This window comes from Pristiophorus japonicus, chromosome 5, assembly GCF_044704955.1.
Source record: "Pristiophorus japonicus isolate sPriJap1 chromosome 5, sPriJap1.hap1, whole genome shotgun sequence".
NCBI lineage: Eukaryota > Metazoa > Chordata > Chondrichthyes > Pristiophoridae > Pristiophorus > Pristiophorus japonicus.
Window position 1 is genome coordinate 250,465,894 of NC_091981.1, and position 288,358 is coordinate 250,754,251.

The 288,358-nt window shown below is 43.9% G+C and overlaps 1 protein-coding gene across 3 annotated transcripts; it reads right to left on the minus strand.

The window, feature by feature from the left end:
• Positions 1–5,295: 5,295 nt before the first annotated feature.
• On the minus strand, positions 5,296–185,448 carry nrp1a (neuropilin 1a). 3 transcript variants are annotated; one of them, XM_070881542.1, is made up of 18 exons: positions 185,204–185,448; positions 184,537–184,952; positions 181,443–181,617; positions 138,682–138,863; positions 114,574–114,801; positions 83,350–83,505; positions 73,154–73,320; positions 63,242–63,397; positions 52,333–52,477; positions 46,877–47,208; positions 43,100–43,244; positions 33,923–34,015; positions 32,002–32,061; positions 14,865–15,035; positions 12,168–12,439; positions 11,053–11,149; positions 9,887–9,940; positions 5,296–8,265 (listed from the first exon to the last, which is right to left on the minus strand). In XM_070881542.1, the coding sequence occupies exons 2-18, from the start codon at positions 184,607–184,609 to the stop codon at positions 7,982–7,984; spliced, it is 2,790 nt and encodes a 929-aa protein (XP_070737643.1). In that variant the 5' UTR covers positions 184,610–184,952; positions 185,204–185,448; the 3' UTR covers positions 5,296–7,981. The 3 variants fall into 3 exon arrangements, with proteins under 3 accessions (XP_070737643.1, XP_070737644.1, XP_070737642.1); XM_070881543.1 differs by having other exon boundaries at positions 33,944–34,015; positions 184,537–184,955; XM_070881541.1 differs by having other exon boundaries at positions 184,537–184,955.
• Positions 185,449–288,358: the final 102,910 nt, after the last annotated feature.

The following is a 288,358-nucleotide window of genomic DNA, read 5'->3' on the forward strand; positions in this document are numbered from 1 at the left end:
AGTAAAAATGCCAATTTCTGAGTTGATCATAGGAATTGCTCGACGAAAAAAGACTCAGGTCCATGTAGTTCGCCTTCTACCATCCTGGTAGTCAGTTGATACAATAATGGAGCTGTTGACTAATCATCGCAATCAATCTCTATTAATTAGTCTAACTGACCCGGAAACGACATGAGGAAAACCCCATTGGTGGAGAGCTTTGGGAACCATAGGTCCAAAGTCACCTTTTTCTTCCTAAGCCTACCACACTTACATCATGTTATGTCTCAATTTATTCATATACTGTATCCCAAAATGTCATTTTCTGAAAGAAATGTATCTAATTTGCATTTGAATGAATCAATACTCCTGTTTCCACCATCTACCTCGGGAGCCTGTTCCATAGATTGATCACGTGCTCACTGCAATATTGCTTCCACAGATCAATTTTGAATTAACCCCAACTCCCCCCACCTGCCGCCAACCCTTCAAGCGAAGGATGTGTCCTCTAGTTCTGCCGTTGTGCATAAGTGCATCAGGTTGCATTAGTCAACATTATCTAGGCCACTTTAGAATCCTAAAAACAGCAATCATATTACCTCTCAACCTTGTCTTTTCCAATTTCCCTGCAGGTGTGCTGCAGATGCCAACTTGCTGACTTATAGAATATGAGGCAGCTCTCCTTAGTCATTGGTAGGTAGCTGGTCAAGATTTCAACATATATGAGCTGATTTTAAACTTTCAGCGCTGGTAGAAAATGGCGGCAACTGGTCAGCCGCTTATTAGACGCTGCCGCCAATGGAAAGGGCAGTCAGGTGTGGAGTGTGACATCCACTGTGCGTCTCTGAGCCATACAGGAGGGCGGGTATTACTATAGCATGAGCTTGGTGACAGATTTGAGGGCCTGGTCTTCGAACACTCTTCTCCTCAGGTGGCCGAAGGCGGCACTGGCGCACTGGAGGCGGTGTTGAATCTCGTCATCAATGTCTGCCCTTGTTGATAAGAGGCTCCCAAGGTATGGGAAATGGTCTACGATGTCCAGGGCCGCGCCATGGATCTTGATGACTGGGGGGCAGTGCTGTGTGGCGGGGACAGGTTGGTGGAGGACATTTGTCTTACGAATGTTTAGTGTAAGGCCTATGCTTTCATACGCCTCAGTAAATATGTTGACTATGACTTGGAGTTGAGCCCCTGTATGTGAGCAGATGCAGGTGTCGTCCATGTACTGTAGCTCGACGACAGAACTGTAGCTCGACGAAATCCTTCACGGCAAACGAGCCAAAGGTGGGCAGAGGAAATGTTTCAAGGACATCCTCAAAGCCTCCTTGATAAAGTGCAACATCCCCACCGACACCTGGGAGTCCCTGGCCAAAGACCGCCCTAAGTGAAGGAAGTGCATCCGGAAGGGCCCTGATCACCTCGAGTCTCATCGATGAGAACATGCAGAAACCAAGCGCAGGCAGCGGAAAGAGCGTGAGGCAAACCAGTCCCACCCACCCTTTCCCTCAACGACTGTCTGTCCCACCTGTGACAGGGACTGTGGTTCTCGTATTGGACTGTTCAGTCACCTAAGGACTAATTTTTAGAGTGGAAGCAAGTCTTCCTCAATTCCGAGGGACTGCCTATGATGATGATGATGAAGATGTAACCATCCACTACCGCCTGTTTTCCGCCACCGTTTTCAGCCCCATGGTCTGAGGCCTGCTGATCTCGGTGGTACCCTACTTTTATCTTGCACCTGCCTAATCCACGAAATGCAGTATTTGAGACACTTTTAAAACAAACTTACCTCAAGAAGTAAAAGGAAATTGTACCCATCAACATTCTTCTGAAATCAATATCATAAATTAAAATATCAAAAATATGTGAAAAAAATCTGTTGCACTAAAAATGCCCCATAAATATTGACAAAAATACAAAGCTTTTGCTATTTGACGACCTCCTCCACCCATAGAGTTACAGATGCTCCCGTTCCAACTGGGTGTTGAAGGAAAGGAAAAGCAAAACTGGCATAAATCATATCTTGATGTTATCTATTGAATGAAACCTGAGGCCTTAATGAGGTTTGCTCGTAGATGAAAATATGAATTTACATTTATGCACGCTTTATCACATCTTTAGAATTGCTAAACTGCTTCATAACCATTTAATTACTTTTTTGAAATGAGTCTCTATTGTTATATTGGCAAATGCTGAAGCCAATTTATACTCTCCAACTGTAAATTAAATTAAATACCAGATAATCCATTTGGCTGGTGCTGTTTTAGGGAGGGATACTGGCTCGAACGCCAGAAAAACTTCTTCCTCTTCTTGGAATACTGCCATGGGATTTTTTACGTCCACCTGAACCACCAGATGGGACCTAGGTTTATCAGCCCATACAAAAGATGACACCTCTGACAATACAGGACTCCCTCACTAGTATACTCAGCTGTCAACCTAGATTATGTGCCATGAGGCTTGAACCCACAACCTTCTGATTCAGATATGAGAAAGCTACTGAGCCAAGCTGATACATATGACTTGGATGTAATCCCTTAGCCCCATTGGTGATTCATTACCACATTATATCACCCTGTGTGCAACAGGGGCCCAGCAGGTTTTGGGTATCCGCACCAGATAACATGGTAGATCAGCACCTGAAGTGTACCAGCATTGCTGGCACACAGAAGCACCTTATTGGTCCTCTTGAGGCATAAGGGAGACAGTCAAGCATTGGAGGCAGCGCAGAGAAGAGCTACGAGGCTGATTCCTAGCACCAGAGTTTGCAGAAAGGCTGGAGAAATTTGGGCCTTTCAGCTTTGAAGGAAGGTAACTAGGAGGTGATCTTATCGTGGTCAGTAAGATAGAAAGTTAAATGGAAAGGGGCTAATCTGGAATATTACTTCAATTTAAGTTGTGAGACTCGGCAAAGGGGACACAGGTTCAAATTAGTAAAGGTCAAACTTAGGACTGATGTCTGGAAGTTTATCACACAAAAAGTGATCCACGTGTGAAGTGAGCTTCAGGGTAGAGCTGAGGAAAAACCTGGATTTAAAAAAAATGCTTCAATGTTAGTACTGTAGGCCACTCACTTCCACCTCTGCAATATTGCCCACCTCCATTCGTATCTCTGCCCCATCATACATGCCTTCATCTTCTCCAGCCTCAACTACTGCAATGTTCTCCTTGCCAGCCTCCCATCTCCACCTTCTATAAACTCTTAACTTATACAAAAGTCTGTTCTCCTGTCCCTGCCTCCTGGCCTACATTAAGTTCTGCTTGCTCATCACTCCATCCTTGTTGACCTACATTGACCCCCATATGCCTTAAATTTGTAATTCTCATCCTCATCTTTGAATCCCTTCATTGCCTCTCTGCAATCTATCTCTGCAGTCTCTTCCAGCCTGATATCTGTCCTGAATACACGGACCCTCTAACTCTGGCTGTGCATTTCCTCTCCCTGGATCCCACGAAGGCGGTAAAGCCTTCAGCCACCTAGTCCTCATCTCTGGAATCCCTGCAAAAACCTACCTGCCTTTCTGTCCTCTTGAATTCTCCAAAACTCATCCTTTTGATCAAGCCTTTGGTTACCCCCTCCTAATCTCCCCCTTCCTGGATCAGTATCTACTTCTCTGTGAAGCTCCTTGGGACATTCTTTATGTTAAAGGTGCTTAGATTAGTGTAAGTTGGTATTAGATCTTTCTGGGTGTGTACACTGAGATGGGCTAAATGCCCTTCCTCACTTTTATTTAGCTTGTGATCATGGAATTCTTTCTACATGCAGGGCATAGTGGGTATATTGGGACCTTCATGCAGCCACCATTGCAACGGTTTTCTCATGCACCATTCTCTGCATTACCCTTTTGTCTGTTATTCAGATTAACAAGCAATTATGTGACTGAGAACAATATTTTTTTTAAGCGCAGTGATTATCTGTTTTTTTTCCTGACAGTTCTGCTATCAAATTTCTCTTGCACAAATTTAAATGCAGCAAACTCACCACTTTGCTTGGTGACAGCGACCATTTCGAAGAAAAGGCATAAAACATTGCAGTATAGAAACATAGAAAAATAGGTGCAGGAGCAGGCCATTCAGCCCTTCTAGCCTGCACCGCCATTCAATGAGTTCATGGCTGAACATGAAACTTCAGTACCCCCTTCCTGCTTTCTCGCCATACCCCTTGATCCCCCGAGTAGTAAGGACTTCATCTAACTCCCTTTTGAATATATTTAGTGAATTGGCCTCAACTACTTTCTGTGGTAGAGAATTCCACAGGTTCACCACTCTCTGGGTGAAGAAGTTTCTCCTCATGTCGGTCCTAAATGGCTTACCCCTTATCCTTAGACTGTGACCCCTGGTTCTGGACTTCCCCAACATTGGGAACATTCTTCCTGCATCTAACCTGTCTAAACCCGTCAGAATTTTAAACGTTTCTATGAGGTCCCCTCTCATTCTTCTGAACTCCAGTGAATACAAGTCCAGTTGATCCAGTCTTTCTTGATAGGTCAGTCCCACCATCCCGGGAATCAGTCTGGTGAATCTTCGCTGCACTCCCTCAATAGCAAGAATGTCCTTTCTCAAGTTAGGAGACCAAAACTGTACACAATACTCCAGGTGTGGCCTCACCAAGGCCCTGTACAACTGTAGCAACACCTCCCTGCCCCTGTACTCAAATCCTCTCGCTATGAAGGCCAACATGCCATTTGCTTTCTTAACCGCCTGCTGTACCTGCATGCCAACCTTCAATGACTGATGTACCATGACACCCAGGTCTCGTTGCACCTCCCCTTTTCCTAATCTGTCACCATTCAGATAATAGTCTGTCTCTCTGTTTTTACCACCAAAGTGGATAACCTCACATTTATTCACATTATACTTCATCTGCCATGCATTTGCCCACTCACCTAACCTATCCAAGTCACTCTGCAGCCTCATAGCATCCTCCTCGCAGCTCACACTGCCACCAAACTTAGTGTCATCAACAAATTTGGAGATACTACATTTAATCCCCTCGTCTAAATCATTAATGTACAATGTAAACAGCTGGGGCCCCAGCACAGAACCTTGCGGTACCCCACTAGTCACTGCCTGCCATTCTGAAAAGTTATACTATTAGTGTGTGGTGCAGGGAAGGACCAGACTTGGTGATATAATTAACATTACGCTCTTCTGTTTGTCAATCTGGCAAATCAACAATTTATCAACTGGCAAAAATAATATCTTTAATATCCAGGAAATGCACTTAATTGAATTTACTAATTCAATTGTGTGAAATTTTCAGAAATGCCGTAGAAATAAATAAAAGGCAGGAACGCCATTGTGAAAACCCTTTTGTTTAATACACAGCATAGAAATATATACATATAGCAGATCTTCCTTTGATAAAATACAAACAAATATGAAAATTACAAAGAAAGAATGCTCAACTTTTCTTTAAAGGTGGTTTTAACTGTTTTACATCCAAACATTCTCAGGAGTCTCCACTATTTTCATTCAGACTTCCCAGACATTTTTACCCAAAATTGAGTAGGAAAGGGTTATGCTGTGGGAATATCTTTTTCAATATTTCTTTTTTACACTATGGATTATCACTTCTAAAATCATTGTCGGAACGTCAAGTACTAAGATATAGAAGAGCTATGGTTTTACATTTTCAATCAGTGTTAACTTATTGCAAGTATTTATCTTGCTATGGGACATTGAATTAATTGCATTCTGGCTCAGAATTCTACAGCCAATCATATTGAAGGTGCTACTACAAATAAAACATAACTGGATGTCCGATTTCTGCAAAATCAATGGAAATCCATAGAGCCATTTCCTTTCCACTTAGATACTTAATATTTTCTAGTAACTCAATGTTCCTTACTAACTTTCTACTGAGGACAGTCATCTCAAGCAGGGTTTTGCTCAAGGGCCACCTTTACACCACACAGTCATGTGATAGAAGCCTGTTCCAGCAATTCTCCACATGCTGAGCTCCCAGTTTCAGTTGTACCACTCCAGGCAATTGTAAGATGGAGGAGGCCAAGCACTTTCCCACAGAGACCCTTTTGATTACATTATGGAGGATGGGATAAGCCCTGCCTCCTAATCGCAGTTCTTTGCTTTCGCTCACTGCACTGTGAGAGGGGGTGAGAGGGAGCCGTATTGAATCCCAGCTCTCTCAACATTCAACAGTCAGGTAAGCCATCAATGATGGGTCAGACATATGGGGCAGCAAATCTACCATGTTCCACATAGATGGAGAGAAGGTGGAACATTAATGGTCCCTTAACTGTATTACGAATCCTACAGAATGCTATTTGAATACTGCTTTCAGTCACAAATAATAAATTATTCCTTTCTCCACATCATTTTTTAAAATTTATGCCATACATCTCATTCTGAATCATGCCTTCCACCCAATAGAATAAGCTAACAGTATACAATGGTTTATAATGTTAACGACTTTCCACACCAATGCACCAGGAATTTCATTATAGATTACTTGGATCTAAATTCCTGTTACAGGAATGCTGTTTGCAGTCACACAATACAAATTGACCATTATTCATTTAAATCTGCAGTGCTCCATAATTACTAGTTTCACCAAAAAAAAATACTGTCAATGCATTTTCAGATTCCTTTACTAATTATTGAGTATTACAATATTTAACAGATTTAAGTACTGATTTGTGGGAGCATAACAACCTCACTGTTTATGGAGGATTGGTACAGCAACATCTCCCATTGCTCATTTATTTTGGTTGAGTGACTCGGTGCTACTGTTACAAATCATGAACTCTGACCCTGCTGAATAAACAGGAAATGCTGAATAAAGAGGAATTGCTCATAGCAGCTGGGTGACGAGCACAGCCTTAATACAGGGAATTATGGGACACTGCAGCTCACGAGTAGACTGTACTCCGAGGTCCCACCATAAGAAACCACAAATAAGAGTACTGTAGGAAAAGATTAAATTTAATTGAATCTTTGGAAGGCAGTAGTCATAGATTTGAGTACAAGATACAACACAACAGTGTGAATTGTCTAGGCTTTCTGTGTGTCAAGAATACAAACATTTTGAGTTAAGGCTTTTTTTCTCTTCATTTTTAAAGCAACAAATTACACAAGCAATAATGCCAATAAAAAAGTTTAGGAATAAAATCTAGAAGAGAAACTCTCACAGCGATACAAAACGTGAAACAATACCATACAAGAAACAGGTCAACCGCATAATTAATAGATATCTTTAATAATATTTCAATAACAAAAACTTTTTTTTCCGTTTTTTTAGTTTAAACTGATATTGCATAAACAAAAATAATGTAAAATCAAATCTGTCTCTAACACTGTTCTTACAGCACACTTGTCTAACGGAGAAGAAAATAAAATTAACTTTGTAGCGCGTATTTCAGTGCAAGCAATTGTTAATCCAGGCCACTGGCCTGAAGCCAATCACAATGTTATCAGCGTACAGACAGTTCCCGTATGTAGCATGTCATATTATTTACCCTTGTTATAAAGGTCATGACCCCCTCAGTGTCCAATCAGGCTTTATGCTAATTGTTTTCAAAATGGGAAGGGGGTGGGGAAAAAAATCAAAATACTGTATACTTAAAGTATAAAATCTGGACTAATATACAAAAACATAGGTATTTAAAGCCCTTTGGAAACATATTTTATGAAGCTAAGTCATTATACAAATAGAATGATACAAATTTATAACTCTTTACAGAAAATGATAAATACTTGTAAAATGATCTCACTTGGTCTCAACACCAGCATTTGTTTATTTAAAACTTTAATTTAAAAATTAAAAAGCAGACTGTACATAATTAATTTTTTTTTTTACATAGCATCCCGTTTGATTGCTTTAACAGTTGCTCCTGAGAAAAGCTTGGCTCAGTCACAGACCAGCATTATCCACAGCTCTTCTTGTCTTTCCTAAGACAAACAATTACCAAAAAAACCCAAAGAATTCCACAGTTTCAGGCATTCTTCCGCAGTCATTTTAAACCCCTTGAGTGCTTCTTTCTCATGCCTCAGAGTACGAGTTCTGTGAGCTCAGCTTGTCCTTTTTCAGTTTCACGCCATCCACAAGTTCAAAATTGTAGCTCTCGAGAGCAGACAGATTCCTGTCAGCCAGTGCACTGTGCCAACAGGCACAGTACAGGACGACCCCGCAGATAGCCCCCAGAATGACTCCCAGTGCACTCATAGCTATGATGGTAATTAGGATAGGGTCAAGGGTCTTCAATACATTTCCAGGACCTCCAGAATTCTCATAGGATTTGTCAGTGGGATCTTCAGGGTCCTCAGCTGAAATAAAAAGTACATTAATAACCTTTTAAATGCCTAGTCTTTTGGGTTATTTATTTGTTTCTACATTAGCAATACACATATATATATAATTTGACACAGTGAAGGGCTGTGATACTGTATTACATGGTTCATTTTTTAGAGAACAATAAAGTATAACATTTCACCAGAAACACATTTCACTTATTTTGGGGGTACTTTTTTTTTGTATTGATGAAGGTAAAGGATGACGGTGCTGGAAAATAGAATGCTATTCCAGTTTAGTCACTCACTGTCTGCATTAACCACTTCTGGGTCAGAGTAAAGTCCGTTTCCCCCCCCCCCCCCGCCGTTCCAGAAATGTGTTTTAAACCCCAGTCACAGAAGAGACACCCATTACTGCACCATTGAAGCTGTTTTTATTTGCCACACCGGCCTCACTTTTTGAGCGAGATACAAATTAAAACCACATTAGGTTATTTTTGAACATGGGCCCACATCCATTCAGTTGAGGCTGCCAAAGCTAAGTTCCTGTGTGATCCCTGCAGCCAGCACAGGCAGACTTTCAACCCCAGCAGTCGTGTTAAATTTTCAACCGATCACTGCAGGCTGGATTTGAAACTGGTGAGGATGCATGTAGTGACATTGTAAACAAATGACATTTCCTCCGCTCAGTATTTCCAGTGGAATTGTAAACATAGGAGAAGGCCATTCAACCTATTGAGTCTATTCCACCATTTCATTAGCCACAGCAGCTCTTTATCTTTTCCAACATGCTCAGCTATGTTCAAAGGAGAAAGCATTTACAAGTACACACCAGAGGAAATCTGCTCATGCTTGTTTACAATGCTCACTACACGTAGCAATCAGAGGAAATCCTCCCCCCAGATCCCAGAGGTGGTAGAATGGTGTCTTACTTCATTGCAGCAGCCAGTTACTCCAAGAAGTACAACTTGGAGCTTTTAACCACTTTAAAAACACATCATTTAACTTCAATCATTTTTCACATTTTTTTGTTGAGAACTCATTAAAATTCCATCATCCAAAGTGTATAAAGCTAGCTGCCTTGGAGCAAAGGCGGTAAATGGAGTTGAGGTACAGATCAGCTATGGTCTAATAGATTGGCGGAGCAGGCTTGAGAGGCTGAATGGCCTACTCCTGTCCCTATGTTCCTATGTAGGAATGACTGGGCATGTCCTTCTCTTTCTTCCTGTCATGGATTGCTCTAATTACTGCTTCCCCAGCGGCCTACCCAAGACTGGGAATGCCATGTGTGGGGAAAATGCTGGATCATTAAGTGGGGACAGGGCTTGCACACATTTAACATGAATCCTAATGACCTGGATTTTCCTTCTACTTTTTCGCCACAATTGATTCTTCATGGCCTGATGCAGCTTTTCCCAATGACTACCTTGCCCACAGGTCTCAGATGCATTGTTGGTGTTTTTTCAGGATTAATTTCCTGTAACTAATGTTAAGCTTGACAACCTGAAGAAAATGTAACTGGCCATGTGTTGAGGAACATTTAAAACCATTTTCTAAGCACCGGCACAGATCTTCATCGTGCACTGCCTGTGGCTTTGGGTAATAAACATGTTAATGTTCTCTTTCATTTGCTACAACAACTGATAAAGGGACTTACCTGTGGAAAAGATTGATGGGAAACCATTCGGACCTGGAAATGCATTCCTGGGAGCTATAGAAAGTTAAAACACTTGATTAAGCACAAAAATTATTTTCTGAAAGCTTCACATCCTGAATTTCCTCTCTGCAGAACCACCATATAAATATCTCTAATTATATTTCAGTATATAATATGACATTTTAGTGCCCCATTAGCACGAGTTTCTGATTCAGCAGCTAATTTAGTGCCGGTAAAAGATTCACATGCTAATTTTGTATGCGGTCAATGTACAATCTACCTAATCATGGACTCTACTCCATCAATTTAATCTCCTGCATAAATACTCCCTGTACGCAAAGATTATCAGTCAAAAGCTCTGGAATATTCATCCAGCCTCACATCTAAACTATTCAAACCTGGCTACTGTCCTCCAGACTTATGTTCTCCCACTTCATGGCTGAGGACTTAGTCTCGGACTATATTCATCCCTACAACCTTTCAATCCTGATCTCAGCCAGGTATTTTGAAGAGGTTAATCAACATCTTCAACTGGTTTTGTTGGGAGTCTGTTCTACATGGATTGAGTACAAAGCAGTATTTCTGTTTTTCTGGACCCTGTAATGTAGTTTTGTTTCAGCATTAAGTTATGATTTTGACGGTGTTTCAGACAGCAAGAGTCACGCTCACACAGTGATGCGAATGAAGAGCGATGGGAGCTACACATAACATTCGCGCCACAGTACTTTAGAGTAACCAGGGAAGGAAATGGGTACTGAGGTTGAATGATCAGCCATGATCTTATTGAATGGTGGTGCAGACTCGAAGGGTCGAATGGCCTGCTCCTGCACCTAATTTCTATGTTTCTATGAAACACCCAAAGTAAAACTCTTCCTGCTGCCTGGAGATGGCACCGAAGATTATTGTCGTTGATCAATAAGAGAGTCTGCAAGGCTACATTTAACTAAGGGTAGAATATTCTGAGACCCTGCCCTTGCCCATCTCTCTCAGGTAGTGGGGGGTTTATTGGAAAATCGTGGGCACGCTGAATGAATGGAATCTATGATTTCCCAATAAACTGACTACTGAGTGCAAGACTCCAGCAATGGTACAGGGTCTGGCAGGGTTTCGCCTTAATGTTCTGCACGGAATATAAACCAGCTTAACACACTTTGCAGAAAACTTACCCATGCACTCATTTGCATTCCGGTTGTTCACCATCTCCACATCGTGCACGGCCACTTCTCCCCGGCTTCCTTTTCCGACCATTACTTCCAGGCCCACCTTTGAAAATAGAAGCTTTTAACCACCTGAGCAAATGATATGTAGTGGTCACTTTGGCACAAACTGATGATCTTTCCCAATTCTAAATGTTCAACTTCAAACTCTACTTGTACGTGATAACGGAAAACTCCAGTAAGAATATTTTGTGGTCTTTAAAATTATGAAAGGTTTTGATGGTGTAGAAATATAGAGTTTCCACTTGCGGGGAAGAGCAGAACTAGAGGCCATCAATATAAGATAGTCACCAAAAAATCAAACAGGGAATTCAGAAGAAACTTCTTTATCCAGAGAGTGGTGAGAATGTGGAACTCGCTACCAGAGGGAGTGGTTGAAGCAAATAGTATAGATGCATTTAAGGGGAGGCTAGATAAGGGAGAAGGGAATAGAGGGTTATGCTGAGAGTTAGATGAGGAAAGACGGGAGGAGGTTCGAGTGGAGCATTAACGCCGGCATGGACTGGTTGGGCCGAATGGCCTGTTTCTCTGCCATATATCTCATGTAATGCTAATATCACCCTGATTCCTAACAGTAATTTAATATTCCAGTCTACATTATTCAGCCCTGACTGGGCTTGTTCCAACGTTCTGACGACTGGGACCATCTTGTTGGTATCAGCTCTGTCTGTCCTTTTTCCTGTAACTTTCAGCTCCATTCTTATTCAGACATTTTTCCACTTTTGTTTTAAAAGTTAGCAACATAATATCGACTTTGTTTGGAGTTTATTCCATATATCCATTATTCTGTGCACAAAACTATTTCTTTTAATCCTTGTTAATTTTCGACTTCATTTTAAATTAAATAACCTTCTGATATCTATGTTTCAGCTTTTGATCTGGGTCATGTCCCCTCTCAAGTTTGTTTATTCCATTTGAGAACATGTTTAATATCTGATTGTCTCCCCATAACTTAAGAGTTTTGGCCTCTGGGGAGATGCATGTCTGCACTGAGTGATGCTTTGGTTGTGTGATTAGAACATGTTAAGTTACTGTGTTACATTTGAACAAACTCTTGGTGTTACCTGATAGATGCCTGATGATCGAGGGAGGAACATTCGACCTTCTTGCCAATGGTTGCCCTGTGGTCCACTCAGGGTCCAAAGGACATCTGTCCTGAAACCATCTGATGGCTTCCTCTGAATCACATTTAAACTGCTGCCATGAGTTCCACGGATTTGGTACCAGAACACCAGACAACGTTCATAATGAGCAGGTAACAACGAAGGGCTCCATAGTCGTGCAAATTGTCCTTCTTCTTGTCCAATTATTTCAGTATAAATAAAATGGTCTTTTCCTGCAAGGACCAAGAAAGTATTAATTCCTTCAAAAAATCTCTCAGTTTCAAAGCATAATAAAGCCTAGAATAAGAAATGGCCATTGGCCCAACAATCTCCCTGCTTCCACATATATGTACCAGCTACCCTATCAATAATTGTATAGCCACCAATTAAGGTTTTGAGAAAAAGTTTTACATGCTCCTTGATTCTCAAAACTCCAGAACACTTATCTATCTCTACTTGTTCTCTATTTAACGTAGGTCTGTTGCCTGTCAGAGATATTCCATCTTTCTCTGTACTCACTTCCCTCCATTGACTTCTGCTTCCCTAATACATTGACTTTGAAATCCTCATTCTCATTTACAAATCTCTCTAAGGACTCAACACTCCTTACCTCTGCAACCACCTTCAGCCCTATTCTTGCTTTTCTAACTGGGACCTGCTATGCCTTTCTCCTCCCTCTGCTCCACTTCAGGAGCTGTTTCTTCAGACGTCTTGGCTCTGGAATCTGAAACTCTCTCACCAACTCCTCTGCCTTGCTACCTCTCGCTCCACTTTTAAAACCTTCTGAAAACGTAAGCACGCTTTTGACCGCCTCAATTCTCCTCCTATTACAGCTGTATTGCTCATTACTTCATACCACCCGTGATACTCTGCAAGTTGTTGGTGCACTAATGAACTGCAGACATTCCTCACACACTTTTTAGTCCAGCAGGCTACCCTACCCTTACTGTTCAAATGATCACATACAATTCTTACGGGTTTTAAGTAACACATGATATTATAGATTCATGTATCTGGCCTCACAATTTACAGCACTGCCTCCTGTGATACGTTGCAGTTCTAAAACACAGGAGTGAAACTCGAGCAGCCACTGTAAAATCTGAGATCAGAACATCGACTCCGACAGAAAAGCCAGATTAAAAATTGCAGATTTAAACAACTGTCGCCTCTCCTCTGTACCCTCCCCATGCAATGCCACAGGAGATTAACAAGCTGTTTTGAAGTTTATTTTTCTCACCAATATTATCCCTTCTCCCCCTCGCTGAAGGGTACTCCTTGCTGAGTTATGGTCCCGTGGCTGTCAATTGCCTTCCAGAAACTTTTTCCCAAGTGGCCATTCTTCATATGTGAGCCTAGACAGTGAGTGCTGATGGACTAATTAATCTTGTGAGTGACGGGAGGTGGAGGTTGGGGCGGGGGGACAGGGAGGGGCATCTCAGCCAAGCCTGACCTGCCCTCACTCTATCTCATACACACACCTGTACTTTGAGCAGGCATTGCTGGCTCGGGATCAGCGATTTCCCTCATGGACCAAGGGCACTGAGGGCTGACTGTTTTCCCTTTCGCAGGTGAGATCAGTTAACTCCGCATAGAGCAGGGATCAAACCTGGCACATTCCTCATCTGTGTGAACCTGCTGGTCACCTAACCAGCTGAACCACTGGTGCAGCCCAAAGTAATTATCTTTTCAGTTAAATACTGAATTAAAAAAAAGAAAATTCAACTAGTTAGTTGGAAAGCTGCAGTTGTCTCAATTCAGGTCTTGCAAATGTGAATGTTTTCATTGTAAAATGGAGCATATTCTGACTGACGTAAAGCTCATTCCTGATTAGAACCATAGAAACATAGAAAATAGGTGCAGGAGCAGGCCATTCGGCCCTTCGAGCCTGCACCACCATTCAATATGATCTTGACCGTTCAATATTGGTCAAGAGTAATACAAATATCTGATAGGTTCCCGGAACAGAAGCTTAAACTCAATCAGATGTTCTTGTTAAGCAACAACAACAACTTGCATCTTTAATGTAGCAAAACGTCCCAAGGCGCTTCACAGGCGCGTTATCAAACAAAATTTGACGCCGAGCCACATAAGGAGATATTAGGACAGATGAGGTACGGAGCATCTTAAAGGAGGAGGGAGAAGAGAGGCACAGACATTTAGGGAGGGAATTCCAGAGCATTGGGGCCAAGGCAGCTGAAAGCACGGCTGCCAAAGACGGAGCAATTAAAATTGGGGATGCGCAAGAGGCCAGATTTGGAAGAGCGCAGAGATTGCGGTGTGTTGTAGGGCTGGAGGAGACTACAGAGATAGGGAGGGGCGAGGCCATGGAGGGATTTGTAAACAAGAATTAGAATTTTAAAATTGAGGCATTGCCGGAATGTAGGTCAGCGAGCACAGGGATGGTGGGTGTACGTGGTGCGATTTAGTACATGGGCAGCAGAGTTTTGGGTGAGCACAAGTTTATGGAGGGTGGAAGATGGGGAGACCAGCCAGGAGAGGATTGGAATAGTCAAGTCTAGAGGTAACAAAGGCTGGGATAAGGGTTTCAGCAGCAGATGAGCTGAGGCAGCTCTTAACATTCTCCCGGGAGTTTTCGGACAGTGAAAAAATAGTGTTGAATGGAACGTGGTGTAACGAATGTCACTTCACACTGCTTACCCATTGTGTAATTTCCACTTGGCTCTGTATTCGGGGATTCTCCTTTCCCCGAGTGCACTTTCCACAAAAAGTCTGCGGATTTATCAAGGTGCCAGTCACAGAAACACTTCAGGGCAGAACTCCCAAACTTACAGTTGAAACCGGGCACCTCGTCAAAGGGATAGAAGCCACCTGCAATACAAGAATTGAAGAAAGTAGGGAGTTATTGCAGCTCAAAACATCAACATGCACGGAACAAAATCTGGGTTACGCCGTCAAGAGAACTCGGGCTATGTGAATACTGCATCTATAGTGACTGCTACATGGCCTCACGAGGAGCCAGCAGTCATTGAACTGATTTTGTAAATGCAGCTCAATCAAGGAACGTGAGAGATTTCGGACCAACTCACAGACAGGATGCTGTGTGTCTTTAATGACAAATGTAACCATAGCAACCACAAATAGATCTGCGGCACAAATTCAACGTTATAGATTTTCATTGCTACAATGTTACTTTCTCCTGAAGGTTTCAACTCACTTTTTCTTTGTATTGATGCACCATATTTCATTGACGTGAGCAAGATAACTTGACTATTTCCCTCCGTAACTACAATTAAAGAGGCGGGACAGGCTAATCGTAATAATGAGTACACGTAGGCCTCGTTGCAAAGTGCTATATAATCTATATAAAACTCTAGCTTGGCCCAAGCTGGAGTATTGTGTCCAATTCTGGGCACCACACTTTAGGAAGGATGTGAAGGCTTTGGAGAGAGTACAGAAGAGATTTACTAGAATGGCTCCCGGGATGAGGGTTTGCAGTCACGTGGATAGACTGGAGAAACTGGGGCTGTTCGCCTTAAAGCGAAGAAGGCTAAGGGGAGGTTTGATAGAGGTGTTTAAAATAATGAAGGATAGATAGAGTAAATAAGGAGAAATTGTTTCCACTTGCTGCTGGGTCGATAACCAGAGGGCACAGATTTAAGGTGATTAACAAAATAACCAGAAGCGCCATGAAGAAAAACTTTTATGCAATGAAGATGAGGATTTGGAATGCACTGCTGGAGCTGGTGGATATAGATTCAATGGGCTGCTTTTCTTGGCCTCTGTTTTTTTTTGGAGCAAACTAAAACCTGCAAGTTTCGCCAAAGTTTCTGCATCATCATAAACTACTTACGACGGATTTTTTTTAGTTCCTGATTTTGTGACGTCACTGGGGGTGCCGGCCACACCATTTCTGGCCATTTAAGCAAGTTTGGCCAACTAGGATCGTTTCAGAAACGGCGTAGTGCACTGTTCTGAAAAACCTTACCTGCACTTAAGTAAATCGGCGCAGAGGAGACGCCATTGTTTTAGCGGAGCTGAGTTAGGTTTTGGAGAGAAGGAAGAAGACACGACACCGGGGATGGGGGGGCCATTCAGCCCGGGATAGCAGCGGTACTGGAGGGGGGGGGGGGGGGGCCTCTCGGCCCAGGATAGCAGCAGTACCAGGGCTCTACAATTGCTTATGTCTTACTGCAACTTGTATGTTTCACTTTGCAGCCTCAGCCCGTCAGTGTGTCCCTCGTTACCCTGGCAACCTCGGTTTTTCGCTGCAGACCTTAAGCTCCACCCACAAAATTTAAGGACAATCTGCACCGCTCCAAAATTAAAGTTTTTTTTGCCGCATCGGCTACTAAAAAATCGGATGTACCTCTGCAACTGTGCCAGAAATAGGCCATGTGGTAAATTGGCCCCAATAGTAGCCTTCAAAAGGGAATTGGATAAATAGCTGAACGAGAAAAAATTGCAGGGTTATGGGGAAAGAACGGGGGAGTGGGACAAGAACGGGGGAGTGGGACTAACAGGAATAGAGTTGGCACAGACTCGATGGGCTGAATAGCCTCCTTCTGTGCTGTACTATTCTATGATTCTACATTGTACAATCAAAAAAATTCTTAATCATAATAATTGTAAAAAGCCGAAGTGAGACCAGGGAACCACTACTTTTCTTCAACTGGTTCCCTCTTAAATGTAGTGATTGACTTAGTTTCAACTCCCACTGATGTTAATTCATTCCAGATTCTAATAACCGCTTGTGTGAAACAAAAACATCTAACCTCCCCTTAATGCTTTTAGTGCGAATCCTAATTTATGTCCCCACATTACTGATTTACTGATCAGTGGGATAAAATCTTTCACTTTTTATGTTCAAACCCTGTCAAAACTTTGATTAGATCTCCTTGACCTTCTCTCCTTTGGTGATTACAGTTTCTCGCAGTCTCTCAAGGCTGTCGATAGTACAGTGAAAGGATAGCTTGATAGTTTCCTGTAGGATAGACTCATAAATCTAGACCAATTTGCTGAGGGACCACCAGGAAAAGAGTCCCTATAAAGATCGGGATGAGAATTCCTTTGGTCACTATGTGTAGCAACATAGTTGATGAAGAGTTCACTGTTCAGTGTTACTTGTGAAATTGTAACCACATTCTGTTAAATGTAGAATGAACATTACTGAGGGTGAGAATTCTTCTGGTCAGGATATAAATGAGAATCTGAAGATTTGCTCTGTCGACTATTTCTAGTGAAATTGTAGATACATAGGGGTCGGAATTGACCCTTTTTGCGATGCCCGTTACACTAACGAGGCACGAAACACTTTTCACTGGGGGCGAAATTGCGTGAGAGCTAGCGGAGGTGCTGGCTGCCCCACGCGGGTACCACCCCAGGTCGGCGTGTGCATCGCGTTACCCATAGTGCCGCGCGCCCACCCCTTTCTGCGCTGCAGCGGATATTGCCCCACGCCCCATGAGGCTGGCATGAACGGGTGTCAGTGCCAGCCTCGCGGGTCGCGACGCTGGCCGACATCTGCTCGTGGGGCGGAAGTTAAAGGGGAGGTCGTGAGCCATAGCGGTTTTACCGACTGATCGGTCGGCCCGAATTCTTGCCCCCTTGCGTGGTCCGGGCCGTCATCGTGCAGACTGGCACTCCATTTTGGGTGCTGGGCTGCGGCCTTGGCATCACGCTGCCCTTGTAGCCTAGTGGAGGCCATCAGAGGCCCAGCAAAGTGAGCAGCGGCCCTCTCCATTAAGCGAAGGTCAGCGTAGCTCTGCCGATCGCCCTATTAGCACCGTTGGACCCGCCCCAAGAGGAAGTGGAGCGTGCAAGATTGCGCCCCAAAGACCAATTCCACGGCCGGAATGGGACTTCCGCGCCAGGCACAGGAAGTTCCGCCCCGAGCAGGTTACTGTCGCCCAATGGGGCGCAGGGCAATTTCATCCTCATAGAGATCCAAACAATTCTTACTCCAATGCTCTTTATCCCCTGGTGTTAGAACTGATGAGTGAAAAAGTACATACATAAAAGTGTATGCACACAGGTTTGCTGAGTCAATAATGAACATGAAGGTGCGCCACAGTCTTACTTGAGCATGGAGGAGGCAGGTGTGCTAACACCTGGGCACCAGGCACGGTGGAGTTCATTATTGCCGTAGTTTTAATAAATATAAGATGTTGAATTCATTTTGAATCACTGTCTGTGCTTCTATTGACTTCACAGCAGTCTCTCTGAGAAAAATGCGGGCCTGAGATACCACAGTGATTGCACCACGGTACAATTAAGAAACTGGATGGGGAAAAGGCAGTGGATTGAGCAGATAGCTCTTTCAGAGAGCTGGTGCAGGCATGAAGAGCTGAATGGTCTCCTTCTGTGCTGCGAATCCTACGATCTGGTCATTCTACTGGGCTATTTCATCAGTTGGACCGGCAGTCGGTTGAACGTGTCGGCTGAATTCCTGGGAGGTGCACAGGGGGACCATTTTACGGGTCAGGCCGCATTTCAATAGAATCGGTGAGTGGCCCACCCCAAACAGGCGCCCCGATGCAGCTCGCTGGATCCGTGCAAGCGCAATATCGGGCGACCCCCAGCAGCGAGGGGGGAGGGGGTCGCAATTGCGGAGTGATGGGGTCGGGGGGTGGGGGTGGGGGGGGGGAGAGGTGACGTTTGGAACCCAGGATGGCAGCAGCCCATCACGCCCACAGAAAATTAAATTATGCACCTACCTATGAGGGCCTGCACTTCTTGGCCAACTGGTGGGCAGAGCATCCACAGCGAATGCTCCTCCCAACAGGCCATAAATGGACATAATAGGACCTCATTTTAAATATCTTCACGAGGTTCCGCCTGGGTTAGGGGGGTGCCTTAGCCGCCTATTAAACCAGCGGCGTGGTGGGTGGTGATGGGGCAAAAAACCAGTGGTAAGTCTACCGCTTTGATATTAAGTCCTATAACTGCTCCTCCCACCCCCACCAGTTTCTGCTGAGTGGAGGCAGTTAACCGCGCCCGCCCTTTGCATCTCTACCAGTCAAACTGTCTCCTTCTTTACCTCAGGATAACTCATTTATTTTACTCAATGTAACATTATTCCTTTCCCAGAAAGCAGTTGGTCAAATTAAACCGAACTTTCTGGAAATTTATGTAATGTAAGAGATATATTTAACTTAAAAAGCAATAAATTATTTCCATCAGAGAGCTACCAACTGTAAAGCAATTTAATGTCCATTTACCTCCAACGTCAAACTAATAAAAATGAAGGATTTCTGTTATCATCTGTATTTCGATAGATTTTTTTCTTAAACAAGTAATAGATTATATTTAATGCACCATTAATACAAGATGAAGGTTGGCTTGGATCAAAATCAATTCCAAAGCCAGATGTTTTTAAGTATTTTATATTTAATTTCCAGTTAATATATACATTAGTGGCAGGCCTCTCACTAACGTTAGAAACCATTCCAAATGTAAACAAAGTCTCTCTGGGTTGGTTCCAAGATAAGATAACTGCCAATGGAAGATTGGAACGGAGTCAACCTCCTGCTGTAGTCACCTGGAGAGCTAGACCCTTCACTGGGGCTCGGGTTTCTTCCTGCCTGGCTGCAGGTTACCCTGTAAAGAAGTGTCCTGGTGACCTTGCTGGATAAGCGGTGGGAAATTTATTGGTGCTCTTGTGCTTTAGCTGGTTAAACCTAAGCAGTGCACAACTGGATGTCCCTAAACCTTAGTGAGTTCCCAACTGTTCCTAAACTCTCTGGACTTAGGGTAAGTAGGGAAGCGTCCCCACAACTTGCTTTTCAAACTTTTTGCTGTGCGGGGGGGATCCCCTGAAAACATTGACACGCTCCCGAAAACCCCCTGGCTTAACTGCCAAAAGACAATGGGACTGAAATTCCAATGTCCCCGGTCCATGCGAAGTTTCTACGGACCCGGGAAGGCATCGGAAAAGATGGTTCTCAGCGCGCAATGCGCCTGCACTGGAAACCGGCTTTTCCAATCTGTCAAGTTTCTGGCTTGACAGATCCTCCACATCTCGGGAGCGAGGGCACTTGCAGGGCAAGATTTCCGATATTTACGCATATCTTGCCCAGCAAATGTCCTCAAAAATCTTGCGCCTGAAAAAGCAAGCGTATAGCCTACTTTTACAGGCGCAAATGTTTAAAAATACATAAAAACATTTTAAAATAAAGTTATAAAAACACATTTTATTGTTAAAACCCTCCCCACAATGGTAAGTTTATTTTAAGGCATAATTAAAAAAACTTAAAAAAATGTCAGGAAAATATTTTTTTAATAAGAACTTTAATTTAAATGAATCTTAAATATGTTGTGTATTTTTTTTAGTTTTTAATTAGTGTTTTGTGTGTTTGGGGGTTTTCTCATTCATAATGATGGGAACTCCAACTTACGGAGTTCCCGTTATTATGAATGAGAAAATACTATACCTTGATTGGCTGCCCAGAGCCACGTGACTCCAGCTCCAGGATACAGACGTCCCAACATGCATGCGTTCCGATGCGTAGGAGTGAAGGCCTCAGGATCGGAAGTTCGAGCAGGCGCAGCAGGAACAAGTAGGTGCGCATCTTTTTTAACTTTTTCAGTCAATTGCCTGCGGGAAGACCTTGATCGGAATTTCAAGCCCAAACAGTTAGATACCCAAAGGATAACAATGCTGTCATGGCAAAAGTTGTTTTTATTAGTATACCGTGGTGGTAAGTCAACAAACAGAAATCCGATGACAGAGAGACAGGAATCTGATGACCTCATGACCCCCGAGATCCCTATGTAGACCCCTCGGGTCCCGAGACTGTAGTTTGAAAACTTATGGCCAATCGGGTGAGAAGATTGTGTACTTCATATCAAGCAAACAGAAACTCTGTATGCATTTCTTACTGGCTTGATTTGTAGACTCTTAAGCAAGCTTGTGGGTTTCTACATGTCAGACACTTTCCTAACCAGGAAAATATGCAAGACTCCAGCATATTTACACTGCATGAAACTTCCCGTACTGCTCAATTCATTAACTCTACAGAGTTGGGTGTTCATGATTCTATTTTCCATTTCAACTTGTAACCAAAATATAGGATGGAAATGATTATTTTTAATGTTTGAGAAATGCCGATCTTGTTTGTACAACATTCATATGTCTGCTATTTAGCAGAGTCAGTGAGCCATTTAAGATATGTGACTGCCTGCCTGAAATAGAGGACAGAGGAATGTCATACAAACCTGTTAAATGTGCGCTCACTGGTATCACAGATGATAATTTCTAGATTTATATACCGTGGCACAAGGAATATTTTCAACACTCTCAATTATAACTGTCATCAATATCTTGAAGAAAATTACCATGGAAAATGGGCAATTTATATTCAAAAATACCTACTAATTGAAGGCATGAGCCTTTTTTTTGGCTGATGCGCTGAGAATTGTATGTATTTTGTTTAAATGTCCAAATAAGCAGGATCTCTCAACCATGTCCTTGGGGAAAGCGCAACTCTCTCTCCGTACACTTGGGGGCAGTGGAGAGTTGGAATACAGGTCACAGTCTTAGCTCCACTATATCTTGCTGAAAGAATATGAATTAACTTGAGGCTGCACTTGCACATTTCAATAAGCAGTTGTTCTTGCAGTGAAACAAGGAGCTAGACATATGGGACAGACTACTTTGCATTAATGGTGAGTCTTGCTTACTGAAATCTGAAAGTGCCTGGAGTGGTGCTTTAATCTCACCAACCAAACAGTTACTGCTTCTGGCACAACCGCACCTAATAGCAAAGATTAAAAAAAAGCTTTCAGAATATTTCACAGCATTGAAAGCTGGTCCCTTAAACACTGTGATACATTGACTGAAAGTGTGGTTCACGCAGTCACTGCCCTTCCATCATCAACAGATAGCATCTATACTTGTTGGTTCAAGTAGCTTTCTGAGCCTCGCAAAACCTCTTGACCATGGCCTGATCCAATAGTTGAAGCAAAATCCTCAGTTTATGTTGCGGCACTTTGAAAATACCCCAAAAAGGTCACTTATGGCCAACATGGGGGTGATCGGCTGAATGTATTTTTGGCAAATGGCTTTCTTTCTGCAGCAATTAGCATTTAAGATATTATTGGTCGAGTCTCTGATTTTGCAGTCTGTTTCAGAACAGTTTAAAGGAGGCCAGTCATCATTTTATCGGGTTTATAGACAGAGGTGCACAATGGCGGGAATGTACCTACGCTCGAAAATATATTTGCTTTAAAATTCAAAGATCCCCAATCCACAACAGTGCACTCTGCAGCAGACTCCACATAGGCTGCGGCATGAACTCTCTTGGCACCCAGTGTGATAGCTGGAATCACATTTTTCAGTGGGCTCCTCCAGGAACAAAGCCGATATTCCCTTAAGACACACTAATGGGCCTTTAATGATCTGGCCTCAATTATTAAGGGGGTGGGTTCACTGGCTTTCAAGTACATTCTTTTACTTGTTTACTGGAGTTTATGAAGCTTTACATTCCAAAGGGGTTAACGCTGGGGTTTGAGATGGACAATCAGTTTCTTCCCGTTAACACTTCAGGGTTAAGAACATAAGAACATAAGAAGTAGGAGCAGGAGTAGGCCATTCGGCCCTTCGAACCTGCTCTGCCCTTCAATAAGATCATGGCTGATCTTCTACCTCAACTCCACTTTCCTGCCCTATTCCCATATACCATGATTCTCTTAATATCCAAAAATCTATCGATCTCTGCCATGAATATACTCAATGACTGAGCATCCACAGCCCTCTGGGGTCGAGAATTCCAAAGATTCATAACCATCTGAGTGAATAAATTTCTCCTCTTAACCAAAACTGCATGCAGTACTCCAGATGTGACCTCACCAATACCCTGTACAGTTGTAGCAGGACTTCTCTGCTTTTATACTCTATCCCCCTTGCAATAAAGGCTAACATTCCATTTGCCTTTCTGATTACTTGCTGTACCTGCATACTAACCTTTTGTGTTTCATGCACAAGGACCCCCAGGTCCTCTGTACTACAGCATTTTGTAATTTTTCTCCATTTAAATAATCATTTGCTTTTTTACTTTTTCTGCCAAAGTGGATAACCTTACACTTTCCCACATTATACGCCATCTGCCACATTTTTGCCCACTCCCGTAGCCTGTCTATATCCCTTTGCAGATTTTTTGTGTCTTCTTCACAACTTGCTTTCCCACCAATCTTTGTATCATCAGCAAACTTGGCTATGTTACACTCGGTCCCTTCATCCACATCATTAATATAGATTGTAAATAATTATTACATTATTAAAAACACATTAACCTATTTAAAGGCCTTTATTACTAATACGGAATATCAACTCATTAGTGCTATGATCTGCACATATCCTTTATTAAGCTTTTTAAAGAACTTTCATCCGCAGCATTCCCAGAATATCAGAAGCATAACCATCAGCCCAGCCTGTACCCTGGCCTTATCCTGCTCCTTATTAGTCTCCAAACTTGCAAAACTGTATTTATTATACTTTCCAAATAACAAGAGGACATGCTATTTTACGCTTGATTGAATCTGCTTATGGAACTTTGAAGTACATGTTATAACATAAAGCTTAATGCCTCTCATGTCATATAAACATTTGTATCTCTTCAGACACAATACAGCGCAGCAGCTTTTTAGCACTGTTTGTGGGGCCCATAACATCTACATTTTAAAGAAGCAACTCTCTGCTAAGAGAGGGGTGAAGAACATGTGCTGTGCATTACATCAGACACTAAAGTGTATTTGTTTATTGTGCCTCTTCTGCTATTCTTAGAAATATCAATCTTATCGATTGCTCTCTTTTGCCTACCTCACCCTTCTTCATAGAAACCTTCAGCATAGAAGGAGGCTATTCGGCCCGTCGTGCCTATGCTGACTCTTTGAAAGAGCAGTCGTGATTTGTCCCACACCCTCGTGTTTTGTCCGTAACCCTGTAAATTCCTCATCCTCAGGTATCTATCCAACTTCCTTTTAAAATTATTTATGGGATCAGCTTCCATCACCTTTTCAGGTAGAACGTTCCAGATCTCGACAACTCTTTGAGTGAAATAAATTCTCCTCATCTCCCCTCTAGATCTTTAGCCAATGATTTTAAATCTCTGACCTCTGGTTATTGACCCACTCGCCAGAGGGAATAGTTTTCTCTATCAGTTCCGTTAAAACCTGTCATCATCTTGAAAAGCTCTATTAGGTCACCTCTTAACCTTCTCTGTCCTAACTTTTCCAACCTCTCCTCATAAATGAAGTCCCTCATCCTTCGTGACATCCTGGTAAACCTCCTCTGTAGCCTTTCTAAGGCCTTTACATCTTTCCTGAAGTGTGGTGCCTAGAATTGTCCACAATATTCCAGCTGAGGCCTAACCAATGATTTAAAAGTTCCAGCATGATCTCTTTGCTTTTATATTCTATGACAGTCCTGGTGACTGAAGCTTCATGACCTACTTCAATTAATTCTAAAGCTCCTAACTCAAGGAAGAAAATCAGCCTCCAACCCATTGATCACCGCGATACAGTTCTGGTGTCTGCTAATTTTGCTTAGTGTTAGAATTATGTGCTGTCACACTGGAGCCAGTGATCCTGGTCACACCCATAAGATTGACTGACTGGTCTAAAGATAAGCAAATACATCATCTTACACATATTGCTCAACCTCTCAGGTGTCCTGCATTGTGCAAGATACCATAAAGTAAATGATTTAAAAAGCAACTGTGACATTTAGCCATTGGTGCTGGCAAAATCAAGTCACAGAGTGGGATGATTATTTCACAATTAGGAAGCTCTTATTCTGCAGATTTCTGATTCGTTTTCTACATTGGGCCCTCGCTTTACTGCTGCTTGCATTTCGGATTCCTCCATCATTCAATTAGCTGGGTTGCTTCTGCTTCCATTCTCTCCCGATTGTCTGGACGAGAGCTAGTATCTTGCTATCAGAAGCAGCTTTCACCCATAGGGTCAGGAGTAGGCTATTCGGCCCATCGAGCCTGCTCGGCCTTTTTGCTAATCACGGCAGCTAGGAAAATTCCCCGTCTTTTCCCCAAATCCCTTGAAAGCCTACACTCTCCATCAAGAGTGGAAGAGCCACAGATTTGATTTAAAAAAAAACAGTCCAGCCCAAATGATCAGAATGAGCTAAGTGGCCTTGTCAAAATATTCTTGGTCATCAAAATTGAAATTTTAACATCTAAAAAAAAAATCATGCAAACTGCAAAAAAATCCTAACTCTAATCAGAGCGTCTCGGCACCAATAAAATTAGCGAGTCAGATGGACTCTCAGTATAATGGGGCAGCAGTCCCGTGCAAGTTTTACAGCCATTCTTTGTAGATGCCTGATGTCATTCCCATCAGAAAACACCGTGATGTCAAACAGAATGGCTACATTTGTGCACGACATAGTGAGAATTAAACATGGGTTTTCTGGACCTTTTCCCCCCAAAATGATGATGAGATTTACAGCTTGGATAAAAGTCTCACAACATTGTTTTGTTTTAGACGACAATTTCAAAGGAAGTACATTTAACTGTTAAATCAGTAAAACCAGGTCCAGTTTTTTTTTTATTTGGAAGATATGGGAAACCAGTGCAAAATGTAAAACTCAGCTAAATACCTTTACAAGAAGGGGAAATGGCCTTTCTCATTTCTATACTGAACAAGGACAGATTAGAAAACAGGGTGTTCTTTCAGTTGGTATCATCAGTATCAATGAATGACTCGGGTTGCATTTAGCATTCACTAAGTTACAATGCTGATCAAGAAATGGACAACACGGATTTACAGCAGTGATAAAATTTGTGATAAGTGCTACTTTTAAGCCAGATAGTGTCAGCCGCTCATTGTGAAGTGCATTCTTTTGAGCGTTCTACTATTACTGTGTCAATGTTTACTTTGCAACCCAAGGTCACCTGTGGTACCCTTACCAGACTTTTGCAAAAAAAAAATGCTCCGACAATGAACGGAGTCGGATCGAATTACTGGCTGCATTCCGGCGTGCGGGCTAGAAACGTGAGCAGCACGCACCATGAAAGGTTCTGATAGAGGAGCTCGTGTAAATCATTCGAAACACACTTAAAATGTCACAGGAAGGAAAGACAGGCAGACACACAGCCAGCACTGTACAGTAGAAGGTAGCACGATCTGTAGTGTAAAATGCCTCGGTCCTTTGGTTTGCGTTCATGTGCTACATTTAACGTGTGAGCTATGCGTGCACCAAGTCCCATTCAGACATCCTCCCAGTGCTCGCTGACCTACATTGGTTACCAGTTAAGCAATGTCTCGATTTCAAAATTCTCATCCTTCTTTACAAATCCCTCCGTGGCCTCGCCCCTCCCCATCTCTGTAATCTCCTTCGGCCTCACAAACCCCCCGAGATGTCTGCGCTCCTCTAATTCTGCCCTCCTGAACATCCCTGATTATAATCACTCAACCATCGGTGACCGTGCCTTCAGCTGCCTAGGCCTCAAGCTCTGGAACTCCCTACCTAAACCTCTCCGCCTCTCTACCTTTCTTTCCTCCTTTAAGACGCTCCCTAAAGCCTACCTCTTTGACCAAGTTTTTGGCCATTTGCTGTAATTTCTTATGTGGCTCGGTGTCAAATTTTTGGTTTATAACACTCCTGTGCAGCGCCTTCGGACGTTTTACTACGTTAAAGGTGTTATATAAATATACATTGTTGTCGTTGTTTCAAAAAACACAAGCTTCTTCACTGTGAACAGAAATTAGTTCTTGATATTCTGTATCTATTTTTAAGAATGATTGTATAGTTTAGTGAATGGGGATTACCTGGGGATCCAGGCTGGGATCGGGGCCTAGGCCCCTCCTGAGGTGAGGGGTGTAAATTTTTTTAAATCCCAACCGGTTCCCTGACACGAGAGGCCACTGGGAGCAGTATGTTCCCCTGTCTAGAAATAGTGGGGGGGGGTTCTGGCACCCTCTCCCTTGCACGACTAAGCTTCAGCTGGGGGAGGGGATGTATGAGTGCATTCACAAATCTGCCACTCGTGGCCCCCTCCCTTTGGCCTTGAAAACCCGTTCCCATCAGTCCCGGAGGCTGTGGGCAGGTGCATGCTGGCACTCATGCCAGGATGTTCTAGGCCATAAAATTGTAATGTCAGTTAATGGAGTTCTGTCTAATTGAACATCCGGCATGTGCGAGCTGAACTCACTCCAACTGATTGCGCATGTTGGCAGCACTTAAACATCTTCTTTGCATTTCTTCATTGCTGCTGCATTCAAACAGCGATATTCTATGATTCTATGCTCCTCGAAAGAGCCGGCACAGACTTGATAGGCCGAATGGCCTTCTTCTGTGCTGTACTACTCTATAATTCTATGATTAACAAGCGTACTGTGGAGATGCCATTACTACTGAAGGTGACTGGGTAAGAGGACTGAGTCATGGCCCATTGTTCTTTGAGCTATCTCTGTTGTTTGGGACTTGAGTCTCAGATGATGTTCAGGAATAATAAGGAATACTGCAATGATTTATAGACAAGGTTTAGAAAATGCTGTTGTGATTTAACAGCTGAAAGTGATCGTCTGAGATAATGGTTTTCTATCACTGAACAGCAGCTGCTGAAGATATTTCTGGTGATGATGAGTAACAAGAGATTTTAGTTCAGTCTGCTCTTCAATCAGCCCAATCTGTCTGAAAGACTCCACAGGTGATTATACTACTGCTGACCCAACTTACCAATCTGATATGAAAGATAAGGAAGCGTATGAATCTCCTCCTGTGCCTTTCAATAAGTTGTAAAGAGAAGAACGTTCCGTCCACTTTATTTGAGAGAGGAGATACCGTCCCAATAATGTTAAATAATAGGAACAATGTACCACTGCCCCGGAGCTCCTGTCTGCCACAAGGAAGTGGAAAATGGAGAGGCTCTCTGTTAAGTGAAGTCTCTGCCTTTATTGTGCTGCCCTGAAATATCCTGCAGCTTTCCCTGCCAATGTAACAGATGTAATAGGCCCACTGTCAGCATTATAACCAGATGGGAGGAGGCATTCTCGGCCTCCTGCCTCATTCTACCTCCAGGTACACTCATTTAGCTCCCCATCGGAGGGTGCCTGGAAAACCTTGATGCAGTGACCTGTCCCCCCAGACCCTTGCGGACTAGTGGCTCTGTAGCAGTACCAGGGGCAGGCTGAAGAACAAGCAGCCAAGCAATTCATTTTTGTACCAGTCCCCTGTCAAAATGATCTAAGGGTCCCGGAGGCCTTCTGACGACTGCTCCCCAGAGTAATGCCCAGCCAGTGGCCAACTCTTTCTCAGTCCCTACACACCTATGTTTTGCACATGAGGTTACTCTCTTATCACCTCTTCCACTTCTTCAAGAAGTACAAACCTGTATCATCTGCTGGGCCCTTTCTCATGAAACATTTCGTGTTACATCAGACCGGCACTCCTCCTACGGAGCATTTGATTTTGTTTTCCATTTTAGTGTGAAAAAAAACTGCAGAAAAAACAAAATAGCTACTTCTGTTTTCTGCCCACCCCAGACCCTTGGAAACAAACATTCAAGCTGTTTGAGCGGAAGAATGCAGTAAGGAGGAAACAGTCAGCAAATTCAGCTTCGCTGACTGAGATAACAACATAAATGGTAGACATGGCAAGCTTATTGATAGATCAGCAATAAATGTAGTCACTTCTTTCTTTTTTAGTCGAAGCTAAAAGCTAATTGCATTCTGAGTTTCCATTTAATATATACCTGGCAGGAAGTAAGTATAAACTCACTAAAGTTTCAGAGAATTTTTTTAATCGATTGGGTCAATGGAAAGTGAAATCAGTCAGGATATAAAATGGATAGTCGACCTGATCCTGTCAGTTTCCCTGCGGGCAGGTTAGCTTAAAATTACCCCCATAGCATTGCTTTAAATAGAGGGTAGATATATGTTCTCAGGTAAGATACTGATTATATTAAATGTGATTCAGATTCCCTTCCCAACCCTGCCTAAAACACAATACCCATAAGTGGGCTGAGAGAGGGTGAGGAGAAGAAGGAGAAATGCTAAAAGGAGAAAGTATAATATGTGTTCACGTTGGCAGCGGTACTCAGACAATGCGGCCTTGGGGTAACTTACGGCCTATCTCCCCATCACCTGTGGGCCTTAGAAGACCGACTACTGGACTAATGCCTCTGGTAACACAGCAGAGCGACAAATCTGATGTTAGAGCATTAAGCATTTGTACAATAACATCAGTGGCAGTAACTTCTACCCTATCGTCTCTGAGCCTCTCTTTACAGCCTGACAGCACAGAGAGAAAGCATGGAAGTAAAAGGTGCTGAAGAAACCGAAGGCGAGTAATCCCAACATAGGGAAAGGTGAGATTGTCAATGGCCGCTTTTATACTGGACCAAATTTTTGACTTGAAATGATTTGAATGAGAGTTTACTTCATATTACCACGCACATACATTAACTTCATGCCATTCATGAATGGGGAGCCAGAGAGCGTGACGCCGTTTTTGCGAAGTTAATGGCAGAGCACCGCATCTTGGACAGCAACTTCTCTATTTCCGCATTTAATTGCGCCACTTGCCTGAAGTTGCTGTGGTGAGGGTGATTAGAACATAAGAAAATAAGAAATAAGAGCAGGAGTAGACCATTTGGCCCCTCGAGCTGCTCCGCCATTCAATAAGATCATGGCTCATTTGATCATGGACTCAGCTCCACTTCCCGGCCCACACCCCATACCCTTTACTCCCTTATCGCTCAAAATACCTGTCATTAAATATATTCAATGACCCAGCCTCCACAGCTCCCTGGAGCAGAGAATTCCACAGATTTACAACCCTCTGAGAGAAAAAATTTCTCCTCATCTCAGTTTTAAATGGGCGGCCCCTTATTCTGAGACTAAGTCCCTAGTTTTAGTTTCCCCCTTCAGTGGAAATATCCTCTCTGCATCCACCTTGTCAAGCCCTCTCATTATCTTATATGTTTCGATAAGATCCCCTCTCATTCTTCTGAACGCCAATGAGTATGTGCCCAACCTACTCAACCTATCTTCATAAGTCAACCCTCTCATCTCTGGAATCAACATTAGTGAACCTTCTCTGAACGGCCTCCAATGCAAGTATATCCTTCCTTAAATACGGAGACCAAAACTGTGCGCAGTACTCTAGATGTTACTCTAGTCTGGCTATTTGACATGAATGATTGGGACGATAATTTTGTGCCACATCAGGACTGACAGATCCTGCCGCACGGGAATCACTAGACGGCGGCTATCCCACAGTCATATTGACAGATTCACTAAGATTAGCAGCTGGGAAGACTTGCATGGTTTTTTTTAAAAGTTGGATCTTCCCTGGCACAGGCCGTAGCAAATGCAGCGAGATTACTTTAGGCTTATCGCTGGCTGCGTGAGGTCTAGGTGCTGAGGAGCAGTGGCGGGAGCTCGGCACAAAGCCAGCATGGCGGCAGCTAATGAAGCGATGACCTCAGTCCCGTTTAAAGGCAATGAATTAAAATCACAGAAATAAATACTGTTGGAAAATTAATTCACTCCACACAAAAGGTTACGTGATCACCGCAGTGCCTTTAAGAGCTTCGTATTGTGTACAAAAATAGATAGCAAATAGGTTAAGCTCACAGTGGCTTTGTTGTCAGCCCCAGCTTTTGTGAAATGCAATTTTTTGTTTTTATTTCTCTCTATTTTATCAGTCACCCTCCCTACTCAACCAACACTCAGCATCATCAGCCAGACGCACAGGCACACAGGTCACAGGCTTCTACACCGCACTTCAATTCATAGATAAATTAAATTTACCATAGGTAATAGCCTTATTTTGATACACGGCAAATTAACACTACACTCTATGTTGGTCGACGATTTTGGATATGTTTATAAATGTTTATACATGTAGGTATCAGATAAATCAGCTAGACCAGTGCAAATTGAAATCATTCATAGGATTACATTTAATGCATTACCCATTTATACTGAAATAAGTCACATTTGGTTGAGCCAATATGATTTAAAGTCCACATAGCTCATGGATGTAAATGTGGCACTTGGCAGCTTTCAGGGAGTCTGACATTCTACAGTTTGACAAACAAGAGATGTGCTTCCATGGAGTAAGAACAGAGAAAATTTAGTTTTACATAATTTCCCTCCTAGAAATCTGGTTAAAGACGAGTGAAAGTCACATCATATTTTATTAACAACTTTGAGTCTCCAACAGGAGTTGAATCCGTAACCATAGTAACATGAATCTTGTTATTCCACCACCAGGGCACTTCTGGTCTTATGCTCCTTCCTACAACTATAAATAGATCTATGAAACGGAATCACCAACCTAGTCCTGCAAGGATTGCTTTCCTGAATCAAGTAAAGTTCATTGTTGGGGCAGCGCAAGACAATTTTGCTCAGCCTTTGACCCATACTCTATCTACCCTGCAAGTGTTTGATGCTGACACTGACTACCCATAACTGAAAGATCGACTTAGACCAGGGGGTCCATTTTCCTGGAGCCTCTCCCGCTCCGCTGCTGAAATCCTGCTGAAGTTCAGCGGAAACCCTGACCATGCATGTAAACCTAGTTTCCGCCAATTTCTGCTGAAGTTACGACTGCTGAGTGGGAGAAGCTCCAAGAAATTTCAGTCGTTGAGATCTGGGGATTTTATCTCTAAGCAGTTACGTTACGATTTCACAGTATCGAATAAATCTTCCTTCAGTCGCGGAGGACATTTTTGGGGACGCTTTTTTTTCTGCTGCGCCCTTCTCATTTTGTGATCATGCCCTTCAAAACATCAACCTCCCAATATGTACATCTAAGAGGCTGCAAGACCCCCCTATTATTCGTACATTAACTTGGACCAAAAATACTCCATACCTGGGAACCCTGGCAATTCAGGTAACGTTGGTTCCTCTGTTCCTAGAGCAGTGTTGCCACCTGCGAGAGAGGAATAAGGTCACAAATCAGTTGTTGAGCACACAAATGGGGTATGGGCCATGGTTTGGTGTCACACCATCCAGGGCTTCACTTCCGATTTCTGGCATCTGATTCTCTAAAGGTATCTGATTCTAATTAGTATGCCACAGCGCAGAAAGGAGAGCAAGGTTGTCTTGTTAGTTGAAGTTAAGGATCACTACGGAAATGAATTCTGAGTTCTCGCAGTCTCAGATCTATTATTAGTGAATGATTCGATATCTGCATCTAATTCTGATGGACTGTATATAGACTGACTGAGGAGAGGGAATATAAATGTACGCAGCAGGAGAGGGGAGTAATTGACTGGGGGAGCTTTTGGGTGGGTCTTCTGGGGATTAAAACTGCAATTTCTAGAACTCTTAGACGTTAGTTATCACATTGAATTAGGAGAGAAGACCAACATCAAAAAAGAGAAAATCTTTTAAACCTTTCCCGATTATTTGCTTTCCTGTTTATTTTAGTGCAAAGTAGGAGGGAACAACATCTCCAATGTTCTGTAGACCTATGTATAGAACAATGACATAATTCTTAGGGTCCATGTCACAAAAATGTCACTGCGTTATTTGCACATGATATAAAGTAACAGCTTCTCTGAGACTGTGATCTCCTTGAAACAGCAATGATTCAGCTGAAGATTTTTGAAATGTCCCCTTTGTTTCTTTAATTAGAAAGAATTGGTGACAGATTTTTAAAGTGCTGGCCCTTCTCAAGCAAAACTGCAGCTGGTTAAAATATATTCCCCGTAAAAGAAATATTTATTGAACATAGAATTGCGCTGCAGTCAGCTGGAGATTATTTCTCCATAAAGCTGCAGCAATAGCACCATTAGCAGCTTCAATAACTTGCTCCGGCTGCCATGCAGTACTGCTGTTAGCTGCCAGATCACCAACAAACCCGCCAGCAACCTGATAGCTTCAAAATTACTACACAAAAAAAAAATTCAATCCACCCCATTTTCTGTCATTCTGCATTTCACAGATGAGGACAGGGAAACTGCAAAAAAAGCAAGCAGATGTCAGCACGAAAGGTGCCCACAGCGTAGGGTGCAGACACGGAGGCATAACTGGAGGAGAACAAAACAAAATCAGCCAAGGTTCTCACTCCTGATTGTTATCCAAAAACCCTCACCCGTTCATACAAATCTGTCTGTACCCAACAGAAAAACCAACACACAGAACTTGTGATGGCCATTCTGTATCTTAGTGGGGCAGAAAAACAGGGTGCAGCCCGAGACAACTGTAACACAGGCGGATCAGATGGAGGTCTCACGGAGTTGACTCTAGTGCTTGCTGGAAGCACAAACCTAAAAATGAGTCGAGAATTAACTATCTTGTCAGGGTTAATTAAGCTCCATGGTCCCAAACTGAGTGAACAATGTAGACATCAGACAACATCGTTACTGATTAGTGCACGTTTGTAGGGGATTGTTCCACAAAATTGGGGTTTTGTAATTGAAGTAGCTGAAGCTTTGCGTTTGACACGAGTACGACAGTGGAAGCCCAGACCAGAGATCTGAAAGAAAAAATGTGCCTTCACTAAATGTTATTAATCCAAAGCCTATGTTGATTGTAAGCATGCACCAAATGCTTCACTATTCTTCCAAAGTGGTGCTGCAGTTCCTAATAAGGAAGAATGAACACGAAAAGATTAGTCCCAATTAGTTGAAGGAAGGCGTTGATGGTGGCAGATTTGTAAGGGTAAGCTGTTTATTAGTTGGATGAGAGACATGTGTTTTATTGATTTTTGGCTCATTAACAGCAGAGCACACAGGAAGCGAGCGAGGAAGGTTACAGTTATGGTGTTAGGAGGATGATTTATGCACCTGTAAAGTCGAAGCCATCACCTGTTCCACTGTGGCAGTTTCCAAACTCCTCATCACACTCGTCTGAATCCAAGGTCGGAGGGGATGTAGGGACTGTAATTGAAAGATGAATGTATTCACACACACATTATGCGTAGACCATCATCATTATAAACCATAGACAACATTGGCCATTTTAAACATTGTTTTTTTTCTCCCCTCTTCTTATCTAAAGGACAGGATTACAGTTTCACCTTGTCTAAGTTGCTATTATTCATGTGAGTGCTGTCAGGTTATTGACTAGGAGCTATGGGGCATCACTGCCAAGCCCACTCCTGTCCTCACCCTCTGTTTGCAAATGCCCACTTCAAGCAAAGGTTGCTGAACAACTAAACAGGAGTAAGAACTGTGGTTTACTTCCTAGTGGTAGCACACTCGCGTCTGAGTCAGAGGGTGCGTGTTCTAGATTTCCCAGCCAGAGGAAACATCTTCTTAACATTAACCCTGTCAAGCCGCTTAAGAATTTTATATGTTCCAATTAGATCACCTCTCATTCTTCTAAACGCTAGGGAATATAGGCCTAGTCTACTCAATCTCTCCTCATAGGGCAATCCCTTCATCCCAGGAACCAGTCGAGTGAACCTTCGTTGCACTCCCTCTAAGGCAAGTGTATCTTTTCTTAGCTGAGGAGACCAGAACTGTACACAATACTCCAGGTGTGGCCTCACCAACGCCCTGTATAATTGCAGTAAGACTTCTTTATTCTTATACTCAAATCCCTTTGTAACAAAAGCTAACAGACCATTTGAAGTCTTGCACTGCTACCTGGCTGAGATCAGCTACCTCACCATGAACCAGGGATCAAATCTGCGACCTTCCTGATCTCCATGGTTCAGCTACTCATTAGATAAACTCACTCAGCCGTCAGTGGAGCCTGTACATGAGTTCAATGAGGGTTGTCATTCAGGTCAAACTCAAGCCTTCAGTAAATACCCTTGTATGTACACTTGTCTTCAATTCTGAAAGCCATTTGGACTGAGGTGCTAGTTACTTCCCTGAATATAAATGTAGTCTGGTCTCATTGGTTAGGAATCAGAAAGCAACACTGAAGAACATTTCACACTTGAGAAGTTGCATTATTTAGAGATGTATCGGTATAATAAACTGTGCAGCCGAGCAGACAGTTTTGATTGTTGAGAGTTAAATTGTACCTGCCTGCTGAAATATCAGAAATATGTCAACATGAATTACCATTTTTAGTGGAATGAACCATATGGTAAAGAGTTAGAGCAAATGCAGTGATATCATACTGTTATTTTACTGATTAATGTTTTCATAATTGCTGGTGTTAATGCGCTCATTAAATAGGCCAATGAACTGTGCCTGGATGACAGTCACACTACTTTCCCCAGCGGAACATGTTGCAACTAAAACTCTCTGACACTGTCTCACTCGAGCAAGTCTCCAAAGAAAAGGATCCTCAAGTGGGTTGGATTACACAATTATTCCAGCGATGCACAGCTCAGTGTAGTGAGCAAAAGTACTAAGGACGCAGCTCACGTAGCACTGTGTTCTGATACCAGATGGGATTTGGAATATGGAATCTATTGGTTAAAAAGCTGTGAATTTAACTACAATACTGCATCTACAGTAATTTTGTAGAGCTATAAATCAAAGTGGCTGCACCGGTCTATCAAAACATTCATTGGAAAAGATGCAGAAAACTCAGATGCTGTGCACCTGACCTACATTATTGTTTTATAATAGAATCATACTGCATTTTAGTGAATCATGGAGTATTGACAGCTGGAATAACAGTACCTGAAATCAGCTTTTATTTTTGCCTCAATTACTACCAGCGATAGATTTGGAAAATATGTGGACGTTTGTGGGTTGCAAATCTCAGTCTTGCACTGACTTAACACTTACAGTTCAGTCAGCTCTGTTGGGGATTTTGTTTATATATGTTTTATAATTTTCTATTTTTACTAAAAAATCAATATGCAAGAAAACACACATGAGTTAGTTATATCCAGTGACCACCCAATATACCAAGTATTGCATATGGAGCATCACGTGTAGTTCTAGCCACTCCATTTAGGTAGGATATTAGAGATGTGAAGGTGCAGCGAAGACTCACTAGAATAATACCGGGAATGAGAGTTTAAAAAGAAAAAGAAAGGAAGAACATATAGAGCCTTTCATGGCCTCAGGACGCCCCACAGCGCTTTACAACCAAATATGCACTTTTGAAGTGCAGTTACAGTTATAATGTAGGATGTGCAGCAGCCAATTTGTGCACAGCAAGCTCCCACAACATAAATGACTGGATCATCTGGTTTAGGTCTTAGTTGAGGGCTAAAGATTGGCCAGGTCACCAGTTTCTCTGTCTCCATCGCATCTGCTCTGACGAAGCCACCTTCCACACTAGTGCCTCTGATATGTCTTCCTTTTTCCTCAATTGAGGATTATCTCCGCAGTGGTTAACATGGCCCTTGACCGTGTCTATTCTATTTCCCACACCTCTGCTCTCATCCCTTCCCCTCCCTCTCAGAACCATGACATGATTCCCCTTGTCCTCAACTTTCACCCCACCAGCCTCCACGTTCAACGGATCATCCTCCGCCATTTCCACTACCTCCAGCGTGATCCCACCACCAATCACATCTTCCCCTTCCCTCCCCTCTCAGCATTCCGAAGGGACCGCTCCCTCTGCAACATCCTGGTCCATTCCGCAGTCACCCCCACCCCTTCCCACGGCACCTTCCTGTGCAAGCTCAGGAGATGCAACACCTGCCCTTTTACCTCCTCCCTTCCCAATATCCAGGGCCCCAAATACTCCTTCCAGGTGAAACAGCGATTTACTTGTACTTCTTTCAATTTAGTAAACTATATTCACTGCTCACAATGTGGTCTCCTATACATTCGGCAGACCAAATGCAGATTGGGTGACTGACTCCGTTCAGTCCGTAAGCGTGGCCCCAAGCTTGCAGTCGCCTGTCACTTTAATTCCCCTCTCCACTCCCACTCTGATATCTCCATCCTCGGTCTCCTACACTGTTCCAATAAAGTTCAACGCAAGCTTGAGGAACAGCATCTCATCTTTCATTTAGGCACTTTACAGCCTTCTGGACTCAACATCGAGTTCAACAATTTCACACCATATGGTCTGCCCATATTTTGCTCCCTTCCTCCTTTTTTATAAACCCCCACCCCGATCTCATGTATTTTCTCTCTCTGTTTCCCATGGCAGCTGGTAATTAATCTGCCATTCACACCTCATCTAGACTCACCTTTTTCTAACTTCTGCCATTACCATCTCAGGTTGGCCCATCATCCCTTTTGTCTCTCAAATCTCTTCTGTCTTCCACCCTATCATAGACCTTCCCTTTTGTTCTTTCCTCCCTTCCCCCTTTCAGTGCTCCTTAAGAATCTGTTCAATTTGAACATTTGCCAGTCCTGACGAAGGGTCATCGACCTGAAACGTTAACTCTGTTTCTCTCTCCACAGAAGCTGCCTGACCCGCTGAGATTTCCAGCATTTTCTGTTTATATTATCACCGGAAGAACTCCCCTGCTGTTGTTCGAAAAGTGCAGTGGAATCCTTTACAACTACAAATGACAGATAGGGCCTCGGTTTAAAATGTAATTTGAAAGACAGCACCTCCAACTCCCTCAGGAGTGTCAGCCTAACATTATGCACTCATGCCTCTGGAGTGGGATTTGAACCTGCTACCTTCAAGGCGAGAGTGCTACCACTAAGCCAAGGCTCACGCCATCAAAAGAGTTATAAAGATAAATTCCAGTTATGAGGAGAACGTATAAGGAGACTTTTAGAATTAGGAAAGGTTTTGAGAGTAAATAGTAAAATATTGTTTCTGCCAGTTAGCCTAATATAAGTTAGGGAAATTACTAGGGTCGATAATTAAGGGTATGGTGACTGAACACCTTGAACATTTTCAACTAATCAGAGCGAGCCAGCATGGATTTGTGAAAGGCAGGTCAAAGTACAACATAATTCTAAAAGGACAAAAAATGTTAAAAAAACAAGCCTGAAGGTTCTGAGTCTCAATGCGAGGAGCATTCGTAATAAGGTGGATGATAGCTGTTAACGGATATGATGTCATTGGGATTACGGAGACATGGCCACAGTGTAACCAAGGCTGGGAAGTCAACATCCAGGAGTATTCAATATTCAGGAAGGATAGACTGGAAGGAAAAGGAGGTGGGGTAGCGTTACTGGTTAAAGAGGAGATTAACTCAATCGTAAGGAAGGACATCAGCTTGGATGATGTGGAATCTATATGGGTAGAGCTGCGAAACACCAAAGGGCAGAAAACGTTAGTGGGAGTTGTGTAGGGAGGTTAGGGATGGCATCAAACAGGAAATTAGGGACGCGTGCAATAAGGGTACATCAGTTATCATGGGTGATTTTAATCTACATATAGATTGGGCTAACCAAACTGGTAGCAGTACTGTGGAGGAGGATTTCCTGGAGTGTATAAGGGATGGTTTTCTAGACCAATATGTCGAGGAACCAACTAGAGAGCAGGCCATCCTAGATTGGGTCTTGTGTAATGAGAGAGGATTAATTACAAATCTGGTCGTGTGAGGCCCCTTGGGGAAGAGTGACCATAATGTGGTAGAATTGTTCATTAAGATGGAGAATGACACAGTTAATTCGGCAACTAGGGTCCTGAATTGAAAGAAAGGTAACTTCAATAGTATGAGACGTGAATTGGCTAGGATAGACTGGCGAATGATACGTAAAGGGCTGACGGTGGATGGGCAATGGCAGACATTTAAAGATCACATGGATGAACTACAACAATTGTACATCCCTGTCTGGTGTAAAAATAAAAAGGGGAAGGTGGCTCAACCGTGGCTAACAAGGGAAATTACAGATAGTGTTAAATCCAAGGAAGAGGCATATAAATGGGCCAGAAAAAGCAGCAAACTGAGGACTGGGAGAAATTTAGAATCCAGCAGAGGAGGACTTAAGGGTTTTAATTAGGAGGGAAAAATAGAATAGGAGAGTAAGCTTGCAGGGAACATAAAAACTGACTGCAAACGCTTCTATAGATTAGTGAAGACTAATGTAGGACCCTTGCAGTCAGAATCAGGTGAATTCATAATGGGGAACAAAGAAATGGCAGATGAATTGAACAAATACTTTGGTTCTGTCTTCACTAAGGAAGACACAAATAACCTTCCGGAAATACTAGGGGACTGAGGGTCTAGCAAGAAGGAGGAACTGAAGGAAATCTTATTATTAAGGAAATTGTGTTAGGGAAATTGATGGGATCGAAGGCCGATAAATCCCCAGGGCCTGATAGTCTGCATCCCAGAGTACTTAAGAAGTGGCCCTAGAAATAGTGGATGCATTGATGGTCATTTTCCAACATTCTATAGACTCTGGATCAGTTCCTCTGGATTGGAGGGTAGCTAATGTAACCCCACTTTTTAAAAAAGGAGGGAGAGAGAAAACGGATAACTATAGACCGGTTAGCCTGACATCGGTAGTGAAGAAAATGCTGGAATCAATTATTAAAGATGTAATAGCAGTGCATGTGGAAAGCAGTGACCGGATCGGTCCAAGTCAGCATGGATTTATGAAAGAGAAATCATGCTTGACAAATCTTCTAGAATTTTTTGAGGATGTAACTAGTAGAATGGACAAGGGCGAACCAGTGGATGTGGTGCATTTGGACTTTCAAAAGGCTTTTGACAAGGTCCCACACAAGAGATTAGTGTGCAAAATTAAAGCACATGATATTGGGGGTAATGTATTGACATGGATAGAGAACTGGTTGGCAGACAGGAAGCAAAGAGTCGGGATAAACGGGTCCTTTTCAGAATGGCAGGCAGTGACTAGTGGGGTACCGCATGGTTCTGTGCTGGGACCCCAGCTATTTACAATATACATTAATGATTTAGACAAAGGAATTGAATGTAATATTTCCAAGTTTGCAGATGACACTAAGCTGGGTGGCAGTGTGAGCTGTGAGGAGGATGCTAAGAGGCTGCAGGGTGACTTGAACAGGTTAGGTGAGTGGGCAAATGCATGGCAGATGCAGTATAATGTAGATAAATGTGAGGTTATCCACTTTGTTGGAAAAAACAGGAAGGAAGAATATTATCTGAATGCTGACAGATTAGGAAAAAGGGAGGTGCGATGAGACCTGAGTGTCATGGTACATCAGTCATTGAAAGTTGGCATGCAGGTACAGCAGGCAGTGAAGGAGGCAAATGGCATGTTGGCCTTCATAGCGAGAGGATTTGAGTATAGGAGCAGGAAGGTCTTACTGCAGTTGTACAGGGCCTTGGTGAGGCCACACCTTGAATATTGTGTACAGTTTTGGTCTGCTAATCTGAGGAAGGACATTCTTGCTATTGAGGGAGTGCAGCGAAGGTTCACCAGACTGATTTCTGGGATGGCAGGACTGACATATGAAGAAAGACTGGATCAACTAGGCTTATATTCACTGGAATTTAGAGGAATGAGAGGGGATCTCATAGAAACATATAAAATTCTGACGGGATTGGTCAGATTAGATGCAGGAAGAATGTTCCCGATTTTGCGGAAATCCAGAACCAGGGGTCACAGTCTATGGATAAGGGGTAAGCCATTTAGGACCGAGATGAGGAGAATTGTGAACCTGTGGAATTCTCTTCCACAGAAAGTTGTTGAGGCCAATTTGTGAGATATATTCAAAAGGGAGTTAGATGTGACCCTTACGGCTAAAGGGATCAAGGGGTTTGGAGAGAAAGCAGGAATGGGGTACTGAAGTTGTATTATCAGCCATGATCATATTGAATGGTGGTGCAGGCTCGAATGGCCTACTCCTGCATTTATTTTCTATGTTTCTATGTTTCTATGCCTGACAAACCTGATTGAATTTTTTGAAGAGGTCACTAAAGTATTGGACAGAGGAATGTCAAGGATGTTATTTATATGGATGTCCAGAAGGTCGTTGATAAAGTCCCTCCTAAGAGACTGTGAGCTAAAGTTGAAGCTCATGGAAGTGAAGGCAAATTATTGACCTGGTTAAGAAATTGGCTGAGCGGCAGGAGACAGGTAGGGATAATAGGCAGGCACTCTAATTGGCAGGATGTAACTAGTGGTGTCCCACAGGCATCTGTGTTGTGGCCTCAACAATTCACTGTATTTATTAATGACTTAGATGATGGGATAGAAAGCCACATATCCAAGTTTGCTGATGACACAAAGATAGACGGCATTGTAAGCAGCATAGCTGGAAGCATAAAATTATAAAAAGAGATATTTATAGATTAAGTGAATGGATTTCAATATAGGCAAATGTGAGGTCATCCACTATGGACCTAAAAAGTATAGACCAGAGTACTTTCTAAATGGTGAAAAGCTAGAAACAGTGGGGGTCCAAAGATACTTGGGGGTCCATGTACATAGATCATTAAAATGTTATGGACAGGTACAGAAAATAATATAAAAAGGCTAATGGAATGCTGGCCTTTATATCTAGAGGACTAGAATACAAGGGGGTAGAAGTTATGCTACAGCTACACAATGCCCTGGTTAGACCACACCTGGAGTACTGTGAGCAGTTCTGGGCACCACACCTTGGGAAGGATATAGTGGCCTTGGAGGGAGTACAGCGTAGATTTATCAGAATGATACCTGGACTCCAAGGGTTAAATTATGAGGAAAGATTACACAAACTAGGGTTTTATTCATGGAATTTAAACAGTTAAGGGGTATTTTGATCAACGTTTTCAAGATATTAAGGGGTAGATAGGGTAGATAGAGATAAACTATCTGGTTGCGGAGTCTCGGAATAGGGGGCATAGTCTAAACATTAGAGCCAGGCCTTTCAGGAATAAAGTTAGGAACCGCTTTTACACACAAAGAGTGGTAGAAGTTTGGAACTCTCTTCTGGAAACGGCAATTCATGCGAGGTCAATTGTTAATTTAAAATCTGAGATTGATAGATTTTTGTAAACCAAAGGTATTAAAAGATATGGGGCAAAGGCAGGTATATGGAGTTAGGTCACAGGTCAGCCATGATTGCATTGAATGGCAGAACAAGCTCGAGGGGCTAAATAGCCTACTCCTGTTCCTATGTTCCGATGCTGATTGGCGAAGTGTAACAAGAGGGCATAAAATCAAAGTCAGCACCAGAAGAATGAAGGAGGAGGTCTCCGTATCTCGGCATCTAATATTGGAGCTCGGTGACTAGAATTATAGCATTCATTTTTGTTACTCAAAAATAGGGAAGAGAAACAAAGGACATAAGATAAACACTGATATGTTTTGGGTGTTTCTCTTGTTATCTTTAGAAGCGTAAGTTCAATTAGCCAGGTTTGTGAGTCACAAAGACCTTTCTGTGGTTAAACCCATTGGCATTGCACAGTCTAATGGGGTGAGATCACACTGTCATATTAGCAGATTAACACCTTTGTTAAAATAGTGTCCACTGGAATTTCATACAAATGCATTTGCAGTTTGCATGTTAGCATCGCATGAGTGCAATTTTATCCCATAAGTGAGGTGACTCACACCATCATCATTTTGTATCTTCTCACTCTTCCCTTGGGCAACAGTGCGAAGTAGTGGAGGGATTCATAGGCTGACCAACAGTCTGACACCGCAACGTTAACGCTCCTTCCATGGCTGTAACCATCTTTAAACCAGCCAATAGGGTGGATAGAGGCAACACACAAAGGAGCTGGTGTTGATGATTTGTTTTACTATCAATATGCAATCATATTTTTAGTCAATGTTTGATAAATTGCATCTTTTGGTGCAAACTGGATCTTGTTCTATATTGCTTTCACTGTTGTAAATTATTGTCACATTAAAAAAGACAAAAATAAGTTATGTGTAAGCCAGATACAGCGTTTCAAATATCCTCTTATCTATTTATAAGGTTCATAGGGGTGCTTATGCAGTATTGTAACCATTAAAATAAATCTACTGAAATATATCTCCCCTGGGCACGCTCTCTTAGTGCTACCAAAGGAATGATGAAGGTCGATTGCAAATCTTCAGCCCTTAGTGACACACAAAAGAAGTATATGAAGATTTAACAGCGAGAGGAACTTTATATTTCAAGCGTTTCATCTTGGTTAATCCTCCACCCCACACCCAAGGGCTGGCTGTTCCTGTTGATGGATACACTCTGCAGTGAAGCCTGCAGAATGTTAAAAGTCACGGTACCTTCAATATCACAGCCCAACAGCTCCATACGTAGTCCTAACCCAGCCGGTGATGCTCGCTCAGGGTAGATTCGAATATATCTTGTTAACAGTGGTTCAAATTTCCGAATTTCTGGCGTATCATAGTTGGTATTTCCTTCAAATGTCTAGACAACATGGAAAAAATACTCAGACATTAGTTGAATCCATTAACAGAAACGCACACCACAGACAAAATACACTCATTTATCAAACCAAAATACAATGGGCTTCGCCTATAATCTGCATTATATTTTCATAACTTAGCAGCACTTGTAATTACAATATTGCTGCCAAACATTCAAAAACTGACAGTTCGAATATAACTCTCGAATTATGTACAATAGATGTAGGCACCTGGAATATGTAGTAATTTAGTAGAGTTTATGCAATTCGATATAAGATTTTTCCACTAAGAATAGCTTCAAGAACTGAATACTGACACGGGGTAGAAAAGCCATACATTAAATGGGAATTTCTTCTTGTCTTATTTTTTTAATTCATTCATGGGATCTAGGCATCGCAGGCAAGGTCAGCATTTATTGCCCATTCCTAATTGCCCTTGAGAAGGTGGTGGTGAGCCACTTTCTTGAACCGCTACAGTCCATGTGGCGAAGGTACTCCGCAGTGCTGTTAGGGAGGAAGTTCTAGGATTTTGATCCTGCGATGATGAAGGAATGGCGATATATTTCCAAGATAGGATGGTGTGTAACTTGGAGGGGAACTTGCAGGTGATGGTGTTCCCATGCGCCTGCTGCCCTTGTCCTTCTAGGTGGTAGAGGTCGCGGGTTTGGGAGATGCTGCCGAAGAAGTCTTGGCGAGTTGCTGCACTTGTAAATAGTACACACTGCAGCCATGGTGAGCCAATGGTGGAGAGAGTGAATGGTGAAGGTGGTGGATGTTTGCCAATCAAGTGGGCTACATTTTCCTGGATGGTGTCAAGCTTCTTGAGTGTTTTGGAGCTGCACTCATCCAGGCAAGTGGCGAGTATTCCGTCACACTCCTGACTTGTGCCTTGTAGATGGTGGAAAGGCTTTGGGGAGTCAGGAGGTGAGACACTCGCCACAGAATACCCAGCTTCAGACCTGCTCTTGTTGCTACAGTATTTATGTGGCTGGTCCAGTTAAGTTTCTGGTCAATGGTAACCCCCCCATGATGTTGATGGTGGGGGAGTTTTCAACGGTAATGCCGTTGAGTGTCAAGGGACGGTGGTTAGACTCTCGCTTGTTGGAGATATTCATCGCCTGGCACTTGTGTGGCGCGAATGTTACTCGCCACTTATCAGCCCAAGTCTGAATGTCGTCCAGGTCTTGCTGCTTGCGGGCAAGGACTGCTTCATTATCTGAGGAGTTGCGAACGGCACTGAACACTATGCAGTCATCACTGAACATCCCCGCTTTTGACCTTATGGTGGAGGGAAGGTCATTGATAAAGCAGCTGAAGAAGTTTGGGCCTAGGACACTGCCTTGAGGCAATGTTCTGGGGCTGTGATGATTGACCTCCAACCACGACAACCATCTTCCTTTGTGCTAGGTATCACTCCAGTTAGTGGAGAATTTTCTCCCCGATTCCCATTGGCTTCAGTTTTACTGGAACTGTAAATCAACAAGTGAGGTGCTAAAGATTCCTTTTAAAAATTCAAATCTAAAAATGCGTCCCACCAATTTAGCAGTGGAACCAACGGCTCAACTGGTATGCTTTGCGCCCGTTTTACACCCAAAAAATGGATGCAATGCGCCCCAATTTCTATCCCTATTTATGGAAACTACCTGCGATTTAAAAACCTGCCACAAAAATTCAAACATGAGGTACTTCCATATCACTGAGATGTTCATAGGGAATCACACCAGGAACTTGCATTATGGTATAAATTTTGTTTAAACTGACATTATTGTATAAGAACATAAGAATTAGGAACAGGAGTAGGCCGTACTTATATGCCTGCCCTACAATTGTTTTCTTTTGCACTGCTTTCTTTTTCGTGTTATTTTCTCAGGCTTTCCCTAGCCATTAACACTACCATGGTAAAGAATATTGATCATGTTATTCCCATTGGCCATTACTGGGGTCAAGTGCAAGAGTCAAGCCGTGTAACACTAAAAACTTGCCACACATGAATATAAAAGCAGAAAACCAGACCATTACCTGTTGAATAACTCCAGCATCCACTTCACTCTGATGACATTCAAATTAAATGGCATCACATTGCCTAAAATAGGTTCGGCAAATAGGTAGGTACTGCAGGGAATTTAATGGCCAGAGTGATCTCCTGGACTAGTTTCGATCGCCTAGATGGGTCAGAGAGGAATTTCCCAGATTTTCTTTCCCAAATTGGCCTGGGTTTTTTAATCTGTTTTTTTTCCTCTCCCAGGAGATCACATGGTTTCGGGTGGGGTGGAGTTATAAGTTGTGATACACAAGGTATCGCATTGGGTGGGACAAGCTTGATGGACCAAATGGTCTTTACCTGTCCGTCATTGTTCGTATGTTCGTTGGTTAATCTTTTTCCACTTGTTTATGAACAGACGGTGAGTAGCGCAAATTGTATTGAAATTGCAACATTGTGCACCATGGCTTAGAAATTCCGGCCTCCTGGGTCCGTACGGAGTGTGTACGGACCTGGGAAGGCATCGCAAAAGCCAGATTTCAGCGCACAATGCGCATGAGCTGAAAACCAGCTTTTCCGATCTGTCAAGCTGGAAAAAGATTTACCACATCTCGGGAGCAAAGACATTTGCAAGGGCAAGATTTCGGGATTTACCCATATCTTACCCAGCGGATGTCCTGAAAACTCTTGCGCCTGACAAAAGCAAGCGCATAGCCTACTTTTATAGGCATAAGAGTTTTAAAATACACAAAACCATAATTTAAAAAACGTTTTTTAAAAATTGGAAAAGTATTTTTTTTAATAATACATAAATAACTTTAATTTAAATTAATAAAAATATGTGGTGTATTTCTTTCTATTTTTTATTAGAGTTTTGTGTTTGGGGGGAGTTTCTCATTCATAATAATGGGAACTCCCTTAAGAGTTCCCACTTTATGAATGAGAATATACTTTACCTGGATTGGCTGCCCAGAGCCATGTGACTGCAGCTCAAGCCCTGCGCACGTCCTGATGTGCACGCATTGCGACACGCAGCCAATGGAGGCCTCAGGACCAGGCACTCACGTGGGCGCAGCAGGAACAGGTAGGTGTGCATCTTTTTAAACTTTTTTACCCGATCATCCGCGGGAAGCAGCCGACCTGGGATTTCTGGGCACATATGTTTGATGCCACCACGATGAAAATGATTTGGAGTTATCCTATTTCTCAAAGATTCTCCTGATACTCCTTCATGAAGAGAATCTTTGCATTTTAGTTGATTTGGAGTCTTCCTGTTTTGCCAAACAAAGATTCTCCAGCAAAGCAAATTCATTTTAAGTTTAATCCACAAAGACAAAATGCTGACTCTGTGTGGTGGCAGTGTTTGGCTGCAGGGAAAATTGAGACTAATATATTCTGACTGGGGAAGGAAAAAAACACGCCATTCATTTTATTTTTTATGCTGAAATGTTCATCGTTTTATATGCTTAGGAACGTGGCAAACATAACACAAGACTCTTGGCAGAGTGCTGCATATGTGCTTAGTTTTTATGTACTGTAGCACTTGAGACGTTAATTTTAGTGACAGCATGATGGCAAACGCTGAACTTGTTGTCGTGCTTTCATTTCAAAAAGAAATATCCCTGTCGAAAGCTGTGATCACAGTCTACTTGCCTTCGGTTTCGAGCTGCCAGGATTTGTTACCAACTTCCAGTCTGATCCATTCGTGCTGTACCCAAGCTTGAACTTCCGCATGAATACTTTATTTTCCCTCTGCTTTGCACCCTGAAGGATTAGGCTCCGCACCTCTTTCTCCACTCCCAGGTCGATCTGTATCCATTCATTGTTATAAGGTCGATGGACCGGTTGCAATGCCCAGCCTGCTCGACTGGTGAGAAGCCGAGCATGTTCGGGACCCCAGTAACGGTCCATGGAGGAGGAGGCTGTGATCTGGTTATCAGAGATGAGGCCGGATACCATTCCTAGCATTCCAGAGCAGGGGTAATCTGCAGGACAAAAGTTAATGGTCATTAGAGAGGAATGAGGTCATATTTTATTATAATGGTATAAGTGTTAGCTGTGGCTCAGTGGGTAGCACACTCGCCTCTGAGTCAGAAGGTTGTGGGTTCAAAGTCCCAGTCCAGGAACTTGTGCGCAAAAAAAAATCTAGGCCGATACTCCAGTGCAGTGCTGAGGGAGTGCTGCACTGTTGGAGATGCCGTCTTTCGGATAGGATGTTAAAACAAGGCCCCGACTGCTCTCTCAAGTAGACGTAAAAGATCCCATGGCACTATTTCAAAGAAGAGCAGGGGAGTTATCCCCGGTGTCCTGGCCAATATTTATGCCTCAATCAACATAACAAAAAAACAGATTATCTGGTCATTAGAAACATAGAAAATAGGTGCAGGAGTAGGCCATTCGGCCCTTCAAGCCTGCACCACCATTCAATAAGATCATGGCTGATTATTCCCTCAGTACCCCATTATCACATTGCTGCTTGTGGGAGTTTGCTGTGCGCAAATTGGCTGCCGTGTTTCCCACATTACAACAGTGACTACACTCCAAAAGTACTTCAGTGGCTGTAAAGCTTTCAGTCATCCGGTGGTCGTGAAAGGTGCTATATAAATCCAAGTCTTTCTTTCTTTACAACAAACGGAGAAACAATCTATTGGTAGTAGTGTAGTGACAGTGCAGTATAAAAAATTGTAACAAAAAAATGAACAGTCTATAATTAAAGCATGGTGCAGCCCTATTGATAAACACATGGAAGATATGTCTAGCTGTACAATTCTGTGGCACGGTATTACTGACTAACCAGTCACTTGAAGGCAAAATATTAAAGATGAAACTTTGTCTTCAAATGCGATAATGCAGTTGTGGGTAAGAATTAGTCATGGCAAGTACATCCTGTCATTTTGATCTTCTTCAAGGCATCTCATCCTTAGTTCTGGTTTGCTGCATGGGCTGAAATCTCTGACTCCACTGAGACGGCTGAGAGGTGAGCACCTCGGCTGCTGCTGTTACCATACCCCGTGCTATCTGCTGCTTCTTTTCTTCTCAGACATTAACAGGTTCACGGCACATTTTGTTAGTTCTGACTGCTGATTGAGGTGCTCTTCATTAAATTTTGAGTGTGGCCATTTTCCGTGACAACACTTCATTATGAGAAGAGTTCCACTATATCTGGAGCTGTTTAAATGATTAATCACATTGGAGCTTTGCAATATAAATAGTACTTCATTGTGAATCAATTATATCTAAGCTTTTATGTGTATCTATATATAATTATATGTACAATTATATATATTATGTATGTATAATTATATCACAAATTCACATAATCCCTGCCCTCTATGAACTGTTATGCTGTTTGATTGAGGTGTGTCTCAAACAGACTGTACTGAGGACAAGACCATTGATAATATCTCAGAAGCAACAATGTAAAAATGGCCTTTACGTTTCACTGTTGCATGCATCAGTATTGGCTCTCGGTGGCCCTGCCTGAGATGCTTGTCTAAAATGTATTCCTCACAATCTTTATACCAGTGGAGGGGATTATCTGACAAGGGGGAAGTAATATCATTAATATTGGACTAAGCAAAAGCTTAAGATTCTGATTGGCTAGCCAGCAGTCATAAATCCTTGAATTGAGGAACATCTTATAAAATAGTACACAAAGTAAATAAAAACCTTATTGAAGGCAAAAAAAATGGAAGGCATCTGGTAGAAAGGCTTTGCAGAAGAGATTACTTAGAACGCGCCAAAATAATGATTGACTTGTACATTAAAGATAACTGTAACATATTTTTTTGTCTCAATATCCTTTTAGTTGTCCAAAGGGGACATTTCTGACATCAGCCAGCCATTTTTCTCCTGGTGTGTATCTATTTTCAGGAGACCAGATCGGTATCCTTGTTTTCCTCAGGTAGCCTAGCACCAACTAAAAGTCAAACATGGCTGCTGAATAAAAGGCGTCACAAATATTCTGCAGGTAATTAACTGCATACACACATTGTCTGATGTACACCTCCAATCTAGATTTGTGCAAGAGATCCAATGCCAACTGTCAGATCCACAATGCGATGACTAATTCGAAAGAAAGGATGGAAGGAAAGGATGGAAGGAAAGGATGGAAGGAAAGAAAGGAGAAAGAAAAGAAAGAAAAAAAAAGAAAAGAAAAGAAAAGAAAAGAAAAGAAAGAAAGAAAGAAAGTCTTGCATTGATAGAGCTCCTTTCATGACAATCGGACGTGTCAATGTGATTTACAACCAATGAAGATCAAAACGTGTCTGTTTTCCCCATCAGTCATCCTTCGAGAACCTGATTGAGATTTTCAATTTGTGCCTGATTATGAGCAGTTTTATTCTGTGGACCCACACCCACAAGGAATTGGTTTGAGACGCCTAGACTCCAAGAATGCCGACTGTCCACATTTCACACAGACAACCAGCGTAGTCTGCAAGTTTGCTTCTGTTGACGAAAGTCAGTGGGGGTGAATTTTCGTAGGGCATCTCTTGCTTGTGTGCCGCATGGCTGATGAGCAAGAGAACCCCTGTGGAAGTTTACCCCCAGTGATTTTACTCAGGAGAGTCACCCCAGAATGCCAAAGCATGTGCAGAACTCCACATGCCAGTGTGATGTAGTGATCGCAGGTTTATATTGAGATTTACAGGACTAGAAATTAGCCAGGCTAACGCATGTTTTAACATGATTATTTTGCGTTAATAGTGCTTTTTTGTCATTAAAAGAAACCTAACAAAACTCCCCAAAGGTTAAGAATGGTGGTTTTGAAATATCGCCAAAAAGCAGATCGCCATAGGTAAAAAATAGGACCGCCTAAATTTGGCCGTTTGGTACTCGGGTGAAAAAACAACACATGAGAAAAGCAGGCCTTGCAGTCTCAGAAACATCGGTAAGTAGGAAGACCTACAAAAAAGGTAAGTTGAAGTTTTTAAAAAAAAATATTTTTCAGCGATTGATTACTTAAGGGTATTGTTAATGGTTTCTGATTTTTATTTTTTTATTTTTGGAAATTTTTTTCTGTGTTTTCTCCCCAGTATTTTTGGCGATATTGGCCTCGCGGTAAAGTTAGCAAGGACGGCGGTTTCCAACATGACAGGAGTATTTTTTGGCCAAATTTACCTTGTTAAAAAATGGCAAAATTTTAATTCTAAATAACATTTAAAAAACAAATATCGACAGGCAGCGAATTTCTAGCCCACAGATTGTTATTTTTGAGTTGTCAACTTTTTTTAATGTTGTGTCAGCTTTTTTGAAACAGTCAAATTTAGCAAATTTGCTATGTTGGCATGTATAGGACACATTGCACATTTACAGCTGGGAGACAGAGGAGATTTTTATCCCATCAGACTAGGCTGGATTCAAACCTGAAACCTAAGAAAGAAGTTGCATTATTATAGCATTTTTAACAACCTCAGAATTTCCCAAAGCGCTAGACAGCCAATTAAGTATTTTTGAGGTGTAGTCACTGTTGTAATGTAGGGAAACGTGGCAACTAAGTAATGCACAGCAAGGTCCCACAAACACCAATGAGGGCTGAATGTTAACCAGGTCACTGGGAGAACGCTTATGTCCACCTGAGAGGGCATCTATTTAAGGCATTATCCAAAACATGGCCGCCTAGATTATGTGTTCACGTCTCTGGAGTGGTGTTTAGAACAAATAATCTTCTGATCCAGAGGCAAGAGTGCTACCATTGAGACAAGGCTGACCCTCGAGATGAAAGTGCAGTGGGATTACCAGCTGAATCATCCAGTTCAACGGAAGTTTTCATTTTACTAATCATACACACAAAGCTGGGCAGCACAATACAGCAGTTCTGTTTCAGTTACAAAGTTATCTGACAGATTTGATCTCACAATTTATTTTAGGAAGTAATATCAATTGCCCCACGCCCTGATCGGGGGCAGTAACCTTCCAGGGCCGGGACTTTTGTCGCCCAGCCCAGAAGCCCTAACCCCGAAGCGGAATTGGGCCTTTGCGCCCCTCAAAGGAAGTGGAACATGGCCCTTTGGTGGCCGCCACTGGGCCACCAGGGATGCATGAGACCGGGCCAGTGCCCCTCAAAGGAAGCGGAGTGCCAGGCTGCACGATGGCAGTCTGGTCCACGCTAGGGCGGCCATGGTCGGGCTGACCCAAGAGTCGACACGACCAACAAAGATGGCGGCCTGGGACGCTGCAGACCTCCCCTTATACAGCGCTCTGGGAACCATTTGTGCCAGTCTTGCGGTCCGTGGGGCAATTTCCCCCGCAGGGCGTTAAGGGGTTGGCACGGTAAGGGGTTGCCGTGCACGGCAAGGGGTTGCCGTGCACGGCAATAATGTCATTGGCAGTTGTGCGGCGGCTCAGGGCGTTAACCGCGGGGCTTGGCGCTGCTGGGACAACACCTCCCAAATCTCCGGCAATTTCCCAGTAGACGGTAGTGTTCCCCTCCCCCAGTCGAAAACTGCCTTGTGCCCGGAACTGCTAACTGGGCTATAAAAATGGGCAATTTTGCCCCCTAATAGTTCCCTCAATGGACTCACTCGATGAGATTGCTGTGCACATTTACAAAAGTGCCACGACTTCCACATATGCTAAGAATATAGTAAAATAGCACTTTCTTAAAATATTCTGCAACACAATTGAGGACTTAGATTCGTTCCACTCGGCTCCAGATAACCCTACAGGCCAATGCTCTCACAAGTAGCTGGTCTTAGCTGGGCAAGCAATGGGAAGCTTACCAGTGCTCTCTCTATGTGGCAAGCTGCACTATTTTAGCTTGTTAAACTCCAGTAACCTGTGCAGACTCGGAGGACCCTAAGCCTTGGTTCTACCAACCTGTACCTAAACTCTCTGGATGAGGTAAGTGGGATACGTCCGAATGGGGAGAGAATATCAACTCGTCATTGAGCAAACAGAAATTCTACACTTGTAGATTTCTCAGTGGCTTGCCTCAGTGGCACTTAAACATGGTGAACCTTTTATATTTTCCTTTAACAGATAGTCAACTGACCAAAAAAGAAGTTGCAGAAAAGATAATTGCAGAAAACAGTTAACTCGTTGTAAGTAGAGCCTATGGTTCATCAGTTTATCAAAACAGTTAGCTTTCTCACAGGATGATTCTTTACCTGTGATCTTGCATCCATATAGTTCGAACCGAAGTGCCACTCCATTCTCCCATGTCTGTGGTCTTATGCGAACGTACCGTGTCAGGATTGTCTGAGGAAACTGCCTTATAACTATATCACTGGGATTGCTGTTACCTTGAAATATCTGCAAATATTAAAGACCACAATCAGCTTAAGACAAAAATCACAAGAGTGCACATAAGGCAGGTTATTGTTCAAATTTGCTTTGCTCTGCTCCACAATGACTCATGTCAAGGTACAGTTGCAAGCACTGTGAACACTGGCAACATTCTGAGGGAAGGCGTCTGACTGCAGAGGAACATTTCAGCCAAGCCTGTTCTCACCCAATATCCACATTTTCCAGTAGAAATCACTCGATGGTAATCAGGAGCAGGAATCTTAGCTGACATTGCCCCTCTCTAAAGCAAAACATGAAGGCCAAATTGTAGTGCCCATATCATGGTCTTGGCTTCCATCAGATAACTCACCACAGAGAAGGGATGGAATTTGGGCCGATCTTGGTCTTTACGGCTTAGCACCACACAATGCAATGCATTTACCTGCACATGGTATTTTTAATTCAAGGCAAGTTATTTAATTGGTCATGGTTCTAAAGAAAATCACATTAACAATTATTGTCTTATTCGAGAATTGATAAAATGAGCATTAATAAAGTTAGGAAATGAGGGGGAGAAAGTGGCTCATTGAGTAAAAGGAAAGTTCCAGACTTTATGGGGCCAAAATTGCCCCTTTCCGAAAGGCCCATTAGCTGGCCTGGCCGAAACCCTCCCTGGTAGCCCAGTGGGTGCCACGGAGTTCGCAGCGGCCCTCCCTTTAAGAGATGGGCAGGGACGTTGTGACGCATCAGCGTGACGCGGCACGTCCACGCCATGCTGACGCTAGGCGCTGAGTGACATCGCCGCGCTTCCGCCACGCTCTCACCCCGCTACCGCCACGCGGAGGCCATTTAGCACTACAACAACGGCGTGCTCCGATTTGGGAAACAAAGTGTCGAATTTACAAACTTCCTCCCGCCCATCTCGGCCGGCGCTAAATTTTCACTTAATTCAAATGATGAGCTCCAAACCCAGCACGGAGCAATTTCGGCCCCCATATCTCATCTATGTTGAGTTACGTGATCTTAGCTGGGGCAGCAGTGGGTACGCCACAGCTACCCTCGTCTCCAAGCTACAAAGGGGAAATTCGCCTGGAAATTCCATTCCTTCCTGACTGCTGTCCTGTGATCCGTGCTGGTAAGTATGTGTACCTGGATGTTGGATCTGAACAGGATTAGGCTTGGCTGTGACGTCTCAATAGCCGAGCAACACAGTGGGGTAGATTTTCAACTTGCCAGCCCAGGCGTAAAACTGCTGCTTGTGGATAGGCCGCCTGCTTTGGAAACCACCTGATTTACATTTCCATGGAAACCAATGAAAATCGAGCAGTTTCTAAAGCGGACGGCCTGTCAAACATTATCAAATGAGGTTTGCCAATATGTTGCTAGGGTAAGATGAAGTAAGTAGAGTGAGAGGAGTATAAACACCAGCATAGAGCCAAATGCCTGTTTCTGTACTGTCAATTCTATGTAATTCTATGTAATGTTATAAAGCATGAATCATTGTATGTAAGAGGAGGAAAGAACATAAGAACATATGAAATAGGAGCAGGAGTAGGCCATTTGGCCCCTCGAGCCTGCTCTGCCATTTAATAAGATCATGGCTGATCTGATCATGGACTCAGCTCCACTTCCCTGCCCGCTCCCCGTAACCCTTTACTCCCTTATCTGTCAAAAATCTGTCTATCTCCACCTTAAATATATTCAATGGCCCAGCATTCACAGCTCTCTGGGGCAGAGAATTCCATAGATTTACAACACTCAGAGAAGAAATTCCTCCTCATCTCAGTTTTAAATGGGTGGTCCCTTATTCTGAGACTATGCCCCCTAGTTTTAGTTTCCCCAATGAGTGGAAATATCCTCTCTGCATCCACCTTGTCGAGTCCCCTCATTATCTTATATTTTTCGATAAGATCACCTCCCATTCTTCTGAACTCCAATGAGTATAGGCCCAAACTACTCAACTATCCTCATAAGTCAACCCCCTCATCTCCGGAATCAACCTAGTGAACCTTCTCTGAACAGCCTCCAATGCAAGTAAATCTTTCCTTAAATATGGAGACCAAAACTGTACGCAGTACTCTAGGTGTGGCCTCACCAATACCCTGTACAGTTGTAGCAGGACGTCTCTGATTTAAACTCTATTCCCCCTCGCAATAAAGGCCAACATTCCATTTGCCTTCTTGATTACTTGCTGTATCTGCACACTAACTTTTTGTGTTTCATGCACAAGGACCCCCAGGTCCCTCTGTGCTGCATCACTTTGCAATTTTTCTCCATTTAAATTATAATTTGCTTTTCTATTTTTTCTGCCAAAGTGGATAACCTCACATTTTCCCACATTATACTCCATCTGCCAGATTTTTGCCCACTCACTTAGCCTGTCTATATTCCTTTGCAGATGTTTTGTGTCCTGCTCACAATTTGCTTTCCCACCCATCTTTGTATCATCAGCAAACTTGGCTACATTACACTCTGTCTCTTCATCCAAGTCATTAATATAGATTGTAAATAGTTGAGAACCCAGCACCGATCCCTGCGGCACCCCACTAGTTACTGTTTGCCAAACGGAAAATAACCCCTTTATCCCGACTCTCTGTTTCCTGTTAGTTAGCCAATCCTCTATCCATGCTAATATATTACTATTACCCCCAACCCCGTGAACTTTTATCTTGTGCAGTAACCTTTTATATGGCACCTTATCGAATGCCTTCTGGAAATCAAAATACACCACATGCACTGGTTTCCCCCTTATCCACCCTGCTCGTTACATCCTCAAAGAACTCCAGCAAATTTGTCAAACATGATTTCCCTTGCATAAAACCATGCTGACTCTGCTTGATTGAATTATGCTTTTCCAAATGTCCTGCTACTGCTTTCTTAATAATAGACTCCAGCATTTTCCCAACAACAGATGTTAGGCTAACTGGTTTATAGTTTCCTGCTTTCTGTCTGCCTACTTTTTTAAATAGGGGTGTTACATTTGCGATTTTCCAATCTGCTGGGACTGCCTCAGAATCCAGGGAATTTTGGTAGAAGGCAACCAATGCATCCAGTATGTCTGCAGCCACGTTTTTTAAGACCCTAGGATGCAAGCCATCAGGTCCAGCAGACTTGTCCACCTTTAGTCTCATTATTTTACCAAGTATTACTTCTTTAGTGATAGTGATTGTATTAAGTTCCTCCCTTCCTATAGCCGTTTGATTATCCCCTATTGGAAGAAAATGAGAGAAGACCGAGGGGCAGGAAAGATTTTGAGATTTAGTTTTAACTCGGTGCCAGTACTAATTTTTGCTGTGTCTATTCTGTGAGGTTCTGTGGTTATTGCAGACATTCCCAGTATTGCTCTGAGGATATAAAGCCTCAAACCAGGCCAAAGAAGAATGCCCTTCAATGCTTTTTGATAATCTCAATCTTTCATTCCAAATGTATCTCAGCTCAGACTGCAATTTTGCATTGTCTGAGATCTATTGAAGTCTACCCTGAGGCTAAAAGATTTTTTTTTGTTTGAGATATTTAACAGTCAGGAGTAAGAAATAGATCTTTATCAGATACCACTACGACTTAATTTGAAATTTAGTCTCCAGAGGGGAGAACGGTGTTTAGCACTAAAATAGTTTCTTTGTACAATCAGCACTGAGGATTCTCAACATTTTTCATGTCTTTAGTATGTTGTTGAAGTGTGATTACTCCAGGATATATTGTCCACTATCTTGAAGCTTTATCAGTTGTGGTGGAACTTAAATCCCAAGCTGGATAAAGATCTCTATTTATATTTAATTGTATTCCTGCGGAGCCGTGCAAGAAATTCCAACAACTCAACAGTTTACTTTGACTTGTACGTACAGCTGTAAGTGATACTGGAGTAGTGAGGTGCAGCACTAATTCAATAAAATGGCAGCAGTCACAACAGCAGGGTGCAAGTCATTTTTTTATTATAAATTAGATCAGTTAATTCTTTGTTTTTTCTTGAGAAAGAAACACATATGGATGAAGTAAAATTAACTATAATTTTGAAATAGATATAAATAGGTAATTTGAAATGAATAGATCATCATTTTCTTGAGCCATGATTGGTAGAAGGATGTGGGGCTGGTGCTTGTCTCAGAGTATGAATAAGGCTTATGTAAAGATCTTTACAATCGTTTTTTTTAACCAATTTTCAATTATAAATTTCTCTGATTTGGTATATCAGCAAAAAAAACAATTCTTGACCATTTCTCACCTTCAGAAACCACTCAGATCCCAGTGGATCCTGAGATAAGCGCGCATCATACACATTGTCTGATAACATATGCACATCACGTGCACAATGTTGTCACCAGCATCATTTTGGATCTGATTTTCAATGCAAACTTTTTTATGGGAAACAATTTGAGTTATTTGGTAATTATACTCTTATAGGGCCCAAATTTGGCCAGGAGTTGCTCCATTTTTTTTTTAGAGCAACTTGATTTTTCTGGAATATCTTAAAAATCCTCATTCTGCACATTTAATTTGTGCCAGTCTAAGTGAGTTAGTTAGGATTTTTTTTTGGTTTATTTTTTTTTTCAAAAGGGCATGTTACCAGCCACCTACGCCTGTTTTGGCCATTTAAGCCAGTTTGGATAGCTAATAGTTGCTCCAAACTAACTTAGGCCAGTGTATGTGGTCACTTGTGGCCGCACAGAAAACCCTTGCGGAGAGTTAAGAGATCAGCGCAGGTAGCCTCCAAAGGACGGTGTTATGATAGGAATGCTAGTTTTTGTTTAAATCCCAAGCAGCGAGACTGGACAGGGTGTAGATGCTGAGTATGGGGTTTTTACAAGAATAAAAATGATCTTGTAATGAAGGCTGAAGTATAGGGGCCACTTAAGCAAGGGGAGGGTTTCCTTTGTAAATAATAGATCAAGAGCACCAACGCTCTCGCCTAATGGATTCGTGTGCGGCATCACACCACATTGGATTTTGATTTCTGCAGCACCAAGGAATTGCCTTGACTAGGTTTAGAAATTTAAAATGTTAGACTTAACAAAAAAAGCATGTCGAGAATTGGCTGGCTAACAGAAAGCAGAGATTCGGGATAAATGGGTCCTTTTCGGGTTGGAAATCGATGGTTAGTGGTGTGCCACAGGGATCAGTGCTAGGACCAAAACTGTTTACAATATACATAGATGACCTGGAAGAGGGGACAGAGTGTAGTGTAACAAAATTTGCAGATGACACAAGGATTAGTGGGAAAGCAGGTTGTGTAGAGGACACAGAGAGGCTGCAAAGAGATTTAGATAGGTTAAGCGAATGGGCTAAGGTTTGGCAAATGGAATACAATGTTGGAAAATGTGAGGTCATCCACCTTGGGAAAAAAACAATAAAAGGGAATATTATTTGAATGGGGAGAAATTACAACATGCTGCGGTGCAGAGGGACCTGGGGGTCCTTGTGCATGAATCCCAAAAAGTTAGTTTGCAGGTGCAGCAGGTAATCAGGAAGGCGAATGGACCCCCAGGTCCCTCTGCACCGCAGCATGTTGTAATTTTGAGAGGGATGGAGTACAAAAGCAGGGAGGCCCTGCTGCAACTGGCCATGGACTCAGCTCCACTTACCCGCCCGCTCCCCATAACCCTTCATTCCCTTATTGAAGAAATGTCAAAAGAATTTACTAAGTGAGTAAACTAAGGGAGTACATTGTTCTGTTGCCAACCTTAAACCCATGGGATTGAGACTGTATCCAACTGCTGTGACTTTGCTCCTCAATGAATATGGAATAAAATCTTTCACTGTATTGGACCTTATTACACAGAAGTATATGGAGTCTCAATTATTGGGGTAGGGTAGTATAGTGGTTAATTTACTGGACTAGTATTAGCCCAGAGGCCTAGAATTTGAGTTCAAATCCCAACATGGAAGTTTGAGAATTTGAATTCAGTTTAAAAAGAAATCAGGAAATAAAAATCTGGTATCAGTAAAAGTGACCATGAAAGTGTTATGATTGTCGTTAATAACCCAACTAGTTCACTAATGTCCTTTAGAGACTGAAACCTGCCATCCTTATCCGATCTGGCCTACATATGACTGCAGGTCCACACCAACATTGTTGACTTTTAAGTACCAAGCTACTCACCAGCACCTTCTCAGGGCAACTAGTGATTTTAATTGAATGAAAATTGGACGGGTTCCAGAATGTTTACGAGATCCACCAGATTACTGAAGTCACAAAATTACCACAGAATGAGCAGAGAGAGAAGTTCATTCAGACTACTTTTGAAAAAGATGATTAGTTATAATCATGTCAGTTGGCTCATAGTGCCAGCTTCGCTGAGTTGATCACACTCCCACTTCAGAAGGTTGTGAGTTTAAGGCCAATCCTAGGACTTGAGCCCGTAATCCAGGCTGACATTTTAGTACAGCGCTAAGGGAGTGATGTGTTGGCAAAGGGCAAAGGACTTCGGATGAGATGTTCAACCAAGGCTCTATCTGCTTCTTCAGATGGATGAGAAAGATCCCATGGCACTCTGCAAAGAGGAGCTGGGAGTTCTCCTGGTGTCCTGGTCATATCCCTTCCTCAACCAACACCAAAATGAGAGAAACATTTCCATATTCCATAACAGGCAGCATGAACTTCACATAAAGAGAATGACAAGTGTACTTTATAGCAGACTGCTACACTCAGGGATTGTTTGAAACAATTACCATTTAATATTGACGTGTTTGAAAGTAATTCAAATTGATTAAAGCAGTCTCATTGAGTCTTCTCACACAATAAAGTGATTTTGAGTATCACATGAAAGCTTTTAACACCCAAGAGTATGTAACAAGACTTCTTAAACTGTTTTAAGATACATTTTGGTAATAATTTAATCATTACTGGGTAGAAGATTTCATTTGAGACTACCTTTCATTTAATTCAATTTAAGTTAAGGGTTTAAAGGTGGCATGAGTTTATTCAACCAAAAGGATTAGCGTATGAGCTATTTAACTATTCAGATTACAGCCTCAGATTATTTTAAATGCGTTAGTGCCTTCGTTAAAACAGCAAACAGAGGGAGATCATGTGAATGCATTAATTACCCGCTGACTAATATTGGCAACAGTCATTACCAAATAGATATTGTAGAAATATGATCAGTTTTAAATCAGAATGCTGTTCTTCAGCAAACATTCATTGTTTATGTCTTCATGTTCTCATACTTAGAAATCTGCTAGATTCTTGGTTTGTAGAGTGAATAGCTCCTGTGAATTAAATTGATTGAATGTTCTTTGCTGTAGACCAAAATGTCTTAATAATAACACCCTTTCATGGCCCACCAATGAGGTAATGTTCCTATATACACATGTGTCAGAAAAAATGAACAGGATAACAAGATATTGACAATTTAAACAATTTTAGTGTAAATTCTGGGCATATCCGTATTCTTATCTCTAGAGTACAAGAAATTGTAGCTCAACAAGTCTTGTCAAAATATATGTTTAAACTTGTTAAATTCTTCTTTGATTGCCTGACATCTGGACCCCATTCACAGCCCCATGCCTTTTTCTTCCCAGTCATGTTTGGTCTCCAGAGGCTGGATTTCAAATTAACGAGTGCTGGTGGGCACTGATAGACCCAAAAGGCCAATGCACCACCGCTAAAAGATCGGCCTTGTTTGGACGGGTCTCCATCCCAGGGAATAGCCTTGATAAGCTGGACTGCTAGTTGTTTGATTATTTAAAAAATTGTCCTGTGTCTGCCAGTACAGAGGACCAGGAGGACACAGAATCAGATGGTCTTTCTCCATTGTGTCTTGAGAGAACTGTCCAGTTCCCAATAATTCCAGGCTCTTGCATTTGATTATAAAGGAATGTCCTACTGGGGTTCTCCTAGTGCAGCTATGTAAGCGTAGCATTAACTACTACACTTATTGACCAAGAAGGAGTTCAGTAGCCAATCAACCAACACTTTCCTGATGTAGTCGTGGTTGGTTGGTTAAGGGGCTTCATCAAAGCTCAGGTGAAGACTTCTTCTCTATGATGCTTGGCTTATGACAAACATTATGATCTTTGATGATCTTAGGGCCTATATAGCTGAAGGCACGGCCAATGATGGAGCGAAGAAAATCGGGGCTGCGCATCAGGCCAGAATTGGAGGAGAATCTAGTGTGTTCTTGTATTTAATCACAAAGGGACAGGGAAAATGTTCCCTGTGAGCTGGATGGCCGCACAGCTTTCTGGAACTCCTGCAAAGCCGGCTTGCTGGTCTTTCAATGCAGAAAAATGGCGCATGTGTGGAATTCTGAATGGGCTACACAGCCCCTTGAAGAGGTCACGCACCCAAAAAAAATTAACGGGAACATTTCACAGGGCCTCTCCTTTTATTCTATAACTAATCAGCTTCCTGAGTCCTTTCTCTGACTGACCTATTATGAATATATTGGCAAAATTTGAACAATGTAAATTCATGATCTGATGAAAGAGACTAGTTAATTAAGTTTGTCAGCAATTGAAAAGACTTTCCTGCAGTTGATGCCGATTTGAAGTGAGGACTTGTTGTGTGTTCAAATTTCTGAATAAAATTCTGAGTTGAATTTGAAATCATGTGAGTACAATTATTGACTACCTTATGGGCTGAACATTTGTGTGATATACGGTATTGCCTCACAGATAAAGGGGGCAAAAGTGCTCTCTGCCCCAAACGGGGCGGATAATTCGAATTAAATAAATATTCTCCGCCCAAATCCATGGAGTGGAGAATAGAGGGAAATAGGCCTCTTTAAGTTTTGTAATTTGTTGGGGCGGCTGAGGTGCAGAAGTGTTTTGGGAACAGGGCAGAAGGCGGACGGTGTCATCAGTGCCGCGCCGAGCATGTCAGCGCAACACGGACTTGCCTTGTCATGGTGACACGTAGCAACGTCCTTCCCCTTCAGTTAAAGGGGAAGGCCGCTGCGAGCTCTGCAGCCTCGTTTGTGGCACTCCCTGGGCTACCAGGAAGGGTTTCGGCCGGGCTAGCTGCCTGGCACTCAAGAGGGGGTGCCAGGCTGCCTGTTGGCTGCCCGGCCGAACCCGCGGCCACAATTGTCAGACCAACCTGGCAGTCGACTGACAAAAAAAGATAACATGGCGTCCGGGGCAGTGCACCCTCCCCCTTTAAGGGTGGCCAGGCCACCATGCCACAGAGAGTGTACTGACAGCAAAAGCTGGTGGGTCACCGTTCGACAGCGCAGCTGCTCCCACGGGGCAATACCTGGAAAGGGGCAATTTCCCAAGGGGCAATTTCGTGAGGGGGTTCCCGCCAGTCGGTTGGGGTCGGCGCATGCATGCCGTAGTGAGAAAACGGGGGGAGCGGTCCCAGGTACCATTCCAAAAGTAAAGGAGGGCAATTTCTAAAATGGCGGCCCCTCCGTGGAGAGTCGGCGGCCATTCTGCGCCGCCCCATGGAGGCCACTTTCAGGCGGCCAGAGGCCTTATTGGAAGGGGCAATTTTAGCCCCCTAGTTTCCAGCTGGTCAGATTTAATTTGCAGAAACGTTTCTAACTTTGGAGGATACCTTGACTTCAGGACATTAAGGAGCAGCAGTTCATGCATATACCCTAATAAGGAAAGGATATACACATTAAGTGGTAGGCCACTTAATAGTGTAGATGAACAAAGGGACCTTGGAGTGCTTGTCCACAGATCCCTGAAAGTTGCAGGCCAGGTGGATAAGGTGGTTAAGAAGGCGTACGGAATGCTTGCCTTTATTGGCCGAGGCATAGAATATAAGAGCAGGGAGGTCATGCTTAAATTGTATAATACTTTGGTTAGGCCACAGCTGGAGTATTGCGTGCAGTTCTGGTCGCCGTATTATAGGAAGGACATGATTGCACTAGAGAGGGTGCAGAGGAGATTTACTAGGATGCTGCTGGAATGGAGAATCTTAGTTATGAGGATAGATTGGATAGGCTGGGTTTGTTCTCATTGGAACAGAGGAGGTTGAGAGGAGACCTCATTGAGGTGTACAAAATATTGAGGGGCCTGGACATAGTGGATAGCAAGGGTCTATTTCCATTGATGATGAGGTGTATTATGAGGGGGCATAGTTTTAAGGTGGTTGGTGGAAGGTTTAGAGGGGATTTGAGGGGGGTGCTTCTATACGCAGAGGGTTGTGGGGATCTTGAACTCGCTGCCTGGAAGAGTGGTGGATGCAGAAACCCTCACCACTTTTAAGAGATGGTTGGATGGGCAGTTAAAGTGCAGTAACCTGCAGAGTTACGGACACAGAGCTGGTAATTGGGGTTAGATTGGATGACCTTTTGTTTGACGGAGCAGATATAACGGTAAGTACTGCAGGGAATAGAATACGGCCAGGGTGATCTCCTGGACTAGTTTCGATCACCTGGATGGGTCGGAGAGGAATTTTCCCAGTTTTTTCTCCCTAAATTGGTCTGGGTTTTTATTTTTTTTTCCTCTCCCAGGAGATCACATGGCTCCGGTTGGGGTGGAGTGTAGAATGTTTCAGTACAAGGGGTGTCGCAGTTGTGTGGGGCGGACTGGTTGGGCTGGGTGCTCTTTGCCTTTCCGCCATTGTTCATAGGTTTATATGTAACCTTTAGGGCTGCTGACCAAGGGACGTGCGGCTCTTTGTCGGCCGGCGTGGACACGATGGGCCAAAATGGCCTCCTTCTGCGCTGTAAATTTCTATGTTTCTATGCTACCTTCACAGACATGGATGAAAGATCAATTATGTCTTTTAAAGTTTGGGATTCAAGGAACAATTGCAACTTTTTAATCACGCATATTTTCCAAAAGATAACTTTTTTCGACACATTTAAAGTAAAAATATTTTTGGTTTCAACAACATACCTTTTGCTTATTCCTATCCTTCAGAATTATCCAGTCTTCCCCATTTGAGCTCACATCCACTTTGTACGTTTGGATGAAGTACACCCGCTGAGTTTCTTTGGAGACGGCACCTTGAGTCGCTATCGCAGAGATGTGCTGCAGGAACCCCAGGTCCACCTGCAGCATTCAAAACCAGACAGATTATTCTAACTTGTTACACCGCACAATAGGACCAGTCATCTAGTGAGGGAAAAACATGAATGCAGCGCCAACTCTTATTAATGTTTCCAAGCAGTCAAGTTAAATTTTAAATATTAAAACAAAATTGTCTGGTGGCGCAGAAATAAGAGTTTATATTTCTTACTCAGGTATGGTTGGTATCGTGTGTGCAATCATCTGGCCGAATATAGAGTGAGGTACTGTACAATGTTTATGTGTTTATGTGTAGTTTGTGCTTCTGTAATGGAACTATTCATTCACTGGAAGCCCTGGTTTATTTATTCATGAATTCAATATTAGTTTGATTGCCAGGTATGCGGGTGCTTCAAGACCCTTTTTCTTAACTGACATCAGTGTGCCGCAGATTAAATCTTCCCAGATTATTTATGCAAGGAGGTCACTTAAGATTTTCAGCTGGGGCTTGGCTCAGCTGTCTGGTTCAAATAAAGCCGCAGCAGTTCATGAACTCAAAATGAAAGGCACATTCCAAAAGGTTGGACAGATATCCCAGCACTGGAATAATCTAGCTTCACATCTGTCACTTTTATATTAAAAGACACCTTTAAGCAGCTGAGAAAAGAAGATCCATAATCTACAAAATCTACAAAGAAGCCTACTCCCAACCAGCTCCCCTTGAGGGCGGGGAAAGCAAAATAGAGGAATGTTGTCATGGGGAGCTCAAAACAAGGAAATGTTAAACACAGAACTTTTGTCTTATAATGCAGATACATGAAATGTTGCATCAGTATGTTAATGAAAGCGTATTGTTCTGTTTTTATTTCTTTTTATTCACTGTCTCCTCTAATATTCGACACTTCATCTGCCTTTGACAAAGCCTAAACATATGATTCTTTGTAAAATTCCAATTAAAAGAGTAGTAAGAAAACACAGTTCAAATTTGGCCTGAGAGGAGTTTAGTGGGAGTCTTGCTTCTGGCTGAGTTGTGTGAGTCACACATCTGGTCATGATTTGGATTCACATACAAGGGAAATGAAACATAAATGCTACTGATTCCTTCCCTTTGCAGAGTTCAAGATACAACATAATGTTAACTAACCGGACCATATAAAGCCCATCAACAAACCCAGAAGATGCATCATTTTTTTGGGACCTCAACTTTTGTAAAGCAGGGAAACTGGACTGTAAGTATAATGTAATAGGAGTTAATAAAGATATTTGTGGTTAGGGCAAGTGGATAATCCATCACCTTGACACAGTGGGTCCTGAATGAAAGATTTTTTATTGAGTGGCGCCTCACAGCAGTTAGCTTTTACATAGTCGCACGGCTTTGAGCTGGACTCCATTTGTTTGGTGAATTTTTGGAAGAATTCCTGTTTGCGTGCTGAATTTTCTTTGTGTGGTTTGATTTTAGAGCTCCCATCTGTTCAAAAGTAAGTCTGAAATTTAAAACGGGGTACATCATATGAGAGAATGAAATCAATTAAAGCAACGTATCTCTTTTAGTATTGTCTGAATGACTTATTCCGTGTTGTTAACTCTTAACTACCACAGCCAGATGCATGAATGCATTATTTTTTCAGCTGGGTGGGTGGATGAACAGGTCACAGACTCCTCTTTGACTTCTGACCCTTTTATGCCATTCCAAAATGCAACAAATAGGAGTTGCATTTACCATGGGGCAATCTTTCCTCAAGGCTGCTCCACTTAGTGCCCAGATAATAAGGGACAAGACACACATCCGGTGCGTGGATTAAAGTGTTAAAGGGATGTTATCACCTCAGCAGGGGGGGTCTGACAACATATGCCTGGCTTGTAGACGACAATGCCAAAAATACTGCACTGCCATTTTGGAAGCCATGGCAACCTTGTTCATGTAGCAGGTGCTGTATCTGTTGCAGTATTTAAATCTCTACTGTAACTTTCAAAAAAGTACTGTCTTCTTTTGTTCTTTAGATCATCGCCGGTTAAGTTGCACGTTAGTGCCTGTACCTAATTACTCTGAGAAGCTAGTAATGGGCCATCTCCTTGAACTGCTGCAAGTTCTTGTGCCCATGTTGCTGGCACCCTGGTGTTAGGTAGGAAAGTCCTTCACGGCAAACAAGCCAAAGGTGGGCAGCGGAAGCATTACAAGGACACCCTCAAAGCCTCCCTGATAAAGTACGACATCCCCAGTGACACCTGGAAGTCCCTGGCCAAAGACCGCCCTAAGTGAAGGAAATGCATCCAGGAGGGCGCTGAGCACCTCGAGTCTCATCGCCGAGAGCAGGCAGAAAGCAAGCGCAGGCAAATCTGTCCCACCCTCCCTTACTCTCAACGACCATCTGCCCCACCTGTGGCAGAGTCTGTGGTTCTTTTATTGGACTATTCAGCCACCTTTTAAGAGTGGAAGCAAGTCTTCCTCGAATCCGAGGGACTGCCTATGATGATGAGGTAGAGAATTCCAGGATTGTGACCCAGCAATAATGAAGGGCTGGCAGTATATGATCAAGTCATAATGGTGTTTGACTTGGAGGGGAGCGTGCAGGTGATGGTGTTCCCATGAGCCTGATTCTCTTGTTGTGCTCAGTGGTAGCGGTCTTGGGACTGGGAGGTGCAGTGGAAATAATCGTAGCGACTTGCTACAGTGCATCCCATCGGTAGTACACACTGCAGCCACAGTACATTGGTGGTGGAAATTGAGTTCAGTGGCAAAAGAGCCTGCTGCTGAAACATAAACACTTGATTGGTAACACATTGTTGCATTCTTCTGTAAATTGCTAAATTGCCTTTCAAGGCAATGCACCAGTTATGGCAAAAGAAACAAAGGTGAGAGGAGGAGAATTTTTTTCGCAGTGCGCTGTCATGATGTGGAATGCATTGCCTGAAAGGGTGGTGGAAGCAGATTCAATAGTAACTTTCAAAAAGCAATTGGTTATATATTTGAAAAGGAAACATTTTCAGGGCTATGGAGAAAGAGCAGGAGCATGGGACACAGGCAAGTGGGCCAAATGGTCTTCTTCCATGCTGTATGATTTTGTGATTTTATGATTATGAAGCCTTTTTAACCACCAAGTTTTAATTATTTATTTCCCCCTCATTTCCTCACAATTCCTTCAACTAAGAAAGTACTTCCCAAATAGTGACATTTTAAAGCTGCATACTATTCCATCTAATAGTCCAACTGAAGCCAAAGGAAGCCAGGTAAAGTAGAAAGTTGAGGCTTTGAGGTGACCTCAATCCCCTCTGGGATGGTATTAGAACAGACTTCTGGGCCGTCTCACCGCTGAGACTTGAACGACTATAATATGAACAAACAGTTTTACCTCTATATTACTGAGCCACTAAGAAGACAATAACCTCTCTGTGTTACTATTTCAAAAAAAATAATAGTAACAGTGCAACTCCAAATGTGCCAGCTTCCTACATGGCAGAATGTTAGAACCTGGGTTCATATCTGCAAACCTCCGTACCCTGGATTAGCACCGTCATCTGTGAGGATGGTAAAAGCCTCAGATGGGAGGCCAGGCATTCTGTTATAAGAGAAGAAAATCAGCGAGCGTACCATCACAGGCTGTTCTTGTGCAATTCCCAATTTGAAAGCGGCACTGGTGAAGGACAGGGAAAGGATCAACAGCCTTCGCTCAGAGAAACAATGCGTGGTGACTCAAGAGAGAGAAGAAAAGTAGAAGGGTGTCTGACTCAAAATGTGATCCCGAAAGGATTAAATTCACAAACACCCACCAGAATAAGCATAGGAGTAAACTGCTTGTGAAATATGAAATGTTGCAAGATGCTACAGCTGTGTAGGGAAAGGGGATGACGAGGAAAATCTATTGCATCCAAACTTCCACTAGTGTAGTCAAACAAGATTCATCTGGATGTCAAAATAAATCAACTTGGGATTTCCTCAAGCTTCCAGCATCCTGCTCTCTGGAAAGCTTTCCAGCCATATCAAATTCCTGCACAGGATTTACTTCATCTTACAATCCTTAAAGATACGACATCCCTTTTGTGTAGCCTGGATATAGAAGCTATCCGATAGCAAACTCGAACATTAGTCGTTCTCTTCTGCTCATCATAAGCTTGCCATTGATGTTTGAAGACGTTTCAATAACTTTAGCCAAAGAAAGAAGCAGTTGTTCTGTGAATTACCAGTTTGAAGAGCATTGCGTATTACCGTGAATTGGTTTACAATAGTCCACTTAAAGGTAGGGGGTGTTAAACACATTGTGATAGAAAGAGGCCCACTTTGAGACCCATTTTCTGGGTAGAAAACAGAAGCATAAAAGACCCAATTTCGGGGGGGACAACCTGCTTCACCCAATCAGCACCTGCGTTATAGGCACTGCCATGTTGGTGTAGGCAGCTTTGCAGGCGATTTGGGTGGCCACCTAAAACAGGTGTTAGGCTATTGCCATATGTTAATTAAGGGCCCCTCTGTAAATGAGTTTTCCATTAATGGAGCAGGTGCCAGTCCTGCCCACTCAGAATTCCTCAGCTGCCTCGCCGATGCCAATGTAAGGTATGTTTTGTAAAATAATATTTAAGTTAAATTTTAGATGACAGCACATTTTGGCTAAACATACGGGCACCTGAATTGTGAATCAAGAACAAGTTGGGGAAATGTTGCAAGATTTTAAACATCTTGGTGTATATTCCTTCGACGATGATCTCATAACGCCACTGACACCATTATTAGAGTGAAATGTCATGCTCCTTCTGATAACTGTACATTCAGTATTCTTCAGCTAGCAACCTCATTCTTTGAAGTAACCCATCGATGCATTTCTAAAAACTACTTGAAGTAGGTGCATTTGTTGCAGCCATTGAGAGATTTTTTTTCCTTTCAAAAATATAACACTGATGAAAGGAAGGTGGTCTCTTTCAGGTTTTTTCGGATGAAAGGATGTATATTTGACACAGTGTTTTATATTTATTGACTACTTATATTAAAGGGCACTCTATTCATGATAAGGTGTGTGGCTAACTGGGCAGGGAGAAGAGTCAAAAGAACTGTCTCAGAAAGACGCTACCTTGTCGCTGGGTCAAAATCCTGGAACTCCCGACCTAACATCATAGGGGCACAGTCACCACACGGATTGCAGCGGTTCAAGAGGCAATAAATGCCAGCTTTGTCAGCGACGCTCATCCCGAGAATTGATGTATCAAAAGCACACAAGTGGCACAATGGCGTGTCTGGATGTGATCTATGTTGTTACGTATGTATTAAAGTTGATATAACATGCAATTAAATCATCTATGAGGTCAACAGCCCCCATTTCAAATCACTGTTACTCTGTAATCAACACGATTTCGCACTTCAAGTTACAAACAGAAGCAGGATATTCGGCCCAAATAGTTTGAGTCGGTGTTTATCCTTCACACCAGCAAATAATCCTATTTACATTTACTCAACCTGTTTCCTTCATCCACTTTTCCCTTAGCGACACCTCCACCAATCCAATCTGATTTTGAATGTAGACCTAGGGCCCGATATTGGTGGCCTTACCGCCCACTGCTGCCGCCGACTGCCGCCAAGTTTTGCCTCCGATTTCCTCTCTCTTCCAGTTTACACTTGAGCTGGGGCGGGCGGGAGGGGAGTACTGCTGGGAACTGCCCGCTCACATCCTCTGGCGGCCACGTAGCGCAAGTGTCCTCCCGCCCGCCGAGATGCCAGAATGGTGCGGGCGGAAGCCGGCGGGATCCGGCGCCAGCAGAGGGGAGGACTGCTGCATGAAGGCCGGTCTAACCCCGGCGGTAGGTATGAAGACCGGAAAGAAGTGGTTAGTAAACATAATTTTTTTTAAAATTTCACAGCGGCTTACCTGGATGGGGTCCCCTGAAGGTGTTCCGTTTTTTGCTTTTGTTTTTGTAATGCTTTTTATTTTCGGCTCTTCCACCCTCCCTGGCCTGACTCTCTCCTCGGTGGTACTTGGGCGGCAAGAGCCTTTGCCGCCGAGATTGAGAGCTCCCGCCCACCACCGCCTAGATTGACGGCGTAAGCCGTTATTTTGCCGCCAGTCGGTACCGCCACCTCTTTTAGAGGAATCTTCGATGGTACTTTGGGTGGGCCTTGACCTTCATCAATTTCGGGCCCATAGTTTCTGCCTCAACCACTAATCCTGGAAACAGCCTCCTTCTTGCTATTTTCTCCCTTCTAACCAATTTGCAATCCTGTTTGCTATTGCCCTACTAATTCCATTCCCTTTAATCTTCTCTCATACATTCACTGCATTTCTCGCATCCACCATGTCTCTTACTGCCTCAAAAAATTCCATGGGGATTTGCGAAGCATGATCGTCATTTTTAAAATCTGTGCTGGCTACGTCTATTTTCTCATTTTCTAGAAATGTGTTATTTTCATAATTAATTAAAGATTCAAAAAATTTCCCTAACTTTCAATGGTAAAGTGACAGAATTGAAGTCAATGGAACTGAAAAAATCGTGGGCTATGTATGTAAAAGGGGCTGCTGATTCACTATCATTCCACAAAGGCCATCCCCAATGTGCAATGGAACCGTAAACACATTCTTCTCGAACACATTTACGATGTAAGCACATTTTTAAAAGAATTGCCAAACACTTTTCTGCAGAGCCAGTATCCCTTTAAATAGTGTTGGTGCAGATGGAAAAATATAGTTCCACAACCACATGCTTTGACTGAATTAATAATGGGAAAGGACATAACAAATTAAAAAGTCAGTTTTACAAAATGCTACCTAAATAGCTGACAGTAAAGAAATGATCATCCTCTGGCATGTCAAGAATGGCCTTAAATCAGAATCAATATAGAATAATTTAGTAATGAATTTCAGGTCTACCCTTCCTTGGGCCTCCAGTATAGGATTAATAATAATGGTGCTTTAAATTATAAAGTCAATACAAAAAGCAGAATTAGACCTTCGAGTAAAAACAGATGTGGGACCTCTTACCCTGACAGCTGATTGGTTCTGGGGATTAGGCCTGGCTATAACATTAGAGCTATTACGATTCTTTGTTCTTTGCGATAAATATAAATAAAAATACATTTATATTTCCCTGTGAAAATATTTGGCTCCGTTAAAAAAAATTGGCCAACCAAGCCACAGAAAGACTATTTATGATAATTATACTATTTATGAGGCCAAAGCTGTTGCAAAATGATTTAAAGAGATGCTGTCACCCCAGTGGGAAGATTTAAAACAGGCTGAATTCCAGGAAAAGTCAGCAACAGCCTGTTACAAAACCCTCACTGCCACCACATTGGGCACGAGAATTCATGACAGAAAATGTGAATTGATCCAATCCTTCCTAAATATATATATAATTTTAATGAATATTAAGGTAAAACTGAGGTCAGGGTACAATCAGTGATGTGATAACATCACCAATACCCACTGTGCCACCTCACCTATCTACAGAGAAGGTTTACTGTGCTCAAAGACTTTGAGGGGGAATTTCCACAAGGCTTTTCCCAATCAACCAGTGTAACCTCACCAGAAAAGCTGTAAAACTTGGGAAAATGGTGTTCATGCCATTTTTCTGGGATTTCCGTGGCTACGTGTCAAAGTTAGAGCGGATGATCAGGAGGACCCCTGTGGACCTTCACCCTCACTGTATTGTGAAGTAGTTGATTTTTGAACAGCACGGATACTGACATCCACAGACTTCCAAGCAGCACCTTTGCCTTCCTCGGTCAAATTTAAGAATTTTCCAACAGAAAATTCCCAGTGGAAATAATGTCTGTTCTTTACCAAAGGCAGAAAAATATCATGTTATCTCCTATTATCTTTTGGATTACTCTTCACTGCAATCTAACTTTTAGTCTTTCATCCTCTAACTGTGGCTTGTCATGCATTCATATTCACATTCAAATCTAAGCAATAAAACTTGTCAATGTCACCTCAGGCCTCAAGTTCATTGTGTGTGTAAATGTGTGTATGAGAGTTGATATAACATGCAATCTAATAATCTATGAGGTCAATAGCCCCCATTTCAACTCACTGTTATTCTATAATCAACATGACTTTGCACTTCAAGTTACAACACAGAAACAGGCCATTCGGCCCAACTAGTTAGTACCGGTGTTTATCCTTCACACCAGCAAATAATCCTATTTACATTTACCCAACCTGTTTCCTCCATCCATTTTTCCTTTAACGACACTTCCACCAATCCAATCTGATTTTGAATGTAGACATAGTTTCTGCCTCTACCATCATCATCATCATAGGCAGTCCCTCGAAATGAGGATGACTTGCTTCCACGCTAAAAAAGGATGAGTTCACAGGTGTTTCAATGAAGGACCTAATATTCCAGGTCCCGAACTACATGTTGAAGGGTGGAAGATGCCTGTCCGTGGATTTTTTTAAAGTGGGGTGGCCGTTGCACACCACACGGGCTTGTCAGAGCTAGGTCTTGGTCCAGTGGCAAGGGTTATCCAAGACAACTGGAGACCAGCTCTGCTGGTCGGACCTAGTGCGCACACATAGCGCAGTGTGGGCTGGCCCGTGCTGCCCCTGGGTCCCTGGCCCCGAACTCTCGCCTCCCCTGGGCCCCGACCTGCGTGAGAACACCAGCGGCAGGTCAGGGTCATAAAAGGAGCAGAGATGCGGCAGCCCGGGAGCAGCGAGGAGGCATACTACTTCAGGGAGCAGCGCGAGCTGGTGCAGGAGGGCGACGGCAGTGAAGAGTGACGTCATCAAGGTCCAGGTCGGTGATTGGAGCGTGGGCAGATACAGCAGGAGCGGCGAGATCGGGGCGAAGGAGCGGCAAGAGACCATAGAGGGAAGTGTCTCAACACTAATCCTGGAAACAGCCTGCTTCTTGCTATTTTCTCCCTTCTAACCAATTTTCAATCCCGTTTGCTATTGTCCTGCTAATTCCATACCCCTTAATCTGCTCTAATAATCTCCTTTTCAAAAGCTTTCCTAAAATCCATGGACACTACATTCACTGCATTTCTCGCATCCACCATGTCTGTTACTGCCTCAAAAAATTAAATGGGGGTTTGCCAAGCATGATCGTCATTTTTAAAATCTGTGCTGGCTACGTCTATTTTCTCATTTTCTAGAAATGTGGTATTTTTGTAATTAATTAAAGATTCAAAAATGTTCCTTATGTTAAATGATCAAGTGACAGAATTGAAATCAATGGAACTAAAACAAAATATGGGAAATGTAGGTAAAAGGGGCTGCTGATTCGCTATCATCCCCACAAAGTCAAAATGACCCCCAATGTGTGATGGAACCGTAAACACGTTCTTCTCAAATACATTTATGATGTCACTGCAGATAGCGACCAGATCAACTCTTCCCTGGGGGTGATGTGGAAAATATAAAACGTCACATTGTTGGGGCAGATTAGAGGTAGTTTGAATCTGCATCGGACAGTGCCAGCAGTACCTTACCTAGGCTGCTTGATGCTGACTTTGGGTTAACCATGTCCCAGCATTCACATTCCTCACACCATGAACACAAATTTTACCCAGTTCAAACAGGCCAAAAATATGGAACTGATAACAGCACGCAGATACATTGCATTCTGTCAGTACAGCTCCTGGGAAGATAACTGTATCTGGAATCTTTCATTGGCCGCAATTTTGTGACTGTGATGGTAGGAAATTACCAGCTCAGAAGATTTGTTTGAAGTTCAGATTAAAGAAACGCATTTTACTCTGTAGTTCAAAGCTGGAAATTCTCCGCAGCCGCAAGCCTTCTCGAATGACAGCAGGGACAATGACCTTAATTTACTAATGACATTCCAAGCATAGATAAATCTCATCGATGTGTTTACCTGTATCCATTCCTTGCTGGAGTCCTCTGCCGGTGTCCATGCGTTTTCCGGGTAATTTAGTCTCGATCTTTCTGAGGACCAGTATAAATTATAATTGCTGGAACTCAAAATTTGATCTGCGTGAATCTTGCCCGATTCCATGCCAAGTGATTCATTACAGTGCATGTCTGGAAAATTAAAAGAGAAAACACAATAACATAAAATATTTCATCACAGCTTATTAGTGGCACTAATAGGATATCGCCTTCAAAGAGCCGACACAGGCACAGTGAGGTGAATGGCTTCCTCTGCTCCATATGATTCTATCCCCGAGACTGATTGTTTCCTTTTTTATATTATTATATTGGATTTTGCTGTAAAAATAATAAAGTATCTTTTGAATTTAGTTATCATTTCCCTCCCTCAGATTTCTCTCCTCCTCTCATTGCACTGATTCACACACGGGTGCAATTCCACAGGCATCAACGGTCCTCTGGCAACTTGGCCAAGTGGCCTTTCTTCATACGTGTGCTGAGAGAGTGGCCAGGAAAGCTCTTAAGAGCTGTCTTCATTCTGCAGGCGTTACCTCACCGGCAGTGCTGCAGTAACCTCGCTGACGCGTGGAAACGAGGATTCCTCCGTACTTGCAGTGCAGTCATGCCGTTGGAGCGGGGGCAGATCCGGCCAATGTGTTTTGGCTGATTGGTTGTTTGTGGGGAGCTTCACAGCTGAGCTTGAATAGGTTCGCATCCAACATCCCCACGTACACTTCCCAGCAAGGGAGCGCTCTCCTGGCCGCATTCAACCTCTTCCACCCTCATAAACTTAAGCCCATCTAAAACTCTTCTGTCAATAGCCTAACCCACAGCAAATCCTGTGCTCGCTGACCTGCATTGGCTCCCGGTCCAGCAATATATCGATTTTAAAATGATCATCCTCATGTTCAAATGCATCTATGACCTCACTCATCCCCATCTCTGTAAGCTCCTCCAGCCCGACAACACCCACCCCCCAGACAACTCTGCATTCCTTCGACTCTGGTCTCTTGTGCATCTCCTGCTTCCTTCACCCTACCTTTGGTAGCCGTGCCTTCAGCCGTCTAGGCTCTAAGCTCTGGTATTTCCTCATTTAACCTCTCCACCTCTCGCTCCTTCTTTGAGGACACTTGTTAAAAATTGACCAAGCTTTTGGTCACCTGTCCTAATGTCTCCTTCTTTGGTTTGTTTACAGTCATTGTCAATTACGATCCTATGAAGCACCTGGGGATGTTTTATTACATTAAAGGCACTATCTAAATGCAAGTTTTTTGTTGTTGGAGTGCTGGATAACAATCAAGATCAGCAACCTTGGCTGACTTTTCCTTTCCTAGCTCAGGGGCATATAGAAGCCAATTGTAGCACAACTACTACTGACCCAGCTCACATCAGTCAACACATACTGGAGGCAAAACCCAAATCCTTCTGGGTCAGTTCTACAGTACATTTACCAACTGAGCCATCAGTTGGTAAACGCTGTTTAATCCTTTTAGAAGTACGGTAATATTTTCCTTAGAAATAACAAGCAAGGCACAGATGTTGACTTCTTAAAATTAAAACACTAAAACTTCCCAATGATGGATAAACAAGGGAGGGAGGAACATAATACAATCACTATCACTAATGAAGTAGTACTAGATAAAATAATGGGACTAAAGGCGCACAAGTCCCCTGGACATCCTAGGGTTTTAAGAGAAGTGACTGCAGAGATAGTGGATGCATTGGTTGTAATCTATCAAAATTCCCTGGATTCTGGGGCAGTCCCAGCAGATTGGAAAACCGCAAATGTAATGCCCTTATTTAAAAAAGGAGGCAGACAAAAAGCAGGAAACTATAAACCAGTTAGCCTAACATTTCTGGTTGGGAAAATGTTGGAGTCCATTATTAAAGCAGTATAATCAGGACATTTAGAAACGCATAATTCAAACAAGCAGAGTCAGCATGGTTTTATGAAAGGGAAATCATGTTTGACAAATTTGCTGGAGTTCTTTGAGGATGTAATGAGTAGGGTGGATAAGGGGGAACCAGTGGATGTGGTATATTTGGATTTCCAGAAGGCATTCGATAAGGCGCCACATAAAAGATTACTGCACTAGATAAAAGTTCACAGGGTTGGGGGTAATAGTAATATATTAGCATGGATAGAGGATTGGCTAACTAACTGAAAACAGAGATTCGGGATGAACGGATAATTTTCCGGTTGTCAAACAGTGACTAGTGGGATGCCGCAGGGATAGGTGCTGGGTGCTCAACTATTTACAATCTATATTAATGACTTAGATGAAGGGACTGAGTGTAATGTAGCCAAGTTTGCTGATGATACAAAGATGGGTGGGAAAGCAAATTGTGAAGAGGACACAAAAAATCTGCAAAGGGATGTAGACAAGCTAAGTGAGTGGCCAAAAATTGGACAGATGGAGAATAATGTGGGAAAATGTGAGATTATCCTCTTTGGCAGAAAAAAATAGAAAAGCAAATTATAATTTAAATGGAGAAAAATTGCAAAGTGCTGCAGTACAGAGGGACCTGGGGGTCCTTGTGCATGAAACACAAAAAGTTAGTATGCAGGTACAGCAAGTAATCAGGAAGGCAAATAGAATGTTGGACTTTATTGCAAGGGGGAGAGAGTATAAAAGCAGAGAAGTCCTGCTACAACTGTACAGGGTATTGGTGAGGCCATACCTGGAGTACTGCATACAGTTTTGGTCTCCGTATTTAAGGAAGGATATACTTGCATTGGAGGCTATTCAGAGAAGATTTACTCGGTTGATTCCGGGGATGAGGGGGTTGACTTATGAAGATAGGTTGAATAGGTTGGGCCTATACACATTGGAGTTCAGAAGAATGAGAGGTGATCTTATTGAAACATATAAGATAATGAGGGGGGCTCGACAAGGTGGATGCAGAGAGGATATTTCCACTCATAGGGGAAACTAAAACTAGGGGACATAGGCCCCAAGTTCCCCTCCGAGCTGGGCGCCCGTTTTTCGCGCCGAAAACGGCACTGGAAAAAAAACACGCGATTCTGGAGTGCCCTGCAGCTCCATGTCTGCTTGGCGCGGCGCCCAGGGGGGCGGAGCCTACCACTTGCGGCGATTTTGTAAGTGGGAGGGGGCGGGTACCATTTAAATTAGTTTTTTTCCTGCCGGCAACCCTGCGCGTGCGCGTTGGAGCGTTCGCACACGCGCAGTGTGAAGGAAACATTGGCACTCGGCCATTTTTATAGTTCTTTGTAGCTGTTTAATTTTTGAACATTTTTTAATAAAAGCACATTGCCATCAGCACATCAGCACTGAGGCTTTTTGCAGCAGTGAGAAGGCTGCAGGAAGCCTCAGAAAGTTGAGGCAGCCGTTTCCTGACGGCCTCCCCCCCTGCCATCGGGAAATGGCTGCTGAACTTGTGAGGCTTCCTGCAGCCTTCTCACTGTCTCCTTCCCCCCCCGCCCGCCGTCGGGAACGGCTTCCTCCTCCCTCCCCCCCCCCACCGCGGGAACGAACGGCTGCCTCAACTTGAGGCTTCCTGCAGCATTCTCCCTGGCTGAAGCACTTTCACACAGGTAGGAACATGGTTTATTTAATCTTTTCTTTGCTTATAAATTTTTATTCAGGTTGGATTTATTTGTATAATATTTGTAGAAGTATAAATAAGGATTGAATGTAGAATTTAATGACTTCCCTTCCCCCCCCCACCTCGTTCTGGACGCCTAATTTGTAACCTGCGCCTGATTTTTTAATGTGCAGACAAGGTTTTTTCAGTTCTACAAAAATCTTCACTTGCTCCATTCTAAGTTAGTTTGGAGTACGTTTTCACTGTGGAAACTTTCAAATCAGGCGTCAGTGGCCGGACACGCCCCCTTTTGAAGAAAAAATTCTGTTCCAAAGTGAAACTGTTCTAACTGACTAGAACTGCAGAAAAAAAAAATGTGGAGAATTGCGATTTCTAAGATAGTCCGTTCTCCACCAGTTGCTCCTAAAAATCAGGCGCAAATCATGTGGAAACTTGGGCCCATAGTCTCAGAATAAGGGGCCGCACATTTAAAACTGAGATGAGGAGAAATTTCTTCTCTCAGAGGGTTGTATATCTGTGGAATTCTCTGCCCCAGAGAGCTGTGGAGGCTGGGTCATTGAATATATTTAAGATGGAGATAGACAGATTTTTGAGCGATATGGGAGTAAAGGGTTACGGGGAGCGGGCAGGGAAGTGGAGCTGAGTCCATGATCAGATCAGCCATGATCTTATTGAATAGCAAAGCAGGCTCGATGAGCCAAATGACCTACTCCTGCTTTTATTTCTTATGTTCTTATGTTCTTTAGTATTTTAAAAGAAGAAATGCTCATTTCTTCATGCATATATCAAATCTTATAGAGATTGTTCTCTGCCTTGGCATTTCTGAGATTATCTCTGGAATTGACAGCATCTCCTCAGAAAAGGGATATTGCGGCTTTAAAAGGTAAACTCGGCACACGCAATATTGCCAGCGGTAATACAGGTTTTAAGTCTTCCAATCGTTTGACTGTTAATGTTATTGTTCCACAGAAACATTCCTTCCTAGTTTTATTGCCGATTGTCAAAGATCCTTTCTGAGCCTCTCTCCATACTGAAACAAAGTTTTATGGTGAACAGTAAAATGACAGAAACAGATGCCGTTCACAGTGCACAGTAGCCACATGTAGTAGAATAACCAGCAATGCTCTTTGTTCTGATCAGAGGAGCACCAAAGAAATCAAACGGAAAGAATTAAAGGATAAATGTTAAAATCCTCCACATGGTGTTGTAATATAAACCTTCTCACAATATTGAGAATGACACAGCCCCAGGTACATATTTAAACTGTCATGCCTAACCATATGTAATTTCAAAGAGCTGGCTTGTCAGACGGTTGGACCTGCACATCAGAAACGGCTGTTTATACAATTTGCACCATTTCTGTCACCTCGACATGATCCATTATGTCACTGGTGGTCAGAAAAGAAGCAGTCCTTCCTGGTTGATGGCATTAAAAGCTTTCGCTATAATTTTTGTTCAATAAAGGTCATAATTAATGCTGTCAGAATCTGAAACTTCATATGTTTCGCCTGAAACTTCTACTTTGAATCCCAGTCTTAGCTGAATCTGGCCTGCATTAAGAGGCTTTTTGTCAATTCTCCCCAGGGACCCTAGATGGAGAGCAACATGACGAAGGCAGGAAAAATGGACAGTTACAGTGCTCACTGCTCAAATGAACCACAACTCTTGTCGCATACTTCAGTGTAATGGCAACAACAACTTGCCCTTATATAGCACCCTTATCATGGCAAAACGTTCCAAGGAGCTATGCCAAGGCAATGCTACATTGCCAGAGGTGGTGTCTTTCAGCTCAGATATTAAACTGAGGCCCTGACTACCTATTCAAGTGGGTGTAAATGATCTCATTGCAGGAAAGAAAAGCAGGCCAACATTTCTCTCTCAATGAATATCACCAGAAACAGAGTAATTGGCCATTCATCTCCTTCACTACTTGTGGAAGCTTGCTGCTTGCTAATTAATTGCCACGCTTTCCTACAAAGCAACAGCAACTGAATACTTCCTTTAAAAATTATTTTTTTTGCATCTGGATCATTTTGCATTGTTCCAAGGATGTGATAAGATGTTATATCACATTTTGCAGGAATAAGTTCACACTTTATTTATCAGTAGCACTGATACTATACACACCAAGCACAAGGAGGAAAAGTTGCCCTCTGCCCACCAAAGGCTTCCCTTGTCACACACACGGAGATGGAGATGTAGCTGTCCTCATCACAGTGGGCTCATATTTCCTGCAATTCAATATCCAGTTATGCCCTTGAGTTGACAAACCTAACTAGTGTGGTGAAAAGACCAGTAATAAAAACTCCCTCTGTATATATAAATATAAAGTTACTGCTTCCCAAGTAATTCAAAATCTCCAAAACATCTACCAGGATATTTTAAATTCAAAAATAAACAAATCTAATAATATTTACAAATATACATTTTAAAGAAAAGCGTTTCTTACATCCAGCACTTCTTATGGCAATGCTTTCAACATACGAACATATATCGCCGTGGAGACAGGCCAAGTTTGCTCAAATTGGATTTATCATTTTAGTTTTTTTCTCGCCAATTCTCCACGATTTTCTCACCTCCTCTCCCGAAGGTGATGCCCCTATGTTGGACTATTGATCCAGAAGTTCCAGCAATTGGTTAGTGAGTGCAATATTCGGCTGTGACAAGAGGCACCACAGCCAAGCCCAATCTTGCATTCAACAAGAACAACTTGCATTTTATATAGTGCCTTTAACATAGTAAAACGTCCTAAGGTGTGTCACAGGAGTGTTATCAAACAAAATTTGACACCAAGGCACATAAAAACATATGACCAAACAAAGAGGTTTAAGGAGCATCTTAAAGGAGGAGAGAGAGGAGTAGAGAAGCAAAGAGGTTTAGAGAGAGAATTCCAGAGCTTAGGGCCCAGGCAGCTGAAGGCACGGCCACCAATGATGGAGTGATTAAAAACGGGGATGCTCAAGAGACCAGAATTGGAGGAGCGCAGAGATATCGGCATTTGTAGGGCTGGAGGACGTTATAGAGATAGGGAAGGGTGAGGCCATGGAGGGATTTGAAAACAAGGATGCAAATTTTGAAATTGATGTGTTGCCGGATCGGGAGCCCACACAGCAATATGTATGCGCACTTGGTCCGACCAGCAGGGCTGATGGGTGAACGGGACTTAGTGCGAGTTAGGATATGAGCAGCAGAGTTTTGGACGAGATCAAGTTTATGTTGGGTGGAAGATGGGAGGCCGGCCAAGAGAGCATTGGAACAGTCAGGTCTCGAGGTAACAAAGACATTGATGAGGGTTTCAGCGGCAGATGAGCTGAGGCAGGGGCGGATTTGGGTGATGTTAGAGAGGTGGAAGTTGGGGAAAATGTGGTGAAAATGCTTGAAGCTATCATTAAGGAAGAAATAGCGGGACATCTAGATAGGAATAGTGCAATCAAGCAGACGCAACATGGATTCATGAAGGGGAAATCATGTTTAACTAATTTACTGGAATTCTTTGAGGATATAACGAGCATGGTGGATAGAGGTGTACCGATGGATGTGGTGTATTTAGATTTCCAAAAGGCATTCGATAAGGTGCCACACAAAAGGTTACTGCAGAAGATAAAGGTACACGGAGTCAGAGGAAATATATTAGCATGGATAGAGAATTGGCTGGCTAACAGAAAGCAGAGAGTTGGGATAAATGGGTCCTTTTCGGGTTGGAAATCGGTGGTTAGTGGTGTGCCACAGGGATCGGTGCTGGGACCACAACTGTTTAGAATATACATAGATGACCTGTAACAAAATTTGCAGATGACACAAAGATTAGTGGGAAAGCGGGTTGTGTAGAGGACACAGAGAGGCTGCAAAGAGATTTGGATAGGTTAAGCGAATGGGCTAAGGTTTGGCAGATGGAAAATGTGAGGTCATCCACCTTGGGAAAAAAAAAACAGTAAAAGGGAATATTATTTGAATGGGGAGAAATTACAACATGCTGCGGTGCAGAGGGACCTGGGGTGATTTGTGCATGAATCCCAAAAAGTTAGTTTGCAGGTGCAGCAGGTAATCAGGAAGGCGAATGGAATGTTGGCCTTCATTGCGAGAGGGATGGAGTACAAAAGCAGGGAGGTCCTGCTGCAACTGTACAGGGTATTGGTGAGGCCGCACCTGGAGTACTGCGTGCAGTTTTGGTCACCTTACTTAAGGAAGGATATACTCGCTTTGGAGGGGGTACAGAGACGATTCACTAGGCTGATTCCGGAGATGAGGGGGTTACCTTATGATGATAGATTGAGTAGACTGGGTCTTTACTCGTTGGAGTTCAGAAGGATGAGGGGTGATCTTATAGAAACATTTAAAATAATGAAAGGGATAGACAAGATAGAGGCAGAGAGGTTGTTTCCACTGGTCGGGGAGACTAGAACTAGGGGGCACAGCCTCAAAATACGGGGGAGCCAATTTAAAACCGAGTTGAGAAGGAATTTCTTCTCCCAGAGGGTTGTGAATCTGTGGCATTCTCTGCCCAGGGAAGCAGTTGAGGCTAGCTCATTGAATGTATTCAAATCACAGACAGATAGATTTTTAACCAATAAGGGAATTAAGGGTTACGGGGAGCGGGCGGGTAAGTGGAGCTGAGTCCACGGCCAGATCAGCCATGATCTTATTGAATGGCGGAGCAGGCTCGAGGGGCTAGATGGCCTACTCCTGTTCCTAATTCTTATATTCTTATGTTCTTATGTCTTGGTGATGGAGTGGGTATGCCGTCATCAGTTCACCTCAAGTTCATACCCGTGTGCTTTCCTGCAAATGTCACTGAGTAACAAAAGCCCTGGCTGTGCTTTTTTCACATCCTCTAGCCTGGTTGCTGCTAATTACATTCCCTCCACTGATGGCACGGCTGAGATCAGCTAACTCAATACAGACCATGAATCAAAATGGATTCAAATCTACATCTTTTCATTCTAATGTAATTTGTGCAAATTAGTGTAAGAGTTTTTGGTGGATTGCCCATCAGAACTGAAGCCAACCATTTTCATTTTTGAGCGATGTCTATAAAATAACGATCGGATTTGATTGGGTTTATGTGGACCAATTATTTCTACTGAATAGGTTGGGGAGGACCAGGGGTAACATATACAAGTTAGAAGGACAGAAGTAAGTTGGATGTTAGGTGGATCTTCTCTTCCCAGAATAGGTTGCTGGCTCGTACGGTGAACGCTGATTTGCGTTATTCCTTCAGGAAAAAGCTGGACCTGTTTCTGGCCGAGACGTAGATCATCTCGGGAAAGAGGTAGGAATCCTGTAATAAAAATCAGGCTCAGGGTGATCTCCTGGACTAGTTTTGATCGCCTAATGGGGAACTTTCCAGATTCCCCCCCCAAATTGGTCTGGGTTTTGACTAGTCTTTCGCACATTCTCGGAGATTACATGGCTCTGGGTGGGGGGTGGGTGGGGAGTGTATGTATTGTGATGCTCCAGGCACCACAACTATATGGGACAGGCGAGATGGACCAGTGGGTCTTTTTCTGTCCATTATTTTTGTAGGTTGTTTATATGTTGGAACAGATTTTAACTGCTGGCAAGTTTCCGGCGGGAAGCCATACCGGCGAATTAATTTGCCGCTTGCCCGTGCCAGAATGAAACCTGGGCTATTCAATGGCCAGGCCTCATTTAAATCCCACTGGCCGACTTCCTGCCTGTTCTGGGTGGGAAGTTGATGGGGAACACAAACCAAAATCACACAGCCTCCTCCTACCACCACAAAGGCAAGAAAAATACCTACCTTTTTCCAGTTTCTGGAGTAGATCCTCTTCAGTTCCAGGCTGGCCTGGCAGGAAGATCACAGCAACGTTCCCACTCAGGCCTGAATTAAAATGGTGTATGTAAAGAAGGACCCCACTGGCTTTGGTCTGGTGTCCTTGCCACCTGCTCAGGGGAACAGATTAAAACCATGGATGGTGAGATTCTGGCAACTCCCGGGCAGGCAAGTAACTTCGGGGATTTTAATTGCCTTTCTACCCATTTTTTTCTGGTAGGGTTAAAATCACCCATTTTGTATTGAACCTTCCCTAAACCTCTCTGCCCCTCCACCTCTCTCTCCTCCTTTAAGACTCTCCTTAAAAGTTGCCTCTTTGATCAAGCTTTGGTCACCTGTCGATTGTCTCCTTCATTGTCTTGCAACAAATTTTCTCCTATTGCACTCCTGTCAAGCACACTGGGGCATTTCACTAAGTTAAAGGCACTATATAAATGCAAGTTGTTGTTGTTGAACAGTATTGCATTTTATTCTGAAGAAGGGTCATCGACTTGAAACGTTAATTCTGTTTCTCTCTCCACAGATGCTGCCTGACCTGCTGAGTATTTCCAGCATTTTCTGTTTTTATTGCAGATTCCAGCATCCGCAGTAAATTTTGCTTTTGCATTTTATTTACCTTGCCATCTATGCTGCCGACGACATAGTTTGGTTTGTAAGGAATGTTGTTGAACATGAGCGTATGTACATTTCCTAGAATAAACATTACAGCAGCACTTTCTCCATGTCATTCTACTTAGCATGTCAATGAAGTGACACCTTCAGACTCTGAACAAACAAGTCCACCCAAAACAGTTTATGCCAATAGAGCAATTTCTACTCACTTTCTGATAAATTCTTCTGGACAATAGAATAGTTTGCGGAGAAGCCATCCCTAGCGATTGCAGTGTCCGTGTGAAGCATTAAAGACAGAATGCCCGTGAGTGATTGAATACGTTCAGGGGCGACCTGCCCACAGAAACGTCCTACATGAAGACCAACTGAAATAGAGAGAGAGAAAGACACATCAGCGTTCAGATTCTCAGTTATACCTGTAAGCTTTTCCTGTGGGGTGGGTGGAGAGGTTGCAGCAGTTAGACATTTAATAACAACTTCCACTTGTATGGTTAACAACCTTTAATTATCTGAATATACAGCACAGAAACAGGCCATCTGTCCCAACAGGTCCATGCGGTGTTTATGCTCCACACGAGCCTCCTCCTACCATTCTTCATCTAACCCCATTGGCATATCCTTCTATTCATTTCTCCCTCATGTGCTAATCTAGCTTCCCCTTAAATGCATCTTTTTCTTTTATTCGTTCATGGGATGTGGGCGTCATTGGCAAGGCTGGCATTTATTTCCCATCCTTCATTGCCCTTGAGAAGGTGGTGGTGAGCCACTTTCTTGGGCAGTTAAGAGTCAATCACATTGTTGTGGGTCTGGAGTCACAAATAGGCCAGACCGGGTAAGGACAGCAGATTTCCTTCCCTAAAGAGCATTTGTGAACCAGATGGGATTTACAACAATCCAGTAGTTTCATGGTCACCATGACTGATACTAGTTTTTTTATTCCCTATTTATTTATTTAACTGAATTTAAATTCCACAGCTGCCATGGTGGGATTTGAACTCGTGACTCTGGATCATCTCAGCTATTTGCCTCAACTACTCCTTGTGGTCCCACATTCTAACCACTCTCTGGGTAAAGATGTTTTTCCTGCATTCCCTATTGGATTTATTAGTAACTCTCTTTATGGCCCCTCGTTCTGGTCTCGCCCACAAGTGGAAATATTTTCTCTACATCTACCCTATCAAACCTTTTCATAATCTTAAAGACCTCTGTCAGGTCACGCTTCAGTCCTCTCTTTTCTCGAGAAAAAGCCTCAAACGGTTCAATCTTTCTTAATTGATTCTTAATGGAGCAACATTCTCCTGTAGTATTATGTTTTCAATCACCCAGGATGAATAATTGAACTGTCCAAAATAGCCTTAATGGGCGCGAAAATAAACATCAGGACCGTTTTTTTTTAATTGAGAAACATTGAGTGAAAGCCAAGAGCCATTAACACAGCATCAGCAAGGTTGAAAAGAGTGAAGAGGTAAGAAGAAGTATTTGTTAGCTGATACAAAGCTTGTCTTTTGAAAGACTGCAGATCGTAGGAGGGAAGGCAGTCTGAGAAAAGTAAGGCATTTCACTAGAATTTCCATTGCATCTCCGCCCGATTTCTCAGCGGTATTGGTCGTTTTGGGCGAGAACCGTGTCGGTGAAAATGTCCACAGCTGAGTTCCGCCAGCGGTTTCGAAGAATCGCTGGGGGGGCGGACTACCGGCGTGCACTGTCCATGTAAGCCATCGCCCGATTTTAGGCTCAGCAGTGACCTGTAGGTAAGTATTATAAAAACTGCCCACGAGAAGCAGCGGAGCTGGGCGATAGGTAGATTGGGTCTTCACTCGTTGGAGTTCAGACGGATGAGGGGTGATCTTATAGAAACATTTAAAATAATGAAAGGGATAGACAAGATAGAGGCAGCGAGGTTGTTTCCACTGGTCGGAGAGACTAGAACTAGGGGGCACAGCCTCAAAATACGGGGGATCCAATTTAAAATCGAGTTGAGAAGGAATTTCTTCTCCCAGAGGGTTGTGAATCTGTGGAATTCTCTGCCCAAGGAAGCAGTTGAGGCTAGCTCATTGAATGTATTCGAATCACAGATAGATAGATTTTTAACCAATAAGGGAATTAAGGGTTACGGGGAGAGGGCGGGTAAGTGGAGCTGAGTCCACGGCCAGATCAGCCATGATCTTGTTGAATGGCGGAGCAGGCTCGAGGGGCTAGATGGCCTACTCCTGTTCCTAATTCTTATGTTCTTATGTTCTTATGTAAGTAGCCCTGCAAAAAAAGGTAAGTAATGGGTTTTTACTAATTATTTTAAAATTCTCTTGCAGTGATTTAAGTGAAAAGAGTCCTGAGAACATTTATGGTTTTTTATTTTGCATTTTTAAAAAAATATTTTGTGTGTTTTTCTCCTCCTCGGCCCAACTCGCAGCCTCAGTGTAAAGTTATTGGCCATTTTTTTCAGGAACTGCCCAATCAGCCCAAGATTCAATTTTCCGCCGAAATTCGGGGTTTAAGGTCCATTTTATTTCGCTGGGCGGATTTTTTTCCTTTTTTTTTTGAATGGAATTTTCCGCCAGCGATAATTTGAGAATCTTAGCGGTATTTTGGGCGGATTTTTTGGAAATTCTAGCCCAGAGTTTTGAAGTCCTGGGAAATAACAATTTAGAGAAGGAGAATGTACGATGAAACATAGAAACATAGAAAATAGGTGCAGGAGCAGGCCATTCAGCCCTTCTAGCCTGCACCGCCATTCAATGAGTTCATGGCTGAACAAGAAACTTCAGTACCCCCTTCCTGCTTTCTCGCCATAACCCTTGATCCCCCGAGTAGTAAGGACTTCATCTAACTCCCTTTTGAATATATTTAGTGAATTGGCCTCAACTACTTTCTGTGGTAGAGAATTCCACAGGTTCACCACTCTCTGGGTGAAGAAGTTTCTCCTCATCTCGGTCCTAAATGGCTTACCCCTTATCCTCAGACTGTGACCCCTGGTTCTGGACTTCCCCAACATTGGGAACATTCTTCCTGCATCTAACCTGTCTAAACCCGTCAGAATTTTAAACGTTTCTATGAGGTCCCCTCTCATTCTTCTGAACTCCAGTGAATACAAGCCCAGTTGATCCAGTCTTTCTTGATAGGTCAGTCCCGCCATCCCGGGAATCAGTCTGGTGAATCTTCGCTGCACTCCCTCAATAGCAAGAATGTCCTTCCTCAAGTTAGGAGACCAAAACTGTACACAATACTCCAGGTGTGGCCTCACCAAGGCCCTGTACAACTGTAGCAACACCTCCCTGCCCCTGTATTCAAATCCCCTCGCTATGAAGACCAACATGCCATTTGCTTTCTTAACCGCCTGCTGTACCTGCATGCTAACCTTCAACGACTGATGTACCATGACACCCAGGTCTCGTTGCACCTCCCCTTTTCCTACTCTGTCACCATTCAGATAATAGTCTGTCTCTCTGTTTTTACCACCAAAGTGGATAACCTCACATTTATCCACATTATACTTCATCTGCCATGCATTTGCCCACTCACCTAACCTATCCAAGTCACTCTGCAGCCTAATAGCATCCTCCTCGCAGCTCACACTGCCACCCAACTTAGTGTCATCCACAAATTTGGAGATACTGCATTTAATCCCCTCGTCTAAATCATTAATGTACAATGTAAACAGCTGGGGCCCCAGCACAGAACCTTGCGGCACCCCACTAGTCACTGCCTGCCATTCTGAAAAGTACCCATTTACTCCTACTCTTTGCTTCCTGTCTGACAACCAGTTCTCAATCCACGTCAGCACACTACCCCCAATCCCATGTGCTTTAACTTTGCACATTAATCGCTTGTGTGGGACCTTGTCGAAAGCCTTCTGAAAGTCCAAATATACCACATCAACTGGTTCTCCTTTGTCCACTTTACTGGAAACATCCTCAAAAAATTCCAGAAGATTTGTCAAGCATGATTTCCCATGCTGACTTGGACCTATCATGTCACCATTTTCCAGATGCACTGCTATGACATCCTTAATAATTGATTCCATCATTTTACCCACTACCGATGTCAGGCTGACCGGTCTATAATTCCCTGTTTTATCTCTCCCTCCTTTTTTAAAAAGTGGGGTTACATTGGCTACCCTCCACTCCATAGGAACTGATCCAGAGTCAATGGAATGTTGGAAAATGACTGTCAATGCATCCGCTATTTCCAAGGCCACCTCCTTAAGTACTCTGGGATGCAGTCCATCAGGCCCTGGGGATTTATCGGCCTTCAATCCCATCAATTTCCCCAACACAATTTCCCGACTAATAACGATTTCCTTCAGTTCCCCCTCCTTACTAGACCCTCTGACCCCTTTTATATCCGGAAGGTTGTTTGTATCCTCCTTAGTGAATACCGAACCAAAGTACTTGTTCAATTGGTCTGCCATTTCTTTGTTCCCCGTTATGACTTCCCCTGATTCTGACTGCAGGGGACCTACGTTTGTCTTTACTAACCTTTTTCTCTTTACATACCTATAGAAACTTTTGCAATCCACCTTAATGTTCCCTGCAAGCTTCTTCTCGTACTCCATTTTCCCTGCCCTAATCAAACCCTTTGTCCTCCTCTGCTGAGTTCTAAATTTCTCCCAGTCCCCAGGTTCGCTGCTATTTCTGGCCAATTTGTATGCCACTTCCTTGGCTTTAATACTATCCCTGATTTCCCTAGATAGCCACAGTTGAGCCACCTTCACTTTTTTATTTTTACGCCAGACAGGAATGTACAATTGTTGTAATTCATCCATGCGGTCTCTAAATGTCTGCCATTGCCCATCCACAGTCAACCCCCTAAGTATCATTCACCAATCTATCCTAGCCAATTCACGCCTCATACCTTCAAAGTTACCCTTCTTTAAGTTCTGGACCATGGTCTCTGAATTTACTGTTTCATTCTCCATCCTAATGCAGAATTCCACCATATTATGGTCACTCTTCCCCAAGGGGCCTCGCACAATGAGATTGCTAATTAATCCTCTCTCATTACACAACACCCAGTCTAAGATGGCCTCCCCCCTAGTTGGTTCCTCAACATATTGGTCTAGAAAACCATCCCTTATGCACTCCAGGAAATCCTCCTCCACCGTATTGCTTCCAGTTTGGCTAGCCCAATCTATGTGCATATTAAAGTCACCCATTATAACTGCTACACCTTTATTGCATGCACCCCTAATTTCCTGTTTGATGAAGCTTGAGCCGGGAATTTGCTCGAGGCTCCTCCCACTTCACCACGTGTAATAGGGGTTTCCACCGAAGTTAGGATGGTGGAGCGGAAAAAGCTCCAAGAAAATGAATCCATTTGATCTTTAAATAGTGAAAGTACAGGCGAGACGTGTGGCTAGAGCTAGGGCAGTGTATTGGCGAGTCAATGGTGCAGCAGGGTGTGAGTTTAAGTTCAAGATTCCCTCAGACAACAACCTCCATGGTCATCCGTGGGGAGTTGCTGAGTTGTGGTAAGACACATCCCCACAGAGAAACAAGTAACATTAAAGGGTAGATCATCTGGGGCCTCTCTAACGCGCGCATCAGGAGACCGTTCCAGAGCGACACTGGCAGGTGACTGAGAGCAGATCACCTGACTCCTAACCCTCCTTCTGGACAGGAAATGCTGCATAATCCCAAAGGAATTAAAAACTGAGGAAAAATAATAATGGTGGGGTGAAAAAAATAGTTAACAAGATAAGTGGAAAATAAATCAGTAAATATCCCAGAAACGACCATTTATTTCCAGAACCTTCCCAGCATTGCAAAGGGACACATAAATAAGAAAGTGTCAGGAATTAGAAATGAGAAAAGCTAGAAGTATTGAACTCTCGAGGCTGACATGTAAACCATGATGCAATGCTTTTGTGGATGGTGTTTTTCGCCAATATAATTTTCCAGTGAGGCTATGTGGACACAAAAGTCACTAAATTACTCTTCTGTTTTGTCTGTTGTTAAGAAGGTACTGTACCTAAAAGGCTTATGGACTTATGGCGGATTCTCCCTGGCCTGCAAGATTATAAGCGTAATGCTCATTGAAAAGGGCAACATCAGTACACATGGTGTGGGTAACACTCAAGACCCAAGAGAAGCGATGTCACATCAGAGCCATGCGCTGAAGGCTGCCAAATAAAGACTCCAAAGAGCAAAACCACCTTGGAGATTCTGGGCTGTAGAAAAACAAACACTGATAGTTCTGGTCACGTACTGTTCTGCTTGAAAAGCACTGCCTGAAAGTTTATTAAAATACTTGGCAGTCTCTTTGAATACTAATCCTCCCCTCCTTTTCCCAGTAAAAAGGTTTAGATTAAAGATTCTTTAAGTGAAAGTCGCTGTAATTTCTTGCTTGGGTTTTCCAAGCAAACCCAGTAAGAAGGGTTTATGCTTTTTTTTGTAGTTTCTTAAGGCACATTGATCTACTGAGGGAAAGCAGAACAATGATGAGGAATGGTAATGTTGAAGATTGTGCACCCCTTGCTGTCCTAAATCGGCCAGGTGCATTGAAAGCAGATGTTAAATGCCACAGCAAAACAGTGAAGAGTAGAAATTGCTGTTTGCAAAATTAGCACATGATCGTTTAACATGTTCATATGAGACATTAATGTGACATTCCTTTGTCTAGTGTTTTGATAGTCATTAACCCATTTATTTTAAAAAGGCTAATATCGCCCACTACGAAACAAGTGATAACGAACCGACAGCCCACTTTACACCTCTCCCGATTTATATTTCCACAGATGTCAATCGGGTGCAATGTAGAACAAGCTGCCGATTCGCTATTGCCGACTTACACCATCGGCAAAAGTCAAAATCCCCCCCTTGTTAGTTCACCAGCTTATTATTTACCAACGCAGTAAACAGCCTTGATTATTTCAATGAGATTGATATTTTCTCAAAACATTCAGCACAAGTTCTCTTCTCGTAGCACTATGCATGCACGGCTGAGGCATTGCATACGATACAGCGAGGGCTTGATCAAAACAAACAATGGGAATTCCGCAGGTTTGTAATGAAAGCCATCGTGTTTTCATCATCAGACCTCGTATTAAATTACAGTTCCAAACAAAGCTACCCCTGGTCTGTAAAAGTAGTATTTCTGAAAACAACACCAGGATAACACTGTCAGGAGGACTGCTAGACGAACCAGTAATCAGTTACTCCAGGTATTATTGTACATTTGAGGCTATTGCAGGAGCCTGCAGGGAAATCCTACACCATTGCTAGCAGAATATAAGTCGTAACTATTTGGTTTTATTACACTCTTGGGCTACATCAGACAAGATTTCTTCAGGCAATCTGTAGCACTGATTATCTGCAACTTTTATCAAAGGACTGTGTATGCACAATGCTGGGAATATTACCATAATCATCAGATTTGTTTCCATCTTAAAATAACTATGCTTGTCTTGCTGTTTTTCGGTTCTGCTGATTGGGATGATTCTTATTATCAGTTTATTTCCATCATTTAGTGACTTCATACCATATATTTCTGTTTAATTTCTCCTCAATCACTACATTCACATACACAACTAGTGACGTGCAATTATATTAAAATATCAGCATGTGTCAATATATTGTAACATCCCTAGCTTTGTATGAGAAGATAACAATACCATAATCCTGTCAGCTACCAGTGAAACCCATTCATTGTTGCTCCATTGCAAAACACCAAACAGTTTCAACAACTTCCTTTAACATAAAAAGCATTCCAAGGCAATTTACAGAGGGGGGTGAAACAAACAGATGCAAGGGAATAAAGGATTGGATACAGAGCTACAGTCGGAGGATCAGAAGAGGTGACTGCAAGATGATTGAAATGTCTAGGTTTTGGTTTGGTGGCTGCCCCTTTAAAATGCAGGTATTATGCAGAGGGAATTTAACTGACAACTCTAGCCACAGTCTTGTACCAAATCTATCCTGACACAATATTGATAAGTTTATCTTTATAGATTGTCATAACAGGTTACAGAGGAAGCCGAACACACAATTCTCACACGTGTACAGACTTTGCGCTTAGCTCAGTTTGCATTTGACTGACAGTTCCTTTATGAATGTGAATGGCTGGCCATTCTTATATCCTGGAAGTATTGTTTTCAGTGATATTTAAAGGGGCTGATTCTGGGTAAATCTAATCACTGGTGAAAAATCCAATGCGAGAGACTGATTTTGAAATCTCAGATGAGCAAAGAAGCTGTTTGAAAATCTCAAAAGAGATTGGTTGATATTCCTGAAAGACAGGAGAAACTCTGTGGGAGCGAAAGGACTGGAGCCCACTGGTGCACTTCCAGCACACCTCCAGCAGGAGGGCAGCAAAAAGGACCCAAAGATCTTCTGGGTCCAGGATCTGCTGGGTCATGACTGATGTGTCACGAATGGGAGCTTTCCGTTCACCTTTAAAGTGTCCATTGGCCTTTAACAGCAGTGAGCTAGGAGAGAGAAAACCCTTCTAGGGTTGTCCTCCTGATGCCAATTTTAATAACCCTTGCTGGAATGCGATCATGTGTAGACTTCAGGCGGGTTTGGCTAGGCTACAATGCCTGTCACGGTGACACTCGAGGTTCACATGCAAGAAATGGTTACTTAGGCAGGGTATCGGATGACCTGTGGAACCGTACCTCAGCATGAATCACTGCCTTCAGGAGAGCTGGGAGGAAGTGGGGGAGCCTTTCGCTCAAGGCTATAATGGCCTCACTGCAGATTGTACACCTCGTCCTGTGCTTCTTCCTAGTCAGTATGCCTTGAGCACCAGTCTACACACCAGGTCTGGTTTTAATTCCGATACGTGTTGAATAATATGCCCCGCATTATCAAGTTAAGAGAGTGCAATTAGGAGTGACAGTTTTAACCCACTGTCAGAGAGTGCATGGTGTCAATCTAAGACACCACCGTGGCCCTCAGCTCATGTGTCTCAGGCACTCCTCAGGGGTCCCATAAACCAGTCCCAAAAACTATAAATTAGAAATCAACAATAAAAAATGTGGATTTGAAAGTATTACCGAGGAAGCTATCCCCTGCAATAAGTGTCAGCACAATTAGACATATGTAATGATGCAAATCCCAGAAAGTGTTCTGGACTAGCAGTGGCCCATAAAAGATGCATCTAAGCTTTTATTACCCAGGAAGCTGTGTTATGGAAAAAGAGAATATAGAAAGAAGACGCAACGAGAAAGTTTATTCCAATCCCCTTTTACACTGGCACTAGAGACAGCTTCATAAATCCACCCTTTAATTGCCAGTATAGACTCAATGGCCCTGGAATCGCTGGGATCCCAAGATAGCACTAGAAGTGCAGCAAGCCAGATATTTCAACCACTGACTCATTTGGCTACTGACGCCATCATGAATACTGGGGATAGGGTCATCATAGTAGGAACATGGGAACAGGAGTAGGCCACTCAGCCTCTCGAGCCTGTTCCACCATTCACTTAGATCATGGCTAATCTGCATCTTATCTCCATCTCCGTATCCCTTAATACTCTGGCTTAATGTTTGCAATGGGTGTCCCTCGGCTCTACAAGTGCCTGTCCCGTGCGTCCAGTGGAACAGTAGAATGGTGAGCGGAGCAAGATGCTTTTAACAGACCGAAGAAGAAATGAACGACATTTTTTTCATTCTCTGAATGAAAACTAGGGTTTGCACTTGGAAGTAAGCGATTCTCTCGTTTGCGCTGCAACATTTTTGGGGCCGTTGGAAGTCACGTATTAGAGCCTAGGATTGCCTTTAGCAGGCGTGGAATAAAAATGGCTTCCTGGGTGGAATTCCCAGGATAGCCCAGGAACAGCTCCAGATAAGCTGCACCTCCTCCATTAGGATTTCATGGAGGAAACTGTGCAGATTTATACTCCGCTCCCTATCCCTCGCCTTTGTTGTCCCCTCCCCCTACATCAAGAATTGCGGTCTCGCTGGATCTGTCATCCAAACTGCCTTTCGACTGATACTGGCACAGAGAAACTTTCACTTCTGGGCTGGGCTTCATACAGGATGCTACTCAGAAGCAGTACATTATAAACTGTCAGCTGTTCTACTATTAAAATAATGCAAGTCAGCTGGGATTTGGGGTATTTAACTGGACATTTCATATTCTACAGCTGCCTGTTCAAGTAAAGGAAAATCCAGTCACTGGCAATTTTATACATTGCTTGTTTGCTGATATTTTCAAAATAAATCAATGTGCAAATACCAAATGTTAGTTATGATTTCTATGAAGCATTTCCCTCTAGATCTATTAAGTCTGGCGCAAGTTTTTATTCCGAAATTGTTGCCAACATTTTTTTTAATAGCTTTTTTGCAATTACTTTTTCACATGGTTCTCATCCCGCCCAATCTGAAACACATTTACTACAAAGGCTTCTTTTTGAACCTTGTCAAATCTTAGGGTATTCTCGGCCCTGGCTTGTATTCTGCAAAAAGACTCCTTTCACATAAGAGTACATGCCCTCGAACATGCACGGTAAGAGCAATATTAGCAGGAATGTTTCTGAATGGGTAAAAGGCTTCAGCCACTAAAATGATAGTAACATTACAATGTTTTGGGCAGGAGAGGAGTAAAGGAGAAGATAGATCTATCTTTCCTACCCTCCCTAACCACCCATCAATTTTCTAAGCCTTGAGTCTGGAAATAATAGCTCCATATCCCCGACGAGAGAAGGTACAAAAATGGTTTAAAAGGATGATTCCAGAACTGAGACATTATAATGGTCAAGAAAGAGTGAGCAGGTTGGGGCTCTTATCTCTAGCAAAGGGAATGTTGAGAGCCACTCTAATAAAGGTCTTTAAAATTATGAAGGAGTTTGATAGCACAGACATAATAAAAAATGTTTCCATGTGGGGGAATCCAAAACTAGGGGTCATAAATGTAAGATAGTCACTAATAAATTCAATAAGAATTATTTGCCCAGAGAGTGGTTAGAATGTCCAACTTGCTGCCACATGGAGTGGTTAAGGTGAATAGTATAGATGGATATGGTAGATAAGTAGATGAGGGAGAAAAGAATTGAAGGATTTGCTGATAGGGTTAGATGAAGTAGGGAGGGAGGTGGCTCGTGTGAAGCATAATCACCGACATAGACCTGTTGGGCCAAATGGCCTGTTTCTGTGCTGTAAATATGATGTAATTCTATGTATGTATTTTAATAGAAGTGATTTATATGGGGTGGGGGTCAAGCCTTTTTCAGGGATGGGAAATGTCAACTTTGCATCCGTGGTTGCCCTCCCCACCCCCTTTAGAACAAATTTATGGCATTTCCTGGCCCCCATCTAACTCACTCCTCGCCCAATAAAAAACAAATTGTACCTCTTCCAGCCTCACACCCAGACGTAACTCATCACCATCCCTCGCCCTCAACTGAAAACCTCTGTAACATTCCTCCCTGCTACAAAAGAAGTAAAATACTCTCCCCCACCCCATGGTGGTGGGATTGGGCCCAGGCGCAGTGCAGTGCCCCCCGGCCCTCTAGCTGAGAATAAAATTGGCCCTGATCCAGTGGCACTCAATCCTTGCCCCCCTCTCATCCCTTTCCCCATCTCTCTCGTCTCTCCCTTCTCCCTCCACTGGGAAGAAATGGCCCCTAGCCCCAGTGCCATGCACCCCTTCATTGCCATCTGTTTCTCCATCTCCTCCACTGTCTCCTCCTGCCTGACTCTTGCCTCGTCCTCTCTCTCCTCTTCCTCTCTCCACCTACTGCCCCTCCCTTCTCCCTCTCTCCTTGTCTCCTCACTTACCTGGATCCAGTTATCCCATCACTGTCTAACCTGCTTGGCCTGAATACTGGACCTGGTCTTAACTCCAGCAAGCAACACAATGGGAAATCAACTAATGATATATAAAATTTGGTGTTATTGAAAAACTAATTGTAAGTACCTGCAGTACCTTTTACTCCTGTAGGTGGCAGATGTGGGGAGACAGAGAGCAACAGCAACACAAAGATTTCAGAGGCAGCTAAATCAGAGACCACTTTCTCCGAATTACCCGTCCTATTATGGCAAAGAGGTCCTGGCCCAGTGCAATTCCACCCTCTCATGATGGTCTGCGGCGGTTTTAGGCTATAATGTTTTGAAGTTTTTTTCATTAACTCACTTGTATTGATTATTGACAATCTATTCATATCCTGTAACAGCTTAATCTGAGAGCGGAGAATCTCTTCCTTTATCAGTTTTGCCTTTATTTTCCCCCGTTCTTTAATTTTAGCCAAGAAGTATGGGCTGTTCCCCACTAAATTCAACAAGCGGAGGAAAATATAATCCTAAGATTTTTGTTACAGGAAATCATCATCATCATCATCATAGGCATCATAGGCATAACTAAAAGGAAAATAACCATAATACTACCACAGCCCAATCATTTTATGGGACGAAGATGGGGAATCCCGAGGGGATCTAGCTTATATCAGTGGCTCTTACATTGGTTCCTTGGATCATCACAGCATTGGACGGATGTAATCAGAGAAGAACTAGGAGTGCATAGAGCAGGCTATGGATTTATACTGGACTGCAGGCTGGTTAGGGGTCGGGGGAATCCACTTGCATTGGTTTCCATATGGCTTTCACCCTGTGCTGCACACAGCTCTCAAGACTAAACCTAAAGGTTTTGGGGTGCAGGTGAAAGTTTACGTTTATCCAGGATATGCAGTTCAGCTGCAAAACCTGCACAAGGGTAAATGGGAGACTCACTGGAACATAGGAACAAGAGTAGGCCATTCAGCCCCTCAAGCCTGTTCCACCATTCAATGAGATCATGGCTGATCTGCGACCTAACTCCATATACCCGCCTTTGGCCCATATCTCTTAATTCCTTTGGTTAACAAAAAGCTATCTATCTCCGATTTAAAATTAATTGATTTAGCATCAATTGCCATTTGCAAAAGAGAGTTCCAAACTTCTACCATTCTTTGTGTGTAGAAGTGTTTCCTAATTTCACTCCTGAAAGGTCTGGCTGTAATTTTTAGACTATGCCCCCTAGTCCTAGAATCCCCAACCAGCAGAAATAGTTTCTCTCTATCTACCCTATCTGTTCCTCTTAATATCCTGAAAACCTGGATCAGATTACCCCTAACTTTCTAAATTCTAGGGAATACAACCCTAATTTGTGTAATCTCTCCTCGTAACCTAACCCTTGAAGTCCGGGTATCATTCTGGTAAACCTCGTTGCACTCCCTCCTTCCTAAGGTGTGGTGCCCAGAATTGCTCGCAATACTCTAGGTGTGGTCTAACCAGAGTTTTGTGGAGCTGCAGCATAACTTCTACCCCTTACTGAGCCATATGTCTCTCGAAAGAGGAGTGAGAGAAAGCTGTCAAGTGCCATCCATCATCCTATTTGATGTCTCCATCACAGTGATGTGTTGAATAGAAACAGAAGGGAAATTTGGTGTGTCTGATCCAGATATTTCTGAAACAATTGTTTACAGAAAATGAGGATCATTTTAACTTTTGGCGACATTGTAAGACAGGCGATATTGGGTGGGACACCACTTATACACACTGCCAATTTTCCTTTGCATTGACGTCGATGGCTTGACTTGATGGCCCAGAAATTCCGGCCTCCCGGGACCGTACAGAGTGTCTATGGACCCGGGAAGGCATCGCAAAAGCCATTTTTCAGCACACAGTGCATGCGCTGAAAACCAGCTTTTCTGATCTGTCAAGCTCCAGCTCCTCCGTATCTCGGTAACGAGGATATTTGCAAGGGCAGATTGCGGGATTTACCCATATCTTGCCCAGCAAATGTCCTCAAAACTCTTGCGCCTGACAAAAGCAGGCACATAGCCTACTTTTACAGGTGTAAGAGTCTTAAAACACTCTTAAAACATAAAAAATAAAACTAAAAATACATATTTTTATTTTTTTAAATCCTGCCAGCTACATTAAATTTATTTTAAACCATAATTAAAATAATTTTTTTTTAAACTCGGAAATTTTTTTTTCTCTAACATATTTATTAACTTTAATTTCAATTAATTTTAATTATGTGAAGTGTGCTTTTTATTTTTTATTTGGTGTTATTGTGTTTGTTTTTTTTCCCTCAATTAATAGCAATGAGAACTCATAGATACGGAGTTCCCATTGCTATTAATTGAGAATACTGTACCTGATTGGCTGAGCAGTCACATGTGGACAGGTTGGATGCAGGAAGAATGTTCCCAATGTTGGGGAAGTCCAGAACCAGGGGTCACAGTCTAAGGATAAGGGGTAAGCCATTTAGGACCGAGATGAGGAGAAACTTCTTCACCCAGAGAGTGGTGAACCTGTGGAATTCTCTACCACAGAAAGTAGTTGAGGCCAATTCACTAAATATATTCAAAAGGGAGTTAGATGAAGTCCTTACTACTAGGGGGATCAAGGGGTATGGCGAGAAAGCAGGAAGGGAGTACTGAAGTTTCATGTTCAGCCATGAACTCACTGAATGGCGGTGCAGGCTAGAAGGGCTGAATGGCCTGCTCCTGCACCTATTTTCTATGTTTCTATGTTTCTATGTGACTGCATCTTCTACGTGGGAACCTCGAGGACGGGAGTGCGCTTTGCAGCGCGGGAAGAGAAGTCCTCCCCGCCGGAATCGCAGGCTCCTTCTGGACCACTAGGTAAATTCATAGCAATGTTTTAGGTCGGAGGCAATAAATTTCAGCCCCAATATCTTTCATATATCCACACATGTTTGACACCCTGCTGACTATTAAAATACGAATGAGATTCTGAAGAAAAAAATGGTAAAAGAATTAACCGTCGTTTTCACAATATAAAATGTTTATTTTATTTATGGAATTATTAAATGAACCTGCCCCGGCCAAGCATAACAAAGCTTAAGTTTGAAAGAAGAATATGGACAAGACAGCTGAACGAGAAGATGTGATGCATTTTATCACCTCAATCAGCTCTCATATCACAAGGAAAAACGGTAATTATTAATGACTGGAAAGTGTAATTATAATGAAGAAATGATTACTGATGAGCTACAGAATGTAGCCTCTGGTTCTTTGCATGTCTCTAATAATAAAAGCTTCTCTACTGTACATTTGGCTAATCTTCAAGTCTGTTGAAAAACAGCAGCGTTTAACCTTGAAAGACTTGTATGGTACTTAACCTTCTTAGAACTTTTGAAGTCTTTTCATTCCAGCTACATTGAAAGATTTTTAATGATTTTCTGTGCTATTCCATTGAGCATTGTGCACTTACCACACTGAGAGGCAGCATTCAATGGGAGACACCCTCTCGTACCTGGTTAACATCAGCTTTGGAGTGGCTGGTTTTAAAGTTACCGGCCTGGGTAAAGCCCTGTGGCAGGAGGGGAATAATTAAAGTTTGTTGTAGTCCATGGCACGAGGAGACATACCTGGAATTTCCTTGGGGGTTTCTCCTGATCAGCCATTGAAACATCAGCATATGATCAGCGGAAACCCGCATCTATCTGGCGATTCAGCCGATCCGCCGAAATTACAGAGGCCAATTGGGAGAGACCTGAGGAACTTCCTGGAGTCTCTCTGAGGTCTACATGTGTTTAGCATTACAACAAATGTTGTCAAAATGATATCTCGAGTAAATTCACTGATCTCATGCTCTCAAATGAAGATTCAGCACGACAGTATTGTAGCCCAAACTTGACCCACTCACCCCCTCCCCCATGGCTCCCCTCCAAGAACACAGAATCAGTGAATTTACCCTTATATCTATTACTGTAATGAGTTTCTAACAGCCATTTTATATTCTGTGGGGTTGCTTTTAACCCTGAGCAGGTTTGGGGTGAGCGAGACGCATCCCTGGCCTATGTTTCAGGCCCAGGGTATTCTAACTCCTGGGCCTTATTTAAAAGCTGCTAGTCGACTTCCGAAGGGGGTGAAGAGCAGCTGCCAGCAGGAGAAGATCGGGCAGGTAAGGACCACCCGCCAGCTTGCAGGTAAGTGGCCGGAGAGGGGGGTTTCTGGAGGGTCTCACAGTGGGGATGGATGTGGAGATTGTGGCAGGGGAGCCTGCGACTTTCCTTGTGGGGCCTGTTTGTCCAGGCCCCACAAAGAAAATCTTTCCACTTACCTAGCTGTGGCGGGGGGGGTGCTCTTTGACCTTCCTATTAGCTGCCGACCTGCTTTATCTCAGCGGAGAAACGGTGACAGCTTTCCTACTTCTGCCTCAGTTAAAATGCCATCGGGGTCCTATTGACATCATAGGAACCCAACTAGCATTTATGCACGAGGCTCCTGCCCGAGTCCATGTGGGGGTGGAGGGGGGGGAAGAGTGGGAGGAGGTGGGCGCACATCAACTGCCAAAACCAGTAGCGTTAACTGTTCACCCACTTTGTTCCCACCAAGCGGGAAGAGTTTAAATCCTTCTCCCCCCCACCACCCCACCACACACACACACCCTGTTTTGAAAGTGAGATGTTAAACTAAGTGATTGGGGTGAACGTCAAAGATCCCATGGTATTATTTAAAGAAGAGCATTGAGTTTTCCCAGTGTCCTAGTTAATACTAGTCCCTGAACCAATACCACTTAAAGCAAATTAATTGGCCTATTTTTACTTCCGACATGCACAACATTGCATTAACTATATTAAACTTCACTCATCACTGATTGGCCCAAGTTCAAATCCTGTCACGCTCTCCTTGTAAATTCTGAGTTGGCTCCTCTGTGCCCCCTACCCTCAGTTTGCTGCTTGTGAAATTAATTACTTTGCTTTGAGACTGTGATTACAAATCATTTATATATAGCAGGAATAGGAGGGGATCCAGCATGGGCCCTCGGGGCATCTCGACTTCCTTCCCATTAACCAGTTATGAATTCATGTCTGTGTCCTGCCCTTGCTACCTACTGAGCTTAGTTTGTAAAGCAGTCTCCCATGCTGTAATTTATCGAAAACCTTCTAGAGGTTAAGGTACAGAATATCATATGCCTTCCCTCTGTCAGGTTGGGATGTCACGTCCTCAAAAAATGTCTCTGAGGTTGGTCAGGCAATATCTAGTCCTTCTAAAGCCATGTTAACTATCATAATAGGATATATACATAAGGTATTTTCTATTTTATTTCAGATTACTGGTTCCAGTAATGTTCAATTGTCAAGGTTAGGCTATGAATCTTTAGATTATGTAATTGGACAGACATTCAGCTAAAGAAATTTAACACTGACAAATGTAAAATATTAGACATGGGTTGAAACCATATAAATATACAATGACTGGAATTAAACTAACACAAGCAGACTTAAAAAAACACCTGGAAGTATAATAGTGTGTCAGCTTGGCACAGTGGTAACATAGCTTGCCGCCTAACTCAGAAGGTTGTGGATTAAAACTTCACTCTAGGATTGGAGTACAAACACTTCAGTGCAGCACTGAGAGACTGCAGCATTGCCGGAGGGGCCATTTTTCAGATGAGGCAATAAACTGAGGCCATCATCAGTCTGTTCAGGTGGATGTAAAATATTTCATGACAGTATTCAAAGAAGAGCAGAGGAGCTTCTTGGCCACCATTTATCCCACATCCCGTGCCACTGAAACAGCTTAACAGGCCATTTGTCTCATTGTGGGACCTTGCGAAGTGCGAATTGGCTGCCATGTTTGTCAACAGGGCAACAATGACTACATTTCACAAGTAATTAATGTGCTATGAAACACTTTGGGAGCTCATTAGCACATGAAGGTGCTATATAAATGCATCTTTTTCTCTGACTCTGCTTCATTTTTCCTTTATTTCCTCCCTAACTTTCTAGTCCTCTTTTGTATTTTATGTCCTCACTTCCCTTCTCCCCCTACTTCACTTTCTTCTTGCCTTGTGAACCTCATCATTTTTCATTCTTATATCCAGATCGCCTTGCAGTGGAACACTGCCACATGGAGAGGGTGCCTCAGGATCGGGAAAGAACCTCTGAGAAGAGGTGCAATTTATCTGACCGCAAGTTCACTTTGGCCCCAGACATTGAATGGCAGATTCTGCAAGCTGAGAGGAACCTCAGAAGAAATTGGGAGGAAATCTTTCCTCCTTACAGCCAATATGCTAAAATCGAATCATGGCAAAATATTCTGTTACAACATACATCAATTAATACCAGCCTTTTGTCAATGTCCTCGACCTGCTAGCAATTATCATCCACTCTGTTCCTATATTAATTTTCCAGTATTGCTGCCTTGGTAACCAAAATATACACGTCGTTTTTTTGAGATGAAGTAATGCTGCCATAAATTGAGTTTTAAATAAACCAGTCACAAAGCTACAGTTTTTGTGCTTTGCAATGATGTGAAGTTGGAACCGATGCGTGATTGGATGTATGAATTACGAAGACCAGTCCTGCTTGCCCGCCTGCTGGACAACTGCCTGAAACCACTTTAGAAAAGTTGCGTAACTGCTAAATGGCGATCAGTTGAAATCGGAGTAAGTGAATGGCTTGCTTTATAAATGCAACAGTCGCTACTAAACTTTTCATTTCGTCCCGAAACCAATTTTAATCCTCACCAACATTTCTTTGTCTATTAAAGTTCATTGATGTTTGGAGAGCTCTCACAGGAGATGCAGCCAGTATCATGGTCCAACTCCAACAGCTGCTTTCATTTCAATTTTTACAAAACTTTTGTGCCTCGGCCAAGTGAGCCTATACAAGATGAACCAAGTATTTTCACTGGAAGCAGTTTTGCTGATAACTAAAACAAGGTTTTTATTGTAACCTTTTTCAACATGCAGGGAAATAATGTCACGTGTCTAACAGTGTCTTGTTACTTGACCGTGATACATAGCAATATCATTTCCCTACATACGTTCATCGCAAAGAATATCAAAGGAAGTAACTTCAACAATGCTGGACGTGTTTATTATGCATGCACTTAAAAGGCATGTCAAAAATGCATTTGGTGCTTGAAAACAGGATCTATCCTGGCGGTTTTGGCAGGCAACCTGCAAAATAAAACGACCTTGCATCCTTCAAAGTAAGGTCATCCAAATAACTTTAAAATCATAGTTTTATCAAAAATTCAAATCCTGCGTTCACAAAAATAGCTAACACTTCCCCCTCATCAATTTTCAAAGAAATGTTTTTTTTGTCTGAGACAGAAAGGGCAAACAATGTCATGCCACTGCTGCAAGTTTTCTTCGATAAATAAAGCTGAGCGGTGAAAAAAAACAGCGTTGCTGTGCACGGTACAGTGTCACTGTTTAGTAATATCTTGTTGTGCTTGGGCATGCTACATATTTTTTGATAAATGATTTCAAGGCTGTTGGAATGAGAAGGTACACGTGACAACTCGAATTATTAGGATCTCATCCTTTCCTAAAGCAAGCTATCCATTTTGAACAGCCTAGGAAACATAGGTTAAAGTGAAGGCTGAGACAGGGTACAGATCAAAATAAGTTCAAGCATCCATGGCCAAGTCACTGTTTAATATAATCAAGTGATACACAAGTGTTGATTGTTCATGTTAGCTAAAGTCCCCTCTGCCCACTCAGCTACAATGTTTTGGATACTGTGGTGTCGGTTTCATTCTGTGTTCTGACTTATTGCATCGTGTTTGCTTCTAATTTACAAATTTAGATTATCACTTCTTTGTATATTGCTGATGCCATATATCATTCTTGAATAGATAAATATCAACATGTTGCAATACAGCACAGGGTCATGCCAACGTTTTATAAAATGTGATAAAAAAACGTCTCTTTAACCTGCCCCAAATAGGGAAAACTTCAGTCTTTTATATGGTTTTAAACTAACCAGAGTTAAGGTTGGAAGCTGCCTTCTCTTGCCCAACTTCAAAATGGACCCCCGGAGGAACATTGGTTGCAGGCACACACCAGGTTTGACCCTCAATTAGTCAAGATGCTGAAGTTTTGTCCTAAGCGCTGATCAAATTATACTTGGGTCAAAGAATTTGAGGCCTGGGCGAGTGTAAGCATCTGCTCGTCCAGTCCATTTTGTGAACAGAATAGTCAATGAGGGTTCGATTCTGGCAGGTACCTGGTGCATATGGAGTTGTATGCCAATAAACATTCGTGCCTTGAGGAGAGGTGGGAGAAAATGCAGGGATATGCTTTCCAAAGTATAGAAGCCTAATTGTGTAAGACTAAAATAACTGAAACGTAATTAATTTTGCACCAAATGAAGTGCATCTAAAGGACACATGTGTTACGCAGCCCCCTTATACATTGGAGTGAACAATATATTCAGATAAGTGAATTAGATGAACCAGCTGTCCTACCCAGAGCCCTGAATATGGCCTATAATGGATTGAAAACATGCTCTGCAACATTAATTAATGCATTCACATAAAAGTCCTTTGCCATTTATTTTAAAATTAATTAATTATACAAAGTACAGACTACCAGGTCTGCGCGGGTTAACAGCAAATGAAAAGCAATAAAATACAATAAGAATATATTAACAGGGACAAGCCATTAGAAGACACTAACCTACCTCACTTGCACTAATCAATTGTGGTCAAGATGACAACCTTCTGTGCATCCCATAAAACCTATTGCTGCTGTAAATTTAGATCCATTTTAAAAGCAGGAGCCATGGGCATTGACTTTTGTGCCAATGACATGGTGGTAACTGGAGCGCGTTATTTCAGACATTAGATCATACCTCACAATGTGGAGTGAAGGACCTCACATGATCCAAATTGGAAAGTCCTGATCGAATATTCACGAACGATATGAAATTGCCAATTCGCAGCACAGATGTTTGCTTGTCAGTTTGATGTTGCTATAGCTCTGTTTTCTAACCTAGCGGCAATGGTGATCAGCTTCCTCCAGTGTTTCCGCACTCTCTTTTTGAAAATCATGAAATATTCCTACTGCAAGTAGGTTTATTCCACTGTTAAAACTGCAGAAAGACTAAATTATTGGTAATTATTTCAGTGATGTCCAGCCATTCAAAGTGCTCTCACCACTTGTACTACAGATTTTGATACACCTAAATGGTCTGCTTATAATTTGCTAAAATGTCACTATTGTATTATATTAAAATCTCATTAAAAACAAAGCTTCACTATAGTCACCATAGTTATCAGGTAAATATTAGGGTAACACCTGTGCCATACTGAGTAATGGAGCTGTAAGTTAGGTATGTAAATACCACACAACAAGGCAAAACATCAAGATATCATGGCAAAATATATACACAAGTGTTATTACAGAATTACATTTTTAACTTCTTTATTATATCCAATTGATGACAGTTTTAAAAAAGAAAATACTCTCAACCAACTGGACTGTAATATCAAGCTATTACCAATGCATTTCAATACAGCAAAGCAACAGGGGCCCTTCACCGCACATTATAAGATATGCTCTACTGCCTGAAATACCTCACTCCAGGGGCTCTCGCTTTCACTGAGCAACATTAGAAGACAATAGAACATAAAACTATGACCGTTGCTCCTGATTTTAAAATGAAGTCTAAATTTACAGCAGCATTAGGCTTTCTCAGATGCACAAGGAGCTGTCAGCCTGCTCATAATTGATTATTGCAAGTGATGTAGGTTAACCTCTTTTAATGGCTTGTCTTGTGTCGATCTATTTTTATTGCATTTTGTAGCTTTCCTGTGGTTTTAAACCATACCGCCCATATAACCTGTACTCCGTGACACCACTTTTGTTTTAATTGAAGCAAGCTTTGCAGAAAATTTCGGCAACTGTTTTCAATGGTGACTATTTGCATAACTGGTGCTTCCGTGACAAGGTGGGGAGTTTGCATTAACAAACACATGAAATCGTGAAAGAACAGGGCCAAGTAAACAAAGAGAAGTTATTATTCAACCCACCTCACTCTCCCTGCTGCTTAACTCTTGGTTCTGAGCTGTGCACAACCATTTTATCTCCCATCTGCGGAGGGGGCAATTGTCCTGAATACATTTGTGAAATCTACTGCTGGATGGTAAAGACCGATATCAGGAAGTATTTTTTTTTACACAGAGGGTAATCGACAGGCAAAAACAGTTGCCAAGAAGGGTCGGTCATGTCTGGACTTACTTAAGAAAGTCCTCTTCATCCCAATGTTGTGCTTCAGAAATAAATGTGTTGAAGCCAACAGGGTTTATTCACTCTGCCTATGCACTCGCCCACTCACTGTCACCAATGAATACACTCAAGCACAGAGAAGATGTGCCAAATTCTAATGGAACTCAATTTACATGCGGTTCAGTTATTGTGGTATCTCTTCGAATTCCCTTTCTCTAGATGTGCAACAGGAGCATTATCACCAGGCCACTGTCCTGGAACTCCAAAAGCACCAGCTCAGATATACCCATCCCGAGGGGTTTGTCCACTGACAGCGACAGCATTGGGTCAGTCACAAAGTACAGATGAGCAGGAGGTGATGGAGGCTGAGGAGAAGCAGGAGCCTTCCCATCCAAAGTGCCAGTGTGAGTCATTCCAGAGCTAAGGGATACAGACCTCAGCGGGCTGGCTTTAAAGAAGAAGGATGCTTTGTGAGCACAGAAGCATGATACAGTTGGTGGACAATCAGCTAAAAGGTGTTTGAAGACTCTGTGCAAGAATAATAGATTCATTCAATGCAATACAGTGCACCCTGGAATGTGCGGGAACTCCAAAGACACTGCAGTGGAGACCCCATAGGCATAGGCCTTGGTCTCCATTATCCAACCGGCTCCCTGCTCTGGTTTTCAGATGCTGGTAGATCAAATTAAAAGAATCCCGGCCAAGGGTGTCACTTATCTCATCTGTGCTTTTGGGACAGCTGTCATGTAAATTAGTGGGCATGGTGAGACTGGGCCCAGCAGCAAGGGCATGGCTGGAGCTTGCACAGAGGAAAAGACTGCCCCACACCTGCAACCGCCCAGCGACCCCCTTCATTGCTCTACATGTGCCAGAAAATGGGCACTGCCAGACTGCCCTGGCAGCAGTGGGTACAACGCGGCCTATAGCTGGGTCACCTCAAGACCCAGCTCAAGGAGGCAGTGGGCCACTTCAGCCTCAAGGATCTTCAACCGACACTCAAAAAACAGTCATGTCACTGACCTCAGCCACTGCAGGAAGCACGCAGGTGGAGTGGCAGATTAGGTTCGAGAGCGCATAAATTATGATGTTTCCAGAAAAGGGAAGCAGAATGATACATGACAGTCAGTTCACACGCACAAAACATTTACAGAGAGAATAAATACTTGGCACCACTTAAGTGGTTCTGTGTCCAAAAATGTTCTTACTGTTGTCTCATATAATGGCTCATCAGAAGAAAGGAAGGAGATGAATAGGTGTTGAGATGCAGCACTGGCAAATATTAGATAGCGTGCGTCAGAAGACTGATGACTATTTATTCACTGGGGAGAATGAAGGACATTATGAATCTATGGAAGAAAGCCTGGTAGCTATGTGATGTGCCCTGTGAGAATTTAGAAGGATCCCACAGGTTATCAAATGGAATAGGGGACTATGGGCTCAAAATTGGCCCAACCCATTTTTCGGCACACTCACCAGAGATGCGGCAACTTTGTGGGCTGAAAAGGGCGCCGATAAAATGTCCCCTGATTCTGGCCGCTGTGTTACCTCTCCCGGGGCTTGGCGTGGCATGGCCAGTTGACTAGGGGACGGTGCTAGGGCCCTGCGCCAGAAATAGTGCCGGCAGCTCTGCACATGCGCGTTGGAGTGTGCACACATGCGCAGTAGCTCCTGCCCCCAGCCTCTGCGTCCCACCCCTATCCAGGGCTGAATGGCCTCCCGCACAGGCCGGCCCGCTGCCTTCCTGGGCTAGAAGGCCACAACAAGCAGGTTGGTGCAGGGCCCAAGCCAGGGCAGCGGGGACAGGAGGGGCGCGGGGAGGGGGGAAGTTTTGATTGGAATGGGGGGGGGCAGGGGGGGAGTTTTGATCCTGGGTGGGCGGACGGGGAGTGGGGAGAGTTTTTTCTCGGGGGGGGGAGGAGTTTTGATCGGCGGGGGGGCGGGGCAGAGTAATGATCCGGGGGGAGAAGTTCTGATCCCGGGGGCGTGGAGTTTTGATCCTGTGCGGGGGGGGCGGGGGGGGGGTGGTGCGGGGAGAGTTTTGATCTGGTGGGGGGGGGGGTGTTTGATCCGGTGGGTGGGGGTTGGGTTTGATCTGTGTGGGAGGGGGGGGGGGGGGGGAGTTTTGATCTGGTGGGGTGGGGGAGAATTTTGATCCCGGGGGGGGTGGGGGGAATTCCGAACTGCAGGGTGGGTTTGATTACCGACCCCATGAGGGTAGGGGGTAGGTGGATCCAATCCTGTGGGCGGTCCAATCCCCGACCTCTTTGGAAAATCTGATCCCCAGACGTGTCTGATCTCTGACCCCAGGTGCTGTTCTGCTCCTGGAGGGTCTGATCCCTGACCCCGGGAGGGAGGGTTGTTTGTAAGGGGCGGGCTGATGATGGGTGAGCTTAGACAGCTGGGAGAACATAAGAATTATGAGCAGGAGGTACTTCTATTTTTTATTTGGATATTTTGAAAAATTATGTAAATATGTTTTGTATCTTTACTTCTTTTTTTGTAGTTTAAGATTCCATGAATGCTTCTGTTGTATAGTAAATTAACTTTGCGAAGTTTGTCATATGATGTCCTGTATAGCTGTTTGATCCTATTCACATCCTTTAGACAAGTCATTAAGTTCTGCTGGCATCCGATGTACCTACCTGCGCTGATTTCTTAACTCTCCACAAGGGTTTTCTGTGCGGCCACAAATGGCAACATAAGCTGGCCTAAGTTAGTTTGGAGTAACTATTAGCTGTCCAAAGTGGCCTAAATGTCCAATACGGGCGTAGGTGGCTGATAACGCCCTTTTTGAAAAGCTAAAAAAATCCTAACTAACTCACTTACACTCGCGTGAATTGAATGTGCAAAATGGGGATTTTTAAGATACACCAGAAAAATCAAGTTGCTCCAAATAAAATGGAGCAACTCCTGGCCAATTAATAGGAATGTATTAAGCCAAGAAGATTGAGTGTTAATTGGAGGTGAATAGTAGTACAGCAGTATTCAAGGGGAGAAATTGATCCGCGCGAGCCCATACTTGGCCAAAATGTGGAGGGGGAAGGGGACAATTTTGGATAACGATCTCTCGAGGCTGATCTCCCCCAGAATTGTGCCAAATCGGAAGCCAGTGACTTCCAAGTGTCCATGATGCCCGTTTGAAACAGGCGGTAGGCACCAAATGTGCAAATCAGAGTCTTAGAGCTTGTTTCAGGACCCTGCCCTAAATTTGTCATCAACTGGGGGAGTCTGCTCACTTCTTTCGAGTCCTTAAAGTGACTAATGGGGACTGTTAACAGAAAGCTCCTTTTTTATACTTTTAGTTTCTGTGGAGTCAGGAGGAGCAGGAGTGCTCCACAATAAGATTATGGGCTGCTGTTGGCTATTAGAGTTATACTATTGAGGCTGCCTTTCTGCAGGTCACATTGAGCCAGTCGCAAGGGATCACCACACATGCATGCTTGGACATGCATGGAGCTTTAAATATTAAAAGAGCAGGGAAGAGAATGTCCACTTTCTCCTAACATTAAAAAGAGTCTGGACAAAGTTTCAAAGGTTTAAGAAATCCAAAGGACTGTTTGGTTTTAGTGCATTTGGGACTCAGAGTGGAACCAGAGTCCTAAGTATTGCTCCCATTCGACGTGCGCCCAAAACCACTGTGCTAAAGAGAAAGCGGCACTATAACAAAAGTACAAATTGAGATGGATAATAAGCTTTTGGTTACTGATAACCTTTTTGGAGGGTAACAATTATTTTTTATGTGAACGAGAGAAACACTCAGGTCTTTTTTCTTTCCTTTATTTCACTTTCTGTCTCCTTACTTTGCCCTTCCACGTTACTGTTTCTTTCTCTATTGTTGTTTTTCTGTGTGAGTCTGTGCCCTCTGCTTTTCCCCATTTCATTTATCTCTGTGTAATAGCAGCTATTCAAAAAAGTAATAGATATTTATCAACATAATAAATGTTTGAAACATTCTGCCAGAGACGATAGTCGAGATAAGGCAGGGGGCATGCAAAATGCAGTGGGATATTAGAATAGGTGAACTAAAGAAGCCAGCTTTGATAGGCCGAATAACCTATCCTTGTCCTTATGTATCTCCTTATCTTACCTTATCTTAGCCCTCTCCATGTCCTTTCTGTATTTCTTTTCTCTTTTCATTGCTGTGTTCCTTTTGTGTTTGCGTCTAGTTCCACTCTGTATTCCAAAATCCTTTCTGCCTCTGTATCTTTCTCTTTCTAGATCTCGTTTCTCTTTTGCTTTTATTCTGCATGTCTCCTTTCTTTCTCTGCTAGTTCTTGGGGAGCAATTTGACTGTGACAGGACAGCTCCAGGAATGTTCCTCGGGCCAAGTCACTTATCAACTGCCGATGTCATTCATTACACTGTTCCCACCTCCGCCCCAGCAATAAAACATTAAATCACAGCGATGGAACAACAAAGAATATAATAGAATTGATGTAATCCGTTTGATGCCACAAAAAGCAACATAAAACATAGAAAGAGAAAGGGCCGTTCAACTCTTCAAGCCCAATCCCGTCACAGACCATGCACAATGTGTTCTATCATGGATTCTATCCAATCCATTTCATCTCCTGAGAAAAGACTCTGTAAAGGTCTTACTCACTCCAAAAGTAAATGAAAAGAACTACAGAATATCCATTCTACCTTACATCCTACATTATTCATCATTACTCTAAGACTGGTTGCCTTCCTTAGGATGAATTTCCACACTCTCAGATGCACAGAACCCTTTGTATCTCAGAGGGTTGCTTTCAGTCAGATCATTAAAAAAAATCTCTATTGCTTTCTATAAGTCAAATACACAGGGCAATATGATTTCCAAAAATGATTATTATTGCAACAGCAAACCCAAATGTGACAAAGACATATTTTCGATCCTTTCTATAATTGCTGGCTTGGAATGTATTAACAAGGCTGTAGATGTAGCTCTATTGAGGAGTTTAGATTACCTCATAAACTGTGAAAACAATCGCTCAGGCGATTTAAAAAGTCATCTCGATGCTGAGATTGTGTTACACACGTGTAAATCCATGATCTAAACCAGCTGTTAGTATGTACAATAAACGTAGTTTACTTTTGTGAAAATTTAATCAGGTTTCAGTGCTGTGAGGGGGTAATGTGAATAAGCTGCCTTTACAATGGGCGCATCATGTGACCAGCTGCTTCCAGTAACCATTTGTTAACATTTTCCCTTTCTCTACCTCCCTGCCTTTCGAACACACTCTCAAATCTTGTTAAGTGCAACACTATAGTGCTGTTGATGAAGAATTTTTACGTTGTGTCCAGTTAAACTGCTAATTTCGCATCGATGCAACAGTTTGGGGTCAAAATTGCCGCTTTCTGTGACACCCGTTAGGGGGCACAATACAGTTTTCGCCCGGAGGTGGTGGGTGGGGGAGGTGCCACCAGCTCCCGTGAAATTGTGCGTGAGCTAGCGGGTGCGCTGTCACGGTAGTGCTGCACCTGCCAGTAGCGCGCTGGGCTGCTGCGCAACTGACCCCTTAGCGCCGTGCGCTGCCCCCTTTCTGCCCCGCAACGGATATTGCCCTGCGCCCTGCGAGGCTGCCACGAATGGTGTTAGAACCAGGTCGACCTCCGCTCGCGGGCCGGATGTTAAAGGGGAGGTCGGGAGCGCCCCGCGCTGCCATCTTACCTGTTTGGCTGACTCACTGGTTGGCCCTTTCTTTACGTCTCTGGCGTGGTCCGGGCCGCCATCGTACAGCCTGGCGCTCCGTTTTGGGTGCCGGGCTGCGGCCTTGGCACCACGCCACCTTGGTGGCCTAGTGGAGGCCATCAGAGGCCCGGCAAAGTGCGCAGCGGACATCTCCTTTAAGCAAAGAGGAGAGGCATTGAACTGCCTCAGCGCTATGTGGAGCATCCGGGTAGCACTGCCGATCGCGCCCCAGTATCATCCTGGAACCCGCCCCATCAGGAGGCGTAGCGCGCGAGATTCTGCTCCACTTGCTGTGCGAGGCGGTAACTGTAATTGCGCGGCGGGGCTGGGACATCCGCGCCGGGCGCAGGAAGTCCCGTCCCGTGTCGGTTAATGCCCTCAATCAGGGTGCTTGGGACATTCTCCCCCTTTGGGTGCACATCAGTACAAAAATGGTAAGATACCTCAGGAGAAGGTAGAGGTCTGAGACCAGTCAGTCTGTTAACCAGGATGTGTAATATAAGAGACAGTAAAGAAAATGAAGGTCAAAATGGCTGTGTTTAGGAATGCCAATCAGGTAATATTTCCTGAATATATTTCCAGGGCAACCAGGATTTCAATAAACATGTGACACACTGTAGGAGATAAGCAATGCATCAAACATTCTGTAAAATTACCTTCCCAAAACTAATAATTTATTTTGGGTTCAGACAATGATTAAAATGCAAAATCCGATTGGCTCTCCAAACAAAACTAAATAGCAATTTTTCTCCCTACCAACAGTCCTTGGCCTTAACATCAGTGACACACGGTTTGAGCAGAGCTGTGTAACAAACTGGTTTGAAAGTCCTAATGCCAGCTGGTGGGAAACTTTTGACTTGGGAGGTGTCCCAGTCACAGTCAGACTGCCTTTGATTCTATTCCACACACAAGTCAAGTGAGTAATAATTTAGTAGACGACCAGGTCTAATGTTATCAAACACTGCCTTGTATTGCAGTTTAAATTACTTATTCAGCTCAATTTGAAGGCTAATTACCATCCTAAAGTATAGGCATATGTTTAAAAGATTTCTAAAGTATTATTTCTAACTCGTACAAGAAATAGATTATTTTGATGCTAATTGCTGCACATTCTGGCACTTTCAGATGAAGATACACAAATCTTCATTATTTAATAACTACAAATACTTGTTTGTAAGCAAAATAAATTATTTCACAGTTATTTTTAGAAAGACAATTTTACAAAATTGTTTGATTCATTTCTTATCTCCAACAATGGACCATATATTTATTAAAATTGCAGTAATCCTAGAAATGTCCACGAAATAAGTTCTGGAAAAATATATCTGATTGGCATCCCTGAATAATGGTACTCTGACCTTAATTTTCTCTGCTGCCTGCCAAAGTTACTGCTCTTTATCGTATAGTAATTTTAGACGATTAACACGTTCTCTGGTTGCGAGAATAGAAAGCAGAAAGTAGGGGTTGAATGAATGTTCCTCGGAGTGGCAGCTTGCAAGCAGTGGTGTGCCCCAGGGATTTATGCTGGGACCAATGTTCCCATTAAGCTGCACGGTCTGGAGGACCCACGCTGCTGCTCAGTGGCGTTTAAATAGGCAGCCCGTTAAAGGGGCCACGCATCCCTCCAAAAATTAGCGGGAACATTGCTGGGACGTCTTTTGTTTTCTATTGATACAAATGATTTGGACATAGGTACAAGAGGAAAGAAAGTTTGCTGATACCAAATTAAGGGGCATGGCAAACTGTGAGGAAGAATTCGGGAGACTACAGGGTGACCGAGATAGGCGACAGATGCAGGTCAGTGTAAAGAGATGTGCAGTCGTACATTTTGGGAAAAAGAATAGTGAAAGTATATCCTAAATGGCAAAATGCTCAACAGCGTGTGGAAACAGAGAAATCTAGGGGTGCAGGTGCAGAGATCGTTAAAAATGAGAGTGCAGATAGCAATGTCATAAAAAGGCATAATGGGATTCTGGATTTAATACATAGGGGCGTTAAATATAAAAGCACGGAGATGCTGAATGTGGCTAGGCCACTTTCAATTATAGTATGCGTTCCATTATAGCAAGGATATTAGAGCCATGGAAAGAATACAGTGAAGATTTACTAGAATGATACCAGGAATGAAAAGTTATAGTTATGGAAAAGGCTTGAAATATTGTAGCTTTCTTCTCTTGAACCGAGAAGGTTATGGGGGAAGGTGTTCAAAATAATGGAAGGTTTTGAGTGGGTAAATAGTTGAAAATTCTTTCCACTGGTTGGCGAATCGATAACAAAGATTTCCATGAGATGAACAAAAAGGGAAGTTAGAAGCAATTATTTCACACAGTGGATTATTAGAACATGAACAAATGGCTATTGAGGCAGAGATTCTAACATCATTTAAATGGCAATTGAATACATTCTTGAAAAGGAAGCATGTTGCAGAATATGGGGAAAGAACAGAGAAACGGAAGATTCGAGTAGAAAACTTCAGATGAAGAGTTAGCAGCAGCACAGGAGCGATGAGCTGAATTCTTGCTGAAATTTATATAATACATAAGACTCTAAATCCGTGTACCAGAGAGCCAAAAGGGAACTATTATATTAATGAACAGTCTGCATCTCATAACATTATCTCAAAACTCTCTAGTTTATCAATAATACCAAGATTAATGCCTTCCAAATTCGAATGACCATCCAAAAAGCCTTTCCCCTTCCTTACATTCTCACAGTGTTGAAATTAAGACTCATCACAGTTAGGGGCTGAATTTCTCTGGGGGTTCTCCTGCTTGTCCACCGGAACTCTGGTGGAAGAGGCGTGGAAACCTGTTCACGCTGGTTTCGGCGGTTTCCAAAGCTATGCCAGACAAGCGAGAGATTCTCCACAGAAAATCATCCCCACAGCCTCCTACTTTAACTCTTTCGCAGGGCCTCGAAACTATGAAACTATTTCACTGCCTCAGCTTTCCCTTTCTAGCATCTTCAGGTTTTAAAACCAAACATCACTACTACCTGATTCACCCCTTCCTTTTACTCTTTACTCTACATTCTTCCAACTCTGGTCTCTTGTGTATCTCCTACTTCCTTCGGCCCACCATTGCCGGCAGTACCTTCAGCCATCTAGGCCCTAAGCTCTGAAATTCCCTCCCCAAACCTCTTCACCTCCCCATCACTCTCCTCCTTTAAGACTCGACTTAAACCCACTTTTTGACCGTGTCTGGTGACCTGTTCTAATGTCTCCTTCTTTGGCTCGGTGTCAATGTTTGTCTGATTAAGCTCCTTTGCAGCGCCTTGGGATGTTTCACTACTTTAAAGGCGCGATATAAATGGAAGTTGGTGTTGTTGTTGCAACCTTGTTCATGTCCACAAGAAGTGCCTTGGCCTTTCAGTTGGGTTTCTCAATATCAAAAATACAGAACGATTTAGCGGCAATGGGCTTACTGCATTACGATGAAAAGCACAGTTGATTTTAACTACAGGTCATTTTTGTTGTTTTTTAAAAATTTCCATTCACTTAAACAGCCATTAAAATTCTGTGGAATTATATCAACTCTAGACAGTACCCAAAGGTCAAGCACAATAATGACTATTTGACATTTGTTTAAAAATGTTTGTTAGATTAAAGCGCTAACTTTTAAAATGTAATAAGTTTTCCAGTCTAGATGTTCCAGCAGATGATGAATGAACTCCGTAACATTCACTTTAATATCCTATGTGTTATTCTGTGTAAAAAAATTATAGCTTGTAGTATATAATGAAAATGAGTTACATACTGCAGTTTAATGACTTCAACTACTTCTCAAAGTAAAAACTGCTAGAAAACATACAATTTGGGGAAAAATGTACTGATCTCTTCTTACCTCCTGGAAAACCATCCCAGACTTCCAGTCTGTCAAACCGACATAGCATTCCCTCCCGTGGAGTACTATCTGGTTCCAGGTCAAAGCTTTCAAACTCCAAAAGGATCTCAGCCATTGCTGGTGCAAAGATCATGTAGGTGCATTCCAAATTATTTGGATATTTCTCAGGAAATCCAGGCGATTTTATCTCTGCACTTTGTGCAGTGAAATTTTTGGAACATTCTGGCCCTGAAATACAAAACATAGATCATTAATCAATAAAACAGCTTTAGGAACTGAATATTGGGCAGGTACAATACCACCAAAGACAAATGTCTACCCCATAATCTCCTCTGTCTGGCTCTGTTGGGGTCAACCCATGAAATGAGCCACCACATTGGCCCCAAGTTTCCACATGATTTGCTCCTGATTTTTAGGAGCAACTGGTGGAGAACGGAGTATCTTAGAAATCGCAATTCTCCACATTTAAGTTTTCTGCAGTTCTAGTCAGGTAGAACAGTTTCACTTTGGAACTGAATTTATTTTTCAAAAGGGGGCGTGTCTGGCCATTGACGCCTGATTTGAAAGTTTCCACAGTGAAAACGTACTCCAAACTAACTTAGAATGGAGCGTGAAGATTTTTGTAGGCTTGAAAAAACCTTGTCTACACATTAAAAAATCAGGCGCAGGTTACAAATTAGGCGTCCGGAACGAGGGGGGGGGGGGGGGGAGGGAAGTCATTACATTCTACAATAAATCCTTAGTTATACTTATACAAATATTATACAAATAATTCCAACCTGAATAAAAATTTATAAGCAAAGAAAAGATTAAATAAACCATGTTCCTACCTGTGTGAAAGTGCTTCAGGCAGGCCTTTCAGGCAGGGAGAAGGCTGCAGGAAGCCTCACAAGTTGAGGCAGCCATTCCCGACGGCAGGGGGGGAGGGGGAAAGGCAGTAAGGGCCCGACCGACGGCAGCAGCCGTTCCCGACGGCGGGGGGGGGGGGAAGGCAGTGAGGGCCCGACCAATGGCAGCAGCCGTTCCCGACGGCAGGGTGGGGGGAGGGGGAAAGCAGTGAGTGCCCGACCGACGGCAGCAGCCGTTCCCGACGGCGGAGGGGGGGAAGGCAGTGAGGGCCCGACCAATGGCAGCAGCCATTCCCGACGGCAGGGGGGGGGGGAGGGGGAAAGCAGTGAGGGCCCGACCGACGGCAGCAGCTGTTCCCGACGGCGGGGGGGGGGAGGGGGAAAGCAGTGAGTGCCCGGCCGACGGCAGCAGCCGTTCCCGACGGCGGGGGGGGGGAAGGCAGTGAGGGCCCGACCGATGGCAGCAGCCGTTCCCGACGGCGGGGGGGGGGGAGGGGGAAAGCAGTGAGTGCCCGGCCGACGGCAGCAGCCGTTCCCGACGGCGGGGGGTTGGAAAGGCAGTGGGGGCCCGACCAATGGCAGCAGCCGTTCCCGACGGCGGGGGGTGGGGGGGGGGGAAGGCAGTGAGGGCCCGACCAATGGCAGCAGCCGTTCCCGACGGCGGAGGGGAGGAAGGCAGTGAGTGCCCGACCGACGGCAGCAGCCATTCCCGACGGCGGGGGGTTGGAAAGGCAGTGAGGGCCCGACCGATGGCAGCGGGGGGGAGGCAGTGAGAAGGCTGCAGGAAGCCTCAGAAGTTGAGGCAGCCATTCCCGACAGCAGGGGGGGGGGGTGGGGGGAGGCCCCCCTGCCGTCGGTCGGGCCCGTCGGGAAACGGCTGCCTCAACTTCTGAGGCTTCCTGCAGCCTTCTCACTGCTGCAAGAAGCCTCAGTGCTGATCATGGAAGGGCAATGTGGTTTTATTAAAAAATGTTAAAAATTGAACAGCTGCAAAGAACGACAAAAATGGCCGAGTGCCAATGTTTCTTTCACACTGCGCGTGCGCGAACGCTCCAACGCGCACGCGCAGGGTTGCCGGCACGAAAAAAACTCATTTAAATGGTACCCGCCCCCTCCTACTTACAAAATCGGCGCGAGTGGTAGGCTCCGCCCCCTGGGCGCCGTGCCAAGCTGACATCGAGCTGCAAAGCGCTCGAGAATAGCGCGTTTTTTTTCAGGCGCCGTTTTCGGCACGAAAAACGGGCGCCCAGCTCGGAGGGGGGCCTGTTTTGCCGCATGTGGAAACTTGGGGCCATTGAGTGCACTGCAACAACTTTTGTGGCTCTCCCTACTACAGCAAAGCCCCACTCTCTTCACCAAAAACATCACCTAAGCACCTCTGGGATGGACATCAGTCAAAGCAAGTAAAGACTAAAGGGGCGAAGTTGGGAGTGGCAACCTTCGTGAGGCGACCTCATCTGGGGTTCCCGCCCCCGAGTGCAATGTCGGGCACTCCACTTCCTCTCGGGGCGGGCTCTGGGTCCCCACCCATGTGAAAGTCGGGGCATGGGCCCCATGAAAAATCACACGGAGGCCTGACCGGTAAGTCAGTCAAAAAGTCTAAATGGCGCCGCGCACCTCCCCTTTAAATTACGCCCCGTGAGCGGAGTATGGCCCGCTTTGCGACCCGCGAGGCTGGTGCTGACGTCACCTGCAGTGGCCTCGCGGGACACTGGCCAATTTCCGCCACGGGGCGAAAATGGGGTGCCGCGAACGGTGATGACATCATTGCCGGAGTCACGGCAGCCCGGGGCACTACCGATTTGGCGCCTCCACTAACTCCCACGCAATTTCATGGTGCCCCCGCCTGCCCTTCCCCCAGCTCCCTCCAGGACGAGAAATGGTTTGCGCCCTGTTAGCGCCCCCCCAGAGGCACTAACCCAGTCGCAAACCATGCAAATTTCTCCCCCTAAATTTAGAAAAGGAATGAGCGGTTTGGACTTTATCTCAAAGCTCTGCCCCAGTCGAGGCCCTGCAGAAGCTGCCATGTACAGCCAGGACATGATAGTGCCAGGTCCTGTCCTTATTTGCAACCCTTCCACTGCAGTCCCACCAGACATACAGCGGAAATGCTCTGCAAGGGCTGCGGATTAATCCGGTCCTGTGAACTCAAGTGACTATGGGAGTAACATCGGTTGTAGTAAATATGTATGTCAGTTGGTGCTGGCTTTCATCCCAAAAGCTATGATCACTTGATACAAGTGCGAGGTGCTTCTCTTTGTGTGTCTTTGCAATTATTGCTTTGCCTCTGATGATGCACGATTACAGTCTTGAATATCATCAGCATTCCGGCCAGTGGCTAAAAAATGTAACTATTGGCAAGGTTTTCCTTCGCGTAACTGTTGCCACATGTAAACATTAACAACCCTGCTGGAAAACAGGCAGCAAGCGATGACCTGAAGCACTTAATCAGTGAGTAGTGCAGATGAAAATAGGTGAGACAGGAGACGCTGTGGCCGTCAGCACTGGCTTAGAGCAAGTCCATAGGGTAACTGCAATAATCCACACCTGGTAACTGTGCCAACCCATCATTAATTGTAGCGCATTATGATCAGATGGAGACCAATGTAGTCTTCTTGCTTAACAATAATTGTGGCCTTTGACATAAAAGCCTGTTTCTTAAGGTTTAATCGCTTGGCTTTAAATATAATGGCATTCCTGATGCTGCACAGTGTAAGGGATAGGTATGTGCATGGGTTAGGAATTTCAGCTGCCCACTGGAGGAACAGTAATTGCACCTTTCCTGTTGTTAATTTAAATTTTAAAGAAGGTTTTATGTGAGAATGGCAGTATTTTACTAACACCAGTGGGATGCACAAGTCTCTACGAGCTGAGGGAGCCTTGGCATATGTTTCCACCGGGAGTAATTTTGCTTGCACACCAGATGCGACCTATCCTGCACTGACACACAGGGTATAAGAGTTAATGCATACAGCATGTGCCTGCCATTGGGATCCAGGTCGAACTGTGTTGACACAGGTGTTGCTATAAAGTATTGCAATGAAATGAAATGATAAATAGCAGTAGTTAGTGCAAGTTTTGCACACGTGCATGAGTTTTTTTTCCTCCTTATTCGAAGCAGCATTGGAAAAAAGGACTCGTATTTATATAAAGGCTCATCACTTTTCTCAGAAATAGTTCAAAGAATCATTAAATCTCTAAAGCTTGAAAGGAAGTTTTTCCAGAGAGTCACGACAGCCATTTCCATTTCAAGTGTAAAGCAGCAATATGGAGCCGGAGGACTTTCGCGAGTTTACACGCTAGCAATCACAACGAATGCTGGCCTTTCGCATCAACCAAAGAATGGCCATGGTGCACTGCTTTATTTATCTATCAGCTGTGGCTCAGTGGGTAGCACTCTCGCCTCTGAGTCAGAAAGCTGTGGATTCACGTCCCACTCCATGGACTTAAGCACAAAGAAATCTAGGCTGACACTCCAGTGCAGTGCTGAGAGCGTGCCGCACTGTCGGAGATGCCGTCTTTCGGATGAGACGTTAAACCGAGGCCCCGTCTGCTCTCTCGAGTAGACGTAAAAGATCCCATGGCACCATTTCGAAGGAGAGCAGGAGAGTTATCCCCGGTATCCGAACCAATATTTATCCCTCAATCAACATAGCCAAAGCAGATTATCTGCTCATTACCACATTGCTGTTTGTGGGAGCTGGCTGTGCGCAAATTGGCTGCAGGAGGCACTAGCTGACCTATGACCCCTCACCCAAGCGGCCATTCTTCACACATGGCACAAAAAGTGAGTGTCAACACCGGCTTCTTGGGCATGAGGGCCATCACAGCTGGCGACGAGTCTGATCTGTTCTCACCTGATGCCACACATGCTTACCTTCACAGCTGAAGTCACTGGATTGCAATCAGGGGCGGGGAGAGAACTTTTCCTGAATTTGTTCCCCCTCCCTGCTCAAGGGCACTGAGGCTAAATAAAGGGCCGGATTGCACCTGGGACCTCCCGGTCTGGATGGCCCAGTTCCACATTGGACGGTCTATTTGCCGGATGCACGGTCAGGGGAAGCTGAGATTTGTTTTTAAACATGGTTTAGATGCATCGCGCAGTGCCAAACATAATGCGATAATTAAATGCAGTTGGTTATCATTTTTCATTCTTGCTGGAGTTAATTATCATGCTCTGATGCTGTGAAATGAGCAAGAACACCCACAGAATAAATTACATTATCAACAAAACATCCATCAATGTGGGCAAAACCTAAAACCTGAAGAAGATCAGTTTTGTGCAAAGTGGTACAGATCACTGGAGTCCTGATGCCCCGCGACACAGAAGGGTAGGCTATAGGGTGTGCTCCTGCGATGCTCCACACCCTGGCCACCAATCTCAGTTGTGTTATTGTGAGCAGGCACTGAAGGGTACAAGCGTGCTTTCTTACAGTGTGGAAGGGAAAACTAGAAGAAGGATGAATATGGGGCAGTCTTGCGAATTTCTTCGGTGCTGGCAACATGGCAGATGTGCTTTTACCTCACTGAAGTGCCTATCTACTGCCGACATGCTGATCATAAGAACATAAGAAATAGGAGCAGGAGTAGGCCATTTGGCCCCACGAGCCTGCTCCGCCATTCAATAAAATCATGGCTGATCTGATCATGGACTCAGCTCCACTTCCCTACCCGCTCCCCATAACCCTTTACTCCCTTCTCGCTCAAAAGTCTGTCTATCTCCGCCTTAAATATAATCAATGACCCAGCCTCCACAGCTCTCTGGGGCAGAGAATTCCACAGATTTACAACTCTCGGAGAAGAAATTCCTCCTCATCTCCGTTTTAATGGATGGCTCCTTATTCTAAGACTATGTCCCCTAGTTTTAGTTTCCCCTATGAATGGAAATATCCTCTCTGCATCCATCTTGTCGAACCCCCTCATTATCTTATATGTTTCAGAAAGATCACCTCTCATTCTTCTGAACTCCAATGAATATAGGCCCCAAACCTACTAAACCTATCTTCATAATTCAACTCCCTCATCTCCGGAATCAACCAAGTGAACCTTCTCTGAATAGCCTCCAATGCAAGTATATCCTTCCTTAAATACGGAGACCAAAACTGTACGCAGTGCTCCAGGTGTGCCAACGGTGCTTCTCGAGTGTGATACTCGCCACTCGCCTGGATGGGTGCAGCCACTACAACACTCAAGAAGCTCAATACTATCCAGGACAGAGCAGTTCACTTGAGCAGCCCCCAAGCGAGTAGTTTCAGTATCTGCCCTCTCCATCTCCGGTGCACGGTGGCTGTGGTATGTATGATCTACAAGATGCACTGCAGCAACTCATCAAAGTTATTTCAACCTTCCCTCCCTTGCAGCCTCTACCATCAAGAAAGACAAGCAGTAATATTATGGGAACACCATCAGGTTCCCCTCCAAGTCACAAAACCATTCTGAATGCCGTTCCATCATTGTCGGTGGGTCAATTTCTTGGAATTTCCTATGGAACACCATTGTGGGGATACTGTTGCCACAGAAGGCAACCTTCTCGGCCAATTAAACATGGGCAACTCATGGGACCTTGACAGTATCACCTACATCACAGGAACAAATAAAACCAAACAGCTGATGGCACTATTTAGGGGACACCTGATCTTCCAGAGGAACAACAAACACTCTCCCCCCCCTCCCTCCCTTCCTCTCCCCTCCCCTCCTCCCCCTTCCCCCCCTCCCCTCCTTCCTCTCCCCCTTCCCCCCCCTTCCTCTCCCCTCCCCTTCCCCTCCCCCCACCCCGAGGGTCGGCACCTGAATTCTAACTTGTCTGTTCTCCCACAGATATTGCCTGACCTGACCTGAGACTTCCCAGCATTTTCTGTTTTAGTTTCAAACTTTTCTTGTGCTCTGCTAAGGGAATCGAGCTTGCAGTATAAACAGAGAGGAGCGGTGCACACACTCAGGGCCCAGCTGATGAATTTTGCTGACTGAGGCGCAAACTGTTCCCGGGCGCAAACTTTACCGCCCCGCCACCATTACCACCCTGAAATGAGCAGAAATAAAAATCCAGCCCCTGGTACCTGATCCCTTGGAGCGTGAAGATAAAACAGGCTCACTAATAGCAGGGGCCCAGAGCAGCCCAGCGACCTGCTTGCCTGTGCTTTTGGCCAGGGATGGTGTGTGTTAAAGAGAAACCCCAGAGAGAAGGGAAATAAACAAAAGGGGTCTCACCCTAAAGTAAAACTGTTGGTCTATTAGTTGAGAGGTAGGTCAGACTATGTTGTCATACTGTTGTTCAATAATACTCCACTGTGATTATTTGCATGAACATCTTTGTGGCCTTCTGCGCATGTACATTATATACTAGGGCCACACATGCGCAGTACCCAACAGCGGCCTGCACCGTGGGCCACGCTTTCCTCGGCTCTGTGCGTAGAAGGTCAGGGGAACCCATGGTGGGGGAAGAGTGGGGATTGAAAGGAGAAAGAGAGAGGATCGAAAGGGGGGAGAGAGAGAGGGAATCAGAAGTGGGAGAGAGAGAGGAGAGTGGAAGGAGAGAGAGAAAGGGGATAGAGAGAGAGGAGGGAGAGAGAGAGAGAGAGGAGATCAGAGGGAAGAGAGAGGAGATTGGATTTGGAGAAGGAGAGGAGGCGGGGGGAGAGAGAGGAGGGGTAGAGAGAGGAGATCGGAGGGGAGAGAGGATCGAAAGGGTGAGAGAGAATCGAAATGGGGGGGGGGGTAGAGGAGGTCAGGAACTCGAAGGGGGGTGGGTGGATAAAGAGCGCAGAGAGCACAGTGGGGATGGGGGAAGAACGTGATCCAGGTCTAAAGGGGAGGGGTTGAGAGCGAGAACGTGATCCAGATAGTAAGTCGGATCATGTTCTTCCAACCCCAACCCCTTTACATCCACACCACTTTCTCCCTCTCCTCCTTCTACACGTAGTTGATTTCACAGAATGCTCTATGCATGTGTGGTAAGTGACATCATTGGACTGGATGAAACCCGGAAGTTATGACACTGTCACTATTCACTTCATACCCAATAAACCTGTTAGCAATCCGTGACCCACACACAATGCCCCATCTATGGCGGGGTGGGGTGAGAAGGTAAGGAACTTGTTGAGGGAGAAGGTCAGGAACCCGGGGGGAGTGGAGGGGGAGGGAGGCAGAGGGAGAAGGCCAGGAACCGAGGGGTGGGGGGGGGATCACAAGGTCAGAAACTTGGGCAGAGGGAGAGGTCAGGAACCCAGCAGGGAGGCAAGGTCAGGAACTTGTTGGGGAGGGAAAATGTCAGAAACTCAGCGGGGGGGGGGGGGGAGGAGGTTAGCAACTTGTTTGGGGTCAGGAACTTGTTGGGGGTGGGGAAAGGTCCTAACCCATGAGGGTGAGTCCTGTTAGTTCTCTGTGAGCTCTGTCTGGAGCCTGGCAATCAGAATGAATGGCTCAAATTACACATTGCAAAGTACTTGATTAGTTTGGCCAGCAGGATTTAATTACACATTCCAGATAAACTGCTGGGTGTCTCTTGTCCTCTAAGGGGACCAATCAGAAATCTGGTCTTGTCCTCCAAGGGGACCAATCAGAAATCAAGTCTTGTCCTCCAAGGGAACCAATCAGAAATCTGGTGTTGCAAATAGACACAACCACAACACTCCATCTTCTGCTTTAAAAAAAATAAAAACAGAAGAGGGAAGTGCCACTTCAATCACCTCCTATAAAGCTTCAGGAAATTTTTTATTCCAATTGCAATTCCAAGCCTATGGACATAAATGGAAAATCATTTAATCGCGCTATAAAAGGGGCTGCCACAAAATCTGCATGCTTACAGCTCTACAAGAGTTATTTTAAAATAATATTTTAATACACAACCTACATATAATTTTAGAAACAACATATAAGAACATAAGAAATAGGAACAGGAGTAGGCCATAAGGCCCTTCGAGTCTCCTCTGCCCTTTAATAAGATCATGGCTGATCTGATCATGAATTCAGCTTCACTTCCCCAGCCGCTTCCCATAACCCCTTATTCCCTTATCATTTAAGAAACTGTCTATTTCTGTCTTAAATTTATTTAATGTCCCAGCTTCCACAGCTCTCTGAGGCAGCAAATTCCACAGATTCACAACCCTCTGAGAGAAGAAATTTCTCCTCATCTCAGTTCTAAATGGTTGACCCCTTATTCTAAGATCATGCCCTCTAGTTCTAGTCTTCCCCACCAGTGGAAACATCCTCTCTGCATCCACCATGACAAGCCCCCTCATAATCTTATATGTTTTGATAAGATCACCTCTCATTCTTCTGAATTCCAATGAGTACAGGCCCAACCTACTCAACCTTTCCTCATAAGTCAACCCCCTCATCCCCAGGATCAACCTAGTGAACCTTCTCTGAACTGCCTCCACAGCAAGTATATCCTTTCGTAAATATGGAAACCAAAACTACACGCAGTATTCCAGGTGTGGCCTCACCAATACCCTGTACAGCTGTAATAAGACTACCTTGCTTTTATACTCCATCCTCTTTGCAATAAAGGCCAAGATTCCATTAGCTTTCCTGATCACTTGCTGTACCTGCATACAATCCTTTTGTGTTTCATGCACAAGTACCCCCAGGTCCTGCTGTACTGCAGCACTTTGCAATCTTTCTCCATTTAAATAATAACTTACTCTTTGATTTTTTTCTGCCAAAATGCATGACCTCACATTTTCCAACATTATACTCCATCTGCCAAATTCTTGCCCACTCACTTAGCCTATCTATGTCCTCCTGCAGTCTCTTTATGTCCTCCTCACACATTGCCCTTCCTCCTATCTTTGTATCGTCAGCAAACTTGGCTACGATACACTCAGTCCCCTCTTCCAAGTCGTTAATATAGATTGCAAATAGTTGGAGTCCCAGCACTGATCCCTGCGGCACCCCACTCATTACTGATTGCCAACCAGAGAATGAACCATTTATCCCGACTCCCTGTTTTCTGTTTGTTAGTCAATCTTCTATCCATGTTGATACTGGTTTATGTGCAAGATTCACAAGCCAAATTACATATCTTAATGTGCACACGGGTGATTTTTCATTGAGAATGTGTATATCTGATGTATGGTGGTACAGGTAATGTAAGCATACTTGTATGTATAGGCAATGAATGTATAGATTATGTAAATAGCTGTGAGGTCGGTGATGTACATTTGTGTATGTAAAGTGAGTATTTAAATATAGGGCATGTTTGTATTGATAATGGCCCATAATTTGCGGTCAGCGGCGAAGCAACGACATCACTGCTAGCCCCGAAGTAAGGTTCCCACAAAGATCTCATGATCTCTGTGGCGAGGAGTTCGGCTTTTCCGACGTGCAGTTGAAATTAATGTGGGAATCCCATAGCTGCTGTGACAACCTGTCCAAGCAGCCAATCACAATGCAGAATTCTCACAGCCTGGGAACCAGGAAATAGAAAGCACTAATAATCAAAATCAATCACTTTAAAAAAGAATTACAGAGAACAAAATAAAGATTAGGATATACACATCGGGTTAAGGTGGAAGCTGAAATATCATGAACAAACTTAAAAAAACATTTTTGACACAAATTTACATTCTTATTTTTTTGAGAGAATATGGAATCAGTACAGTGTGTGCTTTAGGGCAATACTATTTTTTGGTTAATAACCTGCTACATTTCAGTGGGCTGTCTGATTTCCCTCATGAAACATTTTTTTTTAATTAATTTTAAAATCTAGTAATTTTTAAACTTAAAATGAAGAAATTTGACATTCCATCAATACAAAATTAGTTTTTCAGGGCCAGAACAGTTGTTTACCAGTAGTTATTCCTCAGATCACCATTAAAAATCTAATTACACCTCATTTGAATGGGTCTAACATTTTATGGGGTTTCTAACAGCAATAACAGGAAGCTTTGGTCAGATCAGTGATTTCACCGATTGCAGGTTCTGAGGGTTGAGGCAGCCCGTGGAGGGGCCGGGAATGACAGAGCGTAACTTCAGCATCTCCACATTAGGCTGCGCGTGCACAAAATCCTGAACCTGCGCTCAGTTTCAAAGGCAAAATGACGGCAAATGCTATCAGTTCACTGTCTTCAGGACCACAGGTTCCAGGCCTATGTATTGTGGTACTGGTTATGTATATAAAGTAAGGTATGTATGTACAGATGAGGGTGCATGCATAGATTATGTATGTGAAGTTGATGTATATTGATAATGATTATCTATGCAAAGTGTCATATGTATGTATAAGTGATAACTGCAAAGTTTGACAGATTTTCAAAGGATGTGGCATAATTCTCAAAGCAAGTAAATTGCATTCAGAACTATTGACCAGTAATTATAGATAATTAGGAAGAAATTATAGAGATTAGCTGCATAGAGAACAAATGTGATTTGTTCTAATTGACAATACTCAAAGAGAAAGCCTGTATTATTATTGAATTAATATTAAACTTTCAACTTGCCCTGTGACTAAATGAATCTTGGCATGTAATATTCATTGACAGTACTCTCACTCTGCATTATTATTACTGGAGTGGTAATCATATCTCCAGGTGTCATAAAATCAAATTAAGACTAAGATTAACTTGTAGCATGCTTAAGGGGTACTTTTTTCATTTAGCCTTCAAAAACTTGACAGTCAGTCTTGCACTTTGAACTGTAATACCCTGACACAAAGAGCTTTTGTCTAGCTGTTAACTGCGTGTACAATCAGTGTGACTCCCAAGATGTGTCTGCCCTCCGTTACACTGAACCCATAGCCCCTTTAAATGGAATGACGTCCAGCTGCGGGCTGCCATTTCTCGTCCTGCTCCCTGTGCATAGGTCATTTAATAATGATCACCTCAGTCAATCACCCATCAGGAAATAGCCCTTGTCTTTATGTAATTTTCACATGCACATCAAGTATTTTGATGCAAGCGAGTTGGCATGGTTGTGTCTGTGCGTATGTAGCAAAGGGAGGAGAGCAGTCATGTATGGCTGACAGTTCAATAAAGCGATAACTAAAGGGAAGGCACATGAAAATTAAAGGGTTATTTGCATCGTTAACTTTTAGTAGAGGTGATCGGTCAAGAAAGGAATACACCATTCCCTCATTTAAAAAATTTTAAAAATGCAGAGGAATTCTTGATTAAGCATGTGAGAAGAAATATCAAAGCTGCTAAGCCACAGGAAAACAACAGAGCACAGGAGACCATTAGACCAGGGAGGTCCCAGGTTTGATTCCTGGTCTGTGCTGAGCGAGCTGAATTCAGCTGGTGTGGCAGTCGGCGGCAGCATTTGGAAATAAGCAGGAGCATTGGAGCAGAGCACTGCAGTTGTATTCACAGGGAAAAAGTCCATTTTAAAGGAAAGAAGGCTTTTTGGAGGGAAAGAAGAATTTCTGGAGGTTATTTTGTTTATGTAAAAATGGGGAGAAATCGTGAAAAATCGGGAACACCAGAGAGAAGCAGCATCATTTGGAGGAGAACACTGAATTATTATGATTACATTAAGAAGTAAAGCAGCAGCCTTTGAGTGCCTCACTGCTCCTTCTCACTGTCTCTCCTCACTGCCACTCTCTGCGCATGCGCAGGTGATCCTTGACCCTCGAAATCGTGGCGAAATACAAGTTGGGAGAAAAAACAAATTCGAGCATGTGCAGTGCACCGCTGTACACTTGATCGAGGAAAGCCTTTCTCCGGCTCGACTCCATTCTGCGAGACCGCCCGCTGCGCAACGCTCGCACAACGTTGGCAGACCACCGAAAAGAAGACGACCAACGTTGAGGCCTTATGTCTCAGAGGTCTGCCGACGGTGAAAAATGACAGACCGTCGCGGTACCACCGGGAAATCGGTGGACCATCAGTCAGCACCAATGTCAGGCCCAATCTAAGCTGGCACTCCCATGCAGTACTGAGGGAGTGCCGCACCTGGATGAGACATTAAACTGAAGCCCCGTGTGCTCTCTCAAGTAGATGTAAAAGATCGAAGAAGAGCAGGGGAGTTCTTCCTGGTGTCCAAGCCAATATTTATCACTGAACGAACATCACTAAAACAGATTAACTGGTCATTTTTGTGGTGTCCCTGCACCTTACTACAAATTCACACGAGGCATGTACTGCAGACACAGTCACTATGTGACTTTAACCGTTTTTCCCAGGACCAAGGAGTGCTGGCCCTGGGTGGGATCTCCTCTTTTATACCTGGAAACTCAGGTGAGGAGTGTCTCCCACAAGTTCACCCCCTGTGGTCAGGATGTGCATTTCTAAGCTATAAGTACAGTGTACAGGAGTTTCATGAAGGTTACAGTTACATGAAGATTACCGTTGCATGATGGTTACATACATGACATCAGCTCCCCCCTTATGTCTTTTTGTGTCAAAGGTTAAGTCTTTCGGGTGGTCGACGCTCTCTCGTGGAGCGCCGCAGTTGGAGCTCTGGTGGCTGAGCCTTGGCATGCGTCTCTGTCACCTGAGGTGATTCCGGCCTGTCCGGGCTGGCCGCAGGGACTGTGCATGCTGTGGACTGTCCTTGTTGCTCGTCCACTGGCAGTGGTGTGTACGACATCTCATGCTCTTCTTCAGGTTCCTCCATGTCTATGCTGAAACTTTTCTTTACTTAGTCCAAGTGTTTGCGGCATATCTGCCCATTGTTCAGTCTGACCACTATGACCCTATTCCCTTCTTTGCCGATTACTGTGCCCTCAAGCCACTTGGGTCCCAAAGCATGGTTAAGAACAAATACCGGGTCATCCATTTCTATACACCTCCCCCTTGAGTTTCGATCATGGAACTCGGCTTGGGACTGGCGCTTGTCCTCAACAATGTCTGCCAGGGCTGAGTGAATGAGGGACAGTCGCGTTTTAAGCGTGTATTTCATGAGGAGTTCCGCTGGCATGACTCCCGTGAGCAAGTGCGGGCAGGACCTGTAGGCCAGCAGGAGGCGTGATAGGCGGTACTGAAGGGGGGGTCCTTGGATGCGTAGCATGCCCTGTTTTATGACTTGAATCGCACGTTCCGCCTGGCCATTAGAAGCCGGCTTGAATGGCGCTGTCCGAACGTGTTTGATACCATTGCCCGACATAAACTCCTGGAATTCATGGCTGGTGAAACACGGGCCATTGTCGCTGACCAGGATGTCCGGCAAGCCATGGGTCGCGAAAACCGTACGCAGACTCTCCACGATGATGGATGTCGTGCACGAGTTCAGTATGATGCACTCAATCCATTTCGAGTATGCATCGACAACGATCCCGTGAACAGGCCCGCATTGTCTACGTGAATACGTGACCATGGCCTGGTGGGCCAGGGCCACGGGCTGAGTGGAGCCTCCCTGGGGGCATTGCCCAGCTGGGCACACGTCGTGCACCTGCGAACCCAGTGTTCCAGGTCTGAGTCAATCCCCGGCCACCATACATGTGACCGGGCAATGGCCTTCATTAACACGATGCCAGGGTGCTCGCTGTGGAGTTCCCTGATGAATGCTTTCCTTCCTTTCTGGGGCATGACTATCCAGCTGACCCATGGCAGGCAGTCAGCTTAGATGGAGAGCTCATACATCTGTCTCTGAAATGGTCTGACCTCCTCGGGGCACGTCCCGTGTGCGGGCGCCCAATCCCCAGTCAGAACACATTTCTTTATCATGGATAGGAGGGGGTCTCTGTTGGTCCAGAGTTTGATCTGACGGGCTGTGATGGGGGAGCCTGCGGTGTCAAAAGCCTCAACGGCCATGACCATCTCAGCGCTTTGCTCCGACGCCCCCTCAGTGGTGGCCAGTGGGAGCCTGCTGAGCGCGTCAGCGCAATTTTCGGTGCCTGGCCGGTGCCGTATGGTGTAGTCATACGCAGCCAGCGTGAAAGCCCATCATTGTATGCGAGCTGATGCATTGGCATTGACAGCTTTGCTGTCAGACAACAGGGATGTTAACGGCTTGTGGTCTGTTTCTAGCTCGAACCGTCTACCGAAAAGGTACTGGTGCATCTTTTTCACACCGTAAACACAAGCGAGTGCTTCCTTTTCGACCATGCCGTATCCACACTCTGCCTGGGAGAGTGACCTGGAGGCATAAGCCACCGGTTGGAGTCGGCCATCATCATTACCCTGCTGCAACACACACCCAACCCCGTAGGAAAAGGCATCGCATGTTAAAACCATTTTTTTTTTTAAACAGGGGTCATACAAAGTCAACAGTTTATTAGAACACAGCAGGTTCCTCACCTTATTGAAAACCCGTTCTTGACAGTCCCCCCAAAGCCATTCACAAACTTTACACAGGAGCATGTGTAATGGCTCCAAAAATGTGCTTAAGTTCGGCAGAAAGTTCCCGAAATAGTTAAAAAGTCCCAGGAATGATCGCAACCCCGACGTGTTGCCAGGCCTGGGCGCCCGGTGGATTGCCTCTGTTTTTGATTCAGTGGGCCGGATCCCGTCTTTGGCAACCCTCCTGCCCAAAAACTCGACCTCTGGGGCCAAAAACATACACTTGGCCTTTTTCAGCCCAAAGCCTACCCGGTCCAGTCAGCGTAGCACCTCCTCCAGATTGTGGAGGTGTTCCTCGGTGTCTCGACCCGTTATAAGGATGTCGTCTAGGACTACGATTGTTCCAGGAATGGATTTGAGCAAGCTTTCCATGTTTCTCTGAAAGATAGCTGCCGCCGAACGAATGCCAAACGGACACCTGTTGTAGATAAATAATCCCTTGTGTGTCGTGATGGTGGTCAGAAGCTTGGATTCTTCAGCCAGTTCCTGAGTCATGTAGGCCAAAGTGAGGTCCAGCTTCGTGAACAGCTTGCCACCTGCCAGCATGGCAAAAAGGTCCTCCGCTTTTGGGAGCGGGTATTGGTCTTGCAGCGACACTCGGTTGATGGTGGCTTTGTAGTCGCCACAAATCCTGACCGAGCCATCTACTTTAAGGACAGGAACGATGGGACTTGCCCAGTCGCTGAATTCAACAGCCGAAATTATGCCCTCTCTGAGCAGCCTGTCCAATTCACTTTCAATTTTCTCATGCATCACATATGGCACCGCTCTGGCTTTGTGGTGCACTGGTCTGGCATCCGGAGTGATGTGTATCACTACTTCAGTGTCCTTGAATGTTCCGACACCGGGTTGAAACAGTGACCCAAATTTTTGTAGGACCTGTGAGCATGAACTTCGCTTCACAGATGAAATGGCGTGCACATCCCCCCATTTCCAATTCATCTCGGCTAGCCAACTCCTCCCCAAGAACGCGGGGCCATTTCCTGGGACAATCCAGAGTGGCAGCCGGTTCTGTGATCCATTATGTGTTACCACCGATTTTGCACTGCCTAGCACTGGGATGATCTCTTTGGTGTATGTCCGTAGCTGCGTGTCAATGCGTTCCAGTTTGGGCCTGCTAGTTTTGTGTGGCCATAGTCTCTCAAATTGTTGGGCGTTAATAAGTGACTGGCTAGCTCCCGTATCCAGCTCCATGCCATTCAATACAACTTTCATCATCATGGGTGGCGTTTTAGTGTATGAGCTGTGGACGTCAGCCACATGAACCCGCTGAACTTCAGCATCCGTGGCTTTTCCCCAGGCATCATACTGCATTGCAGACCCCTCGTCTGGTTCCTCTGTCTCGCAGATTAGCCTCGCTACAGCCTTTTTGCACATCCTGGCCAAGTGTCCACTGACGTTACAAATCCTGCAGGTATATTGCTGAAATCTGCAGCTTTTCGCAGTATGTCTACCCCCGCACCTCCAGCATGAGCTGAGATTGTTGTTAACAAAATGTCTGTTACCAGGCATTCTTCTCTGATTGCCCATTTGGTTGTTTCTAAGCACTCTGATGGTGGGTGTTAATGGTCCCATCGCGGGACGCATTGTTCCTCGTGATAGCTTGAATTGCCGATCCCCTTTCCATTGTCCCTGTTGCAGGCCCACCCTAGAGTCTGTTGCTGCCTGGGCGGTTTCGAAATGCCCTTGCCTGCCTGCGGGGTCCCAAGCCGCGTTCACCACGTTAACTCCCTGGTCCATCGCCACGTTGGGACCAGGGCTGCGCGCGTAAATTAGCTTGGTCTCCTCTTGCCCTGCAATGAAGGTCTGAGCTATCAATGCCGTCCCTTCTAAAGTCAAGCCCTTGGTCTCTATGAGCTTCCTGAAAATCCCGGCATGATTAATGCCCTCAATGAAGAAATCCATTAACATCTCCCCTCTGCAGACGTCTGTGAACTTACAGAGACTGGCCAAGCGCCGCAGGTCCGCAACGAAGTCCGAGATGTTTTGTCCCTCCCGACGCCAGTGTGTGTAGAACCAGTGCCGGGCCATTTGTACGCTACTCGCTGGCCTGAGATGCTCACTGATCAGCTGGCTGAGCTCTTCAAAGGACTTGTCCGCTGGCTTTTGGGGTGCAAGCAAGTCTTTCTCAGCGCATACGTCTGTGGTCCGCAGCCGGTCAGTAGATGCACCCTCCGCTTGTCAGCCACTGCCGCTCCCAGCCAGTTCTTCATGACAAAGCTCTGCTGGAGTTTCTTCACAAAGTCATCCCAGTCCTCATCCACACAGTAACGTTCCTCTGTGCTACCGGTGGCCATCCTCGTGGTTCGGTGATTCCCGTTTCTCGTCGCCAAATGTGGTGTCCCTGCATCTTACTACAAATTCACACGAGGCATGTACTGCAGACACAGTCACTACGTGACCTTAACCTTTATTTCCAGGACCAAGGAGTGCTGACCCTGGGTGGGACCTCCTCTTTTATACCTGGAAACCCAGGTGAGGAGTGTCTCCCACAAGTTCACCCCCTGTGGTCAGGGTGTGCATTTCTAGGGTATAAGTACAGTGTACAGGAGTTGCATGGAGGTTACAGTTACATGAAGATTACCGTTGCATGATGGTTACATACATGACAATTTTTCTCATTGCAGTTTGTAGGACCTTGCTGTGCAACAATTTGGCTTCTGCCTTTCCTACATTACAACAGTGACTACACTTCAAAAGCACTTAATTGGCTGTAAAGAATTTTAAGATGTCCTGAGGTTGTGAAAGGCGCCAAATAAATGCAAGTCTTTCTTTTATTTTAGTACCCCCCCGGTGAAAAGAGCATGTTTAGACATTGGCGCAAGAACAGGATTGGCCTCAGCTCTGGTGCTCATGACCTTCACACAAGAACAACAACCACTTGGATGAGGTGTGATAGCATCAAGCATACCCCAGCATAAGTCAGAACCTTCAGGCAAGAGGAGGAAATTAGAGGGGGAAAAAAAGCCAAGAATAGCTGCCAACTGTCAGCTCTACTCATTAAAGCTGGATGGAAGAATCTGAGCTAACCAGCAATTTTTCCAGACCAAGGCCTTTCTATATCCAATTCCTATTCTGCATTTTCTTTCCAACTCCATTATGAGGTTCCTACTCTTGTGTTCCTCTATGGGCCGATCATCCATGTTGATGTACATGGGAGTCAAAACTGCGTAATTAGTCTTTAGCTTCAAAATTGTTAGCTCAAGCTGGGCGGAGGGAGAGAGGGGAAAAGAGGGAGAAGGCTGTTGGGAGAGGGTAGGAGGAGAAGGGGGAGAAGGGGAGAGGATGAGGAAAGGAATGGGAGGGGGAGGGGCGAGTTCAGAGGTGGGATGGGAAGGGGAGGAAGGGAGAGGGGGTTGAGTGTGAGAGGGAGGCAAGTTGCAGAGCAGGAGGGAGGAACAAGAAATTCCAGCATCACCGGCTGTCAGTTTAATGGGAAAATCCTATTGGAAATGTGACATGACAGGGTGTGGACACAACTAACATGGAATTCCTCATGGGGAGTATTGACAAGCGATAGGAAATAGCAATTTTAATAATGCATAGGTAAATAGATTCTGCATAAGTCAACTTTGGAAGCAGTTGTTTGCCTGCCCCCACCAATAAACAGGAGGTAAAAGTCTGTTTCTGCTTAGTAAGTGAATACCACAAGAAAATGGCTGTCGCTTTTAACTTTGATTTGTTACTACCTGTCTCTACAAACCCAAAAAGGGTGCATCAACTGTCTTTTGCCTCCACGTGTCAGAGTCATATACTCAGTAAGCGCGAGAGGAGCTGGTTCTAGATCCAAATGCTACATTTACATTGCTGCTTTGCCGCACATATTAAATCACCAGCAAATAAATAAAAGCAAATACTTAAAAAACAGATCATCTGATCCTCGTTAATGACCAGAAGATCTGGAGTTCAATGTTCCTGACGACTAGCTGTGAGATCTGTAACAAACTGAGAATCTGAAGTGCCCCGCATTGCTTAATTGTGGATTTTTTAAAAAAATGAATTTCCAAAATTTTAGTTGCTGGTAAGTCAAGCCCTTTCAAATGTCAGTTGTCAATCACAGAGACACAACATGTCTCTTTGAGCGTGTTTTTTTTCGTTTTCTATGCTTTGTCATTTATTCCTGTTCTATAATAGTGGAATGTAAGTGAATGATATAAAAGTATCTGGCAGCCAGTAATCTGCATGTGGATGTTGAGTTCCTGGAAGCCTTTTTCTGATCCTTAGTAGTGTAATGGTAAGGGTGGGCAAGGGGTGTGGGCTTACAGTTATGTTCTGTAGTCATTTCCCAGATTCTGATAGGTTAGCAGGAACTAACATAACTGTGTGATATTACATATTTGTACAATCCCTGTAGTCTTGTGGAAAGATTGGTAAATGGCTTTATAATAGAAATCCCAAATATCAAATTGAGTACATCATCTAGGCTGACACTTCGCTGCTGCACTGAAGGGTTGCTGTATCGTCAGAAGTGCCTCCTTTCAGATGAGACATTAAACTGAGGCCCCATCTGTCTGTTTAAGTGGAAATAAAAGATCCCATGCCACCACTCGAGGAAGAGGAAGCAGTTCCCTCAGTGCCCTGATTAATGTTCTTCCTTCAACAACACTATTATGAATATTCATTGAATTTGCTGTTTGTGGGACCTTGCTGCATACAATTTGGCTGTCACATTTGCCTACACAACACCAATCATAGACATTTACAGCACAAAAGGAGGCCATTTGGCCCATCGTGTCCATGCCGGCTGACAAACAGCTATCCAGCCTAATCCCACTTTTCAGATCTTGGTCCGTAGACTTGTAGGTTACGGCACCTCAAGTGCATATGCAAGTACTTTTTAAATACTATGAGGATTTCTGCCTTTACCACCCTTTCTGGCAGTGAGTTCCAGACCAACACCACCCTTTGGGTGAAGAAATTTCCCCCTAAATTCCCTCTAAACCTTCAACCAATTATTTTTAATCTATGCCCCCTGGTTATTGACCCCTCTGCTAAGGGGAATAGTTATCCTGTCAGCAAAAAGGCTTCACTTCTAAAACTCTGTGGGATGACAACAACAACTTGCATTTATATAGCGCCTTCACAGGCCTGATCATCAGACACAGATTTGTCACTGCGCCTCATAAGGATATATCAGGACCAGATAAACAAAAACCTGGACAAGGTGCGCCTTAAAGCAGGAGTGAGCGAGGCGGAGAGGTTTCAACTATTTATTTGATGGCACTTTGTTTAACTTTCCACTGGCCACTGTTGAAAGAAAACTTAGATTTCACATTTCCATCTCTTTCCTAGTTAAGGTCCAGAATAAAATGATGTGGGGAGCAAGAGAGTAACAGAGAGACCCACTCAGAAAAGCGTACAAAATGTGTGGCACATACATACGCACACTGACACAGACAGACACACCCATATGCAAACATACAGATCAACAGTCAAACACAGACAGACATATACACCAACAGACACACAAACATACATACTCACTCACACAGAGAGTGAATTAGACATGTAGGGCCTCAGTTTCGGCCTCAGTTGCTCCTGATTTTTTGGAGCAACTGGTGTAGAACGGGGTATCTTAGAAATTCAAATTTTCGGCATTTAGTTTGCTCCAGTTCTAGTCAGTTAGAACAGTTTCACTTTGGAACAGAATTTTTTTTTCAAAAGGGGGCGTGTCCGGCCACTTACACCTGTTTTCAAAGTTTCGGCAGTGAAAACTTACTGCAAACTAACTTAGAATGGAGTAAGTGAAGATTTTTGTACGCTCGAAAAAACCTTGTCTACACTTTAGAAAATCAGGCGTAGGTTACAAATTAGGCGTAGGGAACGAGGTGGGGGGGGAGGGAAGTCATTAAATTCTACAATCAATCCTTAGTTATACTTATACAAATATTATACAAATAAATCCAACCTGAATAAAAATTTATAAGCAAAGAAAAGATTAAATAAACCATGTTCCTACCTGTATGAAACAGCAGCAGGAGCTGCTGTGCTTCAGGCAGGCCTTTCATGTTGGAGACAGGCAGGGGTGTGGCATCAGTGTCTCGACGGCAGCCCCAACAGCGGCAGCAAGCAGCCTTCGAGCTGAGCTGCTGTGCTGCAGGCAGGCCTTCATTCTGTTAGTGGCTGGCCGGCAGCCGAAGGATCAACACCAGACACACGCAGCTTTTCAAGGGGGCTAAGGCCATTCGGCCATGGTATAGGAGCGGCGTCAGTGGCTGGCCGGCAGCCGAGTCCTTTTAAAAATGGCCGAGTGTCAATGTTTGTTTGACACTGCGCGTGCGCGCACGCTCCAACGCGCACACGCAGGGTTGCCGGCACCACGTTGGCTCATTTAAATTGGACCCGCCCCCCCACTACTTATAGAATCGGCGCAAGTGTTTGGCTCCAGCCCCCCACTGTGAAGAGCGCGCTGCGCCAAGCTGAGATCGAGCTCCGAGCAGCCGGAGAATATCGAAGTTTTTTTCTAGCGCACTTTTAGGCACGAAGAACAGGCGTCCAGCTCGGAGGTGCGCCGTTTTCGGCACGGGCCGAAACTTGGGGCCATGGAGAGACAGACAGGCAGAGAGACTCACTGTCTGCAGGATGTCTGCACTTTAAATATAATTCATTGGATGTGAAGTGCTTTGGGATGTTCTGAGGACAAGATTAGGTGCTACATAAATACAAGTTCCTTCATTCTTTTTGCCTCCATGTATTCCTTAGTATTTCAGCATGGAACGGGTTTAGTGCTTGGTAAACTGGTCTATTCCTCTCCAATCAATGGACCATAATTCAAAATGGATTGTGAACACCAGATTGATTTCCACAAATACCCATGTTTCGATACTCAGGCGGAATATTGAAGAAAATGGAATTCTCATCAATACGTATGATTGCCTCACAAGCAAATTTTGACTCAAAACTTTTTCTCTAAAAAAGCATTTGTCATCCTGGCATCATCCTGTATTGGCTTTTGAGTCATAAAGGGATAGCAAAGAAACTACAGACTTCTCAACCAGGGTAAAGAAGGTCAAGAGAAGCACTATTACTCGGAAGCCACCTCCCTCCCTCACATGTTCAGTTCTGGCATTCCAAGGTAATTCATATGAGGCAGTAAAAATGGCTGGAGCTGGTTTTTACATCATCGTTTTCAATGAACTTTTTACAAGCATTACAGTACAGGCCTCTTATGGGGCCACCTCCATGGTAACCATAACACTGCTTTTATCCAAATGATCCTATAAAGGAAACCATTAAAACATATCTGTGCTAGACTCAATTCTTTGAAACGTGTCCTATAAATGTCCTGGAATTAAACCCATCTCTGACAGCAGGGGTTTTATGTGAGGAGTATAATTGTCTTGGTGAACTCATTAAAACTGAAACTACTGTATAGCAGCAAGGGCAGCAACATGTTAGCAGAGATCATGCCGACTTATACATCTGTTTATGAGAAACTCCAGGACACAAATCCACAAGGTTAATGACCTGCAAACAGAAATCAGACTATTGTTTTGGGGGGAGGGGGTGTGGGGCTGGGGGTTAGAGATAATTGAACAGCCCTCAGGTTTCTGCCCTCAATGGCAAGACTTGTACTAAAAAACACTTCCATCAGACTCTACATAGGAGGCAGACTGGAGAATTTCTGTATTTTGCTCACCTTGAAGTTCAGAAGGACAAGGTTTCAGTACACATGCAAGACACAGATATTGAGTGGATAGAAAGGGCTTGGTGCTTTAGAAAATGAATGTCAAAAGATTGGGAGTCATTTCACACGTGCTTGCTGTACATGACACTGCTTTGGGATGCAACTCTGAGCGCTCCCAGGTATCCTAAGTATTTCCGACAAAGCAGCAGCTGAAAGAAATGCAATGAATTTGTGCCTAAGCACAGGTTCCTTTCAACAAATACTGTTACCTACTGGACAGTGATTAACTGGTACGTACTGCACATAGATGCTTACCAGGAAATTCAGATAAGAGGAAGAGTTTGTTGTGTTGGTATATTTCCCATATCTTTCGAATACAGTCTATGTACAATTGATCTAATTCCATAGCAATATGAGAAGATAGAAAAGGGCCATTACTCCTGTAAGTGCATCATTGTTATAATGTCCTTAGTAAGTCTGAGAGTAATGACAATGCGACCTTTCTGGCTTTATTTTCAGCTGCACTGTTTGTATTTAAAGAAAGATATCACAGTACCACACGAGGTACTTTATGTTGAATTTAACGGAGTGGTCAGCTCTAACTGCAACCAGAGACTGACCAATTACAACCTTAAAATGACCAATGTAGGGTACTAGCTAGTTAAAATTGAGTTGCTTTACTAGAATTGCATGATTTGTAAATAATTATTTTTAACATTATTATCAGAATGACCTGCCGTCTATAGGAAATTTTCAGCAGTTTCTTGAGGCCTGCCAAGGTGAATGTGAGAACTGAAGCAGGAACTGTGCCAAGACGTGAAGGTTTAGCTGCACAAGTGCCCATAAAAATTCCTCTGGTACTTTTGATCAATCACAGATGTTATGTGAATGACGAAAGGCTATGGGCCCAAAATTCTTGTAAAGGGCCTACTTAAGAACATTTTCATCTTGTTCTTGCTTTGGCATCAAAGCATATCATTCTACTGTTTGAACAAACTGAGGATGGGCCAAAAGACTGAAAAGGTTAGACTGAAAGCCAAGTCCTTCACAAATCCATTATTTTAAAGTACAATTTAGCATTTGTTAGTTGCAATTGCAAGCCTATCAAAACCTACTTGTTTAGAGTTAGACTTACTCATTATAGTTCAACCAGATGTAACTGTTTGTTGGCAGTAAGTGTGCACTCTATGCAAGATTTTTAACAATAGATGGTTGTTACTAATTTTGTGATAACTCTGAATCTTTTAGTCCAATTGAAAAACATAAGAACATAAGAAAGAAGAGCAGGAGTAGGCCATCCGGCCCCTTGAGCCTGCTCGGCCATTTAATACTGATCCGATCATGGACTCAGCTCCACTTCCCGCCCACTAAAACTCAAATGTAAAACAACTTGTGCAACAAAGTCAGTACAACCAACCTGTTTTGAAAACTTCATAGCGGATGGAGAAGCCAGCTCCATGTGTTTCATAATCAGACACAAACTTTACAAACAGCAGTGGTCCTGTGGAGATCTGTGGAGAAGGTGCAATCTTTCCACAGAATTTTCCCATTAGTGCTGTTTTCTCATCGCCACCATCTCGTACCTCCACATAATCGTACCTGAGGGAAAATACAGGGAATTCAATTAGAAGAATTCAATTATTAACGTATTCAATAACCTTTATTCCCTTTCCTTTTTGCTCCAAACGTCTGATATATGGATACCGGAATCACCATAGACAAAAATTACATCAGAAATTGAAAGTAATTCAATTTTTTCTTCTTCCATTACTTCAACCTGCTGAATGCCAAATTCATAAGCCTTCCAGCTGTGTGTGAGCTCGGATATTGAGCATTGCAGGCATCACAGCTGAGTTCAATTCAATCCTCACCTGGCATCCTTATCAGCAACCTTATGGGGTTAAGGTAACATAGTGGTTATGTTACTGGACCAGTAATCCAGAGTCCTGGACTAATAATCCGGAGATGTGAGTTCAAATCCCACCATGGCAGCTGGGGGAATTTAAATGCAGTTAATTAAATAAATCTGGAATTAAAAAGCTAGTATCTGTAATGGTGACTGTGAAACTACCAGATTGTTGGGAAAAACCCAACTAGTTCACTAATGTCCTTTAGGGAGGGAAATCTGCCATCCTTACCTGGTCTGACCTATATATGACTCCAGATCCACGGCAATGTGGTTGACTCTTAACTGCCCTCTGAAATGGCCTAACGAACCACTGCAACAAAGTCAGCATTGTGGGTGTACCTTCACCACACGGACTGCAGTGGTTTAAGGTGGCAGCTCGCCACCACCTTCTGAATGGCAGTTATGGATGGGCAATAAATGCTGGCCTTGCCAGCGACGGCCACATCCCGTGAACTAATAAATTAATAAAACACATTATAGCAGGGAAAAGCGATTGACTGAGTCAAACAGGCCTGGAAAGTCCCAGGTTCAATCTTTCATCTGTGCTGGGTTAGGATGATGAGTCACATCACTGGGCACTAATCTGGAGCAAGAACCTTCAACAGTTTTTTTCCTTTCCTAGCCCAGGGACACTGAGGACAATTGTAGCTCCCCCCCACCTCCCGCCCTCCCCACCTGGCTGAGATTGGCTATCACAGTACAGACCAAGATACTGTATGGTTCAAGGTCGGTTATGGTTCAGTATTGCACCAAACATTGCATGTCAGAGGGAGAGCCCAAGGTGACAACATTTCCTTGTGGACTTCTTTGTCATTGATTGAGGCCATCTATTCAGGCCATCCATAACATCGGCCATCTCTGCTCCTGCGTCAGACCATTTACTGACGAAACACTCATCCATGCATTTGTCACCTCCAGACTCAACTATTCCAAAGCTTTCCTGACTGGCCTCCATTCCTCCACCTTCCATATAGTTGAGTTCATCCAAAACTCTGCTGCCCATATTCTAACTCAGACCAAGTCCCATTTACCCATCAGCCCTATGCTCGCTAACCTGCATGGCTCCCGGTCGTCCAATGCCTCAAATATAAAATTTGCATCTTCATGTTCAAATCCCTTCATGTCCTTGCCCCTCCCTTTCTCTGTAACCACTTCCAGTTTTACATCCTCATGAGAACTCTGCGTTCCTCCAACTCTGGCCTCTTCTGCATCCTCCACTCCCATTGGTGACCATGCCTTCAGTTGCTTAGGCCCTACGCTCTGGAATTCCCCCCAAACCATCTCTCCATCTCGTCCTTAAAGAACTTCCTTAAATCAGACTTCTTTGACCAAGCTTTTAGTCTCCTCTCCTAATATCTCCTCTGTGGGTCGGTGTCAATTTGTGCCTGGTAATGGTTCTGTGAAGTGCCTTGAGTCACTTTTCTATGTTAATGGCACACTATCAATATAAGTTGCTGTTATTGTAATAGCTGCTACATTGTCTACATAACATTCACTGCACTGCAATGTAATTAATTGTGAGACACTTTCTTAGAGATGTAATAAGGTGCTAATAAGTCTTTCTTTTTTCTGGGTTGCTACTAAATTCCCATCCGTCAGATCAGCAATAACAATGGAGCAGGAGTGTTATTGTAGACATTTCTGTACCCGGTTTTTCAACGTTAATGGGAATTGGAATAATTCAAAGAATATTTTACAAGACCAAATCTGACCAGCTATTACACTTGTACTGTGAAGGCCTCATCTGTCGCTATTCTAGTCCTACAAACCAGTGTTTTCAAATATAGTGCACACAAATCAATAAGCATCCACATTAAAAAAAGCCAAACTCACCAGGTGAGCACGTGTTTGTGCATGCATGTGTGTGTATGTGTGTGTGCGCGCGCGTATATGTGTGCGTGTAAGAAAAGGAAGTGTTAATTTTAAATTGAATTATATAAGCCAACTAACAACTGTACCGCTAAAATGCTGCCTTGCCTGCTGGGAGTGCATTTGTGGTATTTTGTTCTGTTCATGAAGAGAATATTATGAGAGGGTTGCCCAAATTCCTGATATGCACTGCTCGTGGTAAGGCTCCTTGCCGGGAGCAAAACCTTACACATACAGCCCGATAATATACATCAGGAAAGAGTGACTTTTGCAGCTTGCTAGTAATAGAGTGCAAACATGAAGCTGATGTTTTCCAGTCACATACTAACAGCTCTGAGCAATTACTGCAGTGTATTGACAGAAGGAACTGCAATGTATATACAACAGAGTGAAACGCCTGATATCGCAACAGAAAAAATAGCTAAGTAGCACCCTAGTGACTGTCACATGACGCTATCTGATCTGATTTGCTTTGTCACTCCCCGGTGCCTTAGAACATCGTTAACTATTTAAAAGGTTGCCAGCAGAGTACTGCACTCTGCAGAAGTAAAGGTGACCTCGGAAAAATGGAGGAACATCCTCAGGTCTCTGCAAGTATCTTCTCTGTGATCTTGAAGTATGAAAGCAGAAATATAACATAGAAAATCAAAAGTGAGCTGCATGGAACAAAAAATAAATGTCAAAAAGGGATCAGAACTTCAAAAGCAGCAGATCATCTATAGCGTGCCATTTTTAGAGATCATACAAAAGCCATGTTAAAGCAGGGAGTTCAAGGACTGAGCTGCCCAGTGTTTGTTGTGGTTTCCTGTTAGAGAGGAGTCACTGGCCCTTATTTTCCCCAATGAAGATTTCTGGCGTTCACTTACATGTACGCACGTTTTTCTCACCACCGTCAGCGGCAAAAAAAACGCGCGTCTCCCCGAAACAAAAGCTAAACGTAGCGCCGTGCTACCCAAGTCCATCTCAGCAGGGGGTGGGGGAGGGGGAGTGCGGAGCTGACAGTGTGTGCTGAAAATTCACTGCGCATGCGCTTAAATAAAAAAACGCCACTCACTGCGCATGCGCTATATTTTTTTTAATTCAGCACGTGTAGGGTCAGGCTTGATCACCAGTGAAAATCCATTGGTGGCAGAGGTGGATTTGCAGGTAGGAAATACAGCTTCAATCAAAAGATGGATGTAAGGGAAGGGCACAGAGAAGACGAAAGGGTCAGCGACAGAGACGGAGAAGGGGAAGGGGAAGCTGGTAGGGCCAAGAGATTGCTCATGGAAGAAATTGAGCCCCTGGTAGACATAATTGAGAGTAGATGGGAAGTTCTTGAAAACAAGGGGAGCTTCGGTAAAAAGAAACTGAAATCCTCTGTTCTCACAAAAGTTTGGAACCAGGTTGCAGTAGAGTCTAATGCAACGTCCATTACCCCGAGAAGCATTGCACAGCTTAAAAAGAGGTGGCCGCACCTTGGACAAGCAGTGACTGTAAGTAATATTTTTGTTTAAATTTATTTATGTTTTTATTTATAACATCTGTAAATGTGATTTGTGTGTATGTGAGTGTGAGTGTGAGTGTGTGTGGTGAGTGTGTGTGTGTGTGTAAGCGTGTGTGTGTGTGTGTGTGTGTGTGTGTGTGTGTGTGTAAGTGTGTGTGTGTGTGTGTGTGTAAGTGTGTGTGTGTGTGTGTGTGTGTGTGTGTGTGTGTGTAAGTGTGTGTGTGTGAGTGTGAGTGTGAGTGTGTGCACAAGGACCCTCTCTTAACAAGTTCAATTTTCATCTTTGCAGATCAACCGAGAACGGTCACAAACTGGAGGAGGTCCGGCAAGTAGGCTGCAACTGACAGCCGTGGAACAGAGGATAGCTGATAAGATTAAATCTTACAGGAGAAGACCAATTCAATGTGGAAGCTGGGCCCAGTTTCCCAAGAGAGGCCCTACAAATTTCACAGTCTGGATTGGCTAAATGTTAAGTACTGTGTGTGCTGCCTACGCTTCTTCTTCCTCAATGCTGCTAACCAAGCATCTCTGTTATGTTTTGCAGATGTTGCGCATCAGGAGGAAACAGAAGGTGCACCTGAAGTACAAGAAGGGCATGTTCAGGAAACCGCCAATGAAGGGCAGCAGGAAGCCTTTGACAACAAGATGGTTACACTGGATTTGGAGATGGTGAGCCCCTCGAGCATTCCAAGCCCTTTCCTGAGTGAATCAACCGATGGGACATTTCTAAGTGTGCCGTCTGAGGCTGCGGGTTCCAGTGTGTCTCAGTAAGCCACGTCTGCGAGATGTCAGAGGAGGGTGGAAGGGAGAACTGATGCAGAAACACAGGATTCAGAGAACATCTCTTGGGGATGAGTGGGGGGGAACATCCAACAATCGAGATTGCTCCTGGAAACCTTCGATGGGGTGAGGGTAGAATTAGCGGGACTGACACTTGAAGTAGCAACACTGGCTGGAGGAATGGGTGAGGTGAGGGGAGAAATTGCAGGACTGTCATTAGAGGTCGGGACAGATGAGGGAGGGGATGTCAGAGCAGCAATAGGGGGGCTCACCCAGGCTGTCATTGCTGCCATTAACATTCGATCCCCCCAGACCAAAGTCAGGGGTTGATCCACAGGCTAAGGATGATTCCGAAGAGGAATCTGGGCCATCCACATTGACACATGCTAGCTCTGTCCCTGTCGTAACCGAACAACAAGAAACCCGCCATTAGAAAGAAAACAGGAAAAACCTCAGGGTAGATGGGGCAAAGAAGCAGAAGTCTGCAACAATGGGCACGGGTTGGGGTCGAGGCAGCAACAGGGGCACAGCGCTAAGGGGGAGGAGAGATGGCTTGTTTGTTTGTTTGTTTATTTAGTTGTTCATTTAAAAGTTTGACACAAAATTGATTAAAGTTATTAAAGTTATTAAAGTTAAAAGATAAGTTATGTTAAGCTAAGTACAACTGTGCTGTACAAATGTTTCATAAACATATTTATTTTGGACTTTTTACCTGACTCCTGCACATTATTTTTTAAATCTAGCACTATAAAATCTTTTTGGATTATGTCTTGTAACCTTCCTTGTAACCTTTAAGTTTAAATGAAATAGGGGCAGGTGGCAGTACTACGGTGTTCATGGATCCTGACTTGTTCAGGGTCACTGATACATCCAATGCAGGACCATGGTACATGTATCAGTGACCCTGAACAAGTCAAAATCTATGAACACCTTGGTACTAGTATGTAATCTTGTAAAGCCAGGATTTTCAAATGTAACCCAATTTGAGGCAGTTAATGAATGGTAGGAGCCTGGTGGCACAGACACATTTTGGCAGGATTCAATTTAGCGCACAAGTATTATGCTCAATTCATATTTGACTAGGCTTTTGCAATAACTACTGCAGAGAGTCCAGACATTTTATAAATTCTAATAAGGTCCACACCAATCAATCAATTATCAATTTTAATCGGTAAGCACATCTGATTGGGAATCAAGTTGTCATTAGGTAGGCTTCAATACAAGGTACTAAACATACTTATTTGGTTAATCAGACCCTATTCTAGTGGATAATAACATTTTATACCAATTAAATATCCCTTCAAATATATTATTGTTTATTCAGGTCCACCTAAGCATTGCAACACTGTATTAAAACATTGAAAATTTAAGGGAGACTATTTAAAAACAAAATTCAATGTCCAGTCTTTAATATAAATCACTGATCCTTTCCAATGTGCCTGGAGTGTGTTGCACTGTCTTGCGTGGAGGACCATCGGCCAGGGATAGCAGTGGATCGAGTCGACTGCATTGAAAAGTTTATCTGCGAAGGAGAAGGCTACTCCGGGTGTTTTCTGAAGGAAGGCTCATCCTTCAGGTGATTTTGCCTGCCGTTTGAGAGAAGAGGCTACTCTGCATTTTTGGTGTTGTTCCTTGGAGTATCTTTGGCAATTTGGATCCAGTTGGGACTTTGAGGGAAAATGCGAATGGGGAACATTTGTTTTAAATTTGCCTGCGGTTTTCTCAACCAAGGAAGAGCCTTAAAAGTAAGTTTTATTTCAGCTAAATTACTTTTAAACTGCAGTTATTTGCTACAAAAAGGCATGGAGGGCCTTCGGCCAAGGATGGGAGCAGGCCAGCGGCAATTTCTTTAAGTGAAGGTAGGGTTTTTTCAAATGGTCTTCAATGTCTCTGTGCACAGTTTAAAAAAAAACGGTGGTGGGGAAAGTGGCCTTAATGGCCAGAAATGGCACGTAAACAGCTTTTTACCGTACACCAGTGCCAGAATATATGGCGCCAAAAATTCTGCCGCTGTTAGTCAGCGCCCACACCCAGACATTGGGGGAACTTTGAAAAGCCCATCCACACCAGAAAAATCGCTGGCCGCCAAAAAATCGGCACACAATGCTGGGATAAATTAGGGGCCATTATATCAGATATTACAGCTTCTCAGAAAGTGCGAGAGTGAGGCTTTAGTGTTTAACATAAAATGACAGATCCTTGATAGTTTGCCACGAAACCTCAGGGTTCAAGCCCTCAACTGCATTGTCATGTATGTAACCACAATGTAACACCACTGTATTACTGTATACACACAACCTAGATGCACACCTTGACCACAAGGGGTGAACTTGTGGGAGACACTCCTTACCTGATCTCCCAGGTATATAAAGGGAAGTCCCATACAGGGTCATCACTTGTGCAGCGCTGTGAATAAAGAGTTGAGGTCACAGAGTGACCTTGTCCCCAGAATGTGCCTTGTGGTTTCATGCTGTAGAGTAATGACTTTACATTGGCGACGAGAAATGGGAATTCACGACCCACGAGAATGGCCACCGGTAGTGCTGAGGAATGGTACTGTGTTGGGAAAGATTGGGACGATTTTGTTGAGAGGCTGAAAGAATGGCTGGGGGATGCAGCGGCTGACAAGCGAAGGGCTCATCTTTTGACCAGCTGCGGACCAAAGACTTACACGTTCATGAAGGACTTACTAGCACCCGAAAAGCCGCAGGACAAAACCTTTGAAGAACGTAGCAAACTGATCGGGGAGCACCTCAAACCGGCGAGTAGCATACATATGGCCCGACACAGATTCTACACCCACCGACGTCGTGAAGGACAGAACATACCGGGCTTCATAGCGGACCTGCGGCGTTTGGCCAGCCTCTGTAAGTTCATAGACGCCTGCAGGGGAGAGATGCTAAGGGACTTCTTAATCGAGGGCATCGGTCATGCGGGAATTTTCCGCAAATTAATTGAGACCAAGGATTTGACCTTGGAAGCGGTGGTGATGTTAGCTCAAACTTTCATGGCGGGGGAGGGAGAGACGAAAATAATATACACGTGCAATTCTGCCTCTAGCGTGGCGATCGATCAGGGAGTCAACATCATCAATGTGACTCAGAGCCCCGCAGGCAGGCAGGGGCAGTCCGACGTTCCCCAGGCAGCAATAGACCCCAGAGTAGGACTCCAACTGAGAAAATGGCAGGCTGAACGGACATTCGCGCCATCACAGCGGACAATGCGGCCCGGGATGGGGCCATTGACACCCACAAATAGGGTACTTAAGAGCAGTCAAAGAGACAGTAGCTGAAAATGATAGGAATTGGTCGGGGTAAGGGGAAATAAGCACTTATGCTGCAGCACTGTGGCAGTAGAGATAGGTGTGGTGGAAGTCAAAGATTAAAGGCGAAGCACAAAATTTCAGTGGCAAAAGCAGTTGATATCCAGCATCATGTCAAATTTTGGCATCTGTAAGAGATATGGAGATACTGGAAGATTGCTTCTGCAAAACTGCTGCAATGAGACACTTTAAGACTATCATGTGTTCCCAAAGCTTTGATTACAAACCACTTAAGCTGTCATCTCAGAACTCCAGCCCCATGCTTAACATTACAACCGTGCAATTGTTTTAAACAATTTCTAATCTATTTTAATTGGGTATTTAAGTGTTGGCGGTGGACACAGTAATTCCATTGCCAACATTGCAAGTTAAGTCACACCAGTTCTTCAATACATCAACTGGATTTATAACGTACACCTTCACAGGGGGTTGGTGTCACTGAGGATTAGAACATGAACACTCAATGTCCCAAAGTGAGATGGACAGCGATTTAGGCCAGAATGTTAAGGTTTTGACCTGTTGGGAGCAGAGGGGGGGGCGGTGGTGAGTGGGGGTCGGATAGAGCGCGGGATACCTGGAAATCTGGGATTCCCTGCAAGCTGTGGAAGCGTGCGGATGATGTCACGGATGGTTTCCCCGCACAGAAGCTACCCTGATTGACAGGCTTGGCTTCCAATCAGGCGGGAACACTGGAGGTGGATCCGTTGGTCAGGATCACGGCTTGCATGTCGTCGTAGACCAGGTGGAAGATGGCAATAAACTTTTGGGGGCAACCGAAATGGAGGAGGTCACTCCATAGTCTCTCGCGGTTAATAGTTTCAAAGGCCTTTGTAAGATCAAAGAAGGCCATGTACAAGGGTTGGTGCTGTTCCCTGCATTTCTCTTGCAGTTGTCACACCATAAAGATCATGTCCATTGTACCCCGTAGTGGATGGAATCTGCACTGTGACTCCAGGAGGAGCTCCTCAGCCACAGGGAGAAGACGGTTGAGGAGGATTCTGTGGCTGATAACAGGGAGATTCCTCATTAGTTGCCGCAGTCGGACTTGCCCCCTTTTTAAAAGATGGTCTCGATCACTGCATCTCTGAGATCTCCCGGCTGTGGGACCAGGTAGCTGCGAGCCCCGACCCCAGAGGAGGGTCTGATCTGGAGTGGGGGTCTGTGATCCCCCCACCCTGGTGATCCAATCCCAGGGAGTGTTTGATCCCTGACCCCGGGGAGGTCCGATCCACGACCCGCGGGGGTGGGGACGGGGTCCCCAATCCTGGGGGTAGAGAGTTTGAATAGGAGGGCAATGGTGGGGGAGCTTGAGGGGCTGAGTGGAAGCACTCCTGCTCCTCCCAGCCGAGGCTGTCCTCGCCTTGCTGTAGCTACCAGGAATCCCCAGGCCCGGAATCCCCATCCGGCCACAGTTACATCCCAGGCTTCCAGCCTCATTAACATATTTAAAATGGCAACCCTGCTGGGAGTGGGTTGGCTGCCCGCCCCCTGTCCCGCCTCTTTTAAAACCGGAAGTGGGCGATTTGGAGGCAGATTGGGGTCGGGATTCAGTTTTTTTTAACACTTTAACTTCGCACCCAACCCCAACCCACCCGTTTCTTGGGGTTAAAATTCCCCCCCGTGATCTTTGTTCTGCTCAGTTTCTGACCTGTGTCCAGTGGAGGCTATGATGTCTCTCAATTCACCAAAAGTGTGGGGGCAGTTAGGAATCAGAAGGGAGAGACCTAGCGGAATAATGCTTCCTGGTAACTAATTACAGGGGGCAATGATGGTATTACCCTAGGAGCAGGCTTCTCGAATGCTTTCTCAGCAGGAGAGGTGTGAAGGACAGGAAGATTTGAGATGTATGATGCAACAAAATACCCGGCAATACCTTTTCTAGTATCATTTATACAAGCCGTTTTATAAATAGCATAATACTAGCAACCTGGAGAAAGTGCTCAGCAATATTTACAAAGCAGTTAAAAGCGACATTAGTAGTAAGACTTAATTCAGAACAGTAAGCATTGCTTTAAAAAAAATGTTGTTCCATTACGATGGTAACTATTTAAAAATCTATCATTTGGAAGTTCAACATATATAAGTTCATATCCTGCAAAAGCCAAAGGTCATGAAGAGAACTATATTATTTTGTTTGATAATGACTCCATCAGGGTGAACTTACTCGGTGCATTGTCCATGTGTTGATTAATGAGAGTTCATTTTTTGGTGCACTTGCAAGAATATACAAGGTTACCCCTAATGCATTGTTGGAGGTCGCACGCATTACAACCATTGCAAAAGTGAATGGCTGCTCAGGATGTATCTGCAATAATGGCACTGAATCACTTGTTAATTATCGTAATGGACAAGTAAGTGCATCTGCCCAGTTATGGAGTGCACACGTTGGAGTGCTGGTAGAAGGAATCAGGTGCAGAAAGGCCCATTTTCCTGTCGAGTCACTTCATGTGATGATTGATAGCATCAGTGAAAAGCACAGATGCTTTCTACAGTTCTGAAGGGCAGGCTTTGTACAAATAACTGGTCGAACAGCCATGGCAGACAATTGCAGGAAGGAAAGTGCCAAGCTAAGCAAGGGAGATGACTGTCAGTTCTCTTACAAGGGCTATATACAGTCTCATAGGCAGTCCTTCGGAATCGAGGAAGACTTGATTTCACTCTTAGCATGAGTTCTTAGGTGGCTGTACAATCCAATACGAGAAACACAGTTTCTGTCACAGGTCGGACAGATAGTCGTTGAGGGAAAGGGTAGGCAGGGAACATGGTTTGCTGCACGCTCCTTCCGCTGCCTGCACTTGATTTCTGCATGCTCTTGGCGACGATACTCAAGGAGCTCAGCGCCCTCCCAAATGCACTTCCTCCACTTGGGGCGGTCTATGGCCAGGGACTCCCAGGTGTCAGTGGGGATGTCGCACTTTATCAGGGAGACCTTTGAGGGTATCCTTGTAATGTTTCCTCTGCTTGCCTTTGGCTCGTTTGCCGTGGACGAGTTCCGAGTAGAGCGCTTGCTTTGGGAGTCTCGTGTCTGGCATGTGAACTACGTGGCCTGCCCAGCGGAGCTGACCAAGCATGGTCAGTGCTTCAATGCTGCGGATGTTGGCCTGGACGAGGACGCTAATGTTTGTGTGTCTGTCCTCCCAGGGGATTTGTAGGATCTTGCGGAGACATCGCTGGTGGTATTTCTCCAGCGACTTGAGTTGTCTACTGTACATGGTCCACGTCTCTGAGCCATACAGGAGGGCGGGTATTACTACGGCCCTGTAGACCATGAGCTTGGTGACAGTCTTGAGGGACTGGTCTTCAAACACTCTTTTCCTCAGGCGGCTGAAGGCTGCACTGGTGCACTGGAGGCAGTGTTGGATCTCGTCATCAATGCCTGCTCTTGTTGATAGGAGGCTCCCGAGATAGGGGAAGTGGTCCACATTGTCCAGGGCCACGCCGTGGATCTTGATGTCTGGGGGGGCAGCGCTGTGCGTATTTGTCGACATATTTACTGAGGCATATGAAAGCATGGGCCTTACGCTAAACATTAGTAAGACAAAGGTCCTCCACCAGCCTGTCCTCGCCACACAGCACTGCCCTCCCAGACATCTATATACGGTCTAACTGTCAATTATCTTACAATGCTTCCAATGGAGAACCAAGGAGGTTGTGTGTGTCAGCAAGTTAGACTGAATATTTTTATGAATGACTATTGTAAACCTAATTTTATCCACTAGCATGATGAAAATGGTGAATGAAAGGACAGGTAATGAGGATATTTCAGAATATTACAATAGGTTACTAAATCACATACACAAAGCGACAGCAGATAAATATATTTCATGAATATTCTTTATGTGTACATAGACCTGAAATCTTAAAATACTCACACTGCTTTTTTAGCTGCAGTGAGTAAGGTCATTGTGATTTTATTTTGCTATGCCAGAAAGATGTGCACTGTGCAGCCTTCCATGCAAAGTGTTCTCTCAAGCAATACATACAGTTCTTTTCAACAGGTGCCAATGGAATAGAACTGATCGTGGCATGTGATATGTGCTTTCTGAAATCTAAATGGAAAACTGTGCAGGGCCTGGGAATGCTGATGTTTATGAAGACTGCAATACGCTTGGTTTATTGCACAGATAATCACATATGTTCACATAGTGCCAACGATTCTGATTTTCACCTACCGAAAAACAATGCTTACATTCTGCTGTTGTCATGGAATGGGCCGTAATTTGAGGCCCCTACAGGTGCTTACGAGGTGCATACGCGCCAGTAAGGGCCGCACATGTTCCGGGTTTTCACGCGCATGAAAACCCAGAACTTACGATCGGTCAAGAATTTTCTTGACAGATCGTGCAAATCCCTGGGAATAGGGCATCCACGGGCGGAGAATTAGGCTATTCACCCAACTTCTGCCCAATGAATGCCTGTGAAATTCTTACGCATGGTAAAAGCAGGCATAAGGCCTGCTCTTACCAGCATAAGAGTATACAAAAACAGAAAAATAAAATGTTATCAATAATTTATACATTCAAAAACCTGTGAAATAAGAAAAGTTTATTTTTAGCCCCTTTAAAACATGTACATTTATTTTTCAAAAAATTACATTTTTGTTTTAAATATTAATTAATTTTAAATATGTGACTTTTTAAAAAATTTGGAGGTATTTTGGGGGTATTCCCATTCATACTTATGGGGATTCCCATCTTTCATTGGTTAGGCCAGCCCATGTGATCCCAGGGGCGCTTGCGACCCGTGTGCGCCCCGGGATGCGTGGGCCTCGACCCACACATACCCGAAGAGGCCCAGGACCGCGAATCTTTGCACCTCCCAGACCACCAAGTCCATGGGCATTTTATTTGTGGATCGGAGACATTTCCCTGTGGGAAGCCTCCGAGCGCAAATTCGGGGCCGATTAGTGTTAACAATGAGCTAAATCTATGTTGTGCCGCAAGGTCGCCTGTTATTCGCTCCACCCGATATTCAGTTCCATTGTCTTTAATAGAACTCAATATCGGGCGAAGCGTATAACGGCCAGCAAAAGCGATTCCACCATCTTGTGTCCCCGTCCAAGTTGAGAAGTCCAGCAGAATGAATCTGGTGCTTTAGTAATGATACGATCATGACAGCACTTTGCATCAGTCACACCACTTGAAACAAACACTAGACCAGTATTGTCCATGAATATATGAATCTGAAGAGGGAACGGATTGTGGATGAGGTTGAGGCAAAGTGGCTGATGAAGAAGACCTGCCAATGTGCGAGTAAAGGCTTAGCAAGGATACGGATCCTGCTGAGTCGCTTCATGAGTTTGACCTCAAGGGCCCAACAATGAAGCAGAGGGTGCCTCTTGAGCGGAAACTAGTGAACAAAGCACTTGTCTCAGGGGATGATCGAAGCTGTACTGGATACAATTGCTGATTTTACCCATTGAACAATGTCATGAAGTAAATGCTATTAAGCAACATACAGCACCAGCGAAATGTGAAGGTGAGAACTTCAAACACCACATCCTACCCATCATCAAGGCAGTCTCTTTCCACCTGGCCAAAATTGTCACCCTCCGCCGATACCTCAGTCTCTCTACCACTAAAAGCCTTATGTTTTTTTTGTCACCTCTCGACTCAATTATTCCAATCCCCTATTTTCTGGCCTCCATGAAGTGTATAATTAGGCGGTGTGTAAAACCTTAACTATTATATCAATGTCTTTCGATTTGTCACAATTCATCGGTGATATACTCAGTTGAATCTTCCAGTGAAGTCAAGGGAAGCTACCCTCACCACTTCTCCGCCATTCAGCTCTTGTGTTCATATCTCGATCAAGGCTATGATGAGGCCTGAAGCTGGCTGGTTCTGGCAGAAGCTGCACTGAGTGTCAGTGAGCAGATTGTTGATGAGTAACTAGGGGGCATAATCTTAGAATAAGGGGCCGCCCATTTAAAACTGAGATGAGGAGGAATTTCTTCTCTCAGAGGGTTGTAAATCTGTGAAATATGCTGCCTCAGAGAGCTGTGGAAGCTGGGTCATTAAATTTAAGACAGAGCTAGACAGTTTATTAACTGATAAGGGATTATGGGGAGCGGGCAGGGAAGTGGACCTGAGTCCATTATCGGATCAGCCATAATCGTATTAAATGGCGGAGCAGGCTCGAGGAGCCATAAGGCCTACTCCTGCTCCTATTTATGTTCTTATGTTCTTATGAGTAGGTGTCACTTGATTGCACTTTTAATGACTCTTTCCATCATTTTACCGATGACTGGGAGGAGGTCAAGAGGTCGGTAATTTGCCAGTTAGATTTATCCTGTTTTTTGCAGATAGGTTATATTTGGGCAATTTTTCACATTGCTGTGTAAGATGCCCCCTAGTTACTCATCAACAACCTGCTCACTGACACTAAGTGCAGCGTCTGCCAGAAGCAGTCAGCTTCAGGCCTCATCATAGCCTTGATCGAGATATGAACACAAGAGATGTACTAAAAGAGCTTGGCGAGGGGAGCAGGTAGTTCTGATGCACAGATCTTCAACACTACCAATGGGATGTTGCCAGGCCCTATAGTCTTTTGCTGAGTCCAGTGCAGTCTGCCATATTTTAATGTCATGTGGAGCGAACTGAATTGGCTAGACACTGGTAGGATCATCCACTCAGCACTTTTGGCAGAAGACACTGTAATAATGGGGACATTCATAGATCCTTCTTCCCCTGTTAGTTAGCTGGTTGGTCTACCACTAACTTGTCCAAAATGCAGCCACCTGTACCTGATCCTGCACCTAATTCCTGCTTTCTCACCACCCAGTCCTTGCTGACCTACATCATCATCATCATCATCATCATAAGCAGCCCCTCGTATTGAGGATGACTTGCTTCCACGTCAAAAAGGATGAGTTCACAGGTGTTTCAATTAAGCACCTAATATTCCAGGTCCCGAACTACATGTTGAAGGGTGGAAGATGCCTGTGCATGGATTTTTTTAACGTGTGGTGGCCGTTGCACACCAGCCACCACACGGGCTTGACAGAGCTAGGTCTTGGTCCAGTGGCAAGGATTAACCAAGATTGACCTACACTGGCATCCTGTACCCCAATTTAAACTCCTTCTCATCATCTTCAAATCCCTACATGGGCTTTGCCCCAGCTTATCACTGCAACTGCTTTCAGCTTTATATCTCCTCGCTGCACCTTTCAGTCCTTTAACTCTGACCTTCTGTGTGGTCTCCTCTTACCCTTCACTCTACCATTGGTGGCAAAGTCTCCACTGCCTTGGTCACATTTGCTGGGCCTCCCTATTTAGCAGATAAGGATGAAATATGCTAACTTAACAACATGCACAGGTTTCAGTGACAGTGACCTTAAGCTAATGTCAAACAGTCTGCAGCATTGCACATCTGGTATTAATCCCCATAAACACAATGCCAAATATTGATCCTGTACCCTCACTGACAGATGTTTATCAAAACATCCACTCACCATAAAAAAAAGCTTTATGATGTAAAATGTCACCTGAATATGAAAGTGCTTATCTAAATAATATAATAATAATTTATTTGATAACATGAACCCCTCCAAAAATAACCTTCAAATACTTGCACTAGTCTTGTGATAGCATACATTTTCAGACAAACGCTTTATTCCCTTTTCAGCCATGTCATGCTGGCTCGACGAGAAACTGCCCTCAGCGTGCTCATTGCTTGAGAACAAAAAAGTTCTGGATAAAGTAGAACATAAAATTTACAGATTATTCAAAGATGAAGAAACGAAACAGAATTGGTGTGTGCCTGGGGCGTGAATGTTGTTCACCGCCATGTGAAAAATGGAGTGATTTTAACACTGATTAATATTAGCCCCATATAAAAACAACAACAAAAAGTTTAATTACTAAAATCTATTCACTATATGTTATATATGCTAACAAGTAGCTTCTGGTCTGTTTAAGGCTGTAATTCAATCTCCCCCTTTTTACTGACCTTCATAAAATTGCTTGAGCTTTGCTCTCGTGGTTTATGATGTCATCGGAACTGCTTGATTGAATTACTGTCTTGTAACTCAGTGCCGACCATCTATTATCCTGTGCGTAACAGTGGGGTGACTGTGCACAATTTCTGGTTCCAGCAGCTTAGCTTATTAAGTGGCCAAAACTAACTATATTGGAAAGTGCACTTTTAGACTGTCTGCAATTATAAAATGAAGGTGCAGTTTCCCTTCAAGTTGAAAGCAATAACTTGCAGCTATTTTATTCATTCTTGATGACTAATCCTACTCAATATAATGTTTACAGCCCAGTTGTATACTGGCATGTTTGGTATCATATCCTGCTGTGTTGCTATGGAGATCACTTCTTCACTTTTCACCAAAATACCACAATAAAAGTCAAAATATACATACAAGAACAGGTCAAAGTCATGAAGTACTGTGTACTAACACAAAATACAGATCCATTGCAATCAATGCACAATGAACTCCCAATCTTAGTCATGTTGTTTTGACTAAATAGCCTTCTCATCAGTCGGGAAGGAAGGCGAGAGAGAGCATGAAACTTAGCTACCTCAACTTCATAGAATGATACAGCACTTTGAAAGAGCTATCCAATTAGCCCCACTCTCCTGATCTTTCCCCATAGCCCTGTAGATTTTCCTCCTTCAAGTTTTTATCCAATTCCCTTTAGAAAGTTACTATTGAATCTGCTTCCACCACTCTTTCAGGCAGTGCATTCCAGATCATAACTCGCTGCGTGAAAGAACGTTTCCTCATGTCACCTCTGGTTCCTATGCCATGCATCTCCTTATTTACATAATTTGAAGATACCCTATAAAATATTTTCTGAATAAACTTTGTAATTGCTGACAATTATTATATTTTATTTTAAACAGAGGGTAGTAGGTGTGGATTTTCTTCAGCGTCTTGACCCAAAAGCACCACTATGATAGGTGAACACATCCCAAGCCATTCTTTCAGTGGTACTGTATAAAAAGGCATGCAAGGGCGATCAGCAATCAGTATGGTATGATTGGCTGCGCTTGTTAAAATGACTCCAAGTATTTCTGCAGGTCTTGGTACACCCACCTGTCAATGACACTGGGGAATTAACTGTGCTCTAAGGGTCTGTGTTGGCAGAAAGGCAGATGCAGAGCAGTGCCATCTGCAGGGTAAGGACGTTTTGGGTCTTTTTCAACCTTTTTATCCTAGAATATTTCAGATCTGATATCTTAGATGACTCTCAAAGGTAAGTCCCAACATCCCATAGTCTGGAGATTGTATAACCTCACCTCAAGAGGAGGTGGCGTATCATTGGTGAGATAGATTTCAGGGGAGGTGATAGTCTGATTAGTCTGTTGAAAACCCAATTGTCATTTACTTTCTCTTTTTTTAGATTAAAAATCTATTAATTATGAAGTAAAACAGTGTTAAAAATTAACCAGAGTGCATAATGTTTTATACAAAATACAAAATATTCTGGGGGAGCATATCCCTGAACTATCCAAGGAAATAATTCTTGTGACTTCAACAATTCCATCCCCTTCTGAATTTCACGTACTTTTGGTTTATTTCCTCCAATACAAGTTAAGGAATGTTGGGATATCTATAATTTGAGTTACAAGGCTGTGCTTCCAATGTAATTACTTGTTTTGACAATTATAGCTTATAGTCAGGTGATTCAGAGCTTTTTTTTGGGAGGGGGGCAGCTTTTTTGAAACTATTGGTCAGCTTTTGTTATTTTTCTGGATTACATGTGTGAGCCTGATTGTACCTTATTTTGGTTTCCCTTTCCCTACCTAAAGACAACTCCAAATGTTGATCACTGAACATGTTTTTTCCGACATCAGAGTTAAGTTGACCTTTCCTTATTTTAGCTTGTACCTCCTGTTCTACTGTCTTGGCTTTACCTGAATGATTGTCCCAGATTTACCTACTGGATTTCATTTAATACCTTTACAAAATATCTTTTCTGCCACCTCAATGAAAGTTTAAAAAGCTCAAATTTCCCCAGTCGGCCTTCATAATCCAATTAATTGACTATTTTACTGACGTGTAATATTTCAATTTTATGCAAAAGCTTATGGGTTAACACTGTGAAAGCAATATTAATATACTTACAATATTACAAAAATATTTCCATCCTTGTGCTGGAGGTAGAGACCACTGAATACTTTTTGTTGTATTGAGGTCGCTTATTTAGGCAATTTATTCGGATAGCGGAACTACGACAGTTTTCCCAAATCCACCTGGTCCACAGAACTCAGTCAAGCTCCAAAATAATATCTGCCTCTTTCACTCATTAATATTGTAAGTGTAAATTTATCTTAAAGTCAGTTAGGTTTGGAATGGAACTGAAACAGAAGTATCCCTATTACCAGGGATTAGTGACAAGGCCACCTTCCAGGACTGGATTAATTTATTTACCTTCTTGTAATGTTGATAAATGCCAAAAGTCAGTTAGAACTTTAAACTAATGTCATGGCAAATTATCAAAACACATAAATGTTGGACATGTACCAGCCCATAATTTTTAACTAGAATGCCAGATGGGTGTCTGGGTCAGGTACTGGAGGGTTGTCACTGCTCATAGAATCATCCCCCAACATAAAACACTGAGGCAGGGAAATGAGATAGAAAATTGGATAACAATTATCCAAATTATCCCAGCTAACAATATTTTAAGACAGTAGCTGATATCATCTGGAAAAAAAAGATACTTCACATAAAGGCTAAAGAGGTAGTTATAATAATTCTCTTCAGAATGGCCCCTAACTAAAATACAACTGATATACCGATATATATCTATTATATATTAAAGGTGGTGACTAGTCACAATACTCTAATAGTATCACTTTTGTAGGTGGCACTGGAGCTTAATGTTATGTGATTGGGGGCCCCCTAATATTATGTGACTGTCAATCAACTGCTGTTAATTTGTTTAATTGTCACTACAATTCCTAATAATTGTCATTGTGTGGTGCTACACCAAATCCTTTGTTGGAGCACGGCAGACATCTTGATAAAAGTAAGTAAAATTAAACGTTTCCTGCTTTATCCCTACCTGTTTGCTCCCTACATCAATCCCGCCTACAAAAATAGCTTAGGGACTTCAAACTCTCCTAAATTTTCTAATTTTCATAGCTGAATCATTTCTGTCCATTGGTCCTGCTAAACCTCAATCCAATGGCACTGCCACACTTTGGTCCAATGGTCCCATTCAGCCTCGTCCAACATCTCTGCCAAACTTTGTCCTGACATCGCTGAAAACCCTGTTGTATTTTTCCCAATCTCTTCTTTCCTTCTCCCCTCCTCTATCTCTTCCTTTTTTCTCCCTCCCTCTCCACCATTCTTTGTCTCTTCCCTCCTCCACTTCCCACTACTTTTTCCCCTCTCCTCCTATCTGCCTTCTTTCATCGCCCCTTTCTCCTCTCTCCATCGTGGTCCAATTATGTCCCTATCCTCTAAACCTACCTGAACTGAATACTGCACTTTGTCTTGACTCCCTGCGTTGAAAACCACAGGAGATCGACACACACCTATTATAAATAAATATATGAGAGATATATACATCATGCTTGTGCTCTATTCTGAGTACCTAATGGCAAGACATTGAAATAAGTATTTATAAAATGGTGAGCAAGAACTACACAAATCAGAATTGCTAATTTCCATTTTCTACGAGTTCTCACTGAGTATCTCCTGTAGAGACTGAAAATGAATGTGTCATGATTGAAACAAGACTGCATTATTATAAAGTACCTGAATTGCTGTAAATATCACCAGATCATTCAAACAAAACATGAAAGCAAACAGGAAGAGAATGAACATTTATTGGCATGCCATGCCATTGTTCAAATGGTGACAGAAAGCTTCACTTAATAATTCAAATGTGGCCCAGTCACTTGACATTTTACTACCTTTTTGATCTTATTCTTTGCTATTTTTGTGTTATTTGCCTCCACAGGGTGCCTTGCCCCACAGGGTAAAGGCCAGGCATTGCTGCTAATAGTTTTTAAACCTGCACAACGGCATTCAAATGAAAAGTCAGTGGGGGACCCAGGTGCTGATGGAAATACAAAGAACACGGAAAATGTCTTTAATTGATGCGGTCTAATCCATAGAGTCAGCCCCAGAAGTCAAAGGCTCTCAGATTCCTATAGGAACTTATTTCTGGTATGTCACCGTAGAACAGTAGCGATGCTGCTGATCTGCTAGAACAGTGAGCAACTGTTGATTTGGCTGATCGTATTTTGGGATTTTACTGTGAAGCCCGCCAAATATTCCAGTTATGCTACAGTTAAAATCCCATGATGAAATGACACAAAGGGCTTAACAGACCTCTATGGAGACAAAAAAATAGGAAAATCCTCAAAGGAAAAATGCACCCGATCCTGAAAGCTAAGCTCAGCTGTAAGATAAACTGTAACCATAGCATTAATGATACTATAAAGGCATTGCCCCATAATCGGCATTTAATTATTTTTTCATACATTGCTGTTAGCTAAACCAAGTTAGCTGTGGATAAAACAAAATCACATTCCAAATGCAATTCCTTTTCAAGATTTATTTTTGTGTGAACACCCAAGAAATAGGAAAATTCACACCTGCTCAAAACTGTGCAACCATCTGCAATATTATTATTCAAAGGTCACTTCCCCAACTGGATCAGTCAAAGAATGAAATCAACAGGGTCTGCAAAGATTGTTCCTGTGTTGGACTTTCCCACCATCTCTCTCAAATCAACTCGATAGCACAAGTCAGAGACATAACTTGGGAGGAGGGGAAATAAATGGGAGGTGGTTGGGGGGAACAGATCACAAATGAAGTAAATATGGTAATAAAAGTATTCTCATTCAGCAGCACTTTATTTAATTATTACTGATGATGGAGACTGAAGATTAACATCAGGTAATACAACACTGTTAGCAATTCCTGGCTGCCATCATCAGAAATATAAATAGGGCCAATTAAATAAGTAACAGTATAATAATACTGCAATTATCACTTGGTAAAAGCCAGCTGCTTCAGCTTGATGCAAGATTGATTCCCATAGAAAGTCATATGTAACAATGGATTGCAGATCCAAGATGAGTAGCTTAGAAGAGAGTGATAATTCTTCATAGATCATTTTCTAAGTGGAAGAGATAGAAGTATTACAGAAATGATAATCTCAAACATAAACGGTCATCAGACAGAGGTAGGCACTGGGAAATGTCCCTGAAATGCCCAATTATCCTGCTACCCACCCCTTTCTCAAACCAAGAAGCGCGGTGCCTAAATTCCCGCCATCCAATGCATTCTATGCTACTTCAATATTATAAACAATGCTTGTCTGCTTCATGATCTTATACTAGTGCACTGATTACATTCCAGTCCTTTTGAACCAATTATTAATTCTACCTCACATTCCCATTCATTATTGAAACAGTTAGATCTCACACTGTCCTGCTCCAGATCACAGAATATTGGGGTCTATTTCTGTCCCTACCTCAAAAACAACACGCATTTATAAAGCACATGTAGCAAGACCAGTTATACATCTCCTTTATACATTTAACATAGAAAGACATCCCAAAGCACTTCACAGTAGTGAAAGGATAAAAATGGATGCCAAGCCAAAGGAAATGTTAGGAGGGAATAACCAAAAGCTTGGTCAAAGACCTGGGTTTTAAGGAGGGGCTTAAAGGAGAAGAGAGAGCTGCAGAAATGGAGGGGTTTAGGATGAATATTCCAGTGTACAGGGTTTGGGCAGCTGAAGGCACAGCGACCAATAGTGGGGCAAAGGAAGAGGGGGATGCACAAGAGACCTGAATTAGAAGAACAGAATGGATGGGGGAGGGATTGTAAGATGTACAGAGAGGGGGAGGGGCAAGGCCACAGAGGAATTTAAACCTCAGCCCCACCACCCCTGAAATAGCTCATTCATGCCTTTGTCTCTTCCAGCTTAACGTGTCCAATATTCCCCTCACTCGGCACCCAAGTCCCACCCTACATGAACTCCAACTTCTCCAAATTATTTGAAATACAAACAGAAAATGCTGGAAGTACTCAGCAGGTCAGGCAGCATCTGTGGAGAGAGAAACAGGTCGATGACCTTTCATCAGAACTCATCGACCTGAAACGTTAACTCTGTTTCTCTCTCCACAGACACTGCCTGACCCGGAGTATTTCCAGCATTTTCTGATTTTATTTCAGATTTCCAGAGTCCGCAGTGTTTTGCTTCTCCAAATTATTTATTTTGTTTATGTAAAAAATCAACTGGGAAGCAACAAATAAAGTACAGAACAGCTTACACACAATGTGAAACCTCAGATATTTATCTTCAAACAGAAAATAAAGGCTTCCAGGGCACAGCAGAATCAGGTTGTTCAAAGAAACCATCATTGTTACACAGAGACCAATACTTGGGTTCTCTTTATCCACATTTGTTAAAAACGTAAATGGATTGAGTGAAATAAAAGCCAGTGGAGTATTAAGAACATCTCCCATCTGAGAAATGCTGAAGTCACTATGTTGGACCAAAATGCTGAAAGATAATGGGCCTGAATTTACGGTGGCATCCCGCGAGCAGATGCCTTGAAACGGCAATAAATTTACGAATCTACCCGATGGTCCTGGATCTATGGAAACTCGCGCTCCTGGGCATCTACACATAGGCCTGCATAGAGGCCCACTTATCCCAGGGGTTCGCAAGTGTCCCTGGGATCACGTAGGCTGACCCAACCAATGAAAGAAGGAGGATTCCAAAAATACAGAATCCCCTTAAGCATGAATGGGGATCACATAAAAAATATATGTATATAACAAATACATTTTTAAATATTGCATATTTAAAATTAATTAAAATACAATTTAATTAAACATTTAAAACAAAGATTTAATTTTTTGAAAAATAAATTTAAATGTTTTCAAAGGAGCTCAAAATAACTGTAACTTATTTTACAGGTGTTTTAATGTTTAAATAATTGAAAAAATATATTTTTATATTCCTTTAAACTCTTACGCTGGTAAAAGCAGGCTTTACATGCTGCTTTCACCAGGCGTAAGAATTTCACGGGCATTCGCTGAGCAGTCCTAACTCTTCGCTCACGGATGCCCTTTTCCCGGGGAATCCCAAGAAGGTTCTTGATAGATCGCAAGTTCCGGGTGTTTGCGCATGCGCTTCGCGCGCGAAAACCCAGAACTTGCCAGGCCCTTACTGGCATATATGCATCACGTAAGTACCGGAAAATATGGGCTGTTATTTTCTGCCAATGCTTGAGAGCATAAGAACAGAAATGAGAAAAAGTCAGTCAGCCTGGAAGCCCATTTCTGCCAACAGACAGTGCACGAACTTACATTGCCATACACTCTCCACCTTAACACCCTGAGGGAAAAGGTCACAGCTATTGCCTCCTGGAGTTGGAGACTGTGAAATTCATTATACCACCATAATAGGGCCGCACTATTCACCCTGATCAGCTGCATTCCACACGTAACAGTCCCATAGTTCTAACCATGTTTCCGGGACACAGAGCTCAAAAAAGCTACTGTAACTCAATGGCTCAGGTAATCCGTTTCAAAGTGTCAATTCTAGGTTCAAATACCAATCTCAATACATCCTGTTCTTGACATTTTATCGAGGCATAGGGTTAACTTCTGAATGACAAATGTCAACTATGAATGTTTAATGCCCTCGCACTACATGCCTGCATGTTATTTTTGCTCTGGCATCAACAATAACTTGCATTTATATAGCACCTATAACGTAGTAAAACATCCCAAGGTACCCCACAGGAGTGTTATCAGATGAAATTTGACACCGATCCACATGAGGAGATATTAGGACAGGTGACCAAAAGTTTGGTCAATAACATAGGTTTTAAAGAGGAGAGAGAGGTAGAGAGCTGGAGAGGTTTAGGGAGTTATTTCCAGAGTTTAGGGGCCTACACAGCTGAAGGTACAGCCCCCAATGTTGGGGTGAAGGAAATTGGGGGAGTGCCAGAGGTTAGAATTGAAGGAACGAGAGTTCTTGGAGACTTGTAGGGTCGAAGGAGGTATGGAGGGACGAGGCCATAGACGGATTTGAACATAAGAGTGAGAATTTTAAAATCAAGGTGTTGCTGGATCAGGAGTCAATTAAGGTCAGTGGGCACAGGGTTTATCTTTTGATAATTACTATTACTATAATGCAATTGCTTCTGTGTTTTTCTGTCTCCATTCTAATGTTCATCAGTGTATAATAAACTTCTAACAGAGTACCAGTTCTCTTTTTCATTAATCCTAACCTAATAGATTCACCTTTTTCACCACCCCCTATATCATCCTTACATTTTTGGGTTGTAAGTTGATTTGTGGTTAATACTGTCACCCCTCTTTTTGCTTCCTACCCCATCCCTTCTTAAAACCTACCTCTTTGATCAAGCTTTTAGTCACTCGTCCTAATAGCTCCTTTGGCTCGGTGCCAATTCTTGTTCGAATACACTCCTGTGAAGTGCCTTGGGACATTTTAAAACATTAAAGATGCTATATAAATGCAAGTTGTTATTGTTGTCCTAGGAAAATTAATTGTGAATCTCAAGTGTCTCGCACTTGTAAATAAAGCTGCTTGAAATGTCTCTGAAAAACTAATCAAAGTAAATCGTGAAACATCAGACGTGTATCTTTCTCTGCCTCGAGTGAAAAGTTTGAGCCCTTTTCAGCACACACCTGCTGTATGTTATGGCACATCCAGTGATTCTCAAAACAAGCCCATGAACTTCATATACTTTTCTCTTTCTACAGCCGGCTTCCCCTTACCTAAAAAAAATGTGTTTAAAAGTCAGAATATTCTTTCCCCTTTCTCCACGATTGTAAATACCCATTTTGTTTTCCATCATTGTTTGCAGTCTTTTACCAGAATAGTGCGACAGAAAAAAAATAATCTAATCAGAGGAATGCTTTGACAGACTTTAATACCTGAAAACCTGGAATTGTTTACAGAGCTGGATTTTCTTATGTGTGATAGTGTTTGGGTAGAATTACCAGCTGTTTGCATTTTGCTGTGCAGGTTGATAGCTTTGCAGTAATGATTACCGTCAATGTCATTAAGAGGCAATTCAACTGATAATTAAAGGCTGAGGCAACTTGAAAATCAGCCAAATTCCAACATTGATACTGGAGGCATTTTTGAATGGGATAGTTTAATGTCAGATTTCACAAGAAACGTTTCAGTTTGTTGAAATGTTTGCTGGTGTGGTGTCGATTACTTTGCACACAGCTTTCAAAACGCAACAATCGAAAAACTGAAAAAGACTGTAGTACTGTATAAACAATAAAGATGTACCAGATAAGAATTAATTATCTTCCTCTTTTGTAAGTGCAATGCCTGAACTTTCTCCCTGACCTATGCCAGGAATTGTATGCTCAATGTGTAATTGGTACTGCTTTACTATTAGCAATCAGACTGATTGTGGCCATTAACTCAACATACCATCTTTTCCAAACACCTTCTGCAACAATGCAGGAGTTAGCAAGTCAACCATGCCAAGTTGCATACTCACTGTATAATTGGCACTGCTTTAATAGTAGCCATTAACTTCTACACCTCTACCTTTTGCGATCACCTTCCAGAACTCTGTAGGAATTAGTAAGCCAGCAATGGCAAGTTACATCCAGAAGGTCACAGAGGCCATGCTCAAAAAAACACATCCATACCAGGAATTTCCTCAGAGCTGCTCTCACTCCGCCGCTCCAGTTTCATTGGAAGTGTGACATAAGCATGGTTCCCGCCGCACTGCCAGCAAAGTTATGGCTGTGGAACGTAAACAGCTCAGAGGAAATTCCCATCTGTTTCCTTAAAATGAAGCAGCAATAAGCAGACGGACAGCATTATGACATTGTTGGGTTCCCAGGTGGACTAGGTGCTATTGGCCACGCGGTTTGGTAAAACGTGACATTTCCAGATTAGCCGCCTTTTTCTCCAGTTCACATACATTGAAGTTGATTGACCTTTTTTCCCCACTATTGCCAAATCCTTCAAGGTAAGGGAATATGTATGTAGCAACATCATAAATTTGTTTGTGAAGATTTCTTGTATTCGCCAAAGCTAGCGAAATTTCAAACACGCTCTAACGGATGGTGTGCATGGATAGCCAGCGGTACAGATGTCTGCTGGCAGAGTGCTTAATATTTTGATAATGGTAGCTGTTCGATAACTGGGAAACAAATGAAAGTGTTGGCTCAAAAGCCAGAGGATTCACCAGTTAAGTAGTAGTTAGCTAGCCCATTCTCAAATGGAGTGCCCGAGAGGCTTTGTAAATTATATATGTTTTGTACTCTCGCAAGATTTATGTCATTCTCGGCAACTTGAAGTCTGGTATCTCCACCCCATTGTGCCATCTCTCTGAAGGAATGATCAGCCACGATCTTGTTGAATGGCGGTGCAGGCTCGAAGGGCCAAATGGCCTACTCCTGCACCTATTTTCTATGTTTCCATGTTTCTATGAAAGACCTCTAACTTCATTTTTGGAGCACATTATAGCCATTACCGGTGCTGAAGTGTTTATTATTGACCTGATGAGCAGTAATGACACCCTTAGGGCTAGAAATGCCATAACGGAAATTGTGTTATTTATTATCCTTCTCAATACTATCGTTGTCATTTTCTCTGCTCTATCGTGCTTTGTTATGTGGGGCCAAAGTTTCTTTGCAAGTATCCGCCTTGTCACAGCTTTCCTTTTCAGGATTCTGTTTTACTGCTACTTCCCCATATTTCACATATCCTTTGATCTCACAAAGCATATCACTGGCTTATTGTGCATAGTTAAATTAATTATTGACCCTAGAATGATTTATTGATGCATTAGTCCAAATTATGCTTGACACATAATCTAGTTAAAAGTAATTTCTATCCATCTCATTGGCAATTCAAGCAGTTTCAGACAACTTTTAAGTGGGAAAGAATTAAAAATAAATGTTAGCCCAGTAGTGTATTGGATAGCAAACTGTAGACTCTTCCAATGGATGTGGTCATAGATTTCTTTACCAGCAGTGCCTGCTGCTCAATTTCACCATCCATACATGTTGTACAAATTCATAACGGAGTCACTCAAAGTAACAGCTCCACTTTAGCCAAAAGATCAACAGTCAACCTACCTCATCCTTGTTAAGCACATTTTATGTCAACTGAATCACAACGTAGTATTAGCATCGGAACTTTAGCTCATCCAAAATTCTGCTGCCCGCACCCTAACTTGTGCCAAGTCCCGTTCACCCCTCACCCCTGTGCCCATTAACCTACATTGGCTCCCAGTCTGGTAATGCATCGATTTTAAAATTCTCATCCTTGTTTTCAAATCCCTCCGTGGCCTCGCCCCTCCTTATTTCTGTAATCTCCTCCAGCCCTACAGCCCTCCGAGATCTCTGCGCTCCTCTAATTTTGTGATCTTGTACATTCCTGATTTTGATTGCTTCAGCATTGGCAGCCGTGCCTTCAGCTGCCCTGACCCTAAGCTCTGGAGTTCTCTCTCCACATCTCTGTTTTTCTCTCCTCCTTTAATATACTCCTTAAAACCTATCTCTTGACCAAGCTTTTGTGTCATCTGTTCTAATATCTCCTTATGTGGCTCAGTTTCAAACTTTATTCGGTACCCCTCCTGTGAAGCTCTTTTGGATGCTTCGGTACGCCAAATTCAAGTTGATGTTTCTAAGGTCATGTGCTTTGCTCAGGGGTGGATCTATGATTTGGACAATGGTGAGGACACTCATGTGAGTGGTCAAGAAAAGATCCATGGAGCTGAATAATTGTGATTTAGAAAAAAAAAATGTGTGTGTGTGTGTGCATGTGGAAAGGAAGATGTAACGAACAAAACTATATTAGCAGCCTAATCTTTGATTTTATTCTTTCTAAATTATCTGGTTTTAAATTAAATTCAGAGTTTTTCTGAAACGAATTGGGCCTTCCAATGACATTACTATAAGAAAAAACGCTTTGTGAGTGCATTCAGTTAAATCATTTGTTTGCATAAGGTCAAGGTTGCCTTGTCTATGATTTATTCAACAGAACTAACATGGTGAAATTCCTTCCTAACTTGATGAACCTGAAAGGTCCACAAGTTCAGTCCTGAGCTTCGGTCCTGTTTTGGCCAATTTGGTTCAAGGAGATAACAGTGTCAAATTCTAAATGCAGCATCAATAAATTGTTAACTTCAGGTGAACGGGGACAATTCCCTTGAAGGATGTGCAGTCATGCGTCGGTTTACTTTCAAGAGACCAACATCCCAGGCAAACCTTACGGTGTGCTAGCTGTAGCACTTTCATGTGATTTATGGCTGAATCCAATGTCACACCCAATTAGCAAAGCCTATAAAGCCTGGGTTAGTATTTTCTGGAAGAACTCAGTCCTTAGTAAATCTTTATAGTTAATATATTAACTTTTGTTCTGAGGTATCAGACAGTAACATTTTAAACAAGAACAATTGTAATTCTTATCTATATATTGATATAATGGCATTTTTACTTGCAAGTATTATGTAAGTAACAAACCATTAACTTTGAGTATTTTTGGAAACAAAACTAGTATTTAAATACAGATAAACTTAACCATCTTTAGAAAAAACATGGCCCTATTTCATAGTGTGGGATACTAGCATACAATTGTTTGAAATTCTTCTCTCTTTTATTTCAGTGGAGGTGTTAACCCATTTATTTTAAACAGAATGACACCAACATATGAAGCGTTCAGTGGCGTAATTTCAAGGTATATGGCATTTGTAAAGTACCAATGTTTTTATATATTTGTTTAAAAAAACGCTGAATACTAATGACATTGTTGGAGGAACTGACATAGAGGAACTACTGAACCTGACTGTGAAAGGAGCTGAATTAACATATTCAGTTGAGAGTGAAACACTCCAGGTTAATGACTCTATTACACCACGCAGTATTCTAAATGCACATTAGATTTGCATGGTAACGGTGCTGAATCCAATGTCAGTTTGGAATATTAAATTCAATAGCTCTATTTGGACTATGAGATTGAGGCTATATCATGCTACCTGTCGTAGTTGCCAAGAATGGTTTGCAACTAGCAGAATCAATTTATACTGTTGGGTGCAAATGAATCCCATTCCTATTGACATGAGAGAACACCACAATTGTATGCTTACATGCACACACAAAGTAACAATCGTGACTGATACGTTTTAAATGTTTCAAACGTGCAATTAAGTCTCAGCAGTATGACGCAACCTCTTCAAGAAGGTCTCCCAATGACACACTCCAGAGTCAGATCAGGGCGGTACTTCCCAGCCACTTCCCCAGACCCAGAACCACCTCTGCACTGTCAGACTACCTTTCTGACATCAGGTGGAGGATGAACCAAAAATAAATTCCAACAGAACATCAGGAATTGTGAAGCCATCATTTCTGGTCCCCGCCATAAACTCCATTCGCGTCAAACTTATTCCATCCTCCTCCTTGGCCACCTAATCAAGTTGAACCAAACTATGCAAAATCATAGTGTTCTGTTTGACCCAAAGCTGTGCTTGAAACCCTACATCCTATTCATCACCAAGACCACTTATTTGCACCTCTGAAATACCACCCCACCCGCCTCTGCTCCCACCGCCACTGAAACCTTTATTCACACTAGACTCAGTTTCTCCAATGCTATCCTTTCTGACCGCCCATCCTTCATTCTCCATAATCTCCAACTTGTTCAAAACACAGCAACTGTCGTGCATAACGTCTCGCTCGTCCATTACTGCCATCCTTGCTGACCTACATTGACTTCCTGTCTCCCAACACATTAAACTTAAAATTGAAAATGTTGAAAACACACAGCATGTCCGTTAACTTGTCTGCTCGCTCCACAGAGGCTGACTGACCTACTCTGTGCTTCCAGCATTTTCTGTTTTTGTTTCCTATTTCCAGTATCTGCAGCATTTTGCTTTTTACTTTAAATTTAAAATCTTCAGCCTTGTCTTCAAATTCTCTAAGGCCAAACCCCACTGTATCTACAGCCTTGGATCCCCACGCATACTCTTCAGTCGTCCAAATTGGACTATAGTGCAGACCCTCCCTTTGCCCCAATGTTGATGGCAGAACCTTCAGGACACCACAGCCCTACTCCCTCCCTAAATCTCTCTATCTCTCCATCTCTAAAACCTTCTCAAAACCCATATTTTCAATCAAGCTTTCGGCCACCTCTCCTAACTGTCGCAGTATGGATCAGCTTCTGCTTCTTTGTTGCTTTTATCTATTTTTTTCTTTCCCAATGGAAAGCACTTGACTGGCCTCACTCCTGAAATGTGCCTATAGATATAGCCATCTCCTTCCTGACTACTTCCGCCCTCTTGTTGCTAGGCCATACCACTGCACAATCGTATTTCTTCTATTTACCTTAGACACATTGTGGCGGGTCAGCTGAAAATATGTGACTTAAAAAATATTTAAGAAGTAGAAGGAAAACATTGAACTTAAGTACCCAATCCTTCTGCGCCACAACCCTATTGATGTGGCTTTAGCTTTATTACAGTGTTGGGTTAAGTCATTTCACTGAGCTGGATCCCCAGTAACTCATTGACTAAACAAAAATATTCCAAAAAAATAGAAATAAGTTTAAAAAAAAATTCCATTTTTCTTACTTATTTCAGTTTGTTTTGAATTGAAATTAGTTCATATATGATCAACTTCACTCACTGAAGTGAGTGTTCACTCTCTCGATATAAATTTAGAAAGAATATATTCAATTGCTTTGACCTTTTTTGCCTATTCCCTACATGTGGGTTGAGTTCGTCCATGAGTTTGTCTTGACATTTTTTTCACTTTATCGCTCCCCAACTGAAGACATTTGATCCTAATTGTAACAGTGCATTGAGGTCTCCACAGCTACCGTTTTCTGAGCCAGTGGAAATCACAATATTTATGATAGGTGCATGTCAAAGTCAAGGGAAGTCTGCTATAAATTGGTGGGGCAAGTATAAGTCATGTGGTTTAGTCCCATGTGGTCTAGTCTTGCTCAGTATTTCAAATGCGTGAGGGCTGGTTGGATGGAGTTCCGCTATGTGCTTTCACTAGTCACCTCTAGGGAATGAATGATATGCACAAATAATCCATAAAATGTAAGAGTTTTGTTTAATACTCAGCAATAGTAACGGCAGATGGAGGGCAGAACACAAAACAACTGCACGCATCATTGGAAGGGGTGCAATTAGTTTAACTGAAAGATTCAACAGTTGCAACAGGGAGCAGGGGATTTGGCCTTGGATCTGGCAAAAGATTATATCCACTCACATCAGAATTGGCACTGGTCTGAAACCAACCTCTAAGGTAACATTTGTCTTATATTAGCACCAATTGGGAACACATAAATTATTCTAAGTACATGTTGATTGGGAGTTTGATTGTGGTGGATTAGAACGGAGCTCAGGATCTGATCCAACTTCCGAAATAAGAACATAAGAACATAAGAATAAGGAGCAGGAGTAGGCCATTTGGTTCCTCGAGCCTGCTCTGCCATTTAATAAGATCATGACTGATCTGATCATGGACTCAGTTCCACTTCCCTGCCCACTCCCCATAACCCTTTACTCCCTTATCGCTATAAAATCTGTCTGTCTCCGCCTTAAATATATTCAATGACCCAGTCTCCACAGCTCTCTGGGGCAGAGAATTCCATAAATTTACAACCCTCAGAGAAGAAATTCCTCCTTATCTCAGTTTTAAATGGACGGCCCCTTATTCTGAAACTATGTCCCCTAGTTTTAGTTTCTCCTATGAGTGGAAATATCCTCTCTGCATCCACCTTGTCGAGCCCCTTCATTATCTTATATGTTTCAATAAGATCATCTCTCATTCTTCTGAACTCCAATGTGTATAGGCCCAACCTACTCAACCTATCTTCATAAGTCAACCTCCTCATCTCTGGAATCAACCTAGTGAACCTTCTCTGAACAGCCTCCAATGCAAATATATCCTTCCGTAAATACGGAGACCATAACTATACGCAGTACTCCAGGTGTGACCTTACCAATACCCTGTTCAATTGTAGCAGGACTTCACTGCTTTTATACTTTTTCCCCCTTCCAATAAAGGCCAACATTTAATTTGCCTTCCTGAATATTTACTGTACCTGCATACTAACTTTTTGTGTTTCATGCACAAGGACCCCAGGTCCCTCTCTACTGCAGCACTTTGCAGTTTTTCTCCATTTAAATGGTAATTTGCTTTTCTATTTTTACTACCAAAGTGGATAACAAAGTGTAGTATAAAATGTAGTATAACCACAATATTACAATGGTTCGACACAGCAGTGGATTTCTAAACAGCATCAATAATACAGGAAACCATTGGCTTTTATAACTAACCGTAGACCAAGTCACTGAATTTAGAATAAAGTGCTAGTTAATTTCCAAACTATATTCGAAAATGCACATCACATTCTAACTCCTGCTGCAAAACTTAGCAAACTGGTTGAACATCTGTAGCATCTTTCATTACATTCAATGGAGCATGAATTAAAATTATAATAGAAATACATGGGTGACACTGAATCAAAGCAGTTTCAACAGCAATGAAAAACAGTGACGTCAATGGATCAGGGTTATCCGAGTTCAGATGAACTTACAAGTACAAAACAATTTTTTGGCTAACTCCATCAGAATCCTCTCATCTTTCTGGTGCCACAAATAAGAAGTTAATTTAAGAAAGATTAGACTCCTTGTTCTACCCTCCCTAAACTTGAAGTGATCCAAAACTCTGCTGCCCATGTCCTAACTCGCACAAAGTCCCGTTGACCCATCAGACCTGTGCTCGCTGACCTACATCGATCCCGGTTAAGCAACGCTTCAATTTTTTAATTCTCATCCATATTTTCAAATCCCTCCATGGCCTCCCCCTCACTATCTCTATAATCTCCTCCAGCCCCACAGCCCTCAGAGATATTTGTGCTTCTCCAATTCTGGCCTCTTGAGCATCCCTAATTTTAATCGCACCATCATTGGCGGATGTGCCTTCAGCTGCCTAGCCCTAAGTTTTGGAATTCCCTCCCTAAACCGCTCCTACTCTCTACCCCTCTTTCATTCTTTAAGATGCTCCTTAAAACCTACCTCTTTACCTGCCCTAATATCTCCTTATGTGGCTCAGTGTCAAATGTTGTTTTATAACACTCCTGTGAAGCACCTTGTGACGTTTTACTATGTTAAAGGTGCTATATAAATACACGTTGTAGTTGTTGTTGAAACATCTGTATACTCAAGCCTTTTTTAATGTTTCTCTGAGTGATGCCTTTTTCTAAAGTGTTTTGGAATAGCTGAATAGAAATTTCTGGTCAATATAACGTCCTGGACTACCAACACTAGCAAAAACAATTATCTGATAATTTAACTCATTGTTGATTGTGGGACTTCCTGTGTTAAAATTTGCTACTTCCTTTTCCTACAGAACAGTGATCACTATACTTCAAAAATAATTTGTTAGCTGTGAAACACTTTGGAGCATCTTGAGGACATGAAAGTCGCTATATAAATGTAAGTTCTTTCTGTTCTCTTTCTTTCTTTCTTGTTGATTAAACTGGCAAATGTATCCTTATACGTGCATACTAGGAGTGCTAAATCTTTGTGGTTCAGAACTTCAAAGCAGGTAATGGAAGGGCTTCCTTCAACCCATGTACAAGTTCCAGGACCAATCTATGAGATGGATCTCTGGCATAGTTGGAGAGAGGGCTCTGGCTTACATTGATCTGTCACTCAGTATCTTGGATGGGGAGTCAGCCATAAGATGGGCATATCACATTGCCAAAGCCTCTCATAGGAGTAGCTGGATTAACCATCAGTGCTGAGTAAGCTTGGTATATCCAGGACATGAAAGTGATTGGCACATAGTAAGCTGTCCTGCATTAGACCTTCCATGATAATGAAAGCAGTTATCAGTTGTATCACTAATGAAAAAACTTAATTTGACAATAATAGCTACTGAGAGATATTACCTGGTGGTTCGGTATTAGAAACCATGGTAAAATTTCAAGGGTTCAGTACCTAAAATGATTGGGTTGCAGAAACGCAAGCAATTGCTGCTGAACCTCAACATCTTGAACGATATGGTATGGTGTGCATACCGTGGTCGGAAGGAATGTACCAATGAACCCACGCTTTAAATGGAGGGTTATGGTATTGATGAGGAATTCCTACTGGCTGCTGAGCAAGGACTCAAACTTGCCTTGTTAGTTGTTTTATGACCAACTAGAAGTTAACCTTCTTGGGGCAATTAACGGTCACTTTAGCATCAAGTTGGCTTCTACCAAACAATGGAATGCTGAAAATGATTCAACACTCAGTGACAGTTAACCAGATAGCTGATTCACAAAAATCTACAATACTCCAGGGCACTGTTGGTGATTGACCAGCCAGCTTGCATCATTAGTGGTATCTGGAGGGGTAGACTTGTCCCTGGGGAGTGGGCTTTTTTCCATTTAGGCCCAAATAACTCTGCAGGCAAATAATTGTCCTAATGGGTTGGGTGGTTCAAACTAGAAATGCAACAGGAAGCTTATCAGTGCTTTCTACTGATAAGCTGTGCTATTTTAGCTGGCTAGACTCAACGGTACCCTTTCATAACAACAACAACTTGTATTTATATAGCACCCTTAACCTGGTAAAATGTCCCAAGGTGCTTCACAGGAGTATTATGAGAAAGAAAATTGACACCTGGAGGGATTTGAAAACAAGGATGAGAATTTTGAAATCAAGGCATTGCTTAACTGGGAACCAATGTAGGTTAGCGAGCATAAGGGTGAGTGGGACTTGGTGCAAGTTAGGACATGGGCAGCCAAGTTTTGGATCATCTCAAGTTTACATAAGGTAGAATGGGGGAGGTCAGCCAGGAGTGCGATGGAATAGTCAAGTCTAGAGGTAACAAAGGTATGGATAAGGGTTTCAGTAGCTGATGAGCTGAGGCAAGGGCGGAGATGGGTGATGTTACGGAGGTGGAAATAGGTGGTCTTAGTTACGCTGCAGATATGTGGTCACAAGCTCATTTCAGGGTCAAATATGACACCACGTTTGCAAACAGTCTAGTTCAGCCTCAGACAGAAGTTGGGGAGAGGGATGGAGTCAAAGGCTAGGGAGCGGAGTTTGTGGTGAGGACCGAAAACAATGGCTTCAGTCTTCCCAATATTTAATTGGAGAAAATATCTACTCATCCAGAATTGGATGTCAGACAATCAGTCTGACAATTTAGAGACCGTGGAGAGGTCGAGAGAAGTGGTAGTGAGGTAGAGCTGGGTGCTATCAGTGTACATGTAGAAACTGACGCTGTGTTTTCGGATGATGTCACCAACATGTAGATGAGAAACAGGAGGAGGACAAGGATAAATCCTTGGGGAACACCAGAGGTAACAATGCGCGGGCGGGAAGAGAAGCCATTGCAGGTGATTCTCTGGCTATGATTAGATAGATAAGAATGAAACCAGGCGAGTGCAGTCCCACCCAGCTGGACAACAGTGGAGGGGCGTTGAAGAAGGATAGAGTGGTCAACCATGTCAAAGGTTGCAGACAAGTCAAGGAGAACAAAGAAATATAGTTTGCCTTTGTCACAATCATGAAGGATGTCATTTGTGACTTTGATGAGAGCCGTTTCGATACAGTGACGGAAATCAGATTGAAGGGGTTCAAACATGGAGTTGCAGGAAAGATAGACATGGATTTGGGAGGCGACAACACATTCAGGGACTTTGGAGAGGAAAGAGAGGTTGAAAATGGGGCAGTAGTTTGCAAGAACGGAGGGTTCAAGGGTTATTTTTTTGAGGAGTGATGACGGCAGATTTGAGAGGGGGCCAGTACCTGAGGAGGGAGAACTGTTAACAATGTCAGCTAACATGGGAGCCAGGGTGGTCAGCAGTTTGATGGGAATAGAGTCAATGGAGCAGGAAGTGGAACACGTGGACAAGATGAGCTTGGAGAGGTCATGAGGGAAGATCAGAGAGAAATTAGGATTCCCTAAGCCCTGGCTCATGCCAACCTGTGCCTTAGCTTTTTACACTCAATGAATTATTCCTTACAGGGGAAGAATGTTCGCACCATATCAGGCTCAACAGAAACTCTACAATTGCAAATTTCCATTTAGGTTAGTTTTGAGACTCTTAGCCGTGTTCCACAAAAATAAAATGTAACCATACCCAATTTACCAGCTAATGTTCCAATTATTATGTTTTAAAATTATTTTCTGTTCTGATAAACCACAGTGACACAATATGTTTTTCCCATAGACTTTTTCAAATTTTGCTATCAAGGTTACCAACTGCAAGTAAAATATACAACAGACCCCCTGTGAATTTTACACCACCTGTTACAGATTTCAGATTTTTGTTGGTGCTTTTCGGGCATTTCCTTTTTACTTTGCACAAGATATTTTCCATGTACAAGCATGCAAGGAATTTTCTTCATAGTATGGGTCTAACCTGAACTGCTCCCAAATTCGACGAAACAAATAAATACCATGTGGGTTTGACTACGAGCAATCTTCCTACGCTCATATTAAATACAGGTGCAACATTGAGAATCCAGAGTTCCGGAATCCGGACTCCGGGACGATTGGTGGCAGGGTCGCCCGGAATCCGTAAAATGTTGCGGAATCCGGACCCGGCAACCTTGCTGACCTCAGGGCCCCGCTGCTGCCCAACCTCGGGCCTCACCATGCTGCCATTCGCCTCACCGGCGCTGCCCTTACCTTGGGGCCTCCTCGCCAGCCCGCACGACCATCTACTTGCCGGGGCCCAGCCAAGTAGGTGGTCAGGTGGGCTGGCGAGGAGGCCCCGAGGTAAGGGCAGCGCCGGTGTGGTGAGCGGGTCAAAGCCAGGGGGCAAAAGGAAAAGAAGGTGGGATACAAATGGTAGATTGTAGCGCATTATGGAGTTGTTGTTCCAATTTCTTCTGCAGATCTCGATTGGTTTGAATGCTTTCCTCAAGCCGTTGTCGTAGCAACTGAACGGCTGCCAGCTCCATCTGCAAGGCATTGGATGTGGCTGTACAGAAATATAGTAAAGAAGCTGCGTCATGGGAAACAAAAAGAACAAGAACTAAACCGAGCTCCTCATACAGGTGCAGTGGCCCGCCCCTTTCTGACGATCCGAAATCCGGAAATACCCGAACCTGGGCTCAGGTGTTTCCGGATTCGTGACATCAGAAAGCAAATCAAAAGTCCGGAAAAGCCCGGAATCCGGAACGGCCTCGATCCTGAGGGTTCCGGATTTTAGCGCTGCACCTGTATCTGGATAGTCAAGTCCTGCAGGATATTACTAGGGCTTAATTCTAAAGGGTCAAAGTGTAATAAAAAGGCAAGCATGATAGCTCGGTGCCTCAATGCGAGGAGTATTCGGAACCCATGAGATGGCTCTGAGCTAGTTAGAGTGGGTGAGAGCGCAGATGAACTGGACCCCAAGAAAGAATGCAAAAGGTAGGAGGCAACAGAGCAGAGTAGCACTGGGGTAAGTGTAAACCACAAGGTGATAGGAAGGGACAATATGTATGAATATAAAGGGGCTGCAGGAGGGGTCAAAACTAAAAATCATGGTTTAAAAACTAGTATTAAAACACTCTACCTAAACGCACGCAGCATTCGAAATAAAGTAAATGAGTTGACGGCACAAATCATTACAAATGGGTATGATTTGGTGGCCATTACTGAAACGTGGTTGCAGGGTGGCCAAGACTGTGAATTAAACATACAGGGGTATCTGACAATTCGGAAGGACAGACAAGAAGGGAAAAGAGGTGGGGTAGCTCTGTTAATAAAGGATGATATCAGGGCAGTTGTGTGAGACGATATTGGCTCGAATGAACAAAATGTTGAATCATTGTGGGTGGAGATTAGACATAGTAAGGGAAAAAGTCACTGGTGGGCGTAGTTTTTAGGCCCCCAAATAATAACTTCATGGTGGGGCGGACAATAATCAAGGGAATAATAGAGGCATGTGAAAAAGGAACGGCAGTAATCATGGGGGATTTTAACCTACATATCGATTGGTCAAATCAAATCGCACGAGGTAGCCTGGAGGAGGAATTCATAGAATGCATACGGGATTGTTTCTTAGAACAGTATGTTACAGAACCTACAAGGGAGCAAACTATCTTAGATCTGGTCCTGTGTAATGAGACAGGAATAATAAACGATCTCCTAGTAAAAGATCCTCTCGGAATGAGTGATCACAGTATGGTTGAATTTGTAATGCAGATTGAGGGTGAGGAAGTAGTGTCTCAAACGAGCGTACTATGCTTAAACAAAGGGGACTACAGTGGGATGAGGGCAGAGTTAGCTAAAGTAGATTGGGAACACAGACTAAACGGTGGCACAATTGAGGAACAGTGGAGGACTTTTAAGGAGCTCTTTCATAGTGCTCAACAAAAATATATTCCAGTGAAAAAGGGTGGTAAGAGAAGGGATAAACAGCCGTGGATAACCAAGGAAATAAAGGAGAGCATCAAATTAAAAACCAATGCGTATAAGATGGCCAAGGTTAGTGGGAAACTAGAAGATTGGGAACATTTTAAACGACAGCAAAGAATGACTAAGAAAGCAATAAAGAAAGGAAAGATAGATTACGAAGGTAAACTTGCGCAAAACATAAAAACAGATAGTAAAAGCTTTTACCGATATATAAAACGGAAGAGTGACTAAAGTAAATGTTGGTCCCTTGGAAGATGAGAAGGGGGATTTAATAATGGGAAATGTGGAAATGGCTGAGACCTTAAACAATTATTTTGCTTCGGTCTTCACAGTGGAAGACACAAAAACCATGCCAAAAATTGTTGGTCACGGGAATGTGGGAAGGGAGGACCTTGAGACAATCACTATCACTAGGGGGGTAGTGCTGGACAGGCTAATGGGACTCAAGGTAGACAAGTCCCCTGGTCCTGATGAAATGCATCCCAGGGTATTAAAAGAGATGGCGGAAGTTATAGCAGATGCATTCGTTATAATCTACCAAAATTCTCTGGACTCTGGGAAGGTACCAGCGGATTGGAAAGCAGCTAATGTAACGCCTCTGTTTAAAAAAAGGGGGCAGACAAAAGGCAGGTAACGATAGGCCGGTTAGTTTAACATCTGTAGTGGGGAAAATGCTTGAAGCTATCATTAAGGAAGAAATAGCGGGACATCTAGATAGGAATAGTGCAATCAAGCAGACGCAACATGGATTCATGAAGGGGAAATCATATTTAACTAATTTACTGGAATTCTTTGAGGATATAACGAGCATGGTGGATAGAGGTGTACCGATGGATGTGGTCTATTTAGATTTCCAAAAGGCATTCGATAAGGTGCCACACAAAAGGTTACTGCAGAAGATAAAGGTACGCGGAGTCAGAGGAAATGTATTAGCATAGATCGAGAATTGGCTAGCTAACAGAAAGCAGAGAGTCGGGATAAATGGGTCCTTTTCGGGTTGGAAATCGGTGGTTAGTGGTGTGCCACAAGGATCGGTGCTGGGACCACAACTGTTTACAATATACATAGATGACCTGGAAGAGGGGACAGAGTGTAGTGTAACAAAATTTGCAGATGACACAAAGATTAGTGGGAAAGCGGGTTGTGTAGAGGACACAGAGAGGCTGCAAAGAGATTTAGATAGGTTAAGCGAATGGGCTAAGGTTTGGCAGATGGAATACAATGTCGGAAAATGTGAGGTCATCCACCTTGGAAAAAAAACAATAAAAGGGAATATTATTTGAATGGGGAGAAATTACAACATGCTGCGGTGCAGAGGGACCTGGGGGTCCTTGTGCATGAATCCCAAAAAGTTAGTTTGCAGGTGCAGCAGGTAATCAGGAAGGCGAATGGAATGTTGGCCTTCATTGCGAGAGGGATGGAGTACAAAAGCAGGGAGGTCCTGCTGCAACTGTACAGGGTATTGGTGAGGCCGCACCTGGAGTACTGCGTGCAGTTTTAGTCACCTGACTTAAGGAAGCTTTGGAGAGGGTACAGAGACGATTCACGAGGCTGATTCCGGAGATGAGGGGGTTACCTTATAATGATAGATTGAGTAGACTGGGTCTTTACTCATTGGAGTTCAGAAGGATGAGGGGTGATCTTATAGAAACATTTAAAATAATGAAAGGGATAGACAAGATAGAGGCAGAGAGATTGTTTCCACTGGTCGGGGAGACGAGAACTAGGGGGCACAGCCTCAAAATACGGGGGAGCCAATTTAAAACCGAGTTGAGAAGAAATTTCTTCTCCCAGAGGGTTGTGAATCTGTGGAATTCTCTGCCCAAGGAAGTAGTTGAGGCTAGTTCATTGAATGTATTCAAATCACAGATAGATAGATTTTTAACCAATAAGGGAATTCAGGGTTATAGGGAGCGGGCGGGTAAGTGGAGCTGAGTCCATGGCCAGATCAGCCATGATCTTTTTGAATGGCGGAGCAGGCTCGAGGGGCTAGATGGCCGACTCCTGTTCCTAATTCTTATGTAAAAGAGTAAAATGGAAGGTGTGATAAATCAGGATGTAGATGATGGCAAGCTTGGATTTTAAAAGCCTGAGGATTGTAGCATGAGGAACGACTGGAGATGGGATGTGGGGCGGTTAGCATTTCACAGTTTAGAAGACTTGTGAAAGAATAGAGTAGGAGACTGTGTAATAAGACAATTTCAACATAGGTGAGGATACAGGGCGGATGAAGATTACATCGCAGTAAACATATGTTTGGAAAGAATTAAGAACATATAAGAAAGGGGCAGTGTTGGACCATTCACCCTTTTCTTGCTGGCTCAGCCATTCAGGTACACATTCATCACCCAAACAAATCACTTTAATCTTTCTTGTTCAGAGCTAGTATTCACTGGAGTTCAGAAGAATGAGAGGGGACCTCATAGAAACGTTTAAAATTCTGTTGGGTTAAGACAGGTTAGATGCAGGAAGAATGTTCCCAATGTTGGGGAAGTCCAGAACCAGGGGACACAGTTTAAGGATAAGGGGTAAGCCATTTAGGACCGAGATGAGGAGAAACTTCTTCACCCAGAGAGTGGTGAACCTGTGGAATTCTCTACCACAGAAAGTTGTTGAGGCCAATTCACTAAATATATTCAAAAAGGAGTTGGATGAAGTCCTTACTACTAGGGGGATCAAGGGGTATGGCGAGAAAGCAGGAATGGGGAACTGAAGTTGCATGTTCAGCCATGAACTCATTGAATGGCGGTGCAGGCTAGAAGGGCCGAATGGCCTACTCCTGCACCTATTTTCTATGTTTCTATCCCTCCTTTCAGTCACTTCCTTTGGACAGTGCACCATATGAATAGTACTGCAATAATCATTCGCTGATTTGCCTTCTGACAGTTCAGCACATTTTATGACTGATCACCTTGAAAAATATATAATTGTTTCTATCAGCAACATAAGTAATACATACCATCAAAGCAAGAAAATCAATTGAACCAAATTTTCTTAAAGGCTTCTCAACTAAATTGGAAAACATTGTTGTGACAGGGGTACTCCCACTCGAAAGACACAGAAGTGGTGTAAAATCTTATTGTTATGAATTAGAATTTCACAGTCAAATACCCAACTTTATTTAGGAATTAGAAAAATGCAACCAGAATGAATTTAGCAAGAAATATTTGTTTCTGTAATATTAAATTCATAACTTTCATTTTAAGGCTTATTTTAAATTATTGTTAAGGATGGAGAAAGCTTAAGTATCTAAGTGAAGTATATTTTGAAATACAGTCGGAATTCACGCAAGTCACACCTAACAGTAAAAGCAGTGAGGCTTGGGGCAAGTAACAATGTAGATTTTACCAACAAACATTTCTATAACAAGGGAGCTAAATACAGAATGAATAACAAAATGATTAAAACTCAAAACATCTCAGACAACAGTCATTTTATGTGGCAAATCACAGCAAAAGCTAAAACACTGATCTGTGGGTTGTCAGCTTCTCAAGTGGCCCATTAGACCGCATTTTCTCCATAAGTATCGAATGTATTATAAATGCATCAAACGGCATTCAAACTTAAAAGCATAGACTGTCAAAATGCTATTTACATCCTGTGCTAAGTATTGCACTAAACATTGTCTGTCACAACTCACTAGATTCATAGCCGGTGCTACTGACACAATACATGCATGGCAACTGCACTGGTCAAGGTTTGAAATCTTCTTCAGATGCCAACTATTCTCAATCCAACACATTTAGATAGGTCATGACATTCCTGTAGAATTATGAATATAAACTACAGGAAGATAGAGTTCGACATTTATGCAACGGGCTGTCTATACTAATTAAGCTCTGAAGCACATTGTCCTTAGGTTTTGTAATATATTAGATGAAGGTGGAAGATTATTATTGTTTATATTAAATTTCAAATACCTGAACAGCTAACAACATCTTATTGACAAACTGGGAACGCTTACTCGCTCCACATTACATAGATATTAGTAATAATGGATGTTTGTAACACTTATGATGATCAATTGTGGTATGAGGATTCACCAAAATCCTGTTCTCATTACTTGTGTCACAGATATACCAATTAAAATGACATAATATTCACTCCTATTGCCTCCTTGGGAAATCATTTTTTCGCCTGATCGCGCGGTTGTTTCCAGCCATTAAAGAAATAACCGCTTTGTAATGGTAACAACCCTCAGTGATACCCAAGTGATTGTTACTGATAGAATCTCGCAGTAAATACGTCCGATAAAAAGAGGCTGTAAAGTATCTGACATCTTGTAGTAAGTGCGCTATTTGTAACGTGTGCATTTTTTACTGTAAAGTAGAATATAGACTCTCTTACAGTAAAGGAGGGGTTATCATTTCTCTCGCTCTCGGTAAATATCTTGTTACCACTAGAGGTCACTGTACATAAATTCGAACCGCTTTCCAATCTATCTGACTTACTTGCAGTCTCTGTCTTCTAGATCAAAGTGAGGGTTGAAATTGATCATTATTCGCTGGTAAGTTTCGGGCGCTTGGATCACCCAGGCACAACTCTCCCGGGGGTAGTAAGAGTTTGGATATCCAGGAGAGTTCAGATACCCAGGAATCGTGATGTTTATAGTTTCCCCACATCGATCTACAAAGGAAAAGCATATATATTCGAATCAAACTAATGGATGTTTTATTTTAAATTTCATATCTTAATCTCAGTAAGGGTACAGCTGCTTTTGCGCATGGTTACAGGTTCTCCAATCTTACTCTATATCATATGAAATACTTGGCCAGAATCTTATTCCATTCTATAAAATATTTGGTAAGAATTTTACTCCATTCTGTAAAATACTTGGTCAGAATTTTACTCTAGTCTGTAAAATATTTGGCCAGAATCTTATTCTATTCTATTCTATATTTGGTCAGAATTTTACTCTATTCTATAAAATAATTGGTCAGAATCTTATTCCATTCTATAAAATACTTGGTCAGAATTTTACTCTATTCTATAAAATACTTGGTCAGAATCTTATTCCATTCTATAAAATATTTGGTAAGAATTTTACTCTATTCTATAAAATATTTGGTCCGAATTTTACTCAGTTATAAAATATTTGGTCAGATTTCTAAATCAACACATACATTTGATTCAAATACAGTTCATTCGTTTTCTAAACACATCGCCGTGTTTCTTAGACAGTGAGAATGAGACATTGATGTTTGCGTTAGTTAGACTGTAGTGTGATTCAGAAACCTGATTTTCTGAAGTCTGTACTCGCTGGTCAAGGAGGGGCGTCAGCGACCAGAGCAAGAATGGTGGGGGAGCGGGGTCTGAGGATTGAAAATTTTTAACATCGTGCAGCGTCCGGCGCTACATAAAAGATCTGTACATTCACACAATAGCGTTGTTACGTGACTCTAACGTGTTTTGAGTAATTTCGGACTATCACCAGTTGGAGCAGATTTAGGTAGGATAAGAAAGATGTTTTCCCTTTTCCCGCGAGCACTGGACCGGACCAGGTCAGGCTGTGTGATCAGAGCAAAGGTCGCCTGTTGCCCCCAATTCACTGAGCCCCCTACACAACCGGTAGTGTAAAATGGAATTCCAGGTCATGCTCACTTGTCTCCAATAACAAAGGCCAAGCAAGGTAAATTTTTTTTTAAATCACCGAGGCTAAAGTGATAGAATAATGGGCCCTTGATGAGTTCAGTGGGATTACTCATGCACGAAGCGCCCAGTTAAGGAGGCCGGCCAGACTTGCACATGTCCAGGCGCTCTTCGCCTTTCACTTTTGACGAGAGCACCGAAAGTAAGGGGTGACACTGTTGGAGGAGCGATAGTTAAGATGAAAGGAACGTATTACTGCGGATCTGTGCCTTGTACAGTGCCCCCTTCCCTATACAATGCAAAACCTCCCTTTTGTCAATTAATATCCCACGTCTCCATTCCGGATAAGTTTTGATTTTTTAAATAAATGTGAGTAATACACTTTCTCGGGTCTCGATTTCTCTATTTAGGACCTGCCATGCAACGGTGGAATATTTAGCTATTAAAACTTTGTGGAACTTTTCATTTATAGTTTACAATTTTACACTCTGTGTTTTTAGCCCCCCCGTTCATGAATATGTTTTGCCATGTCTATTATTCCCCTCTCTAGTTGTAAGCACAGTAGGCAGGTCTCTTCCCCCTTAGATTATTGTTCTTTTCTCTTCGTTTTTCAGGCAGGGGGTGTGTGGGGCTAAATGGCAGCTGACTTTCGGGGGCTGTCAATAGTATTTATGAAGAGCAGTCAAGGCCGATAGCGGCGGAGATAGGACGGGCTCTGTGCAATCTCAAAGCACACCGCAGTCAAGGGGGGCTGTGCAACGGGGTTAATGAATGAAGCCAGGCTGAGATACAGGGCTCCGAGACAAGGTTAATATATTAGGCGGCACGCCTTTTATACAAAAACAAGCGGGTTATGATATGGCTAAGCATGTCTGGGGGGGGGGGGGGCGGCATGGAGATAAGAGAGAGCCAGCGAACCTTCATCCGCACATCACTATGTCGCCCCTCACATCGCACGACCCCTTCACATGAAAAGGCATCGCACACCGATAGCTGAGTGTTGAGATACAGATCTCTCCCTCCCCGTTGTAAAGCAGGCAAATATCATGCCAGACGCGAGGATAATGCATTCTCAAGAGCTTTTTGCAGACTGTGGCACTTGGAACAGTTCCGAGCCCCCACCGCGGATCTGTGTGTCTGTAGAGCTCTTGTTTGGACAGTCTTGGGTACACTCGTTCACTCTGACCGACGGGGACATTCCGCTTAGTTACTGAAGTTTGAAAGAGCCGCTTGTCGACCAGCCCCTCGGCAACTAGTGGCAAAGGGAGAGATTACCTTCCCCGAGACCGGCCACGGGAGGGGCACGGTTGTACCTCCAGCGGTGCCTTTGCCCAGCTTCAAGTACATCCGCGTCCCGGCAACATTGTAAAATATACAGTAATGTACCCGGGGGAGGGGGGCATAAATGCAATATTATCGCCCGTGGGGGACTCCACTGCAGCCTGTTCTCCAGAATGCAGTGCCGACACTGTTGCGTGCCTTGTGTACACATTTCTGAGGTCAGGTCTCCCCCTGTTCCAACTTGGGAGGTGAGTTGTGGGGTTGCTGAGTGCTTGGACTGTGCGCTGGGCAGTCCCGCGAAACTAAGACTGTGAAGGTGCTGGTGTGTGTGTGTGGATCGGTGAGAAACTGCACTATTTACAGATGACACGTCTCGCCCACTTCACTCCCCGTCTTCCCCCCTCTCTCCGCTGCGCGCCTTACAGAGGATGGCACACAGTGTTAAATGAAGTAATACTCGGCCACCTCCGAGATGAACCTGTTTCCTTCTAACAATGTTTCCCCGTCTGCCCTGGGGAGAGGTGTGGGTGTTAGTTCGCTGCCTTCCCTCCCAGCAAGGTGTTGTGTCAAGGCTCAGCTCGCTGGTCCAAGGGCAGGGAGTCCCGCTGCTGCTAACGCTGCGCCCGCGAGTATATTGGGCTGGGAAGGGCTCAGAGAGACGCGGGCGGTACTCACCACTCCTGTGCGCCCCGGATAACCCGACGACCACGGCCAGAATGTGTAGCAGAGAGACTCGGTGCTTCCTCATGGTACTGCAGGTTCCAGCAAAAAATAAACAGCGAGCAAGGGAACGGGAGAAGAGCTAACCAACAAGCAATTAAAAAAAAGACACACAGAAAGAAGGGAGTCCCGGACTTAGAAGAATTGGTTACTTTGGGGGATCTGAGCGAGCTGCATCCTAAGCATTTAGCTCCGATTTCCTCCCGCTGCTTGCGGATACACGGTTCCTGTTCCAAATGTCTGGCGTTGCCATTTCCTAGAAGTCCCGAGCCAATAAAGGCTTTCCACAGGCTCCACAGAGAGAGAGAGAGAGAGTGGGAAACTCCTCATAGACAACAGCCCATCACACAGTGGCGAAACACACAGATTCTCTGCTGGGAGGGGGAAGGAAACAGAAAAGACAAAGTGCCTTTATCAATTTCACTATCACTTTCCATTAAATATATTTCAGAGATTAAAAAACGACACAAATCCACAAGCAAAAGCACTTAACCCGAAACACTCCGTAAGTTCGAGGCAACGAAACAACATTCTGCTCACGTTCGCAGACATTAAAACAAAGTATCAATAATAAAGACAGGGCGATGCGCCCCAGTAAAGGTAAGCGAAGTATTTAAATAACCTCAGTGGTGATGATGCACTATGATCTTAGTCGCTCTCCAGTCTCCAGTCCTGCACTCAGAAATGGATATTAATTGACTCTGGTGGTTGAGACTCCCTATTAAGTGTATTCTCATAGGAGAAGGAAGATTGGCGTAACTCTCTCGGTATAATGGGAACAGGTCTGGGAGTGTGCACAGGATGAGAGAGAGGTGGGGAATCGCTCCAACTGATGACGGCGCAAGTCACTCAAAACCCTCCTGCGTCTCTCGTAATCCGACTCAGCTGTAACAAAAAAAGTGAAAGTCTGCCGCCTTGGTTCCCCCAATAGCATTTATGTTCAGTCCCAGCACACTGGACGGGGGAGAAACGCCCAGCCTCCGGCAGCCCAGCAAACTCTTTCAAAAAAAGAGTTCAGTGGCTGAACTGCCAGGCGCCGGCAGGGTCCCCTCTCTCCACACACACACACACGGCCGCCGAGAGCCGAGCAACTGGTCCGGGTTATCAGCAGTTTGAAGGAGGAAATAGCTAGCCGAAAGAAGAAATAAACAAAGACTCGACACACCCTGGCTGCTTTCTCAGATTAAGCAGTGTGCGGAGAGAGGACTGCCAATAGGTCTGCATCACGACTTGCAGTTCCCAGTTATATATAGCTGTGAGAATGAACTTCTTGTACAGAATACTGTGCACAGACACAGTAGCGTCTTCTGCCCACTTCACCCACACATACACACATACAGGGCACTTCACACACACATTATTTCTGTGCACAATTAACACACACGCACACTATCACTGTGCAAACTTCAGCATGGTTTTATGAAGGAGAAATCGTGTTTGACAAATTTGCTGGAGATCTTTGAGGATGTAATGAGTAGGGTGGATAAAGGGGAATCAGTAGATGTGGTGTATTTGGATTTCCAAAAGGCATTTGATAAGGTGCCACATAAAAGGTTACTGTACAAGATAAGAGCTCACAGGGTTGGGGTAATATATTAGCATGGATAGAGGATTGGCTAACGAGCAGAAAACAGAGAGTCGGGATCAATGGGTAATTTTCTGGTTGGCAATCAGTAACTAGTGGGACACCACAGGGATCAGTGCTGGGGGCTCAACTATTTACAATCTATATTAATGACTTGGCTGAAGGGACCAAGTGTAATGTCGCCAAATTTGTTGATGATACAAAGATAGGTGGGAAAGCAAATTGTGAGCAGGACACAAAGAAGCCCAAATTGCCCCTGTCATTAAAGCCTGTTAATACCAGAAAGCGGTGGCCACTCTGCAGAGTGCAATGGCGGCCAACTTTCCGTGTAATGGCCACCATTATCAAAATTCCACTCCCGTGTTATCCCGGCGGTGCCCTGATCCCCCGCACCGCTCCACTGCTGCCGATCCGTGTTAAGTGTTTCATCACAGTACGCACCGCTGATCTACCCCCCACCCCCACCCCCGACAGCGAAATTCCGCCGTGAAAATATTCAGCCCGCCCGGTAGTGCCAAAACCTGCTTTTTCCTGGTGGTCCAGTGAGGCTATGGCCTTCTGCAATGGCGACGAGGCTCCCCTTAAAATGGAGGACCTACTGCCGCTGCTGCCATGGTTTTCTTTTTGTCGGTCGACTGCCATGTCGGCCCGACAATTATGCCCCCGGGTTCGGCCGGGCCGCCAACAGGCAGCCTGGCACCCCCTCTTGGGTGCCAGGCCACTGATCTGGCCAAAAACCTCCCTGGTGGCCCAACAGGCTGAAGTTTTGAAATCGCGAAGGCTGTTCCCTTTAAGTGAAGGGGAGAGCCGTGGTGATGCTGCGCCATGATGACGTCATTGCGGCGATCACTCCACACCACCCCAACTTCTGCCCCTCAGTTGTTTCCACCGCTGCGTATCCACCACTCTAGTGTAGTCAGCGCCCCCATTAAAAGCCACTTCCGGATCCGAATAAAATAACAACAAAGAGTGGAATTTCATTCAAGAGGCGACCTCAACCACAGCTGCAGTAAAAACCATTGAAACGCCCCTCCATTTAGGGCGGGGGGGGGGGGGGGGTCAATTTCGACCCCAAAGAATCTGCAAAGGGATATAGATAGGCTAAGTGAATCGGCAAAAATTTGGCAGATGGAGTACAATGTGGGAAAATGTGAGGTTATCCACTTTGGTAAGAATAATAAAAAAGCTAATTATTATTTAAGTGGAGAGAGATTACAAAATGCTGCGGTACAGAGGGATCAGGGGGTCCTCGTACATCAAACACAAAAAGTTAGTGTGGAGGTACAGCAAGTAATTAGGAAGATGAATGGAATGTTAGCCTTTATTGCAAGGGGGAACGGAGTATAAAAGTAGGAAAGTTTGACCAGAACTGTACAGGGCATGGCTGAGACCACACCTGGAGTACTGTGTCTCCCTGGAATACTTTCTGTCTCCCTCCTTTTTTAAAAGAAAAAGTGTGAGGTTATCCACTTTGACAGGAAAAATAAAAAAGAAAATTATTATTTAAATGGAGAACGATTACAAAATGTTGCAGTACAGAGGGACCTGGGGGTCCTTGTGTATGAAACACCAACATTTAGTATGCAGGTACTGTTGTGTATAGAAGAACTCCACAAGGCTGAGTACTGTGAGTAAACTTAGCGTGACTTTAGTCTTCTTGATTACAACTCTAGAATGGCTAAACAACATGGCAGCCAACCTTTTATACTGGCCCGGCACGTGTGTGCAGGTGACCATTAGGACTCCAAAAGTCACGCCCTCTGGTGACAAGTATTACATAGTTACATACATAACAGGTACAGCAAGAAATCAGGAAGGCAAATGGAATGTTGGCCTTTATTGCAAGGGGGATGGAGTATAAAAGGAGGGAAGTCCTGCTACAACTGTACAGGGTATTGGTGAGGCCACACCTGGAGTACTGTGTACAATTTTAGTCTCCTTATTTAAGGACGGATATACTTGCATTGGAGGCAGTTCAGAGAAGACTCACTAGGATGATTCTGGAGATGAGGGGGTTAACTTATGAAGAAAGGTTGCCTAGGTTGGGCCCATACACATTGGAGTTTAGAAGAATGAGAGGTGATCTTAGTGAAACATATAAGAAATTGAGGGGGCTTGACAAGGTAAATGCAGAGAGGATGTTTCCACTCATGGGGGAATCTAGAACTAGGCGGCATAGTTCAAGTATAAGGGGTCGCCCATTTAGAGCTGAGATGAGGAGGAATTTCTTCTCGCAGAGGGCTATAAATCTATGGCATTTTCTGCCCCAGAGAGCTATGGAGGCTGGGTCATGGAATAAATTTAAGGTCGAGATAGATAGATTTTTGAACGATAAAGGAGTGAAGGGTTATGGGAAGTGGGCAGGGAAATGGAGCTGAGTCCATGATCAGATCAGCCATGATCTTATTAAATGGCAGAGCAGGCTCGAGGGGCCAGATGACCTACTCCTGCTCCTATTTCTTATGTTCTTATGTACAGTTTTGGTCTCCTCATTTAAGTAGGTTTATACTTGCATTGGAGGCAGTTCAGAGAAGGTTCACTGGGTTGATTCCTGAGATGAAGTGATTGTCGTATAAAGAAAGGTTGAGCAGCTTGGGCCTATATTAAATGGAGTTTAGATGTATGTGAGGTGATCTTATTGAAATGTATAAGATTATGAGGGGGCTTGACAGGGAAGATGCAGAGAGGATATTTCCCCTCTTGGGGGAATCTAGAACTAGGGAACACAGTTTCAGAATAAGGGGTCACATAGAAACATAGAAACATAGAAATTTACAGCACAGAAGGAGGCCATTTCGGCCCATCGGGTCTGCGCCGGCTGACAAAGAGCCGCACGGCCCTTGGTCAGCAGCCCTAAAGGTTACTTATGATCTATGCACAATAATGGAAAGGCAAAGAGCACGTAGCCCAACCAGTCCGCCTCACACAACTGCGACACCCCTTATACTGAAAACATCTACACTCCACCCCAATCGGAGCCATGTGATCTCCTAGGAGAGGCAAAAACCAGATAAAAACCCAGGCCAATTTAGGGAGAAAAAATCTGGGAAAATTCCTCTCCGACCCAGCCAGGCGATCGACACTAGTCCAGGAGATCATCCTGACCGTATTCTATTCCCTGCAGTACTTACCATTATATCTGCGCCATCCAACAAAAGGTCATCCTATCTAATCCCAATTACCAGCTCTCGGTCCATAACCCTGCAGGTTGCTGCAACTTAAGTGCCCATCCAACCATCTCTTAAAAGTGGTGAGGGTTTCTGCATCTACCACTCTTCCAGGCAGCAAGTTCCAGATTCCCACAACCCTCTGCGTAAAGAAGCCCCCCCTCAAATCCTTCCATCAACCACCTTAAAACTATGCCCCCTTGTAATAGACCCTTCCACCAATGGAAATAGATCTTTACTATCCACTATGTCCAGGCCCCTCAATATACCTCGATGAGATCTATTCACAACCTCCTCTGTTCCAGTGAGAACAAACCCAGCCTATCCAATCTGTCCTCATAACTAAGATTTTCCATTCCAGGCAGCATCCTAGTAAATCTCCTCTGCACCCTCTCTAGTGCAATCACATCCTTCCTGTAATACGGCGACCAGAACTGCATGCAGTACTCCAGCTGTGGCCTAACCAAAGTATTATACAATTTAAGCATAACCTCCCTGCTCTTATATTCTATGCCTCGGCCAATAAAGGCAAGCATTCCGTATGCCTTGTTAACCACCTTATCCACCTGGCCTGCTACTTTCAGGGATCTGTGGATAAGCACTCCAAGGTCCCTTTGTTCATCTACACTATTAAGTGGCCTACCGTTTAATGTGTATACCTTTTCCTTATTAGCCCTCCCAAAGTGCGTCACTTCACACTTCTCTGAATTAAATTCCATTTGCCACTGCTCTGCTCACCTAACCAGTAGATTGATATCCTCCTGCAGCCCATGACTTTTCCTCCCATGGGCTTTAAACTTCATGACCAGTCTACCATGTGGGACCTTATCAAAAACCTTGCTAAAGTCCATATATACTACATCGTACGCATTACTCTCATCGACCCTCTTGGTTACCTCCTCAAAAAATTCAATCAGGTTAGTCAAACACAATCTTCCCTTAACAAATCCGTGCTGACTGTCCCTAATTAATCCTTGCCTTTCCAAATGTAGATTTATCCAGTCTTTCAGGATTTTTTCCAATAATTTTCCCACCACTGAGGTTAGGCTGACAGGCCTGTAATTACTCGGCCTATCCTTTTCTCTTTTCTTAAACAAGGGTACTACATTAGCAGTCCTCCAATCCTCCGGCACCATGCCCAGATCCAAAGAGGGCTGGAAAATAATGGTCAAGGCCTCTGCTATTTCCTCTTTTGCTTTGCTCAACAGCCTGGGATGCATTTCATCCAGGCCTGGGGACATATCCACTTTCAAAGCTGTTAAACCCTTAATACTTCCTCTCTCACTATATTTATTTCATCCAGAATTATCACACTTCTCCTCGATAGCAGTATCTGCATTACCTCTTTCTTTTGTGAAAACAGATGCAAAATATTCGGTAAGAACCCTACCAACATCTTCTGCCTCCACACAAAGACTGCCCTCATAGTCTCTAATAGGCTGTACCCTTTCTTTAGTTACCCTCTTACTCTTAACATATTTATAGAACATCTTAGGGTTTTCCTTAATTTTACTGGCCAAGAATTTCTCATGCTCTCTCTTAGAATTCCTAATATCCTTTTTAATTTTGCCTCTTAACTTTCTATATTGCTCTAAAGATTCTAAAGTATTTAGCCATTGGTATATACTTTTCTTAATCCTCCCCTCTAAGTCCCAAGACATCCAGGGGGCTCTAGATTTATTTTTCCCAGCCTTTTTCTTTAAGGGCACATGTTTGGCCTGAGCATTCCGGATCACCTCCTTGAATGCCTCCCACTGTTCCGACACTGATTTATTCACAAGTAGCTGTTTCCAGTCCACTATGGCCAAATCACTCCTTAACTTAGCAAAATTAGCTTTTCCCCAATTCGGAACTTTTATTGCAGGCCTATTCTTGTCCTTATCCATAACCAACTTGAATCTGACTGAATTATGATCACTGGCACCCAAGTGCCCTCCCACTAATACCCCTTCAACCTGCCCAGCTTCATTCCCCAAAACTAAATCCAAGACTGCCCTCTCTCGTGTTGGGCTTGATACATACTGACTAAAAAAGTTCTCTTGAATGCATTTCAAGAATTCAGCACCCTCTATACCCTTCACACTAAATTTCTCCCAATCAATACTTGGATAGTTAAAATCCCCTACTATTACTACCCTATGGTTTTTAGTCTTCACAGCAATTTGCCTACACATTTGCTCCTCTATCTTTTTCCACTGTTTGGGGATCTATAATACATGCCCAGCAGTATGATCGCCCCTTTTTTATTTTTCAATTCGAACCATATGGCCTCATTTGATGATCCCTCTAACATATCATCCCTCCTCACCGCTGTAATAGTTTCTTTAATCAGTACTGCAACCCCCACCCCCCATTTTTACCCCCCTCTCTATCTTGTCTAAAAATCCTGTAGCCAGGAATATTGATCTGCCAAACCTGTCCATATTTCAGCCATGTTTCTGTAATGGCTATAATGTCATACTCCCAAGTGTCTACCTGTGCTCTTAGCTCAACCGCCTTATTCACTATACTCCTTGCATTAAAGTATATACCATTCAGCACAGGAAGACCTCCGTGCTTACTACATACTAAGCCCTGTTTCCTCATCCTTACAGATTCGCTTTCTAGATTCTTACTATCCAATTTCTGCTTTACTTCCTTCCCTTTTGAATTCATTCTCAGGTTCCCATCCCCCTGCCAAGCTAGTTTAAACTCTCCCCAACAGCACGAGCAAAATTCTCTGCGAGGATATTGGTCCTGGCGCTGTTGAGGTGCAACCCGTCCAGTTTGTAAAGGTCCCATCACGCCCAGAAGCAGTCCCAATGCCTCAAGAATTTAAAGCCCTCCCTCCTACACCAAATTTCCAGCCACGTGTTCATCCTCTCTATCCTTCTATTCTTATACTTATTAGCACATGGTACCGGTAGTAACCCGAAGATTACTACCTTTGAGGTCCTACCCTTGAACTTTCTTCCTAGCTCCCTGAATTCTTCCTCATTTTACCTATGTCATTGGTCCTGATATGGACCACAACCTCTAGCTGTTTACCCTCCGCCCCCCCCCGCCCCCCCCACAGGCTGCCCTGCGTCAGTTCTGTGACATCCTTGACCCTGGCACTAGGACGGCACAAATCCATTCGGGAGTCACGTCTACGGCCGCAGAAATGCCTGTCTGTTCCCCTAACTATAGAATCCCCTATCACTAGGGCTCTTTTGTTCTTTGTCCCTCCCCCCTGTGCCGCTGAGCCACCCGTGGTGCCTTGGAATTGGCTCTGGCTGCACTCCCCAGAGGCACCATCGTCCTTATCGATACTCAGAAGTGAATATTGGTTTGAAAGCGAGGTGGACTTACAGGGGAACTCCTGCGCTACCTGCCTAGCACACTTACTACGTCTGGTGGTCACCCACTTCCCCTCTACCTGCACGCCTTTAAGCTGCCGGGTGACCATCTCCTGAAAAGTGCTATCCACGTAGCTCTCAGCCTCGTGGATGCACCATATTGACTCCACCCAGTGCTCCAGCTCCAAAACGCGGAGCTCGAGCAGTTGAAGCTGGAGACACCTCCTGTACACATGGTTGTCTAGTCTGCGCGAAGCATCCAGGACTTCCCACATGCCGCAGGATGTGCACTCCACGGGACTGAGCTGCACTGCCATCCCTCTAGTTAGCCTTATCTAGTTTAAAATCTACTATAAAAGAAATAGAGAAAAGAGAGCTACTCACCAACTCACCTCACCAACCTCCAAGGCCTCCGAATTCCCGGCCTCCGAACTCCCGACTCGCCAACCTCAGGGCTTATCGACTCGCCGACCTCACAGGGCCTACCTACTTGCCGACCTCACAGGACCTACCTACTCGCCGACCTCAGGGCCTACCGACTCGCCGACCTCAGGGCCTACCGACTCGCCGACCTCTGCGGCCTCCCAAAGTCACCGACCTCTGCGGCCTCTGGAATCACCCATTTAAAATGGAGATGAGGAGTAATTTCTTCTCTCAGAGGGTTGAATCTGTGGAATTCTTTACCCCAGAGCTGTGGAGGCTGCATTGAATATATTTAAGGTGGCGGTAGACAGATCTTTGAATGGTTAGCGAGCCAAAGGTTATGGGGAGCGTGCAGGGAAGTGTAGTTGAGGCCAGGATCAGATCAGCCATGATCTTATTGAATGGCTGAGCAGGCTCAAGGTGCTAAATGGCCTACTCCCGCTCCTATTTGTTATGTTCTTGGGTATTATGCACACATCACTCACATACACACAGTATTACTGTGCACACTTCACACACACAGTATCACTGTGCACACTTCACAAACACAGTATCACTGGGCACACTTCACACACACACAGTATTACTCTGCACACTTCACACACACACAGTATTACTCTGCACACTTCACACACATACAGTATCACTGTGCACACTTCACACACACACAGTATTACTCTGCACACTTCACACACACACAGTATCACTGTGCACACTTCACACACACACAGCATTATGCACATTTGTCTCACAGACACACACTATTATACACACTTCTCTCCCACACACAGTAAAATAATGGGACTAAAGGCAGACAAGTGCCCTGGACCTGATGGCTTACATCCTAGATCTGAAACAAAGTGGCTGCAGAGATAGTGGATGCATTGGTTGTAATTTACCAAAATTCCCTGGATTTTGGGGAGGTTCCAGCAGTTTGGAAAACCGCAAATGTAACACCCCTATTTAAAAAAGGAGGCAGACAGAAAGCAGGAAACTATAGACCAGTTAGCCTAACATCTGTCATTGGGAAAATGCTGGAGTCCATTATTAAGGAAGCAGTAACAGGACATTTGGAAAAGCATAATTCAATCAAACAGAGTCAGCATGGTTTTATGAAAGTGAAATCATGTTTGACAAATTTGCTGGAGATCTTTGAGGATGTAACAAGCAGGATGGATAAGGGGGAACCAGTGGATGTGGTTCCAGAAAGCATTCGATAATGTGCCACATAAAAGGTTACTACATAAGATAAAAGTTCATGGGGTTGGAGTAATATATTAGCATGGATAGAGGATTGGCTAACTGACAGAAAAAAGAGTCGGGATGAGTGGGTCATTTTCCGGTTGGCAAATAGTAACTAGTGGGGTGATGCAGAGATCAGTGCTGGGGCCTCAACTATTTACACTCTATATTAATGATTTGGATGAAGGGACCGAATGTAATTTAACCAAGTTTGCTGATGATACAAAGATGGATGGGAAAGCAAATTGTGAGGATACAAAAAAATCTGCAAAGGGATATAGGCAGGCTAAGTGAGTGGGCAAAAATTTGGCAGATGGAGTACAGTGTGAGGTTATCCACTTTGGCAGAAAAAATAGAAAAGCAAATTATAATTGAAATGGAGAAAAATTACAATGTGCTGCAGTACAGAGAGACCTGGGGATCCTTGTGCATGAAACACAAAAAGTGAGTATGCAGGTACAGTAAGTAATAAGGAAGGCAAATGGAATGTTGGCCTTTATTGCAAGGGGGAGAGAGTATAAAAGCAGAGAAGTTCTGGTACAACTATACAGGGTATTGGTGAGGTCACAGCTCCAGTACTGCGTGCAATTTTGGTCTCCGTATTTAAGGATATACTTGCATAGGGACTGTTCAGAGAAGGTTCACTAGATGAGGGGGTTGACTTCTGAAGATAGTTTGAGTAGTTTGGGCCTATACTCATTGGAGTTCAGAAGAATGAGAGGTGATCTGATTGAAACATATAAGTTAATGAGGGGGCTAGACAAGGTGGATGCAGAGAGGATATTTCCACTCATAGGGGAAACTAAAATTAGGCAACATAATCTCAGAATAAGGAGCCACCCATTTAAAACTGAGATGAGGAGGAATTTATTCTCTCAAAGAGTTGTAAATCTATGGAATTCTCTGTCCCAGAGAGCTGTGGAGGCTGGGTCATTGAATATATTTAAGGCGGAAATAGACAGATTTTTGAGCGATAAGGGAATAAAGGTTATGGGGAGCGGGCAGGGAAGTGGAGCTGAGTCCATGATCAGATCAGCCATGATCTTATTAAATGGCAGAGCAGACTCAAGGGGCCAAATGGCCTACTCCTGCTCCTATTTCTTATGTTCTTATTATGTACACTTCACAACATTCACAGTATTTTTCACAATTCTCTCACACACAGTATTATGCACAATTCTCTCACACACACAGTATTATGCACAATTCTCTCACACACAGTATTATGCACAATTCTCTCACACACAGTATTGTGCACAATTCTCTCACACACACAGTATTATGCACAATTCTCTAACACACAATATTATGCACACTTCTCTCACACACACAATATTATGCACACTTCTCTCACACACACAATATTATGCACACTTCACACGTACACACAGTATCACTGTGCTCACTTCACACACACACACAGTATCACTTTGGACTCGTCACACACACACAGTATCACTGTGCCCACTTCACACACACACAGTATCACTGTGCCCACTTCACACACACACAGTATCACTGTGCACAATTCACACACACACAGTATCACTGTGCACACTTCACACAGTATCACACTAGAACACAAGAAATAGGAGCAGGAGTAGGCCATTTGAGCCTGCTCCACCCCTTAATAAGATCATGGCTGATCTAATCAAGGACTCAGCTCCACTTCCCTGCCCGCTCCCCATAACCCTTTATTCCCTTATCGCGCACAAATCTGTCTATTTCTGCCTTAAATATATTCAATGACCCAGCCTCCACAGTTCTTTGGGGCAGACAATTCCACAGATTTACAACCCTCAGAGAAGAAATTCCTCCACATCTCTGTTTTAAATGGGCAGTCCCTTATTCTGAGACTGTGCCCCCTAGTTTTAGTTTCCCCTATAAGTGGAAATATCTTCTCTGCATCCAACTTGTCGAGCCCTCTCATTATCTTATACGTTTCGATAAGATCTCCTCTCATTCTTCTGAACTCAAATGAGTATAGTCCCAAACTACTCAACCTATTTTCATAAGTCAACCACCTCATCTCCGGTATCAACCTAGTGAACCTTCTCTGAACAGCCTCCAATGCAAGTATATCCTTCCTTAAATATGGCAACCAAAACTGTATGCAGTACTCCAGGTGTGGCCTCACCAATACCCTGTACAGTTGTAGCAGGACTTCTCTGTTTTATAGCCCCCTTGCAATAAAGGCCAACATTCCATTTGCCTCCAGATTACTTGCTGTAACTGCATACTAACTTTTTGTGTTTCATGCACAGGGACCCCCAGATCCCTATGTACTTGTATCTTGTACAATAACCTTTTATGTGGCATCTTATCGAATGCCTTCTGGAAATCCAAATACACCACATCCACTGATTCCCCCTTATCCACCCTACTCATTGCATCCTTTGCAATTTTTCTCCATTTAAATTATGATTTGCATTTCTATTTTTTATGCCAAAGTGGATAACCTCACATTTTCCTACATTATACGCCATCTGCCAATTTTTTGCCCACTCACTTAGCCTGTCTACATCCCTTTGCAGAATTTTTGTGTCCTCCTCACAATTTGCTTATCCACCCATCTTTGTTTCATCAGCAAAGTTGGCTACATTACACTCAGTCCCTTCAGCCAAGTCGTTAATATAGATTGTAAACATTTGAGGCCCCACCACCGATCCCAGCGGCACCCCACCAGTTAATGTTTGCCAACCGGAAAAACGACCCGTTTATCCCGACTCTCTGCTTTCTGTTAGTTAGGCAATCCTCAATCCATGCTAATATATTATCCCCAACCCCGTGAACTTTTATCTTGTGCAGCAACCTTTTATATGGCACCTTATCGAATGTCTTCTGGAAATCCAAGTACACAACACTCTCTGGTTAAAAAGATTAGTGAAGACAAACGTAGGTTCTTGCAGTCAGAATCAGGTGAATTTACTATGGGGAACAAAGAAATGGCAGACCAGTTGAACAAATAATTTAGTTCTGTCTTCACGAAGTGGATTAGTGGACCGAGGGTCTAGTGAGAAGGAGGAACTGAAGGAAACCCTTATTAGTCGGGAAATTGTCAGGGAAATTGATGGGATTGAAGGCCGATAAATCCCCAGGGCCTGATAGTCTGCATCCTAGAGTACTTAAGGAAGTGGCCCTAGAAATAGTGGATGTATTGGTGATTATTTTCCAACAGTCTATCAACTCTGGATCAGTTCCTATGGCAGCTAATGTAACACCACTTTTTAAAAAAGGAGGGAGAGAGAAAATGGGACATTATAGACCCGTTAGCCTGACATCAGTAGTGGGGAAAATGTTGGAATCAATTATTAAAGATGTAATAACAGCACATTTGGAAAGCAGTGACAAGATCAGTCCAAGTCAACATGGATTTATGAAAGGGAAATCATGCTTGACAAATCTTCTAGAATTTTTTGAGGATGTAACTAGTAGAGTGAACAAGGGAGAACCAGTGGATGTGGTGTATTTGGACTTTCAAAAGGCTTTTGACAAGGCCCCACACAAGAGATTGGTGTACAAAATCAAAGCACATGGTATTGGGGGTAATGTACTGACGTGGATAGAGAACTGGTTGGCAGACAGGAAGCAGAAGGTTGGGATAAACGGGTCCTTTTCAGAATGGCAGGCAGTGAATGGTGGGGTGCCGCAGGGCTCAGTGCTGGGACCCCAGCTATTTACAATATACATCAATAATTTAGATGAAGGAATTGAGTGTAATATCTCCAAGTTTGCAGATGACATTAAGCTGGGTGGCGGTGTGAGCTGTGAGGAGGATGCTAAGAGGCTGCAGGGTGACTTGGACAGGTTAGGTGAGTGGGAAAATGCATGGCAGATGCAATATAATGTGGATAAATGTGAGGTTATCCACTTTTGTGGCAAAAGCACGAAGGCAGAATATTATCTGAATGGCGGCAGATTAGGAAAAGGGGGGTGTGCAACGAGACCTGGGTGTCATGGTACATCAGTCGTTGAAAGTTGGCATGCAGGTACAGCAGGCGGTGAAGAAGGCAAATGGCATGTTGGCCTTCATAGCTAGGGGATTTGAGTATAGGAGCAGGGAGGTCTTACTGCAGTTGTACAGGGCCTTGGTGAGGCCTCACCTGGAATATTGTGTTCAGTTTTGGTCTCCTAATCTGAGGAAGGATGTTTTTGCTATTGAGGGAGTGCAGCGAAGGTTCACCAGACTGATTCCCGGGATGGCAGGACTGACATATGAGGAGAGAATGGATCAACTGGGCCTGTGTTCACTGGAGTTTAGAAGGATGAGCGCGGACCTCATAGAAACATATAAAATTCTGACGGGACTGGACAGGTTAGATGCAGGAAGAATGTTTCCGATGTTGGGGAAGTTCAGAACCAGGGGACACAGTCTAAGGATAATGGGTAAGACATTTAGGACTGAGATGAGGAGAAACTTCTTCACTCAGAGCGTTGTTAACCTGTGGATTTCTCTTCCGCAGAGAGTTGTTGATGCCAGTTCGTTGGATATATTCAAGAGGGAGTTAGATATGGTCCTTAAGGCTAAAGGGATCAAGGGGTATGGAGAGAAAGCAGGAAAGGGGTACTGAGGTGAATGATCAGCCATGATCTTATTGAATGGTGGTGCAGGCCCAAAGGGCCGAATGGCCTACTCCTGCACCTATTTTCTATGTTTCTATGTTTCCTCCTTATCCACCTTGCTTGTTATATCAAAGAACTCCAGCAAATTTGTCAAACATGATTTCCCTTTCATAAAACCATGCTGACTCTGCTTGATTGAATTATGCTTTTCCAAATGCTTTCTTAATAATGGACTCCAGCATTTTCCCAAAGACAGATTTTAGGCTAACCAGTCTACTGTTTCCTATTTTCTGTCAACCTCCTTTTTTAAATAGGGACGTTACATTTGCAGTTTTCCAATCCGCTGGGACCTCCCCAGAATCCAAGGAATTTTGGTAGATTACAACCAATGCATCCACTTCTTTTAGGACCCTAGGATGTAATGCATCAGGTCCAGGGGACTTGTCCGCCTTTAGTCCAATTATTTTACCGAGTACTACTTCTTTAGTGATAGTGATTTTATTAAGTTCCTCCCTCCCACTGTGCACACTTCACACACACACAGTTTATGCACATTTCTCACACGCAGTATTCTGCACATTTCTCACACACACTGTATTATGTACACTACACACACACACACAGTATAATGCACATTTCTCGCACTCACATGCACACACACACAGTATTATGCACACTTCTCCCACACAGACAAGTATTATGCGCACTTCATACACACACACAGTATTACTGTGTACAATTCACACATATTATGCACACTTCACACATACAGTATCACTGTGCACACTTCACACACGCACATTATTATGCATACTTCTCACACATACACAGTATTATGCACAGTTCTCTAACACACAGTTTTATTGTGCAAGCTTCTCACACTTAAGAACATAAGAACATAAGAAATAGGAACAGGAGTAGGCTATACGGCCCCTCGAGCCTGCTCTGTCTATTCAATACGATCATGGCTGATCTGATCATAGATTCAGGTCCACCTGCCTGCCCACTTCCCATAACCTCTTATTCCCTTATCGTTTAAGAAGCTGTCTATTTCTGTCTTAAATTTATTCAATGTCCCAGCCTCCACAGCTCTCTGAGGCAGTGAGTTCCACAGATCCACAACCCTCTGAGAGAAGAAATTTCTTCTCATCTCAGTTTTAAATGTGCGGCCCCTTATTCTAAGATTTTGCCCTCTAGTTCTAGTCTCCCCCATCAGTGGAAACATCCTCTCTGCATCCACCTTGTCAAGCCCCCTCATAATCTTATACATTTCGATAAGATCACCTCTCATTCTTCTGAATTCCAATGAGAATCGGCCCAACCTACTCAACCTTTCCTCATAAGACAACCCCCTCATCTCTGGAATCAACCTTGTGAACCTTCTCTGAACTACCTCCAAAGCAAGTATATCCTTTCGTAAATACGGAAACCAAAACTGCACACAGTATTCCAGCTGTGGCCTCACCAATACCCTGTACAACTTTAGCAAGACTTCCCTGTTTTTATACTCCATCCCCTTTCCGATAAAGGCCAAGATTCCATTGGCCTTCCTGATCACTTGCTGTACCTGCATACTATCATTTTGTGTTTCTTGCACAAGTACCCCCAGGTCCCGCTGTACTGCAGCACTTTGCAATCTCTCTCCATTTAAATAATAACCTGCTCTTTGATTTTTTTTCTGACAAAGTGCATGACCTCACACTTTCCAACATTATACTCCATCTGCCAAATTTTTGCACACTCACTTAGCCTATGTCCTTTTGCAGATTTTGTGTTTCCTCCTCGCACATTGCTTTTCCTCCCATCTTTGTACAGTCAGCAAACTTGGCTACATTACACTTGGTCCCTTCTTTCAAGTTGTTAATATAGATTGTAAATAGTTGGGGTCCCAGCACTGATCCCTGCGGCACACTACTAGTTACTGTGTACACTTCTCACACACACAGTATCAGTGTGCACAATTCACACACACACAGTTTTACTGTGCACGCTTCACACACACACAGTACCACTGTGCACAATTCACACACACATAATATTATTCTACACACGGAAACAGGTCCAAAAATAAAGATTTCAAGAGCAGAATCTGTGAAGGAGCTGAGTGCTCGACTCCCAGCCATAAGATGCTGTCTTGGAGTCCCAAGATGGTCTGGCAGTGGCACTGAGTCGTGTGTGTATGCTTCAGCAGTTCACAGCTAAACATCCCAACTTGGGGCGGCCGGAGATGAGAATAACGGAGGAAACTGCATTTATCTCAATTGAAATGTGCTGCAAGGAATCGATGCCAGCAGCAAGGGACACTTTCATCGGGTTGTACTCAAGGTAGTACTCAACACACCCTGTCTGAGGAGCAATTGTAAAGTTAACAAAGCATTAAAATGCTACTGTAAAGCGATGGCAAACTATTTCACTTCCCCCAAAACGTGCCCTTATTCTTATTCAGGGACTTATGACTCCACATAGCCTAGTTTATAGTCAAACAGCTATAACCTTCAGGACTTCCAACCCCGACAGAATTTTCAGTAGCAACCAACAGGAGGTGCACCGCGGCAGGCTAAGGCAGTGTGTATAATTTCTACACAGACATGTACATGTTTCCCAGCCCATATCCTGGTCCCGCACAATACTGCTCTGTATCGGGTTCGCCTCCACCAGGCACGCTCGGACACAGTGGCGTTTTGCGATAGATGTCTACTCTCAGAACATGACTATAGAATTGCCAATGACGCAATCCCACGTTATCTCTCGTGAAAGTTTGTCGACTTCTTCGCTCATCCTGTCAGTCGCTTCTTGCCACCAGATTTTCAAAATGTGCTCAACACATTTGTGAACGCATTTTTGAAATTTCTCCCGATTTTTTTCCAGCCCTCTCCAGCACTCTGCTGCACAAAGTGAAATAGCAGATGGCCATTCGAAGTTGGGACGTAATCTTGGGATTCAAATCGTGTCACCTCAATCTTGACATCATAGCACTGCGTTGAAATAAATGTCTTCTAGCTCACCCAGAGGCTCAGGAGGTGAATGCATTTCCTGTGCTGAATCCGAACCACACTGACCAGAAAATCACAAGTTCGATTCCTGGCCGAAAACGGAATTGATTGATGTCAGTCAAGGTAGCAGTAGGGAATGGTACAATTGGTTACAATGCCGCTGTGCACAATGTCAGTTAGGGTCTCCTGGTCCTATCACTACTCAGTGAGCATTGCTGGATCGTGTATTTGTGCACATTAGATGGGGACAGGATCTAGCTTGTGTGTGATGCCTCGTCAATGATACACCTAACGACATTCACTCTCTAGAATGAGTTATGAAGAATGGTTACTTGGTTGAGGTACCATGGTGTAATCATTGCTTGTCTTCTTCTTTTGTATGGTAGCAGCAAAGCAAATCAAACGTCAATATCCAAGTTGGATATCCAGGCCAAAGCTTCCCGTGTAACAGCATGGATATCTTGTAGGCTGCCTGCAAAATTCCTGTGAGGGCAGTGCACAATGATGTGCTCCAGGGTCTGATTGGGATCTCCATAGTTGCATGATGGGGATGTTTTAATCTTCCATCTATGGAGAAGGTGCCAGCATCTACCATGACCAGTCCTGAGGTGGTTGATGGTTGTCCACTGTTTGCGACGAAGGTTTGGTCCTACAGGTTGTACTGTGGGGTCCTCTACATTGCTTGTGAAACTGCACTTCAAAGTCAACACCTTCAGGAGACAAGTAGTGGAGGAAATCTTTGTTTCATATTTTGGGCGTTGTTGGCAAGGCCAGCATTTATTGCCCATCCCTAGTTGCCTTTGAGAAGGTGGTGGTGAGCCTTCTTCGTGAACCGCTGCAGTCCGTGTGCAGAAGGTACTTCCACAGTGCTGTTAGGTAGGGAGTTCCAGGATTTTGACCCAGCGACTGTGAAGGAACAGCGATATATGTCCAAGGTGTGTGACTTGGAGGTGATGGTGTTCTCATGCACCTGCTGCCCTTGTCCTGCTAGATGGGGAAGTCGTGGGTGTGGGAGTTGCTGTGGAAGAAGTTGCTGCAGTGCATCCTGTAGATAATGCACACTGCAGCCACAGTGCGCCGATGGTGGAGGAAGTGTATGCTTAACCCAGTGGATGGGGTGGCAATCAGCAGACTGCTTTGTCCTGGATAGTGTTAAGCTTCTTAAGTGTTATATATTCCATCACACTCTTGACTTCTGCCTTATAGATGGTAGAGTGGCTTTGAGGAGTCTCTGACAAATACCCAGCCTCTGACAAATAAATAAATAACTACTTTCTAGCTATCTGTTGCATACATGTGTTTTAAAACCTGGCAACCAATTTTTAACCATGTGGAAATGATTACTATGAAAAGTCATGAAGAACAATGGTCTCTAAATCGTTGAAATGTCCAGAAATATGCCATCTGCACACCATGTGGAAATCAATGTTACTTTGCTTAAAAACTTGCTGACGTACAATGTGAAGATTATTACAGTTGTTTGTGAGTAAGTAATCAGATTTTTCCCCCGTCAGAGAAACAAAATGGCTTTATCAAAGTCACAAATGACATCCTATGCAACTGTGACTGTGGTAACCTATCCCTCCTTGTCCTTCTCAACCTGTCTGTAACCTTTGTCATGGTTGACCACACTATCCTCCTCCAACCACGCTCACCTGGTTCCATTCTTATCTATCTAATTGTAGCCGGAGAATCACCTGCAATGGCTTGTCTACCCGGACGGTTACCTCTGGTGTTCCTCAAGGATTTATCCTTGGCCCCTCCTATTTCTCGTCTACCTGCTGCCTTCGGGCGACATCATCCGATAATGCAGCATAAGTTTTCACATGTACACTGACGACACCCACCTCTATCACATCATCACCTCTCTCTCGAGCGCCTTCCACTGTCTCTAAATTGTCAGTCTATTTATCCGACATCCAGTACTGGATGAGCAGAAATGTCCTCCAACTAAATATTGGGAAGACCAAAGCCATTGTCTTTGGTCCCCGCCACAAACTCTATTCCCTAGCTACCGACTCCATTCCTCTTCCTGGAAACTGACTGAGGCAGAACCAGACTTTTCACAACCTTGGTGCCATATTTGACTCTGAGATGAGCTTCCGACCACATTTCCGCGCCATCACTAAGACTGCCTACTTCCATCTCCAGAACATCGCTTGATTGCACCCCTGCCTCAGCTCATTTACTGCTGAAATCCTCATCCATGCCCTCGTTACCTCTAGATGTGACTATTTTAATGCCCTCCTGACCAGCCTTCTACGTTCTAACCTCCTTAAACTTGAGGTCATCCAAAACTCTGTTGCCAGTGTCCTAACTCATACCAAGTCCCGTTCACTCATCACCCCTGTGCTCGTTGACCTACATTGGCTCTTAGTTAAAAAAAAAACCTTGATTTAAAATTCTTATCCTTGTTTTGAAATCCCTCCATGACCTTGCCCCTCCTTAGTTCAATAATCTCCTCCAGCCACACAGCCCTCTGAGGTATCTGTGTTCCTCTAATTCTGGCCTCTTGAGCATCTCTGATTTTAATTGCTCCAACATTGGTGGTCGGAAGCCAGCGGGACGTCGAGGAGGCAGAGCGGCAGCGTGGTGAGGCCTTCATTAGGCCCAACAGTCAGGGAGTAGCGTCGGGAGCCAGCGGGACGTCGAGGAGGCAGAGCGGTAGCGTGGTGAGGCCTTCATTAGGCCCAACAGTCAGGGAGCAGCGTCGGGAGCCAGCGGGATGTCGGGGAGGCGGAGCGGTAGTGTGGTGAGGCCTTCATTAGGCCCAACAGTCAGGGAGCAGTGTCGGGAGCCAGCGGGATGTCGGGGAGGCGGAGCGGTAGTGTGGTGAGGCCTTCATTAGGCCCAACAGTCAGGGAGCAGTGTCGGGAGCCAGCGGGATGTCGGGGAGGCGGAGCGGTAGTGTGGTGAGGCCTTCATTAGGCCCAACAGTCGGGAAGCAGTGCCGGGAGCCAGCGGGACATTGAGGAGGCGGAGCGGCAGCATGGTGAGGCCTACATAAGGCCCAACAGTCGGGGAGCAGCGTCGGGAGCCAGCGGGACGTCGAGGAGGCAGAGCGGTAGTGTGGTGAGGCCTACATAAGGCCCAACAGTCGGGGAGCAGCGTCGGGAGCCAGCGGGATGTCGGGGAGGCGGAGCGGTAGTGTGGTGAGGCCTACATAAGGCCCAACAGTCGGGGAGCAGCGTCGGGAGCCAGCGGGACGTCGAGGAGGTGGAGCGGTAGCGTGGTGAGGCCTACATAAGGCCCAACAGTCAGGGAGCAGTGTCGGCAGCCAGCGGGATGTCGAGGAGGCAGAGCGGTAGTGTGGTGAGGCCTTCATTAGGCCCAACAGTCAGGGAGCAACGTCGGGAGCCAGCCGGTGCAGCTGCAGCAGGGAGGTAAAAAAGAAGTAGAAAGAAATCGAAAGGTGACGTCACAGCCAAGGGGTTAAGTGATTGGTGAGTACTTTTTCTTTTTCTTTTCTTTATCAGTAAGTAATCTTTAGCATTATTGTTGCCAAATTAAGTTAATCTAAGGGTGAAGTCATGGCAGGAGAGCTCGGACACGTGTTATGCTCCTCCTGTGCTATGTGGGAAGTCAGGGGCGCTTCCAGTATCCCTGACGACTACATGTGCAGGAAGTGCATCCGCCTGCAGCTCCTGACAGACTGCGTTGCGGCACTGGAGCTGCGGGTGGATTTACTCTGGAGCATCCACGATGCTGAGAATGACGTGAATAGCACGTTTAGTGAGTTGGCCACACTGCAGGTAAAGGGTACACAGCCAGATAGGGGATGTGTGACCAACAGACAGTGCAATGGAAGGAAGGTAGTGCAGGGGTCCCCTGCGGTCATCCCCCTGCAAAACAGATACACCGCTTTGGGTACTGTTGAGGGGGATGACTCATCAGGGGAGAGCAGCAGCAGCCAAGTTCATGGCACTGTGGGTGGCTCTGCTGCACAGGAGGGCAGGAAAAAGAGTGGGAGAGCTATAGTGATAGGGGATTCTATTTTAAGGGGAATAGATAGACGTTTCTGCGGCCACAACCAAGATTCCAGGATGGTAAGTTGCCTCCCTGGTGCTAGGGTCAAGGATGTCTCGGAGCGGGTGCAGGACATTTTGAAGAGGGAGGGTGAACAGCTAGTTGTTGTGGTGCATATAGGTACCAACGATATAGGTAAAAAAACAGGATGAGATCCTACAAGACGAATTAGGGAGCTAGGAGCTAAATTAAAAAGTAGGACCTCAAAAGTAGTAATCTCAGGATTGCTACCAGTACCACTTGCTAGTCAGAGTAGGAATCGCAGGATAGCTCAGATGAGTACGTGGCTTGAGGAGTGGTGCAGAAGGGAGGGATTCAAATTCCTGGGACATTGGAACCAGTTCTGGGGGAGGTGGGACCAGTACAAACCGGACAGTCTGCACCTGGGCAGGACCGAAACCAATATCCTAGGCGGAGTGTTTGCCAGTGCTGTTGGGGAGGAGTTAAACTAATATGGCAGGGGGATGGGAACCTATGCAGGGAGACAGAGGGAAGTAGAATGGGGACAGAAGCAAGAGATAGAAAGAAGAAAAGTAAAAGTGGAGGGCCGAGAAACCCAAGGCAAAAAGCAAAAAGGGCCACATTACTGCAAAATTCTAAAGGGGCAAAGTGTGTTAAAAAGACAAGCCTGAAGGCCCTGTGCCTCAATCCAAGGAGTATTCGGAATAACATGCAGGGATATTCAACATTTAGGAAGGATAGACAGAAAGGAAAAGGAGGTGGGGTGGCATTGCTGGTTAAAGAGGAAATTAATGCAATAGTAAGGAAGGACATTAGCTTGGATGATGTGGAATCGGTATAGGTGGAGCTACGAAATACAAAAGGGCAGAAAATGCTAGTGCGAGTTGTGTACAGACCACCAAACAGTAGTAGTGAGGTTGGGGACAGCATCAAACAAGAAATTAGGGATACATGCAATAAAGATACAGCAATAATCATGGGCGACTTTAATCTACATATTGATTCGGCTAACCAAGCTGGTAGCAATGCGGTGGAGGAGGATTTCCTGGAGTGTATTAGGGATGGTTTTCTCGACCAATATGTCGAGGAACCAACTAGAGGGCTGGCCATCCTCGACTGGGTGATGTGTAATGAGAAAGGACTAATTAGCAACCTTGTTGTGCGAGGCCCCTTCGGGAAGAGTGACCATAATATGGTAGAATTCTTTATTAAGATGGAGAGTGACACAGTTAATTCAGAGACCAGGGTCCTGAACTTAAGGAAAGGTAACTTCGATGGTATGAGACATGAATTGGCTAGAATAGATTGGCGAGTGATATTTAAAGGGTTGACGGTGGATAGGCAATGGCAAACATTTAAAGATCACATGGATGAACTTCAACAATTGTACATCCCTGTCTGGCGTAAAAATAAAATGGGGAAGGTGGCTCAACCGTGGCTAACAAGGGAAATTAAGGATAGTGTTCAATCTAAGGAAGAGGCATATAAATTGGCCAGAAAAAGCAGCAAGCCTGAGGACTGGGAGAATTTTAGAATACAGCAGAGGAGGACAAAGGGTTTCATTAGGAGGGGGAAAATAAAGTATGAGAGGAAGCTTTCTGGGAACATAAAAAGAGAAAAAGATTAGTGAAGAGAAAAAGATTTGTGAAAGGAAACGTAGGTCCCTTGCAGTCAGACTCAGATAAATTTATAATGGGGAACAAAGAAAAGGCGGACCAGTTAAACAAGTACTTTGACTCTGTCTTCACGAAGGAAGACACAAATAACCTTCCGGAAATACTAGGGGACCAAGGGTCTAGTGAGAAGGAGGAACTGAAGGAAATCCTTATTAGGCGGGAAATGGTGACAGGGAAATTGATGGGATTGAAGGCCGACAAATCCCCGGGGCCTGATAGTCTGCATCCCAGAGTACTTAAGGAAGTAGCCTTAGAAATAGTGGATGCAGTGGTGATCATTTTCCAGCAGTCTATCGACTCTGGATCGGTTCCTATGGACTGGAGGGTAGCTAATGTAACACCACTTTTTAAGAAAGGAGGGAGAGAGAAAATGGGAAATTATAGACCGGTTAGCCTGACATCAGTAGTGGGGAAAATGTTGGAATCAATTCTTAAAGATGAAATAGCAGCACATTTGGAAAGCAGTGTCGGGATTGGCCCAAGTCAGCATGGATTTATGAAAGGGAAATCCTGCTTGACAAATCTTCTAGAATTTTTTGCAAATGTAACTGGTAGAGTGGACAAGGGAGAACCAGTGGATGTGGTGTATTTGGACTTTCAAAAGGCTTTTGACAAGGTCCCACACAAGAGATGGTGTGCAAAATTAAAACACATGGTATTGGGGGTAATGTACTGACATGGATAGAGAACTGGTTGGCAGACAGGAAGCAGAGAGTCAGGATAAATGGGTCCTTTTCAGAATGGCAGGCAGTGACGAATGGGGTACCGCAGGGTTCAGTGCTGGGACCCAAGCTATTTACATTATACATTAATGATTTGAATGAGGGAATTGAGTGTTATATCTCCAAGTTTGCAGATGACACTAAGCTGGGTGGTGGTGTGAGCTGTGAGGAGGACGCTAAAAGGCTGCAGGGTGACTTGGACAGGTTAGGTAAGTGGGCAAACGCATGGCAGATGCAGTATAATGTGGATAAATGTGAGGTTATCCACTTTGGTGGCAAAAACACGAAGGCAGAATATTATCTGAATGGCGGCAGATTAGGAAAAGGGGAAGTGCAGTGAGACCTGGGTGTCATGGTACATCAGTCATTGAAAGTTGGCATGCAGGTTCAGCAGGCGGTGAAGAAGGCAAATGGTATGTTGGCCTTCATAGCTAGGGGATTTGAGTATCGGAGCAGGAAGGTCTTACTGCAGTTGTACAGGATCTTAGTGAGGCCTCACCTGGAATATTGTGTTCAGTTTTAGTCTCCTAATCTGAGGAAGGACGTTTTTGCTATTGAGGGAGTGCAGTGAAGGTTCACCAGATTGATTCCCAGGATGGCAGGACTGACATACGAGGAGAGGCTGGATCGACTAGGCCTGTATTCACTGGAGTTTGAAGGATGAGAGGGAATCTCATAGAAACATATAAAATTCTGACGGGACTGGACAGGTTAGATGCAGGAAGAATGTTCCCGATGTTGGGGAAGTCCAGAACCAGGGGATAAGGGGTAAGCCATTTAGGACTGAGATGAGGAGAAACTTCTTCACTCAGAGAGTTGTTAACCTGTGGAATTCCCTACCGCAGAGAGTTGTTGATGCCAGTTCATTGGATATATTCAAGGGGGAGTAGATATGGCCCTTACGGCTAAAGGGATCAAGGGGTATGGAGAGAAAGCAGGAAAGGGGTACTGAGGTGAATGATCAGCCATGATCTTAATGAATGGTAGTGCAGGCTCGAAGGGCTGAATGGCCTACTCCTGCACCTATTTTCTATGTTTCTGTGTGTCTTCTGTTGCTTCGGCCCTATGGTATTGCAGGGAGGTATTGCTACAGTTGTACAGGGCCTTGGTGAGGCCACACCTGGAGTATTGTGTACAGTTTTGGTCTCCTAACTTGAGGAAGGACATTCTTGCTGTTGAGAGAGTGCAGCGAAGGTTCACCAGACTGATTCCCGGGATGGCGGGACTGACATATCAAGAAAGACTGGATCAACTGGGCTTGTATTCACTGGAGTTCAGAAGAATGAGAGGGGATCTCATAGAAACGTTTAAAATTCTGACGGGTTTAGACAGGTTAGCTGCAGGAAGAATGTTTCCAATGTTGGGGAAGTCCAGAACCAGGGGTCACAGTCTAAGGATAAGGGGTAAGCCATTTAGGACTGAGATGAGGAGAAACTTCTTCACCCAGAGAGTGGTGAACCTGTGGAATTCTCTACCACAGAAAGTTGTTGAGGCCAATTCACTAAATATATTCAAAAAGGAGTTAGATATAGTCCTTACTACTAGGGGGATCAAGAGGTATGGCGAGAAAGCAGGAATGGGGAACTGAGGTTGTATGTTGGTGCAGGCTCGAAGGGCCGAATGGCCTACTCCTGCACCTATTTTCTATGTTTCTATGTTAAGCTCTGGAATTCCCTCCTTAAACCTCTCTACCTTTCTTTCCTCCTTTAAGACACTCCTGAAAACCTACCTCTTTGACCAAACTTTTGGTCACCTGCACTGATTTCTCCTTTTGTGGCTCGGTGTCAACCTTTGTTTTATAACGCTCCTGTGAAGCGTCTTGTAAGGCACTATGTAAATACATGTTGTTGTTGTTGTTGTTGTTGTCTATAGTGAGAACAAATAGAACTGAATGAAGTTGCTTAATGGTATTTGAAGTTCAACATTTAGAACAGCTGCTATGGTTGATAAGTAACATTGCTACCAATGAAAAAAAAATTTCTGTCCTTTCCTAGAGGAAGTTATAACTGGTGAGGGTTGCCAGGTAGCCAGAGATGGTGGCGAATTTAATTTGTCTTTCTTGACAATTTCACTGGAAATATCAAATTAAGTTTCTGCCAATTATTAATATTCACTGGACGATCATTGGAAGCCAATGAACTATCAATATATTTTTCTCTCTTCTGTAACGTGATCACATTTCCATCAATAATTCTTCCTGCCTTTATTCTTACAATACAGCATTAGCTATTATCATTTAAATTGAAATAATAATGTACACTTGTTTTTTTAACTCAGCGCAATTAGCCTTCACTTTTCTTATTATATTTGGTCAGGTCAGCTCAGTTAATTTGTGATTAGAAATGTCTACTGAATACTTTTGTCTAATGTTTTTCTTTCAAGATATATCCTGTTAAATGTCACAGTATAATTTTTTCTTATTCACAGCTTGACAATAAGAAACATTGCTCTGATTATATTCACCACTTAGAGCAGTAAGGATTACTATTATAATATGCTGGTGACTTAAGAAAGTGCAAGAAAATTGACCTTGTTGGTTGCTGGAAGTATGAAAAGACTTCAAGAAATTGTAGTGGGGTATAATAGATAAATCATAGATTTTCCATACTCTAATGAATGTTTCAACAACCTCAGTTTAGCAAGTGATGATTAACTCTACGGTTAAGATTCTGTGGATAGAGATCAAGGTGTTGAGAAAATGCTAATGGCAGGATAAAAAGTATGTCAAGTTTTACTCCTGGTATTATTGTGCAAATGTTGGACTGATATAAAATCTTGTGGTGTAGTAAAGCATCGCTTGTGCTGTTTGCATTAAAAAGATTAAAAATGTCGGTCTGGGTTAAGCACCAGCAACGTTTGCGATGCTGTTCGAGTAATAATCACATGGAGGATGACAATCATCCCCCTTTGATGTTGTAGAGGCTTGAAGTGGGCAAACCTCCAACCCCTTGGCCTGCGTGGGTTTGAATTGTACTGCATTTAGGAGCATTTTATGTTGCACTCTGCCAAAAGGGGTTTCGTATTGCATCACTGGGTGATATCAGCTTTGTAGGGAACTCAAATTTCTAATGGTCTGCGTACGCTAAATAAATAAATTACTGATGATGACAAGGAGGCCTTTTCTCACTGAGCATTTATTGATTTGCCAGCCAGCATATACCAGATGTGCCAAGCTAAGAGGCAGTTTGTGTGCAATTGAAAAGATTTTGCAACCTCAATAGATTAGAGATGGTGCTAATATCATGGCCAATCTTTCTCAGCTGGGTTACTGACCTGGTCTTCTCAGTGCTGAAAATAACACATCATTTTTGCAACATTATTAGACTCTGTCCATACCTGCTTTAGTGATTCAGAGAGAGTTAGCCACTCCATAGATGGTAATATCATTAATAAAAATGGTATATTCAGACGGTCTGTGAGAAGACACTTCATAAGTGCTGTGAGAAAAGCATGCATTTATCCCAAAATGCATAAGCTCTGATTAAGTCACATCCATTATAATTAACTATATTAAACATTTATTTAACTGCTTCATTCATAATGAAGTCCCTCTTTTGGAACACCTGTAACTATGCTTATTCATACTCCAATTCAGAGCTTCAAAAATAACATCTACTATAAAAGAAATATATGATCAGCCTGATGTATAAAGGAGGTTCATCTTCACGAGTTGAAAGTTAAATTGTGTCTTTACCCAGAGTAGAGACTTTGCGGATAACTTGAATCTAACCCGCCTGGCGAGAAACTGGCCGATCAGTCGCCAGTTTTAACATCCCGCCTGATTTTACTCTCCGTTAATTTCAGTAGGTGGTCAATCTGATCCCGTCAGTTTCCTGCCGAGCGGGTTAGGTTAAAATAACCCTCATTGTATTTTGTAGCTTTGAACTGAAGTTCCTTTATATCATGTAACTATTTAAATAAATACAAGGTGGGACTATCAGAGTATTTCTAGGCCAAAGCCGTTATATCACTGGGGAGGAATGTTCAGCTACCAGCACCAGGTAAGTGCAGAACTAATTCTCACAGTACCTTATATTGTAATGTATTAGAATCTCTACAAATGGGGAGATTACAATGAGGGGAACAATTCCTTCTGAGAAGGATCTCTGCTGGAGCAAATAAGAATGAGCTTAGTGGTATAAGACCTTTGACTATGTCAGCAAAACAGTAATGGCATTCATGCCATCAGAAATGATTACTGATGCTTGCCAAAATAATAAAATGATTTGATAGGAGCTAAAGGAATAGAGCTGCCAAAAAAATATTTGGAGACCTGCCCCTTGCTAGACTGAGGAGAACTAAGTCTTAATGCAGGTGTTACATTCATTCATAAAATTGCATTTTTAATTGTAGCGGTGCAAAGCATCATCTGTATCACAAATACAGTTTAGCATTATCATAATAAATATAAAATCACATCCTGTTTCTTTCACACCTGACTTTTTGCAAGAATTTTACAACTAACATTTGTGAAGAATAATTTGCTTATGATCAGTGATCACAATCCTTGTCCAGTGAATATTCGCAGTTGGAAACATTGGGAACATGTGATCAGAAAACAATCAAGCACAATCGACCAAAGTGAATGACAGTTACAACCATGTTACATCTATAGCTGTTTACCTTCAACTTGGATAATCAATGTGCATGTGACCTACCTCCAATTACAATCAATTGCATACTCATTACTTTGGTTAAGCCTGCTATTCCCACACAACAATCAAAAAAACTATATGCTCTTAGTGCAGAATCAATACAGATAAGAGTTAAACACTTTCTTTTAACTCTTGTCAATGTTGACTTTCTGAAGGATAATGCTTGTTGCATGCTGTTCATTAAAAGATTTGTCATCTGTTTTTGCTGTAAATCCATTAAAAATTTCCATTCGTAGCAGGTTCTAATTAAGCCCCATAAATGCTAAAGCAGCAAAATCACAGTTGCATTTATATTTTGTTTATTCTTATGCTCTTATCGGAAATGGGGCAGAAGGCTACAACAACAACTTGCATTTATATAGCATCCTTAAAGTAGCAAAACATCCCAAAGTACTTCACTAGAGCGTATTTAATCAAAATTTGACACCGAGCCATAGAAGGAGATATCACGACAGATAACCAAAAGCATGGCCAAATTGGTAGGTTTTAAGGTGCGTCTTAAAGGAGGAGAGAGGTAAAGAGGGAAGGAGGTTTTGGGAGGGAATTCCAGAGCTTAATGCCTCAGCAGCTGAAAGCAACGGCCGCCAAAGCTGGAGCAATTAAAATCAGGGATGCTCTAGGTGCCAGATTTGGAGGAGTGCAGAGATCTTGACGGCTTGTAGGGCTGGAGGAGGTTACAGAAATAGGGAGAGGTGAAACCATGGAGGGATTTGAAAACAAGGATGAGAATTTTACAATTGAGACCGGGAACCAATGTAGGTCAGCGAGCACAGGGGTGTTGGGCAATGTTCCCTCTAATTATTTTTTCGTGCACGATCACTTTAAATTTGTTGCATAACCACCACTGAGAAATATCTCCTCCAGCAAGTGAGTTTATGAGCAGCCTGCATGAGACCTCCCAATTGTTGTATTGCTGCGTGCCCGCAGACTTTAGGGAGATCATTGGTGATGGGTGAACGGGACTTGATGCAAGTTAGGGTACGGGCAGCTGCGTTTTGATTGAGCACAAGTTTATGTAGAGTGGAAGAAGGGAGGCCGGCTGGAGAAGATTGGAATAGTCAAGTCTAGAGGCATGGATGAGGGAGTCAGCAGCAGATGAGCTCAGGCAGGGGCAGAGTCGGGCGATGTTACAGAGGTGGAAGTAGGCAGTGTTGGTGATGGAGCGGATATGCGATCGATAGCTCATCTCGTGGGCAAATATTTTGGTTGCAAACAGTCTGGTTCCGCTTCAGACAGTTGCCAGGGAGAGGGATGGAATTGGTGGCCAGGGAACAGAGTTTGTGGTGGGTACCAAAGATAATGGCTTCGATTGAATCGATAAGAATGGAACCAGTCAAGGGGCGTCCCACTCAACTGGAAGAAGGAGGAGAGGTATTGGAGGAGGATGTTGTGGTCAACCGTGTTGAAGGCTGCAGACAGGTCGAGAAGGACAAGGGGGGATAGGTTACCATGATCACAGTCACATTCAATCTCATTTGTGACTTTGATAAAGGCCGTTTCGGTACTGTGGCTGGATGGAAACCTGATTGGAGGGAATCAAACATGGAATTGCTGGAAAGATGGGCACAGATTTGGGAGGTGACAACACATTCAAGGACTTTGGAGAGGAAAGGGAAGTTGGAGATGGGGTTGTAGTTTGCAAGTTCAGAGGGGTCAATCAAGGGCGGGTTTTTTTGAGGGGAGGGGTGATGATGGCAGGTTTGAAGAATTTATTGAGCTTATTATGGGTGATCACATCAATATCATGGACTTGCTGGACACCTGGCTGAAGGCTGATGTTATCTTCCCCCTTAATGAAGCTTCCCCGCCTGGCTATACCTTCCACCACTTGCCCCACTCAAACATCCGCAGTGTATCCCTTATCACTAAATCACACAGTAATCTGTCTCCCTACTCCTCTGGCAACTTCTTCTCCTCCTTTGAGCATCTCACCTTCTTCCACCCCTCATGCTTCTCATTTAAAATCTTTCTTCTCTACTGCCCATCCAAGTATCACACCAAGTTTCTCACCGAGATATCTTCACTGTTTTCAGCTGCCACACTGAGCGACTTCTCATCCTTGGTCATTTCAATCTCAATCTCAAATCAACAGGCTCTCTTTCCTCTGAGTTAACTGCCCTCCTTTCCTCCCTTAATTTCTCCCTCCATATAAACTCCCCTGCCCATATTCGCAGCCACCCCCTCGACCTCACCATCTCACGTGGCCTCACTACTCCCATCGTGTCAATCACAGAAAAGGCCATCTCTGATAACTTCCTTGTATCCTCCTCCTCCACCCACATCCCTCTTCCCAATCCCAGCCCCACTTCCTTCTGAGTCCACCCATGGAAAAATCTCTCCCTCAAGTCACTTCCAAATGCACTTTAAAATTCCCAAATGTCCAGCCTTTGGCCCTACATTCATCATGACGTTTCTGAAGCTACGGATTTGCTCAATCATACCCTCACCTTTGATGCCCTTCTCCCCATTAAAACCATTACTCTCAGCCTGGTCATTCCCCATGGTATGGCCCTCATCTCCACTCCCTAAAATCCAAGAGCCCCAGATCTGAATGTCTATGCCGGACAACTGGCTGAAGCATTCACTGCCAGATCTGGTTGGACCCCATAAAGCATGCCTGAGCCCTACTCTCCTTTTCCAAAACTGCTCACTATTCAAAGATCATCCTGGAAGGCAAAGATAACACAGCTTCTATTTCCCACTACAAACCATCTTCTTAAACCACCCTGCTCTGCCTCCTCCATTCCCACCTCCAATAAAAAGTGCAAGGAACTCATGGACTTTTTTGTCACAAAGATTGAGATCATCCATTTAGCTGCCTCTGCTATTTCCCTCCTTTGCCGAGCTCACCATGCCAAACTTCCCCATAAGGTTCCCCTGTGCCCTCGCCCTCATCTCGCATCTTTCTCTAGATTCTCTTCTATCTCCCATCGTGCTCTCTCTGAGCTCACCTTGTCCATGAGATCCACCTCCTGCCCCCTTGATCCTATTCCCACCAAACTACTGACCATCTAACTTCACTTCCTGGCCCGATGTTAGCTGCTGTTAATGTTTCCCTCTTCTCAGGTACCGTCACCCTCCCCTTCAATAAGATTATGTGGTTAAGTGTGGACAGAGATAATCAAATACTCCATGGAGCATGATTGAGTCAATCCTACCTTTTAAAAAAATATATATACTTTTCTGTTGTGGCAACTAGCCAGGGTTTAATAGCAGCAATGTGAAAATGGATAGAAATTCTTGAGGTTTTTTCTTAATTCTCCTTGGGGACCAAGAAGAGATTTTCCAGAGCTTTCCTGCAGGATATTAAATAAGTGGGGTAGAGTCCATAATAGGGCCAATATTTGTTTGGCCCAAAAGGCCAATTCTCAATCCATGCTTTCTTATTTTCTGACGGCTCCATATCATTTGGAATCGGATTTACAGTCTATAATCAAAAATAACCAGTGCTGAGTTATTTTACTGCATTCAGAGTCTGGGGTAAACCTTTTGACCTCAAAGATGTACCATGCTGCAAAGCATAGGATTGACATCAGGCTCTTGTATTCATGTGAATCTCTTGTCTTTTTTTGGCAAGACAGGAATACTCAGTTCATGCATCTGCCTGTTAATCTGCTATCACTGATGCCTGAAATGAATCTAGGTAACCATCAATAAAAAAACCTGGCAGATAATATGCAGTTTAGCTTATACTGATTCAAGTTGATGCCAACCGCTCTATTCGTGAAGCATTAAATGAAAGAAATTCTTCTTCGAACAAAACATCACAATTCTATTTTTGTTAAAAGGCGTAAATAGGCTTATTGTTCACACTACAAGATTTAATAAAGCATAAAACTTGCAGTAAAAAAAAATTAGATTATTTCACCCCATTAAATGTAATCATTTCAATAGACAATTAGCCTCTCAGCACATCTGCTCGTAGTCTTCTCTTGTTCATTTGCAATAATATTATACTTTTGCTCACTATCTTTTCTCACATGGAACATGCTTCTTTCATTTCTCACACTCTTACAATCTTTTTGCATGAAACATTGAACAGATAGTATGCACTGTCTGGGGGGATGGTGATAAAAACTACTTTTTGCTGATTGAGGAAGAAAGCCAGACAGAGCTGGAGAAATCTCAAAGCTCGTCATACTTTTGATCAAAAGGTAAAGCTGATTAGGCATGCAGAATTTATAAGAGTGGTATCATTAATTAGCATAAGACAACATTCCCCATTTGGCTCATGAATTGAATCTATCAGCCTCTGCTGCACATGTATTAAAGATTGAACTGATGCAAAAGAAACATCAAGCAGCAATTTCAAAAACGATGTCTCTTAAATAGTAGCCGATGCTTCTGTCAGTCGATTTTAATTTTATTGATACAAGCAATGAATTTCTTGATGTTCTGACATGAATAGAGTACACAATAATATGTTTAATGATTATTTCTATTAGGGTATTTAAACTTAAGCCCTTTTATTGACTTCTAGTCAATTTATAAAAATGTGCTATAACTTTACATTTTAGTGCATCATTTATCATTGCATGTATTTTTGAAGAAAACAAATAGATTTAAAATCTTTGTTCACTGAAGCACAATTCTCAACCAAAGTACCACCATTTCAAATCAAAACAAAATGTTGGAAACACTCAGCCGAGTATTTGCATTAAAATAAAAGACTAGCCTAGAAAGTATTAGCGGTCGAAGGCTTGATACATTCTTCTGTCACAATTATAGTCAAGGTGTAATCCTATTGAAAATAAATGTATTAGCACCTGCATTAATATAGCCGAGGGATGTCAGGCAAACACATTAAGCATTCATCCGCTAATATCGCCAACAATAATTTCTAAACTATAATGTCATACTGAGTGCAGGAATACTTGATTGGATTCCCCAGCAGTGATAACAGAGCATTAGCAACATATGTATAAAAGCAATCACTGTACTTACATTGCTCTTATAAATTACACTGGTTAAATGGAGCTAAAATATTTATTTATTCAACTGCAGAACTGTAATACCAAGCTGTCTATCGCTTATTTAAGGCTTTAGGCTGTATGCTGTATATCTATCTTAATTATAACTCTCCCATCATCTTCCTCAGTCTCACTTTTATTTAGTTTTCCTATCCACATACAAGTAATTTACTCTTATCATTCATTCCTTGCTTTATCTCTCTGCTGCCCGCTATCATGCTTTTATATTTAATGTATAACTGATGTTTCACATTTCTTCTACACTTATCAACAGTGTACACTTAAAAGGAGTATGTTCGATTACAAAAAGTTATCTTTTCAGATATATGCTGTTTTATATTTATAGTTATGTAAGACAGTACTGCTTAAAAAACTGAATAGGATTGACTGATATATTCTTGGAACAATGAACTCTTCCAGTACCACAGGAAAATGCACTCACAAATTTAGATGGAAAATTGGAGTCGTCTGGATAGTAAGAGTTAATAGATAACTGTCTGAAATAGTGAGAAGGAGCAAATGGACAGCAAGATTACACTGAGAAAATGCACCATACTATTACACATTGGCCCTGAAATTCCGACCTGGCTGGATCCGTACGATATGTACACGTGCCCGAAGAGGCCCCACAAGTTCCAGGTTTAGGCGTGTGAAGCACAAGCGCCTGAACCCGACACTTGCGATTTGTCAAAATGTCTTTTGACAGATCACACACATCCCGGGAGAAGGGCCTTCACGGCTGCAGATTTGGCCATTTGCCCAACTTTTGCTCAGTGAATGTCCTTCAAACTCTGACGCCTGGTAAAAGAAAAAAGAAAGACTTGCATTTATATAGCGCCTTTCACAACCATCGGACGTCGCAAAGTGCTTTACAGCCACTGAAGTACTTTTGGAATGTAGTCACTGTTGAAATGCCTGCTTTTACCTGCGTAAGAATTTTAATACATAGAAAAAAAATCAATGCTATTACTTATTTTTATATTAAAAACCCCTGTCTATGAAGGTAACTTTATTTTTAACACTATTAAAACATTTAAAAACATTTCAAAAAATATTTTTTCTCTAAAACATTTAATTTAATCCAATTTCTATTAATTTTTTTAAAAGTGAAGTGTTTTTGTTATTTATGTTTGTGTTTTATTTGTTTTTAGGGGTATTCTCATTGATAATAATGGGAGCTTGTAGCTCCTATTACTATCGATGAGAATACTACATTGTGATTAGTGGTCCAGGCCCACGTAATCCCAGGAAGCGCTTACGCTCTAAGGATGCGTGGGCATCTGCGCTGGGCTGCGCAGCATGGCCTCAGACTCAAAGTGTTCATTGGAGCGAGACCACCAGGTACATTTGAATTCATTTTTTGGTTGGAGGCAGCTGACCGCAATTTTTGGCCCAATAAAACAGGCTCCCTTAAAAATGAATACGAGGTTGGTTTCAAAGAACTATAGGGTAAACGTGCCGATCTTGGGGAGCTACATTCAAATGGGACAGCTGCTCAGAGCCTATCTTAACCTACAGTCTCTTCAACCAAGGCTTCCCCATAGGGAACACGGAACCAGTGAATTTATTCTGATTCTCATTGGCCTGTGCAAATATTAGCGTAGCGATGCTTAACATGTTTGGATGTAATTTCTTTGCTATTTTAATAAATTAGTTAATACTTCCATTAAGATAATGAGAAAAGGAGCTATAAATGAACATGTTAAGCTAATATGTGCACAGTGAATTTCAAGACTTTAACATGTACACTCATTGGAGCAGACTATATCATCTTTTGCCCTTTCTAAAGACACAGCTTATTCTTATTTTTCTGCTTATTTCTCTTTCTCTTCCATCTACAGTGTCTTCCTTTCCTACCATTTCATAGATATATCAGCTGTCAAATTTAGAACTATAAGTGGGACTTAACCAGGCAGCAATGTGTGTAAATGCTGGACAACTCACACAGTTCACAAGATCTATATGAATTTGTCTTATTTTGATGGTTAACATTTAAATTTAAATAACATCTGTCCAGCTTGATGTAATCAAAGTTCTTCATTTTATATTGTGTTTATGTTTTCAGACTTACCTGCGCCACACTGGGCCTGTTAGGAATTCAAACTCAAATTTATGGTATCGTATACTCATCATCATAGGCAGTCCCTCGAAATCGAGGAAGACTTGCTTCCACTCTAAAAGTGAGTTCTCAGGTGACTGAGCAGTCCAATGTGGGAATTACAGTCTCTGTCATGGGTGGGACAGACAGTCGTTGAAGGAAAGAGTGGGTGGGACTGGTTTGCCGCGCACTCCTTCCGCTGCCTGTGCTTGTTTTCTGCATGCTCTCGGCCTCCCGGATGCTCTTCCTCCACTTTGGGCCATCTTGGACCAGGAATTCCCAGGTGCCGGTGGGGTCTTTGCATTTTATCAAGAAGGCTTTGAGGGTGTCCTTGAAATGTTTGCTCTGTCCAACTGGGGCTCGCTTGCTGTGTCGGAGCTCTGAGTCGAGCGTTTGCTTAGGGAGTCTCGTGTCGGGCATGCAGACTGTTATGTATAGAAGAACTCATCGAGGCTGAGTACTGTGAGCTAAACTTAGTGTGACTTTAGTCTTCTTTATTAATACTCCAGAGTGCCTAAACAACATGGCAGCCAACCTTTTATACTGTGTACAGGTGACCATTAGGACTCCAACAGTTGCGCCCTCTGGTGGCAAGTATTACATAGTTACATACATAACACAGACGATGTGGCCCGCTCAACAGAGCTGGTCGAGTGTGGTCAGTGCTTCAATGCTGGGGATGTTGGCCTGAGTGAGAACATTGACGTGCGTGCGTCTATCCTCCCAGGGGATTTGCAGGATCTTGTGGAGGCAGCGCTGATGGTACTTCTCTAGCGTTTTGAGATGCCTGCTGTATATATATTCCAAGTCTCTGAGCCATATAGGAGGGCTGGTATCACTACTGCCCTGTAGCCCATAAGCTTGGTGACAGATTTGAGGTCCTGGTCTTCAAACACGCTCTTCCTCAGGCGACCGAAGGCTGCGCTGGTGCACTGGAGGCGGTGTTGGACCTCGTCATCGATGTCTGCCTTGCAGATAGTAGGCTCTTGAGGTATGGAAAATGGTCCACATTGTTCAAGGCCGCGCCATGGATTTTGATGACCGGCGGGCAGTGCTGTGTGGCGGAGTCAGATTGGTGAAGGACCTTTGTCTTATGGATGTTTAGTGTAATGCCCATGCTTTTATGGTATTGTATATTCAAGGCTGTAACTAATAACCGATAGTCACTTGTCTTTGATTTGTCTATTTTATTCCTCCCTCTGATTTTCAAGGCTCTTTAGTTGAACTGAGAATAGACAAGAATGTTTGAAGTAATCTCTTTTGAGCCACTTAATGGAGCTAAGTATTAAACCTTCATATAGTTCAAGGGGGGAAGGTTAATGATTTATTTATATATATAATATATATGTTAAAAGAATGCTGCAAGAAGTAATATAGTTTAATGAGAGAACTCATTTAAATTTCAGACATTACTAAACTGCAAACACACATCTTGCTAAAGGTAAATCCACATATTGTGTGACATAGCAATGACCTTTAACCTGGCTACTCTCTAAAGTGATTTTATAAAATATGTGATGAAGTTACAAAATCATTCACCATCCCTGTTAGGTGCCTAATTAGACCAATCAATCAATACTAAGCCCAGAGATAAATAATCTTCTTAATATTTTAAAGAAAAATGTGCCGCATGAATTAATGGCTTCATGAAAGCACTAATTGTTTCTGTATTCATTCATAATGCATTATAAGAATTATCTTCTGAGAAAGTAAAATGATCACCAACAGGCATTCAGTCACGTTAATACTGCTATGAAATGGCAGAAAAGGAGGAAAAATAGTAAACTGGAGAGAAAGAGAAATAAACAGAAAACTAAGAATAAGTTTTCATATACTATACCATAAATTTGTGTTTGAATTCCTAACAGGCCCAGTGGGACTAGGATAAGTCTAAAAACAAAAAGCAATATACACTGAACAACTTTCATCACATCAGGTCAGACAGCTGTTACTTAAATTTAAACTACAACTATCAAAATAAGTCAAATTCATGTGGATCTTGTGGAAGGTGTGAGATTTCCAGCTTTTAGACAGGTTGCTGTCTAGTTAAATCCTACTTATAGTTCTAAATTTGCTGGATGATATACAGTAGACCGGAAAGAATGAGAAATAAGCAGAAAAGTAAGAATAAGCTGTGTGTCTTTAGAAAGGTCGAAAGATGATACAGCATAGGCCAATTGAGCGTACCTGTTAAAGTCTTGAAATTCACTGTGCACATATTAGCTTACAAATATTAGCTCCTTTCTAGCTCCTTTCCCCCCCTATTTGAACTCAAACAGAACTATACTTGAAATTTAACCAGGCAGCAATGTGTGTAAATGCTGGAAAACTCGCACAGTTCACAAGATCCATATGAATTTGACTTCTTTTGATAGCTAAATTTCAAATTTAAGTAGCATCTGTTTATCCTAATGTAATTAAAGTTCTTCATTTTATATTCCAGGACTACAAAGTTTAAATCAGATAGAAATAAACAGATAACAGATTCGGTATTCCGACTTAAAATGTGAACAAAAGTCTAAGGTAAAACTGCATCTCTTTTAAAGTTCCAGTGTGCATCTGTTAAAATAGAAATGAGATCAAGGGGACTGGTTCATTTGTTTGGTTGAGTGAAACATCTCAAACATAGGCCTTCATCGCGAATTGGAATAAAGCCTAAAGTGAAAGATCACCTGAAAGATCACCATACCCTGACAAGTGTTCTGCCAAGTGTCAGGGATATAGATAAGAGCAATGCAACCAATTGCAAAATCAAGCAAAGCCTTGCTAAGACTAAGATTAAGATCCGAATATAAGATGATTTGTCAAGTTGGCAGATCGGGCGTACAAACTTGAATCACTGACCCCGATCTTAACTCTAGGCAGGTGGATAGCTGTGATGTATTTGCTTCATGGATTCTTTGCTTAAGAATTCATAGCAACACATTGCTATTAAAACTAGTTGGTTTATTAGCAAAGGTTTAACAATCACACTCTAGATTATCAGTTCATCCACCAGGCTCACAACCACATGCCTCATCGTGGATCCCCCGAAACCAACTGGCTGGGGTTTTACTGAGTCTTGTGAAATATCATGTGACTGGCTAAGCCACTCCCAACGCAACAGCTCAACAGACCTGTGAGAATACTCACAGGTGCATACATTACTGGTATCGCGAACCCGTTGCTCTATAAATGAAGCTTGGACTATTTTAACTGCCGGTCCTCATTTAGATTCTGCTGGCGTTCTGGGCACAGAAGAAGGCTGAACTGAATGTTAATTATGGTGAAATGACCATGGAGAGTTGAGATCTGCTATAGTTAATTTAAAGAACAACAACTCATCTGGAGAGGATCAAGTTAGTACATAATTATTCAAAGAAAGTAGAGGTGAAAACTTGACATCCATTCTACATCTCTTTAATTTAATGTTGGAAAATGAAGTAATGTTAGTTTGGACAAAAGGAATCCTTTTCAAGCTTCCCAAGAAAGGGAACAGAAGTGATGGTAACAACTGGCATGGTCATACAGTACGCTTTGTGACTGGCAACCTCTTCTGTACTATTACCCTCAACATAATTAGGGTGGCATCGATGGTAAGCTCTGAGACAAGTATGCTGGCTTCCACCAGAACAAATTTTGCATTGCCTAGAACTTTACTCTTCTCAATATCGTTGAACAGACCAAAACATGGCAGTTACCAGAGGTGGTAAATTCTGTTGACTTTCAGAGGCCATTTGATAGCATGGACAGTAATTCATAATTACAAATACTTGAAGTGTATGGGTTATCTAGGGATGTCATTAACCCTGGAATACTACCTGTAGTTTTGGTTTCCATATTTACGAAAGGATATACTTGCTTTGGAGGCAAGGCTCACAAGTTGATTCCGGGGCTGAGGGGGTTGACTTATGAGGAAAGGTTGAGTAGGTTGGGCCTCTACTCATTGGAATTCATAAGAATGAGAGGTGATCTTATCAAAACGAATAAGATTATGAGGGGGTGGGGGGGGGGGGGGCTTGACAAGGTGGATGTTTCCACTGATGGGGGAGACTAGAACTAGAGGGCATGATCTTAGAATAAGGGGCCGCCCATTTAAAACTGAGATGAGGAGAAATTTCTTCTCTCACAGTGTTGTAAATCTGTGGAATTCGCTGCCTCAAAGAGCTGTGGAAGCTGGGACATTGAATAAATTTAAGACAGAAATAGACAGTTTCTTAAACGATAAGGGGATAAGGGGTTATGGGGAGCGGGCGGGGAAATGGAGTCCATCAGCCATGATCTTATTGAATGGTGGAGCAGGCTCGATCGGCTGTATGGCCTACTCCTGTTCCTATTTCTTATGTTCTTATGTTCTTATCATCAAGGTTCTGTATAAAGAATCACAGTGTACTTTGGAAATAGACAATGAGCTATCCGACTGGTTCAATATCACAACTGGTGTCAGTCAAGAGGTGGACCCCTATGCTGTTTGACATTGTGATTAATTTTGTAATCAGACATTCAACTAGCAAATTAGGCATTGCATGGACCAGTGGAGAATTTGGGGAGCTAGACTTTGCAGGCAGCATCTGCCTCATCCACCTCTGGAACATCGCCCAACTCCATTTCTGCCTCAGCTCATCTGCTGCTGAAACCCTCAGCCATGCCTTTGCTACCTCTAGACTTGACTATTCCAACGCACTCCTGGCCGGCCTCGAACATTCTACCCTCGGTAAGCTTGTGGTCATCCAAAACTCGGCTGCTCATTTCCTAACTCGCACCAGGTCCCATTCACTCATCACCCCTGTGCTCGCTGACCTACATTGGCTCCCGGTTAAGCAACATTTCAATTTTAAAATTCTCATCCTTGTTTTCAAATTCCTCCATGGCCTCGCCCCTCTTTATCTCTGTAATCTCCTCCACACCCACAACCCTCTGAGATATCTGCGCTCCTCTAATTCTGGCCTCTCATGCATCCCTGATTTTAATCGCTCAGCCATTGGTGGCTGTGGCTTCAGCTGCCAAGTCCCTAATCTCTAGAATTTCCTCATCAAACCTCTCCACCTCTCTAACTATCTTTCCTCCTTTAAGATGCAACTTAAAACTTACCTCTTTGACCAAGCTTTTGGTCATCTGCCCTACTAACTCCTTATGGGACTAGTGTCACTTTTTGTTTTATAATGCTCCTGTGAAGCACCTTGGGTCATTTTACTACATTTAAGATGCTATATAAATACAAGTTGTTGTTGTTGCTATTAATAAAAATCTAGAAGAGACCCAAAGAAAGACAAGCAATCTCGAGGCCAGAAATATTGGGTTATACAGTTCAAAAATCCAGGTCACGAAAGTTAATGTTGGGTCTGGTGAAGAAATACACCAGGAAGGTGAATGGCTGAAAACCCTACATCCTTTCACCTGCTTAGACAGTGTGGCGCAAGATGATGAAGGCTGCAAGTCAGGTGTCAAAACTCACATCAGAAAAACTAATGAGCTTTTCAAACACTTCACTCAATCTAGACATCAAGTGATTGGAGAAAAAGACAAAATTAAGGCTTTTTAGAAAGAAAGACTTGCATTTATATCGCGCCTTTTACAACCACCAGACGTCTCAAGGTGCTTTACAGCCAACTCCGTTTCTGCCTCAGCTCATCTGCTGCTGAAACCCTCAGCCATGCCTTTGCTACCAGTGTAGTCACTGTTGTAATGTGGGAAATGCAACAGCCAATTTTGCACACAAGCAAGCTCCCACAAACGGAAATGTGATAATGACCAGATAAACTGTTTTTTGTTATGTTGATTGAGGGATAAATACTGAGGGACACTGGAGCTAACTCCCTGCTCTTCTTCAAAATAGTGCCATGGGACCTTTTACGTTCACCTGAGAGAGCAGACGGGGCCTCGGGTTAACATCTCATCCGAAAGACAGCACCTCCGATAGTGCAGCACTCCCTCAGCACTGCACTGGAGTCACAGCCTAGATTTATGTGTTCAAGTCCCTGGAATGGGACTTGAACCCACTACCTTCTGACTCAGAGGCAAGTGTGTTACCCACTGAGCCACAGAGCAATGTGTTGGCTGTGCTCCTACTTGGATCAGAAATGTAAAAGTCCAACAAAGCCATTCAAAAGAACTCAACAGCTTGCAGTGTATGCCAGTGTCTATCTGCATTACCAAAAGGGAAGAATGAAAATGTAGTTCAGAGAGCACAGACACCTCCACTGACTAAGCTGTCCGGAAAGAAGGTGGGTCTACAATAGTCACATTCTGAGAATGCCTGACACAAGGATGCCTTAGCAAATATGGAAATGGAAGTCATGAGGGAAAAGATATAGAGATCAATCAAGAGGAACTCTATGCAACACAAAAACAATGGATGTGGCAGAAGAGCACTTGTAACGGCACGAGTTATAGGCAGAAGCTCAAGACAGAATTGGATGACGTTGATTGGTTTCTGCCATATGCCCCCACCCCAGTAATGTGCTCTCTCCAATTTAGAAACAGTTTGAAGATTGCTTTAAGGTCTGGTGCCCTATAGGCAATGAATAGCCAGGATAACTGCTCATCTGATCTTTATTCCCTCTCTTTTGGAGATGTTGTGAACTCACAACTTACCTCTTCATGCACAATTTGTTGGAGCTTGAATACACTGCACCCCATGGCACCCACTCACTATCCTTTGCAATCTTACCTCTTGTTTAATATTATTCTATCTCTCATCTATATTTCTACCTATTTTATGTTTGCATTTTGTACTTTAGTGCAGTTATTTCTTTTTCATTTCCTCTTCCTTCATTTGTTTTTTCTTGCCTTTCTGTCTTTTGAACATTGTTTTTTTCAAAGTACTTCTTGTTTCACTTTCTGATTGTCCTCCTGTGACTCTCTGTCATTGTCCATATTTCAGAGGGCGAGAGATGAGTAAAACATCAGAGGTGGGAAAGACTGTGGGTGGTTTGAAAATCAAAACAGAGTGGTCAAATTGAACAATAAGTGGATGCTGTGAAGCTTGTTGAGAGCCAGTGAACGCTGTCCGAGGTTGTACTAACAGCATAAACACAGCCTGGAATAAAAAAATTGGGCTTGGCAGCTGCAGCACACAAAAATAACAAAAGTCCAGTTTGGATGTCTAACTGTAGCTGTTTTTATCTTGGCTTATTATTTGTTATTTCTAAATTTGCAACTGAAACCTAGCCAGACAATTGGTTTGAACCCAGCTATAGCTTTTTCTTGGACCACCCAGAGGTGCATTGTCTTCTGGCAACGTCTTCCTAGTTGTCAATAAAGATGGTGTAAACACCCAGGGAGTAAAATTTTACTTCAGCAAGGGCGTAAAATGGGCGACAGTGAACGGCCGCCCCTTATACCCCGCCACCTGATTTTCCCATTCGGTGACTTAATTTCAGCAGCCTCTGCTCTGTGATACATGAAGTAAAAGTAGTCATAAACAGGTATGACTATGAGACTGGTGTAGTGGTGGGCTGTGTTGTCTCAGAGGACTCGAAGTTCAATCTCTTGCCCCATTGCGTTTGCTGATCTCAACTGGAGCAGGACTTAGGGTAAACGTTGCCCTTGTGTTCCTTGTCTAGGGTGGAGAAGCGAGGGGTAATCAGTCATGACTACTGCTGTCTTACATGTAAAAGAAAGAAAGACTTGCATTTATATAGAGCCTTTCACGACCTCAACAGCCAATGAAGTACTTTTAAAGTGCAGTCACTATTGTAGAGTAGGAAATGTGGCAGTCAATTTGTGCACACCAAGTTTCCACAAATAACAATGAAATAGATTACCAGGTTATCTGTTTTAGGTGGCGGTTGAATAATGCCATGGAATCTACTATGCCCATCTGAGAGGGCAGATGCGGCCTCGGTTTAACGTCTCATCTGACAGACGGTACCTCCAACAAGGCAGCACTCCCTCATTACTGCACTGAATTGCCAGCCTAGATTATATGCTCAAATATCTGGAGTAAGACTGTAAGATTTCTACAACTCTGGTATTAAATTTGACAATGAGATAATTCTTTTAAAACAATTGGAACAGTTTATTAAAAAAACACACACACATGCACATCGACCTTAGTTACAACAGATACAATGAGGTTATAATAAAGAGTGATATATGTTACTTCCCTTTGGCCGGCTGGTTCAGAAGAGAGAGAAAAGTCTTTGGCTGAGTTCTTTATACCTCTCAAAGCCATTGTCCCTCCGAAAGCCTCAGGATTGGACCTTGGTTCCAGGGCAATTCCTTATTGGCTCTCCTCACACATGTGGCAATCTGGCCTGGCTCAGCCATCTCTTGATTAGTTTAAATGGCTTTCCAATACACAAAACCCATGCAGCAGCTCTGTGGGCTTCCAATTTATTTATTTCAAAACACAGCCCATGCTGGCAAACTGTGGGCTTTCATTTTGTCTCAACACAAACAGGCTTTTCCATATAACCAACACTTATACATACACAGAATCAATTTTAATCATTAATAAACACTTTTATTCTTACAAACTCCCCACCTTGAGGGGGAAATATCCTTATTGACCTCTCATATGGTTTATCTCCTCAGGAATCATGTATCATAGACATTGAGAGGGAGAGAGAGAAAAGTGGATGGCCTGACTTGATCCCCATCTCGTAATGTGTAGGCCACATAGGGGATTTACTATAGTATAATTACATCTCCAGCAGAGACTCTCCCCTTCCCGTATCTTCAGTGCACTGTCGCTTCTCAAAGCACATTGATGATTGATGATGTTCATGAGTCATGCTGCAGCTCCCACTTCTCCATCTTCCCTCAGCTTCAGTCTTAACCAGTATTGTCCTGACAATCGTGAGGATCCGTGACATGATCTGTGGGAAACAAGATCAGTGCAGTATTTACTCATTGGCAGTTTTTAACTACTTAATGTGAAACCACTTCTTGTACTTAACATCCATTTTCCCCGGTAACTGAATCAAATAAACCGTGGGGTTCAATCGGTCTATAATCTTATGCGGTCCCCACCACCTGGGCACAAAGGCAGCTTCTGTTTCCTATAATTTGGAATCGTTACAGAGTCTCCCACCTCATATTCAAAGGGACGTACTTTCTTGTCAAAATATTTTTTAATTTGTCTTTTTGACTTCCCTAATTTGGTGGCCACAAATCGATTGATCTGATCGGTGTAATCTATCAGTTGTTCCAGTCACTTGGAACTACATGTTTTCATTGTCCCTGCTAGTGTTAGCTGGCCTGGTGTTCTCATGAGCCTCCCCGTCATGGCCTGAAATGGGGAGACCCCTGTTGTTCTATGAGGTGTGGACCTCATTGACATTAAGCACATTGGCAGCATGTTAGCCCATTGAGTGGGGTGGTCTGCTCACAAGTTTTTTAACATTAACTTGAGGGTCCTGTTCCCCCTTTCGACCCCTCCGGATGACTGGGGGTGGTGAGCAATATGCAATTTGTGTTTTATCCCCAACATTTCCTGCAGGTGGGTAAAAATTTTACCGGTAAAGTGTGAACTTTGTACTCCTCACCAAAAAACACATGATTCAATAGTGTTTTGGCTCCTGTGATTGCGGTGTTGGAGCGTCAGGGGAATGCTTCGATCCATTTAGTGAATTGATCCACCACCACTAATGTTATGCTCATAATAAGGGAATGCAACTGAGTACTGTAGATAATGAGTAAGTGTGATCATTGCTCCTTTATTCAGACTCCAGAGTGTTGGTACAGCGTGGGAGACCTGCTTATATACAGTGCTCTCAAGGGATGCTGGGATCCCTTGGGACTCCAACAGGTAAGCCCTCTGGTGGCGGTATTATACAGGTTACCTGGGGCTGCATACATAACATCACTCCCTCCAAAGGTCAATAGTACCCGTAATTACAGGGTGAGACGATCTGGGACTTTTCGTTCCCTTGTCGATCGTCTCGGTACAAATGCAGGTGTGGGTGAGTTGGTTAATTCTTCGCTGGGCTGCTGGGCAGCTGGCCTTGCAGGGCTGCTGGGGATGGTGAGTTCAGTTTTGTGGTCAGCCGTGATGTCGGCTGCCACTTGTGTGTATGTTGGGGGGTCGAAGTTGGTGGTGTCCTCATCGGGTTGCTCGTGGATGTTTGTAAACCGCAGTTTGGTTTGGTCCAAATGCTTTCTGCAAGTTAGTCCATTGGGAAGTTTGACCTGAAACACCCTACTCGCTTCTTTGGCTATGACAGTGCCAGCAAGCCATTTGGGACCATGTCCATAATTGAGTACAAATACCGGGTCATTGACTTCAATATCGCGTGACAAGTTTGCGCGATCATGGTACGTGCTCTGTTGATGCCGCCTGCCCTCGACGGAGATCAGGGTGGACAAGAGAGAGCCTTGTTTCGAGTGCCCTTTTCATGAGCAGCTCGGCTGGGGGAACCCGAGTGAGCGAGTGGGGTCTGGTGCGGTAACTGAACAGGACTTGGGACAGGCGGGTCTGCAGGGAGCCTTCTGATGAGGGAGTTGAGTGTAGTGTCTCCGCGTTTGCGGAACACACTGGGCTGGGTGGCGGTATGAGTTGTGAGGAGGACGTTAAAGGCTGCGGGGTGACTTGGACAGGTTGAGTGAGTGGGCAAACGTGTGGCAGATGCAGTATAATGTGGATAGGTGTGGGGTTGTCCACTTTGGTGGCAAGGACACGAAGGCGGAATATTATCTGAGTGACAGCAGATTGGGAAAAGGGGAGGTGCAACAAGACCTGGGTGTCATGGTACATCAGTCATTGAAAGTTGGCATGCTGGTACAGCAGGCAGTGAAGAAGGCGAGTGGTATGTTGGCCTTCATGGCTGGGGGAATTGAGTATAGGAGCAGGGAGATCTTACTACAGTTGTACAGGGCCTTGGTGAGGCCTCACCTGGAATATTGTGTTCAGTTTTGCTCTCCTAATCTGAGAAAGGACGTTCTTGCTATTGAGGGAGTGCAGCGAAGGTTCACCAGACTGATTCCCGGGATGGCAGGACTGACATATGAGGAGAGACTGGATCAACTGGGCCTGTATTCACTGGAGTTTAGAAGGATGAGAGGGGATCCCATAGAAACATATAAAATTCTGACGGGACTGGACAGGTTAGATGCGGGAAGAATGTTCCCGATGTTGGGGAAGTCCAGGACCAGGGGGCACAGTCTTAGGATAAAAGGTAGGCCATTTAGGACTGAGATGAGGAGAAACTTCTTCACTCAGAGAGTTGTTAACCTGTGGAATTCCCTACCACAGAGAGTTGTTGATGACAGTTCATTGGATATATTCAAGAGGGAGTTAGATATGGCCCTTGCGGCTAAAGGGATCAAGGGGTATGGAGAGAAAGCAGGAAAGGGGTACTGAGGTGAATGATCAGCCATGATCTTATTGAATGGTGGTACAGGCTTGAGGGCCAACTGGCCTACTCCTGCACCTATTTTCTATGTTTATATAGAAACATAGAAACATAGAAAATAGGTGCAGGAGTAGGCCATTCGGCCCTTCTAGCCTGCACCGCCATTCAATGAGTTCATGGCTGAACATGCAACTTCAGTACCCCATTCCTGCTTTCTCACCATACCCCTTGATCTCCCGAGTAGTAAGGACTTCATCTAACTCCTTTTTGAATATATTTAGTGAATTGGCCTCAACAAATTTCTGTGGTAGAGAATTCCACAGGTTCACCACTCTCTGGGTGAAGAAATTCCTCCTCATCTCGGTCCTAAATGGCTTACCCCTTATCCTTAGACTGTGTCCTCTGGTTCTGGACTTCCCCAACATTGGGAACATTCTTCCTGCAGCTAACCTGTCTAATCCCGTCAGAATTTTAAACGTTTCTATGAGGTCCCCTCTCATTCTTCTGAACTCCAGTGAATACAAGCCCAGTTGATCCAGTCTTTCTTGATAGGTCAGTCCCGCCATCCCGGGAATCAGTCTGGTGAACCTTCGCTGCACTCGCTCAATAGCAAGAATGTACTTCCTCAGGTTAGGCGACCAAAACTGTACACAATACTCCAGGTGTGGCCTCACCAAGACCCTGTACAACTGTAGCAACACCTCCCTGCCCCTGTACTCAAATCCCCTTGCTATGAAGGCCAACATGCCATTTGCTTTCTTAACCGCCTGCTGTACCTGCATGCCAACCTTCAATGACTGATGTACCATGACACCCAGGTCTCTTTGCACCTCTCCTTTTCCTAATCTGTCACCATTCAGATAATAGTCTGTCTCTCTGTTTTTACCACCAAAGTGGATAACCTCACATTTATCCACATTATACTTCATCTGCCATGCATTTGCCCACTCACCTAACCTATCCAAGTCGCTCTGCAGCCTCATAGCATCCTCCTCGCAGCTCACACTGCCACCCAACTTAGTGTCATCTGCAAATTTGGAGATACTACATTTAATCCCCTCGTCTAAATCATTAATGTACAGTGTAAACAGCTGGGGCCCCAGCACAGAACCTTGCGGTACCCCACTAGTCACTGCCTGCCATTCTGAAAAGTCCCCATTTACTCCTACTCTTTGCTTCCTGTCTGACAACCAGTTTTCAATCCATGTCAGCACATTAGCCCCAATCCCATATGCTTTAACTTTGCACATTAATCTCTTGTGTGGGACCTTGTCGAAAGCCTTCTGAAAGTCCAAATATACCACATCAACTGGTTCTCCCTTGTCCACTCTACTGGAAACATCCTCAAAAAATTCCAGAAGATTTGTCAAGCATGATTTTCCTTTCACAAATCCATGCTGACTTGGACCTATCATGTCACCTCTTTCCAAATGCACTGCTATGAAATCCTTAATAATTGATTCCATCATTTTACCCACTACCGATGTCAGGCTGACCGGTTTATAATTCCCTGTTATCTCTCTCCCTCCTTTTTTAAAAAGTGCGGTTACATTGGCTACCCTCCACTCCATAGGAACTGATCCAGAGTCAATGGAATGTTGGAAAATGACTGTCAATGCATCCACTGTTTCCAAGGCCACCTCCTTAAGTACTCTGGGATACAGTCCATCAGGCCCTGGGGATTTATCGGCCTTCAATCCCATCAATTTCCCCAACAATTTCCCGACTAATAACGATTTCCCTCAGTTCCTCCTCCTTACTAGACCCTCCGACCCCTTTTATATCCGGAAGGTTGTTTGTGTCCTCCTTAGTGAATGCCGAACGAAAGTACTTGTTCAATTGGTCCGCCATTTCTTTGTTCCCCGTTATGACTTCCCCTGATTCTGACTGCAGGGGACCTACGTTTGTCTTTACTAACCTTTTTCTCTTTACATATCTATAGAAACTTTTGCAATCCGTCTAAATGTCCCCTGCAAGCTTCTTCTCGTACTCCATTTTCCCTGCCGTAATCAAACCCTTTGTCCTCCTCTGCTGAGTTCTAAATCTCTCCCAGTCCCCGGGTTCGCTGCTATTTCTGGCCAATTTGTATGCCACTTCCTTGGCTTTCATACTATCCCTGATTTCCCTTGATAGCCACGGTTGAGCCACCTTCCCTTTTTTATTTTTATGCCAGACAGGAATGTACAATTGTTGTAGTTCATTCATGCGGTCTCTAAATGTCTGCCATTGCCCATCCAGAGTCAACCCCTTAAGTATCATTCGCCAATCTATCCTAGCCAATTCACGCCTCATACCTTCAAAGTTACCCTTCTTTAAGTTCTGGACCATGGTCTCTGAATTAACTGTTTCATTCTCCATCCTAATGCAGAATTCCACCATATTGTGGTCACTCTTCCCCAAGGGGCCTCGCACAACGAGATTGCTAATTAATCCTCTCTCATTACACAACACCCAGTCTAAGATGGCTTCCCCCCTAGTTGGTTCCTCGACATATTGGTCTAGAAAACCATCCCTTATGCACTCCAGGAAATCCTCCTCCACCGTATTGCTTCCAGTTTGGTTAACCCAATCTATGTGCATATTAAAGTCACCCATTATAACTGCTGCACCTTTATTGCCCTAATTTCATGTTTGATGCCCTCCCCAACATCACTACTACTGTTTGGAGGTCTGTACACAACTCTCACTAACGTTTTTTGCCCTTTGGTGTTCTGCAGCTCTACCCATATAGATTCCATATCATCCAAGCTAATGTCCTTCCGAACTATTGCCTTAATTTCCTCCTTAACCAGCAATGCTACCCCACCTCCTTTTCCTTTTAATCTATCTTTCCTGAATGTTGAATACCCCTGGATTTTGAGTTCCCAGCCCTGATCATCCTGGAGCCACATCTCCGTAATCCCAATCACATCATATTTGTTAACATCTATTTGCACAGTTAATTAATCCACTTTATTGCGGATACTCCTTGCATTAAGACACAAAGCCTTTAGGCTTGCTTTTTTAACACCCTTTTAGAATTTTGCTGTACAATGGCCCTTTTTGTTGTTTGCCTTGGGTTTCTCTGCCCTCCACTTTTCCTCATCTCCTTTCTGTCTTTTGCTTTTGCCTCCTTTTTGTTTCCCTCTGACTCCCTGCATTGGTTACCATCCCCCTACCATATTAGTTTAACTCCTCCCCAACAGCACTCACAAACACTCCCCCTAGGACATTGGTTCCGGTCCTGCCCAGGTGCAGACTATCCGGTTTGTACTGGTCGCACCTCCCCCAGAACCGGTTCCAATGCCCCAGGAATTTGAATCCCTCCCTGCTGCACCACTGCTCAAGCCACGTATTCATCTGCGCTATCCTGCGATTCCTACTCTGACTAGCACGTGGCACTGGTAGCAATCCCGAGATTACTACTTCTGAGGTCCTACTTTTTAATTTAGCTCCTAGCTCCTTAAATTCGTTTCGTAGGACCTCATCCCTTTTTTTACCTATGTCGTTGGTACCAATGTGCACCACGACAACTGGCTGATCTCCCTCCCTTTTTAGAATGTCCTGCACCCGCTTCGAGACATCCTTGACCCTTGCACCAGGGAGGCAACATACCATCCTGGAGTCTCGGTTGCGGCCGCAGAAACGCCTATCTATTCCCCTTACAATTGAATCCCCTATCACTATCGCTCTCCCACTCTTTTTCCTGCCCTCCTGTTTCTATGACACGCATTTGAAGCTTTGCTTGATGGTCTAGACTGTCCATTCTGACTGACCGTTGGAGGCGGGCTTGAACGGGACAGATGTGACTTGCTTGATCCCATTGCAGGTCATGAATTCCTTGAATTCAGCACTGGTGAAGCACGGCCCATTGTTGCTGACAAGTACATCGGGCAGGCCGTGCGTGGCAAACATGGCTCGTAAGCTTTCGATGGTGGCAGTGGACGTGCTTACAGACATTATTACACATTCAATCCATTTAGAGTTAGCATCCACAACAACCAAAAACATTTTGCCTAGGAACAGGCCCGCAAAGTCAACGCGGATCCTTGACCACGGTTTGGAGGACCATGACCACAAACTTAGCGGTGCCTCTCTGGGTGCATTGCTCAGTTGAGAGCAAGTTTTGCATTGGCGCACGCACGAATCTAAGTCTGAATCGATTCCGGACCACCACACATGGGATCTGGCTATAGCTTTCATCATTACTATGCCTGGGTGGGTACTATGTAGGTCGTGTATGAACGTTTCCCTGCCTTTCTTGGGCAAAACCACGCGATTACCCCACAGAAGACAGTCCGCCTGTATGGACATTTTGTCTTTGCGCTGCTGGAACGGTTTGATCTCTTCATGCATCTCCGCTGGGACGCTGGACCAGCTCCCACGGAGGACACAGTTTTTTTTACCAGGGACAGTAAAGGATCCTGGCTTGTCCAGGTCCGGTTCTGGTGGGCTGTAATGGGTGACTTTTCATTTTCGATTGCATCCATCACCAAGAGCCAGTCTGCAGGCTGTGCCATTTCCACCCCGGTGGTGGGCAATGGTAGCCTGCTGCGAGCATCAGCACAGTTCTCTGTACCTGGTCTGTGGTGGATTACATAGTTGTATGCAGCCAGTGTGAGCACCCATCTTTGGATGCGGGCAGAGGCATTGGTATTAATTCCTTTGCTCTCTGAGAATAGCGATATGAGCGGCTTATGGTCAGTTTCTAGCTCAAACTTGAGATTAAGTAGATACTGATGCATTTTTTTCACCCCGTAAACGCATGCTGTAGGCCCTTTCAGCCTTGGACAAACTCCTGGAAGCATAGGCGACCGGTTCCAATGTTCCCGATTCATTAGCTTGTTGTAACACACACCTGATCCCGTATGAAGACGCATCGCAAGCTAGCACTAAACGTTTACATGGATTGTAGAAGACAAGCAGTTTGTTGGAACATAACAGATTTCTGGCTTTCTCAAAAGTAGCCTCTTGTGATTTCCCCCATACCCAGTAATCTTCCTTGCGTATCAGCACATGTAGGGGTTCTAGCAAAGTGCTTAACCAGGGTAGGAAATTACTGAAATAGTTGAGGAATCCCGGAAACGACCGTAGCTCCGTCATGTTCTGTGGTCTCGGCGCGTTTTTGATGGCCTCTATCTTGGCGTCATTGGGTCTGATGCTGTCTGCCGCGATTCTTCTCCTTAAGAACTCGATCTCTGGCGCCCGGATCTCGAGCGTTTCAACCTGAGTCCCACACGATCTAGCTGACTTAGAACCTCTCCCAGGTTCTTCAAGTGTTCGATGGTGTCCCGACCTGTGACCAGTATGTCGTCCTGGAAAACCACGGTGCGCAGAACTGACTTGAGCAGGCTCTCTATGTTCCTTTGGAAAATTGCTGCGGCCAATTGAATCCCAAATAGGCATCTATTGTAGATGAACAGACCTTTGTGCGTGTTGATGCAGGTGAGGCCTTTCGAAGATTCTTCCAGCTCCTGCGTCATGTAGGCCGAGGTCAGGTCCAACTTGGTGAATGTTTTTCCTCCAGCCAGGGTCGCAAATAGATTGTCTGCTTTGGGTAGCGGATATTGGTCCTGTAGCAAAAAACGGTTAATCGTTACTTTATAGTCCCCACAAATTCTGACCGTGCCATTGTCTTTGAGAAATGGAACAATCAGACTAGCCCGCATGTTGAACTCCACCGGCGCGATGATGTGTTCTCGCTGCAGCCTGTCCAACTCAATTTCCACTTTCTCTCATCATATATGGTACCACCCCTGCTTTGTGGTGGATGGGTCGTGTACTGGGAACCAAGTGGATTTGTACCTTTGCCCCCGAGAAACATCCGATGCCTGGCTCAAACAATGATGGGAATTTGCTCAGAGCTTGGGCACATGAGGCGTCGTCAATGGATGAGAGCGTTCGGATGTCGTCCCAGTGCCAGCGAATTTTTCCCAGCCAGCTTCTACCGAACAGTGTAGGGCCAGCTCCTGGTGTAATCCATAGTGGGAGTTCGTGCACTGCTCCATCATAGGAGACTTTTGCTGCTGCGCTGCCAATTACAGGGATCAGCTCTTTAGTGTAAGTTCTTAGCTTTGTATGAATGTGGCTAAGCTTGGGCCTGTGTGCCTTGTTGCACCACAGCCTGTCAAAGGCCTTTTTGCTCATGATATACTGACTCGCACCCGTGTCCAGTTCCATGGATACTGGAATTCCATCCAGTTCAACTTTTAGCATGATCGGTGGACATTTCGTGGTGAAGGTGTGTACCCGTCTGAAGGTGTCTGCCTCCTCGGTTCGAGTCTCTAGTTCAGTCTGATCCACCATGGATCTATTCTCCTCTGCAACAGAGTGGTTTGCAGGGTTTGCAGGTCGTCTGTACATTTGCTGGGGTGTCTCATTATTCCACAGCCTTTGCACACATAGTGCTTGAAGCGGCATTGATGGGCTCGATGATCACCTCCACAGCGGCAACAAGGTATTAACTGCTTCGCATTACCGATTGATGGCGGATTCTGGGTCATCTGAGGTCGTGCAGCTGCCGGTGTGGACATTCTGCCATCTGCATTCCTGCCTGAAAACGACGTTACTTTGTGTACAGTACTTGCCGATGCATCTTTATGCTGCAAAATTTGTTTAGTGTTATCGCTGGTGGACATAAATGCCTGGGCTATCGTTATGGCTTTGCTCAGATTCGGTGTTTCAACAGTCAATAGTTTGCAAAGGATAATCTCATGGCCAATGCCAAGCACAAAAAAGTCTCTTAGCATTTTCTCCAGGAATCCATCAAATTCGCAACGTCCTGCAAGGTGCCTTAGTTCGGCGATGTAGCTCGCCACTTCCTGGCCTTCAGACTGCTGACACGTGTGAAATCGATACCTTGCCATCAGAACGGTTTCTTTGGATTTAGGTGCTCCCGGACCAGCGTACAGTTCTTCATAGAATTTGGTTGTTGGATTCACCGGAGTGAAGATTCTTCATGAGAAGATTCTCCATAGGTTGTTGCCCCGCAGACAATGAGGAGAATCGCCTTTCGTTTGGCAGCGTTCTAATTCCCTTCCATGTGGGAACTCAGGGACACTTCCGGTGTCCCTGACGACTACGTGTGCGGGAAGTGTATCCGCCTCCAGCTCCAGACCGTCCGCGTTGCGGAATTGGAGCTGAGGGTGGATTCACTCTGGAGCATCCACGATGCTGAGAATGACGTGAGTAGCATGTGTAGCAAGTTGGTCTTACCGCAGGTAAAGGGTCCACAGCCAGATAGGGAATGGAAGGCCAGCAGGAAGAGCAGTGCAAGGAAGGTAGTGCAGGGGTCCCCTGCGGTCACCCCATGCAAAACAGATACACCGCTTTGAGTACTTTTGAGGGGATGACTCATCAGGGGCCAAGTTCATGGCACCGTGGCTGGCTCTGCTGCACAGGAGGGCAGGAAAAAGAGTGGGAGAGCGATAGTGATAGGGGATTCAATTGTAAGGGGAATAGATAGGCGTTTCTGCAGCCACAACCGTGACTCCAGGATGGTATGTTGCCTCCCTGGTGCAAGGGTCAAGGATGTCTCGGAGCGGGTGCAGGACATTCTGAAAAGGGAGGGTGAACAGCCAGTTGTCGTGGTGCACATTGGGACCAACGATATCGGTAAAAAAAGGGATGAGGTCCTACGATACGAATTTAAGGAGCTAGGAGCTAAGTTAAAACATAGGACCTCAAAAGTAGTAATCTCTGGATTGCTACCAGTGCCACGTGCTAGTCAGAGTAGGAATCGCAGGATAGCTCAGATGACTACGTGGCTTGAGCAGTGGTGCAGCAAGGAGGGATTCAAATTCCTGGGGCATTGGAACCGGTTCTGGGGGAGGTGGGACCAGTACAAACCGGATGGTCTGCACCTGGGCAGGACCGGAACCAATGTCCTAGGGGGAATGTTTGCTAGTGCTGTTGGGGAGGAGTTAAACTAATATGGCAGAGGGATGGGAAACAATGCAGGGAGACAGAGAGAAACAAAATGGAGACAGAAGCAAAAGACAGAAAGGAGATGAGTAAAAGTGGAGGGCAGAGAAACCCAAGGCAAAAAACAAAAAGGGCCATTGTACAGCAAAATTCTAAAGGGTCAAAGTGTAATAAAAAGGCAAGCATGAAAGCTCGGTGCCTCAATGCGAGGAGTATTTGGAACCCAGGAGAGGGCTCTGAGCTAGTTAGAGTGGGTGAGAGCTCAGATGAACAGGATCCCAAGAAAGAATGCAAAAGGCAGGAGACAACAGAGCAGAGTAGCACTGGGGTAAGTGTAACCCACAAGGTGATAGGAAGGGACAATATGTATGAATATAAAGGGGCTGCAGGAGGAGTCAAAACTAAAAATCATGGTTTAAAAACTAGTATTAAAACACTTTACCTAAACGCACGCAGCATTCAAAATAAAGTAAATGAGTTGACGGCACAAATCATTACAAATGAGTATGATTTGGTGGCCATTACAGAAACGTGGTTGCAGGGTGGCCAAGACTGGGAATTAAACATACAGGGTAGCTGACAATTCGGAAAGATAGACAAGAAGGGAAAGGAGGTGGGTGGCTCTGTTAATAAAGGATGATATCAGGGCAGTTGTGAGAGACAATATTGGCTCTAATGAAAAAAATGTTGAATCATTGTGGGTGGAGATTAGAGATAGTAAGGGGAAAAAGTCACTTGTGGGCATAGTTTATAGGCCCTCAAATAATAACTTCACGGTGGGGCAGGCAATAATCAAGGGAATAATGGAGGCATGTGAAAAAGGAACGGCAGTAATCATGGGGGATTTTAACCTACATATCGATTGGTCAAATCAAATCGCACGGGGTAGCCTTGAGGAGGAATTCATAGAATGCATATGGGATTGTTTCTTAGAACAGTATGTTACTGAACCCAGAAGGGAGCAAGCTATCTTAGATCTGGTCCTGTGTAATGAGACAGGAATAATAAACGATCTCCTAGTAAAAGATCCTCTCGGAATGAGTGATCACAGTATGGTTGAATTTGTAATACAGATTGAGGGTGAGGAAGTAGTGTCTCAAACGAGCGTACTATGCTTAAACAAAGGGGACTACAGTGGGAATTGAGGAACAGTGGAGGACTTTTAAGGAGCTCTTTCATAGTGCTCAACAAAAATATATTCCAGTGAAAAAGAAGGGCGGTATGAGAAGGAATAACCAGCCATGGATAACCAAGGAAATAAAGGAGAGTATCAAATTAAAAACCAATGCATATAAGGTGGCCAAGGTTAGTGGGAAACTAGAAGATTGGGAAAATTTTAAACGACAGCAAAGAATGACTTAGAAAGCAATAAAGAAAGGAAAGATAAATTACAAAAGGAAAATTGCGCAAACATAAAAACAGATAGTAAAAGCTTTTACCGATATATAAAACGGAAAAGAGTGACTAAAGTAAAAGTTGGTCCCTTACAAGATGAGAAGGGGGATTTAATAATGGGAAATGTGGAAATGGCTGAGACCTTAAACAATTATTTTGCTTCGGTCTTCACAGTGGAAGACACAAAAACCATGCCAAAAATTGCTGGTCACGGGAATGTGGGAAGGGAGGACCTTGAGACAATCACTATCACTTGGGGGGTAGTGCTGGACAGACTAATGGGACTCAAGGTAGACAAGTCCCCTGGTCCTGATGAAATGCATCCCAGGGTATTAAAAGTGATGGCGGAAGTTATAGCAGATGCATTCGTTATAATCTACCAAAATTCTCGGGAATCTGGGGAGGTACCAGTTGATTGGAAAGCAGCTAATGTAACGCCTCTGTTTAAAAAAGGGGGCAGACAAAAGGCAGGTAACTATAGGCCGGTTAGTTCAACATCTGTAGTGGGGAAAATGCTTGAAGCTATCATTAAGGAAGAAATAACAGGACATCTAGATAGGAATAGTGCAATCAAGCAGACGCAACATGGATTCATGAAGGGGAAATCATGTTTAACTAATTTACTGGAATTCTTTGAGGATATAATGAGCATGGTGGATAGAGGTGTACTGATGGATGTGGTGTATTTAGATTTTAAAAAAGGCATTCGATAAGGTGCCACACAAAAGGTTACTGCAGAAGATAAATGTACGCGGAGTCAGAGGAAATGTATTAGCATGGATCGAGAATTGGCTGGCTAACAGAAAGCAGAGAGTCGGGATAAATGGGTTCTTTTCGGGTTGGAAATCGGTGGTTAGTGGTGTGCCACAGGGATCGGTGCTGGGACACAACTGTTTACAATATACATAGTTGACCTGGAAGAGGGGACGGAGTGTAGTGTAACAAAATTTGCAGATGACACAAAGATTAGTGGGAAAGCGGGTTGTGTAGAGGACACAGAGAGGCTGCAAAGAGATTTAGATAGGTTAAGCGAATGGGCTAAGGTTTGGCAGATGGAATACAATGTCGGAAAGTGTGAGGTCATCCATCTTGGAAAAAAAACAGTAAAAGGGAATATTATTTGAATGGGGAGAAATTACAACATGCTGCGGTGCAGAAGGACCTGGGGGTCCTTGTGCATGAATCCCAAAAGTTAGTTTGCAGGTGCAGCAGGTAATCAGGAAGGCGAATGGAATGTTGGTCTTCATTGCGAGAGGGATGGAGTACAAAAGCAAGGAGGTCCTGCTGCAACTGTATAGGGAATTGGTGAGGCCGCACCTGGAGTACTGCGTGCAGTTTTGGTCACCTCACTTAAGGAAGGATATACTAGCTTTGGAGTGGGTACAGAGACGATTCACTAGGCTGATTCCGGAGATGAGGGGGTTACCTTATGATGATAGATTGAGTAGACTGGGTCTTTACTCGTTGGAGTTCAGAAGGATGAGGGGTGATCTTATAAAAACATTTAAAATAATGAAAGGGATAGACAAGATAGAGGTAGAGAGGTTTTTTCCACTGGTCGGGGAGAATAGAACTAGGGAGCACAGCCTCAAAATACGGGGGAGCCAATTTAAAACCGAGTTGAGAAGGAATTTCTTCTCCCAGAGGGTTGTGAATCTGTGGAATTCTCTGCCCAAGGAAGCAGTTGAGGCCTGCTCATTGAATGTATTCAAATCACAGATAGATAGATTTTTAATCAATCAGGGAATTAAGGGTTATGGGGAGCGGGCGGGTAAGTGGAGCTGAGACCACGGCCAGATCAGCCATGATCTTGTTGAATGGCGGAGCAGGCTCGAGGGGCTAGATGGCCTACTCCTGTTCCTAATTCTTATGTTCTTATATTCTAGCTCATTGGCTACGAATTATTGGTCGAGTTGCTCCACGAAGGCCTCGCAATCATCCCCTTCTGAGAATTTCTCCAGGATGCCAACAGTTCTCTGCATTTTTGCGTGGTTGTTCGCTATCTCGTCGCCAATTGTTCTGCTCATAATAAGGTAATTCAACTGAGTACTGTAGACAATGAGTAAGTGTGACCTTAGCTCCTTTATTCAGACTGCAGAGTCTTGGTACAGCGTGGGAGGCCTGCTTATATACAGTGCTTCCAGCTCATTGGCTGCGAACTATTGGTCGAGTGGTTCAATGAAGGCCTCCCAATCGTCCCCTTCTGAGAATTGCTCCAGGATGCCAACAGTTTTCTGCATTTTCGCGTGGTTGTTTGTTATCTCGTCGCCAATTGTTATGCTCATAAGAAGTTAATGCAACTGAGTACTGTAGACTGTGGTTGCATACATAACAACTAGGGCAAGCTTGAAAATTGGCTTGCACTTGTGGAAGTGGCCCAATGAAATCTATCTGGAGGTGAGTCCATGGCCCTTGAGGTGGGGGTTCACTTTGAAGCAAGGCTTGGTTAGTGAATGTGAGAGGATTGTGTTGCAGGCACGGTGGTCATTGTGCCACATATTGGTTGATTGTTTCCCTCATGGAAGGCCACCAAGCTATGGATGCTACCTTACAGAAGGTTACCAGGGCCGAATAGTGCCCTGCTGTGGGATGGGATTGAAAGAGGGAGAGCAGTTCCTGACCCACCTCTGGTGGAACACACACTACCGGGCAGGCATTTGGCTTTCTTTTGAACATCAGCAACTGCTCATCTGAGTCAGGGACAGTGGCTAGTATGGTATTGGGAGCCTAGGCTGTAGGTTGAGGAAGGGGTCTGCCTTCCTCGTGCCAGGCGCTTACAACAGCATATGACCAGTATTGCTGCTGCAGGGATTTTAAATCTAGGTGATCTGTTGGGGAGGCCTTGCTAACAGCATTGCAGGGATCAACAACTATATCCTCTATCTCCCCATCAATCGCAGCATCCTTGCTCTGGAATTTCCCTCACTATGTGGACCCCCTTTTCTATGGGCTGCTACCTTTCCTATGAAGCAGGGCTGGGATCGCAGTTTAAGATATGACCAGGGCAGGTGTAACTCGGGCCCATGGACCAGGGCCTTACCGTCTATTGTACAATAGTCATTTTTGTGGTATAGGGCAAGGAGAGCATGGTGTTTATAGCATAGGCACCAGCGGACCAAATATTCACAGGTCTATTAGAGGTCTCCTTTACAGCAATTAGAAGTGCGCGATTTCTGCATATTGTGAAGACTGTCTGTTGCATCTTCGCTGGATGATTCTTTCTGGCAATACCACGGCATATCCGGTGTGAGGGGATCCTTCATTGTGATATGAGGACCCATCGATGTAGACATCTGGGGCACCCTGTATGGGTTCATTCTGCACAGGATGGGTCTCAAAGTTAATCAGGGGGAACGGACATTCATGCGGGTCCCCCTCATAGATCAGAAATTGTGGCAGCAAGGTGGTGGGTTTGGAAATGGTATCAATGTCTCTTTCCATAAATTCCATTGTCCATTTCCTGAGGTGCTGTGAGGAAACTAGCGAATCTCCAGGTTTCATCAGTAGTTTCAGAGGTGTGTGTCCACTGTGCAGGATTGTTGCCTGTCGCCCAGTGATAAAGGTAAAGTGATGTACCAACCAGAAGACAGCCAGTAGGTGGCGCTCGCATGCAGTATACGTCTTTTCTGCCCCCTGCAGGATTCGAGACGCATATGCAATGCGCTGTAGTCGATCAGCTCGCATTTGGCACAGAACTGCAGTGAGGCTTTGCTCTGTGGCCCCGACCTCCAAAAGGAAGGGCTGCGTGGGGTCAGGAGGGATCAGACATGTGGCCTGTATCACTGCAGTTTTTAATTTAGCCACGGACTGGATGTGGGCATCAGTCCATGCTGGGCGTGTGTCATCACCCTGCAGTTTTATTAAATCACACAGGGGCTTTGCATACTCTGCAAAGCCTGGGATAAAGTTCCTTTGGTACCCCACCAAACCCAAGAAGTGGGTAATGGCAGTCGCTGTATTATTTCCACCTTGTGAGAGTCGGGGAATGATCCCTTTGGAGAAATGGGCACTCCTAGAAAGGTGACCCGTTCTTTTACTAATTAAGCCTTACGGAGATTCAACTTTAGTCCCGCCTGAGCCAACGTCAAAAGTTCGTGCAAAAGGGACAGATGCTCCTCTATGCTGTCGGTTGACAACAGTAGGTCGTCTACGTACTGCAGCAAGCAGGTAGGATGGGAAAAGTCTTTTAAAACTGCAGCCATTCTTTTGTGGAATTTCGTGGGGGCATTGAGGCAGGCATGTCCAGGTGTAGCTCTGGTCCTCAAATGTGAATGCAAATTTGTACTGGTCTTTCCCTTTAACAGGGATACTCCAGAATCCATTGGCGATGTCGAGGGTCAAGAATTACTTGGAACCAGCAGGAATTTGAGATAATATGGAGGAGTTTTTCTTACTACCGGTGAGCAGGCTGGTGTTACAGAATTTAACTTTCTGTAATCAATAGTCTGCTATCAGCTACCAGCTGTTATCATGCTTTTTAACCGGCCTTGTGGGTGAATTGGTCGTGAAAGTGCCTGTCCTAAGAACACCCTGCTCGACTAGGGATTTTATGGCGTCTTGGATGTAAGGGTGACTCTCCCTTGGGATGGGGTACTGTTTAGTGAATGAGTGGGGGGGGTCCTTCAATAGATTCCTCGCCTGCCATTTTTCCACAGTCATGCTTGCATGTGGCAAACACCGCTAGGTGTTTCTGATTTAGTTTTGCCACAGGTTCATTTTCGCTCCCTGGAGCGTCATACTCAGATGGCTTTTTAATAGCAAAAACTGAGCAAGCATCTGAAATTTCTATCACTCTTGTCTTATCTCTCAATCCCATCCAAACACAGTCCTGATTATAATCTATCATCGCATCATACTGATCCAACACATCAGTCCCTAAAATTCCCCTTCCGTCAGGGTTGGTCTTCAGCATAGATGCTGGGATGTTACAGGTGAGGCCTCCCAACTGAAGTTCAGTGGCCTTCCCTGTATACGCGGTGGTTATATCACCGTTAAACCCTTTAAGGGTCATACAACCCTTACCTGCCACCGCATGGCGTTCAGAGCATAGGGTGTGGATGATGGTAACGGCTGAGCCAGTGTCGATAAGCATAATCTGCTGGCTGCTCCCTTTTAAGACAACAAGGACTACTGGTCTCCCGCTACCATCATGTCGGAACCCTACTTCCGACCAATCTTTGAGGACCAATCCCAGTCATAGGGTCAATCCTTGAATAGGTCTCTCTAATGAGTGCGCATCGACGATTGCGTGCACCGGTAAATGATTTTGCATCCTTCCCATGGCAATTTGGGTTTGTATAAGGGTTATCAATTGATCCAATCATTGATCTGTCCCAGAGGGCTTGGATTCATCCTTCGGAAGGTATCTATGCGTTGCATCATGGTTCGGTGCTGGTCTGGGTCTGCTGCAATCTTTTGCTATGTGGCCGACCTTCTTACATTTAAAGCACTGTCCCTTAAAGGGGTAGTTTTGAGATCCCTCCACCATTGACACTGGTTTATTTGCAGTGGGTGGTGACTTCACCTTTAACTGGTCTTTTACCATCTCCCAGGCTATTTGAGCGCTGGGCTCTATATCTGTCCACTGATTGGTGGGCCTCATGGCTATTCCCAGGGTGGTTTTAACGAAAGGGTGGAGTTAGGTCAGGAACATCAATTTAAATTGTTCCTGATTCTTTCCTACTGTAGCATTTGTGGGTGCCTGGTTCTGCGTACGTTGATAGATTAGTGAAGGCTCTGGGGGTTTCTTCTGGGTGCTGCTTGGTCTGATTAAGCAGAGCCACTAGGTTCAAGTTTTGGATCCCTAAATGGTTTAGGATCCTGTCATGAGTGCATCGGCCGCTGTGGCAGGCTGGAGGACTGCTTCTGGCAGATTATCTTTTAGGGAAGTGGAACAGGCCAAGAGGAGGACTCGTGTCTCTCTCTTCCAACTCGGGGTGACCCCTCCTGAAATTTGCCCTCCTCCTATTAACTTCCAGTGGGTTGTCCCCATCATTAATGGGCCCCAACTCGTGGCTATACGCCGTGGCGTCAGCACTAGATATGGGCCGTGAGTTGGTATGGTTCCTGGTGATGCGACCATGCGTATTATGTTGTAAAGAAGTGGTTACTACGGCTACGATTGGCTCTTGTGTCTCCAAAGTATCCCATCCTACACCACCCTCCTGGGGATTATACTGACTGCTTTCCTCTTCACAATCTGTCTCCTCCTCATCCCCTTCTGCTGTCTCTGTTATGGCTCTCCTTGTTACTGCGGATACCAGGGCCCGGTGCTCCCCAACTTACTTTTTAGCCTCGCTATTTCTAGTTGACATTGGGAGTGATCTGCCTCCCTATGTGGCTTCTTAATTACTTCCCTTAATGTGTCCCTAGCATCTTCTATCTCTTGCTGGAGCCTCAAGTTTTCCAATTTATATTTTTTTTAGCTCTAATTTGTTTTCATTTGCTTCAACAACAGCTGCTGTGGCATTTAAATTTGAGAGGCTTTGTTGTTGTAGCAATGAAGCTGCCTGTTCGGCCCCTCTTTCTAATTGCCTAATACTGTGATTTAATCGATCAATTTCTTGTCTTAAATGCTATATTTCTCCCTCTTTTAACTGCTTCACAAATTGGAGGCCTGCTTCCTTTTGTTGTTTTATACCTTTAATCTCTCTTTCTTTTAGTTGAATCTCTTTTACTAGCAATTCTTTCAAATCTTGTATCACTTTGGCGTCCTGCCTCATTAATTCCTCATCATTCCGGGCACAATAAAAAGCGCTGAATGCCACGAGACTGTTTGCCCATTTTGGCCTGAGCTCTCCATTAACTACTCTCTCCTGGATAAGTTTCACCATCTCCCCAAAGGATGCAGGTTGACCCTCGTGGATGTGCCATGCCTGTGCCTTTAACTCTTCAATGTCTTGTATCGGGAACTTTTTGGACAACTTCTCCTGATAAACTAGCTCAACATTACTTTTTATTATTGGCTTTCTGTCCATGACCGATTCCTTCATCCTGTGCCTTTTGAATATAACTACTGGTGGGTCCTCACTTAAACAGTTAAAACTATCGAGACAATCGCTTCTTAAGATGCAGTTTCTCCCGATCTGTTTAATCGTTTCAAGCTTATACTTCGCAACACAGAATCATAAGAATCATCAAAAAGCAGTCTCGCCAGTTGCCCGCACTCTCCACCAATTGTAAGATTTCTAAATCTCTGGTATTAAATTTGACAGTGAGACAATTCTTTTAAAACAATTGGAACAGTTTATTAAAACAACACACACACATGCACATCCACCTTACAACAGATACAATGAGGTTATAATAAAGAGTGATATACGTTACTTCCCTTCGGCTGGCTGGTTCAGGAGAGAGAGAAAAGCCTTTGGCTGAGTTCTTTATACCCCTCAGCCATTGTCCCTCTGAAAGCCTCAGGATTGGTTCCAGGGCAGTTCCTTATTGGCTCTCCTCACACATGTGGCTGTCTGGCCTAGCTCAGCCATCTCTTAATTAGTTTAAATAGCTTTCAAATACAAAAAAACCCATGTGGCAGCTCTGTGGGCTTCCATTTTGTTTCTTTCAAAATGCAGCCCATGCTGGCAAACTGTGGGCTTTCATTTTGTTTGAACACAAACAGGCCATTCCGTATAACCTACACTTTTAACATCTATACATACACAGAATCAATTTTAATCTTTAATAAACACTTTTATTCTTATAGATTTGAATCTACAACCTTCTGACTCAAAGGTGAAATGGCTACCACTGAGCCATGGTTGATACAGTGACAGTATTGATGTAATGCTGCATTGCTAAAAATGCTATCTTTCGGATGAAGTACTAAACTTAGGTTCTGGTTGCCTTTTTACATAAGAACATAAGAATTAGGAACAGGAGTAGGCCATCTAGCCCCTCGAGCCTGCTCCGCCATTCAACAAGATCATGGCTGATCTGGCCGTGGACTCAGCTCCACTTACCCGCCCGCTCCCCATAACCCTTAATTCCCTGATTGATTAAAAATCTATCTATCTGTGATTTGAATACATTCAATGAGCTAGCCTCAACTGCTTCCTTGGGCAGAGAATTCCACAGATTCACAACCCTCTAGGAGAAGAAATTCCTTCTCAACTCGGTTTTAAATTGGCTCCCCGTATTTTGAAGTTGTGCCCTCTAGTTCTAGTCTCCCCAATCAGTGGAAACAACCTCTCTGCCTCTATCTTGTCTATCCCTTTCATTATTTTAAATGTTTCTATAAGATCACCCCTCATCCTTCTGAACTCCAACGAGTAAAGACTCAGTCTACTCAATCTATCATCATAAGGTAACCCCCTCATCTCCAGAATCAGCCTAGTGAATCGTCTCTGTACCCCCTCCAAAGCTAGTATATCCTTCCTAAAGTGAGGTGACCAAAACTGCACGCAGTACTCCAGGTGTGGCCTCACCAATACCCTGTACAGTTGCAGCAGGACCTCCCTGCTTTTCTACTCATTCCCTCTCGCAATGAAGGCCAACATTCCATTCGCCTTCCTGATTACCTGCTGCACCTGCAAACTAACTTTTTGGGATTCATGCACAAGGACCCCCAGGTCCCTCTGCACCGCAGCATGTTGTAATTTCTCCCCATTCAAATAATATTCCCTTTTACTGTTTTTTTCCCCAAGGTGGATGACCTCACATTTTGCGACATTGTATTCCATCTGCCAAACCTTAGCCCATTCGCTAAACCTATCTAAATCTCTTTGCAGCCTCTCTGTGTCCTCTACACAACCCGCTTTCCCACTAATCTTTGTGTCATCTGCAAATTTTGTTACACTACACTCTGTCCCCTCTTCCAGGTCATCTATGTATATTGTAAACAGTTGTGTCCCAGCACTGATATCTGTGGCACACCATTAACCACCGATTTCCAACCCGAAAAGGACCCATTTATCCCGACTCTCTGCTTTCGGTTAGCCAGCCAATTCTCGATCCATGCTAATACATTTCCTCTGACTCCGCGTACCTTTATCTTCTGCAGTAACCTTTTGTGTGGCACCTTATCGAATGCCTTTTGGAAATCTAAATACACCACATCCATCGGTACACCTCTATCTACCATGCTCGTTATATCCTCAAAGAATTCCAGTAAATTAGTTAAACATGATTTCCCCTTCATGAATCCATGTCGCGTCTGCTTGATTGCACTATTCCTATCTAGATGTCCTGTTATTTCTTCCTTAATGATAGCTTCAAGCATTTTCCCCACTACAGATGTTAAACTAACCAGGCTATAGTTACCTGCCTTTTGTCTGCCCCCTTTTTTAAACAGAGGCATTATATTAGCTGCTTTCCAATCCGATGGTACCTCCCCAAAGTCCAGAGAATTTTGGTAGATGATAACGAATGCATCTGCTATAACTTCCGCCATCTCTTTTAATACCCAGGGATGCATTTCATCAGGACCAGGGGACTTGTCTATCTTGAGTCTCATTAGCCTGTCCAGCACTACTTCTCTAGTGATTATCTCAAGGTCCTCCCTTCCCACATTCCCGTGACCAGCAATTTTTGGCATGGTTTTTGAGTCTTCCACTGTGAAGACCGAAGCAAAATAATTGTTTAAGGTCTCAGCCATTTCCATATTTCCCATTATTAAATCCCCCTTCTCATCTTCTAAGGGACCAACATTTACTTTCGTCACTCTTTTCCGTTTTAAAAAAACGGCAAAAGCTTTTACTATCTGTTTTTATGTTTTGCGCAAGTTTACTTTCGTAATCTATCTTTCCTTTCTTTATTGCTTTCTTAGTCATTCTTTGCTGTCGTTTAAAATTTTCCCAATCTTCTAGTTTCCCACTAACCTTGGCCACCTTACACGCATTGGTTTTCAATTTGATACTCTCCTTTATTTCCTTGGTTATCCACGGCTGGTTATCCCTTCTCTTACCGCCCCTCTTTTTCACTGGAATATATTTTTGTTGAGCACTATGAAAGAGCTCCTTAAAAGTCCTCCACTGTTCCTCAATTGTGCCACCATTTAGTCTGTGTTCCCAGTCTACTTTAGCCAACTCTGCCCTCATCCCATTGTAGTCCCCTTTGTTTAAGCATGGTACGCTTGTTTGAGACACTACTTCCTCACCCTCAATCTGTATTACAAATTCAACCATACTGTGATCACTCATTCCGAGAGGATCTTTTACTAGGAGATCGTTTATTATTCCTGTCTCATTACACAGGACCAGATCTAAGATAGCTTGCTCCCTTCTGGGTTCTGTAACATACTGTTCTAAGAAACAATCCCGTATGCATTCTATGAATTCCTCCTTCAGGCTACCTCGTGCGATTTGATTTGACCAATCGATATGTAGGTTAAAATCCCCCATGATTACTGCCGTTCCTTTTTCACATGCCTCCATTATTCCCTTGATTATTGCCTGCCCCACCGTGAAGTTATTATTTGGCGGCCTATAAACTACGCCCACCAGTGACTTTTTCCCTTTACTATCTCTAATCTCCACCCACAATGATTCAACATTTTGTTCATTTGAGCCAATATCGTCTCTCACAACTGCCCTGATATCATCCTTTACTAACAGAGCTACCCCACCTCCTTTCCCTTCTTGTCTATCTTTCCGAATTGTCAGATACCCCTGTATGTTTAATTCCCAGTCTTGGCCACCCTGCAACCACATTTCAGGAATGGCCATCAAATCATACCCATTTGTAATGATTTGTGCCGTCAACTCATTTACTTTATTTTGAATGCTGCGTGCGTTTAGGTAGAGTGTTTTAATACTAGTTTTTAAACCATGATTTTTAGTTTTGACCACTCCTGCAGCCCCTTTATATTCATACATATTGTCCCTTCCTATCACCTTGTGGATTACACTTACCCCAGTGCTACTCTGCTCTGTTGCCTCCTGCCTTTTGCATTCTTTCTTGGGATCCTGTTCATCTGAGCTCTCACCCTCTCCTGGGTTCCGAATACTCCTCGCATTGAGGCACCGAGCTTTCATGCTTGCCTTTTTATTACACTTTGACCCTTTAGAATTTTGCTGTACAGTGGCCCTTTTTGTTCCTGGTCTAGATTTTCCGATCATAATGTCAAAGTTAACCCAATAAAAATAACTGGAATACCGTTGGCATTACAATTGGTAGTGCTACCATTGAGCCAAGGCTTACTGGATAGGGTTTGGCTGTCTGCCTTCCTTGGTTGAATAGCTTGTTAACACATGAAGATCAGCCTTTGAGTCTCAGTATTTGAGGACTGCCATGAAACTGTATTCCAGTATTCAGGAAAGACAGGGAGAGACAAATGATAAAAAATAGAAATAGTACACCAACTTGTCACAGGAATGGGTCCACTGTAAGATCATTAAAACTTTAAACCAGAGGTGCAAACTCGAGATTATTGTTCAGCTTTGCAATAGGTATTTTACTGTATTTTGAATAAAAAGGGAAAGATAAATTCTGATATTGATTTTAAGATTAGAGATTGGAAATGTTATCACAGTAATAGTAACAGTTTCAGGTGGGAGAAAGTTTTCAGTCAATCTAGCCTATCTATGCACAGCATTCCCATGGTGTATTTTTAATACGTTTTGGAGCTGGGCTGTGTTGGTAAGTTTGAGAGCTTGGAGGATATTTGGCAAGAAAAGTGATTGGCTGAAAAGGTAAGATGGACTGCAATCGTGTTTTTCAGTCTGTACACACTTGGAGTACTGTGAACAATTCTAGTCTCCATATTATGAAAATGTTATAGAGGCACTGGAGAAGATACTAGGATGATACCAGAACTGAGAGGTTATACTTACCATGAAAGATTGAACAGGCTGGGTCTCTTTTCTCAAGAGAAGAGAAGACTTAGGGATGACCTGATAGAGGTGCAACGAAGGTTCACCAGACTGATTCCCGGGATGGCAGGACTGACATATGAGGAGAGACTGGATCAACTCGGCCTGTATTCACTAGAGTTGAGAAGAATGAGAGGGGATCTTATAGAAACATGTAAAATTCTGACGGGACGGGACAGGTTAGATGCAGGAAGAATGTTCCCGATGTTGGGGAAGTCCAGAACCAGGGGTCACGGTCTAAGGATAAGGGGTAAGCTATTTCGGACCGAGATGAGGAAAAACTTCTATACTCAGAGAGTTGTTAACCTGTGGAATTATCTACCGCAGAGTGTTGTTGATGCCAGTTTGTTAGATATATTCAAGAGGGAGTTAGATATGGTCCTGACTGCTAAAGGGATCAAGGAGTATGGAGAGAAAGCAGGAAAGCGGTACTTACATAGAAACATAGAAATATAGAAAATAGGTGCAGGAGTAGGCCATTTGGCCCTTCGAGCCTGCACCACCATTCAATAAGATCATGGCTGATCATTCCCTCAGTACCCCTTTCCTGCTTTCTCTCCATACCCCTTGATCCTCTTAGCCATAAGGGCCATATCTAACTCCCTGTTGAATATATCCAAGGAACTGGCATCAACAACTCTCCGCGACAGGGAATTCCACAGGTTAACAACTCTCTGAGTGAAGAAATTTCTCCTCATCTCAGTCCTAAATGGCATACCCCTTATCCTAAGACTGTGTCCCCTCGTTCTGGACTTCCCCAACATCGGGAACATTCTACCCGCATCTAATCTGTCTCGTCAAGTCAGAATGTTTCTATGAGATCCCCTCTCATCCTTCTAAACTCCAATGTATGAAGGCCCAGTTGATCCAGTCTCTCCTCATATGTCAGTCTAGCCATTCCTGGAATCAGTCTGGTGAACCTTCGCTGCACTCCGTCAATAGCAAGATCATCCTTCCTCAGATTAGGAGACCAAAACTGAACACAATATTCCAGGTGAGGCCTCACCAAAGCCCTGTACAACTGCAGTAAGGCCTCCCTGTTCCTATACTCAAATCCCCTTGCGATAAAGGCCAACATACCATTTGCCTTCTTCATCACCTGCTGTACCTGTATGCCAACTTTCAATGACTGATGAACTATGACACCCAGGTCTCGTTGAACCTCCCCTTTTCATCTGCCGACGTTAAGATAATATTCTGTCTTCGCGTTTTTGCACCCAAAGTGGATAACCTCACATTTATCCACATTATACTGTATCTGCCATGCATTTGCTCACGAACCTAACCTGTCCAAGTCACCCTGCAGCCCCCTAGCATCCCCCTCACAGCTCACACCGCCACCCAGTTTAGTGTCATTTGCAAACTTGGAGATATTACACTCAATTCCTTCATCCAAATATTGATGTATACTGTAAATAGCTGGGGTCCCAGCACTGAGCCCTGCGGCACTCCACTAGTCACTGCCTGCCATTCTGAAAAGGACCCGTTTATCCCGACTCTCTGCTTCCTGTCTGCCAACCAGTTCTCTATCCACGTCAGTATATTACCACCAATACCATGTGCTTTGATTTTGCACACCAATCTCTTGTGTGGAACCTTGTCAAAAGCCTTTTGAAAGTCCAAATATACCACATTCACTGGTTCTCCCCTTGTCCACTCTACTAGTTACATCCTCAAAAAATTCCAGAAGATTTGTCAAGCGTGATTTCCCCTTCATGAATCCATGCTGACCTGGACTGATCCTGTCACTGCTTTCCAAATGCGCTGCTATTTCATCTTTAATAATTGATTCCAACATTTTTCCCACTACTGATGTCAGGCTAACCGGTCTATAATTACCCGCTTTCTCTCTTCCTCCCTTTTTAAAAAGTGGTGTTACATTAGCAACCCACCAGTCCATAGTAACTGATCCAGAGTCGATAGACTGTTGGAAAATGATCACCAATGCATCCACTATTTCTAGAGCCACTTCCTTAAGTACTCTTGGATGCAGACTATCAGGCCCCAGGGATTTATCGGCCTTCAATCCCATCACTTTCCCTAACACAATTTCCGGCCTAATAAGGATATCCTTCAGTTCCTCCTTCTCACTAGACCCTCGGTACCTTAGTACTTCTGGAAGGTTATTTGTGTCTTCCTTCGTGAAGACAGAACTAAAATATTTGTTCAATTGGTCTGTCATTTCTTTGTTCCCCATTATAAATTCATCTGAATCTGACTGCAAGGGATGTAACCTATGTTTGTCTTCACTAATCTTTTTCTATTCACATATCTGTAGAAACGTTTGCAGTCAGTTTTTATGTTCCCGGCAAGCTTCTTCTCGTACTCTATTTTCCCCCTCTTAATTGAACCCTTTATCCTCCTCTGCTGAATTCTAAATTTCTCCCAGTCCTCAGGTTTGCTGCTTTTTCTGGCCAATTTATATGCCTCTTCCTTGGATTTAACACTATCCTTAATTTCCCTTGTTAGCCACGTTGAGCCACCTTCCTCGTTTTATTTTTACTCCAGATAGGGATGTACAATTGTTGAAGTTCATCCATGTGATCTTTAAATGTTTGCCATTGCCTATCCACCGTCAACTCTTTAAGTGTCATTTGCCAATCTATTCTAGCCAATTCACCTCAAACCATCGAAGTTACCTTTCCTTAAGTTCAGGACCCTAGTTTCTGAATTAACTGTGTCACTCTCCATCTTAATAAAGAATTCTACCATATTATGGTCACTCTCCCCAAGGGGCCTCGCACAACAAGATTGCTAATTAGTCCTTTCTCATTACACATCACTCAGTCCAGGATGGCCAGCTCCCTAGTTGGTTCGTCGACATATTGGTCTAGAAATCCATCCCTAATACACTCCAGGATATCCTCCTCCACCGCATTGCTACCAGTTTGGTTAGCCCAACCAATATGTAGATTAAAGTCACCCATGATAACTGCTGTGCCTTTAATGTATGCATCCCTAATTTCTTGTTTGATGCTGTCCCAAACCTTACTACTACTGTTTGGTGGTCTGTACACAACTGCCACTAGCGTTTTCTGCCCCTTGGTATTCCGTAGCTCCACTCATACAGATTCCACATCATCCAAGCTAATGTCCTTTCTTACTGGTGCATTAATTTCCTCTTTAAGCAGCAACGCCACCCCGCCTCCTTTTCCTTTCTGTCTATCCTTCCTAAATGTTGAATACCCCTGGATGTTGAGTTCCCAGCCTTGGTCACCCTGGAGCCATGTCTCCGTGATGTCAATTACATCATACCCATTAACTGCTATCTGCGCAGTTAATTCATCCACCTTATTCCAAATACTCCTCGCATTGAGGCACAGGGCCTTCAGGCTTGTTTTTCAAACACACTTAGCCCCTATAGAATTTTGCTGTAATGTGGTCCTTTTTGATTTTTGCCTTAGGTTTCTCTGCCCGATGTTGTGTATCTGTAAAGCATGCACTCCAATGTTCCGCCACCAGGGAGTGCATCCCCTGAAGTCCCAAGGGATCCCAGCATCCCTTGGGAGCACTGTATATAAGCCGGCCCCAAAGGCATGTTCCTCACTCGGGAGTGTTTTAATAAAGACTGAGGTCAATCTGACTTTAACCTCCCTGCGTGCAGCCTCATCTGTGTTAGGAACACAATAACTGGCGACGAGTATGCAAATCCAAAGCAAAGATGCAGCAAACTGTGGGCATCCTGGAGAAGTTCTCAGAGGGTGAGGACTGGGAAGCCTATGCCGAATGGCTAGACCAGTACTTTGTAGCCAACGAGCTGGACGGAGATGGAAGCGCTGCAAAAAGGAGAGCGGTCCTCCTCATGGTCTGCAGGGCCCCGAGCTGCAGCATCATGAAGAATCTTCACATGAAGAAACCCACAGATAAGTCGTATGAGGAGCGATGTACACTGCTTCAGGAGCATCTTAACCTGAGGGAGAGCGTGCTGATGGCGAGGTATCGGTTCTACACGTGCCAGCGATCTGAAGGTGAGGAAGTGGCGAGCTACGTCGCCGAGCTAAGGTGACTTGCAGGGCAATGTGAGTTTGATGGCTACCTGGAGCAAATGCTCAGAGACTTTTTTGTACTGGGCATTGGCCACGAGACCATCTTACGAAAACTTTTGACTGTAGAGACACCGACCCTCAGTAAGGCCATTGCGATAGCACAGGCGTTTATGTCCACCAGTGATAACATCAAACAAATCTCTCAGCACACAAGTGCTAGCAATGTTCATGAATTAACTGGAACTGTATTTGCGAGCAGAAATGTACAGGACAGAAACCACGAGTCTGCAACTGCCAGCAGGCCTCAGGTGACCCAGATGACTCAGAGTCCACAACAAAGGATGAATGCAAGGCAATTCACACCTTGTTGGCTTTGTGGAAGCTTCCATTCAGCCTATTCATGCCGCTTCAAAGGGTATGTTTGCAAGAGCTGTGGAACAATGGGGCACCTCATTGCTGCAAGCTCTGCAAATCCTGCTAACTACCACGTGGCAGAAGAGAATCGGTCCATGGTGGATCAAAGCAATTTCGAACCTCAGATAGAGGAGGCAGATGCTGAAGTACACGGGGTGCACACATTTTCGACAAAATGTCCACCTATAATGCTAAATGTAAAATTGAATGGCTTACCTGTAGCCATGGAACTGGACACTGGCGCTAGCCAATCCACCATGAGTAAAAAGATGTTTGAGAGACTGTGGTGCAACAAGGCACTCAAACCAGCCCTGAGCCCCATACACACGAAACTGAGAACATACACAAAAGAGCTTATCACTGTCCTGGGCAGCACCATGGTCAAGGTCGCCTACGAGGGCACAGTGCACGAACTGCCCCTCTGGATTGTCCCGGGCGATGGTCCCGCACTGCTTGGAATGAGCTGGCTGGGAAAAATCCATTGAAACTGGGATGACATCCGAGCGCTATCACATGTCGATGAGGCCTCATGTACCCAGGTTCTGAACAAATATTCTTCCCTTTATGAACCAGGCATTGGAAACTGTTCCGGGGCGAAGGTGCGGATCCACTTGGTCCCAGAGGCACGACCCATTCACCACAAGGCGCGAGCGGTACCTCACATGATGAAGGAGAGTGTGGAAATCGAGCTGGACAGGCTGCAACATGAGGGCATCATCTCCCCAGAGGATTCAGCGAGTGGGCCAGCCCGATTGTTCCAGTACTCAAAAGTGATGGCACGGTCAGCATTTGAGGCGATTATAAAGTAACTATTAATCGTTTCTTGCTACAGGACCAATATCCGCTACCTAAGGCAGGCGACCTATTTGCGACGCTGGCACCAGGCAAGACATTCACCAAGCTCGACCTGACTTCGGCCTACATGACGCAGGAGCTGGAAGAGTCTTCGAAGGGCCTCACCTGCATCAACACGCACAAGGGACTGTTCATCTACAACAGATGCCCGTTTGGAATTCGGTTAGCTGCAACGATCTTCCAGAGAAACATGGAGAGCCTACTCAAGTCGGTACCACACATGGTGGTTTTTCAGGACGACATATTGGTCACAGGTTGGGACACCGTCGAGCACCTACAAAAGCTGGAGGAGGTCCTCCAGCGACTGGATCGCATAGGGCTGCGGCTGAAGAGGTCGAAATGCGTCTTCATGGCAACAGAAGTGGAGTTTTTGGGGAGAAAGATCGCGGCGGACGGCATTCGGCCCACAAACGCCAAAACAGAGGTTATCAGGAACGCACCCAGGCCACAGAACATCACGGAGCTGCGGTCGTTCCTGGGACTCCTCAACTATTTTGGTAACTTCCTACCGGGATTAAGCACCCTCTTAGAGCCCCTACATGTGTTATTGCGTAAAGGTGAGAACTTTGTATGGGGAAAAAAATAAGTAATTGATTTTGGGAAAGCCAGAAACATTTTATGCTCCAATAAGCTGCTTGTATTGTATAACCCGTGCAAAAGACTTGTGCTAGCATGTGATGCATCGTCATACGGAGTCGGGTGTGTATTACAACAAGCTAACGTTGCGGGGAAGTTGCAACCTTTCGCCTATGCCTCCAGGAGCTTATCTAAGGCCGCGAGGGCCTACAGCATGATTGAGAAAGAGGCATTAGCGTGTGTGTTCGGGGTAAAGAAAATGCATCAGTACCTGTTTGGCCTTAAATTTGAGCTGGAAACTGATCACAAACCCCTCATATATCCCTGTTCGCTGAAAACAAGGGGATAAATACGAATGCCTCAGCCCGCATACAAAGGAGGCACTCGCGCTATTAGCGTATAACTATACCATCCGCCATAGGCCAGGCACCGAGAACTGTGCGGATGCTCTCAGTCGGCTACCATTGCCCACCACGGGGGTGGAAATGGCGCAGCCTGCAAACTTGTTGATGGTGGCGCAGCCCGCAGACTTGTTGATGGTCATGGAAGCGTTTGAAAATGATAAATCACCTGTCACGGCCCGCCAGATTAGGACCTAGACCAGCCAAGATCCTCTGCTGTCCCTAGTAAAAAACTGTGTACTGCATGGGAGCTGGGCCAGCATCCCCGTTGAAATGCAAGAGCTAATCAAGCCGTTCCAGCGGCGAAAGGACAAGCTGTCCATCCAGGCAAACTGCTTGTTTTAGGGTAACCGCGTAGTGCTACCCAAAAAGGGCAGGGAGACATTCATCTCGGATCTTTACAGCACACACCCGGGTATAGTAATGATGAAAGCGATAGCCAGATCCCACATGTGGTGGCCTGGTATCGACTCTGACTTAGAGTCCTGTGTACGGCAATGCAGCGTGTGTGCTCAGTTGAGCAATGCGTCCAGACAGGTTTTGGCCCTCCAGACCATGGTCGAGGATCCATGTCGACTATGCGGGCCCGTTTCTCGGTAAAATGTTCCTGGGGGTGGTGGATGCTTTTTCAAAATTGTTTGAATGTGAAATAATGTCAGGAAGCACCGCCACCGCCACCATTGAAAGCCATGTTTGCCACCCACGGCCTGCCCGACATACTGGTCAGTGACAATGGGCCATGTTTCACCAGTGCCGAATTTAAAGAATTCATGATGCGCAATGAGATCAAACATGTCACCTCAGCCCCGTTTAAACCAGCCTCCAATGGGCAGGCAGAGCAGGCAGTACAAACAATCAAACAGAGCCTCAAACAAGTCACTGAAGGCTCACTCCAAACCCGCCTGTCCCGAGTACTGCTTTGCTACCGCACGAGACCCCACTCACTCACAGGAGTGCCCCCGGCTGAGCTACTCATGAAAAGGACACTTAAAACCAGACTTTCACTCGTTCACCCCAACCTGCATGATCAGATAGAGAGCAGGCGGCAGCAACAAAATGTAAATGATGGTCGCGCCACTGTGCCACGGGAAATTGATCTGAGTGACCCTGTGTATGTGCTAAACTATGGACATGGTCCCAAGTGGATAACATGCATCGTGATAGCTGAAGAAGGGAGTAGGATGTTAGTAGTCAAACTAGACAATGGACAAATTTTCAGAAAGCACCTGGACCAAACGAGGCTGCGGTTCACAGACTGCCCTGAACAACCCACAGCAGACACCACCTTTGGCGAGCCCACAACACACACCCAAAGGATCAATGACATCACCCCGGACCAGAAAATTGAACACATCATGCCCAACAGACCAGCAAGGCCAAGCTCACTCAGCAGCCCTGCAGGGCCAATAACACGCCAGCCCGGTGAGGGCACAGGCAACACACCAGAACAGACATTTATACCGAGGCGGTCCACCAGGGAAAGAAAGGCTCCCAACCGCTTCACCTTGTAAATAATTTTCACTTTGACTTTCGGGGGTGGGGTGGGGGGGAGTGATGTTGTTCCGCCACCAGGGAGTGCATCCCCTGAAGTCCCAAGGGATCCCAGCATCCCTTGGGAGCACTGTATATAAGCCGGCCCCTAAGGCCTGTTCCTCACTCTGGAGTGTCTTATTCAAGACTGAGGTCACTGTTACTTTAACCTCCCTGTGTGCAGTCTCATCTGTGTTAGGAACACAATGCCCTCCACTTTTACTTTTCTTCTTTCTATCTTTTGCTTCTGCCCCCATTCTACTTCCCTGTCTCCCTGCATTGGTTCCCATCCCCCTGCCATATTAGTTTAACTCCTCCCCAACAGCACTAACAAACACTCCCTCTAGGACATTGGTTCCGGTCCTGCCTGGGTGCAGAGCGTCCAGTTTGTCCTAGTCCCACCTCCCCCAATGTCCCAGGAATTTGAATCCCTCCCTTCTGCACCACTCTTGAAGCCACGTATTCATCTGAGCTATCCTGCGATTCCTATTCTGACTAGCACGTGGCACTGGTAGCAATCCTGAGATTACTACTTTTGAGGTCCTACTTTTTAATTTAGCTCCTAGCTCCCTAAATTCGTCTTGCAGGACTTCATCCCGTTTTTTACCTATATCGTTGGTACCTATATGCACCACGACAACTGGCTGTTCACCCTCCCTTTTCAGAATGCCCTGCACCCGCTCCGAGACATCCTTGACCCTAGCACCAGGGAGGCAACATACCATCCTAGAGTCTCGGTTGCGGCCGCAGAAACGTCTATCTATTCCCCTTAAAATTGAATCCCCTATTACTATAGCTCTCCCATTCTTTTTTCTGCCCTCCTGTGCAGCAGAGCCACCCACGGTGTCATGAACTTGGCTGCTGCTGCCCTCCCCGATGAGTCATCCTCTTCAACGGTACCCAAAGCGATGCATCTGTTTTGCAGGGAGATGACCGCAAGGGAACCCTGCACTATCTTCCTTCCACTGCTCTTCCTGTTGGTCACCCATTCCCTATCTGGCTGTGTACCCTTTACCTGCAGTGAGACCAACTCGCTAAACATGCTATTCACGTCTTTCTCAGCATCGTGGATGCTCCAGAGTGAATCCACCCTCAGCTCCAGGGGGATGGGAACCAATGCAGGGAGACAGAGGGAAACAAAAAGGAGACAAAAGCAAAAGACAGAAAGGAGATGAGGAAAAGTGGAGGGAAGAGAAACCCAAGAAAAAGAACAAAAAGGGCCACTGTACAGCAAAATTCTAAAAGGACAAAGGATGTTAAAAAAACAAGCCTGAAGGCTTTGTGTCTTAATGCAAGGAGTATCCGTAATAAAGTGGATGAATTAACTGTGCAAATAGATGTTGACAAATATGATGTGATTGGGATTATGGAGATGTGGCTCCAGGATGATCAGGGCTGGGAACTCAACATCCAGGGGTATTCAACATTCAGGAAGGATAGAATAAAAGGAAAAGGAGGTGGGGTAACATTGCTGGTTAAAGAGGAGATTAATGCAATAGTTAGGAAAGACATTAGCTTGGATGATGTGGAATCTATATGGGTAGAGCTGCAGAACACCAAAGGGCAAAAAACGTTAGTGGGAGTTGTGTGCAGACCTCCAAACAGTAGTAGTGATGTTAGGGAGGGCATCAAACAGGAAATTAGGGGTGCATGCAATAAAGGTGCAACAGTTATAATGGGTGACTTTAATATGCACATAGATTGGGCTAGCCAAATTGGAAGCAATACGGTGGAGTAGGATTTCCTAGAGTGCATACGGGATGGTTTTCTAGACCAATATGTCGAGGAACCAACTAGGGGGGAGGCCATCTTAGACTGGGTGTTGTATAATGAGAGAGGATTAATTAGCAATCTCGTTGTGTGAGGCCCCTTGTGGAAGAGTGACCATAATATGGTGGAATTCTGCATTAGGATGAAGAATGAAACAGTTAATTCAGAGACCATGGACCAGAATTTAAAGAAGGGTAACTTTGAAGGTATGAGGCGTGAATTGGCTAGGATAGATTGGTGAATGATACTTAAGGGGTTGACTGTGGATGGGCAATGGCAGACATTTAGAGACCGCATGGATGAACTACAACAATTGTACATTCCTGTCTGGCGTAAAAATAAAAAAGGGAAGGTGGCTCAACCGTGGCTATCAAGGGAAATCAGGGATAGTATTAAAGCCAAGGAAGTGGCATACAAATTGGCCAGAAATAGCAGCGAATCCAGGGACTGGGAGAAATTTAGAACTCAGCAGAGGAGGACAAAGGGTTTGATTTGGGCAGGGAAAATGGAATACGAGAAGAAGCTTGCAGTGATCATTAAGACAGATTGCAAAAGTTTCCATAGATATGTAAAGAGAAAAAGGTTAGTAAAGACAAACGTAGGTCCCCTGCAGTCAGAATCAGGGGAAGTCATAACGGGGAACAAAGAAATGGCAGACCAATTGAACAAGTACTTTGGTTCGGCATTCACTAAGGAGGACACAAACAACCTTCCGGATATAAAAGGGGTCAGAGGGTCTAGTAAGGAGGAGGAACTGAGGGAAATCTTTATTAGTCGGGAAATTGTGTTGGGGAAATTGATGGGATTGAAGGCCGATAAATCCCCAGGGCCTGATGGACTGCATCCCAGAGTACTTAAGGAGGTGGCCTTGGAAATGGCGGATGCATTGACAGTCATTTTCCAACATTCCATTGACTCTGGATCAGTTCCTATCGAGTGGAGGGTAGCCAATGTAACCCCACTTTTTAAAAAAGGAGGGAGAGAGAAAACGGAATTATAGACCGGTCAGCCTGACCTCAGTCGTGGGTAAAATGATGGAATCAATTATTAAGGATGTCATAGCAGCGCATTTGGAAAGAGGTGACATGATAGGTCCAAGTCAGCATGGATTTATGAAAGGGAAATCATGCTTGACAAATCTTCTGGAATTTTTTAAGGATGTTTCCAGTAGAGCGGACAAGGGAGAACCAGTTGATGTGGTATATTTGGACTTTCAGAAGGCTTTCGACAAGGTCCCACACAAGAGATTAATGTGCAAAGTTAAAGCACATAGGATTGGGTGTAGTGTGCTGACGTGGATTGAGAACTGGTTATCAGACAGGAAGCAAAGAGTAGGAGTAAATGGGTACTTTTCAGAATGGCAGGCAGTGACTAGTGGGGTACCGCAAGGTTCTGTGCTGGAGCCCCAGCTGTTTACACTGTACATTAATGATTTAGATGAGGGGATTAAATGTAGTATCTCCAAATTTGCGAATGACACTAAGTTGGGTGGCAGTGTGAGGTGCGAGGAGGATGCTATGAAGCTGCAGAGTGACTTGGATAGGTTAGGTGAGTGGACAAATGCATGGCAGATGAAGTATAATGTGGATAAATGTGAGGTTATCCACTTTGGTGGTAAAAACAGAGAGACAGACTATTATCTGAATGGTGACAGATTAGGAAAAGGGGAGGTGCAACTAGACCTGGGTGTCATGGTACATCAGTCATTGAAGGTTGACATGCAGGTACAGCAGGCGGTTAAGAAAGCAAATGGCATGTTGGCCTTCATAGCAAGGGGATTTGATTACAGGGGCAGGGAGGTGTTGCTACAGTTGTACAGGGCCTTGGTGAGGCCACACCTGGAGTATTGTGTACAGTTTTGGTCTCCTAACTTGAGGAAGGACATTCTTGCTATTGAGGGAGTGCAGCGAAGGTTCACCAGACTGATTCCCGGGATGGTGGGACTGACATATCAAGAAAGACTGGATCAACTGGGCTTGTATTCACTGGAGTTCAGAAGAATGAGAGGGGACCTCATAGACACGTTTAAAATTCTGACGGGTTTAGACAGGTTAGATTCAGGAAGAATGTTCCCAATGTTGGGAACAGTCTAAGGATAAGAGGTAAGCCATTTAGGACCGAGATGAGGAGAAACTTCTTCACCCAGAGAGTGGTGAACCTGTGGAATTCTCTACCACAGAATGTAGTTGAGGCCAATTCACTAAATATATTCAAAAAGGAGTTAGATGAAGTCCTTACTACTAGGGGGATCAAGGGGTATGGCGAGAAAGCAGGAAGGGGGTACTGAAGTTGCATGTTCAGCCATGAACTCATTGAATGGCGGTGCAGGCTAGAAGGGTCGAATGGCCTACTCCTGCACCTATTTTCTATGTTTTTATGTTTCCAGTGCTGCAATGCGGTCCGTCTGGAGCTGCAGGCGGATACACTTGCCGCAGGCGGATACACTTGCCGCACACGTAGTCGTCAGAGACACTGGAAGCGTCCCTGACTTCTCACATCGTACAGGAGGAGCATAACACGTGTCCGAGCTCTCCTGCCATGACTTAACCCTTAGATAAACTTAAATTGGCAACAACAAAGCTAAAGGTTAATTACTGATATAGAAAAGAAAAAGAAAAACTACTTACCAATCACCAGCCAATCACTTATCCCCTTGGCTGTGACGTCACCTTTCGATTTCTTTGTACTTCTTTTTTGCCTCCCTGTTGCAGCTGCACCAGCTTGCCTCTTGTAGGCCTCTCCGACCTCCCACTCCGCCTCCCAAATCCCTGCTGGGCCTCCTCTCCGACCTCCCGTTCCGCCTCCCGAATCCCTGCTGGGCCTCCTCTCCGACTTCCCGCTCCACCTCCCGACTCCTGCTGGGCCTCCTCTCCGACGTTGGGCCTCTTGTAAGCCTCCTCGACATCCCGCTTTGCCTCCCGACTCCCTGCTGTGACTCCCGACTCCCTGCTGTGCCTCCTCTCCGACGTTGGGCCTACTGAGGTGAATGATCAGCCATGATCTTATTGAATGGTGGTGATGGCTCGAAGGGCCGAATGGCCTACTCCTGCATCTATTTTCTATGTTTCCATGTTTCTATGTAAGATATTTCCACTTGCATGGAGATCAGAACTGGGGGCCATAAGTCGGAACATAGAAACAGGAGTCGGAAATTTAGCCCCTCAAGCCTACTCCGTCTTTCAGTGAGATCATGGCTGATCTGTGACTTATATAAGATAGTCACTAATAAACCCAATAGGGAATTCAGGAGAAACATCTTTACCTAGACATGGTTAGAATGTAGAACTCACTACCACAAGGAGTAGTTGAGACGACTAGCATAGATGCATTTAAATGGATTCGAGATAACGACATAAGGAGAAAGCTATGTTAATGAGGTTAGATGAAAAAGGGTGGGAGGAGGCTCATGTGGAGCATAAATAGAGGCATGGACCTGTGGGGCCGAATGGCATATTTTTGTGCTGTAAATACTATGTATACGGGGATGTAGGACTAATTGGACAGCTCTTTCAAACAGCCAGCTCAGACATGACGGCCGAATGACCTCCTTCTGTGGTGTAAGTTTCTATGAACTTTGTCGTTCATTTGTTGGCAAGAACCTGTCTAATCCCTTCTTGAAACCCATTAAGGTTTCTTGATATTGTAGCATTTGTCATTAAGTTCAGTTGGTTACAAACTAGATAAAATATCAGAGGTTCAAAATGCGCGCTGTGTCATGCCCAGCCATTGCAACTAACTACATGTAACTGCCAAACACCTCCAGGTCAGAGGCAACAGTTAAGGAACTTCTGGAGGTCCCGCGGCGCAGCAGGTTCACCGGCTTTTCGATGGAAAAACCGTGCATGTGCGGAAATTTTTAACGGGCCGCGCACCCAAAAGAAATTAGAGGGAACATTGCAGATGTCGTGTCTCAAATTACTCATAAACTGTATCCTAAAATATTATTTTTCTGTCGGAAAACTATCTAATTTGCATTTGATTACTACCTGTATTGTTATACTTTTAAATGGTTCATTTTCTGAAATGCTAAATGTAATGGCATAGTTAGCAAATACTGCAGCTAAATTGGCCCATCCTGAATCATTACCAGGGGCAGATTGGCTTCCACTCAAGGGCACATGGAGAAAATGGGGTGCCAATAATACTACACTATGGAACCATTCACGGGGCACTCAGGAAATGCCTGTCTGCCCCAGATCATTAATTAGTATCATCCATCCGTTACTGCTTCTGCATTTACCTTTGAGCATCAAATAAATGATTACGTGAATGTATAATTTGGATACAGCAGTAAGCACTGTGATAGCCAAAGAATTTTAAGCTATATAAGCCAGCTGTTCCGGAAATGTAGCAGTGGAAATATCTTTCTGCAATATGTGCCTTTAAATGGTTTGAATAGAAGTCGAAGAATATGAAATGCTGAATGTAGGCAGATGTCAGCTTGATCTCGGAAAACACAGACAGAGCTAATAATCGAGCTTTGCTATTTGAACTGCTGTGGAAAACCCGTTGGGCCTCCAAATGAAAGGTTCAGCTACAGGGGAAGCAGAGGATTCCTGAGTAACTAGTTGTTGCTGTACCTACAGGGTTGGTGATAAGACTGGAATTTTTGCTTTGTACTGCATCAATCCTTATTCTTTAAGCTGCTCAATAACACCAATGTGTCTGCAGTATGAAAATGGATTGTGAGTGAATTTAAAGCTAACTTACAACTTAATTTTTTTTTAAAGTTTTACATGATTCCTAAACTTGACATGTTGGAGCATGACATTCTTTGTAATATGATCATTTGATTCTCTAGTCATAGCTACATAGTTAGTCAGACTTCTTAATTTAATGGAAGCATGGAGTAACTGTACAGTCTTGTTTCAAAAACATCTTGGCGGGGGGGGGGGGGGGGCCTGCTCTGGTTTACATTATAAATATGAAAAACGCATAACACTTGAGGGTAGAGATTATTTTACCAGTTATTAGTGACCTTGGCAATCTGAACCAACAGGAGAATGGGATTCCAGTAGACGACCATAACCTGATATCAAGGAGTTAGTATGCATGGGAATGTGGTATCACATGGGTGGTCCAGCAATATTTTTACATTGGCATCATGGATAGATCTAAGAAGGAGGAAATTGTGTACAACACCTCCCATGTGCTCCATGTCTGGGTCAGAGCATGAAGAATTGAGATGAGATGGCTCAGCTGTGGGTTATTTGTTCTTTTATAAAAAAGGAATGTGCCAAAAGTTTTTTTCTGATCATATTTTTCCTTTACTATAAAAATGATTCAGATTCTACAGGCAAAGACCCTGCTCCTGCTGCCAGTATATTTATCAAGTTAGGAAACGGATGAAAAACACGTGTGTTAATATTCCATTAAATATTAAGTAGGAGGAACAGGCCCGATAAACTCTTTCAGCCATTAGTCATAAGCAGTCCCTCGGAATCGAGGAAGACTTGCTTCCACTCTTAAAATTAGTTCTTAGATGGCTGAACAGTCCAATACAAGAACCACAGTCTCTTTCACAGGTGGGACAGATAGTCTTTGAGGGAAGGGGTGGATGGGACTGGTTTGACGCACACTCTTTAACGCTCCCTGCACTTGATTTCTGCATGCTCTTGACTATGAGCAGTGAGAACCTGTTCAACCTTCACCTTCTCCAGGTCAGGTTCAAGACCACCCCAATCTCTGTTGTCGAGCTACAGTACACGGACGACACCTGCGTCTGCGCACATACAGAGGCCGAACTCCTGGACATAGTCGACGTATTTACTGAGGCATACGAAAGCATGGGCTTACGCTAAACATCCGTAAGACAAAGGTCCTCCACCAGCCTGTCCTCGCTGCACAGCACTGCCCGCCAGTCATCAAGATCCACGGCGCAGCCCTGGACAACGTGGACCACTTCCCATACCTCGGGAGCCTCTTATCAACAAAAGCAGGCAGTGACGACGAGATTCAACACCGCCTCCAGTGCAGCCTTCAGCTGCCCGAGGAAAAGAGTGTTTGAAGATCACGCCCTCAAAACTGCCACCAAACTCATGGTCTACAGGGCTGTAGTAATACCCGCCCCCCTGTATGACTCAGAGACATGGACCATGTACAGTAGACACCTCAAGTTGCTGGAGAAATACCACCAACGATGTCTCTGCAAGATCCTACAAATCAGCCATTAGACCAATATGATAAAACCCAATGCTAAGCAATAAAGGGGTTACTTTAGTGAGGATTTGCTCTCAGCATTGCTAGATGAGAACCCAGACTGTATGTTAGAGCCACAATACTTTAGAGCCTATCTCCAAAACCATCCTCCCATCGAACAAGGATCCACACCAAGAGCGGACCTTCACAAAATCACCTCAGGTATGTACTCATGACCAAGGCAGCGGGCGGTCGAGGGGATCGTTCAGCCCGACTGCCTGCATCTCTTCCGCAATTACATTCAAGCCAGGGTGTCCCTGGAGATGGAGCACGCGGTGTCCACCGGTACGCTCGCGGCCTTCCGCGAGAGGGGGGCGCTGGAGGGACTGGAATGCATCATCACCCCCGACAATCAAATTTTAATTTGACTGTTTATTGTTTAAAAAGTTTTATTGGTTAAGTTGTTGGTTTTAGTGCCCTTTAATAAGGGGTCACTTGTATTAATGTTTTACAAAAATAGTTATACTCGTGACCAAATGTTCACCCAAAATGATCAAGCCAGCCTGAACAGAGTTCATGGAATTACAAGATAGATATGGATGAAGTGGGTCACTCAGCCAATCCTCGCATCCCAATGAATTCACAGGTTTTGCTTCCACTACCCTACTCAGAAGTCCATTCCACATGTTGATTTTTTTGTTAAGTCCTAAATTTACCTTTCGCCAGATTAGATTTTTTACCTAAATTCTGCACTGTTTGCCATCTTACATACCTCCTGTTGGTTTAATGGAATCAGGGCAGAAGAAATGGGTTTTGGAATTTTCGAACAATGTATTCAAATCTTATGTGATTTTGCTTGTATTGTTATATTTGGAGAGGTATTAAAACATTTGCACCGAATGCGAAGCTTTGATTGGGAGCACGAGATCATAACATTTACATTGGAGTGTTCATCAGGGAAAGGATCAGTTTTGACTAGGCCATGTTAGGATAAATATTCTGGTTGCTATGGTGAGAAATGCAGGAGTGGAACAGGTGCTCAAGGACCAGGAAATCCAGAGATCCACATAACTCGATCTGTGCCACTTTAGTGCTGAGTGCAATTTTCCAGCAGGGCTTTTGACTGGCTTAAAGTGGTTTTGTCAAAAATAAGTCATAGCTTCAACTAAACACAACAACGCACTTAAATTGAAGCTCAGCACGATTTCTTTGTCTGCTTGTAATGAGATTGCATGGGGTGCTTTCTTCCCCCATCTAGAGTATGTCTCTAGCATAGGGAAGCCCTGTGCATGGTCGACATCTTAAAGGATCAGAGGCATGATAGCCATTTAAAAAATATTTTCCAGTTTTACTGTTTAAGTATTGTTTTGATTATTTATTTTGATTGGCATTTAATGGAAGAAATGTCATCCCTTTTTAAAATATATTGTGAGTTTCTTTCCACCAGCAGTAACAAATATTAACATGGAACCTAAAATAACTGAATTGTTTGCTAATTCACCAAAAAGCTGATTGTAATTGAAGGCTTTACAAGATTTCAGCAGAAAAGGTGGAGTTGAAAAATAGGGAACGTGAATAAGGAGCTCGTACAGTACAAACATTTCATGGCAGATCAAGAAAGCAGGACAGGGATCAGTTTGAAACAAAGGACAGCAAGTCTTCCAGGTAAAGAATCAAATTTGATCATGGCACATCGTGCCTGTTGGGGCAGGCCTAGTTTTGGTACAGTTGATGTGTCATGGAAGAGAATTAGCTCTGCTCCTCACCCAAGAGGCCATTCTTCATGTGCGAGCTTAGACAGTAAGAGTTAACTGGCTATTTGCCCTCAAATGCATCTCAATAAAGCCTGAAGAAAAGCAAAATACTGCAGCTTCTAGAAATCTGAAACACCTGAAAATGCTGGAAGCATTCAGCAGGTCAGGCAGCATCTATGGAGAGAGGAAGGTGGGGCTGAAGTTTCAGGTCTTATGACCCTTTGTCGGTAAAGCTTGATCCTATCCTCACCTTTCCTCTATTCCAATAGGAATACCGAGACAGCAATTAAGGGCCCAAATTTCCCCAACCCCTTTTTCCGGCGCACTCTCCCGAGATGCGCCGACTTTGTGTGCTCAAAACGGCGCCAAAAAACTTACCAAGAATTCTGACCGCTCTGCTTTGTGTCCCGGGTCCTGGCGTGGCATGTCTCGTTGAGTGGGACACGGAGCTGCAGCTCTGTGCCAAAAACAGTGCCGGCAGCTGCGCGCATGCGCAGTGGAGTCTGCGCGCATGCGCAGTAGCTCCTCGCTCTCCCAGCTCGTCGCCGCCCCTATCCCTGGCTGAAGGGACGACCCGATGCTCGCCGCCTCTATCCCTGGCCAAAGGGATCTCAGCACGGCTGCGGTAAGGGTGTGTTGATGTGGCCTCAGAGTCACTGTGTTCCTGCCCTCGATCACAATCCAGTGATACCTGTTGGAATCGCATACATGTGACTGTCAAGCAAGGATGGGATCAGGCACAGCTGTGATAGAAACATAGAAACATAGAAAATAGGTGCAGGAGTAGACCATTCAGCCCTTTGAGCCTGCACCGCCATTCAATGAGTTCATGGCTGAACATGCAACTTCAGTACCCCATTCCTGCTTTCTCACCATACCCCTTGATCCCCCTTGTAGTAAGGACTACATCTAACTCTTTTTTGAATATATTTAGTGAATTGGCCTCAACAACTTTCTGTGGTCGAGAATTCCACAGGTTCACCACTCTCTGGGTGAAGAGGTTTCTCCGCATCTCGGTCCTAAATGGCTTACCCCTTATCCTTAGACTGTGACCCCTGGTTCTGGACTTCCCCAACATTGGGAACATTCTTCCTGCATCTAACCTGTCTAAACCCGTCAGAATTTTAAACGTTTCTATGAGATCCCCTCTCATTCTTCTGAACTCCAGTGAATACAAGCCCAGTAGATCCAGTCTTTCTTGATATGTCAGTCACGCCATCCCGGGAATCAGTCTGGTGAACCTTCGCTGCACTCCCTCAATAGCAAGAATTTCCTTCCTCAAGTTAGGAGACCAAGACTGTACACAATACTCCAGGTGTGGCCTCACCAAGGCCCTGTACAACTGTAGTAACACCTCCCTGCCCCTGTAATCAAATCCCCTCGCTATGAAGGCCAACATGCCATTTGCTTTCTTAACCGCCTGCTGTACCTGCATGCCAACCTTCAGTGACTGATGTACCATGACACCCAGGTCTCGTTGCACCTCCCCTTTCCTAATCTGTCACCATTCAGATAATAGTCTGTCTCTCTGTTTTTCCTCACATTTATGCACATTATACTTCATCTGCCATGCATTTGCCCACTCACCTAACCTATCCAAGTCACTCTGCAGCCTCATAGCATCCTCCTCGCAGCTCACACTGCCACCCAATGTAGTGTCATCCGCAAATTTGGAGATACTACATTTAATCCCCTCGTCTAAATCATTAATGTACAATGTAAACAGCTGGGGCCCCAGCACAGAACCTTGCGGTACCCCACTAGTCACTGCCTGCCATTCTGAAAAGGACCCATTTACTCCTACTCTTTGCTTCCTGTCTGCCAACCAGTTCTCAATCCACGTCAGCACACTACCCCCAATCCCATGTGCTTTAACTTTGCACATTAATCTCTTGTGTGGGACCTTGTCGAAAGCCTTCTGAAATTCCAAATACACCACATCAACTGGTTCCCCCTTGTCCACTCTCCTGGAAACATTCTCAAAAAATTCCAGAAGATTTGTCAAGCATGATTTCCCTTTCACAAATCCATGCTGACTTGGACTTATCATGTCACCTCTTTCCAAATGCGCTGCTATGACATCCTTAACAATTGATTCCATCATTTTACCCACTACTGATGTCAGGCTGACCGGTCTATAATTCCCTGTTTTCTCTCCCCCTCCTTTTTTAAAAAGTGGGGTTACATTGGCGACCCTCCACTCCATAGGAACTGATCCAGAGTCAATGGAATGTTGGAAAATGACTGTCAATGCATCCGCTATTTCCAAGGCCACCTCCTTAAATACTCTGGGATGCAGACCATCAGGCCCTGGGGATTTATCGGCCTTCAATCCCATCAATCTCTCACCACGGCTGAACAGCCTGCTGATACTCACTTACACGGGAATAATTGGCAATTGGGTAGGGGGTGCCTGTGCAAAGGAAAGAACCAAAAGCCTCCAGAGACAATAGCAGGAGTGGCATGTCTGTCAGACAGGTTCCCACAGAGTTCATGGAAACCTGTTGTTTCGAAGCACCAGCAGCCATAGTAAATCGCTTAACAGAGTATGCACAGTTGCGTACACGAGGTGACATAGGTCTTATTTTTTCTTTATTATTGATGGTTTTTATGCTTCTTTAATGTTGTTGTGAAGGTGTTTAGTGCTTTTAGTGCTTTGCAAGATCCTCTGTGCTTACCTTCTGCCTCCCCGCACCCGCCCCCCCCGCCCCACCCACCATCTCTGGCTACCTGCGCTGATTTCTTAACTCTCCGCAAGTGTTTTCTGTGCAGCCACAAGTGGCCACATATGTTGGCCTAAGTTAGTTTGGAGCAACTATTAGCTGTCCAAACTGGCTTAAATGGCCAAAACAGGCGTAGGTGGCTGGTAACGTCCCCTTTTGAAAAAAAAAACAAAACTAAAAAAAATGCTAACTAACTCACTTGCACTGGCGCAAATTAAATGTGCAGAATGTGGATTTTTAAGATACTCCAGAAAAATCAAGTTGCTCCAAAAAAAACGAAGCAACTCCTGGGGAAATTTGGGCCCTAAGAATGGAAACATTGGCTGATTTTTCTCCTCTGCAGAAAAGAGGAGTGGAGCCCAATGGTAGTACGCAGCTGCTTCCCGAAGCAAGTCTACATTTGCTTAATTTTAACTATTATTTGATAACATTCTTCAAATGCTAACAGCTAATTTTACTTAGCCATTGTAAGACAAAGCCAGATATAACATAGGCAAGCTATATGTTGTAGTTGGTTTCACTCACTCACACTTCTCCCTATCTCTGTAACTTCCTCCAGCCCTACAACCCTCCGAGATATCTGCACACCTCCAATTATGGACTCTTGAGCATCCCCGATTTTAATCGCTCCACCATTGGTGGCCGTGTTTTCAGCTGCCTGGGCCCTAAGCTCTGGAATTCCCTCCTTAAACCTCTCTGTCTCTCTACCTCCCGTTCCTCCTTTAAGACTCTCCTTAAAACCTACCTCTTTGATCTGTAGTAATATCTCCTTATGTGCCTCGGTGTCAAATTCTGTTTGATAATGTTCCTGTGAAGTGCCTTGGGACGTTTTACTACATTAAAGATGCTATATAAATGCACATTGTTGTCATCACCTCAGGTCCAATGGAGCATCCTCTATTCCAGTTCATGCCAGACATTTTTTGCGACAGCCCCAACTATTTAACAGGTTTATTCATGGGTCGAATTATTTATAGATAAAAGCCCTATTGAATATACAATGGAGCACAAAGTCTGGGAGCAGGTTAACAAGGAGTTAATCAAACAAAAAAGTCAGACAAGACCCTTCGAATACTTCTTATAGAATTTGAGAGGAAGTACGTCTCAGAAAGAAATAACCAATCTGGTGCTTGATTGAAAACAGAATATAATCTTAGTTAGAATTACATAAACGTACACGGCGGAGCTTAATTTGTTCCATGCATCATGGCAAGACAAACAGAACTGAGTTAGAATTGGCAGTTCAATAACATTTATCTTCAGAATTCCACTTTGATCTAATGCAGTTTCCTTTTCGGTAATTCTCAATAGTCCACCCTGATGAGATTATAGGGTGAATATAGCATTTACAGAACAATCAAACAAGGCACAATCTGACAAATTCAAATCATAGCTCATATGAATATTTAACAGGAAGCATTCTTATAGAATTAAAGAACCATTGATTTGTGCAGCACAGAAGGAGGTGGCTCTCAGAAAGAGCTATCTACTTAGGCTCATTTCTCCAGCCTTTCTCCATGTCCTTTCAAGTTTCCTTTTCCAAATATTTATCCACTTCCCTTCGAAAAGCTGTTAAAGATTCTGTTTCCATCACTATTTTTAGTAGGTCGTTCCATGCCCTAATAACCCTCTGTATAAAAACATTTATCTTAATATCCCCCTTCATTCTTTTGGCGATGATCTTAAATTTGTGCCCACTAGTTACTGACTCACTGACTGATGAAAAGATTATTTGCTATTTAACAGATCAAAACTCCTCATCGTTTTGAACACAATTATCATATCTGTTCTTAACCTTCTCTATTCTTATGGTACTGTGGGGGAGTGATTCCCTGCCTTATCGCCACCTGTCAGCACGGTGTCAAGTCAAGAAAGCGACAGCTGCTGCTCTTCCGCCAACTGGTGGCGGGCCCCACGGATTCTGCCATTTTTAAAGTCCCAGTAATGCTGCCGTTCTGAAGCAGCGCTTTACCAAGAAAATGGCAGAGTGGTGACGTGCACGCCGACTTAACGTCACCACAGCGAACTTCAGCCCTAGTGCTGAGTTCAATGCTGAGTCCTGGAGAAAAATGGCAAAGTGCAGTACAGAGGGACCTGGGGGTCCTTGTGCATGAAACATTAAGGGATAGACTTTCCATTATTGGTGTAATGGGCGTTATTTCCAGCGTTGGTGTTTATTATGGGTTTTGAGATCGCCGGATTATCGGCAATTTTCAAAACCCCTAGTTTCGACTTTATAAAATGGGCGTTAGTGGGAGCGATGTGAAATGGGCATTAGCGGTAATTTTTTTTTTCTTCTGCCGTAAAATGTCGGCATCCATAGCAATGGTCTTTTCCTGTGTTTAAGGAGGTCAGGGTCGTCAATACATGTGCAGAAGAGCAGAGAGGACGAGAAAGCATATGTGGGTTTGTTGTCTGGTTCTTTGTGGTTTGTTTGGCTGTTGTGGGGGGTAGTAAAGATTTTTGTGAGGAGTCAGAAGAAATTAGAGCACTATTTAGTTTGGTGACACAGAAATATTGGCAAAAAAAGAAATAAGAACCTGGAAGGCATGGAGGAGGCGAGACAGCACGATGTGGAGGGGGAGGACGCTGGTGAGGGCAGTGAAGTTGCAGAGGAAGTGGAGTTGGGAGGACGAAAACGAGCTAGGAGATTTTCCGACGAGGCAAATGCTGTCCTCCTGCAGGAGATGGAGTCACGTTGGGGTCAATTGACCCGGGGTGGGCGTGGGAAGCCCACCCCGAAGGTGTACCAGAAAATTTGGGCCGAGATAGCTGAGGTGGTTTCGTTGGTGACACATGAGGTGCGTGAGGGCAACCAGTGCCGCAAGCGCTGGAACGACCTTGTTGGCTCCGGCAGAGTAAGTATTACATTTATTTACATTTACTGAAATATTTATATAATTGGAATTGTAAGTGTAACAAGTGAATAAATTCAGATCTGATGCATTACAGTTAGACTGGGAATGTTTTACTCAAAGCCTACATTTATAGTGTACGTGTTTAGGTTAATAATCATAATAATAATTATTATTATTATAACATCTGTCGGTTATGTGTTGTATCAGTATCTGTGACTGTACCTAGCAATGATGTTACGCAATGATCTTATGCCATGTTGTGCTGTTGTTACCTTTTGCAAAAGATTGCAGAAGAAGCGTTCAAAGAATAGGGCCGAGCAGCAGTGCACGGGTGGCAGCCCACCAGTTGTGTGTAAGCTGACCGACCTTGAGGAGCAGGCCCTGGCACTAGTGGGGATCCACTCTCGTTCGGCCACGCATGCAGCAGCAGAACCTGATGTGATGCCACGTGAGTAAAGTATGTACCACTGTGTGATGTAAAGTCAATAGATGCTACACCCACTTGTATGCGAACAATATATGATAGATGATTGATGAAAGTGTTATGTAATTAATGATGGGCTCATGAAAATCATTGCAATGCAGAATTTGGTTATGTTCATTAAATGTGATGTCTGTGATTATTTTGAAAGCGGTAATGCTGTTCGCATGCATATGCCATATGCTGTGTGTAGCGCTTGAATCACCCGGTGACCCTAGCACCCACTTTGCCTGCGGATCCGGCGTCGGTGGGGGATCGTCATTTTGGTGGTGAGGTGCCCTGAATCTCGCCCGTGGAGCTGTAGGGTGCCCTCTCCACTGACGACAGTGCGGTGTTTGAGGAGCCTGCAGCAACAAGCTCCATCATGTCAACTACACCCATGACATTTGCTCCTGCGGCCATGTTCTCTTCCACCGTGCGGGCCCAAGCACTTTGCCGCAGGGCACCCCAAGTGTCTCCATGCCGGCGCCATCCCCACGGAGGTTGGTTCGATGCAACAGGACTGCTCCACGAGTGGCAGATCTCAGCGGGGACATGGTTCATTTGTCCAGGAGGAGTGTTGACATAGGTTAGCAGATCCTCCAGACAATAGGGGGACATATCACAAAAGCTGGCCACAATATTCGTGACCATGACAGAGTACGCACTGTGGATGGCGGTTGCCCTGAAGGTGATAGCCAGGAACACTGGTGGCAAAGGGCTCCCAGTATTCCCAGAATGAGGCACTGAACCCCAAGGTGCCACACCCTCATTGTCAATGACACGTGCGAGCCAGGAGAAAGCTCTTCTTTCTGGCTCGAAGGACGTTCATAGAAACATAGAAAATAGGTGCAGGAGTAGGCCATTTGGCCCTTCGAGCCTGCACCACCATTCAATAAGATCATGGCTGATCATTCACTTCAGTCCCCCTTTCCTGCTTTCTCTCCATACCCCTTGATCCCTTTAGCCGTAAGGGCCATATCTAACGCCCTCTTGAATATATCCAATGAACTGGCATCAACAACTCTCTGCGGTAGAGAATTCCACAGGTTAACAACTCTCTGAGTGAAGAAGTTTCTCCTCATCTCAGTCCTAAATGGGCTACCCCGTATCCTAAGACTGTGTCCCCTGGTTCTGGACTTCCCCAACATCGGGAACATTCTTCCCGCATCTAACCTGTCATGTCCCGTCAGAATCTTATACATTTCTAAGAGATCCCCTCTCATCCTTCTAAACTCCAGTGTATAAAGTCCCAGTTGATCCAGTCTCTCCTCATATGTCAATCCAGCCATTCCTGGAATCAGTCTGGTGAACCTACGCTGCACTCCCTCAATAGCAAGAACGTCTTTCCTCAGATTAGGAGACCAAAACTGAACACAATATTCCAGGTGAGGCCTCACCAAGGCCCTGTACAATTGCAGTAAGACCTCCCTGCTCCTATACTCAAATCCCCTAGCTATGAAGGCCAACATGCCATTTGCTTTCTTCACCGCCTGCTGTACCCATGCAAACTTTCAATGACTGATGAACCATGACACCCAGGTCTCGTTGCACCTCCCCTTTTCCTAATTTGCCGCCATTCAGATAATATTCTGCCTTTGTGTTTTTGCCACAAAAGTGGATAACCTCACATTTATCCACATTATACTGCATCTGCCATGCATTTGCCCACTCACCTAACCTGTCCAAGTCACCCTGCAGCCTCTTAACATCCTCCTCACAGCTCACACCGCCACCCAGTTTAGTGTCATCTGCAAACTTGGAGATATTACACTGAATTCCTTCATCCAAATCATTAATGTATATTGTAAAGAGCTGGGGCCCCAGCACTGAGCCCTGCGGCACTCCACTAGTCACTGGCTCCCATTCCGAAAAGGACCCGTTTATCCTGACTCTCTGCTTCCTGTCTGCCAACCAATTCTCTTTCCACGCCAATACATTACTCCCAATACCATGTGCTTTGATTTTGCACTGGGACCTTGTTAAAGGCCTTTTGTAAGTCGAAATACACCACATCCACTGGTTCTCCCTTGTCCACTCTACTAGTTACATCCTCAAAAAATTCCAGAAGATTTGTCAAGCATGATTTCCCTTTCATAAATCCATGCTGACTTGGACCGATCCTGTCACTGCTTTCCAAATGCGCTGCTATTTCATCCTTAATAATTGATTCCAACATTTTCCCCACTACTGATGTCAGGCTAACCGGTCTATAATTACCCGTTTTCTCTCTCCCTCCTTTTTTAAAAAGTGGTGTTACATTAGCTACCCTCCAGTCCATAGGAACTGATCCAGAGTCGATAGACTGTTGGAAAATGATCACCAATGCATCCACTATTTCTAGGGCCACTTCCTTAAGTACTCTGGGATGCAGACAATCGGGCCCCGGGGATTTATCGGCCTTCAATTCCATCAATTTCCCTAACACAATTTTCCGCCTAATAAGGATATCCTTCAGTTCCTTCTTCTCACTGGACCCTCGGTCCCCTAGTACAGCCGGAAGGTTATTTGTGTCTTCCTTTGTGAAGACAGAACTGAAGTATTTGTTCAATTGGTCTGCCATTTCTTTGTTCCCCATTATAAATTCCACCTGAGTCCGACTGCAAGGGACCTACGTTTGTCTTCACTAATCTTTTTCTCTTCACATATCTATAGAAGCTTTTGCAGTCAGTTTTTATGTGCGCGGCAAGCTTCCTCACATACTATATTTTCCCCCTCCTAATTAAATCCTTTGTCCTTCTCTGCTGAATTCTAAATTTCTCCCAGTCCTCAGGTTGGCTGCTTTTTCTGGCCAATTTATATGCCTCTTTCTTGGATCTAACACTATCCTTAATTTCCCTTGTTAGCCACAATTGAGCCACCTTCCCTGTTTTATTTTTACTCCTTGGGACCGTCCTCTCCAGCATCCGGCCAACCAGCGGATCTGCCGTCACCCCCCCCAATAAAGCAGCGCCTGAGGAGCACTGCGGCAAGGCGGCTTGAAGTCGAAGGGGAAAGGGTAGAGGTGGGGAGAAGATGAGAGTGGGAAAGGGAAAGTAAGGTGCATGGCCACAGGAGTTGTAGTTGTGAGAGTATTGATGTTGTTGTTGTTGCTATTGAATAAATGTTGAGAGGTTTGGGGGAAGGGGATTGAGGGAGAGCGGCACCTTGTTTTTTTGCATTTGTGCTCTCTGTGTTTGAAGTCTTGTTGGAAATGCTAAAACTGTAATAGATGATATAAATGTTCTAAATTTCCACTTAAAGGGGAGACTAAAACTAGGGGACATAGACTCAGAATAAGGGGCCGCCTATTTAAAACTGAGATGAGGAGGAATTTCGTCTCTGAGGGTAGTAATTCTGTGGAATTCTCTGCCCCAGAGAGCTGTGGAGGCTGGGTCATTGAATATATTTAAGGTGGAGATAGACAGATTTTTGAGCAATAAGAGAATAAAGGGTTATGGGGAGCGGGCAGGGAAGTGAGTCCATGATCAGATCAGCCATGATCTTATTAAATGGCGGAGCAGGCTCGAGGGCCGACTCTTGCTCCTATTTCTTATGTTCTTATGTTTTAAGCATGCCAAGTAAACCCAGCGTGCAAGCAGAATGACAAAAGTGCTGTCACCACACATCTTTCAGGTAAGTTTGAATTTAAACTTTTGGACTGGGCTTTAATGATTTTATTGAAGTAGTGGCTTGCTGCAACAGCTGTTAAAAGTTTTTTTTTTAAAGTGTGTAGGGAGTGCTGCTGGACACTTGCAAGGCCTCGGATGGTAAACAAAGGCCTCTGAGAAGACAGAACATACTGCAAATACTCAGCAGGTCAGACAGCATCCATGGAGAGAGAAACAGAGTTCATGTCTCAGGTCAAGATGCTGCCTGACCAGTTGAGCATTTCCAGCATTTTATGCTGTCATTTCAGATTTACAGTATCTGCTCACACAGGGAAGAGGAAGACGCAGAGGAGGAAGAAACAGAGGAGGAGGAAGTAGAAGTGGAGGAAGCACAAGAAGAGGAAGCAGAAGGAAGGATGTATCCCAGACAGCCCCTTTCTGGCCAGGATATCCGGGACGAAATCATCCGCCTGTGGTCCCAGTGACTACAACCCCAATTCCCCTTCCAACATTAGTCCCAAACCTTACCTTCCCTCAGTTACTGACCATCACAACGTCTTCTTGGCCATGATGCTGAAATAAAAGCCCCACAGAGCAAACTTTCCGATCCAACTTTATACATCTATCCATCCAATATGACATCAAAAAATCAACTCATCACCTGTATGCATTCCCTTAGTGAGTGTCTTGTGTGTGCCTTTGCCTATCCTACTGATGTCATGCAGAGCTACCCCCAGTGGCTGCAGCATGGGTGGTGGAAAACTGCGGACTTTCAGTGGAGGAAGACTACAGGTGGCCTTGCAGAATGACCTCGAGGAGTGTGTCAAATCAGACTTCTTCTTCATCTTCTTCACTCTCTCTCCCTCTTCTTGGCCTGGACTGGCTGCATTTCTTGTGTGAAATGAGCAAGGCACAAAGGTGGAGGGGAGGGCAGGAAATCAAGAGATGCATGCCAGAAGGAGGAGAGTGTTTGAGGATACCAGCATCTTGTATCCCCTTCCACTGCCCCTTTAATTTCATCATCATAGGCAGTCCCTCGAATGGAGGATGACCTGCTTCCATGCCAAAAAAGTTTACAGGTGTTTCAATGAAGGACCTAATATTCCAGGTCCTGAAATAAATCTTGAAGGGTGGAAGATGCCTATACGTGGATTTTTTTAACGTGTGGTGGCCGTTGCACACCAGTCACCACTCGGGCTTGACAGAGCCAGGTCTTGGTTCAGTGGCAAAGGTTAACCAAGACAACTGGAGACCAGCTCTGCTGCACGGACCTAGCGCGCACACATGCTCCTACTGTCCATAGATCTCAGTGTGGGCTGGCCCAGCTGCCCTTGGGCCCTCGCCTCCGCTGGGCCCCAACTTACGTCTCTCCTGGGCGCCGATCACATCCCTCTACAATCTCTCGCCGATCATTCACCCCGACCTCGCCACTGCTCTGCTGCTTGCTGCCTCCCCTGCTGTACCTGCCCAATCATCGAATTTATAGCCCTTTAAATACCCCACAATTCATTGCAAACTCCAAAGTCTCGTTCCCTGAGGCTGTAAGAAGTTGCAACGCCGTTCCTGGATGGGAACTTCGGGTCGAACGCCTCCACAATGCCACCAGGAGAGGGATACATGGTAAATTAGTGTTAGGCTACAAACATCCAACCATCAGTACGAATTTTTGGCCAGTAGCCCTGAAGCCATTTTCAGCAGCCATAAACCTGAAGTCGCTTTGACATTAGCATTTTGCTGTCGACAACCAATTTTCTGCCCATAGACTCTGGTCAGAATTTTGTTCGGGGAGACGGGTTGGGGGCAGGGGTCTGAGGCAGGTGGGAAACCCAGGAGGCCAAGTTTCCCACAGGCCTCAGTTTCCTGCCTGCAGCTAACCAGCTTGTCGGAGTTGGTTGGCTGTGGTCAAGTCGGCCTCAGTTGCGAGGGGTCAGTCCCGGGGAGGGATTGCGGGAGGGGAGTCAGGTTCGGCGAGGGTGGGGCGTGGTCGGGATCGGGGAGGTCGAAGATCGGCAGGCAAGCGGGGATGGCGGGGTGGGTGGGAGCGGGGGTTAGCCAGGGATCGGGGCGGGTGGGGGAAGGCAGAGGATCAGGGTCAGCCATTGGAAAATTGTGGCCGGTCTGATTGTCATCATTGGGGAGGAGACCTTGGAGTGGGGTTGGGGAGGCCTCATGGTGGAGATGGTAGGCCTGGGAAGGTGATCGGAGGCCTTGTGGTGGGGTCTTCGATCACAGTGGGTGGGTGGGCAGGGACTCTGGATCCAGGAGGTAGGTATAAAGCCACTTACTCCTGGAGGCAGCAGTCGCCACCTCAGTGTAACTGGCGGGTTTCACAAATTGTGTGAAACCAGTCCACAGGCAGCTAAAGTCAAAATGGAGAGGAGAATGGAGGCTTCCAGCTTCATTACAATATTTAAGTTGAGGTAACCCCAGCCTGGCTCGGCACCTCCCCGCCCCCAACCCCCACACCACCACCACCACCAGAGTAAACCAGAAGTGGACGGCTTGGAGACGGGATCAGGTCAGGACTCCCATTTTTAACATTTTAACTGCCCCTGCGCTCCAAACCCACCTATTTTTTTTTAAATGGGAAAATTCCGGCCTTAACTTTGCAGTCAATAAATTATCATGTTAAAGTATTTTGTCGCCTTCAAAGAGGTATGATGTAGTAAAACCACACTTCGACCTTGGAATTCGGGCAGACGACGGGTGCAAGGATCGGTCCCTGGAGGCGGGGGCAGCGGCTCACATTATTCCTGCTCCTCCTGGCCCCGCAAAAAATCATTTTAACTCTTACCTTTACAGGCCCCTTCTGCTGCACCACCAGGTTTTACTGAGCTGATCGTCCACAGCGCACGATGCTCCCACTGGGCCGTTAAAATTGCACTGGGGTTCTATGGACATCATAGGACCTCGATTTGCATGGCATAATGCGGCCCTCTGCCTGATGCAGACGGGTGTGTCAACTGCCCAGCGGAAGGCCCCAGAATAAGTTGAACTCCACTTCCGCTGTGCTTCTGTCAATGCAGGAAGTTTGAATGTCCCCTTTAATCCCCTAAAAACCCACAATTGGCTGGATCTTGCACCTCCAAGCATTTCGAATGATAAGCATTAAATTCTACAACAAAAAACCTCAGTTTGTTCACCCTTTTTCTGAAAGAACTGTATTGGCAGAGGTCTAGGGAAAGGGTCTTGCCTGGTCTCCTGGTTGGGAATGTGTGCGGTGAAGGGATCCCAATTGGAAGAAAATAATAAAGAGAATACGCTTGCAATTATCGCACTGCATTATGGAGATCTGTCTTCTTCGGAACAGCAATAGCATTTCTGAGGACTGTTCCATGGTGAACTGAGGTTTTCTGTGGCACGTACAATGTCAATGAACATGTCCCATTACAGCAACAGTCGGAATTTATGGATACATACATAAGTGTCTTTGACTTAGCGATGCCTCGGGCACAGTCTCATCCAAGCGAAGTCATTCCAGCTTTTTTTTAATGCTGGAATGACTTCGCTTGTCTGTCTTTAAAATAAAGGAGGCTGCTTGTTGAAGTGCGCATTCTTTCACCCACTGACCCACTTCTGAGCTGTGAAAGGTTGAGTGTCAAGACTCTAATGATATATCTTTAGATTCTGAAATGCCAATGCCTCCAGATTGCTGGGAGGTTCCATGTCCATCAAAATGAATTACCTTTTCAAAGGAAAGGAAAGTTCTGAAGAATATGTCAAAAATCAACTGCAGGGTTTAAGCATTTACCACTTCAATACCACAGTTTTGTTTCCATTTTCAGAAATATTAGCATTTATATAGCAACTCATCACTTCTCTCAGAAACATCACAAAGCCCATCACTTACAAGAAATGAATTTGCACGCAATCATGATTCTTATGAAGGCAAGTACAGCAGCCATTTTGGCACAGAAGTATCCCACAAACAATAATGACATGAATTTGGTGCTGCTGATTGAGAGTAGAATGTTGTCCAGGAAAATGGGAGACAGACTCTTCTTTGAAGCATGTTGTGGGATCTTTAACATCAGCCTGAACCACCGGAACAGGCAGAAGTTATAGTTTTCTCCCACTGGATATTAACAAGGGCGAGTTTCAGACGGCAAACCTAGATGTCCGGGTTTCTCCGCATGCTGTGGAGTTGGCTCCACTGCTTGCCTCTTTTTCCTTAGACTGTATCCCCGCCTGGAAGTCAGCCTGATTGACAGGCTTGGCTTCCAGCCGGGCAGGAAAAACTTCGGAGTAGGCTGCAGCCCCAAGTATGCCTGACCCATGACCCCGGGGGGGGGGGGGGGCAACCTCAGGGGACGTCTGATCCTCAACCCCGGGGGTCTTTGTATGAGGGGGTTTTGATGGGGGGGGGCGCTTTGGGGGCCAGGAGGAAGCACTCCTGCTCATGGTTTAATCAGAAACTGCCAGCCTCATTCAAATATTTAAATTGCCAACCCGTCTCCTAGGAGTGGGTTGGCTGTCCGCCCCTAGTCCCACCTCTGTTAAACCTGGAAGTGGGCGGATTTCAGATTTTTTATATTTTAATATCTGACGCAACCCCAACCCATCCATTTTTGGATGTTAAAATTCACCCCATTGTGTCTATGCCATTATATTCAGTGGGCCAGTCCACATTGAATTTAATGGCCCATGCTGTTTGTTAATAGGCCAAAAGGAAGCATGACTCAGGCAAAGTAATGACAGTTCTTCCTCTTCCTCACAGTGCTCCATGTAGCTACTTGGTTTCAAATTGATAAATTGCACTTAACCAAGACAACGCAACTTGAGTGACAAGCAGTCAAAGGGCTTGAACCCATGACATGTTAGGTCAGAGCTAAGTGCTCAATTATACTGAGGTTCTATGTGTGCTGCTTTGTTTTGTTAAAAACACAGAAACCTTGGATTATTTATCAATAAGGTCTAAATATAGAATGTACAATGACTAACCTTCCTGCAATACTGAAACCTTCACTGTGATGGCACGAGACTGCACTTTCCTGACTGAGCCATATCAGTTGGCTGTATCTATCTTAGAATATTTTTTCAAGAATCATTGTCTTAAGAATCTAATTTATGATAAAGGGCAGGTTTTACTCCAGAGAACTATTAATAATGACAACCCTATTGACAGTTATCATATTATATTTCAACCAGATATAAATATTATTGATAAATACTGGGTTGAGGAAAGCCAGACATCAGAATGAAAAATAAATCCACAAAATTGTATTGCTCTGTTATGACTGCTAGAGAGACAATTCATAGCAAGTTAAATGTTTTGGAAAATTCAAAGTAAGTAGCTCAATTAGAAAGACAATTAAAATTCACCCTATCTTTGTCCTACAGCTTGCCCTGACTCAGTGGTATTAATCGTTGGGAAATGGATGAAGCTGTTTCTCCAGTAGGTTCCTTTTCGCACTCACACATGCACATGCACACACTCACTCTCAGGCAGTAAACCTAATAAAGAAGAAAGAAAGAACTTGCATTTATATAATGCCTTTCCTGACCTCTGGACGTCCCATTACAGCCATTGAAGTACTTTTGAAGTGTAGTGACTGTTGAAATGTGGGAAATGCGGCAGCCAATTTGTGCACAGCAAGATCCCACAAAACAGCGACGAGATAATGACTAGATCATCTGATTTAGCGACGCTGGTTGAGGGATAAAAATTGGCCAGGTCACTGGGGAAACACCACCACCAAAAGATGCCACCTCCGACTGTGCAGCACTTCCTCAGTACTGCACTGAAGTGCCAGCCTAGATTTATGTGCTCAAGTCCCACAACCTACTGACTCAGAGGCGTGAGTGCTACCAACTGAGCCACAGCTGACACCTCGTTAATTTAGTAGCTCAATGATTACTCCAGTTAATAAAAAACGCAACCAGCTCTATATTACTGAAGGCAGAATCGATCGAAAAATCTACTTCCAGCGTGTCACATGATCCTACTTGCCAATATTTGTGAACTGCAGTGTGTTATAATGTGTTGGGGAGCTGCTGGCTAGACTCGATGATGGGCACCTATGGTGCTACCTGCTGCCATAAATTCAATCCTTTCCAAATGTAACTTATGGTGTTCACACATCAAAGGGTTACAGCTGTGAAACTGCACTGTTCAAAGACTTAAGTATTGAATAGTTCTATTTCTCTAAATGACAAGAAAAAGAGGAATGTTTAGAAGAAGTCTCAGACAGCATGGACCAGGTTTGCGTGGATAAGGTGAAAGGATTTGGCTGTTTTGCAGTTTGTGTTTGATTGTTGCTGAACATGTCAGTTAAATACCTAGCAGACGTGCAAACTATTTGTGCTGTCACCAATAGGCGAGCATTATACTTTCTATGAACAAGCTCCTCACTTTTTTTTTGAAATATAAGGAGTGCTTTCCCACAAGCAAAAAAAAACAAAATGGAAAATTGTAAGGAATTTGAGATTTTTAATTATGACTGAACCTCTTGTATAACCACCCCTTCTGTTATTCTGTACTCTCACAAATGAAGCCATATACCTTTGGAATTCTATGGAGTAAAATTGTATCTGGAATTTACTGAACAAAAAGCTAAGATGATATTTGGCCGCTGACTCTACATTACTTCTGGATGGTTAAATGAGGAAACAGTGGGCTGCCTGCTGAGAAATACATTATTAATGTTTGATAGATTTTATTCCACGCCATTTCAGAGCACATATTCAACACAGTAGCTGTCTAAGAGCCTGGGTTTTTTTTCTTGCAGTTTGATTTACAAGGCTGCGAAATGCCAGTGTTAGATTTTTCATCTTCAGTGCAAATATTCTTTTATTAGGAATTTCATACACATTATCTTTGAACAAATAAAATAATTTGAAATTAGCTTACTGCTGAGGAACGATGCATTATCATTGTGGGCTGGGATACAAGATTATGTGAAATTTTTATATCTTTCTGTGAGGCATTATTATTATATATTGGAACTAAAAGGAAATTGCTTCTAACTGAGAAATTCTTATGAATTCTTTATTTTCTGCTGCTTCCTACAATCTTCATGTTATATTTCCATCCACTTGTTAATTTAACAAAGAAACATAGAGCACAAAAGGAGGTAAACCACTTTATACCATGGTCTGATGTTCCCATAAATGAGCAAACAATGCCAAATATAGCCTTTCAGTGTTTACTCCTACTTTTTAAAAATCGCATCTCCTCATTACAGTAAATGCATTTGACTGACAGTCTTAACACCCATAACAATAATCACATCATGAGGTCGGTATGGATGTAGAAGGACCACATCAGAGAGTACCAAACCTACCATCATCGCGCTGTTACTTACATAAGTCTACTGTTCTGTCCTCGCTTTTCCTTCCTGGCAGCCTGTTCCAGCTGTTGATCACCCTCTGTGTAAAGAATCACACTCGATGTAAAGAGGGTAATAATTTACAGCTGTTAAGTCTCTTTGCGTGCTCCACCGTGACAACTTTATTTGCTCCCCAGTGGTCTGCTCCACAAGAACTGATTCGCTGCGCACATGCAAATACAGAGCGGTTTCCATCAAAGTGATTTGGGCCTTCAATTAAGAACGTAGGACCATAGGAGTAAGACAAGGCATTTAGGGCGCCCAGCTTGCTCTATCATCCAAGTCTTACATCAGGCCACAATTGGCTAAGATCTCTTTTCAGTGAAAACCAAGATTAATGACCATTTTTCATTGCAATTAATAACTTCCCAATAAAATCATTGAGAAACACAAGGCATGCATTTACTGACAATGCGACCCATTAGGAACGACAAAAAATAACAATCGATCATGACGCACCTAAAATAGTAATCGTTAACAATTCTCGAGCAGACGACCAGGCACTTAACTGACATAAATGCCAAAAAGTGAATTAATCCACTTGTGTATTGTGCAGATGTTGAGAAACAATTGAGAAAATCCCAATTTATCAACAAGATCCTGCATGTCCTTAGACCGAGGCAATATGGTTTGTCAGGGGGATTTTGTAATCCACTGCAGTTGAAGCTGGAATCTTTAACACTGGGTTACGTGAACTATCTGGACCTACTGCTTATTGCGAGTTACATAGTGGCATGTTCTTACTTCGATGGAGGTTGTAAAGGGAAAGGAAACTCCTACATCAGTGACCTGCAACCTTTTTACATCATTTCTCAATATAGAACAATGTAAATTTAGAACTAAACTGGACCTCAAAACAATCCTGCCATAACCCAAAGAAAGCTTATATAAAATACCATAATAATTCTCCAAGTCCATTGATTTTAATAAACAGAAAATCATCGCTTTCTTTGTCTCAGTGACCATTGTTGTCTGATTACACTTCTGCGAAATACCTTTTGTGGTTTTTTTTTACATTCTGTAAATACGAGGGGCTAGATTTTCCACTTTGCTGTCTATCGCCCAAAAAAGGGGATCAAGGGGTATAGAGAGAAAGCAGGAAAGGGGTACCAAGGGAATGATCAGCCATGATCTTATTGAATGGTGGTGCAGGTTCAAAGGGCCGAATGGCCTACTCCTGCACCTATTTTCTGTTTCTATGTTTCTAAAATGGGCGATGTTCCAGCGATGTTCGATGTCCCAGCCTTACCGATTGCTGGCTCATCGCCCATTTTTCGGATGCCGATTTTCCACTCGGCGATAGGCCAGCGATGTCAAATGGACGATGCAAAAGGTCAGCGACATGACGCTCGCCCAACGAACGGCCTGAGATGTGGAAGGCAAAAGCTTCCCTAGCAACGGCATGCAATTTTATTTTTTTGGTGACAGGTTTTCCTGCATTTCGGGAGGTCAGGGGTCATTCACACATGCACAGAAGGCCATTGGGGAGAGAGAGAGGAGAGATAAAGGAGAGAGTTGTTGGAGTTGGAGAGAGGAGATTTGTGGAGTTTTGATAAACCATTTTGATAAACTTTTGATAAGCCATTGGAGAGTTGGATAAAGTGTTTTTTGGTGAG

Coding starts and splice junctions, on each gene's coding strand:
- nrp1a (XM_070881542.1), bottom strand. CDS start 184,609: ATGAGGAAGCACCGAGTCTCTCTGCTACACATTCTGGCCGTGGTCGTC. Junction 83,506..114,573: donor CTGGGATGGTTTTCCAGGAG/GTAAGAAGAGAT, acceptor TCTCTATTTCAG/TTGGTCTTCATGTAGGACGT. Junction 11,150..12,167: donor GATCATCAGGCATCTATCAG/GTAACACCAAGA, acceptor CTATTTTCAAAG/GTGGGCCTGGAAGTAATGGT.